The sequence below is a fragment of the Anastrepha ludens genome, chromosome 5 (genome assembly GCF_028408465.1).
Source record: "Anastrepha ludens isolate Willacy chromosome 5, idAnaLude1.1, whole genome shotgun sequence".
Lineage (NCBI taxonomy): Eukaryota > Metazoa > Arthropoda > Insecta > Diptera > Tephritidae > Anastrepha > Anastrepha ludens.
Window position 1 is genome coordinate 83,945,042 of NC_071501.1, and position 288,358 is coordinate 84,233,399.

General features: G+C 38.3%; 4 protein-coding genes across 4 annotated transcripts in view; 3 read left to right on the forward strand and 1 right to left on the reverse strand.

Annotated features, from left to right (window-relative positions):
* The first annotated feature begins 32,537 nt into the window (after positions 1 to 32,537).
* LOC128864784 (cadherin-related tumor suppressor-like) lies at positions 32,538 to 168,572 on the forward strand. The gene is made up of 8 exons (XM_054104542.1): positions 32,538 to 32,729; positions 33,307 to 33,615; positions 52,817 to 53,050; positions 56,561 to 56,762; positions 70,652 to 70,992; positions 92,990 to 94,088; positions 159,426 to 164,829; positions 164,894 to 168,572. Exons 1-8 carry the CDS (start codon positions 32,538 to 32,540, stop codon positions 167,655 to 167,657), a joined length of 10,545 nt encoding a protein of 3,514 aa, XP_053960517.1. The 3' UTR covers positions 167,658 to 168,572.
* A 17,050-nt stretch (positions 168,573 to 185,622) lies between these two features.
* On the forward strand, positions 185,623 to 282,121 carry LOC128862889 (uncharacterized). The gene is made up of 9 exons (XM_054101694.1): positions 185,623 to 187,995; positions 216,350 to 216,697; positions 217,008 to 217,522; positions 217,604 to 217,700; positions 230,510 to 230,597; positions 231,212 to 231,470; positions 231,565 to 231,914; positions 231,981 to 232,254; positions 280,017 to 282,121. Exons 1-9 carry the CDS (start codon positions 185,623 to 185,625, stop codon positions 281,782 to 281,784), a joined length of 6,072 nt encoding a protein of 2,023 aa, XP_053957669.1. The 3' UTR covers positions 281,785 to 282,121.
* Positions 281,844 to 283,573, reverse strand: LOC128862890 (RNA-binding protein 7). The gene has a single exon (XM_054101696.1). It carries the CDS (start codon positions 283,440 to 283,442, stop codon positions 282,693 to 282,695), a length of 750 nt encoding a protein of 249 aa, XP_053957671.1. The 5' UTR covers positions 283,443 to 283,573; the 3' UTR covers positions 281,844 to 282,692.
* A 3,699-nt stretch (positions 283,574 to 287,272) lies between these two features.
* LOC128865432 (uncharacterized) overlaps positions 287,273 to 288,358 on the forward strand; it is a 1,230-nt gene continuing 144 nt past the window's right edge. Inside the window, exons 1-4 of the mRNA XM_054105810.1 lie at positions 287,273 to 287,471; positions 287,620 to 287,744; positions 287,840 to 287,937; positions 288,001 to 288,358. The exon at positions 288,001 to 288,358 is cut by the window's right edge and continues 144 nt beyond it. Of these exons, the coding sequence (XP_053961785.1) occupies positions 287,423 to 287,471; positions 287,620 to 287,744; positions 287,840 to 287,937; positions 288,001 to 288,358 (630 nt within the window). The 5' untranslated portion in view covers positions 287,273 to 287,422. The remainder of the gene's footprint in view (positions 287,472 to 287,619; positions 287,745 to 287,839; positions 287,938 to 288,000) is intronic.

Below are 288,358 nucleotides of genomic sequence, written 5' to 3' on the forward strand. Positions count from 1 at the left end.
TAATGAGGCTCACATATAGAAACGTGCTGAGTCGATTTATGTTAAAATATGTCAAACTTTCCGATGGTAACGTCAGTTGGCACCTAATAACACCAGAAATACCCAAAACTAAAAATATAAATAGCAACCCTCGTATACATATACTTATGTATACTATTATATTACACATATTAATTTTTAACGTTTACATTATTTTTCAAGTTTCAGTTAAAAAGAAATTTTTGTAATTTTATATTAAAATTAAAAAAAATGTAAATTTTTAAATTTTTTTAATTTGCTTTTTTTTATTCTGTGACATAAACCAAAAAAATCAAACTTTCAAACTTAAAACAAAATTTAGAAAAGTTGAAGAAATTTTTTATCTAAATCGCGAACTTTTTAATCTGAATCTTTAGAAAATTTTCGGATAAGCAGTGGCTCAAGAAATTTTAATAAATAAAGTGAAAGAGTTAAGAGGCTAAATAATTGTTTGATTAAACAGTTTTTTTTTAATTTTTTTAAATTTTTTTATTTTCTTTTTATTTTATTTTTTTTGTTTTTTTTTTATTCATTTAACCCAAACCAAATAAATCAAACTTTCAAACTTAAAACAAAATTTAGAAAAGTTGAACAAATTTTTTATCTAAATCGCGAGCTTTTTAATCTGAATCTTTAAAACACTTTCGGGTACTCAGTGCCTCAAGAAATTTTAATAAAATAACTGAAAGAACTAACCGGCTAAAGAATCGCTTGATTAAAAAAAACAATTCTTGGCGACGGCTCTTTCAGTTGCTTACTCATATAAAAGAGCAATTTATGGAAACCGGATTTGATTATTTTATTTACTAATTTTTTTTTTTTTTTTTTGTAAGCAGTGTTGAGCTTTTTTCTATATTTTGTATAATTTTTTATTTCTTTTATTATTTTTTAATTTAAATTTACTTTTATACGCAATACATTGCCCTCTGCAGGATGGCTCCGTGTGTAGACGTCCATAAAAATGCAGAAAGCCTATAATCAAGCAGTTTAAAACTCCCGAGCTTCACCTGAGCAAGCTAATGTGAGAAGGTGGCCAGAGTAGTCTAGAAAATTTGGTTATAAATTGCGATTCGGTCGCAATGAAAAAAAAACAATAGCGCCTCGCCTCTTTGTTAAATTCGGTCAACGAGTGAGGGAATTTGAGTAGAGCACCTTTTTATGAGATTATTCATTTTAGCTTAATAAATCCATAAGTTTTTTTCTAATAAACTTTTCCTAAAAAACTAAAAAACAAATTTTTCCTAAAAAACTAAAAAACAAATTATGGAAGTGTATAAAATAACGAAAGATATTTAATATTCTTTTTTATAATTAATTTTTAATATTCTTTATAAAATAGATTTCCTTAAATAAAGGGTGGTTAAGTTTCAAGGGCCGGTGTTGATTTTGAATAAATTACAATTTTTTTAGAAAATTATTGTCATTTCTCTTTATTATAATAATATCGATATGGTTCAACTATGTATGGAATAGAATATCGACCAAATGGCCCCCGCTGCCTCGGCGGCACACCTCCATCCGATGGTCCAAATTTTTGATGAGGCTGAAGTATAATTGAGGTTCTATGCCGTTAATGTGCCGAATCATCTCATCCTTTAGCTCTTGAATTGTTGCTGGCTTATCGACGTACACATTTTGTTTCAAATAACATCAAAGAAAGAAGTCCAACGGTGTCGTTGACGCTTAGGTGTGGTTTACATTCAACATCGGCCCTGGAAATTTAATCACCATTTTCTTAAAAAAATTTCCTTAAGTACTAAAAATGTTTTTCTTTAATACTAAAAATATTTTGTAATTTTAAAATGTTTCTCATTGAATATTAAAAATAGTTATCCTTAAATAAAAAAAATATTTTTTCTTAAATATTAAAAATACTTTTTTTTATATTAAAAACAGTTTTTTTTTAATATTAAAAATATTTTCTTAACTATTAAAAAAAATATATTTTTTTTTAAATATTAAAACAAATAATATTAAAGATTAAAAATATTTCTCCTTCAATATTAAAAATATATTTCTTAAATATATTAAAAATAGCCTTCCTTAAAAATATTTCCTTAACTATTAAAACAATTTTCTTAAATATTAAAAATATTTTTCGTTTAATATTAAAAATAACTCTCCTTTAACATGAAGAATATTTTCCATAAGCATTAAGATTATTTTCCTTAAATATTAAACATATTTTTCCTTAAATAAAATACTTGCATCGCTTGATATGGAAGCGCTCTATTATGGCACCGTATTTGAAAGTACTTCCATGCTGAAAGACTACTTTGACGACTGCTTAAGTCTAATTCATTTTATTTTGTAGCGGAATGTGACTTAGCTTAATACATATTTACATACAAACTCAGAGCTTTTTTTCCCGGAAAAATTCCACTGGCCTCTGGCAACTGTCACAGGCGGCCGCAGTATCAATAATTTACGACAACCAAACAAAACATTAATTTCTTTCACAATTTTTTCCATTTTTAATTTTTTTCTAATATTTTCTGCTTCTTAACTCTTTTTCAGCTACTACTCGTACAAGCACTTGTTCTTTGTTTTGCTGCATTTTCTTCTGTTGCTTTGTTTGCTTTTTGACTTTTCTGAACGCATTTGCTGCATGCCACATACAATCCAAGCGGTGTCAAATGCTACTGAAACGCTCATTTGTCATTTTCTAGCAATTTTCCACTTATTCTTTTGTTTTATTTCACCTCTCTTTAAATCCTAGTAGAATCGTTTATTTTTTGTTTTACCTGCAGACCTTTTTGTTTATTTTCCATCATTTCATGCAACAGGTACCGCTACTACTGTTGCTACCAATAATGTGTAAGCAACAGTCTTGCAACAGCTACAGCTGCCACACTGTTCATTGACACTTCAAGTGCAAATCTTCCTCGATTCGTTCATTTGTCCGTACGCTCGCTCGTTTGTTGGTTCTCTTGCGTTTGCTGCCGTCACAGCCAGTTTATTTAGTTTGGTGGCAGTTGGGTTCGGGCCGCGCCACACTGTGCATGCGCGTAAATTTGTCATAGAATCGCTTCATTTATCTTACTGTGAAATTAATGTTTTGGCTTCTTTTTTGTTTGTATTTTTTCTATGCTCATTAGGCATTTCGAATTGCGTTTTTTGTCCGTGGCTTATCTGCGTTACTTTGTTGCTTTATTCACTTTGCTATTTACTGATTCTAGAGGTATGAGTGTGTGTGAGTGTAGTTAGGTTGCATGGGGCACCAACGTTGTCTGGTTATGGCCGATGTATGTTTATATATATACACACACATACATATGCATATTACTGCAAAGGCCACTGCTTCTGCTGTCTCACTGCGCTGTATTGACGATGTGATAATGCATTTGCATACGCGCATATTGAAAAATGAGTTGGATTTGATGAATCGATTGCTACTAGCAATACAACTTCATACTCTAGCAAACGAAGATAAATATGTGACTTGATGCATATGAGTTGATTTTCATGCACACATACACGCATACACACATACATGCATTACTGCGTGTGCTATTTCAGCTATCTTAGGGACGCAGCTAATATAGTGACTGAGTGTAAAACTACTTGTTGTGGCATGTGATAAATAGGTATAGCTGAGCTTGTTTTGAGACGGAATCGCTAATTGCATTACTCAAAACATATTAATCAAAGCACAAACTGCTGAAAATAGAATTCCAAATACAATTACGGAAATGAGATTAATGCACTCCGCAGATCAGAAGTATGTAACACATGAATTGAAAAGACCCGGGCCTAACAAAGAAAACACGTTTTTTATGTTCAAAATTGGCTTTATTCATCAACTTAATTTACATGAAGAACAATGCAATCATTCCAGCGCCGCTCTAACATTTCAATAACACTTTTATAGAAGGATTTATCATTTGCCTCCAAATGGGTCTCTGTTTCAACGATAACCTTTTCATTCGAGCGAAATTTCGTACTGGCGAATAATTTTTTTTAGATCTGCGAACAGCCAGTAGCCGCTGAGCGCCAAATCTGGCGATTTCGGTGGATTTGGGCGCAATTTCAAGTTCATTTCATGTAGTTTTGCTATTGTTTTGATTGACTTGTGACGTTCGGGTTTTTGGTCAACAGTGAGCAAGCGGGGCAATCATTTGAACAGATTTTTCTTATAGTCAAAAGCTCATGCAATATACAACGAACGCATTCTTTTCATATCTTCACGATATCAGCTAACTCACGCAACTTCACTTTTCGATCATTCAAAACGATTTTGTGGATTTTTTTGATGTTTTCTGGTGCTATCACTTTATTTGGAAGTCCGCTGCGTTGCCTCTTTAAAATGAGCAAACCATTTTCTGATGGAGCGCAGTAGAGCGTAGTCTCCATAACACTCTTCAACATATTGCTTTGCTTGAACGGTATTTTTCCCATAAAGAAGCAGTGTAGAATTAAAAGCGAAATTCTTTTTGATCTATTGCCTTGAAAATAACAAAAGTGAAACCACTCTTAGCACAATAACTCACGGACTAATGACTGAAATATCATGAAATTTTAACAGCTGTCTTTCTAAGGTTAGTACTAATGGAACAAGAAGTGAATGCCATAAAACTAGTGTCATATATGCGTTAGATCCGGGATTTTTCAGTCCATGTGTTAAATTTTTATTCAGTAGTTAGCAGAAAGTCGAGACCAAAGTACTTCAGAGGAATTATATTATTATTCTATCCTATCAAATATCCTCTAAGTACCTTAGACAGAGTGAGGAATCTTCTTCTCTCTTTTTATGTTACATTTATCCGAGCGGGCGCAAAGGGGCTGAGAAATATTTAAATTCTATGCACACCGAACTAGTGACAACTTTTCACAATATATTTGTTTCTTATTTAATTAAAAAAAAAAAATTATGAAAATATTGTTCATTCTATTACAAAAACTGCATAAATCCGAGTTTCTCTATGTAAATTAAAAAAAAAAATTCCAAACCTTTTCCTCCAAATTTTTAATCACAGACTTCTAGAAAAATTTTGAGTATGTAATTCTATAGCCCATTGAATTTCCAATTTCCTAAAAATATTATATTTTTCCTTAAATACTAAAATTATTATTTTTTAAATATTAAAAATGTTTTTCCTTAAATGTTAAAAATATTTGTTTCTTAAATTCTAAAACTATTTTTTTTAAATATTAAAATTATTATATTATTTTACTTTAAATATTTAAAATATTTTCCTTAAAATTCAAAATACTTTATTTTTCCTTAAATTTAAAAAAAAAAATTTTCTTAAATATTGAAAATATTTTTCTTAAATATTAAAAATAGTATTCCTAAAATATTAAAAATAATTTTCTTAAATATTAAAAATATTTTGCTTAAATTTTTAAAAATGTTTTTCAGGAATCTTACAATAAAAATATTTTCTTTAAATACTAAAAACAATAGTTAATTGTTCCAATATTTTTCCTTAAATATTAAAAATATTTTTCCCTAAATATTAAAAATATGTATTCTTAAATTTTAAAACGAATTTCTTGAATATTAAAAATGTTATTCCTAAATATTAAAATTTTTTCCTTAAATATTAAAAATATTTCCCTTAAATTTTTAAAAATATTTTCCAGGAATCTTAAAAATATTTTCTTTCCTTAAATATATATTATTCCTCAAATATTAAAAATATTTTTCCTTAAATATTAAAAATATCTATTCTTAAATATTAAAAATATTTATTCTTAAACATTAAAACGAATTTCTTAAATATTAAAAATATTATTCCTGAAATATTAAAAATAGTGTTTCTTAAATATTAAAAATATTTTTTCTTAAATATTGAAAGGATTTTCCTGAAATATTAAAAACATTTTTCTTAAATTTTTAAAAATATTTTCCTTAAATATTAAAAAAAATAGTTCAGTGCTCTGCAAAGAACAGCATAAATCCCAACTGCAACCTATTTTCAAACTTAAAAAAAAAATCCCAAGAATTTTTACCAACTTTTTAATAATAATTTTTAGAAAAATTTGGGGTATGCAGTTTTATACTCCGTTGAGTTTCTGCAAGTGCAAGTTTTAAATAGCTCAAACATCGCCTTGATTTTTGATGGTATATATAAATAAAAAGTCGAGCAAGAAAAAATTATTAAAAATCAACTATTTTTGGGTATCTTCAAACTTGCACTTGCAGAGAAAAAAATTCAATGAGCTATAAAAGTTCATCCTAAACATTTTTCTTAATAAAATTCAATGAGTTATAACGGTGCATACTCGAAAATTTTCCTTGAAATTCTTATAAAAAAGTTTGATGCAAATTTAATGCCATAATAAATAGGATTTTTATGTTTACTTCATGTGAAAAGATTACACGTTAAAGACCAGCTTTTCCAGAAGAACAGGGGACTTGGCTCACCCGTTCAAAATAGTTCTACTAAATATGCAGATATTTTAAAGTTCTTCTTCTTTACATCTCGTACTATTCATCATAGTTCTTGATGAAGCATTTCTTCATTAACAACTACGTGTAATCTCTCTCTATTCAAAGCCATACCCTTCTAACACCGTAGGTTTAGGTTCTCAAGGTCTGCTGCCACATCTTTGAGACGTTTTTTTCTTGAGCATTTTCTTCTTCCGTCTTCAACCGGACACAATTCAAGCGCTGCTCGTTCTATGCGCATTCTCATAATGTGCCCGAGCCATCTTATCCTTTGCGACTTATTGAACCGTTTACCGGTTTCGTTTTTGATTAAAAACTTCAGCTCATGATTGTATCTAACCCGAAAGGAACCATCTTGCTGCCTAATGGGTTCAACAATCTTTTCTTAGTACTTTACTTTCAAAATAAATTAGTTACAACGTTCAGCGTTCAAAGCTCACATCCGTAGGTGGGGCGGATTAAGGCTTTATTAATCTTAAATTTTTGCTCACGGGGTAGCAGCTTCATATTGGAGTAGTAAGATTTGTTACCAGCCAAGACTCTGCTACTGATGTTAATGAAATTTTGACACCAAGTTAAGCAAGCCACAAATAGGAGGAAAAGCTCAGCCAAATACCTAGCAGAAGCGCACACGCCAACCATTTATTTAATTCTCAGCCCAGTTTCTTAAAATATTTTGTCTAATTTTATAAACGTAGCACATTTCTGTTTTTCGCCATATGTCTTCTGCATATAGACAAAGCTGGAACGATGTATTGTAGATAATCCCATTTGCATTTATTTCGATTATTGCTCCGTGTGAGATGCCTTATAAGGTGATTCCACTGATTCAAGTAGCAGTTTTCTAAAATGCAGCGAACGAAGCAGTTTTAAGGAAAGTTTATTTAATGAGAGTTCTTTCTACTATGGGCCCTACTACTAGCCCTTCTAGCCCGCCCGGCTGGCCTGGCCCCCACTTCGCCAAAAAATATAACAAAGTCCCAGCAACCGCCACTAACTTCAGTACAGAAAACTCAAATAAAGCCAAAATTATTGCACCAATATTACGAAAAACTTACTAAGTATTGACTGCAATTTTTCCAACTCACACACACACACATGCACACACCTCGCATTACACCTACAGCTCAGCATTAGCAATAAACTGTGAACCAAAATCAAGTTGCCGATAAAAATTCGCTAAAGTGTTGCGCGCAAAAGTGTGAGACGAAGTGAGGCGGCGAATCTGCTGAGCGGCCAGCCACGTTTGCACTGCCTGACCCTCAAAGGGTGTAGAGCAACTTCTAAGCGATTGTACGTACAAATGTATGTGCATATGTTGCAGCTTTTGAGGCAAGTACGACTACTAACTACAGACTTTCTACGATTTACCAATTTTTCTTGTTCTTCTTTGTGTGCCATACTTTCGCATTGCTGTTTGTTGGCTTACTTGTTTTTGCTGTTGTTCTCATATTGTTTCTGCTGCCATTATATTTTTCATAACTCTCAGAAAATCAATAAACATTCAATGTAAGTTGGGTATTTTTTTGTAGTTTTTTTTTTGGTATTGAGATTTTTTCTTCGTTTTCTATTTGTTGTTGCTGCTTTGTCTCAAGCTTTTGCTGCTGCCACTCGCTAATATGTATTTACAACGCTTGCCTGGATGGTTCCGGAAGACGACCGACTCAAGGCAAAATCAGCTAGTGCAGTCTAGCAAACTCACACACACACAAACTTGCCGCTAGTCACATAATGTAGCGAGCTGGCGCGTATATTTTACAGCGCTATTTGAAAATTTTCGCTTTTATTGTTGTTGCTTTTGTTGTCGCTTCAACATGCGCCGCCAACATTCAGCATTCCAATCAAGCAACCAAACCTTTTCCCTACTGCGCTACTCTACGCTACTCTACTCCTGCACACTCTGTCATGCTATGCTATGCTCTGCTCTGCTCCTTTCGCAGCACGCGTATTCTTACGATCGTGATCGCCCTTATATCGTGATTTTTATTAAGTGCACTCGCTAACCAAACGACGATGATGGCATTGCTAATAAAAGTACCAACCAGAGCAGAAAAGAATAAAAAAAAATTTTCAAAATAGTTATTGTGAAGGCGATGGCATAGCTGGTGTCCTTATGCCGCAGCGCGCACTGCAATACTTGACAAATGTGTGTGGTTGTGTATGTAGTCTTGTTTTGGTGCCGCTTGTTGTTTGCTATCATTTTGGGGCAGATTATTAGTACCTTTATGCTGCCACTTTCAATGCACGCCGTCTTTATTTTCTTAGCTTTATAACAAGCTTAGCTCTTCTTCTTCTTCTTCTCATTTTTTTACTCTTCTACCTCTTTTTCTTCAACCATCTTCTTGTTTTTGTGACTTACAATATTTGTTGTAGCGCAATATTGCTTTGGTATTACGTTAGGTTGCAGCTATGGATAGCTGATGGCCACAAGGACGCCAAGAAAATAAAGAAATATATATTTGGAAAAAATTTTCGCCCAGTTAATAAGTAGATAGCTTCAGAAATTGTAAGGAGTTAAGGCGCATGGCTTGGGTAAAGTTATAGGCTTACCGCGCTCATTAACTATTGTACAAATGAATAATACTGGGCTGGATGTTTTACCAAACGAGCTTCCTTATGGGGTCAAAGAGCAGAACCTCGAAAACTTAAAGTCTAAATATTTCGAAAAACGTTTAACCTACCTTTGACCCCTCCCTCTCTCATTCCTATTTGTGGTGTGCATCTTGATGTTGTTCCACAAATGCAGAGGCCGCTCCGAACGGCAGATACTTTTTCTTCTTCTGTTTTTAGTCTTTCATTATAGGTTTGCACCTGTTTTTCTTCACACAATTTGCACATAAAAATGAGCAACAGATATACCATTGGGAACATTAAGAAGTAATTTTATTGTTGCACTTCCGTTGAACTTGAAACCCAGCTTTCGAGCCATCGCTTTGGTGGACGGTCCGGCCTGCGTCCAGTTGGTATTAAATCTCTCGCTGCTCTAATAATTCTATCGCTTCCAGCCTTTGTCACATGCTCGTCCCAAGCTCTAGTTCTTGTTCTGTGGTAAACTTAATGATGTCATTTATTCCCGTTTCGGTTGTGCATCGTTTCTAATGCAATCTAATCGTGTTTTTCCAACGATTGATCGGAGTTCTTGCATTTCAGTTGTTGTTGTTGAAGTGCTTGAGTATTTCCACTGAAATAATCCTAATTAGTGACCAGCACCGTTTTACTACCACTGTCTCGTGTGTTGATGTCTTTTTTTTTGTTGGTTCTCGCTTCCAAGTCAGATCCATTTAGTGAGGTCCAAGTATAGCAGCAAATTCTTTATCTCGATGTCTGAGATCTCATTAATTTGCTGCAAGAAAGGCTTGCCAAAGGAGCGGAGTCGTGCTCTAGCTATGCCTGGACATTCACATAAGTCGTGGAAAAGACTTTCCTTCACCCCTTCCGGTGGAAAGCTTCTGCAGATGGGATTGAATGATAGGTTGAGTCTGGCTGCATGTTCCTTTACTTTCCAATAACCTGTAAGGGTTACAGTGGTGCGTGAGATGTTTGGCCGAGAACATCCTAACAGGTGACTTGTCCTTTGGATTTTGTACGACGGTCATGTGTTTTTTGTTGTAATACATGTAGTTAGTTGCTTCCATCTTCTTTCGGCTAAAGCATGCTTTTAATGAATTCAGTGGGGTGGAGACTGCCACCGCCTCTGCTATTTCTAGTGTCGAGGCTTTTCTTGCTAGTTCATCCGCTATCTCATTACCCCGTATGTTCCTGTGACCGGGAACCCATATCAGAGTGATTTCGAGGCAATGACTAAGCAATTCCAGCTCCTCTCTATATTGTAAGACTAGTTTGGATGAAATGGAGTTGGAGTCTAAGGTCTTGATAGCTGCTTGACTGTTTGAGAATATAGCTACTCTTGCACCAACTTCCTTATAGAGTTTTAGTGATTTGCAAGCTTCTCTGATCGCTAACAGTTCTGCCTGCAACACGCTGGCATAGTCAGGAAGACGTATTGACTGGGATAGGTTGAGCGGCTCCGAATGGAAGCCAGCTCCCACACCACAGTTCATCTTAGAACCATCGGTATAGATTTCTACATATATCGTATCTTCCAATCACCTACCCTGTGCTCCATTCGGCTCTCGGGGGAAAATGTACCGTAAAGTCTTTCTTGAAGTTATGGTCGGGGACTGATCTGTTTTTGAGCAGCGAGGGTCCCTGTAGGAGGATCTTGCTGTGACCATACGACCTTGTTGTCCAGCTTCCTATGTCTCTGAGTCTCACCGCGTGGCAGGTAACGATTGTTTTAAAGTGTAAATCTAATGGTAGTATGGCAGATGAGTTCGTATGATACATTGAGCACTTCAGTAGGACTGATGCTAAGCGCTCATATAGTTAAGATACACCCTGTTCTTTGTATCTTGTTCAGCTTGATTTATGTGTATTTCTTTTCTGTTGCGGACCAGACCAGTGCCGCATACGTAAGTATTTGCATACAATGGCTATGTAGGACCAATTGGATAGTTTTGGTTGGAGTTCCAATTTTTTACCTAACATTCTCTTACGCGTTTAAAGTGCTATATTCGCTTTCTTTACCCTGCACTCTGCGTTGGACCTCCAGCTGAGTATGGGATCTAAGATAACACCTAGGTATTTTGCCTGTACGCATCAGTGGTTTTGTTTTTGAGTTTTCTGCTCGTGCCTCAGCTCCATAAATCAGTATAGGCAGTATATATTGCAGTTTTGTATATACGGAATTTGCTTTCAGTTCTCCTATATTTATTCCTCCATATCACATCTCTGAAGCATCCCGAAACCCATGCAGCCTGCATACATTTTTCTCGAACATCTTTAATAATATTGTAGTTGCTCGATACTTTTTAAGAGGAGCATTTTCATAGCAGAAATTCACACGGAGGTTCGCTATTGCCTGCCGAGGGTCGACTGCTATTAGAAAAAACTTTTTCTATTATTTGATGTTCATGCGAACTTGCGAATTTCGGATTGGTAGTCACGCACCTGCATTTTGGCATTTTCACAATCCTCTGTTTTCTCTTGATCTGGCTCCCAGTGGTTATTATTTATTTCGGAACATGAAAAAATTCGGTCAATGAAAAAGTTCGTATCGCACGCTGAAGTTATCGCTGATATAAGGGAATATTTTGCAGGTAACGACAAATCGATTTTTTTAGGCACAGAAACTACTATAAATTTATCCAAAAATACTACCAGAAACTACTACAAATTTATCGAAAAATATATTATGTTGTTTTGTAAACAGAAATTTTTCTCGATGAAGAAGCAGAGAAATGTTGAACTGCGTCGATTTAAGTACTTATTTCTAAATGGAGGAGAGGAATGGACTTATCGAAAAATCGAAGAATAAAAATGATTTTGTGAAGAAGTAGATATTTTCCTTTCCAAGCTCGGGACTTTTCATTCGCAATTACAGCGCAATGACGACGAAGTGTAGATGATTCAAATTATCAGGAGTATCAGGAGGCGCCATTAAATTCAAAATGTTTTGCATGATTGGTGGTGACTCATACAGAATCCAACTAGCGCTTCCGCACCATTTTGTTGCTACGTCCTCGTTACCAACTTTTTAAGAGTTATTTACAGCATGACTATATCCAGTCTGTGCGGTTTAGGAACCTTATTAGGTTTTTGACGTCTAAGCCAGATAGTTGTTCGATACTCTTGAACAGCAGTTTGCCCAGGGCTAACATTCTGTCTTCCATAAGGCAAGGCGTTCACTGAGGAAATGTAATATTGTTTCCTTTTTCTCCGGCTGTTTGCAACTGTGCCAGTACGTGTTGCGAGGGATGCCCATTTTGACTGCTTGTTCTCCGACAGACCGAAAGCTAATTATGACTGCCGTTAGTCTCCAGGCGTCTCGTCGTTTCATGTTTACCGATGTTGACGATTGTTTGAGGTTGCTGTGGCTCACCATAACGTTCTGCTAATTTTGCATTTCGTCTGGTCTTTCCATCTACAATCTGCGATTCGAAGGTACTTTAGGGAAATTATATTATTGACTGCGCCCAATGATGTGAATACCGATTCTGTAAGTGAGTTATTCATGGCGATGTCCCGGGACCGAGATTAAGGTAACTTTATGGTTTTCACTGAAGGTGGTAAGGCTATTCCTACTTTGTTCCACCACTTTAGAGGTTGTTGTAGCCGAATCCAGTGCCTGGACTACAGCTTGGCTATTAGTATCCTTCAAGCTTCCCCAATTGCCAGTTCCGCCTGGAATACACTGCTAGTATTAGGGACATATTTTGCAATTCCAAGTCTATGAGAATATATAGCAGCTCCAACACCACAATCCATGTTTTTCAAAAAGAGTTAAAATACATATCGGAGCGAAATGTGTTGTTAAGGTGAATATAGTACAATTTTACGAGGAATAATTTTGTAGAATATTTCAACCCATTAGCTTTCTCGCGTAAGTGTGATTTTTGCCTCCTTTTTTAGAAAATCTAAATAAAATGCCATTTAGAAGGCCGCTAGAGGGTTAACATGTTCTAGAAAATGATTTGCCATACAATTTCACTAAGGGTCACCTTACAGACAGTATTGTTGCTAATAATTTTTCACTCAACGATAGCAAAACAAAACTATCTGCCTAAGCTTCCAAATTTCTTCCGCTTGCTTCACGTTTTTTACGTAAAAGAAATACACAAACTGATTCCTGGTCCGGTGCAGTTATTTCACTTAAGGCCCTCGCCTCATTTGAAATGGTGTCTTTTTAGGTGTTTCTTTAAAAGTACATAAAACGCATTTTGGCGCATTATTATATTTTTTTTTCAAAAACTCTCCTCAATTCATAAAACATGCAGCCACACGCATGGTCTTAATTGTTTTCATGCTAGTGTTCAGTGGAAATTAAATGCAAATCCATTTATGATGATATTGATATTGATTTGCAATTTTAATTTACGAGAACAACAATTCATTGGAATTGACAACAGTATTGTGTTGCCGGATGCCTGCAAATGAAAATAAAAATATGAACAAAAATTAAGTATTTCAATTCAGTGTTCCTGATGGGGATGGTGTTTATTGTAGGGGATTGATGAGGGTAATTTTTTTTTATTGTTTTGCCGAAGACTATCCACGTGAAAAGAAGTTCTACGCACAAATAGTGTGGATAGCGTAGCCGAAGTTGGAATTATAAGAGATATTTTTTTGAAGCGGGGTTCAAGGCCACCGACGCGAAAATTAGTTCTACCCAAAAATTCTACAAACTTACAAACACCCTTCTAGTCGAACGTCTCTGTAAAATCCCAACTGCATACGAACTTCGTTCTCTTTGGAGGTGTCTGGCCACACTAATCTTTCGCTAAGTTACACAATTTTAAGAATAAATTACTTAAACCTATAAACCTCCGGAGGGTGAAGTTTTCAGTTTTAGGATGAGAATACACCCTTCTATTCCCCTCTTACATACTTTTTTTCGAAGCGTGCGACAATATACTGAATATTCCCCATATTTTATTTTTATTATTTTTTTAATAATAGGTCTATTTATAAGTTCGTGCGGTTTTACAACAGATGGCGTAACTTGATTATTATTCCATCGATCCACATTTCCAAACATTCATTGGAGAGCTACTGTCGTAAGGCACAAACGTCAGTATAAGTTTTTTATTTGAAGCGTAAACAACAATATTTTTACCACACTTGAAAATGTCGAATTTCGTGCCAAATAATGTGTTTTTGCGGGGAATTCTTCTTCATTATTTTAATATGAAGAAAAAAGCAGCCGAAAGTCATCGTATCTTGGTGGAAGTTTATGGTGAGCATGCTCTATCTGAGCGAACGTGCCAGAAGTGGTTTGCACGCTTTAAAAGTGGTGATTTTGGCTTGAAAGACGAAGAACGCGAGGGTGCGCCGCCAAAGTTCATGGATACCGAATTGGAGGAATTGCTCGATCAAGATCCGGCTCAAACGCAAGAAGAGGTTGCAAAAACTTTGGGAGTTGATCAATCAACCATTTCCAAACGTTTAAAAGCCATGGGAATGATCCGAAAGGTAGGCCATTGGGTGCCGTATGAATTGAAGCCAAGAGACGTTGAACGCCGTTTTATGGCATGCGAACAACTGCTTCAACGGCACAAAAGAAAGGGTTTTTTGCATCGAATTGTGACTGGCGATGAAAAGTGGGTCCATTACGACAATCCAAAACGTCGGGCAATGTATGGATACCCTGGCCATGCTTCAACATCGACGTCGGCGCAGAATATTCATGGCCTGAAGGTTATGCTGTGTATCTGGTGGGACCAGCTGGGTGTTGTGTATTATGAGCTACTGAAACCGAATGAAACGATTACGGGGGATGTCTACCGACGACAATTGATGCGTTTGAGCCGAGCACTGCGAGAAAAACGGCCGCAATACGCCGATAGACACGACAAAGTTATTTTGCAACATGACAATGCTCGGCCACATGTTGCACAAGTGGTCAAAACATACTTAGAAACGCTCAAATGGGATGTCCTACCCCACCCGCCGTATAGTCCAGACCTTGCGCCATCCGATTACTATCTCTTCCGATCGATGCAACATGGCCTGGCTGACCAGCACTTCCGTAATTACGATGAAGTCAAAAAATGGATCGATTCGTGGATTGCGGCAAAACCGACCGAATTTTTCACAAAGGGAATCCGTGAATTGCCAGAAAGATGGGAAAAAGTAGTAGTAAGCGATGGACAATATTTTGAATATTAAATTTGTAACCATTTTACGTCAATAAAGTTTCAAATTTCGAAAAAAAACCGCACGAACTTATTCATAGTCCTATACATAAATATATATCCACTATTTGAATAGTTCTTCTGCACTTTCGATTCATACTTATATTAAATGACTGCAATTATAAGCAAGCACCTTGCGCTGGCTTTACGCATACCATAATGGCAAGGTCACTTGAAATACTTCTCGATAATATTCTAATTAATAAGCGATATTTGGTTTTTTTAAAAGAGAACAAGTTTTTCGGCTTATCTAGCAAAATTTATGTACATCGTAGCAAGTGGCCGACCAGAGCGCTGATCTTTTTCAATTAACTAGAAAACTAGAATAGTTATGCCTCCTATAAATTATTGTCTTCCTTCGATAAGAGTATCCGTTAATACAATAGATGACACCTCTCCCAACGTGGTGTGGTGGTTTTTTCTGGTTCAGCGAGGAACTTCATGACGGGAATTTTCTCTGTACTTAATGTTTTCTTCAAGATAGACTTGTTCGTTTAAATTTCTGTAGACATTGCATTTGCCTTAGATATTTAAAATGCTTCGGAATGACATAATATATTTTTATTGTTCGTAGGAAACTTATTTAGTGCATCAATTGTGCTACTTGTTTTCCACTAGATATACTAGTAAATGTATATATATATATATAATTGCCGCTTACATTCTTTCTGGGAGCTCCTCCTCCTATTTGTGGTGTGCGTCTTGTTGCTTTGAGTATTTTATTCTCTGATTCATTGTTAAAAATCAATCTTTTTTTTTTTTGGTCATATGTGGTTCGTTCAAAAAGTTGCTAGCCTTCAAAAAGTGGTCTTCCAAAAACGCGGTATGTCGCTGGCGACACGGATTTCGGCACCCACAGGTTGCTGAAATCAAAAAGACAAAAAGGTTTTTATTCAGTATGAATTTCATTATTGTGTGAACTACGATCTTTAAAAAACAAAAAATTGACAAACTTTTACCCTTTTGTGGCCCATTTTTACCCTTTTTTTGATTTAAAGTTCCGAAATATTTATTACACATTTTTTTCCGAATGATTGCAGTTCACACGATAATGACATCAATTCTACGTCACTTAAATTTTATTTCATCAAAATTGGTTAAGTAAAACCGGCTATATCTGTGTCGCCAGCTCGAAAAGCGCGGTTTCGAGAAAAAGTCGTTTAAAGTTTTTGGTTCATATTTTGCATAAGTAAATAAAAGCAAATGTAAAAATGGCCATAAAATACTTATATTTCGCTAATCGAGCATCGAATATTCGGAATTTAGAAACATCATTAGGGATGATATTTTTTTTTGTTTGTAATATTTTAATTCTATAAATAAGCAGAAAAACAAAAAATGGATTTTGTTTCTTTTTTCAAATGAGCCGAGGGCCTTAATAAGCGTCTGCAATAGCTCATAATGAAGCTGCTTAAAATCACAGCACGCACACACACACACATTTTTTTGAATTGTTTCAGTTACGCCACCAATCGCCCGCCGCTGCCATTTCCAATCACGAATGTTAATTTGTGCCGCATTTCCTGTTCCCAATTCGGCAAAGAATTCTTAATTTTTATCCATTTCGATTTTTAATTTTTTCTGAGTTGCTTTTAGCCACCGTGTAGTGCAACTCACCGCCAATTGTCTTTATCGATGTGATTGTAAGCGTAAGTCCGGGTGTGTGTATGTGTTGGTGCAGCTGTGTGAATGCCACAAGCTGCGCTCATTAACTTGCGCACAACAGCATCGATTTGCAATTTACTCCCTTTTTATGATCGTTGCACAAGTAGCGTACTTTTTTTGTTATTGCTGCAACTGTTTTTAGTACTTACACACGTACACACATCCAGAATTCACCCTCCTATTGCGTCGGTTATTGATTCTCGAGCTAACGGCCACCGTTAATGCGCGCTTGTCGCTGCTGATGATCCGTTGGTTTTGGCCACTTTTGCATTTGATATAGTGCAAGGCAAAAAAAAAAATTACAAAAAACAAAACAAAAAAGGGATATCCAAAGGGCATAATCAAATGCCAATCAGCAGCGCAAAATATAAATAACGTAAAATTGCTCGTTTTCGCTACACTTGGAATATTTGTAAATACCTTTTTCGCCTTTTCCCTTCGTAAATAAATATCGTGCACATGTACGTGTATGTGTGTGTGTGCGTTGGCTGCTAATTTTTCAGTTTGTTTTTGAGTCATGTTTCAACATCGACGAAATGTTGCTTGCCTCCGTGCGCATGCCGTTTGCCGGCTTAAATAAATAGCGTTAAAGTAATTGATTTGTTCGATTTAATTGGATCGCAGTTACGGTGAAATGTTTCCCAACGTGCCAACTGCGTGATAAATTGTTAGTTATTGCGTTGGTTTTCTCTTCTTCGATTTTTGAAATATTAGCATTCGTTGCGGGAAATGTTGGCAATTAAAGGGAAAAATTGCAATGCCTAAAGCCAATGCAAGGGAAAGCCGTAAAACGGAGTAATATTTCTTCAATCCAAAATTATAAAAAATAATTTATATCAGCTTAATTTTCTAGACGATTTTGGCAAAGCGAGTGATGCGAAAGCCTGATTTCTGGCAGTTTACTTAAACTCTCAGCTTCTCAATAGCAAGAAAGCATGCCAGAAATGGTGTGCCATTGAAAAAAGTAAGCATTTGAGCAACTCAACATTTGTTCCCTCGAAAATGCGTTGAATGATATCAGGAGCGTCTTCAATGTAAGTAGCTCCAGAGTGCCGTTTGATACTATAATATAGACCATTACCTGCGAAAAGTTACAAAACTTAAGGGAAGAAAAACCATCTACATCTTACACTGGTTGGTAAAGGTGAAGAGAAAAGGGATCGAAACTGGAGAACTACCTCAAGCTATCCCAAAAAGGCGCACTAAAGAATCTTAAGCCCTTAGCCGCCAGACCCCGCTTCTTTGCAAATTAAAATATTTAACAGACTCTTTCTCTGCTGGAACCCCATAGGGGTTCCCTTTGCAGGGAATGTATGGAATTTCAAGTTTCTCCGCATGAGTTTCGTTCGCTCAGTAAACGGTGAACACCGCTATGAGTTTGGAAATTGAATGGCGGGGACTCGCAGCACTTCAAGTGTCCTGCCTCTGTCGTACAAAGGCCAAATTGTTTTTGTGATAGTACTCCATCTGTCTTGCGCTTTCTTAAGAAAGAAATTGTACAAATTCCCTTTAACAACGGCCAAGAGCACACCGATGACTGCGAAGGGAATAACTGAGACCCAAATCCCTTCCAGGCAAGCTTATCTGCAATTTCATTTCCTTCTATATTTATATAATATATATATATATATATATATTACGCGCTGGAACTCAGCTAAGATAAATGTTTGCTGCATGTTCGACGCGTTTGATCTCCTCCAGAAGAGAGCTGCAATATGGCAAAGACAGGGCCTTGTTCGCAGCTTCACTATCGGAAAAGATATGTATGTCTCCCTCTCCGAACTTCTTGAAGGTCTAAGAAGTATAAATTCTAAGCCGTGCACAATTTCAAAATCTAAACTTCTACACTTTGTCTAACTTTTCAACTTTGATAGTTAAATGGTATCCGTTGAGTCGAGATCTTAGTTTATGATAAGACATTTACTAGGTTGCTCAGTAAGTTTTGCGGTTCGATAAGAAAACCACAATTTTATGATTTGAAATATGGTGTGAAATATGGTTTGAAATATGGTTTGAAATATGGTATGAAATGTGGTTGGAAATATGGTTTGAAATATGGGTTGAAATATGGTTTGGAATATGGTTTGAAATATGGTATGAAATATAGTTTGAAATATGGTATGAAATATAGTTTGAAATATGGTATGAAATATGGTTTGAAATATGGTTTGAAATATGGTATGAAACATAGTTTGAAATATGGTATGAAATATAGTTTGAAATATAGTTTGAAATATGGGATCAAACATAGTTTGAAATATAGTTTGAAATATGGTTTGGAATATGGTATGAAACAAGTTTGAAATATGGTTTCAAATATGGTTTGAAATATGGTATGAAATATAGTTTGAAATATGATTTGAAATATGGTATGAAATATAGTTTGAAATATGGTTTGAAATATGATTTGAAGTATGGTATGGCATATAGTTTGAAATATGGTTTGAAATATGGTATGAAATGTGGTTTGTTATATGATTTGAATTATTCATTATAGTCTCCCTGAAAAAACAATACATTTGTTCCAACGAGATTACAATTTATGAACTCCATCCCTGAAGTGAAAATCTGGCAACAAAAAACGCTTCCACAACTGTGATGACCTAATTATTTGATGAAAAACGCTTTCCACGCTTACATTTTTTAGGTCTAGAAACAGATAGAAGCCGCTAGTGGCTAAATCTGGTGAATACGGGGGTTGCTCCAACAATTCGAACTTTAATTCATGGATTTTTACCGTTGTCAAAATGCAAAAATGAAAAAAATATTTTTTCTTTTCCTTTTTTTCATGAATTTTTTCCTTCAGCTGCTCTAAAAGATTTCAATAATATTTAGAATTTATTGTTTTATAAGTTTGCAAGTAATCCACAAACGAAATTCCTTTGCCATCCCAAAACCATGATGCTAGCACTCGGCTGCTTTCTGGAGAAGAGCTCGTTTCGGAGCTGAAGAACCAGGTTCATACCACTTTTTAGCCTCCTGTTCACGCAAAATCCACTTTATTCTTACGAAACCACTCTAACCGTGAGGTCTGAGGAAATCGCATTCGAATGTGTCTTTGTTCCATTCTTAACGATTGCTGCACCCATTGCGCGCACAGCTTTCTGAAACCCAATAATTCAGTGAAAATTTTGCTTGCACAGACTAATGAGATGCCTGGGGCTTCTACTGAACCTCTTTCAGTCACTCGATGAATTCCCAATACGATATCCTGTGCTTTTTCTACGATTTTTGGTTTAGTTGCTGTTTTTGGACGTCCTTGAGGTGGATGGTCTTCAAGGCTTATACAACCTGTCTACCCTTCATATGAATAAATGCTGCAACTTCGGGGAAGAGGCAGCTGGCGAAATAGCTTGTTTAAGCAATTTTTAAGTTTTTTTTTTTAAATCGTTTCCGAGTCAGTCAAAGTTTCAGGCTGAAATTGCCAATTTGGTGGAATGTTCGGGGTGTGCAGTCCAATGTGCTATTAATCGATTTGCGGAGACAAAATCCCACCATAATAAATAAAAAGTGGAATAAAATGTCTAACTAGTATGCGAGAAGGCAGAAAACATATACCCGCGTCTCTCAAGGATCGTAAAAAATCCTCTTCTGCCCTTGCAGCTGCCCTGTCGAAAGAAATTGGATAATCCGTTAATGCTCGAAAACCTAGAAGAAGACTTTTGAAAGCAGGTTTAAGACGATGCAAAGCCCGTGACTTTCAGAAAAAAAGCAGAATAAGCTTTTAGAATGGGCTCTCCGATACCAACATTTTAGGGAGGAAGATTGATCGAATGTTCTGTGGTCTGATGAATTGAACCTCGAAGGAGGATTAGTTTCCATCATTTTAAAACATCAACAACCATGTCTTCTTACCCTAGTCCAATTTCGAGAAAACAACACAATCTTATACAACGATTTTTGATTTTCCTTTCCTACAGGTATTTGGAACACCTGGCGTGACGTTCGCGAGGCGACGGATGGCCGAGTAATACTATCCAGATTGCGTGGTATCAACTGTTAAACATGTCGGTGTCGGTGAAATGTTCATTTCTGAGCGTCGCATGGACAGTCAAAAGTACATAAATGTATCAGAAACTGTACTTGTTGCTTCGTTAATTAGCATTTTCTATGACACTAATTTAGATGGAGTTCAATTCCACCAAGGCAATGCTCCTCAACGCCCAGAAATCAGTGACTACGATGCGTTGGTTTAGAGACAATAGCATTGTTTTGTAGATTAACCAGCACAGCACATAGATCTAAACCTCATATAGCACATGATAATAATTTCAAATGTAAGATAGAGAAACGCACCACAACATCGTAAACAGCCCTGAAGAATGATTTAACTCACGAATGGAGCGCCATAAGTACAGCCGATGGGCAAAGCTTGTACGCAGTATGTCCCAGAGGATTGCTGCTGTATCAAAGCAAAGAGTGAAGCTACTAAATATTAATGTTTTTAAGACTTTCAACGATTCTCTCAATGCCATCAGAAGTCGTAATTGAAAAGAGAGACAGTGTGGTGCTGCCAGAGGCTCATTTGTGGCCAAACTCTGAAAACTAACCCGGCAAACACTGTGTTCGCATATTTGCGTATGCTTCCAGGACCGAGCATGGTTTCGGCTCCGGTATCCAGGTGGAATTGCATTTGTGTTTCAAGCGGAGGGGTTTGCTGTTTAAGAAGCGATGAACTTTGTTGTGGAAAACAGATGGAGAGGCAGATCTGTATGTGTCTCCAGTGACAGCAAAGCCATCCTCAGACAGCCTTCCAAACACTTTAGGCGTAGTTGAGTCCTTTAAATCCAGGCTGAACTATGTTGGTAGGCATGCTAATATGGGCCCCGACACACGTAGGTATCATGGGTAACGAGACCTCTGACTCTTTAGCTAGGAGGGGCTCTGAGGTCAACTTTTTTGGCCCGGAGTCCGTTCTGTCACTTCCTTCTACAACCATAAAAGCCATGCTTAGCAAACGGGCTACAACACAAGAGAGCTTGGCAGGCTAATAGACACCGCAGATGGGCAAAACTGATGTTACCTGTCAAGTCCGACTGACTGTCCTAGATCCTCCTGTTATTAAGCAGAAGGGATTGTACACAACTGGTTGGACTGATGATGGGCCACTTTCTATGTGCGAAGCAGGTAGGCATCTGAGATAGTGTACTCTGCTCAGCATGTGGGGAGGAGAATGAGACGGCGGACAACTTTCTAGGCGTCTGCCCGGCCTTCGCTCGAATCAAGCTTGAAGTCTTTGGGCCTGATGTGTTAAGAGGCAACCACCTTGGCTTCCTGGCACTGCAAAATCTACTCAGATATCTGCGGAGGTCGTGTAGATTTAAAGAAAATTAAAAAGGGAACCCGAGTGCAGGGCAATAGACTTAATGTTGTTTGAGTGCTGTACTTGCTAGTCTGTCCCCACCAAAAAAAAAAAAAAAGATTTTATTACAAATTCCTTTCAGTAAACTTATGGGGCAGAAGAGTGGACGATGACAACATCCGATGAAGCAACGCTTGGAGGGTTTGAGAGAAATATTCTGCGTAAGATTTTTGGACCTTTGCACGTTGGCAACGGCGAATATCGCAGGCGATAGAACGATGAACTGTATGAGCTTTACGGCCACATAGACATAGCGCAGCGAATAAAGATCCAGCGGCTACCGTGGCTGGGTCATGTCGTCCGAATGGGTACAAACGCTCCGGCTCTGAAAGTATTCGATGCGGTACCAGCTGGTGGTAGCAGAGGAAAGGGAAGGCCTCCTCTGCGTTGGAAAGATTAGGTGGAGAAGGACTTGGCTTCAATTAGTGTGTCCAACTGGCGCCGGTTAGCACGAGAAAGAAACGACTGGCGCGCTTTGTTAAACTCGAGCAAAATCGCATAAGCGGTTATCGCGCCAATTAGGAAGAAGAAGAACTCAGTAAATAATGGGGTGCCGAATACTTTTGTCCAATGCTTTATGTAGGTAAAAGAATAAAAATGTCGCTTCAACAAAGTGCTACGGGGGGTGCCTTTTATATGTCGGGATTAGAAAACAAAAACAAATTTGAATCATCGAAAATTACTTTATTGTTTTTCAAAATATTCTCCATGAAGATCTATACACTTTTGCATGCGTTTGAGCCAATTGTCGAAGCACTTTTGCCACTCTGAATGAGGTACCTCCAAAACATGCATTCTGAATGCCGCAACCGCTTCTTCAGGTGTCGAAAAACGGTGACCTCTCAGTTTGTTTTTTACGTACGGGAATAAAAAGAAGTCATTCGGTGCCAAGTCAGGACTATACGGTGGATGACCTATTAATTCGATGTTTTGGGTGCTCAAAAATGCAGTTGTTTGAGCCGATGTGTGAGAGCTCGCATTGTCCTGGTGTGAAGAGTGATCCGTCTTTGGCGATTGGTTTTCCTAATTTCTTGGAAGACAACTGGCAAATAAATGTTTGTGTACCACTCAGAATTTATTGTTCTGCGTTGTTCTAGTGGTACGATTGCGACATGTCCAGTTTTTCCGAAAAAACAGGCGACCATTTGCTTGGAAGTGCTTCGTGCGCGAGCAACTTTTGTTGGATTTGGCTCATCTTGAAACATCCATACAGTCGGCTGCTGTTTACTTTCGGGCTCCTATGCGTAAAACCATGAATCATCACCTGTCACGATGTCATAGACGTGTTTCGAAGCCCCGCGATCGTATTTTTTGAGCATTTCCTTCGGCCAATCGACACGAGCCTTTTTTTGAGCGATTGACAAATTGTGTGGGATCCAACGCGAACAAATTTTTTTGACAGTTAAATGTTTATGCAATATTGAATGTATGCTGGTCCCACTAATCTAAGATTGTCTCAATCTTACGATAGGTCACCTGACGATCTTGCAATATCAGTTCGCGCACAGCATCAATGGTTTTCGGAACAACAACTGATTTTGGACGACCTTCACGAAATTCGTCTTGGATGAATTACGACCACGATTGAATTCACCATACCATCGATAAACACTGGTCCTTGATGGAGCTTCAGCGCCAAAAAATGAATTAAGTTCATCCATGCAATGTTGCTGAGTTAATCCACGTCGAAAGTTGTAAAAAATAATCGCACGAAAATGTTCACGATCTAATTCCATTTTTGGACCGAGATGAATCTTTTAAGTTACTGTAAACAACACAAATAGCGCAGGTATTTCAAAACGTTCTGAGTACGTAAAAGCCAAAAAACGTCAAACTTTGCGATACAGCTGTCAATTGCCAGATTGCAGCACCAAGGTTGCCAAATCCCGACATATACAAGGCACCCTCGTAAAACTCGCACACGGAAATCACCATACAGCAAACTCCTTTGATCAAGTGAAACTGTATTAATAGTTTCGCCCGAATTGATGTTTCTTTCTGTTTCGAATTGCGTTGCATGAACCTACACACCAATGCGTTTCATGAACGTGCAAAAGATACTACTAATGAAATAGATATGATAATTTGTATAAATTTTAATATCTGCACTGACTGCTCATTTTTTCTAAAGAACAACACATAAAAAATCAGAAACGATAAACCAGCGAGATCAAACGATTTTTCAACACCGCAATTCCCAAGCTTGAGTACACAAAATAACAAGATTAACAAGCGGTCATATAAAGTAATCACACACCGCCTCGAAAATCGCCAACGAGCATCACATGAGCCGCCTTTCAAAAAGCGCCGCAGCGGCAAATGTACGAGTCGTATCATATATTCCTATGAGCCGCAGTGCTTTTTAGTTTGCAAATCTTCGTTTGAGTGCGTGTGTGTGTGGTTGTGTGCTTGTATGCTACAATAAAAAATCAATTAGAGCAGTGGCGATAACGTAAAAAGGGTGGTGCGCAAGCAGCTCAAACAAAAGTCCAAATGATAATAATGGATTTAAAAATAAATGCACACAAAAAAGTGGCAAACAAATGCAGCAAAGACGCAAATAATGCACTTGTGTGCTTACATTTGTATAGTATAAGGGGAGAGTGTGTGTGTGTACGTGTTTGCAACTACGGTCGCGTACTAATGTTGGCGGCCACACGGTAACAAGATGAAAAATTACTTTAGGGCGTCAACCAACTTGTCACTCACAACATGCAGTCAACATGGAAGTGGAGAGTGGAGAGAACTGAGCGGTGAGCGGCCAGTGCTGAGCAGTAGTGGAGTAGTGTGGCAGTCGTTAAATGCATAAACGCGTTTGTTGCCCAAGTCTTTCGTTTGTTTGGCTGCAGTTGCTTTGCTTTCGTTTGTGATTTTTCAAATTAATCTCAGCTGCATTTTTTCTTTTGTAACCTCTTTGTTTGCTTTGCTTTTTATGCTTCCTATCCCCTTTCTCCTCCTGCTTGGTGTTGTGTTGTTGAATGCCCGCCGTCTGGCGTTTGGTATTTGGTGATTTTGTGAATTGGAGAAGGTTAATGGCGTGCATACCGGCAAACCAGTCAACCAACCGAGCAACTCAGCCACTCAGCAACTCAGCCGATCGAGGCATTGAGCGAATAGCAAGCAAATGAGCGCGCGACATTGGCCGCCAGGGTGCTGGTGCTGGATGGATGGGCGAACGAACAGAGCGGCGACACATGCAACCTGCCATCCTATTGCTGCTGCCACACCATCGCGGTTCACCATACTTGCCACACTCACAAGCATGTGTTTGCATGTGTAGCAACGCTTATTCAATTAGCTGGGAAATCGTCAAAAGCTGCGATCGTTTGACGGTGGCAAGCAGCAAAGCGCGCAATTCCACAAACCGTTGCGGTGTTACCTTTAATTCAATTTGCATTGTTTTTATTTGAAGTGCTGCAAATTGCGCGCTACCTCGCTGCCTCACTGCCTCGTCTTTACTGCTACAGCCGCTAACTATTGCTTGACTGGCAGGGTAAGGTGCGTGGCCTAATGAGTGCGTTTGCAGCTGTGGCTGGAATTCCCGAAAACTGGCCAAGCAGCGCCAGTCGAAGACACTGCGCAGTTTGGCCACGAAGCAAGCAGAAAAAAATAAATAAAAAATGTGGTAACTAAAATATAAAAATGCTAAGCTGTGGCCCCGCAGATAGCGCGAGTGTCAGTGAAAATTAATAACAATAATAATATGCAATGCCAACTTAGCCGCAAGACAAGATTTAATGTTTCGGCTGCCACCAGTGCCACTGCTGCCACCGCGGCTTTGCTCTTCTAAGCCACCAGCCACTGCTAGCGAGCGCAACGTTCTGCTACTTATTCATCTTCTTCTGCAGCTGGTGTTGCTTGTTGCTGTTGCTTCGACTGATGATGATTGCAAACGCAAAGCGGCTGCTGCCTGCCTGATGCCTGCTGCGGCCAGTTGCTGCTCCGCCTAATGAATGTCTTTCATTTTATTATTTTGCAAGTGGTAACATGCAAATGTGTTTTTAATGATAAACGCAGCAAATGTTTCAAATGCTAGGCAGCCATTCAGCCATTCGGCCATATAGCCAGTCATGCGACCAGCCATTCAAAGTCAAAGTGGCAGGCAAACAGTGCATTCAGGCGGTAATAGAGCGGTGAAGCGCATGATGAACTAGCAGAAATGCGTAGTTATTAGTCACAAGGCGCAAGGCGATGGGAGGAGTAGTGGGAGTGAGCTTCGCTTGCATGTGGAAATTATAGAAATTGTGATTTATGCAACTTTCAATTGATTTGTGCACGCAACCGTTAAGGCAAAACTGCCGCAGCACTAGGCAAATAGATATTCGAAGTATCTGGGTGTACTAGAAGAAGTTTCGTTTAAGAAGTTTGAAAAATCTTGGACGCACTTAGCAACATAAGTTGTTTACTAATATATAAAACAACCAAGGAAGACTAAAATCGGTACGGACCGAACTTTTTATGCGCGCTCACATTTTAGTCGAATTTAATTTGGACTGGCTGTTAATTTTTGGAAAACAAACTCTTAGGCAATGAGAAGTGCAAGTTGCATACAGATTTTTTGCATAGAAATTGGGCGTGATTTTTAGCTGATCTCAATAATAATTAAATCGAGTGAAACTTTTCGTTGAACAACTTTTTTTAAACCTTCGGTTGGGCACCCGAGTCTGGCCTTTATTCGGCCTGTTCGAGGATCCTTTTTAAAAGTTTTTTATTTATTTAGGAAGCTACCTGGAAGCTCTAGTCTTTAGCTATAATAGCAATATATTTAATTCACGTCTAACGTCGAAAAACATCTGTCCAGACCCGAGAGTCAACGGAGGGGTAAATGGGATGAAGAGCAATACGTGTATCACGAGCTGGTCGAGCTTCCGCGCTTACCAAAAAGTAGTCGTGGCACTCGCCATTTATCAAGATTTTTCTCACATCGTATTCAAGTAGGTAGGTAGCTAAAATGATTGAAGCAACAGTCTGAGATTTCTCAAGTAGCACTTTAGTGCCACTTTGATACCATTTCGAGACCTCCAAATAGCAGATATGTACAGCAACCCGAGCTGATGATGTAGTGGAGAAAGTTGATGCGATTTAGGTTGCAAGACTGGCCCAAGCTGTCGCAGAAAGTAGCGTCCAGCGGCCTTAACCGTCTAGCTGCCAAACCCGGACATTTACGAAAAAAGTGCTTAAAAGTCTCCTTCTCTGAAGGCAACTTTCAACTTATGTAAATGGTAAACTCATCTTTTCTGCATGTGTGCTGATCGTCCAATGACCGGTAAGCACAGCTACGAGTATGGAAATTGCATGGTGTGGAGTCCCCAGAACTTGGTGCGTGCTGCGTCTGTTGCACTGGACCAAATTTAATTTGTGCCTTTCCCTTTTTTAATAACAGTCAGGGAGATGCCAATGGCCGGGTAGGAGACCTCTACGGCTAATTTAGTCGATCTCTTTCTGGCAAGATTATTAGCAATTTTATTTCCTTCTATGTTCCCGGAATTGGTCATTTTGCACTACCACTAATTTTTAGTTTTTTGTTTTTAGTTTCATTGTCGCTAAATATTCAGTTTTTCAGTGTTTAACTATCCGTTTGTTGCATTAGTCATTTAGTGCACTAAGCCCAACCCTGTATGTTCCTATTTCTTGCGAATCCAGATCGGAGAAATGCTACCTGCACACCAAAGAGGTTTGATCGCCTCCTTACAGGAATTGACCAGACGTATTTAATTTTCTCGTAATTTTCTAACAAATTTTACTGATTTTGCTTCATTTGAAACCGAGATAAAACATTTTTGCTTTTCTTAAATAACTTTTATTTGGCAGCTGGTCGTCTAATTGACCAATTTAGCCCATTTTCAATGAACAAGTAGTGACTTTGAACAAATCGTAAAATGTGTACCAAGTTTCAGTGTAATGTAGTAATATTTGCTTGAGCTACGGATACACAGACGAACAGATGGCAGACATGGCTAAATCGACTTCTCCCTTCACTCCTGTATGTATTCCTTGATGACTCGGTCAAATATGTGCAGCGCTGTGCAGATAATAGCGCCTCCAATGTAGACCTCGAGCTCGTCCAAAATCATTGTCATAGCGTAGACCAAAGCTTTAACGTAGTCTTGGAGAAAATAGCCGCGAATTATCAAGTTGCATGATCGGAACGACCAATTGATGAACGCTCGCTGTGAAGTGACCTAGTCTTGTTGGAATCGCAGCGCGGATATATCGATGCTGTCGAGCTCTGACTACAGGAATTCGGCTAGCATAGTCAACATACCGAGCACCATTGACGGGAACGATGTCCCCTTTGTAATTTCCAAAAAAAAAGTGCGTGTAGCGTAGTACACATTATACTCGTAGAAGTGAAACTTTCAAGGCAGACAAAGAAATAGGGAGAGACCCGAGAGAGAATGAGAGAGAGAGAGAGAGAAAGAATATATATCTAAATAAATTCACAACATTTGCAGAGAATACAAATAGACAAAATTTACAAAAAACGGGGTCAAACGGTGTAGGTAAACGCCGGACACACACCGTGGTAATGACGCCCACTACTAAGAGCGTTTATCACCTGCACAAACGCAGCGATTCCAGGACCGCAGCAACGGCACAAATTGCCTTAAGGCAATACCAATAAATCTGATGCCGAAATGGATAGCATTTTATAGTACGCACAAGCACTAGCCAGGAAACAGAAATAAGCGCCAAAAAATAGGTACCAAAAAAAAACGCCAAGAAATTGGAACCAGAAAACGCCACAAACAGTAGGCACCCAAAAAACAAAAAAACGCCAAAAAATTGGGACCAAAAAACGCCCCAAAAAGTAGGCACCAAAAATATATTTCCTACAATTTTGCATCAACAAACAAGCGCCAGAAAGTAGGCAGTGTTATTCTCACTAGAAATTAGCAACCACAAGGCACCACAGGCAACCACAAAGGAAAATAGCCTAAAGTGTATCTAAGTTATATATAAGGTATAGCTCTCTCAGTCCTTTTCCTCTACGCTATATCTTTTTTCTCTCTCGCGGAACGAAAATGCCCAAAACGTTACATGGCCTTGAAATTTTACTCTCCATTCTCGCTCGCCCATCGACGCCTAAGAAGTTTTACTTCAAAAAAATGTTCAATGATATCGCGATGCCACAAATTGCATCAACAGAAAATGCGATATAATTGTAAAATATCTCATGATATCTCAAAAATTACAGCAAAATCTATGAAGTTATGAATATTTGAGTGTTTGTTGCTCCAGGCCGGGTCTGAAGCATTTCGCTTTTGAAGTCCGTCTCGGAAGAACTCAGAACTCAAATAATCCATTCGCTCAGTATTTCTTCACATAATTTACCAAATCAAGTCTCTTAGTGATCTTTTTGTTTTTTTTTTTAATTATCCTCAATAGCAAATCAGCCAATTTTATTAGTGAAAATCAACTTCCTGGTTTCGAAAAATTCAAAATCAATAACATCCTCCAACAGATTCCTCGAAAACCATTAGCTTTAAAAATGTACTATTTTGGTTTTTTTTTCAGCTAAGATTCACTGTCACTCATTCAAGTTTCAACACTTTGCAAGAAAATTTTTGTGCGAATGTTGCGTTATATGAAATATGAAAATTTATACATTATTTGCAGTGCCGAACAAAAGCTTAAAAACATTTATTCTTTCACCGAACTAACCTTACTAAGCATTGATGGTTTACTATCTATATTCCACTCCCTTCTGGTTCCACCAGCAACTAAACACATACACCAGCGTAAAATGAATATTCCGCTTAGAATTTGCCAGAAAGTGCCAGATCCCTCGGGTGTGGCATGAGATTTCTTGTGCCAGAATGGATGCATTTTTCGTTCACAGGCACCACTTGAGCGATACTCCTATAGCAGAAAGTTGCATTTATGGTCAAATTTTGTTCATAGTGGAAATCGTTAGTAGGAAAATATAAAAAAAAAAAAAAAGTTTTTAGAAAATTGGGCCAACCAAATGGCGCTGATATAGCACTATTCCGGCAAATCGAGTTTATGGTTCTGGTGGACTATTTGTCGTATTCAGAAAACATGTTAGTTGCATAAAAATATAAACTTTTACACATAAATTAGACTTTAAAATCAATAGTTTTCGCCAAAAAAAACAAGATATTCCGAAAAAAAATAATTTAAAATTTTGTTTAAATCCAGAATAAGTATTAATTATGTAAGAAGAGCTATTCCTAAAGACCACTGGCCCACTAACTATAGATATTTATTGAAATACATAATCATTATCGTCTGCTTTATCAAAACACAGGACATTTGTTTGAATGTTCGCTATGACCTCCACAAAATACAATGAGCGATTCCATGTCAAATGATCCAAGTATTTTGGACATTGTCGTCTATTCAGCCAAACATTGTTTTTTTTTTTTGGGAATTTCGGTATTACAAAAATTAAACCGGAAAAATTTAGCAATTTCTTGAAATTTTAAAATTTTTAGATTTATTCAATGTTGAAGATTTTGGTGCATGTAGAGTTTTAAAGGTGAAATATCTTCGTATCTTTCTATCAGCTGGCCCTGATACTGTGCAGTAGGCGGACAGAACTCTCAGAGCTCCCGTTCGTTGTACCGTCAGCTTACGCCAGTGATTTGAGCTAGGAAGGGTAAGGATAAATACCAAAGCGGCTATTTAAGTGGGCTGGATTACTTATGCACTCGTATTTAGATAATGACTTGCTAAAGAGACGAAGTATTGCGTTTAGACAGAAAGTAGGCTTACTTAGACTAGAAAATGTCAGTTAGGTATTGAATTCAATTGGCGGCCGCCGTAGCCGAATGGGTTGGTGCGTGACTACCATTCGGAATTCACAGAGAGAACGTAGGTTCGAATTTCGGTGAAACACCAAAAAACAATTTTTCTAAGAGCGGTCGCCCTCGGCAGGCAATGACAAATCTCCGAGTGTATTTCTGCCATGAAAAAGTTCCTCATAACAAATATCTGCCGTTCGGAGTCGGCTTGAAACTGTAGGTCCCTCCATTTGTGGAACAACATCAAGACGCACACCACAAATAGGAGGAGAAGCTCGGCCAAACAGCCAAAAAGGGTGTACGCGCCAATTATATATACGTATATATATATTGAATTCAAAAAAACACAAACACTTAGCAGGTCGGAGTCGGCTTAAAACTGTTAAAACTGTGGGCCCCTCAATTTGTGGAGCAACATCAAAACGAGCACCATGAATCCCACAAATCAGAGGACGATTCATGTTGAATTCATATTTTCTAAGAATCTAAGAAAACTTTTCGTAGACAGTAAATTTGTTAGCTCCGATTTTGTTAAATTAAACACGCTGCGGTAGAGTCTACTAAGTATTTAATAAATGCCAACAATCTAACTACAAGAAACTGCATTGATGTAGCTACACTTATCAGCGGCTACAACAAGAACAACACCAGCAACAGCAACAGTTCAAAACCCAGTGTGTCACACGGTTTGTGTTTATCAGTCAGTCAGCCACCGCACTGATGCAACTTAAGTCAATCGGCTTAGAGACAGCTTAGCGTTACGCTGCTAATCAAACCCCGTTGCGTAGCCTCGCCCGCTCCACGCTGCACCAGCACTCTTCGGCACTGTAGAGTCTGCATTCAACAGCAAAAGCTGCTCTAGCGGCAGTTAGCCATATGCGCCACCTCACACAAAGTAGTTATTTCCTTTTAAAGTACGCTTTGACTTGAAAAAGTCGTAATTATATGATTACTTCAATAACAATTTTCAACACAGAGTGAAACTTTTGCGTCGCTTGTGCTATGCTAGCTCGATGCCACTGCGTGCTGCGTGCGGCATACAGTACAGGGCGAGTTGTTGTTGTGGTTTGTGCTGCTATTACATTGTAGTCCACAAATAGGCGAGTAGTCGAGGGCAGCCGCCAGTCGGGGTTTGCAGTTGGCAGCCAGTGTCAGTCGCATGACTTGACGGGCTGACTGGTTAGCTGGCCTGCCTGTAGGGTTGCCCAGTCAGCGCTAAAGTACGCAAGCTGCATGCCTCTGCGCGGCATATATGTATGTACTTGCCTGCGTTACTCTTCCATTGATTTTCTTCTTCCTTTGTTTCGATTCACTGCTGCTGCTGCTGCGCGTGCTTAACGCGTCTGCCATGTTGCACATGAGCACACCCATTCGGCTTAGTACTCCTAGGCGCATGCAGCGGCTTGCCATACATTGATAGCTGCATGTATGCATGTGTAGGTGTATACGTGTGTGTGTATGTGTTGCTGGGATTTTTAACTACAATTGCATTGGCTGTGATTTTCTGGCTGATAGCAGCAACTCACCTTTTTGTAGCAGCCTTTAATTGAATTAAAAATGTAGCTGCCACTTGGTAAATGGCGTTAGTGTTGGCGTTGTTGCACTCTGCTACTACTTGCTGTGCTATGCTATGTTCCCTGCAACTTGTTATTGTTGTAGCAACTAACAACTCTGTCTGCTGTATAGCAGGCAGTGCAGCGCTGACTCCAGTTGTACCAACAAGCAAACGACCAACTCTACACTCAGCACAGCAGCAACAGCAACAGCCAGTTGGAATCTCTTTCGCTCTCGCTCACACACACACACACACACTGCCAGCTTTTTGCATCATTTATGTGCGCTTGCGTAGTTGTTTGTTCGGCTGTATGTGCACGCGTGTTATTTGCTTGTTGGGGCAACTGGAGGTTACTGCTGTTTTGTTGCCTGTTGTTCGGAGCGCTTGTAAAGTAATGTTATCGTAGCTGCAGTTGTTGTTGTAGTTGTTTTTGTTGTTGAGATAAAATGCGTTAGTCGAACATGCAATATATGGTTATGATTACAATTAATTATTTTATTGAATTGTCATTATGGCAGTGGCCACTTCGAAGGCGCTCACACACACACACACATACACTTATGCGAAATACATTAAATATATAATTCCTCGTTTCTAGCACCACTTACCTCAAGCACCTACATATATACACACATCCACACAGCTAACTGTATTTCATTTGCAATGCCTAAGCGTAATTTTACATATCCATTCCCGTCTATTGAGATAACATTAAAGAATTTTCATTAAAAGCAGCAAAACTTTCGCAATTTAATTTCAATCATCGTTTTTTTGTGTTCATTTACTTGCAGGTCACCGTCAAAGTGCTGGACAAAAACGATAGTCCGCCGGTGTTTCGCGACACCCCGCTCGCCTTCAATGTGAGCGAAGATTTAGGCGCTGGCCATCAAGTGGCCACGATACGCGCCACCGATCCCGACACTCTGGGCTCGCTCACTTTCAGCTTGATTGGCGGTGGTGATGATAAGTTTCTGCTGGAACCTGAGACGGGTCGGCTGCGTTTGAAAGATGCACTCGATCGTGAGTTGAAGGATAAATATGTGCTGCAGTTGCGTGTAGCTGATGGAGTGCAAAGCACGGATACGACAGCGGAAATTTTGGTAAGTGAAAGGAGAGATGAGAAAAAGAGAGAGAAGATGCAAGAATTAGAATTAAATTAGAAATTTGAGCATTTAAATGTATGTATGTATGTGCATTTCAGAGATGTTAATCAGGGAATAGCGGTATTTTTTAAGTCACAAAAATTTCGGGATTATGTAGCAGCAGCCCGGAATTTGTAGAATTTAAAAAAATTAACGAATATCCTAGGGATATTAATGAGGTGATGGCGGTATTTTGTAGGTGCCGAAAATATCGGGATTATGTGGTAGCAATCCCCAAATTTTCAGAACTTAAAAAACTTTCGAATATACGGGGATATTAATAAGGGGATACCGGTATTTTTTAAGTCACGAAAATTTCCGAAATTAGTAATGTTAATCAAAGCCACAAGTATTTTTAAGTCCCGAAATTTTCGGGATTATTTGACAGCAATCCCAAAAATCTCGGGACTATTCGTCCGAAATTAGTGATGTTAACCAAGGGCAGCAGCATTTTTTAGGTTCCGAAATTTTCGGGATTATTTGACTGCAGCCCCAAAAGTTAGCAATTAGTAAAGTTAATCTAGAAAATCGGTATTTTTTAAGCACCGAAAATATCGGTCAAATGAAATAAAGTAAAAAACACCGGTTCCCTTGATTAACATCACTAATTGCTAAAAAATAGTCTCAGGGCTATCGGAACTTAAAAAAGATCGTACCCTCGCTTGTACGTTCGCAATGTATGTTCGAGCTAAGTTGCTGCATATTGATGAATATATAAATGCCGGCATATGTCCCGAAATTGCGGGATTGTAATTACAACATCCCAAAAATTCCGAAATTAGAAAAATCGAAAAAATTACGAATATCTAAATCCCCGAAAAAGTCCTGAAATTTCGGGATTATACTAACGACATCCCAAAAATCCCGGAATCGTTAAACTCGAAGAAATGATAAATATCTAAATCGCGAAACGAGTCCCGGAATTTCGGGCTTGTAATAACGGTATTCTGAAAATCGCAGAAGCGTAAAAATCGAGAAAATTATGAATGGAAATTGGAATTATGGGTTTGTAATAACGACTTCTCAAAAATTTCGGAATTGTAAAAATCAAAAAAATGGGCATTCCAAGTACATACTCGTACATACATAGATTCTTAGATTTCAAGTTGAAAAGCAGACATCTATAAGTAGAATAGTATGAAGGCAAGGCATCATGAAAACGAAGAGAACGCAGAGCAAAGCCAATGAAAACTTCTTGGATACGTTCAATTCGAGTTATGTGGCAAGCATGATAAGGTCTCCAGATGAAGGATGCATATTCCACTTTAGGACGAACAAAATGATGTGTGGAACAATTTAAGAGGAATAAGGACTTGTTGATTCTGCACTGTTCCAACTTACAAACGCCATAAGATAACAAATGGTATACGATTTCGAAATTATATGACTAGTAAAAGTGAACTTTGCATCAAAAATTACTTCTACTTCTTCTTAGCGTCACAGTTCTTGGTATATCATTGCTTCCTTCACAGCTTCTTGCCATCGATCTCAATTTACAGCCACTTCTCTCCACCATTGCACGCGCATTTTCATAAGATTAGCTTCCACATCTTCTAGCCACCTTTTCCGCGAGCGTCCCTTTTTCAAAAATTGCTGCGAAGCCCAATATTTCGCTTACCGATCTCAGACAAGAATTAAAAATAAAATAAGATGGAAAAACCCACTTGGCGAATGTAATGTGGCAGCATTTCGAAATAGTTAAAAATACTATACTCGTAGTTGATTATCAGTACAGCAAGAAACAACTTAATCAAGCTAATGATGAGTTTCTTACAATAGAATTAATTAGGGGGTCGTCAGCATAAAGTAAAATCTTGGCATTTCAAAAACAGCTTTTTATGCTATTCATAAACAAGACAAATAGGAATGGACCCAAAATACTACCTCGTGGTACTCCAGATGACGCGATTTGCATGAAAAAAAGAGCAAAGAGAATTAAACTCCTTCTAAATTTGATATGAGGGTTTGGGACGGATTTGTTTTCAAACGTTTTCAACTAATCTTTTAAACTTCTGGGACAATCGTGTGTTGGATGAAGCGGTACAGCATTAAAAAGTTGAGGTAAAAAATAGAAAATTCAATACGCCTTCTTGCACCATAAAAGTTTAGTGACAGTCCTAGGCTGGGTATAAATTCGAGTAACACCGGCTGTATTGGGAATGAGATAGGTGGACATTGAAGCCCACGATGGCACTGAATACTTTAGTTTGGTTAGGCTAATTTGAGTAACAGACGCTAAATAGATCGATAATGAACTTAGGCCCATGATGGGAATCCCTTTTTCATACTTGTCATACCATAGTTTGGTCAATTACTGCCACTTGAACCATCCTGTAACCCTAATAAATTTCATCAGTGTCAATATCTCTCATCTGACTTAAAGTGACTAAAAATTTGTGCCACTAAATATTGAAAGTTTTTCTTCATAGTGGTAAGCTGTGACAAAGGAGGTGAGAAATCAATTCTTCCTCCTCTTCGTTTTTGCAGCTTCTCCAGCATGCTCGGAAATGCACGCTCAACCATTCTGCTTGATTGCTTATTAAGCAGTGGCCTGCTAGCACTGCGATGCCAATAAATATGTCTTCTCTTTTTCAGAAAGTATATACACACATCATCTGCTTTGAAATACGACAAGCAAGTTGTATTCCCATCTTTCGCCAAAGAGACTAATAGAAAAGTATGGGTTTTTTAATAAGAGGTGTTATTTTGATATTCAAAGAAAAATGTTTTTTTTAATGTAAATGATCGGATGTTTATTTCGTGATGAAGAGGAAGGTATGCCGTTAATAGTGGCAAATAACATAAGGCAAATGACCACCACGACAAGTTTACAGGACAATATTATTTTCATGAAATCTTCCATAACCGAATTCCATCTTTGAGGTCTTCAATCGACCCAGGGCTGTTGACGTGGATCTTCTCTTTCACGTGGCCCCAAAGAAAAAAGTCACAAAGTATTAAATCACAAGATCTCGGTGGCCCATTGTAATTATCTCTTCGAGAGATCACACGGTCCGGAAACTTTTCCCGTAAAAGATCAATGGTTTGGTTGGTTTGTGTGGCACGCAGCGCCGTTTTGTTGAAAATAAGCGTTGTCCAGATCAATACCATCTAATTCCGGTCATAAAAATTGTTAATCATCTCTCGGTAGCGCAATCCATTCACCTGAAACACCTGTTATTGAAAAGCCCTTTATTAAGTAGCGATTTCCAAGTGATCTACGGTAACATACATCAATACTTTCTTCTCCAGGAAAAAAATCGGTTTGGTCGTACTTTGCCTTGCAAGGTTACCCACTATGCAGCGTCGCAGTGAGAAGAAGTATATTTTTCTTCACCATCTCCTGGAGACATTTTTGATAAATCCTCAAAAGCTTACAACTAAAAGTAATATATCCCAGAGCTCTATCTTTATCCCAGAGCTCTAGCTTCGTGCGCAAGTGCCTCTACTTCACCTGCCATCAAGCTTGGAGTCATCCATTTAGGCTTTCAGAAATAAAGATTAGAGAACAGTGATTTGAACTACTCGAAAAGAAGCCGGTAGGGTAGTACTTTAACGAATTTATGTAAAATAATCTTTTCTGGTAAAGCGAATGATTAGAGGCCTTAGGGTCGAAAAGATTTTAACCTGTTCTCAAATTTTAAATGGGTAAGAACTTCACCTTTCCTGATACGAAGGTTGAAGTTATGAAATAATGTGCCCAGTGGGCCACTTTTGGTAAGCAGAACTGGCACTGTGGAATGAACAAAACATAATGTTACAGGGCCTAAATTAACGAGTTTAAAGAACTAGCAGTTCCATTTAGAGAAGACACCTGTTCTGCCTATGCCTCCAAGCTTGGAACCATCCATACAGTTGGCTGTACTACCAGTTTGAGTGCAGTAGTTAGCCCTTCACACTTTCCTTACTCTTAGAAACCAAATTTTCACAACCCTACTGGGGTGCTTCGCTCAAGCATAGGGAAGAACTTGAACTAGCTCAAAGTAATCACAACTCCATTTCGACATTGAATGGAGTTCGAGTACTGGTAGGTAAAAATTTATACTAGGTTACGATGGTTGCCGCTCTCCATAAGGGACCTATTGTGATTTATGCTAACAATTATTACAAAAATATATCTTGGGTGTTCTTCAAGATTGTAAGAAAAAGTATATTTTCTATACAGTCTGTGTCAGAAGAAAATAACCGTTTTTTTTTTCTTGTAACTTCAAGATATATTTCGTTCTGCTTTTTGAGTTCTATCGTTCCCTTAATAAACAAAGAGCCGTAGCCAGTTTTTTCCAAGCTGTTCTATCGTTTGCATGAGTTTTGATGTCGTTGCAACTCTGAGATTCTCCATTTCTTGCCTTCTTCAGGTGTGAGCTGATCTTTCTCTACGTCTGCTGCCTTGCGGGTTTCATGTAATGGCTCTTCAAGTATATTTGCCAATTTGAAGCATTCCTTGCCTCAAACCGAGCTTCACTCAATCATTTCTGCCAGTGCATTGACGAGATCTTCGTGTTTGATATTTGTTACACCTCAACTTCTTGGCTGCGTAAACTGTTTTTTACGCCTTTTTAACTTCCTTTATCATTTTGCTGAAGTTTTTTTTTCGGTTTATAACGTCAATTTTTATTTTTTATTTTTTTATTTTTGCATTTTGTATTTCACTTTTCTTTGAGGGGGTAATTTGATGCCTCGCGACGTGTTAAATAAAAACGCCTCAATGATTACTTCAATGCGCTTCCCTTTTACTTAACACCAATGCATCAGCTCTTACACATACACACACACATACATGCACGCGGTTATACACCAAGTAAAGTATGGACATATAAACATGCATACAAATACATATATATATGGGATCACACCTACAGTTCGTTTGTGGTTGGGTAACGAAATGTTTACAAAAACAAAATAAATAAGAGAAGTTGAGATTTGTGGAGCAGAAATAATAAAAAGGCGTAAAAATTGCGAAGAGCAAGGATCTGATACTTGCCTCTTGGCGGCAAACTTCGTACACTGCGCTGCATGAGTGTAGTAACGGGGAGGCATTGAGGGCGGTAAAGCGGTAATGGCTGTGGCATGCCATAACCTTTAGTTTTGTTGTTGTTGTGCTGGCAGAACTTGAGCTTTTTTCGACCGAAGTAAAAAAGGCAAAAAAGGTGCTTTGGATTGGATAAAATCAGAATATGGATTACAAAATACCGGCAACAACAAGCGCTATAACCAAAACTGAACTAAAGCAAATTGCAGCAACAAACTGTCAATAAGGCCATAGCGCTAGCCGTAACAAACCTGAGAAACCAACAAAGGCAACAACAACAACAACATTTTATAATATATTATATAAACGATCTCGGCGCTTCCGAGAAATTGATGTCAGTTGTATTAATGCTTCTCATTTGTTGTTGCCTTAAATTTTGTCATTCTAAGGGCAAGCATGGAAATTAGGGTTGTCTGCAAAAAATCGAAGTACCGAAAAGTTGTTGAGGCATCACGCCATAATTGTTTGATAATAAAAAGAAAAGAAACATTTAATTGTTTTTTTTTTTTGTTTTTGAAATCTGTTAATATTTGGCAATACCGGAAAGTTCATGAAGTTGCTCATGAAGTTTCCGGCGTGCTTTCTATGAAACTAAAAGTTTCAGGGAAAAAAATTTAGAGCCGCCAACGTCTGTTGAAAAAAATTAAAAACGAAAGTCTTTACTATTCAGCGATAATTTTTTGAAAGTCAGCGCTGTAAGCATTAGGGTGGTCCAACCTTTCAGGACTTTTGGGTGTCGCCTTTTTCTTTTTCTTTGTTTTTTTTTGGAGGGTGAGGTAGTGTTCAAAATGCCTTCGAACATACAGCACGTGTCACCAACTGCGTCGGGCGGTGTGGCCACTAAACCAGCCCCTCCTCCTTTTCTGGGGAAACTCCCTTCCCGGTACTAATTTCTGCATTACTTCCGGGACTACTTTCCATAAAATGGACGTCTACATCTGGATCAACCATTCTTGTGGCCAGCTTCATGCTATATGCTCGTCTTCATATGTCTCCCTCTGTGAGGCTTCGCTTTGGTGTGCCACGTCGAGATCTATCTTTTTTCTCCATAAAACGCCTTCGACGTATCTTTTAACCGCATTCCAGTTTTCCTCGCCTCCAAGTATCTTGCCGATCACATTGATCTGCGCGTTGTCGCCAATTTGGTCGCTTTGAGCATCTCTTTCCACGGGTCATCTGCCGTTACTAAAGAACGTTGCTTCGGCGTCATAACTCGGTGCTTCGCAGAATATGCACCTGTGGTCGCTTCCCTTACCCATGCGGGATAGGTATCTCCGGAAGTATCCGTGGACGGAGAGAAACTGAGTTAAGAAGTAATTCACTTCCTCGAAGTTCCTTCGAACTCATTTGCCTATTGTAGGAATCAGCCACGCCGTCCATCTGCCACTCGATTCAGTGTCTCATCGGCTGTGCCACCGCTGCATGATTTGGCATCTCCTTTCCGCGGCGTTAGTGGTGGCGTATTTTTTTCCATAATCCCACGCATCCACTCGTTTTCGGGCCATTAGGGCGATAAGTATCTCCCCGCTGATCACAAAAACTGCTGTGGCTGAGACAATGTGGTAGGCTGAAGTAACTCTGAGTGCTGGTGTTCATTTTACAGCCTCCAGTGATTTGCGCTTCGTTTCCCCACATTTCGCTGCCGTACAGGAGTCTTGCGTTTGGGATTGATCAGTCTTCTTTTACTCTGGGTTGATCCACCGATGTTCGCCATGAGGCTGCTTAGCATTCACGTGAGCTTCGCTGTTTTAGTAGCCGCGTATCGTATCTGGGGCTAAGAACGTAAGCCTACAATCGAGCTGAATTCCGAGGTATGTGAGCACTTTTTAAATCACTAACGATGTGTCGCCTAGTTGCGTGCTGACCTCGAATGGCATGTGACCTCGTGTCATCTGGATGACTTCGGTCTTATGTTTGGGGAGCTCCTCGCCATAGTCCTCAAGCCAAAATTGGGTCCTTCACGTGACTTGGTTCAGCTTCCTCCTGGTGATATATCATAGCAATCATAGCGATCGTCCAAGTATCCCACGCGATATGTGTCTTCTGACTATGTGTCTATGGTAAACATCTCGTCGTAGCTCAGATGCCAGAGATCGGAGCTGAGAATAGTTCCTTGGGCTGCCCAGCCGTTACCGCTTTAGTTTTCTGACCATCTGGTGTGTCATACAGAAACTCACGATCGCTCATGTAGCTCTTGAGGGTGTGACCTTAAAAGACTTTACCTAATGGGCAAATTTGTTATAAAATCGTTATATTGTTTTATTTGTTATAAAAAAAATAATAAGAACAAAACATTTTTTTTTTTTTTGTAATTTTTCATTTCTTATGAAGCCTTTTTATGGTCCATAAAAAATATTTTTGCAATTTTTCAACTTTGAAGGTGACACGCTACGCGAACGCAAGCTTCGAAAATTTTGCATAAGATTCTAAATTAACATATCCGCACACCCTAATGCGCAAACTTGCATACCCACACATACATATACAGCCTGTGTAGTCGCTCATTTGCTTTTGTTGTTGCTATTTTTGTTTATTGGCGTCTACATTGTGATGCGCCAATGCGCCAAACAAAGTTTTGAATTGCGCTCACCTTGCCGCCTCCATCACTTTGGCCTTTCCCCTGTTACAGCCGTTTGACTACCTCTTTCCCTCAACAGCTCAATGCTGCGTTTCGTCTACTTAAGCGATTTTTTATGTTTGCCTTACATTGGCAAATTGTTTAGACTGCTACCTTTTTCTCATAATTTTTCAACTTCTTTCACGCTTTGTTGTTGTCCTTGTTGTTTTCGTTGCATGACACAACTTCATCGCAAACGAAATCCTTTTCAGCCTTTCTGTTTTCAGTATTGGTAGCCACCGTTGATGCATGCAGTTTGTATTTCTTGCTGTTGTTGTTGTGAAGTTGAAGTGATGCCTAGTGAAGTGTTTATAACATGTCCACTTTGGGATATCGTCTTCATGTTACACCTACCCGACACTCCGGCACAAAGATCATGGCAACATGCATACAGGAATATTTCGACATACCAGCTCAGAGGCTGACTTATGCATACAACCTAAGGCACATTTTATTAACAAAATATGCACATATACTTACACATACATGCATACATGTCATGGTTTTGTTTTAGCATGAAATAACTGGAAATTTTAAGATACTTTTTTGGAAGACATATGAGGGAGATGTGGAAGAAAAATCTCCGGCTAGTTTGGGTAATTCGTTTTGTCAAACTGTACTCTCATAGACCTATGAATGCCTTGGAGTTGCCAAATGTAATTCAATGGTGTGCTGAGGATGGCACCGCTGAACATAATAATGAGCTTTTAGAAAGTGGAAGGTTTGATGAAACCAATTTAAGGCAGTTTTTCGAAGTCGTGTTTTATATTTTGTTCATCTGTGTTTTCTTCCTACACAAAGAAAAAAAGAGCTAGTGGATATTTCTGTCTCTCTTCTGAAATTGTTTTTATATTATAACACTTCTTCACCAAACGAGCTGTATCTATCACTAGCCATATCCTCTCTATTCAACATATTTCCGTAGCAAATATATAGTCGACAAAGTAGTCGGATCTTTAAGCGTATTTCCTAATGTTTCTCTATTTTTAATACATTCATCATCATCACCATTGTTTCCTTGAATCTCTAGCAGAGCATAGAGCATCAACACACCTACGAGCCATCTCTTCCGATTACTGTATAACGTCTTCACTTGCTTCCAGCTTAACCCGAGTTGTTGCAGTAACTTTGCCATGTCAATATCACCGGTCATCTTCGTCTAACTCATCTAACGGTAGACCCAGAAAACTTGATGGTTTGACACGTTGGGTCCAGAGGGAGAGAGGGGTCCGGTGAGTGGGTTTGATGGGGCATGTGAAAAGGTGGTTAGTGTCGTGCGGAGTGCCTTCGCATGTCGGCCATACGTTTAGTATGTCGGGGTCGATTCTGGAGGGGTACGAATTTAACCTGTTACAATATCCAGAACGTAATTGTGCCAAGGTTACGCGGGACTCTCGGGGAAGTTGGAGCTTATCGTGTGCAATGGGTGGTGGTTGGACTTCGATGACGGCATTCGGGGGTCGGGAGCTTAAGAAAGTGGTAAGAGTCTCCCGATGAATGTTGTTAATTGTCTGTCTGTACACTGTCCGAACCAGTAATTGTCGGTCTGTTTTGTCCTGGATCTCGTAATTACGGAGGTGCCTCCTGACATGCCTGGGAGGTGGCTCAGGCTCAGGCAGATATCTGCATGGATGAGACCTGTGATAGCATCGCAGCAGGAAATGCTTGCTGAGCAGTTTATTATGCTCCTTCACAGGTAGCATATGGGCCTCGTCATGGGCTAAGTTGAGCCGCCTCGCGATCCAGGTTTGCCTTGGCCTACCAGGCGCTCTTCCTCTCGCTGTGAGCGGCTTCCATTACATTGCCTTCTTCGCTATGTTACCGTCTTCTTTGCGTAAAGTGTGACCACTTCACTTCCATTTCTATATTTTAATCCAAATGCCTAGTGGCTCAAAAAATAAAACATTTTGAGCAATTCCTTGTTTGCCTTATTTTTTACCGGAAAATTCGAAATATAATCACCGGACAACGGTTGAAAAAAATTTGTCAACGATTGGTTATAGCGGCTGTGATTTTCCAGGTAGAGTTGCCATACAGCAGTACCGACAGAACATTCGACTTGAAGAGTCTAACCTTTGAACTGGAACTCAGATTGATGTTTCGGCATACAGAGTACAACACCCCGAGTGGCCCTGGCTTTTTCGATTCGGGAACGTATGTCTACACCCCTGCCACCGTCCGGGGCAACTTTGCTGCCAAGGTAAGTAAAGTCCTCCACTCTTTCGATAGCGTTACCTTCAATCTCCACATACCCACCCATCTTACTTGCCAGACTCATCACCTTCGGCTTGTAAAAATTGATTTCAAAGCAAACCTAGCTTTTCTATCTCATTTTCTTTAGTTCGGTGTGCTAGGAGGCACATGTCGTCAGCATAGTCGAAGTGCTATTGCGTGCTAGTCATCGTTTAAGACCGCAGTTGTGACTTAAGGCTGGAAGAGGAATTACACAGGCGATAGAATACATATCTGGCGAACTCCGCTTTGAACTTCGAATGGCTGCTGAAAGCTAACCTTTGTGCAGCACACGTCATCTAGTGGCATCATAAGCTGTTTTAATTATTCAAATGCCGGTACAAGACAACCCACAGGAACTCTCTATGCACGCTGTCCAAAGTTTTTCAAAATCGATGAACAACAAATTAAGGTCAGCTCTGAACTCTGAGATTGTTCGATGATAATTCCAACATCGTTTATATGGTCAATCCAAGAGGATCCTGCACGAAAACTAGCTTTGGCGCAGCCTGGGCCTTAGCCGATCCAGAATCATCGTACGTAGATACTGCAGGCAGCACGCAAATACCTCGTCAATTATTAAAATCTCTCAGGTCACCTTTTTGGAGATTTGGTTACTAATACCATTAGCCTATTCAGTCGCAAAACTTTTGCTATACTAGGCTTTGCTGACGAGAGGGTGTATCAGTTCTGCAGCGAGATCGGGGTGTGCCGTGAAGAATTCAACAAGAATGCCATAAATCCCTGTTGCTTTGTTGTGGATCGTTTCACAGGATGTTCAACGGCGAGGTTACTGTTTATCAGTTGATTGCTGATTATACTTAACAATGTGTAATAAGTTTTTTGTAAGCCATGTTTTCTTGCAATAGATGTGTCCATAGAGTTGCCAAATGCATGTGTCGAAATTTCATTTTTTTATAATTTACGCGTACACTCTTTTTTGGGTGTTTGGCCGAGCTTCTCCTCCTATTTCCGGCGCGCGTCTTGGTGTTGTTCCACAAATGGAGGGGCCTATGGTTTCAGCCGGTTCCGAACAGCAGATCTTTTTTATGAGGAGCTTTTTCATGGCAGAAATGCACTCGCAGGTGTGCCAATGCCTGCCGAGGGGCGGCCGCTACTAGAAACAACGTTTCCTTTATTTTGGTGTTTCGCCGAGATTTGAACCTATATTCTCTGAATTCTGAATGGTAGTCACGCACCAACCCATTCGGCTACGGCGACCGCATGCATAGTAAATAGGAAAGCCGAAATTGCTTAGTAAAAATATAGGAAGGAAAAATCAAGGCGAAAAACAGAGAAAGAAAGGGCTTTGTATTAATTTAAACAAATCGCGCACGTGGGAACCGGTCCATATTTTTTTCTTATGTTGGTAGGACTGTAGGAACACACCTCTGTCACTTTTTAGCGCTATCGGGTCATTAGTGTCTGTCTGTCCGGCCGGAAATGTAAGCAAACAATTCTTGGAATTTGTATGATGATAACGCGCCATCGCACCAACGAGCCCAAATTGTGCTGGATTATTTGACCAAACACCAAGTAAATACCATCGTGCAAGCACCGTATTCACCTGATATGGCCCCGTGTGACTTCTTTTTGTTTCCCAAGATGAAGTTACCACTTCGTGGAAGGAGATTTCAGTCGATAGAGAAGATCAAAGAGAACCCGACGAAGGAGTTGCAGGCCATCCCTTCGTCGGCCTACCAGGGCTGCATGGAGGACTGCCTTAAGCGTTGGCACATGTATGTCGCCTCAGACAAGTCATATTTTGAAGGAGATAAAATAAATTTGCTAGAAATTTAACTCTGTTTTGTTTTATTTAAACATTCCCGATACTTTCAGATCATAGGGTATGTCTCTACTTTATATATGTAGCTCAATTGTTAAAAAAAAAATTTTTTAAGTGAAATAAAATATCATAGTTTCTAATTAAATAAACTCTCTTAGTAAAAATATTTTCTAAGTCGCTTTCTGCTTCCTCAAAAGTCCTTCTTTCCTCTTGCTTCACGCCATTTCTTGTAGTTATCACTTGTGACCAGCCAATTCGTAACTATTTGAGTGCTCACCTGAACCCGAAAACTTGCCGAAGAATTCCAAATATTCGCACCTTTTTAAGAGAATCGTATGCCTTTTTAATTTTCACAAGTCCGTACACTATACAACAGCACTTTGTTGCAGCACTCACTCGCCTGCTGCCGGGTTAGGACATTTCGTCCGAGTACGACCAACATGGGCATGTGGATTGTAAATCGTGCATATGTCGCAGTGGTATGCTTGCAATCACTTTGCAATATGGCTGAGCTAAACACCTCAGGTTGGCTAGTAGCAACTAAAAGCACACACACAAATACCAATATATGTATACCATACATAAGGCTAACTGATTTGCCAATCGACAAGACAACAACCTCACTGACTGAGTTGGCACAGCGGTGAGTTTAACAGCAGCTCAGTGTAGCGTAATATCATTGTTGTTCGCGTTGTTATTGCCGTCTGCTACAAAGTAAAAACAATCATTTTTTGCTTTTAATTTTCAAGGTCTCTACACCACTTAAAAAGCGAGATTATTCTTTCCCTTAAGTGATGCGCTGTGACACAGTAAAAGTCATTGCATGCATTATGGAGACACTTCATTTGTAGGCTGTTGCTATTTGCTCCTTTTTTCTTGTTGTTTATTTATTTATATTTTTCCTTCGAACTGATTGAGCTTGTACGTATATGAGTATGTAATTTTGTACCCTGTAGTAAAACTAGTAGGTTTTGGATTGCCGTACCACCAGTTCGCTTTGAAGCTGAAAAATTGTCTTCCATCTTTTTTCAATTCGAGCAACGCATGCGTATTTTGACAAGGACGAAGTCCTACGAAATGTGAATTCTTAACCTCTGCATAGGTATCTAACCATTTTACGAACTGCTTTGCAACAACATTGTACCAGTTAATGGACTAGTGTGCCCACACATTAGTCTTACACTTTGCAAGTAGTTAATGAACTACATAATTCAGCAGATGCTCTCGCCCAAGTATCTCACGTATCACTGCAACCCTTACAGGTCATTGGAAGGAAGGGGATCATGCAGCCAGACTTAACCTTCCTATCAATCCCATCAGCAGTAGCTGTCAGACGGAAGGGGTAAAAAAAAGTCTTTTTCACTACTATGTCCAGGTCTAGCTAGAGCCAGACCTTGCTTTTTTGGTACGCCTTTCTTACAGCAAGTTAATGAAATTTCAAACAGAGAGATTAAAAACAAGCTTTGGATCACACGAAATGGGTCTGACTGAAACAAAAAAAAAAAAAAACAAGCATAAAAAGCAAACAAAATCAAACAAAAACAAAGACATGGGAAAATACGGCAGTAAAACGGCGCTAGTCGCTAAATAAGTTTACTCTCACAGAAATACTCAACAACAACAACAATAACAATTCACAAAATATGTTAGTTCACTTTGTGATGAAAGTCACCATTTCTGGAGGAGTTGTAAAATTTAACAAAAAATGTTAAATGAACGTTTCAAAATTATTTTATTAAGAAATAAAAATTGTTTTATTTTTAAATTAGCGACCTTCGACAGCTTTTTTTTAATTAAATATTGCAAGATTTTATTTATTTCGAAACAAAATGCAAGCAATTTCAATTAAAAATTATTAAATACTATTAATTCTAAACACGATAATAATAAAAACATAACAAATAGAAGAAAATTTGTTTGCTTACACTTCTGCTTAGACATTTTCAACTAGTACAAGACTAGTCCCATCCGAACTAGTCCAACTTTTTCCAACAAATGATAGTTTAGAATGTTTCAGCTCTAATTGGTCATTTTGCAACTAGTACAACACTGATCGCACTCAAACTGGTCTGAATTTTTTCATCAAATAACAGCACTTGAACTGTGTTGAATATACAGCTCTAACTGGTAGGTTTGCAACTAGCACAACACTAGGCCCACGCGAACCAGTCTGACTTTTTTCATCAGATACCAGATACGTAGAATATTAAAACTCGAATTGATAATTTATCAAATAGTAAAATACTAGTCCCACTCGAACTAGTATGACCTCCTCCATCAAATATCATTTATTGAACTACTTAAAATGTTACAGCTCTAATTGGTCATTTTGCAACTAGGGCAAACTAGTATGACTTATTCTATCAAATACCAGTTTTTTTAACTTCTTAGAATGTACAGCTCTAATTGGTCATTTGGCAACTAGTACAACACTAATCTAATTCGAACTAGCATGCTTTAATTTCTTCCATCAAATACCAATAATTATTCATTTTGCTACCAGTGCATTACTAGTCCCACTCGAACTAATTTGACTTCTTCTACCACATTCCAGTACTTCAAATGAGAGAATGTACAGCTCTAATTAGCATTTTCCAACTAGTACGACACTATTCCTACTCGAACTAATATGACTTCCTCATTCAAATACCAGTTCTCAAACTAAGTAAACTATTGCATATCCAACTGGTAATTTTGCAATTCGTGCAGCACTAGTCCGAAACTAGTCTGATTTTTCCATGAAATGAAAGATTATAAACTACATAGAAAGTTGATAATTTTTCAACTAGTACAACACTAGTCCCACCCGAGCTAGTCTCACTTTTTCATGAAATACCAGTTCATGAATCATATAGTATGTTACATCTCTAATTGTCCATTTTGCAACTAGTACAATACTAGTCTCACTCGAACTATTCTGACTTCTTCCAGTTCTACTTCCTCTACTAGTTCTTGAACTACATTGACTATTTCATCTCCAATTGGTAATTTTGCAACTAGTTCAATACTAGTCCCTCTCGAGGTAGTCCTACTTTTCCTTCGAGCACCAATGTCAGTGAGCTACAAAGAGTGTTTAGTGAGCAGTTTTTGAGCTCTTCACTGCAGCGTAAATGGAATATTGGTCTTCCCGCCAGACCGAGTTCACAATTCACTCCTGCATATGGCAGCCAGAGAAAAAGCGCATGCATTCCTACATTTATTATACAATATACATATGTATGTTAATAATTTGCTATGTCCGGCTGAGATGCATCCGAACCGACCGAAAAACCTTGCGACAGTGTGAAGCATACAATTTTTACTTATAAAACCATAAAAATGTCAATATATTCGAACACCTTCCATGGCGGTGCACGAAAATATTTGCAAATACATAACCACATAAGCACTTATGCCCGAATGTATGTATGTATATAAGCATGCATATATGTAAGATGCAGTTGCATGGACCAAAGTAAAATTGAAAATTTATTTGCCGCCATTGAGTGGCTGGGGCTATGCCGCTGCTGTTGCTGCCGCCGCCGCTTATTGTTGAAGGCGAAGGCAGTTGAAGAGTTTTGTGTTATTTCTTGCATTGCCATATCCACTTTTGTGCTGCCGCTGCAGTCGATGGCTCAAGCAGTGCTCATTTGCAGTGATAAAAAACTTATTAAGGTTGCTTTGTTCACACTTTACAGGCCATTTAGTGAATTTACACGGAGAGAAAAATGCAAGTGCAAAAGGAGCTGTGATATTTTTCGCAAATTTTTTCATTTTATCTTTTATTTTTTTTTTGTCTTTTTTGGAATAAAACGAAACTTCACCTGAAAATTGTTTTTGTTTTTCCCCATATTTAACAAATTTTTGGAGTGTAATTTCGCATTATCTTGTGTCGTTTATTATGAAAATAAAAATATGTATGTATGTATGTGTATCTAAATGTGTATGCATATGCGTGGTATATTTTAATAAAGCGTCATACATGTCAGACGCCTCTCAACAGCAGCGTATACACATGCCTATCCTTCAAACACGCACACTACTACAAATGTATTTAAATTGTACCTTCACACACACATACACACACACACACACGTAAGAATACCCATGCAGCTTTCGCACTGACTGTTCTCTGGTCTGTCTGTTTGTCTGCTACGCAGCCTGTTTATTTGCCCGTCCGTCTGTTGCTTGTTGGCCTCCTGCCGGGCTGTCTCCAGCGCATTCGTGATATGAATAAGAACTGACAGCTGTTTCCACCTTTTAAACGCATTTAAATGCATTGGAAAAATACTTCAAAACAAGCTAACAAAAACAAAACAAAATTGTGGCTTGTGAATGCGTTTGCGTAAAGTGCAAACCGCAGTCGGAGAATAAATTCATAAAAAAGAAATACAATTATCAAAATATATTTGCAAAATCTTATAATAATAAAAATAAAAGGTGCGTTCCAATGTCAAAAAGACTTTTTAAAAGTAAGAGCTAAATTTCTGTGTCTCCTGCTTCATTTTCCCCTTCTTCTTCATTGGCGCAGTAATGCGTCTTTCGTTTCTTGCCGCTCATAAGCCCCAAAAAACACCCTTTCCTACTCGATCCTTGCAAAGCCTAATAGGCCTTCCTCTGACCGTTTTTGACCATTTGTACGACATGGCCCCGCCAGCGATGCTGTCATATTTCAAAAAATGTGGCCCAGGCAGCGCATAAAATACATAATTCTTTAGTAATGTTTCGAATGATGATTCGGGATTTCCTCCACTTCACAGTCAAAATGAGCCTCATTCTAATGCTCGGTGAAAGCATCGCGAACAACCTAAAGATTTTCTAAAAACAATGCACATTTCACAATTGTCGTAAGTCTATTCACGGTGAAATTTCTAAATTTACTGAGCAAAACTGACTGTAGTCTGCGTATCTAACTATCACGAGGAGTGGTGTTACCTACTCGAAGACAAACCGCAAAAAGAAAGCACCAAATGTTATTGCCAGCTCCTCGGACCGAATAACTCAGTCACTATTGAACCAAATTTCGAGCTCATCCACGCCAATTCGCCAGTGTGAACACCCACGTTGAGTCCAAGAAAGGCATAGAGGAATGGATGCGTTGCAAACTCTTGGGAACACGACCAAGTGTGAAAATTTCCGAATGGCTCAAAATTAAACGAAAAGGTTGGTTAAGAAGCCCCTAGCGATAAATTTTCCTTTAGCCTTAATTTTGGGCTCCGGGATCGCTCCTACATATAATATATTTCAAACGCAAAGATAGCTGCTATGAAAGAAACAGTTTAGGGCAATACACATTTATTGTGTTAGCCAGAAGGCAATCAAGTCTAGGACTCACAAATCAGCGCTCGAAAGTAGACACCGAATGGCTGATTTCTTTTCTCTTCACATCAGAATAATTATTTCACTATGAAGCTTTCTAAGGTACCAGGCCAACTTGAAATGGCAGGAAACTGGGATTACCTTAACTGCCTGTAGTCTGCACTTAATTCGGTAGATCTCGAGCAATTAAGGTCAACAAAATCCCAACTCGCCGTATTGGTGACACCCGCCGACGAGGATTCACGCATTGAGACTCAATTAAAGTTTGTGGGTCCATTTTAAGACAGGCGTAACAAGGATAAGGAGGGGGAATCATCTCAGCATATATCGCTTTTTGTTCAAAATATCTTCGCATTTACAGCGACCGTCGTCAACTGCGTCTAATGGTGTAACCACTAAAACAATCCCTCCTCCTCTTCTGGGGAGACTCCCGGAACTGCTTTAAAGATTACTTCGGAAGGGGCCCAGACCGGCGTACATGAAATGGATCAATACTATTCACGCACGTCAGGGTCCGCCATATTTGTAGCAAGCTTCATGCTATAGGCTCGTCTTTTAATGTCTCTGTGCTGTCACATCAGTTGGCACGGAGTGGGTTATGCTCCCACGTTTCTCTCACATGACAGTATGGAGGTTATACGCTATCGATAGTTTCTTTTGTTTCTGCAGTAAAACAGAAACATCTGAAGGTGTTGCGATAAAATTATATCGTCGCAAGTCCTTGACTCGAGCATCTATGATTTTTCGTCAGTTCGTCAGTTCCTGTCGAGAGCTGATTTCGTCTTTACTTTTGCGCTGCCACTCTGCGCGTTGCAGATGCAGCATCTTTGTAAAACTTTTAACTGCATTCCAACAGTTTTATTGATCAGGCTGTCTGGGCTCTTCACCTGTTCATCTAAGCATAACTCAAGCCTTCGGCGTAAAACGATCGCAGAAGAAGAACACGTGCTCCGCGCTTTCTAATGCATTGTTGCAGCTCGGACAGAGCGAATCGAAGGAGGTACTCCAAGAAATATCTGTGAACGCTCAATATTTGGCTTAAATAGTGGTCAACGTATCTGTGTCTCCTGGTCATCCATTGGCTAATTTTGGGAATAAGTCTATAGGTCCAACGTCCGTTAACAGACGAGTCCCATCTGCTTTGCTATTTTTCTAACAAATTGAGAGGTTCTGTAGCTTTTTCTTCAATATCCGGCTTTGCCCCTTGTCTATCGGAAAAGTGTCCCATTTCCTGCACAAGTATATCTACTGGGAAATTTCCAGTGATGACGCAAACCGCATCGTCTGATACGGTCCTATATGTGCACGCATATCACCCTTAACTGTCTGGTTTTCGCGTGGCCAAGATTAAGGCATCTCGGCTTTTACTCTTTTAATGCGCCTGAGTAGTTTTTTGGATGGGATATTAGAAGCCTCAAACTAGAAACTTTCTCATTAGCTTGCAAATGTTCTTACATCTGTGCTTCCTTCATCATATTAAGCTCTTCCATTTCCTTTCCTTCATTCTCCTTTCCTTTGGTGGTGCTTTTTTCGTAGTGATGATGGATGTTAAGCCTCACCATCCAATTGAGACCTTCCTCTTCGGAGCAGGGCAACCTAACCTGACGTATCCAAATGTACTGAATTTTTGGTAGTGCATCTGTGATGGATCTACCTGGGCAACGAATATTATATTAAAATTGATTCATGATAGTTACCACTAAAGCTGAATGGGATGGTGAACGAATCTTATTCGGTAGTGCCCGAGTTCGGACTTTTTGGCATGAAACAACAATTCATAGAAAAGTTTTTTTCAATTGCAGTTATCTCCTGACAAGCCATGGCGAAACCTCCTGGTGTATTTCTGCTATGAAAAAAGCTGCTCTTATAAAACCATCCGCCGGTCGGAGGCGACTGTGGATCCCTTCATTTGTTAACTTTGGAAAGCACCTCGTATTATAAAATGTGTGCTAAATAACAAAAAAACATCGCACAAACACAAATAAACGCAAGAATATAATGCATGCATCTGCATATTTTCCCTGCTACTTTGCTCAACTTGCCACTTTATTCGGAATAATTTATTTAAATTCATTTATGTGTTTTTTTTCATTTCTTTTCATTTATTATATTTTTATTCTTATTTTCATGTTTAATATTTTATTTATTTTTGCTTCAAATGCCTTTTTAACACATTCTTACCATTTCTTTCCCACAGGTCACCGACACCAATGATAATCCACCCATTTTCGATGAACCCGTTTACTCTTTTGACATACCCGAGAATGCTCCACGTGGCTATCAGGTTGGCATTATTGCCGCCACCGATCCGGATTTGGGCGATAATGCACTCGTCTCGTACACTGTCATTTCGGATTGGGCCAATGATGTATTTAGTTTGAATCCCCAAACGGGCGTTTTCACACTGACAGCGCGTTTGGATTATGAAGAGGTGAGTGATGTTGTGTTAATAAGTTTCTGAAATGCTGAAATGGTGGAAATGAGATTTTGAGTTTGGAAATTTCGCAATTAAAATTGTGGCTAAAGAAAGTTGTTTTCAATCAGCTTTAATTGACGAAAAACTGTGAAAGAAATGTAGGGTGCAATAAATTGGAATGGCTGTATCTTCGACTGCATATCCGTATACCTGTAAGAATTTTTAATTGACTTAAAAACTAAAAGAAAGGTAAGTCTTTTGTTTCCCATTTGAAAAACACTTGGAGAGAAAGAAAGGGGTTTCTTTTGTGCAGGTCGTACCATTTATTCTAAGGCAGTTTATGGGCCTTTATTATTCATTTGTTAATTCCTTCTCAGCACTTTGACGCTTAGTCGAGACATTGCAAGCCCATTCTTATAAAGTGACAGGATTTTTTATTTTATTTACAAAAACTGCGAAAATTGTACTCAAAAAAGTAGCTGGTAAAGAGATCCTCATCATCCCATCCGGTTTGGGTTCTAACCGTCTCTATAAAATTTTTCCAGACCTATCTGTCTCTTGCTAGATATTTCCAGTTGGTTAGATTTAGATTTGTGGAGGGTTGGACAAGTCCAAGCACTCAGTCAGTTGACCATTGCACTACCATTCTACCAGTTGGTTACTTCAAGTGTTCGTAGGTCTTCTTCAGTGCAGTTCATTTGTCCCCGAAGCGGGTGACCTTTACTTCTCATAAGTTACCACAAGTTTGTACTGCATTGTTAGTTTATGCACACGCGTGCCTTCGATTCCTAGAACATGCCCAACCCACCATTTCCATTGCGCGTTGATGAATTTGCCAATTCCCTCGGAATGCATAATTATCTCCTCTCATCACCTCTTTCATTGATTGCAGCCTGGAGCCATACATCCTCCGGAATGTCTTTCTTTCAAATATTCTGAGAGATTATCTTTCGGGTGCTCTCTCGGACCACACTTCCGAGCCCTATGTAGCAAATGGTCTCACTTTTGTTTTGTATAGACTAGACTAGATAGGTAGGACATTAGTTACATATATTCTCGTAGCATAAGGTCCTGAGCCTGGTCGAAATCCCCTTTGATATGATCTCAGTTGGCAAAATTTTGATGTGTCTGTATTTATTTTACTTAACTTCCCTTATAGTCCGAGCTTCAAGACCTTCTATTCTGAGCTACCCATTTTTTCTTCGAAGTCCCACTACATTTTGATATAACTTAAATTCTATGATAATTCTCATTTTCATTTCTTTTTCATTTTATTCACTTTTTTACTTACTTACTTACTTACCTATAGGGCCTAATCAGGGACCATAACCCGTTCCCGGGTTAAGGTCTCTGCTTTGCGCGCGTCCCCAATTTGTTACGCCAAGCAATGATAGGGCTTCCTCGGCATAGTCCTTCTATCGAAGGCATGGCCTTCCCCTACGTCGTTGTTCTCTAACTTGTCAACTGAACACCTTATTTGCTGGAGCTTCTGCATCCATACGCTCGCACCATGTACCATTCTGTAGGCATGCAAAATGCTTAGGGAACGCGGCAGCGAGGGAGATATTAACATGTTCTCTTGTTTCTTGCTCTGATGACGCCATGGTGCAGAACAAAATTAATAAATTCCTGTAAGGAAAAGATCAAGTATCTTGGGTGTGCAGGTAAAATTTCTCTGATTTGGCTTCCAGGACATAGGAACATAGAGGGAAATGAAATTGCTGATGAGCTTGCCAGGAAAGGGACTGAATTGGCCTCAGAGACCTCCTACCCGGTCATCGCCATCCCCCTGACGGTTGTTAAAGGGGAAGTGCACAAATTATTTCTCTGAAAAGCGCAGAAAAGATGGAGCTCCATTTCTTCATGTGCTATTTCTAAAACACTTTGGTCCCAATACAATATACGGAGGACTCAGAAAGTCTTTTAGACTCCTCGCCATTCAATTCCCAAGCTCTTAGCTGTGTTTACCGGTCACTGGACGATCGACACATACGCGGAAAAGATAGCATTATCATTTAATTTTAACCTGGTGGGGACCTTTCAGAGAAGGAGACTGTTGAGCACTTTCTCTGTAAATGACCTGGTTTGGCAGCTAGACAACTAAAGTCACTGGGTGCTCCTTTCTTCGACAGCCCGGACCAGCTCGTGGTTCATTCCGAGGTAGTAGTTCTCGCCAACACGAAGACGACGAAGATTTTCCGAAGTATCTTTGTTTCGAATACCCGTATCTCTCAAACGGCTGCATCAGTCTGTGACTCAACCCATGCTTCAGCGCCATAGAGGAGCACGAGTAAGATAAGCGTATTGCAGAGTGTTACTTTTGTCGGCCAAGCGAGGTCTCTGCTACACATTTGCTTACGGAACCATAGTAACACCTATTAACAAGCCGCACTCGTCGGTTTAGCTCCAGGCTGACATCGACGGCGTTGCCAAGATATATAAATTCCTTGACAATTTCAAAAGTTTAGTTGTCCGCTGAAATGCTGGATCCAAAATTCGTCTTGCCCTCGTTAACCGCCAGAAACACTCTACTTGACTCTCTTTCGCTAGCGAAAAATGCTGCGGTAACATCTCGCTTGCAGGGCGCCATGATGCCAATGTCATCAACATATGCAAGGGGCTGAACGGGAGCTTTTGGTGAAAATAGTGTAATTTGTATGAACACCGACTCTCTGCAGTACCCTTTCCATGATGAAGTTGAAGAGGATGCACAATAGTGGATCACCATGCCGAAAACCTCACTCGGTATTGAACGGTTCGGAGAACTCGTTTCCCAACTTGACAGAGCTGGACTTGTTGCTCAATGGCATTTTGCAAGGCCGAATCAAAGCGATCTCTTATCGGGCTATCAAAAGCAGCCTTATAATTGACAAAGAGATGTTGGGTTATGTCGTTATCTTTTTGGCATACTGTGAAGATCTGATTGATGGTGGACTTCCCAGGTCTTAAACCACACAGATAAGGTCCAATCAAAGAGCTAGCATATGGTTTTGGTTTCTCATACCATACGCGCGACAGAACATCACTTGAGATGGCGATAGGACTGATCCGCCAGCAGTTGGCGCATATAGTAGAGTTGCTTTTTTTTCAATACAGTACAAAGGTCATTGGACATGCTTTTCCTATCCATAATTCACTCATAAGCTGTTGCATGCACCCAATCAGGCCATTGCCGCCGGCCTTGAACTGTTCTGCCGCCAATCCATCTGTCCCAGCTGCCTAGTTGTTCTTTAGTCGCTGGATAGCGACACTGACCTCGTCAGAGCTAGGTGGAGGAATATTCACGCCGTTGTCTTCAATTGATGGTGCTGGGTTTATTTCCCTAGCGGCGATATTGATAGCATCATCGCCAGCCAGCAATTTAGAGAAATGTTCCCTCCAATAGAGGGATTTTCTCTCGATTTAAAAAGAAACAGAAGGTGCATGATTTTCATTGCGTAGTTCCATAGTTGCATTATTAAATATAACATACATTTTATTACAATTTTACTTTATCTTACTAACCATCTTTATCTCTTCATACAGGTACAACATTACATCCTTGTGGTGCAAGCGCAGGACAATGGGCATCCCAGTCTCTCGACCACATTGACTGTCTACTGCAATGTGTTGGATTTGAATGATAATGCGCCCATATTCGATCCGATGAGTTATTCGAATGAGATATACGAGAATATATCGATTGGCACACCGATTGTAACGGTCACAGCGACAGATATTGACTCAGGTAAGAAATATTTAAGGAAGCACACACCTACTTCAGTTCGCCTTAATATAAGCGGCCATTGTTGATGCCACGATTTGGGGTTTTCGAAAATTCAGGATTTTCGGGGCTACATAAAAGTAATATCACGATCCCGAACTTGATAACGGAACATAGCTTTTTTTAGTTCACTACAAATTCATGCTCGAATTTTTATCAACGACATAAGCAAATGTTTTTCCTTTTCGAATTTCGTGCTTTTCCTGGATGATTTTAAAATTTTCTCATCTGTTAAAGAGTCACTGGATGCTCAGAAGCTTCAACTCGCATGAGTTTAACACATCCTCAAACATTTCTAATAAGGTACTACAAAGTGTAACAGAGTTTAAGGATCTTTTAGTTTTATTCTTCTAGACTCTAGGTTTCATATGTCGCAATAAAAAAGGATAAATAAATAATTGGCGAATAAACTTCTGTTAGGTGTTTGGCCGAGCTCCTCCTCCTCCAGTTTTAAGCCTATTCCAAACTGCAGATGGTTTTTCAAGAGGAGCTTTGGCTTTGCCGATTCTGTTCAAGCATTTTTCTGTTAAAGAAAATGTCGATAAAATCACAGAAATAATCGCAGTTGACCAACATGTTAGAAGTCGTAGCATCGCCCAGGAGCTGAAGAACGCAAAAATTTTACGCAAAAAAATGGATTTCTTTTACACCAAACTAATGTTTCTTTACAAGCATTGCGCTCCGTACAATTTGAAGCCTCTGACCCGTTTTTAAATGCTAATTAATCTACATATAAAATCTCTAGAAAATTCAATAGAAGACAAGTCATTTCATTTTCACTTGATCTCAATGTTGTTAGTGGCATCGCCGATTGCCCAGCTCTACTTCAGCGGATAGGTTTTAATGTGCCTCAAAGAAGTCTTCGCAATTTTTACCCTTTTTTTGGGGAAAACTTTAAGGCTAAATTTGCGAGTAATGCACGCGAAAAAAGGAAAACGACATCATTACTAATGGAATTTAATTTACGCAAAGCACAAGCAATGAGAGCATTACTGGCATATTTAGATTCAAAGTGTTCCCCATGAAAGGGTATAGAGGTTCCTAAGTGATCGCTAGAGCTAACCCTCAGCTCAGTGATCGCTAGTTGCTGATGATGAAAGGACAGATACAGCATAGACCGACGAATTTCTAAGGACTTAACACTTACATATAAGCATGAGACGAGCAGAATATGATGGCATGAGAACAATGAAGTTCCGAGACCGAAGGGCATATTTGATATACATTTTTTGCACACACTCGATTCTATTGATAGCTTGATGATTACCTGGTCTTCAAATAAAAACAGAGTATTCTAAATGAGACCTAACAAGCGATGTATATAATTAGAGTGACTGGATTGTGTAGGGATCAGAGAACTTAGTGGCGTGCCGTCTGATGAGTCCCAATATGGAAAAAAATTTTGAAGTAATATATTTTATATGGTTATTAAAAAAACTTTGTTATCAAGGATAATGCCAAGGCCATCAAACTCACTAACACACTGCAGTACACAAATCGAGTATCTTAAGTACAGTATCTTAGTACACACACAATGTTAGATGTTTTCGAATAAGACATTTGAAAGTATCTACTTGGACAAATTCAGTGAAAGACGTGAAGTTCGCAAGTTAAGGCAAGTAAACTGAAATTTCGGTTTAAGAGCGAAAAACTACAGAAATTTCTATTATCAGGTTTCAGAAAAATTGTCTCCTATTATCCCTTAAAACTGCGCTTTACAGGGTGAACGATATGAAGTGTTACCAACTTCACACTGCTTGTATCTGTAAAACAGTTTATGACATCAACGTCAAAATTATTTTAATGACAGTTCAGTATATTGTTTATAACCCTTTCCGACCTATGGCAAATCTAGCCAACCATTTGGTATGCATTTTTGGTCCCTATCACTTTGGTCAGTGTAGAAAATAGCTAAAAAGTTTATTTCGCCGAATCTTCTGTGTATCCTTTATTTCCAGGATACGCACAATTGTTGCGTTTCAGCCTGAATACAAATAAAAATCTATAAATAAGTACAAATGCACGTTGCTAGAAATATTAATTTATTTTATTTTTATTAGGCACTTTTAATATTTTTCTGTATGATATTTCGCAAAACAATTTTGTCTTTTATTTAAACACAAATAATCTTTACATTTGGTACAAAATAAACGTGTGCGGGATTTACAACCAACACGCCTGCGACATCTTGCTGATGACAAATCATGCTCCCCTGGTATATGATTGTACCTATCAAGCCTCTTATCAATGCATGGCTGTTCAAATGGTCGATCTTTTTTAGATACACTTGGAGTTTCTTCTTCTTCGGTATCGGAGATATACTATTCACGTGGCCTTTTCGCAACAGCTATCAGTTGCTCAGCTAATGCTAATCTAAAACTTAGTAAGTCATGAGAATCCGCTCGAGATTTCGAATTTATTTTGCAAGGTTCTCTGTACTGTAGCCAGGAGTTGCAGCATGCAAGATCAATAAAATGAATGAAAACTTTCAGCGTCTACTTACGAGTTTTGAAAAACGAACGGTATGCCTCCATTAATTGATCACATATATCTACCCCTCCCATAGACTTGTTGTATTCTCGCACTATCCTTGGAGCCGGTACTTCAGCATACCTCTTTTCCTTTTTTTCCCAGCGTTTTACATTGGAAACGGGCCCGCAACCATAAGCTGATGATGCCAAGATGACCGCTTTGGAATCCTTCCACTCGACCACGACAATAATATCCTCGCTATGACAAAATTCTTCCAAATCACCCCTTTTCATTGGTAAGGTGGATGTTTTTTATTCTCTTCCTCATTATAGTCCCTGTAGCATAAATACCACGGTTTAGTAAAGCCTGAAGAAGTGGTATTGTCGTAAAGTATCGGTCAAAAAAACACTTTTGAACCTTCTGGAAGGGTTTCAACCAAACGTAAAACGAAGGCTGGACCTACGCCTAAGTTCGTATTGGAAAGTGGTGTCGTCTTTCCTTGGTAGATTTCAAAAGCGAGTAGCAGCCCTTCAGATGTCGTTAATACTTCGTTCTTTAATCCCACTCCTCTAGGTTTGTTAGGAAGGCTTTGTCTCACGGGGCAACGACCAGTAAATGGGATCATTTTCCTGGAATAATTATCTCTTGGCTTTCTAGGAATGCTCCGACATGCCGATCTTACAGCTTCCATTAAGGATTAATCCTCCAAAAAACATTTGATTGTTTCCCTGCTTCTGTCACTTCATTTTCGTCCATAACATGGAGGCCCATTCGCAAAAGAAAAAAACGATCACGGGACATTGTATCAGCAACAATTGGAAGCCTCGTTTTGGTCTCCCAGTACATGCGCAATCTTGGATAACGTATGCAGCCCATCGCAATATTTATGCCAAAGAAATTCTTTATTTCACCAATTGTAGTCCCCAGTGGTTTTCCTTTCGAAAACATATGGTATCTGTTTGTGTATTCCGCAACGTGTTTGAAAAAGTCATCATTAAAATATTTATAAAAATAGTATTTAGGGGACTCCACATCTATGTTAACTTCGACAGAAATGGAAGCACTATCTTCCAGATTTATCTTAAATGGTCTCTTCCTCTAAATTTCTGGCCGATTGCTGTTTTCATTTGGTGGTTCCTCAGTACCTTCGCCATTCTCTTCGTCACTGTCATCACTTTCATCATTTGCAGATTCACTGTGCGCGCCAGGTAACTCCCAAGTAGCATCTCGAAGATCATCATCCCTACTAAAGTCCTCCAAATCCGAGTCTAATAGTGCACCCAATATTTCGTCTTCAGTCAATTGCTCTGATTGAAAAAAAAATATATATATTTCGTTAAACAAGTCCTAACACGCACAATTGTGTCACTTCAAACTAAACTGGCTGTACATTAATTAACGTCAGAAAAATACACTTAATTTCACTTTTTAATTAAAACTTCTTTTGTTATTATTATGATAACACATTTTTTAAATATAAATTTCTCGGTTTACACAATTTAAATAATTTTTCTAACTTACTCTTTGATTCATTTTTGCAAATGATTGAAATGCAACATCAAAATAGCGAAATTCGCGAAAAATTACGGACGCCAATAACTGTTCGTTGTGTTTTTATTAAGAAAATAGCTTGCACAATTGTGTATATCAGATTAAATTGCACTAGCGCAGATATTTTCGGAAATATTAGGATTTAAACTTATACGCACAATTGTGCGTACACGGTCGGAAAGGGATAAGCCATCAAAAGCATTTGCGTCTCAGTTTTGTTGATTTTTTTTCTGTGATGGAATTCAAACGTAATAGTGTGATTGCGTTATATTTGGCTGAAAAGCACAACCAGCCACTGTTCTTAGCTCAGTCACCTCAAAGTGAATAAAATGTTTGTGTATCGCACTATAAAACGTTACAATGATGCTGGTAGCATTGCAAAACGCTATGGAGATGGACCAAACAAAACCCGCAACAAGGCCAACAATGGTTCGGAAAGTGAATGCTCGACTTGAACGAAATCCACGTCGAAGTGGAAGAAAAATGGACAAAGAACTGAAAATACCGCAAGACAGCATTCGACGCATATTGAAAAATGAGCTCAAGGTCAAGGCTTACAAGTTCCAAAAAGCACACGATCTTTCACCCCAGCAAAAAACAAGTTCGGTGCGAAAGAGCAAAGGAGTTGTTGCGCTTGCACGAACGTGGCGAATTTCCCAACATTGTGTTTTCTGAGGAAAAAAATTTCCCAATTGAGCAGTTCATAAACACTAAAAACGATCGTGTTTACTTGACCCAACGCTCATACGAGAATTTGAGCCTACGTATGGCCACTCGAAGCAATTTCCCATCGCAAGTAATGGTTTGGGCTGCAGTGACCGCTGATGGACGCTCTCCAATCGTTTTTATCGAGCCTGGTGTCAAAGTGAATGCGGCTTAATATCGGGAAAATGTTTTAGAAGCTGCCTTAGAGCCGTGGGTAGGCAAACATTTCGGTCGTATACCATGGACGTTCCAACAGGACTCGGCACCGTCTCATAAAGCTCGTGTGAACCAAGAATGGTTAAAAACCCATGTTCTACACTTCATTGCGCCCACACAATGGCTTTCAAATTCGCCAGACGCAAATCTGATGGACTATTCCATCTTGTCCATTTTGGAGAGCAAGGTGAGGACTAAAAAATATGCCAGTATGGATGTGCTGAAAAAAGCGATTATACGAGAATGTGCCAAAATACCTCAAGATCACCTTCGTGCAGCATGCAACTCATTTTTTGAGCTTTGATGGCTACAGTCAAGGCAACAGGTGGTTATATCGAGCTAAAGTGAATATATGTTAAAATCGTAATCATTTTTGAACAACTTACTTTGTGAAATCAATAAAAACTAATTTCACACAAAAAAGTTATGGTGTTTTGAATAGGTAACACTTCATGTTGTTCACCCTGTAGGTGCAAAAACCATAAAAACTAGAATTGGGAGCTATTCATTTATTGGATGACTACAGGAATGGCAAAACATTTGGTAATGCGTTTTCTAACCGTATTTTAAATTCATAGCACAGAAAACCTGCTGAGAAAGTATCAATGGACAAGTTGTGTGTACCCCTAAATTGATCTAATCTAATTAATAATCTTGCACAATTAATCTAAGTTATGCTCATTCAGACTGTAATATGGATTAATGTCGATTTTCTTTCAGTAATTCAAAAAAAACTCATAACTCATCATCAAGGCAAATCGAGGCACTCAATTAAAAAAACCTAGTTTTTCATAAGTAAGAGACACTGGGATGCAGGAATTTTGGGTTTACCGAATTTCAAGATCCCGAAACTGATGTTTCTATTTTTTTTAAATTTTCTAAAAAAAACATCAAGATTACGGAATTAGCATCCCTAGTCTCCGCTTATGCCATAGCAACGGCGCGCATTTAGACTGTCACTGCAGCAGTTTTCCCCAAATGTTGTTGGGTGTGTATTTAATAATATTACAACAACAACAGCAAAGCCAATAATGACGACATTACGAAATGGCACGCTGACTGCCACAAATGTCTGCAGCTACTAACAACAAAATGGGCCACAAATTTTGCATGTAACTATAAAAAAGTGAGCTTTGTTGGCATAGAGACATCAAATTTTATGGTCAATTTGGCAAATTGCGGAATTTTCTATAAATTTGTGCGAAATTTAATTTTTCGATTTTCTAAAAACAAAGTGCAATAAAAGCAAAAATAATATATTCATATTTAAGTCCACAAAATGTATGCAGGCATTCAGTGAAACTCGCATTCAAAACTAGGTTTCATCCAGTCGTGATTATTTTCGCTTCATAGCATCCAAAGCGCCTAACTTGCTTGCCTTTATTATGGCGTACACACCAGTCTTGCCACACTTTCCTACACGAAAAATTACTTTACGATTGTTGGCGCATTTAAAAACGTTCTTCACCTATTGACCCACTAAGCAACCGTAAGTACTTTAAATGTTTCGTCTGTCTGTTTGGTGGTAAAAATAAAATAAGTAATCATAATATCTTCCAACTGGCAAACGATGAAACTACTACGGCTGCTGACTGCGAGTTTGTCAAAACGGTGCAACATAAACAACAACACACAAACAACTATAGGGGAGCAGCAATAAAAAGTGCGCAGAAAAATGAGTATCTCACGATTTATGACTGACACCTTTCCACAGCTTCTGTTTGCGCATTTGCTGGGTCTCTCTACTGTTTGAGACGTCTTGCCATTCATTGGCTTTTTTTATTGCTGCTTTTCACCATTCACCATTTTTATTTATTGCGATAAATTAAGCTAGGAATGTCGACGGTGGCAACAGGATTAGAAATAATATGAGAAAAAATAAGTAAAAACAAATACAAAGAAACAAAGAAAAGAGATAAAACAATTTCAGTTTGAGTAACAATTTTCAGAGGTGTGGACGAAAACCACACACAAAAATGTAATTGGCTTAAAATATGCTGCTGTAAATGCGATTTGGAATAAATTGTTAAACTCCCAGGCGAGCTTGCAAGTCAACTACCTACTAAAGTGAGTAACTCCAGAAGTAGATTAGGTTAGGTTAACTTGGCTGAACGAAAATGATTTCAAATAGACCACAAATGTCGCCTAATGTAGGTAGCCAAGTTTCCCAGAGTATGGTAAGTATACGAAAGCGGAAGTCTACAGATCCTACCCGGGGTATACTGCTGATCCTCTGATTCATGGTATCTTTCAATGCGAGGCGAAAGACAGAACCGAGGCAGCTAAGTTATCTGATCTCTTCTTAGCATCACAGTCCGGGGTGAACCCCTGCTTCATTCACAACCCTGCGCCATTTGTCTCTATCTAAGGCTATCTCTTTCCACCGCCGCACGCTTCGCTTTTCACGATCAACTTCCACGTCTTCGAGCCATCTCTTTCAGGGGTGTGCTCTCCTTCGGCCTCCAGCAGGGCGTAATTCAATCGCCTTTTGAGTTGTTTTCTACTTGGTCATTCTAAACACGTACCCGAGCCATCTTATCCTCTGAGATTTTATAAATTTTATCAGTGTTTCGTTTTTTGCTATAGTTCCAGCTCATGATTGTATCTAATTCGGTAGGTGCAATCTTGGAGTATTACACGTCCATATATTCTTCGCAATATTTTTCTTTCAAATCCCATTACCTGATTAATGTCAGTAGTTTTTAGCTTCCATTGTTCGCAACCAGAGGTAAGCATGGGACGCATAAAAATTTTGTATATCCTTAACTTTTGGTCACGAGATAATAATTTAGACTCAAGCAGCTTCAAATTGGAAGATAATAATTTAAACATAAGAAGCTTCCAATTCTCAAATCGTAGTCCTTTGAACGTTTTGCAAGAGTCAGTGCCATTATTGGTCATTCCTTAGCCGAGGCTGCGTTTGATGCGTGACAAAGTTTTTTATACTGATATTAGGGTGACACCCTAAAGAACACTCCCTTTTCAGGGGCTCACCAATGTTCTTTTGTTCTTAGTGCCTTCACCGAGGTTTACAACTTCTGAAAAAGCTGCCTACTCGGTCTCCACATTCGGTTAACAGCATCCCCACGAGAAGGCGAACACAGTGGATGGGCTACAAGAAGTGGGAGTTATCATTCTTGTCTTCCACCATTAAATTGCATATCGCAGCCCTTTGCAATGCCAAGGCAAGTTAGTTGCGATCCTCAAAATGCTGGGTAGATACGGAAGAGGTACTTTAGGTGCTACATCGATATTTAAACATAGTCCAGAGGAGACCAATCACGGCTCCGAGGCGGCCAGTTGGATTCACCACCCGATTACCGAATATGGTGCCTAAAGGATCCGATTGCTCGAAGAGCTGTCTGATATGATGCCCCATTCTGTTGAAACCAAAGATTGTGAAAACTCATGCCGCTGGAACTTTATTCGCTGCACTATGGTTATGTTGTCGTGAAGCTCATATACCTCATTGTTTCATTGTCAACGATACTCGCCGTCGCCGACAATCAAAGGTCCAAAAATTAATTTAGGAGATGAAGATATAGAAGCGATGCTACCTGTGTTGAAACAGTTCAGCAAAATAGTAGATTTATACTCCACATTTGCTGAAGTTGACTCTGTAACTGCACATTTATTATTGTCAGATAGTTCAAAAAATTTAAAAGGCTTTTGAAAGCTAAGAATTATTTATCGGTTCGCTCAGTAAAGTAGGTTTTATCGGTTGGGTAAGACAGTAGAACTAGGCCTATTATTATTATTAGCTAACGCTCCCACTGGGGGCGTCAAATGCCGATACAAATCAATTCGGTTGGGATCGATTTGCAGCTTTTGTCTTTATCTGCGGCCAAGTGAGCGGGTCGTCAGATGTTGTGAATTCGTCATACAGACTTCATCTCAATGTTACTTTCGGCCGTTTTCTTCGGCGAGAGCCTTGCAGATTCTAGTTTCACCGCATTCTACTGAGGTCAGACGCGGGTTTACGGTTTATACGGCCTATCCATTTCCAATTTCATTTGCATACTTCAATTTCAACCGGTCTTCGTTTCGTTTCAAGTAAGGAGCTCGTCATTAAAAACCCAGTATGCGCGGCATAGCTTTTAAACAGCGGTTTAGAAAAGTTTGGAGTCTTTATGACTTCACATTCGAATTGTGAATCCTTAGCTTTGTTCTGGCGGTCAGCTGCTAGCTCTAAGCTCTATGTTTTTAAGCGTAGCGAAGGGTGCTCTGACTCTCCTTATGCTGTACTCAATGTCAGTATTAGTGCCGCCATCAGGGGTGATTTAACTGTCTTTCAGTTTTGGTTTTTCAATCGCCAGCTCTTTAAAGTTGCAGTAGTTTATCTACTCGGCTAATAAAGTTCGCTCTATTGGTTGATAAAAAAAGTATCTCTAGGTCCATTACTTTTTAACTTTTATCAGAAATAGTTTATCGTAGGGGTAACTAAAGTTTACTTTATTGGTTAGATAAGAAAGTCTTTTAACTTTTCGGTTTGTTTTTCAAATGAACTTCTCTTCTGAGACGCGAAATCTCTAAAGTTAGAAATAATCCATCGGCTCGCTTAGTAAAGTCCTCTTTATTGGTTAGATAAATAAAATATCTCAAAGTTAATTGCCTTTTACCTTTTATTAGCAACAGTTTTTCGTTCACGTCAGTAAAGTTGACTTTATTTTGTTAGGTAAGAAAGTCTGTTACCTTTCGGTTTATTATTAAGTCGAACCTCTCTCCTGTGACTTGAACTATTAAAAGTTAGAAGTAATCCACAAGCTCGCTTGGTAAACCCGACTTTATTGGGCAAGAAAAGGGCTCTAATTCAAATACTTTTCAATTTTTGTTCTACCGACTTCTTCTTCTCTGACGAGTGCTTCTTAAAGTTGGGAATAGCTTATCAGCTAGATTAGTAAAGCTCACTTCATTGGTTAGATAGGAAAGCAGCCTAATTTTATTACATTTTAGTTATTTTTTTTTTCAACTTAACTTTTCTTCTTTGATGTGAACTCTTTAAAGCTAAGAATAGTTTATCTGTACGGGTAGTAAAGTTGACTTTATGGGTTTGAAAAGCAGTGGTTTTAGGCTTACAATATTTAGTTTTTTTTCGTTCGAACTTCTCTTCTTTAACCAGAGGTCTTTTAAGATAAAAATATTTTGTAGTCTAATTTAGCAAAGTGGACTTTATTGGTTTGCTAAGGAAATGGCTCTAAGCCTACTACATTTTAGTTTAATTCTCAATCGAACACCTCCTGTTTAAAGAGGGTTTTTTAAAGTTAAGAATGGGAATAAAACTACCGATTAGTTTATCATCTAGATTAGTAAAGCTCACTTCATTGGTTAGCTAAGAAAGCTTCCTAGGTTTACTTCTTTTGAAATCTTTTTTTCAACCGAACATTTTTTCATTGATGTGAGCTTCTAAAACTCAGACAAATTTAACTGGTCTGTTAGTAAAGTTTACTTTATAGGTTAGCTAAGAAATTGGCTTTAATTTCATTACTTTTTAGCTTTTTTCTATCGAACTGATCTTCTTTAAAGAGAGGTTCTTCAAGTAAAGTTGACTTTATTGGTTTGTTAAAAAAGTGGTACCAAGTGTAGGTAGGTCTAGTAGTTGCTTATTGACACACCTAGGCCTGATGTAGGCCAATTGTGATACCACCTTTTTTCAATCGAAATTTTCTTCTTTGATGTGAGCTCCTTAAAGCTAAGATACGTTTATCCACTCGGTTAGTAAAGTTCACTTTATTGGTGAGACAAGTAAGCAGCCTAATTTTATTCCAATTTTATTCCATTCTAATTATTCTTTTTTAACCAAACTACTCTGATTTAACAAGTCAAACCGCATACAGAGTTTTTGCTGTAAAAGAGTAAATGAAAAGCGTAAATTTTTCAACAAATTTCAATAACGAAATTTACTCTTAACTACCCGTTTTTGCTGGGTGCATTGTAGCTGCTCTTCTGAAGAGCTAAATGGTAAATGGGTTTAGTGTTAAATCAACAGTAATTTATCATAATCAAAAAAGAAATCGCAACAATGGTAATTTAAACAAAAACAACAATGGTAATGCGCTCGCGCTGAGCGATGACGTAGAGTGCAGAAAAGCAACAGACATTGAAGGAAATGCTAGAAACAGCGGTGATAGTAAGTAGAAGTAGTCATAGTCGTATAACAGTAGTAAAGTGCTGGTACTTCTACAAGGTGGCGCAAAATTAGACAGCAATTTTGTTTTTGAATAACTTTTTTAGTAAATGAAAAAAAAAAATTATTTTGTGTGAAGGAGATTTTTTTTTTAGTTGACCTTTGCGCGCTCCATTGCTTACTGTTTGGCTCATCTGCCGTTCGCAATGCCATTTGCAGAAATTTGCGAACATTATAAATCTTCCCATTGGATGATTAATTTTGCGCCACCTTGTCTCGTTTTTTTTTTTTTTTGGTGGGTGAGGTAAGGTTCAAAATGCCTTCACACTTACAGCGACCGTAGGAAATAGAAGCCTCCACCGTTTAAGTTTCGAAGATTAAACAACCAGTGTCTTACACTCGCATCGGAAGTCAAGTATCTTGGTGTAATACTTGACCCCAAGCTCCACTGAAAGCTGCACATAGAAAATCGGGTTGAGCAGGCCACTATAGCCTTCTACGCCTGTACATAAATCTATGTTCGGCAAAAAATGGGGTCTCAAGCCACGTGTCGTACTTTGGATGTTCAACTTAGTGGTTCTGCCAATTTTGACATATGGTTGCTTAGTCAAGCTGCGATCAAGGCCCTGTCGTCGCCGTAATACAGCACTCTTCTGGTGAACTTCTGTAAGGAGGAAGTCAAACGTCTCGAACGTGCCGGAAACATTTCCCTTATCTGGGTTTCTGGGCACAGGAATATAGAGAGAAATCAAATTGCCGATGGGCTTGCCAGGAAGGGGTCGACAGAACCGGTTTCAGCTGTCCAATTCTCAGACATCGGTGTCCCCTTGACCGTTGTTAAAGCAGAACTACACAATTTCTTTCTAAAAAAGCGCAAGACAGATGGAGGTCTGTCTCATCGTGTGCTATTTCGAAAACGCAATGGCCTAAATACGATGTAAACAGAACGCTTAAGGTCATGGGAATGCCCCACCATTCAATTTCCAAACTCACTGCGGTGTTCACTGGTCACTGGGTGCTCGGTACTCATGCGGAGAAGCTTGGAATTCCGTACAACCTCTATTGCAGAAGCTGTGGGGCTCCTGCAGAGAAAGAGACTGTGGAACACTTTCTCTGCAAATGTCCGGCTCTGGCGGCAAGGCGCTTGAGATTCCTTAGCGTGCCCTTTGGGGATGGCTTAAAGAAATTCTCCAGCCTAGATCCCTTTTCTCTCCTCTACTACATCAACAGCACTGGTTGGTTGTAGAAGGTTTTCTTTTCCTAAAATTGTTCTTTTCACAGGTAATGGTCCACATTATGGTATATCAAAACGGCACGTAAGTGCTACTACGTACCTACCTATAGTGACCGTCGTCTACCGCCACTAAAACAATCTCGCCTCTCCTTCTGAGGAGACTCTTTTCACGTAACTACTTTATGCATTACTGCTGAACGACGTCTATGAAATGGGCCAATACTATTCAACCACGTCTGGGTCCGCTATATTTGTAGCCAGCTTTGACGGTAGAGGCTCGTCTTCTTATGTCTCTCCCTGTGAGGCATCGCTATGTTGTACTGTGTGGAGGTCTACCTTTTTTTCGTGGTACGTTCTCAATGTATTTCTTTACTGCATTCCAGCTGTCCTCGCGTTCGAGCGCCACCTTGTAGCATATAGTTAGAAGAAGCTGCAGCAACCACTGCGGGACGAGTTGATGTGATAAAGTTGCCTACCAGTTGGAGGCTGAAGTGCCATGACTTTTGAGGCCTATGTCGAAAGTGTGGCTACAAAAGTAGCGGCGTGTGTGCCACTGCGCTTTTTGAGTGGGTGCCAGCAGTTTTCCAAACAAATTCAAACAAAAAAAAGAAGCAAAAAAAAAGCAAAGAAAAATACGTGGATGTTGCAGCAAAGCAATAAAGCATAAACGGGGTAATACAAAAAACAAAAAGTAGTTGTAAGTTAGCGCGGCACAGTTATGATTACAAGATAGGCGAGAAAATGGCGATAGGCCAAGAAAAATCACAACCAAATAAGTGTTGGGATGTAGGCAAACGTGAGCAGATGAATGCATACAGGCGAAGTAAAGTTAACTTCAAATTTAAAAAGGCGTCATAATTTTCATCAAATTATCTGCTGCTGCATTTACCGCAGAATTCAATATTTTTTCTGGTATGCGCGCTTGTGGTTGCGCAGAGCGGTGAGTAAGGCGTGAGGGTAGCGAAAAAACATGAGTTGTTTTAAGTGAAAAGTCAAAAATGCCACAAAAGTTAGGCAGATCGGCGGCGGTAGAGAAATTTTGAAATTACAACGAAAATCGCTGCAGGAGCGAAGACAAAAGGAAAGTTTGATGGTTGCAATAGCAAATAATTTATAATTTCACCACAGTAATAATATACGAGCACTAAAACAACAATAAAACGAGCAATGCATAGCAGAAATCGGTAGAATAAGGTAGCGCCGGGCGAGCTGCTGCTAACAAAGCGACAGCAACCACTTTGCGCTACTGACGAACTAAGTAGACAGCTAACCAGCAACTATGCAGCAGCCACAAGCAAACTAACGATACCCAATCGCACGGCAATCGACAGCAGTAGTGATGCTGTGGTGCAGCTACTGCTGCGCCATTTGTTGCATTACTTTTTTCACCTTTTTATACGATTTTGTAAGACTTTGAAGCAATTTTTTTTAATCAGTTTTTTTTTAGCTTTAAAGATTTTTTTTTATTTTTCTTAGTTTTTCTCCAAAGTGCCTATTTTTTGTTATACTTATTGGTCTCTTTTGTTTATTTCTATCCCATTTTTCATCAAGGCGATAACGGGCGCATCGAGTACGCGATTACGTCGGGCGATGATAATAACGACTTTGAAATTGCTGCCAACGGTACGATACGTACACGCCGTGAACTTGATCGAGAAACGAAAAGTTCATATAATTTAATTGTAACCGCAAGAGATTGTGCCAAAGAATTTCCAACAACAACAACACAAATAACATACAACGAGGCGACCGATCAGCCACAGCATCTCCAACATCAGCAGCATCACCAACAGCAGCAGCAGCAGCAGCAGCAGCAACGACGTCAACGTCAACACCGACAGCAACAATATGTGGAGCAACAACCGCAACAACGTCTATCATCTACAGTGCAGGTAATTTGCATGCAATAGAATAGAAAAATAATATGCTTTCATGCGCAGTCACTTCCTATACTGCAATACTGCAGCCGCAACAACACAACAATACTACACACAAGAAACAGAAAATGGTTGAGAATTTTCCACATGCGAGTGTATGTGTATGTGTGCGTGTTTAATTGGTGCGCGCTGGCTCTTAAATTCGCGTGTAGTTACTGTTGGCAAGCCTTCCGCATGCAACAGGCGGCCATGCCGGTGGGCTGTAGTTGTGCTGCTGATGGCCTATTAAATATGCGCTGGTATGCCGTAATGGCCGATGGGAAAATGTTACATAGGCGCGTTGGTACGTTGATACAGTTAGACAGGGGTAGGGCGCAATAAAGCAAAATGAAAAAATATAGCGCGCAATGGAGTAGTAAAATTTAGAGCAAAATGCGAATGAAGTAATTCTGTAAAGTGAGCAAGCAGCCGCAATGGGTATCCCTTACAATTCATACTGTCATAGTTGTAATCAACCATGAAAAAATTGCTCACCTGCCAAGAAAGAGTTTCTCGTAAAAAATATCTGCGGTTCGGAGTCGGCTTGCAACTGTAGGTCACTCCATTTGTGAAACAACATCGAGATGCGCGCCAGAATTAGGAAAAGGTGCTCAGCCAAACACCCAAAACGGGTGTACGCGCCAATTATATAAAGGGTGGTCAAATTTCAGGGCCGATGTTGAATGTGAACCACAGCTAAACATCAACCACAGCGCTGGACTTCTTTCTTTGGGATTATTTGAAAGAAAAGGTGTACGTCGATAAGCCAGCAACAATTCAAGAGCTAAAGGATGAGATAATTCGGCACATTAACGGCATCGAACCTCAATTATGCCTCAGCGTCATCGAAAATTTGGACCATCGGATCGAGGTGTGCCGCCGAGGTCGCGGCGTCCATTTGGCCGATATTTTACTCCATACGTAATTGAGCCATACCAATATTATCATAATAAAGAGAAATGACAATAATTTCCTAAAAAAATTGTCTTTTATTTAAAATCAACACCGGCCCTTGAAATTTAACCAACCTATATATATATATACTCGTAGTTGTAGTCAGCCACACTAAAACTTGGAAGGAAAGACGTACGGTTGATGGTCGGTATCATTACAGGACACAACCCATGGGGTCAGCATATGACCGCCATTGGAATCATTGAGGACCCAATATGCCTGTCTTGATTGAGGAGGCGGATAGCATTGACCACTTTCTCTGTGAGTGTCCTGCCTTTGCTAGAACACGGCTACGAGTTTTGGATTCCTATATCGTGAGAATGAATAATATTCGTTCTCTAAAACTGTATGATATTCACAGATTTTCCAAAGAATCTGGAAAATTCTCGCAGGTCTAACTATCTCTATCTCTGTCTATATTCTTTCCTATCTCTCTCTCTGATACTTTTCTCCTTCCCTCCTTGACTATCTACCCCCTTTCCAGAGCTTTAAATACAATGGGCTCTTTAGCCTGAGTGTTTTAGGAGACACCAAATCTGCTGGTGCTCCTTGGCTCGTCCATTTCAAATTTCATTTCAATCAGCCGGAGAAAAAAACCTTGGCAAAACGCCTTCTGAGAACCTCGTACATCTCTGGCTTGCTTAATTCCTGTCCTCCCTGATGGGACATAGGGCCTCTACAAAAAGCTTCCAACGAACACGATCCTTTGTGATGACTTTGACTTCTTTGAAAGATTTCTCTGCAGCCTTAAATTCTTTTTCGAAAATTCTCTTTCAAGTACACCTAAGGTGTCCTTTTTTATACAGCTTGCCTGCATATTTCTGTGGGATCTATTCGAAGACTATGGCCAATCCACCGCCACTTTCTCTGCTTTATTTTTGTCTGGTTTGAATTCGCTCAAAGCTCTCTGTTATTGCTTATTCTGGGCCATCACATCCGCAGTAAACATCTTAAACATTTGTTGACAAAAACTTGTAGTTTATTTGCGAGTAAGCCTGTCATGAGCCAGGCCTCACAGCCATGCAAAAGGAGCGGTTTGAAATTTGTGTTGAAAATACGCAGCTTTGTATTTGTGGAAATCGATTTAGAATTCATTTTACTGTTCAATTGAGCAAACGCACTATGAGCTTTTGTGATTCTCCTTTGTATGCCATCTGCTACACCTTCATCCTTAGAAATTACACTTCCCAGGTAGATGAAGTTGTTGACGTTTTGAATGCTGGAATTGATAACGCTAAAGTTACTGCTTGGATCGGCGACATTTACTTTAAGTGATTTAATTTTTTCCCCATTAATCTTTAGCCCAACTTTCTTCGATTCTTCCACGAAAACGCCGAGCTTTTCTGCATATCGGAGTGCTTTTTTGACAATAGGCATATGTCATCGCCGTAATCTAGGTCTTCAAGGTGTTTGCTGAAATTTCATTGTATGCCTCCGCGGCATCCGTCTACAAGTCTTGAAAGTACGTCATCGAGCATAGAGAAATCAGACAACCTTGCCGAAGACCAGATATAGAGTCAAACGGGGACGATAGACTTCCATTATATTGAACCCTACAATTGAGTCTATCGTACTGGGCTTTAATTAGCTGGATAATTCTCGGTGCAATGCCTCGACGATATAGGGTATCGCAGATGCATCCTCTATAAATGCTGGTGCAAACCTTAACAACCTTATAAGGTTTCTCAATGGCACAGACTGGATACATACGAATAACCGATATAAGAAGGAAGGGAAGATGTGGCAATAAAATGAAGCCGAAGCGCTAATTGAATTCTTGGTAAATCGTCATTTAAACCAACCAACCAACAGTCATGGAAATAAATATACTTCCAGCCATGATTCTTTTTTAATATAAATTTCCAAGGTCCCTTAAATGCAACCCTGCATTGCAGGCGTTCTACTACTACACAGTATTCTGTGACAGAAATTGCCGTTATATATTTTTTTTAAACTGCAATTATTGCATAATAATATTTGCATTAAAGCCCAGCTCTAAATGACTTGAAATACAGAACAGAGCATGTAAAGGGTCTTTCAAGATCGAGCTAACTCTTTAGTAATGTTTTATTTTAAGAGCTGCCACATTTCGAGGGTTTCTCTTTTGGCAAAAGCTAAGAGAAACTCAATAGTTTAGTAAAAATTAGCTCGATTTCATTCCATGCAAAATAATTCAAATGTAGTACGAAAATACTTGTTGGGTGAAATTTGGCAACAACGCTAAAATTGCAAGCATTTTCGTTTACCAAAAACTGTCCAACTATAGTCCAAATAAAAATGCAATGACAAAATTTGAATTCTCTCGCTCGGTATAATACTGTTAATGGTTTGCAATAACGACAAGTGCGAAAAATGCTTGTTCAGCTTCTTGTCGATGTTACCGGGCATTTTTTTAGCAGCATAAGAACTCTCGATATCGGTAACTATGGTTTGACAGCTAAGAATGGCAAACTGTGTCGATATTTCTGTTCAGTAAGATTTGACAGCGGCCGCCGTAGCAGAATGGGTTGGTGCGTGACTACCATTCGGAAATCAGAAAGAACGCAGGTTCGAATCTCGGTGAATCACCAAAATGAAGAAATAGTTTTTTCTAATAGCGATCGCCCCTCGGCAGGCAATGGCAAAACTTTCGGATGTATTTTGCCATGAAAAAGCTCCTCTTAAAAAAGATATCGGCAGTTCGAAGTTGGCTTCAAAGTGTAGATAAGTAATAATAAATCAGTTCGCGAAGTTCATAGAGTTAGTGAAGAAGACGGTCCCACTTCGTGAGAAATTCGTTAATATGTCTTTTTGTAAGTTCACAGAAATCCTCAGGGTCAATTAGAGGCATGTTCTTGCTCTTTTTTAGCTAGAACTTCATTTCCCCATATTCTTTAGGTCTAGGAAACCAATCTAATAATATCAGGTCAGCCCATAAGTTCGTGCGTTTTTTAAAGGTGGTTTTAAAATTAATAAAAAAGATGTTTTAAGTATTTATTAATCAATAATATATTTTCCTTCATTATTTACAATATCTTCCCAACGTTTAGGCAAATTTTTAATTCCCTGCTCAAAAATTTGTTTGTCCTTGGAGCCAAAATACCCTTCGATATCTCTTTTTATAGCTTCTTTTGAGGAGTAGGTCTTGTTACTCATATGGGATTGAAGTCCACGGAAAAGGTGATAATCACAAGGTGCAATATCCGGAGAGTATGGTGGATGTGGCATTAGCTCCCATCCGAGCTCGTTCAGCTTGCCTAATGTTTGCCTTGCGGTATGAGGTCTTGCGTTGTCATGGTGAAACAAAACTTTGCGTCTATTCACTAAAGACGATCGATTTTGGTTAAGTGCCTCATTCAGGTTTGATAGCTGATGGGAATAATAATCAGCAGTCATCGTCTGGTTTGGTTCCAGAAGTTCATAATAAACAATACCGGCCATATTCCACCAAATAGACAGGAGAATCTTCTTGGGGGGAAGATCGCCTCTAGGGGTCGGTTCTGGTGTTTCATCTTTATCTAACCATTGGAGTTTGCGAACAGGATTATTGTGAAGCCCCCATTTTTCATCACCAGTAACCATACGGTTCAAAAAACTTTCATTTTCAAGCCGTTGCAGCAGCTGAGCACACACATTCACTCTCTGCTGAAGGTTGGCGACGGAAAGTCTATGCGGAACCCATTTCCCAGCTTTGAAACCTTTGCCAACTGAACCTTGCGCCTGTGAATTGTTCCATGCGATGAGGTTAACCTCCGAGCTATCATATCGACTGCCAAATTTGGCTCAGCTTCCACGAGTTCGAGCAAGGCGTCGGAGTTAAGGGCTTCAGGACGACCAGCGAGCGGGGTATCCTCCACGTCGCAGTTACCACTTCGAAATTTTTAAACCCACTTTTGCGTCACCCACTTTCCCGTGAACAGTGTTTATTTCTGCAGCAGCAGTTGTTGCATTTTTACCACTTTTATAAAAAAATACAAAATATGCCTCTTATACGCGTTCGAAGATTCCATTTTATTTTTTAACAACACGTGCTTCTATACGCGATTAAAATCACTTGTTGAATGCACAAAATATCAGAGAAAATATAGGTATTTCCGTTATATTCCGCGAATAATTTTTTTTATGCAAAAATCCTACAAAAGTGAAATCATGGGTAAAATACGCACGAACTTATGAACTGACCTGATACTTTGGCGAAGCTCCTTAACATGTGAAGAAGATTCAGGCAGTGATTTGGCCTGTGTGAGGTAATCGTAGTTGATAGAAGGGATTTCAAAGCTGCCTGACTATCTGATAGTATTCAAGTGTGAGCTCCTCTCATTTCTCTACGGTTTTCGATTCTTCCTCTTCGGTGCCAAAAAAACCAATCTTTTTTATGAATCTCCACTTTGCGTGAATGCTTAAACGTAAAAATTCTGCTCATAAAAAATCGTCTACCACTCTGAAACTGTAAAACCCTTCATTTCATTGTTAATACTTACACAACAAATTGCAGAAGAACTTCCAACAACATTAAAAAATTTCAAAAACGAATTCTTTCGGCTATTAGTATTTTGTAATATAACTAACACTTATAAGCTGCCAATATGACTATTAGTCCACTTAGACCACTTATGGCAAACTTCTCAGCTCACCAACTCCCATTCCAAAGAGGAACATACTTGGATAAGAAGTAAACTTACAATACTTTCTAAAGTCACCAGAATTTGTAACAAACATTTCTTGTTTTTGAAATACATATCTGCGACCGCAGACTGGCATACACGCATACACACACAAAATATATAGGCAAGCGTTGTAGCAGTTGGTGTATAAACTTAAAACACATAATAAATGTGCGCTGATAAGAAAAGTGCGAATTCTGCTTGTCGCAAACAATGCGAGGCATCCACACACACATACACACACACACACACGAATATTCTTGTATTTTCGGCATCATAACGTACCCGCCACGTCTGCCAAATCTTGTTCCACATTTGCAATCCTTGTTCCGCCAGCGTTGCTTTCTGTCCGCTCACACACCGCTTGTGTTATATGTCATGCTATGCTATGCGCTGCACAGTGCATGAATTACTCGCATTCATGCATTTGTACATTTTCACAGTTATCAGTTAATTAAAGCCATTCTTTACATTTGTCTGCGTACGCGTGTTGCTCTCCTCTCACTGCTATTTTATTCGCCACGAGCGAGTGAGTGAGCAAGAGCGCAACTCTCGCTGCCCCTTTTTTATCTACATAAACACCTATAAACATGCATGCAAGTGTATGTGTAAGTGTGTGAGTGCACTCCTTTCGATTTGTTGGTGCTGCTGCTGCCTCCTAGCTGCTTGGCGCATTGTAGTAAATTTCAAGTTTATCTTTTTTATTGCTGTAATTTATTTAAATTTTACAGCTGATACCGTTGCTAAAGCAACAAATGAATTGCAAGAATCGGAATAAGAAAGTAAATAACAAAACACAAAAAACAAAGGATGTGAGAGAAAAATCACTTTGCACTGAATTCACTTAAAGTAGCTAAGGTGAGAAAGTTCAAACGCAATATGCTTGCATATCACTGATTCCTGCATATGTGTGAGTGAAAGAAACAATTTTCATTAAATCAATATTTCGCAGAGAAACATACAAAATTTATTTACCTTTCTTCTTTTTATTGGCTTCAAGTTGGTGAACTATCCTGCACACCTGCCAGCACTAGATGAAGGAAGAAGAAGAAGACCGGCGCGCCGTGCTGAAGTTTTTAAAAACAGGCGATACAGGAGGCTTAAGGGAATACTATGGTCTTAGAGTTCATTGATTACTATTACTATAGTAGTTATAGAAATCTCAATGATTACTAAAGTAGCTGTAGTGATCGTTAGGTCTTACGCACTTGAGCGTGAAAGATGGCACTCGTTGTTAGGTACCGTCTCGTTGAAAAAATAAGTGCAGGTAGTGGTAAATTTGTGGAAATTCTACTTTTTTTTTACTAAATAATCGACCTTTAGAACTCTCTTGATATGTTATAGAACAGCCCATCGAACCTTGATTGAATGTTGTCAAATGTTAGAAGAGTTGATCAGGAGCTCCTGGAATTTGAAAACGCAACCCTGCATTCGTTAAAAAAACACTTCTTATTGTTCAACATCGTCTCTTTTTAGCTCACTAAACTACATCTAATATTCCTTCAGTTTCCTTTTGCTCATTCTGCCCTTCAAATTTCAATTGCCGTGGCATTTGTTTCATCGATGACCTCTTCACTCGATCCAAAACTCTTGCGGATAAGTCATATCTTCATACTTGAAAACTGGTGAAAGTTGTAACCTGTCATTTGGGACTGGAAAATTTCCAAGACTAGAGACGCAGCCGCCGAGGTCGAATGGCTTCGTGCATGACTACCATTCGTAAGTGCGTAGGTTCGAATCTCCATGCATGAAACATCAAGTGATAGAAGAAGTTGTTTTCTAATAGCGCTCGCCCCTCGGCAGACAATGGCACACCTCCGAGTGTTTACCTGCCCCGAAAAAAGCTCCTCATAACCACCATAACCAATTGCCAGTCGGAGTCGGCTTAAAACTGTAGATTCCGCCGTTCGTGGAACGACTTCAAGTCGCACGTGACAAATATGACAGAACAAGGAGCTCCACCAGACACCCAAAAAAGGTGTATGCGCTAATTTTTTTATTTTTATTTTTAGAGCACAATTCCAGATAAAAGACAACTTTTTTCCTCTCCAAAAGTGATCATTTTGTCTCCAAATGGGCGTCGAGTGGATTAAAAAGCGATGCAGATATTCAGAAGAAACCTAAAGAAACCCTTTATAAAAGTGCGACTCCCTAAATAAACTATTTACAGAAGAGCCCCCGAGCCACAAGGTTCAATAATTTTATTCAAAGGTGTTTAGCAGCAGCTCAAATGAGCTCTACCTGAATCTTCGGTATAAAAAACTCTCAAATAAGACAACAAAAAGATGCCTACAAAGGTTCAAATACAATTCCAAAAGAACTCCAAAAGTCACTGAAAATGAGACATAAAACACACCGAGTTCTTCCGAATACCGAATTTTTTTTGTTTTTTTTTTTTGGAAACGTTTTTCAGACAACTTTCAGTGGGTTCGCATAGGGTGAAAAATTTCTTATTTAGTGTTCGAAAATGATTTCTACAAAGACTGAAATAAGACACCAAATTCCAAATGAGTCAGAGAACGCACCAAATTTATCGGAATAAGCATTTTTGAAAACTTTCCAGTGCGTAGAGCGAAAACTCGGTCTTTTAGGACCCCAAAGAGAATTAATTTATATCGCAGAAGCCCCGATATACGAAAGTTTTCAGCTCAGAAAATAATCGTTTAGCCGCTTTTTACTTAGCAGACTTGGCACCAAAAGCCAGAAAATTGATATGCGTTCTTTTGAAAGATCTCCCTAACGAAAATTAGATTTGAGATAACAGCGCCATCTATTTAAATTTTGAAAAACTACCAGGACCAGAACCAGAATAAACCAGCCAATGTAAGCATCACTAATAGGCTCACACATAAAACATTCTGAGCGCGTTTATGGTAAAATATGTCCAACTTTTCTATGAGAATATCAGTTGGCACCTGACAACACCAGAAATTCCCAAGGCCAGATATATATAGATAGCAACCCTCAAAATAAATAAATATTTTCAGCAATTTTCGTTTTACTAGCAGCACTCATAGTTACTCATATACCGCAATAGGTGTATAGAAAAGCTTCAGCTTCTAATTTCGATACTCGACAGTCGGTGTCAGAAAAAGGGAACCGCGATTATTCATGAAGTATAAAAGATATATATTTAAATTTTTTTTAAATGAAAGTCTGTACAAAAGTAAGAGTCGCAATTACTCAATAAGCCGTGTAGGCTTCATCGTTGTCGAGTATAGCCTGGCATCTTCTCGGCATACTTTGAAGTAGCATTTCTGCGTACCTCGTCGACAAACAAGACTAGATTTTGCGAACTTGATGCACGAGTTGTTTTAAATTTTGGACTGGCCTTCCGACAAGATGCGTTTTCATAGTTTCCCACACATTTTCAATGGGGTTGGCGTCTGGGGACTGGGAAGGCCAGTCCATTACTCTAACACCATTTTCTTGTTTCCAGGCCTTACAGAGTGTTTTTCTGAGAGCAGTGGTATTGATGATGTGGAATGGTAGGATGTGTTCGCCTCCTTCAGTCGTCGTTCGATAGTGTTGATACTCACATATATTCCCTGTTTAGCAAGAATTGTGCGTGCTGGGCGTAGTCGCAAATAAGGGTTCCGCTTCAAAAGTTGGACGATCACTTTATCTTGCTTTTTGGTCGTCAATTGCTTCAAGCCGCGCTTGGAAAAGTCATGCCCATTTAAAGTACTTCCCATTCACTGCAACGCACATTTGCCAAATTTTGATCCGCTGTCGAAACAATTCTGTAACTCTATTTTCGGAATAGCCATTAGCGCCTTTTCGATTTTTCTATTACTTCCTTGCGGTTGTTAAAACGCGACGCGTTGCCTGGAATGGTTTTTGATTCGATGAAACAGAAACGAAATCACAGGAGCCACACCAGATGGGTTCAATGGCTGTTGAGTGGTATTTGTTTCATTCCTGGCCAAAAATATACCGATAATTATGGCACTGTGCAAAATCCACCAGTTGTTTTACCAAAAATCCGTTATTTTTTGGGGAATCGCTGGACGTAAACGCCTCATAACGCCCAAATAATAGTCCTTAGTAACTGTCTGTTCTTCTGGCAAAAATTCGTGGTGCACAATACCGTTGTAATCCATAAAAGCTGTTAGCATTGCTTTCTGTTTTGACTGAAAATGCAATTTTGTTTTTGTCTTGGTTCATTCGGAGATCTCTACTCACTTGTGTCATATCTGTGTTGCGAGACGTACTCATAAGATTAGATTTATTGGAATTTTACACCTCGTCCCCATGGCCTTTTGTGGCCTGTCGTACCCATAACTCTACGCCTCGTCTCCAGCAGTGATGCGTTTAAGGAATGTTGTGTCGGATTCAGCCTTGGAAATCATGGCTTTAGCGATATCAAAGCGATCCCTTTTTTGCATGAAATTATGATACCTTAGTGCTTTGGGGTCAGCTCTACAGCGGAAACCCAAATCATTAACAGCAATATCGTGAAGGGATCCATAAGCATTGTTCAAATCCTCTGCCAGCTCTTTGATGTTCTGATATTGAATTTGCGGTTATTGATCAACTTTTCCCTCACTTTATTGATGTTTTCATCAGTTTTCGATGTCGACAGCCTGTCAATACGTTCGTTAGCTTCGATGAACTCACGATCTCTTGAAAAGCGTTCATGGCACTGTCGGCTATTTTACTTATTTTTATTTATTTATTTATTTAATAGTCTAAACATTTTTTGGAATGTCAGTACTGAAACGTTTTCTCGAAACTTTTAAGGTTTTCGCACCATCGAGTCCAATTTCAACGCAAAATTTAATACAAGCTCGTTGTGGCAAATTCAAATCTATTTTTAAAACGGTAGAAAATCGAAAGCACGTGCAGCAGTAGATTTGTCCAAGACGGCGTAACTTTTACAAATGTGAAGCAATGGCGATAAAATTTTGAGAGGAATGATAGGAATGAATTAGAGGTAGTTCTCCTCCGAGGCGTTGTATATCTTTTCATTGGGGGGGATTATTAAGTGGCGGGTCCCAAACCCAGCGCACAACCAGCTATCATGATCGCCTTCTCAAGTTAGCCAACTCCCGAATGGGTGTGCGGAAGCTACCCAGAGGATACTTGGGCTAATCCCGGACGTTGTGAGCTGCTTGAACCATATGCAGAAGAATCGTCCTGGCCACTCCCAAGTAAATGGCGATCAGTAACTTTCCGCACTTGCGTGGACTTCTATGCATGGAACCATGCTCCAGGCAAAGTGAATGGGTCTGGTGGTGAACGTGGACAAAACAAAGTACCGCCTGTCTTCAAACAAACAGTCGGCGCACAAGCATATCGGCACCCACGTCACTGTTGACAGTTATAATTTCGAGGTTGTAAAGGACTTTGTTTATTTAGGAACCAGCATTAACACCGATAACAATGCTAGCTTGGAAATCCAACGTAGAATCTCTCTTGCCAACAAGTGCTACTTTCAACTAAGTAGGCAACTGAGCAGTAAAGTCCTCTCTCGACCAACAAAACTAACACTCTACAAGACTCTCATCATGCCCGTCCTAACGTATGGCGCAGAAGCGTGCGCGATGACAACATCCGATGAGGCATCCTTTGTAGTGTTTGAGAGAAAGATTCTGCGTAAGATTTTTGGACCTTTGCACGTTGGCAACAGCGAATATCGCAGGCGATGGAACGATGAGCTGTATGAGCTTTACGACGACATAGACATAGCACAGCGAATAGAGATCCAGCGGCTACGTTGGCTAGGTCATGTCGTCCGAATGGATATAAACGCTCCGGCTCTGAGAGTATTCGATGCGGTACCAGCTGGTGGTAGCAGAGGAAGAGGAAGGTCTCCTCTGCGTTGGAAAGATCAGGTGGAGAAGGACTTGACTTCACGTGGTGTGTCTAGCTGGCGCCGGTTAGCACGAGAAAGAAACGACTGGCACGCTTTGATAGACTAGGTCAAAAATTCGTAAGCGGTTATCGCGCCAATTAAGAAGAAGAAGATAGAAATTACAAATGAGGCAACCTAACCAAAAAAAACTAGAGCTCAAATCAGATGACTTACAGCGTGGTTCCGGGAACTTTTCGATCAAGGTGGCATATGATTATTTTATTTGAAGTCAACTGCTATTGCTACTTAAACAAATCTGTGTTGTGTCGCTGGGCTTATGGGATTACTCACACTACTGCAGCGTTGAAGTTTAGTTACTAAAGATATTTCTGGCTTTCTGCATTTGCTATATTGGTTTTTGTTTCTTTTTTTGGTTTTAGAGTCAAACAAGCAAGGTCTCATATTAAATTAATGTTTCTACCTATCTCAACATATATATCTGTATTATTTCCGCACCGTCAGTAGGTAGGCGGTACGTTGCTTGGCTGCTCCTCGCGCCACAGGTTGTCGCCTGCACGGAAAGCTCCATTCATTCCATTCATTTGGTCAAGTGCAAGTGCAAGTGCAACTGTCGACCGCCAATGTAGTGTTGCAAGCAAATATTTCTGCAGCTCTATGGATCGTCATTATTTTTTGGTTGTTGTTGGTTGCTTGCAATTTGCTGCTTTTGGCCTTCTGCCCATTTGGTCATTACTCGTACGGCATTCACCGAAAAAATCCAACAACTTCATTAATAATATGAAAATCTCTCATTAGAAATCTACGAGCAACTCCATTTATGCGACTTTTCAAATGAAACCATATGAGCAGCACAGCTGAAAAATGGAATAAGAAGAAGAAAAAATGAAATAACTGAAATGGAGAAAACCACGCATGCGAGTGTGTTTGTGTATGTGTGTGTGTGCTGTGCTTGCTTTTAACTGCTTTGACCGCTGCTGACACTGGCACTGTGTATTTTGGTTTTTTTTTTTGGTTTTTGTATTTTTGCCATTTTCTGCAACATCCAGGCGATATGTGGCTTTGCCTTAACTATTTGGCTTTTTTCTATGCAGATATTTTGACTCTCCTATTTGCCAAAGTGCTGCTTAAGTTTGATTTTCATGCGTTTTGCTGGTGTTGCTGTTGTTGTTGTTGTGATTGCTGTTATTGTTGTTGTGTTGCGCATATGACCAGCCATCGAATGTTGCCAACCTTTCGCACTGCACTCATCTATCGCCACTTTGTATCTGTTGCAGTTATTCTTATGCTTATTTTACACTTTGCTTTTACCTCCGCCCTGCTCCACTCCACTTCACTGCACTTCTCCTCCTTTCGCACTGCTAGGCACTTTTTGTTGGCCTTTCGTGCCTATTTTGATTGGCGTATACGCGGCCACTTTGGCTGCTGCTGGTGCTGCTGCTGCCATAGTCGCCGCATTTGTGACTTTGCTGCGGCGGGTAAAGTGAAATTTTAATGAAGCTAATAAATTTTCGTTAATGTCCACAGCGAATAGATTTGCAAATTTAAAGGAATTGCTGTAGCTCAAGGCGCTGTAAGTGCCATCGCGCAGCAACAACAACAGCAGCAGCAACAGCAGGCGCAAAGCAACGGCAAATGCGCTCGGCAATATAAAAAAGCAAAAAATCACAACACCAACTGTGGCGGTTGCTGCTGCCGCCATCGAACAAAGTGCGCGCGAATTGCACTGCTACATATTTATTGCCATTGCTGTGTGGTTATTGTCCTTGTTGCTGCTGTTTTTTATTTTTTAATTTTTTACTAATTTAATTCCCTTTTTTTTTTTGCTTTTTTGCTGCTCGCAGCCGCCATTGCTGCTGTTGATGTTAATAAATCGTTCGCAATTAGAAATTGCATTAAAGCCTAAATGAGTGCGATGTTGCGTTACTTTTTTCGTCAATGGCAACTTTGCCGTTGCCGCGTCAATGGCGCGCTTTTCCCGCCAACCTCCTCGCAGTCTTTACGCCGCTCTGCCTTCAGCCTTTTTTTCAGCGGCTCGACCTACGTAAGTTTGTTCTGCCATTGCCGCATGCGGTTTGGTGAAAGCTTCTCATTTTTCTTTTGTTTTACGCGCTGAGTGTTGTCCTGCTCGTTGCCATTGCCCACCGCTGCCTTTTTATGGTTTCACGCAAATTTAATTTTATTGCAAACAATTTTATTAAAAATGTTCTCCCATTTTCTCCAATAGCATTCGCTTATCGTTAAACGTTTATCGCTTCTAGCACAGCCTCTGCTTTTTCTGTTTGTGGCATCCCGTTCGTGACTCGCCTGCTGCTATTGATTTTTCAAACGTTCAGTTTGTTGCTACTTTACTTTGGGGCGATTGTTGCTATGTTGCTGCCACTACAACAACAGTAGGCTTTTTTTGGTATTAGTAATTAAGTTTCTACATGAATAGAGGCAGCGCATTCAAATAAAATTGATTGAATTGAGATCGTACAACTGACCTCTTCCGAAAAGATGCAAGCAAAATTACAAAGGAAAAGCCAGTATTTGGATTTAATTTTTGTGGTTGGGTAGCGTAGAGTAAAATAAATAAACTAAGCAGTAGTTTGACGTATAAGTGTTGGTATTTGCTAAAATCCATGTCACTGAGATCCTTCTTACTGCTTGAAGCTCCATCTGTGTTTAGCATTTTTCTGGCAGAAGGATCGCACAGATGGTTGAGGACTTCGCTAAATTTGGTGTGTCTGCGCTATTACCGCGTTTGCCCGCTTCCTCTTGCTGGCGCCACTGATGCAATGAGTAACTATAGGGTGGGTCATATAGCGTTAGCTTTATGAACCACCTATTTTTTTGAGAATGGTAACATAAATGACATGTTAAATGTGTTCATAACTTACTTAAAGGTTTGACATTTACGAAATGGGACGCTATACGCTTGAACAATGGGCAGAAAATCGTTTGACCGAAGATGTGCATTTTTACCGAAAAATCATCTTTTCTGATGAAGCTCATTTTCTCATCGGTGGTTACGTCAATAAGCAAAATTGTCGGATTTGGGGCTCAGAAAATCCACACGTTACTGTAGAGAAGCAAATGCATCCACAACGAGTCACTGTTTGGTGCGGTTTTTGGTCTGGCGGCATCATTGGGCCATTTTTTTCGAAAATGAGCGAGGAGCCGTGGTTACAGTAAATGACGAGCGTTACAGTGACAAGCTCAACGAGTTTTTGTTGAGTATGACATGGACGACATTTGGTTTCAACAGGACGGTGCAACTTGTCACACTGCCAAAGTTACACTCGAACTTTGGCTACCGTTTTTGAAAACCGAATAATCAGCCGAAATTCCGATATCAATTGGCCGCCTCGGAGCTGTGATTTAAGCCCGTTGGACTATTTTTTGTGGGGAGTCGTTAAGGGCAAATGCTATGCAAACCATCCAGAGACGATTGATGCTTTAAAACACGAAATCGAAAATGTGCTTAAAAATTGGATTGATCGAATGGCCTACTGTAAAGCCAGTCGTGGCAGTCATTTGAACGATATTATTTCTCATTCATAAATGACAATGTTCAATCTTCAAAAACAAGAAAAAGTTTGAAAAAATATTGATTAGTTTTTTTTTTTTTTTTTATAGCAGATTCAAAAAGCAAATTTTACATGGCCCACCCTATATGTGTTTTTCTTTGTTTTTTTTTTTGCTTGTTTAAGCAGCTACAATGCAAATAATACGCTGACTATTGTTCAGGAGTAAGGATGGAAAAGATAAGCAACCAGTTCTACGTTACCGGAATGACTCGAGTTTTTTCCGACCAAGAGCTGCCGCCCAGAAAACTAGCCCTGTCTAGGGTACCGTACCTTACCACTAGTCTTTCATCTTTCGTCACTGGAGCAGGTCTAAGCAGCCAATCTGCTCCAAATACTTCTCTTAAGGGCTGGCATCGAACCCAACCCTGTACCCGAAGTATACTTCTGCTGCGTATACCAAAAACGGCTCCACCCAAACTCAACATCGGTTAGATGTAATCAATGCGACGGATGGTGCCATCTAAAGACCTGTTCAAGTCTTATGCCGCACAGGAAGTGGTCCACGCGGTATGTAAACCGCCCCCAGTCCTTACGGCTACCACATCGTCAAATGTGCTGCCACTATCATCCGCCACCACAACCCAAAACTTAATAGTTCCTAAGAACTCACTACCGCAATACAACTCTCCCCACTGTACACCTGCCCCAGCTCTCCTGCTCCAACACAAGTGCGCGGACAAACCAGCAGCTCTTGGTTCCCCGCACCTCTGTTCCATGTGTCCAACCAGAGTACCTCGGAATCTGTCATCAGTCAAATACAATTCCTGCAATGGCTGGTGCCGCTTTCGGAGATGCTCTGGCCTACACATCACCTGTGATTAGACACGTGACTACGTCGCTCCCTGCTGTAGCGCTGTGCACACGCAACCGACTGCTGTGGCGTGGCCGCCCACCACCATCAAGCCGCAAGCAACAACAACTGCGGAGCGCACAGCAGGGCCAGCGTAGCTAACCTCACGCGTGCCTAACACCCCGAATGGCGCCAGTCATCCCGAGGAGCTTTAAACCTCTACAGTTCAACTGCAACGGACTCATGAATAAGATCGAGAAGATAATCAACTTCATAAGCCGACATGGTGTCCCAATAGCTGTGGTCCAGGAAACAGAACTACACGCAATCTCCCCCTGATAATCAGAGGGGGCTATAAAATGCACAGTCAAGATCGCCAGCGAGACAGTGGAGATGACCTAGCGTTTATAGCCCCCCACACAGTGCCATATAGTCCTATTGATGAAGGCATCGACAGTAGGGGCAGCACCTTAGAATGTCAAGGAATAGCTGTCCGGTCAGGCGATGCCAAGCCTGAAATATTCAATATATATACACCCCCTTTCACCTGCTGCCCGGCAGGATATCACCCTGAAATTGGAGCGCTCATTAGAGGTGAAAGCCGCTTGGTAGTAGGTGACCTTAATAGGCATCACTATCTTTGGCATTCAAGCCTACCAAACGATCGTACGGAACAAGAGAATTTGCTCAAGATGGAAAAATAGCCATTCGCTTCTGCAGTCCGCTTCACGTTTGTATAAAGTGTTTTTTGCCGCCAGTCATTTCTTCAAATTGGATAGCAAATAGCAGTCTGAGAGATCCGAGGGAGCCAAGTCTGGATCCCTCAGACTGCTATTTGCCAACTGCTGAAGCGTGAGCTGGTGAGTTATCGTGTTGGAAAATGAAAATCACTCGACTTCCTCGATCCAAACGAATGCCAAATATAAATAAAAAAGCGATCTGGCTGAAACTTGATGTTTGAGATGCTACTAACTAAACACAAACTCGATACGCACTAGTAGCGCAGTCTGTCTGACTTTGCACGGACTCTTCAAACGACCCTCATATTTCGGACTTGGCAGCATAGTGGGCAATCGTTCCGTGCCCTGTTGGTATTACCGAGAGAAGTATTTTTACGTTTCGTGAAGCCTCTGGTGGTGTCGCTCTTCTCATTTGTTTTCCCTGAATGCTGTATCGCGCCCAAATACTCTACAGCTCTCGAGATGTGTTCGCCAGTCTTTTGTAGCTATTCTAACTTTTTCCTTCGCTTAATAAAGCAAAAAATCCGTAGCGGGTTTTTATGCTTATAGTTGATAGCTGAGGCTTTGCTTGTGCCAATCGTAATGGGGATATAATCGCAGTATCGACTCAAACCGAAAATTTCTGGATACGCAGTTTCATAGCGCATTGAAATTTGATATAACGAAGTGCAAGATTGAAGTGGTTCAAAAAGTGAAGTGAACTGCTTCGCATTTATTTTTATCAATTTTATTTTTCTTGGCGGTCTTTTAGGCAGAAGCCCATAAGAAAAGCTTCAAACTGCGTTATGTGCAAGAAAATGCATTGAAACGTCAGCAAAAAGAAAAAAAATTCCCAAAAATCAACGCAGTTTTTGAGCTACTCTAAACGACCGCCGTAGCCGAATGGGTTGGTGCGAGATTACCATTCGGAATTCACAGAGAGGTCGTTGGTTCGAATCTCGGTGAAAGCAAAATTAATAAAAACATTTTTCTAATAGCGGTCGCCCCTCGTCCGGCAATGGCAAACCTCCGAGTGTATTTCTGCCATGGAAAAGCTCCTCATAAAAATATCGAGTCGGCTTGAAACTGTAGGTTCCTCCATTTGTGGAACAACATCAAGACGCACACCACAAACAGGAGAAGGAGCTCGGCCAAACACCCAAAAAAGGGTGTACGCGCCAATTATATATATTATAAAGGTTGTCAAAAAAGTCTTGCGCAAGCTTGCCTTTGCAAGCGCGTAGTTCTAGTTGTATTCGTCGCATTGGTTCACGCTAGAGCTTTTTGGAAAGCTCTTTTCACGTGCTAACACGAGTTTGATTAATTGTTGTTTGCTTTTAGTCGTTCGTGAGTTATAGCGTCGCAAACATGGAGCAAAATAAAGAGAAAATACGGCATATTTTACAGTACTACTACGATAAAGGCAAAAATGCATCTCATGCTGCCAATAAAATTTGTGCAGTTTATGGACCCGATACAGTTTCCATTTCCACCGAACAACGATGGCTTCAACGTTTTCGTTCTGGTGCAGAGGTGATCGAAGATGCGCCACGGTCCGGAAGGCCTGTCGTCGAAAATTGCGATAAAATCGCTGAATTGATCGAAAGAGACCGGCATAGTAGCAGCCGTAGCATCGGCCAAGAGCTGGGCATGAGCCATCAAACCGTTATAAACCATTTGAAGAAGCTTGGATTCAAAAAGAAACTCGATATATGGGTGCCACACGACTTGACGCAAAAAACATTTTTGCCCGTATGGTTGCATGCGAATCGCTTCTGAATCGCAACAAAATCGACCCGTTTTTGAAGCGGTGAAGCTGCCCAGACGGTGGCCAAGCCTGGATTGACGGTCAGGAAAGTTCTTCTGTGTGTTTGGTGGGATTGACAGGGAATCATCCACTATCAGCTGCTCCCCTATGGCCAAAGGCTCAATTAGGACCTGTACTGCCAACAACTGGACCGCTTGAATGCAGCATTCATTTAGAAGAGGCCATCTTTGATCAACAGAGGCCGAATTGTCTTCCATCAGGACAACGCCAGGCCACACACATCTTTGGTGACGCGCCAGAAGCTCCGGGAGCTCGGATGGGAGGTTCTTTTGCATCCACCGTATAGTCCGGATCTCGCACCAAGTGATTACCACCTATATCTGTCCATGGCGAACGAGCTTGGTAGTGGGAAGTTGTCCACAAGAGAGTCCTGTGAGAATTGGCTCTTCGACAATAGGGAAGCGAGCTTCTATAAGAGGGGCATTATGAAGTTGGCATCTCGTTGGGAACTCGTCATCGAACGGCGCATATTTGACTGAAATCGCATTATTATAACCAATTTTATGAACAATTGAAAATTCAATAAAAATACCGGAAGACTTTTTTGACAACCTTTATATATTGGTGAGGAGAAAAACGGCTTGGCTTCAAAAGCTGGTGGGTTGGCATTAGAAACTTTTTAAATAGAATTTGATATATTTCGTTCAAATTAGACATTGGTTGTGATCCTTGTAAGCGGATAAGTTTTTTCGTCATCTTGGTATGAAAATTTTAAAACTTCTTTTTGCATTTTTGTTGTAGCAACCTTTATTACTGTGTTTTATATGGGTCACTTACCCGACAATGGCGTTAACTGGCACTTCCTGGCTATTCTTTACATTCATTTCATATATCACCGAAACGCATCTGCGTGAACAAGACTTAAATAAATCGTATTTTGTTCTTCTTCCATTATTATTTTTTTTTTTTTTTGATTTTTTTTTACTTTATTTTGCTTGCAACGCGTGCAGTTGTTGTGCCAGAAAAGTTCAGCTGCCATGCAATTTAATCCATAGCCGAGATCTGAAGCTCGCAGCAGGACTACTTTATAAGAATTTGCAGGCAGCCCCGCATCAGCAACATTATTTTTAAACAAAATTAATTGTGCCAATTTATAAAACAATTTTTTGCGCTTTCATAAAAGAACACCGAGCGAAGCATGTAACAACCAAAATTGGTTGAAATTAAAAATTTTGCACATTTTCCTTTATTTTTATGCGGGCGTATTAACAAGTGAAAAAAGATTTCGCAAAATTAATAAAGCAATGAGTGTTCGTAGAAAACGGTAATAATGTAAAAAAATAAATTACTTTTCAAAATCGAACTTTTAACAGAAATAAGAAAATGCCAGTTTTTGAGAAGAGTCATAAAATGTACTTCATTTTTTGTTTTTACGCAAACTTCTTTTGCCAAAGGAATTGCTTTTAATTCCAAGAAAATTCCAAGAATTGTGTCCAAATTTATACTATAATTTTGCGGATAAAAGGGTTTAAATTGCGTAATGCATCATCAAAGTTGTCGTCGCAGTAACGGTTTGTCCGCAGTCTAAAAAACTCGCCATCTTTCGGAACCACTTTCGCATTGCTCACAGTTTCATTTTCCTCATTAGAGTTTCATTTTCCTCAGGTCTTCGATTGTCTGCATGCGTCCAAGCCTGTGGTACCACTAATAATTGCCACTTTTCCTCGCTACTTAGCAGCTTGTCGTTTACATTTTCCGTGGTTATGTGACCGACTACCTTCTCCAATGTTCGACGTTCTTGTTGCCAACGGAAGCATTGGAAAATGCTGTGGTGACATCCCCGTATTCTCTTCCTCGCATTTCCCTATATTGAACAGGTATTTCTGGAAATTCTCGTGCCCTGAAAGCATTTGGGTTGTACAAAACTAGAGTTTTTGCTGTACCATGTCGCGTTGTCTTTCATTAGCCTGGTCGTCCATCTGGCACATGTTTCGTTTCTCGAGCGGTCTTGCCATAGGCTTAGCGTTGCGTCTTTTATTTCGCGCGCTGCAGGTTTGTTAACTCATTCTTCCATCTTCGCATTCTTTAATGCCCACAACTTTTTCTCTCAAAGGCTAGTATATCTATCTATCGCTTATCACTTGAACAGCTCGCCCTGTTACTGTGTGGTAGGCAAGCACAACTCCCAGAGCTATCTTTCTATATTGAATATCTCATCGTAGCTGATGCTCCACAAGTGGAGACCAAGAATTGATGATTGTGCTGCTCCTAATAGGACGTCTAAATAGCGATAACCCTCTGGGGTTTGATAAACGAGTTTGAGGTCTTGTAAATAATTCCTCATTAAGTGCTGTAGGTATGCCGGAATTTTGAACCTTAGCTCTAAAGTGGCTAACATGTCCGACCATCTTACACTGTTGAAAGCGTTCCTTACATCTAAGTTGGCAAGGAGAACAATACCTACAAGTTTACCTACTGGGTCAAGCATGCATAATGGCCGATATGCTGATGGATGGTTCTGGTAACCTTTTCCCTTGCTTATTAGCTCCAGCTGCTGTTCTTTCCAGATTTCTGGGAAAATTCCGTTTCTAAGACGGTGGCCGCCGTAGCCGAATGGGTTGATGCGTGATTACCATTCGGAATTCACAGAGAGAACGTTGGTTCGAATCTCGATCTCAGGCGTTGTACATGTCTAGTAAGAGTTTCAGTCGCACTTTTGAGATCTCCTTAACGGCTTCTGTGAGTACGCCATCTGATTCTGGTGCCGTGTTGTTTTGAAGTTTACTCGAAGCTGACTGTAGCTCCTCGCTGTTGAATAGTGGAGGCTCTTTTGTCACATTTATTTGACACTCAATGCTTTCTCTGATTTCGTGACTTGAAAGGAGTTATTTTACGATGTAAACCATTGCGCTCGAGCTTAGTTGCGGTGTAGGTATCTTGGCTGGGTCTTTCCACCACCTTTTTGTACCTTAGTCCCCAGGGCTCCCTGCTTAGATCTCCCGGGAGTTCCTCCCATCAAACGACAAATTTTGTGCACAAGAAATTTCAGTCAATTTCATTTCTCTTATAAGCAAAAAAGCGGCTTAATAAATTTAGATCGAATATTTGGGAATCATAGGATTGGAGAAAAAATATATCTATTGTTGTTGAAGCACCTACAAACTTCCGAATGAAACCTTAGAAATCTTAATTTCTAACATGTATAGGATCAGCAGGCAACATGCGTCCTAAGGTCACTCAATAACATCGCTCTCCCTTAGGTCCCAACCCGTCGAAACAGTCCGTTTCCTGTATCTACCCTTAGATGATATAGACGTTGACGATCATTGACGACACCGTACCGCACCTCCAACAACCACAACTTAATACAATTACAAGATTTGATTATCCGACGCAAAATTTTGAGAGTAACTTCGACTGTTATATTATAGGGGTTTTGACAGCAGAATTGTGCCTCCGCATTTCTCACATATCCTATCAGTAGTTGTTCAGACGGCAATAAAGCAGGAAGGACGGTGACCGACCTCTGTTTTAAACAAAACGTTGTCATCTCCTTCTTTCAAATATTTGCTGCTTTAGTTGTAAAGAGACGCTGAAGCAATATTTTAGTATAGTTAGCTTAAAGTTTCGAATTGCTTGAATTTGCCTCCACTAACCGCTACTAAGTAAATAAATTATTTCTAACCCGTCTCTATCTCTCCCTACCTCTTAGGTCACGATCACCTTGAAGGATGTCAACGATGAAGCGCCTAGCTTCACTTCACCGAATGAGACCTCCGTGCTTGAAAATATTGCACCCAACACTGTTGTTATGGTCGTCAAGGCTACGGATCGCGATGAGGGCCGGAACGGCTACATCGAATACTTACTCGAGGGCAGAGGCAATACCACCAACTCCGACTACGATGACGAAGAGAATCTTCCCTTCACACTGGGCTCTGTGGACGGGTTGCTCCGCGTCGCCGGCCGCTTAGATCGCGAACTGCGTGCAAGCTACTTGCTCAATGTGACCGCACGCGACCGCGGCGAACCATCACAATCCACACAAACCCAAATCACCGTGCGCATATTGGACGAGAATGACAACAGCCCCGTCTTCGATCCCAAACAGTACTCAGCATCGGTACCGGAAAATGCCAGCATTGGCGCAATGGTATTGCAAGTGGCTGCGACCGATATTGATGAGGGCGCCAACGGACGTGTGCGCTTCTCAATTGCCGCTGGCGATGATAATCGCGACTTTAGCATAAGCGAAGATTTGGGTATGGTGCGCGTAGCGAAGAATTTGAATTACGAGCGCAAATCTCGTTATGTGCTGACAGTGCGCGCCGAAGATTGTGCCGCCGATGTGGTGGCCGCAGCAACACAGCTGCAGGTGGGCAAAGCGGGCACTACGAATGGAGCGAGCGGTGGCGGCGTTGGCGGCGGCAGCAATGGTGTTGTTGGAGTTGGCGGTGCGGGTGCTGGTGCGGCCAAGCATGCTGTGGAGCAGCGTGAAACGCGCTACGACACCGCCGAATTGACGATCATCATCATGGACATCAATGACAATCCGCCCACATTCCTGCACTCCCCCTACCTGGCCTACGTAATGGAGAATATAATACCGCCTAACGGCGGCTATGTGCTGACAGTGGAGGCCTACGATGCCGATACGCCGCCATTTAATTCGCAAGTGCGCTACTTTCTGAAGGAGGGCGATACAGATCTATTTCGCATAAATGCATCGACAGGCGAAATATCGCTGCTGCGGGCGTTGGATCGTGAGGCGAGGGCCGAGTACACGCTGACGCTGGTTGCTATGGATACAGGTGAGTGCCAAGCATAAAATATGAAAATATGAAAAATATGTTTATGAATATTTTAACTGACAAAAACAAGCACGATTGCTGTGCCAAGCGAATGCTAGGCTGGCGGCGGGTGAGGCGACGAAGTCGCGTACGCAAGCTGAGTGCGCGAAAGATAATCTTAATGTTTTGGAATTTGAGCTGCAGCACCACCAGCCACCAGAGTGAGTTAGAAAGCAGAAGAGCTGAAGTGAAACGGCGAGCGGGCAGGCAGCTACATACACAAAGTGCTTCTGGGCATTCCCAGTTGATTGTGTGTGCGCGCGCGCATTCATATGCATGAGCGTTGGGCGCAGTGCTCGGTGTGCGCGATCATCACATGCGAGTGTGCAGGTTATGGCCAAATGATCATATCAACTACGCGCTGGTTTTTTTCGGTCAAGCTGAAGCTGAAGCTGAGCTGGTGTTGCTATTGCTGTTACTACAGCCAGTTGCTGGTTGCTGGTTGCCGGTTGCCGGTTGGGGCTGGCTGGTCAAGCGCAGCCATCGTATATGCAAAATATGCCATCTTTTTCGAGCGAATTACGGCATGTTGCAAGAACATGTGTTTGCAACTGAATTTAAATATACCCATCTAAATACCTGCAGTGTACGTTACAAAACGGGAAAAGGGGTGTTGCTCCGCACTGGCAGCAACAACAGCCGTGACAGCACCTTCACTGCACATTTGCGCTTAAATAGCTGTTGTTGGTCAGGTTGCCTTGCAAACGCCCTAGATGGACCTGTGCACAAACAACAACAACAGCAAAAACCAACTTGAATTTTGTGCATGTAGCTATGGATTTGTGTGCGTATGTTTGTGTGAGCGATGGCTGTGGCATCTTCCGCCTCAGCTGCACCTTTCTTTCTGGGCAGCTCACTCACACTCGGCTGTGTCTCAGTTTCATTCATTATCCAAACTTTTGTTGCAGTTTTTGTTGTTGTTGTTGTTGTTGTTCTCCTCCATTTCATGTTGTTGTGGTTTCGTTATTGTGCCCCTAAAGAAAATACATTCTGATAATTACAGTAATTTGTTAATATTACACTCATGATTCTTTTGCTGCTGCTGCGACTACATCTTCCGCCCCTTCGCCTTCTTCCCATTCTTCTGCTCCTTTTCATTCTTCTGCATCTGCGGGTTATATGTATACGCAGCTATAACAATCACAGCGATTATATTCTGTTGCATCAAAAGTTAGCTAATAGCCATGTACATATTCACACATACATACATACATACATACTTTCACACATATTTTGTTTCACATACCAGCTGAGGTGTTGTAAATGTGAAGGGTAAACTTGAAGTTGTATGGCTTTTCTTGCTCGCGCTTTCATTTCTAACTCCATTTCTAAGTCTCCAAGTCTAATGCGAGATTGTAATCGGAGGAGCAGCTTTAGTTATGCTGTTCTGATATCAAATGAATTGTAATACATCTATATATGCACCGTTATCGTACTAAATTACTCACATGCCCATATCCGACTAATCTTCTTCAGACAATGCAGCATTCGCTTTTAGCTCTCTAAACTTTTTGAAAATTCTCAGTAATTCTTCAATAGAAAGAATGATTTGTCTGAACGAAAGATGATTTAGTCATTGCTTGAACCCTGCTTAAAAAAATACAGATGGATAGATAGATGGATATGTAGATAGATTGATAAAAGGATAAATATATAGATAAAGGGTGATCAATTTAGAGGTATCGGATTTTAAATTGAAATAAAACGACGAAAAGTCAAATGGATAAGGAAATCTTTATTGTTTTTGTGACCTTCAAGGCATTTATTTTTAAGGATAATACGCTTGGTCGTATTGCACCGTAATTCGACCATCCGTAAATACCAGTTTTGAATGACTCGCTAGAGGAGTGCGGTTGGTATCTTCTGAATAAATTTATTAATATTGGCTTCGAATGCTTCAAACGAAGCTGGTTTACTCACAAAGCATTTAGGCTTTACATACCCCCACAAATAAAAATCCAAAAGTGCGACATCCCACGATCTTGGGGGGCGATCCATTGGTCCGAGACGAGCGATAAATTGCTCACCGAAATGATGACGCAGTAAATCCATTAATTCACGGGCTGTATGAAACAAATATTTTGACACCAAATATTGTGGAGATCATCGGCAATCCGGTATCAAAAGTTCGTTTATCGTGGCGTAATAGCGTTCGCCATTCACTGTTACATTGGCGCCAGCCTCGTCTTTGACGAAATGTGGGCCGCTGATTCCTGCAGCCCATAGGCTGCACCAAACGATTGTTTTCAATGGACTTAATGGCTGTTCTTGAATGGCTTCGGTTTGCTCTTCAGTCCAAATACGGCAATTTTTCTTATTTACATACCCATTAAACCAAGAATGCACCTCATCGCTGAACGGTTATGTACACCATAAGTTGGCCTGTGCGCGCGTTGAACAATTTTCACAGAGCGTCGATTTTCATAATACATTTGAGCGATTTGTAAACGCTGTTGAGGCGTAGTCTTTCCATGATGAAATGTCAATGAATACGGAAAAATTATTATAATTAAATTAAGTATTTAGTTGGACAGTAGTTACACGTGATCTGGGTTTACCCTATTGGAAAAAGTACTTTTAATCTTGTCACCCTTTACATAGCAAAGTTATGGGGACCTCATTACGAAACTTGCAGAGATTACTGAGCACAGTCTTAGCTGCTAATAAAATAAATGTGAAGAAAGTTGAAGGTCGAAATTGAAAAAAATAAAAAATACAAAAACCCATTTGCTCAAAAATTTTGAGGAAACAAAATATATAATTTTTTTTCCAAAAAAAACTTGTTTATAGCAATCTAAAAAATGAATTTATGAATTGAGGAAATTTCAGAAAGAAAAAAAATTCAAAATGAAAAATAAAAGTTTCGCGCACATTGTCAATAAAAAAATATATTTTCCCAAAAAAAAAAACTTTTTAAAATTTTCAATATAAACATTTTTTTATGTATATACAATTTTTTTATAATATATTTATTTTTTTGAGCATATTTTTTTAGAAAATGTGTTTTATTCTAAAACAAAATCTACAATTTTTTTTGGGGAATTTTTTTCCCCCAAAAAAAATTTATTTATACCAAGCGAAAAAATCAATTTGTGAATTGAGTAAATTTAAAGAAAAAAAATAAGAGTAAAAAGTTTCTCATAAATTGTCAATAAAAAAATATATTTCCACAAAAAAAACTTTTTTTTAATTTTTGTATGAACAATTTTTTTATAATACAATACAGTGCACTCGCGATAACTCGAACTAATTAAAACAGGCGCTGTTCGATTTATCGAATTTGTTCGACTTATCAATTGAGTGTGCTATGTTAAAAAAACAGTCATCGATATCGATTTTTCGATCGATTGTTGAAAATGGAAGCCAGTAGAAAATTTCTGTAGTATAGTTTCGTTATACGAATTACATTTTGGTCCATTGGCTGGATCAATGGTGTCACATTCGGCGGCATAAACATAGTTAAAATTAAACCATCCTCGGACTTTAATTCGATTTCGTTGGGATGTGATGGGGCATTATCAATTAGAAGAAGAGCCTTCTCAGGTAGTCCCCCATCTTTCAAATATTTTCTTACCTAAATATTAAAGTCATTTAACTTGGTTAAAAAAATTGTTTTAATGAATCTGGATTTTACCTGCGGCACGAACGAATTATGAAACCAGTCTTTGAAAATCGCCGAAGTCATCCAGGCTGATTTGGAATTTTTGTACTCCACCGGACAGTTAAAATTTTTGAAAACACGAGGATTTCCTGCTTTGTCAATAACGAGAAGTTTAAGCTTATGGTTGCCGGTAGCGCTAGTGCAAGCCATAAATTGCCTTATCTTTCTTTTTTATAAGACTTATGGTGGACTTGGCTACCCCATATTCCTTCGCTAGAGAAGTAACACTACGTCCACGTTTAATTTTGTTAAGGACTTCAGCCCTCTCTTTTAATGTTAAACACTTCAACCTTTTACGATCCATTACTCACGTGCACTGATACACTACAAATGACAAATTTAAAGCAATTTGGTCAATGCAAGATGTTGTTCCCAGAAAACTAACGGGATATTAACGCCGAAATATTCATATGGACAATACACTAGTATACATATAATTTATATACATATACTATTACATATGTATCTATGTACAAAATGTACATGTTTGAAAAGAATGTGTGTACAAATAAATTTGTTTTTTTGTTCGAGTTATAGCGCTTTTTTATTGTTCGAGTTACAAAGAAGTCAATAGGGGAAAAAATGTGTTCGAGTTAGCACGTCGTTCGACTTAGCGGCTATTCGAGTTACCGCGAGTGCACTGTATATTTATTTTTTTCCACACAATTTTTGTAATATAGAAAATGTGTTTTATGCTAAAACAAAAATAATTTATCAAAATATTAAAACGAATTGAAGACATTTCAGTTGAAAAAACTCTACACCAAAATTGTAAACAATGAATAAATTCTAAATTTTTTCAAAGTTAGAAAAGTGTTTCCCATAAATGTTGAATAGAAAAATATATTTTCCTAAAAAACGGTTTTTTTCATTTAAAATTCTTTTATGTAATTTTTTTTTAATAAAACTTTTTTGCTTTTTATAATATATTTATTTTTTTCACACATATTTTAAGAAAGTAATATATATTTTTCTCTAAAAGAAAAAAAGTTCACGAAAATGTTAAGAGAAGACCTGAAGTGATTTTAGTTGAAAAAACTATTACCAAATTTTAAGCATTCAATAAATTTCAAAAGTTAAAAATTTCAAAGTTAAAATTAAAAGCATATTTAAAAAAAAACATTATATAAAGTAATATAATTATTTATATAATTTTTTTTAATATAATTTTTTTTATATAAAACTTTTTTTATACAAATTTTTTATAATGTATTTATTTTTCTCTGTTTTATTCTAAAAAGAAAAAAGTTTATGAAAATGTTAATAAAAATTGCAGCCATTTCAGCTGAAAAAACTATTACCAAAGTTGTAAGCATTGAATAAATTTCAAAATTATGATGAATTTTTTCAAAATACGAATTTAAAAAAAAAATATTTTTACAAAACAAAAATTATATAAATTAATATAATAAAAAAAATTGTTTAGTTCATTTAATATTAAACTTTTTATAATGTATTTATTTTTCTCACACACTTTTGTGAAAAGTGTGTTTTATTCTAGAACGAAAAAAAGTTTATGAAAATGTTAAAAAGAATTGAAAACATTTCAGTTGAGACATTGTTTTTATACCTTTTTTATATAAAAGTTTTTTTTTTAATTATTTTTAAATAAACTATATTATTTTTTTTATAAAAAATTTTTTATAATGTATTCATTTTTCTCACACATTTTTGTGAAAAGTGTGTTTTATTCTAAGAAGAAAAAGTTTATGAAAATGTTAATAAAAATTGCAGACATTTCAGTTGAAAAAACTATTACCAAAGTTGTAAGCATTGAATAAATTTCAAAATTATGATGAATTTTTTCAAAATTTGAATTTAAAAAAATATAATTTTTACAAAAAAACAATTTATATAAATTATTATAATTAAAAAAAAATGTTTGAATTTGTTTTATATAAAATTTTGTATAATGCATTTATTTTTCTCACACATTTTTGTGAAAAGTGTGTTTTATTCTTACAAGAAAAAGTTTATGAAAATGTTAATAAAAATTGCAGCCATTTTTTCAACATTGAGTAAACTTCAAAATTATTAAATTTTTGCAAAATTAAATAAAAAAAAAAACAGTTCCTAAAAATTGTTTATAAAAAAACAATATATTTTTCCCAAACCAAATTTTTTTATTAGGTGTGCAACTAAGTTCCCGCTGTTTGTCATTAGATGCCGCCAGCAGTGTGTGCTAGTCGATTCTAACATAACCTAAACGTCATAAACCAAGCTTAGACATATGGTAAACAAACTGCTTCGACACATTCGTGATTTCCTTTTGGTATCAGTAACTTTTGGTCTTGTGAAAATGTCTGATTTTGTGCCGAATAATCGTCATTTGCGGGAAGTGTTGATTTTCCCCTTTCATTCGAAAAAAAACGACGACTGGAGCGCATCGAGCGCCACACAAAGTTTATGGAGATGCTACTTTAAGTGAAACAACGTGCCGAGATTGGTTCCGTCGCCTCAAAGACGGTGATTTAAGTGTTGACGACCGTCCGCGTGAAGGAAGGCTAAAAACCTTCGAAGACATTGAATTTGAGGCATTGCTCAATGAGGATCCGTGTCAAACGCAAGTAGAGCTTACTTCAGTATTAGGAGTTACCCGCCAATCCATTTCCAAGCGATTGCATGCTTTGGGAATGATTCAGAAACAGGGGACTTGGGTTCCTTATGAGTTAACACCAAAGGATGTTGAACGTCGTTTCGTCGCCTGTGAACAACTGCTCCAGTGACAAAAAAGGCATAAAAAGGAAAGGTTTTCTTCATCGCATCGTGACGGTTCATGACAAATGAATTCATTACAGCAATTCATAGAAAAAAGTCAGGGGAACCGCCCGGTCGTGCTTCTATGTCGTCGCCTCGGCCGAATATTCACGCTGCGAAGGTTATGCTATGTATTTGGTGGGGTCACTGCGAGCACTGCGCGAGAAGCGGCCTCAATACGCGGAGAGGCATGAAAAAGTGACTCTACAGCATGGCAACGCTCGGCCTCTCGTTGCCAAACCCCTTAAAACCTACCTGGAAACATTAAAATGGGAAATCCTACCCCACCCGTCATATTCTCCTGATATTGCGCCGTCCGATTATTACCTTCTCCGATCGATGACACATGGTCTAGCTGACTAGCAGTTCCATTCATATGAAGACAAAAAAATGGCTTGATCCGTGGATAGCCTCAAAAGAGCAACAGTTTTACCGTGACGATATACGAGATCTACCAGAAAGATGGGAAAAAGTAGTAGCCAGCGATGGGCAATACTTTCAATGATTCACTTGTAACCATTTTTTTACAGTAAGGTTTTTTTTCAACAAATATAATTCGAATAAAAATTTAATTCGCCGAAAAATGTAAGCATGTCCAGCTTTAAAAGTCAAGAAAAATAAACTTCACACAAAAATTAAGGGAGCAGTGAAATATCCCCTAATTTCTTAGTGATTTTTGAAAAGCTGTATCTCGGTGAAAAATACGTGCACGGAGTTCCAACAAAAATCATTTAGAAGCTTTAAACTTTTAGTTTTAAGATCTATAAATTCTCTAAGAAATTTGATTTTTTTTTTAAATTTAATAAGATATTAATGCAAAAATGCGAAAAAAATTGAAAAAAAAATGTTTTTTCAATTCTATGTAATAATGTTTAGCCAATGCTTAAAAACAATGCCGTTGTTCCTATAATCCTTTTGTAAAATTTTGATCAATCGGTCCGGAAAAACGGCTGGTGGATCGACTTAAAAATCTACAGGGTTATTAGTGGAATATTAAACTGTAAAAATCCCTGAAAACATGAGTTCCCGCATTAATATTTGTAAGTGAGCGATAGATTTTCTGAAAAACCGTAAAAAGGCGTTTTTTTGTGTTCACTGCAAACCAACGTTAAGAGTAAAAACAAATTTTTTTCTCAAAAAATTAAATTAGGATCTTATAGAAAATGTATTCCACTTTGCGAATATCGCAGAGAGAAATGATCGTACCGAGAATTCAAAAAAAAAGCAAATTGAAACTAAATAATCAAGCTAGTTGACTTTATGGCTAGTTTTAGTCGGACAAATTTGTCCAAGCCCGTGCAATCAAAAAAAAAAGGAAAAAATGTCGAAGCTTTTGTGTCGGGCTTTAACTGACGATTACAAAATAACTGTTAAATAAAACAAAATTTTGCTTAAAGATCTTAAAACTAGAAGTTTAAAGCTTCTAAATGATTTTTGTCGGAACTCCGTGCACCCATTTTTCAACGAGATACAGCTTTTCAAAAATCACTAAGAAATTTAGGAAATTTTACTGCTCCCTTAATTTTTGTGTGAAGTGTTTTTTCGAACATTTATGCATTGCAACAACCGGCAAAACCTTTGCGGGAAGTTCAAACTAAAGTCTCGTCTACCAACAACATTTCTCTTCTAACACTCGTACCGCGTTGAGTAAGCGCAGAGATACTCACCACACTAGCATTAATGCTCTATTTCTCGTTTTACTCTACTTACGTACGTATTTGAATTCATTGTTGTTGCAATTGTTATTAATACAATTATTATTGTTTTATTTTCTCCCTTTTTTCTTTTTGTTTTTGTGCTATGGCAATGTTCAATGCCGATGCTGCCATTTTCACTCAACACTTATTGCTGTTAGGCGTCTTTGAATTGTTGTTCGAACAACATATTACCAGAAGATCACGCGTGAGGGCAAGTAGTTATCATGGTGTGTCCATACAACTACAAACATGTACACACTTGTAAGTTGTTGTTGTTGTAGCCCGCAGCAGCACCAGACAGCAGTAGAACAAGCAATTGCAGCCAAATAGTTGCTGTTGTAGCAACCAACCGCCGGCATTTGACATTGGCAACTAACACGCATCTATGGCAAGCAGTAGGCTAACTCACACACACAAACGCGCGTACACATACAGTAAAACATAGAAACTTCTATGCAACAATTGGTGATTGCGCCACGCAGCAACAGCAATAACAGAAACGGCAGCAGCGGCAGCAGCAGCAGCAACATCAGCAGCGGTAATCGCTGTTCCAAACGGCTAATGATGACGATGACGTCTTGCAACAATAACAAAAACAAGGCTTTCACAACATATGTATGTATGTAGTTGTGGCAAGCTGCTGGTTCTAACTAAGCGTAGCTGTTAAACGCGATGTTAGCAACAATTGGCAGCTCGGTTCATGGCGTTGACAACATTTTGAGCAATTTTGCGCTTTTTCTGCTGCAATGCATTTCTTTTTGTTTTTGTATTTTTATTCTTTTTTTTCTTTTTTTTTTTGCGCTGCACGCTACTCCTTTTACTTGAACTTCTTGCAGATGTAAGCATATATTTGGTTGTATGTGTGTATGTGTGTTTGTATGTATTCATGCATGTGTGTGTGTGTGTATTTGTACACGTGCTGTTGTATTGTCTTTGCATTGGGTATCTCTATTGTTAGTGCTGCTGTTTTTCACTCGTTACTCGCTTTGCTGCTGCTACTGTTGCTGATCGATGTCTTAGCTGCGGCGCAATTGGGAATACGACGAGTACTGGTCGCATAGCAGTACATCAATACAAACGGGCCTACATATATGTATGTGCATATGTATTTACATGCATGGCGGAGGCTATCTGCTTAAGTAGATAAATAAGCGGGCAGTCAAATGCTTAGGAACACACACACAAACATACATACATACACATACCCATCTGAATATATAAACTAAAGAATTTCCTACTCAAGTTTTAGTGGGAAAGTCTGTGACTTTGGTGGCTTTATTTTGTTCTGCTTTTTTTGTTTTCTTTGTTTTTTTTTTGTCTTTTGTTATGAAGTTCGATTTATGACTGCTTACTTTTGATTATTCATGAGATTTCAATGGCAATTCCACTTATTTATTATTGCAATACAAAAATATTGCAATGACCACATTTACTGTGTCTTTGAAGCAAATCCGGCACTTTGAAGATCAAAATTAAACTAACTTTGAGTGCTCATAAAAATAGATCCATTTTCACGCATATGGGAGGCAGCTCATATGCAATGCTGTAGTTGAAAATTGTTTCATGTAACTTGCGTCGGTATTCTGAATATGAAAAAAAACTATACATATCCACGGTTATTGTAAAGAGTGGTTAAATTTCAAGGGTCGATGTTGAATGTGAACCACACCTAAACGTCAACGACATCGTTGGACTTCTTTCTTTGGGGTTATTTGAAAGAAAAGGTGTACGTCGATAAGCCAGCAACAATTCAAGAGCTAAAGGATGAGATAATTCGGCACATTAACGGCATAGAACCTCAATTATGCCTCAGCGTCATCGAAAATTTGGACCATCGGATGAAGGTGTGCAGCCGAGGCCGTGGCGGCAATTCGGCCGATATTTTGTTCCATACGTAATAGAGCCATACCAGTATTAGCATAGTAAAGAGAAATGACAATAATTTTCTAAAAAAGTGTTACTTTATTCAAAATCAACATGGGCCCTTGAAACTTAACCACCCTTTATAAGCGCCCCAAACCGTCATACCTCTACACAATCGGAATGTAGTACTTGCATAGTCTTCTCTGAGCGCCTATGCAAACTTAATTTATTACTTACTCTTAAGTATATAAATTTTTAGCTCAATCTTCCGTCGATCTTCACCTGCAACTGAGTCAGTTTTCAGTGAGTGGAAGAAGAAGCAGACACACCATATCATCCATTGAGTGAAAAGTATCGCACCAATTGCTTTTAGACTGATATCAGACTGCCCATGTCTTGTAAATAATGGTGAAAGAGCCCCATGCAAATCTGCCATTGAACAAATGGGCAACTCAAAATCGTACTATGCACAAGCACTAAAAAATATAGGGTTAGCGTCAAAATAAAGTCTGCCACAAATTGACAAGTTAAAAATTTTTTTTTTCAAATTTTTTTTTTTCAAAATTTTTTTTTTTCAAAATTTTTTTTTTCAAAATTTTTTTTTCAATTTTTTTTTTTTTTTTAGTTTAGTGCATGCCATCACAAAACCCAATTAACTCAAAGCTTCAAACTTTGTACAAAGTATCAGAAAAATCGGTAAATTTTTATCAAAATTTCATTCATAGAAAAATTCTGGGTATGCAGCTTTATGAGGTAAGGGTAGCCAGAATTTTCAAAACATTGGATTTTTTTTCATTTTCTTAAAGTATAATATTTTAAAAATATTATGTGAAAAATTGAAGTGAATCCGACAAGTACTTTTCGATTTATTTAACAATTAACAAGGGGCGCTCGAGCGCTCCTCGGGCGAGAGCAAAACTTTAAATGCGTTTTTCTCAAAACTATGTTTTTTGAACTAGTGATCACTGTAACTTAAAAAGCGCTTGGTAGATTTCAATAAAATTTATACTGCTTTCAAAAGACATAAAAAACTCGTGCTTGATCGAAGGATTTTTCGATTTCATTCAAATTTTCGATTTTTTTTTTTTCAAAAGCTTCGATTTCTTTTTACAAAAATTTCAATTTTTTTTCAAAAATTTGGTTTTTTTTTAACAATTAATTGTCGGTTTTTTTCTCGAAAATCTGAAAAATATTTCCTGAGGCCACCATATTGCTAATTTTGAAAAAAAAGCTTCGATCAGGCACAAACTTATTTATTAAGAGAACTAATTTCTCTTGTCCGATTGATTTTAGGTGAATCTCCAAGTACTTGCGATGATCACCGCAAGGGGCATCAGGAGAAACGGGCTCCACACAAAAAGCGATAACTTTTACTATTATTAATTTTTTTTTTTTTTGAAATTTTGCTAAAGTCAAGTCGAAACATGAAGAATTAAGGCTTTGTTTTTATTTTTGTAGAATAAAGCAAATAACTAGCAAAAAAAAAGTATTAAAAATCATAATTTTTTCGGGCCTCTGACTACCCCTAACCCCTTATAGCCCATTTAATTTAAGAAAATTTTCGGTCACAGAGTTTTATAGTCTATTAAATTTCGACACCACTAAGTGCAAGTTTCAAGTGGCTCTGAATTCGCGTTGATTTTTGGCTATTTATTTTCGCTGAGTGTTGATCATTTCCTCCATATAAAGAATGCTCGATATTATTTTCTGTCTATGGCGGTTGGCGTAAAAAACACTTTTAATGCAAAAACTACTGATAAAGTGATTCTTTAGAAAAGCTGTAGAAGCCAAATTATGCTGACAAGGACCAGCGAGAAAAACTTCACCTGGTATCTTTAGGGATATAAAAAAGTGAAGGCTGTTGTCTGTTCTGTTATATTTGAAACAAACCGGTGATGTAGAATTTTTTTTCATGTAACTTTTCTTAAGAAATGAAGTACATATGTCGAATAGGTGAAGCAAAATGTGGTAATAAGTAAAATCACTCTGTGTCAAGGATGATTATTTACCAAGGATGATAGATACCAGGTTTGCTCGTTAGGTATGGTGAAAAAACTTTTCTTTAAGGGGAACATTTCACCATGATTCATTGCCAGGTTAGGCCAAGAGAATGCGTGACGTCACATTGGCCGAGCTGTGCAATGTTGCCAACCATTTGCTGTTCGCAATAAATTTAGTGCTTTTGTATACCTATGTGAAAATGCGAAAATTTTTAAGTTGGTGTTTGTTTCTTATTTTTAATTTCAAGCTACCGAACCTTTAAGTTAAGAAAAACTTTATTATTAAACAAAAGAAAGTTAAAAAGGTCACTCTAAGAAGATTTTAGTGTTAATGAAAATGTGTTGGTCCCTATAAAATTTGATATTTTGAAAGTGTAAATTTAATTTCTTGCTCCTTTTAAGGTTATGCAAGAATATTAAAGGTTCATCTCTCAACTTAACATTGTAAACTTTTTTACACATTTTAAAAAGTGTTTGAATTTACTGAATACGAATTAAAACCATTACACCTCTAATCGTTTCTTCCGGTCCTCAATCCTTAGTGGAACATAGGGCATCAAGAGGTGTATTCATAGTAAAAATAAGCAACAAAATACTAATGAAGAAACTATAACGGCATTTTTAGAAAAAGAGTACCTTATCTTGATACATAACCTCAGATATATCAAAAAAGTTCCCTTAACAATAGAGTTTCTCTTAACAAAAAAACACATAAATTTAATTGTACATATCAATAACACATTTATTTAAAAAACGCACGTTTTAAAGACAATTCGTCAGGCATACAAAGTTCCTTAAGTAATTCAATAAAAATTTAGTATTTTATTTTCCTTAAATGGGCATTTTAGTGCGTTTTTATATCCAAATCTAGGCAACACTGCAGTAGCGAGAGAGAGATTTGACAGCTGAAAACAGAAGAACACCAAAAACAACTGCAATCGCGGGCAACGCGACCAGATGTTAAAAAAAAGTAAAGCTAAATAAAACTGAGTGAATTATTGAACTAATTATTAAAAAATATATATTTTACAAAACTATAAACATTAAATTTTAGATAGAAGAGGTTCGCAAAATGTCATGAAGAAAGGATTAAAATTCCGGGACTAAATAACAAAAAAACACTAAATCAAGTTACGAAAATGGTAATCTGGTCATACTGGTACTAATACGACGTTACTCATTGTCAAATTCACTGAGTGCAAAGTAACGGTACCACGATAGGCGCCATCTCCTTATTTTTTCCATCATGAGGTTGGGCCATCCGCTATGGTGAAATCAATATTGTGAGAGTAACTTTGGCTATCATGTCACAGGGGCTTCGGCAGCAGAACTCCAAAGGTGATAGATTTGCAAGTTTGGTCATTAAAAATGTTGAACAAGAAAATTGTGAGGGGAACTTCGGCTGCCACGTCACAGGCGATTGGGCAGTCGAATTCAGTTCCCATGTATTCACACGCCCGTCCAATCATTTTTCTCATCGTTGATAGAAATAAAGCAACATAAGCGGAGACTGTTTTCGACTGTGTTTTCGCATATCACTAACACAATCTTATCACCAGCCGAATTCTGCATGATCATGTCATAAATATTCACGCAATCGGCCAATCAGTCGCTGTTCAGGCGGGAAAGAAGTGACACTCTGCTGATTTTTTTCGTCTCAATTTTTTTGTAAGCACATCCCCTATTACGTCAGCCAATCAGATGATTCTATCAAATTCGCTCAGAGCCGATTAAAGCTCTGTTACTAATCACACCTTCACAATTCTCTTCACCATGGTATTCTGTTCGCTCATTTCACACACTCGACCAATCAATCGTTGTTCCCATAGCAACGAAGTGACCTGCGTTGATTTTATTCGTATATCACCAACACAATCTCAGTTATTTCGTAAACAAACCGCCGTAATGACTCAGCTGACTACTTCAAAATCGCTGGCAGTCGTTCCTGGCCTCAGTCTGATCTTGATCCCATCGCAATAAATCTTTTCATAATGACTCTGTGTTGCATCTTTTGATATTCTATCCATTTTTTTTTTTTTGTAAAAGCACGGTTCAATTTTTTTAAATATTACAAAAAGTCTTGAGTAGTTCCAAATACTCCAGCTTCCGGAGGCTTATGCCAGATTCGACCACCTTGAGTATTTTGTTAGACCAAACAGCATTTTATTTATTCCGAGAAGTGTATAAAAGTTGTCGGTATGAACGCTGTTGACATAAAATTTTCTTGATTTGGGCTGCTTGAAGCACAAGTTTGTCCAGGCATCAACACCAATAACAGTTTGATATAGAATTTATGCTCTTTTATCCCTCGCAAGCAGCATTTTAGAGCTGTTTTTGTATATAGTATCTGATTTTCTAGTGCTGCTCAGATACATCCCTACATCTTATCTAGAAAAGTCACAAAATATATTATATATCATGAATGTTCCAATTTTCACCGGGTCTTTTTTATTTTAAAGTTAATTTCTTCTAGAATGTTCTTTTCGATGCACATAAACTTACTAAAAAGGTGTGTCTCTGAGACCAAATGTGTGGAAAAAGCATAAAATTTTTTTTCAAACAGCAGCAAAACAAAAATTACTCCACCGACTGAAGTAACATTTTTTTCCCTAAGAAACTCAGAAATGTTTCCTAGCACTTTGCAGTAACCAAATGTATTATTTATATTGTATTACTGTGAAAAATTTTAAAACAAAAGAGAGATTTTTTCAAAAAATTACTATATGATGTGGTGCATGCTCGCTGTGTGCCAAACTCTACCTAACAGGATAGGCGGGAATAATCAGATAAAGAAAAGATGCAAAATTTATGGTTTCTAAATTTTATATTTGCTAGTTTGTTATTGAATTATTCACTACTCTGCAGAGCAGCGCATGCCGGGTATTTGCTTCTTTTACAACTCAAAATATTTATCACAGGAAAAAACTATTCGTCATAATTAGATATCGTCAGCAGAGGTCGAAATCATTAAAATTCTTGATTGTTGCGGTTCGACAATGCATGCATTCACAGCGAACACAACCTATGCATGAATTGCGGTTTCATAGGTATAAACGTATTTTGCGCAGCTTTCCATACATAACGGTAAATTTTTGACAGCATCAAATTGAAAGAGTCAACTGTCATCGACCTGCGGTAGGAATATATGCAATGGAAAGGAACTGATTATCGATGATCGACTCCTTTGATACAACAAAAGCGATCAAAGCACTAAAACGATCAATAACAAAAACAAAAATTACAATAATAAAAAAGTCAATGAATCACCAAATCACCATAATGTACACGATATAATATTTGCAAAGCGCACAGTCTCATACACACACACACATACACACCCACATCAAGTCAGAGAATGAATAGCAAGTCAATAACAACAACTAATAGAAGAATAGCTACAATAGCAATAGCTGCAAAAATCGCGCTCAGCACACACATATGAGTGTTACATACATATATGTATAAATAAGCATGGAAATGTGTGTGCATGTATGCATGCGCATAGAACTTGACCGCATCAATCGTAAACTCATCAAATGTTGGCTAGGATTTTATTGTATTGCAGAGTTGCTAATGGCGGCAAACTCGCTGCAATTGGCTTTGAAGGCTATTACTTGTTGCTGTTGTTATTTTTACTTTGTTGCAATATTAGGTTTTGTTGTAAAATTTGCGCTCTTGTTCATGCCCATGATTATTTATTGCTTTTTACATTAGAATAAATTGTTTTAATTTTTTTGTATTTCGTTGTTGTTCTCAGCACTGAGCGCAAATAGAAAAATATTCAAAAAGAAGACTGCAGCTTCATTTGATTTACCGTAACTTAAATGTGTATCTCACATGCGTTGCGAATTTGGTGCTCTTCCTAACGTTCCCGTTTTCCCACGCTCTTCTTACCACCTGCTCTCTTCTTTTCTCTTATCTCTCTCATAGCTCATTCCACATCCACTGAGACTTCTGCTGTTCTAAAGAATACAATATTTTATTTCATTTATTGTTGTTGTTCTTGCTGTCATCGCTACTATTGCTTACTTTTTGTTGTTGTTGCCTTTATGACCGTTTGCAATATTTGTTTACTTTTATCGCCTGCAGCCATTCGAAGTGGATACAACAGCCGCGCTTCCATTGCATGAGCAACTCACTGTGGCGAGCAACAACTGCACGCAGAGCAACAAAAGTTGGCATACAAAATGCTGTGCTGCCTAGTTGCAGGATTGTAATGAATATTAAATTCTTTATTTAATTTTTTTTTTATGGACTTACTGTAATTTGGCGGCATTTATCAAACAAATTGCGAGTTCTTGAATTCAAATTTAAATCAATTGAAAATCAAGTTTTCTTAAACTTAAAACTTAAAACTTGCTTGTAAATCTCTCGCGAAAAATAAAATTAATTGATTGAAAAATGTTATCAGCAGAAAATAAATATTGATGTGTATTTTGAATAAGATTTGCATAAGAATCTAATGAAGCGAATTTTAATATTTTAATAACATTCGTAATAACAGTTTGTGGATTTTAGTTGTTGTCACACAAATGGAAGGACTCACAGATTTATGCCATGTTTGAATGGCAGATGCTCTCAGAGAGTTGTCGTTGCCTGCCGAAAGGCAGTCGCAATAAGAAAACTGTCTGCTATTTTATACCTACGGTAAAGATCCGACTCACAGCTTTCTGCTAAATTTTCATGCATGCAACTACAGTGGTGGATTGTTCCACTTTATGTGCGAACATTGCCCTCCTAAGCAATGTCAAGTACTATCTTTGATCGTACATATGTACAAATGTAGCTACTATACATAAGGCTTTGTATAATTTCATAAAAAAAGTTGCGATATAAGTAAACTGCATTACCTCAATTGAATTTGGGTGTGAAAGTTGTGAAATTCATCTAATCTTGGATGCTGGAGTAAATCAAAACAGGCCAACTAGCGATTCCATATCAAGTGATCTAAGTATTTTGGAGATTGCCGTAAATTTTTCTAAAAAATGGTTTATATGTAGGCTTGAGTATAATAAAAAGTGGAAGTGCACCACGAAAGGGTAGTAATGGGCAACTTGATAGCTGATCCTACGAAATGATGATTCTCACCTCTCACTATCCATCTGCTTCTTTTCCTACACGTTGGTGGTGCTGTTAACCTTTACTCGAGACTCGATAGGCCATCATCGCATGGCCATCATCCCAGAGGAAAGTAAGGGAACAAATAAAGCAACACCGTCCAGAGACGGACTAGCGTCTCGAGGCCGACAACCTCCTACACGAAACTAATTGTCGCGAAACTGCAACAAAAGCCTCGGATAGATAATCGAACGCAAGGATGCAGACCAACGCAAAAGTTAAAGACCATTGATTACAGACGTTCAACATGGAATATAAGGGCAATGTTGCGGAAGCAGTGGCCCACTCAGGGCTGTCATGCTAAGAAAGGAGAAAATAATAAGCAGTAAATTAAAAAAATTTGGCAAAACAATTTGAATTTTGACATCTACTCAATGTTGAAAACTTTTATACGGACTTTCTTCAGTTTTTGTCAAGAAGTTTATATTTTTTTTGTTTAGTTTTTTAGAATAAAATATATTTAAAAAAAATTTTTAAGCATAGTTGTTTGGTAAAAATTTGTGAGACAATTTTTTGTTGTGCCCAAAATTTCTTGACAAAAATGAAGTTTTTTTAATCCGTACCACTCCTACTCTAGCGCTTAACGCTATGCTTAATGTGGCGCCCGTGGACATTGTAGGAAAAACTACCGCTGCACGCGCCGCAATCAGACTAAGGTGTTCGGGCCATAGGCTAGACTTAAGCTACGGACACTCTAGCATTCTTAAAAACTTTGAGTTCATCCCCATAGTGCTGGATCACTGTACACCCACGCTAGGTCCGAGCGGACCTTTTTCTACTCACATTCCCTCAAGGGATGAGTGGGCGGGGTGCAACATTTGGCGGCAAGGCATGGCAAACATGTTCACGGATGGCTCGAAATTGGACGGATGGGTTGGTCTATAAGGAGCCTCCCATCAAACTTAAATTTAGGCTCCCGGACCACTGCAGTGTTTTCCAAGCGGAGGTATCCGCAATTAAGGAAGCGGTGGACTGGTTGCTTACTTCGGTAATTACCGTTAAGGAAGTAAATATTTACTCCGATAGCCAATCGGCAATTAGAGCCTTGGGCTCGCTGTTTGTGCGTTCGAGATTGGTTGGGTCGGTCATTTAGGTTCCCGGTCCCAGCGGCATAGAGGGAAACTGCTGGGCTGATGAGCAGGCTAGACAGGGAACTTTGAAGATGGTTTCGTCGCGAAATGAGAGTATTGGGGTTCCCCTGAGAACCTGTGGTCTGCTCCTGGAAAGTTGGGCCTCGAGTCAAACCACCGAGCGCTGGGCTAGTGCGCGAACGTGCAAGATCGCGAGATCCTTCTGGCCACGGGTAGATCGGGGACGCTCAAGAGAACTCCTAAGACTAACAAAGCCCCAGCTCTCGAATTTGGTGGGCATCCTTACCGGACATTGTCCGTTCGGTGTTCATGCCGTGAGACTGGGGATTGCCTCAAGCCCGTTCTGCAGAAACTGTCTGGAGGACGAGGGGGAATCATCTCAGCACCTTCTCCTTAGCTGCCCTGCTCTCGTCTGGCAAAGACTTAGACATCTGGGCTCTCACTTTTTCGCTACGCCTGCGGATATAGCCGGTGTAAATACCATAAATTTGGTGAAGTTCATCAGTAGCTTGTTGCGGCTAACTACGAATGCAAATCAGCCACCGTCGGCGTCGTCGTAAAATGTATGGTCATCATCGTCTCTAGTCCCAAGGCTCCTTCTTCCTTCCCTTCTCCTTTCTCCTCTCCCATGTATGGCACCACAACGGACGAGTTTTTAATATTTGTCCAAGTGTGCCCTTAGCTAGAGCAGACATTTAACCTAACCTAATCACGAACAATAATTTTTTTTTAAAAGCGTATTTTGTCGTAAAAAATTAAAAAAAAAAGTAAAATGTTAAAAGGAATCAAAGGCATTTTTCTTTAAGCAGCTTTATATCTAACTTTCTGCATTAAATTAATCTCAAAATTATTATTTTTTTTTTTTTCAAAAATATAAAAAAATTCAAATGGGAATGAAAAGCGAGTATATTTCACTGTAAAAAGTCTATACCAAAATTTTCCACACTGAATCAGTCTCAAAATAGTTTAAAAAATTGAAAAACAAGTTTTAAATGTGGCTTTTCTCTTGGCTTTCAAATTAAAAAAAAATTAAATGTGAAAAAGAACCGAAGATACTTATTTTACTTTAAAAACTCGATACCGAAATTTATCACATTGAATCAAATTATAAAATTCTTCAAGATTTTTTTTTAAATAAAAAGTAAAATTAAATGTGAAAACGCATCGAATATATTTCACTGCATAAAAACTCTATACCTAAATTTTCAACATTGAATCCATCTCAAGATAAATATCTACATTTTTTTGAAAATTAAAAAACAAAATTTGATTTTGAAACAGAACCGAATACATTTTACTGTAAAAACTCTACGCCAAAATTTTCTATCTCAAAATTATCAATTTTTTTCAAAAATTCTTTTTAAATAAAAAAAAAAAAATATATTTAAATATGTAAAGGAATTGAATATATTTCACTGAAAAGACCTTATACTAAAATTTGTTTCCATTTATTTCAAATTTTAAGAAGAATCGAAAATATACTGCGCGCCATCAGGTTAGCGCCCCCTTTACACTCATTTTCTTTTGGTTTTTTCTAATAGCCTATTGAACGCAACTTCTTAGTTTTTATTTTGGTTTTGTTACCATCATATAAGATCTCTCTCATAATGAAATAAACCGCGAAAGAAGAACCGTTATGTTTTATTTTTTATTCTGCTTTATTTTCGCAAAGAATGCGTGCACTTATTTTGCGTCATCAGATTAGCGCCGCCAAATGCAATTTTAGTTATCTTGCTTATTTTGGCAATTACAGTCACCAAATTTTTTGTGAAGCTCAACGTATTCAATATCTTTAAATAAACGTACACTATGGGTAAAGGAACAGTTTTATCTTTGTCTATCCTACCATAAAATTGCTGAAAAGACGGGAAGACACAGAAAAACAATTGCCAATTTTCTTAAAAATAAGGAAAGCTATGGAAAAAACTACAAAGGCGGCAATAATCAAAAGATTACACAAGCAGATAGAAGAGCAATACTTCGGGAAGCTTCGAATTCGCACGAATCGACCACCAAGATTAGGGAAAAAACTGGTGTTAAAGCGAGCTTATCAACGGTCCAAAAAGTAATCAAGAAAGCTAATCACTTAAAGAGACTGAAATTGAAAAAAAAAAAACACCACTCAATATGTTGAGAAAAGAAATGCGCTTTAATTTTGCCCGAGCGCACATGACGTGGTCTACCCAATGGCGGTATGTTGTCTTTTCACATGAAAAAAAAATTAATTTGGAAGGGCCTGGTGGCTATAACTATTATTTCCATGACCTACGCAAAGACGAACATCACTTGGTTCGGTTGCACAACCGGGTGGGGGGGTTATGGTGTGGGGCGCAATATCGTACTACGGCACTTGCGAGCTTCAATTTTTGACATCGCGGCTTTTCCGCATTTCCAAAACCTTTTTCAAATCCTGCAGTGGACTTTCCAGCATGATAATGCTCCAATTCATGCCGCCCAATCCGTGAAGTCATGGATTCAGGGCCAAAAAGATGATCTCATGGAGTGGCCACCATACTCGCCCGACCTTAACATCATTGAAAACGTCTGGAGATGGTTGGTCAGCAAAGTGTATGAGTCCGGAAAGCAGTATAGTACGAAGACAGAGTTAATCGAAGGTATCAAACACGTTTGGTCAACCAAATCATTGAATTAAATTGAACAACATTATAATTTAATTCCTAATTGAATTTTTGAAGTAATTTCAAAGAAAGGCGGGACTACGCACTACTAATATTACTTAAAAATTATAGAAATTTGGTGGTGTTATAAACTACCATTAATAGTCATCAGCTTAATTAAATTGAAATTAACGCAGGCGGCGCTAACCAGATGACCAAATTTTTGTTACATTTTTTTTGTAGCTTTCTCAAAAACATTCATTAAAAAATATTCCTTATTGCTACAGTAGCCATTGTTGTTTTATTTTAAAGAGAAATGGATGTAGCACAATATAAAAAAAATTTTAAAGCTGGAGCTCTGATGGTTTCGATTTTATTGAGCGTTGGCGGTGAGTGTAAAGGGGGGCGCTAACCTGATGACGCGCAGTGTATTTCACTGTAAGAAACTCTAAATAAATTTATTTTAAATTTTTTGGAAAAAATATTGTATATGTGAAAAATAACCGAATATATTGCACTGCAGAAAACTCTGTACCAAAACTTTTTCAGAATTTTCCAAGCAATTAAAAAAAAAATGTTAATATGAAAATACTTTACATTAAAAAGCTTTGTACCAAAAGTTTCAACATTGAATTCATCTCAAATTTTTTATTTTCTTCAAATTTTTTTTATTTTTACTTTACTGTTTTTTATACAAATAAATGAATTTAAAGCAAACATTCCACAATGTCCAAAGTAATTCACATGACACCGCTCAACTGTTTTTATTTTAGAAAAGCTTTCAAAACGCGATTCCAAAATTGCGCTCTCGATCACTCTAATATCTACAAATATGTATGTGTGTATGTGCAAAAGGCAGTGTAACAGAGCATCAGAAATAAAAGTCACAAACTGGCAAGCAGATCCATTGCCATTGACTAACATATTAGCAGCAATAACAATATGTTGCAACTCCTGCCCGCACATAGTAGTAGGCAGCAATCAGCAAAGTACAGCACAGCTAAACAACAGCATTCAGCTCATCACGTCACATTGGCGGAAGACGCAAAAAATCGCTGCAAACCATAAATTTTAATTTAGAGTTGCATTTCACAAACACACACACACACACACGCACACACACTGGACGCTGCCCATAGAGTGGCTTTATGTGATGTCATGCAGCATCTTTGCGCAACTACAGCTGAGAATGCCGAGCACAGTTGACCAGTGGAAAGTGGTGCAACGGAAGACCTACTACGCAGCAACAACTCTAACAACAATAGCAATAATAATAGCGCATTTATTTAGCTGCCGCATGCAACAACGCCATGCGAGCGCAGCAGCAGCAGCAGCAGCAGCAGCAGTGCAATACTGTTCGCAAATAGTACAGTTTTCTGCGGCCACATTCAACTGCAAGCTGCTTTATTGGTTTGCCTGCTTACTCCCGTTTTTTCTCCCGCTGCTTGTGATTCTGTGGTATAGAATCATTTGTTGGTTTTTTTTCGTTTTTTTTTTTTTGTAGCCTCGCTGCTGTCGTCTGTCGTTGCCGTCGTGGTCGCATTCGCCACATCGTGCCGGTCAGATCAAATTCAATAGCGTTTGTTATTCAAAATATTTCCGTCATTCTAATGAGGCCGCGGTTCATGAACAAGTAATTCCCCCTTAGCCAAACATATTTCCACATCATCGGTGTGGCTGGCGGATGATGCTTTTGTATTCATATCACTAAATAGTTGCTTGCGGGAGGCAGGTATTCAAAGCAAACAAACAAACAAAAGCTGCGGCTCAATTGAAAAGGAAGCAGAGCAGTGCGCTTGTATGCGCATAGAAATGTGTCTGTCCGGCGTTGTGAGTGAGAATAAATTGCACTGAAATACTAGAGGAATTTCATGTCTTTCACACATTCACACACCCATCGCGGATTCGCGGCAGACTCTGAATGAATGCCTGGTAGTGAGTTAACCCTTGTGACAGTGCTGACAGTTTCGGTGGGTGTAATAAATGACGATTCAACAGTGCTAAGCGTCATGTGCTATGTATGTGCAGCCGTGTGTCTTCTACGCAGGAGTGCTGAGAACTGAAGAAAAGAGCTCGGTTTTCATTGTAGTTGCGATAATAGCTTCATTCTATCCTTCACAAACAGCACTCAAAAGAGTTGTCTCTAACCTTTGATGGACTTTAGGCTAAGAAAAATCTAATTCTGAAACTCAAATGTGCCGAAAAATAAAATAGTCGTATTTGTGTGATTGACTTCAGCTCTTAAATTCGATATATTAGGTGCGCAACTAAGTTCGCTTTTTTTTTTTTGATGATAATACAACTTTATTCTGAAAAAATGGTCTCATGACTTTTTTTCTTAGGATTGCTGTAATGAATCCATTTTTCATCACACGTCACGATGCGATGAAGAAAACCTTTCCTTTGTACCCTTTTTGCCGCTGGAGCAGTTGTTCATAAGCGAAAAAACGACCAAGGAATGTGGCTTTAACTTATAAGGAACCCAAGTCCCCTGTTTCTGAATCATTCCCAAAGCATGCAATCGCTTGGAAATGGATTGGCGGGTATCTCCTAATACTGCAGCAAGCTCCACTTGCGTTTGACACGGATCCTCATTGCGCAATGCCTCCAATTCAACGACTTCCAAGGTTTTTGGCTTTCCTTCACGCGGACGGTCGTCAACATTAAAATCACCGTCTTTGAGGCGACGGAACCAATCTCGGCACGTTGCTTTACTTAAAGCCGCATCTCCATAAACTTTTTGTAGGTCTCGATGCGCTTCAGCTGTCGTTTTTTTCGAATGAAAGAGGAAAATCAACACTTCCCGCAAATGACGATTATTCGGCACAAAATCAGACATTTTCACAAGACCAAAAGTATCTGATGCCAAAACAAAATCACGAATGTGTGGAAGCAGTTGGTTTATCATATGTCTAAGCTTGGTTTATGACGTTTAGGTTATGCTGGAATCGACTAGCGCATGCTGCTGGCGGCATCTAGCGGACAAACAGCGGGAACTTAGTTGCGCTTAATATAAAAATTTTGACTTTTGCGTAAATGAGGAATGACAAGGATGCAGTAGAGTTGGAAAAAGTCTCATAATTCTAGCTGAATTTTTAAAATTTCAGCTTAATACTACTAATATATAGAATCTAAACTCTATGCAGATGTTTTCAAAAGCTGCTTTTGCAGAATAAAAATTGCATTCTTGACAAAACCGATTAGTGGCCTGCAGCTCCCAAAAAACCATGGCACATCAACATTTTGACCATTTTGACTGTTTTTCATTTTTTAGTTGAATGTCTATTGCGGAAGCAGTGGTCCTCCCAGGACTGTTATGCTAAGAAAAAAAAGAAGCAGTTGCATGTTTATATTTTTTTTTTTTGTAAAAAATGGCTATTTAACTAACAAAAACTATATAAATTTACGTTTCAAACTTTACTTTACTTTATTGAAAAATAAAATAAAATTAGTCAAAACTGATGGAAATGTTAATGTGCTTCCGATTTGTTGCGGGACGGAGCACCTTCTTCGATCTGAAATCCATAGCCACAGACAATGTTCCGTTAGATTAGGTTCAGTGAGGTTGTAATGGTTGCCCAGAAAGTGGGCCCACTTGGACGAAAGAAGTTTGGTTTATCCTTTGTGATACCATTGCAAGGGGGAAAAAACAGGTGAAGGAAAACGATGGCACGAAAACGAGAGGGGTTGGTCGGTTGAGTATTTATGGATTATGAACGGTGACTAATTTGCGGCTGTGTTAGTCGTTTTATGCTGCTAGTAAAGTTCATCAGATTTTTGATATCAAGAGCTGCTATGTCAGCAGGCGCAGAAAAGAAGTGAAACCCAAGATGCTTAAATCTTCCCAACTTTCCCAAGTTTCTCCTGTCAGGTTTACATTTCTTTACATCCGTCTAAGAGTAGCGTTCCAGCAACATTTCCCAAAAATGTATGACCAATATTTTCTGTTACATACATGTTACAAACAACAACGACAGCTGTAAGAAAATGTTGCATGGTAGTGCAATAAAAAATTGCTGTCAGCTTTGTCCTACCCTTAAAGTAGAGCAATATTTATTTCTTTGCTTTCTTTTAAAATAAACAAATAAATAAATTTTTTAAACGAGCTTTGGCATCAGATTTTGGCGTCCCAAAAAATCTATGCTGAATAGTCGCTGATGTTAAAAAATGGCTATATGAAATGCCGGCGGCCGCCGTAGCCGAATGGGTTGGTGCGTGATTACCATTCGGAATTCACAGAGAGGTCGTTGGTTCGAATCTCGGTGAAGGCAAAATTAATAAAAACATTTTTCTAATAGCGGTCGCCCCTCGGCAGGCAATGGCAAACCTTCGAGTGTATTTCTGCCATGAAAAAGCTCCTCATAAAAATATCTGCCGTTCGGAGTCGGCTTGAAACTGTAGGTCCCTCCATTTGTGGAACAACATCAAGACGCACACCACAAATAGGAGGAGGAGCTCGGCCAAACACCTAACAGAAGTGTACGCGCCAATTATTTATTTTTTTATATGAAAATTCAAAAAGCATCTTTCAAAAATTGTACCCTCATATATTCAGGTTGGTTTAAATTATATTAGTTTGGAAAAAACTGAGTCCATGATTTTTGCGTAAAATTTTTGCCAAAAAGGTTTAAAACTGTTTTATGGCCTATCTTTAGCTGCTACGCGTTCTTTAGCGCCCTGTAACGCACAACTGAAAGGAACAAACAAACAACAGCAAAAGTATTTTTTAGTGTGAAATTTCACCCTGACAACATGCATTAACTTTAAGTTGTTTGATCGATACTTTACAATATATCGATCACTACAGCCATCTACCGAGAAAATAAATATCACTAACAGCCGCCGTCTAATACCTCATTTGGCGCAAAAACGCTGAAATCCATTGACGTGAAGTCAATTTCACAAACTTCAAGTCTTTATTTACAAGAAAATTTAAAAAAAGTGTAAAAAAATGCTGTGAAAATGTAGCACATCAATTTACACTCAAGTCGCACAAAATTAATTTGCCACAATTATTTGCATGGAATTTCGTCCAATTTCCGGCGTACAATTGCATTTTCTTCCGAGAAAAATCGCGTGGAATTTTTTTTTACACTATAAATAAATGTAGCGTTAAGGATTTTCATGTTGTCACAGCGACACGCGCATGAATTTTACAGCACAAAAATAAAAACACAAAAAAAAAGAAAAATATTAAAAAAAAACTGAAAAGCCACAAAAGCACAATAAAGTGAAATAAATGAGACAAAGTGTCTCACGTTAGCAGCGCCATTACAGTACTTCCATGCATGCGAGAGAGTGTGCGTGTGTGAATGTGGTCGTGTAGGTAGTTTAGCGCTCCTATGTGCTAGGATTAAGTTAATTCATCTTATGCGAGGTGTGTAAAGCCGGCGTTAATGCGCTTCAACTGATTTTAATTTTTCTACACTGGCAAAAAAACAAGGAAAGAAAACAAAAGCAACTTCAAAATTCAAGCAAAGACTATGGCAGACGAAAATGCCACGAAATGCCGATGTGGTTGGCAGCTAAGAAGCTGGGAAGCATTAAGTTCTACTGTATTACTGAAAAAATGCACAACATGTTGTTATAACAGGAAATGCATAATTGTGGCAACAGCACGTGCATGCACAACTGCCGCATGCTTACATGTGTATGTGTGTAATGGCTGTAGTTATGTGTACCTACACTTGCATATGTATGTACGAGCATGCGCGTGTGTGATGAGACTTGCACGCCAATGTAATTGCGGTAAGCTTAATTAATCGCTGCATTTTAATAGACTAAATGAAGTCTTTAATTCGGTTGGGAAAAAAGCGTCTCGCGGAAGCTTTTCAGTAGGCTGATTAATTTATGTTAACAGCAAAGTATGCAAGGCTGAAAAATTGTGGCATACGATTAACAGTTGGAGTATTTGAGGTATTTTTGCTTAGCTTGTTTTCAAGTTAATAAATGAAAAAAAAATTGAAAGAATATGAAAAAAGATTAAAAATGTATATAAAAAGGGGTTAAGGATAGTCAGAAACCCGATAAAATGCTTTATTTTACAATACAAAAATAAAAACATAGCATTAATACTTCATGTTTCGACTTGACTTAAGCAAAATTTCAAAAAAAAAAAAAAAAAAAAAATTAATAAGTGTAAAAGGTATCGCTTCCCGTTTCTCCAGAAGTCCCTTGCGGTGATCATCACAAGTACTTGGAGATTCTTCTAAAATCAATCGGACAAGAGAAATTAGTTTTATTAATATATAATCTTGTGTCTGATTGAAGCTTTTTTTTCAAAATTAACAATATGGCGGCTTCAGGAGATATATTTTTCAGATTTTCGGGAAAGAAATCGACAATTAATTCTTTAATTAAAATTGAAAATTTTCAACAAGAAAATCTTTCGTTCAAGCTCGAGTTTTTTATGTTTTTTTATTGAAGTCTACTAAGTAGTTTTTAAGTTACAGTGATCACCAGTTCGAAAAACATAGTTTTGAGAAAATCGCATTTAAAGTTTTGCTAACGATATCCGGAGCGCCCGAGCACCCTTTATTAATTGCTGAATAACTCGAAAACTATTTGTCGGATTCACTTCAAATTACTTTAAGAAAATGCAAAGCAAAGAAATCCAGTTTTTCGAAAACTTCGACTACCCCTAACCTCTTTAAGAAATTGGGAAAAAATTAAAAAACATATATATAAAAAACAATTAAACAATTAAAAATTTAAAAAAATTGTTATCAAAATAAATATATAAATAAATTTTTTTTAAACAAAAATATTAAAAATTTTCTTTTATTTTAAATCAAACACACAAACAAAATTCATTTTAAATTCAGTTTGTAAAAAAAAAAACATTTTATTTAAAAACCCAAAAATATATATACAAAATTAAACATTGCAAAAAATAAAACAATTAATTAACCAAATACAAAAATTAATTAAAAAATAAAAAAATTAATTTCTTTCAATTTAAATCAAACACACAAGCAAAATTCATTTTTCAATTTTAAATTCAGATTATAAAAATAAAATGAAACAAATTAAAAACTTAAAAAAATATATACAGAATTAAACAACGAAAAAATTAAATAACAAAATAAAAAAAATTAATTAAAAAAATTAGAAATTTGTTATTTTTATTTTATATCAAAAACATAAAAAAATTGTCTTTTCATTGTTTTCAATTAAGCACACAAAAAAAATTAATTTTAAATTTAGTTTCTAAAAGAAAACAAACAATTAAAAAAAAATAAAAATTAAAAAAACGTAAAATTAAATTAAATTTTAAAAATAACTAAAAACATCAAAAAAATTAAAGCTTGAAAATATATACAAAATTAAACAATAAAAAAAAATAAAAAAATTAATAACAAAATAAAAAAAAAATAATTTAACACAAAAAAAATTAAAAAAATAAAAAAATTGTCTTTTTATATTAAATCAAAAACATAAAAACGGGTTTTTCATTGTTTTTAATTAAACACACAACCAAAAAAAAACAACTAAACAACTAAAAAAATTAAAAAATAAAAAGAAATAAAATTAAACCTAAAAAAGTAAAAATAAATAAACAAATCTAAAATCAGTTAAAAAAAATAAAAAATTAAAAAAATATATATAAAATGAAACATTGAAAAAAAATTAATTAACAAAATAAAAAAACTAATTAAAAAAAATAGAAAAAATTAATTAAATAAACTTATATTTTTTTTTATTTTGAATGAAAAACATAAAAAAATTTTATTTTCATTGTTTTTAATTAAACACACAAAAAAATTTCATTTTAATTTCAGATAGTAAAAAACAAAAAACAATTAAAAAAATTAAAATTAAAAAATCAAAAAGAAGTAAAATTATACAATATATAAAAAATTAAAAATAAAAAAAAAAAATTCCAAAAACATTAAAAAAATTGAGAAACAGTAGTTTTTTTATTTAAATCAGAAAACTGAACAAGTAAAAACAATTTGTGAGACAAAAAATCAATTCAGATATAGAAAATTTGCTTGAGGAAAAAGAAATCCTTTATTTTCTCATTAAATGGCTGTAATGATCGATATCTTGCAAAATATCGATCAAACAACTTAAAGTTAATGCTCGTTGTCAAGGTAAGATTTTACACTAGAAAAATTCTTTTACTGTTTTTTATTTGTTCCATTCAGTTGTAAGTTACAGGGTGTTAACAATGGAAGTCAACAAATGGAAAATTCGATACATTTTACAGTTTTTCTCTAATAAAGGCGAAAATGCAAGCCAGGCCGCTGAATTTGTGAATGGTATTTGTGGTGGCGATGTTGTAACTGCTGCCATTTCATGTGCAAGTTTGGTTTTGTCGATTCCATTCAGGCATTTTTGATGTTGAAGGAAATGTCACAGAAACAGTCAAAGTTGACGGGAATGTTGATAGACGTAGCGTCACTCAGATCGTCCATAAACAGCTTTAAACCATTTGCGCAAAAAAAAAACTTCTTCTGATTTTTCCCTCCAGGCTAATATTTTTCCTTAAAACTACAAAGCAGGCTCATGTAAGAAAAAGGTAAAGGGCTAATTTGTTCAAAAAACATCCCGCGCAGTATTCCATGTGAATATATTTCATACCTAAGCTATAAGATTATTGAACGCTGTTAACTTTGAGGCGTTAGATCTTCAGTGATGAACGAAGCCATGCGTTTTTTCTCCATTCTTCTTTTAACGAACATCTTCTCTCAAAAGCAGCCGTATGCTCGTATAATACGTCTCATTTACAGTTTGACCTGGCGAAAGGAGTTTTTGGTAAACCACGCCATAGCAATTGAAGAGAAATATAAGTGTAATCCTGTGTTTGGATCGGCTTTGTCGAACAGCAGTTGATATTTTGAGTTTAAACTGATCTGTGAAGTGCCATGACTCACCGACTTTTTTTGCCGATTATTTTTGCTTTGTTCCAATTTCGTATTCACCAACACAAGTCTCTCCAACGATAAGGAAGCTTTCGATAATAGTTATATCTTTGGTCGCACACAGTTCGATGCTGTGTTTCCAAACACAGGCCGCCTTCAGCTCATTCATCTGAAGCGACGTTTCATATACTCATATCAAAAAAATTGTACTTTACGCTTCGCAGCCGAGCGAAGTATTTATACTTATACTTTAAGTATATTCTCATATTTCTCTGATGCACAAACTACTATCTCCGAAAATTTTTTTTTACATATTTTTAATATTTCTGTAAAAAATCAGAGAAATCACCAATTTTAGGTGGACTATTTGCTCAGTTAAATTCGGTATAGCAAATTTTACAGAATACACCAAACTATAACTTATCAACAAAATTATTACGCATACATACAGGGTTGCCCATATTCGAGCCATCTGAAAACCCTGTATCTTTTGACAGATATGTCAAATCGCTTAATAACATACCGCGTTGAAAGCGTGAGTCCAAGCAGATTTTTACCATGGAACAGTACACGCCACGCGAGCGCTCCCAAATTGTTGAAATTTGCATTCAACAAAAGAAGTCAAATGTGAAAAGAAGAGGAAGAAGAAGAAAAGAAGAAAATTGTGATGCCAATTATTCGTCGAAAGCGTATGAGGCAGTTCTGGTTTCAACAAGACGGCGCTCCACCACACACAGCTCGCACCACAATCGATTTTTTGAAGAAATTGTTTCCTCGTCGTTTGATGTCGAAAAATGGCGATTTTGACTGGCCACCGCGTTCACCCGATTTAACGCCACCTGACTTCTTCATGTGGGGATATTTGAAATCAAAGGTTTATATCAATAAGCCAAAGACCATAGAAGAGCTCAAGAACAACATCCGTGAGGAAATAGCCGCTACTCCAGCCGAAATGTTAGCTAAAACTATGGAAAATGCTGCAAAACGGGCACAATACGCCGTACAGGCTCAAGGCGGCCATTTGAGAGATATCATATTCAAAAAGTTATGTCAACAAATCTACTTGAACCTAATAAAATGATTATTATCGTCAACATCAAAAAAATTGTGTTTTTCTTTGATTTCAAAAAAAAAAACACATAGGTCCGTCGAGTATGGGCAACCCAGTACATACATTATCTGACAGATTGTTGTCAAAGGGGCCATAAACAATACTTTTTTCGCTACAAATAAGAGATGCCGCGTACTTTTTGTGAAGATTTTCAATTTTTTTTTTTTTTTGTCACTTCTTGAACTCTTTTTTTTCTGCACTTGTTTACCCTTAATACAAAAACATGAAAAATAAAAACTCTCTTTGGACTTCCTTAAAACATCTACCAGCAAATATGTATATTTTGCGCTCTATAAGCCGCCTTGTCATGCCTGCCTACACCGCCTTACCAGAGAGACACCACCAGAGTAAATAAAAGTACGGCAACAACAATTTTTTCATTAACATTTGCGACTTTTGCGCGCGATTGTGACGAATTTTCATTGTTTAACGCTGCAATTGTGCAATAAAAATGTTAATTGAATTGGTGTCAGAGGTGGCTGGCAGGCTGGATGACTAGCTGACTAGCAGCTAGCCGCTCTGCACGCCTCCTAGTCCGCCCAGCTGTCTGCTTAGCAGCAAAGCAAATATGTGTTTACATTTCGCCAACACTGCGCCCTACTACTCGATTAGCGCACACACTGAAACACGTTGAAACACATACATACAAATTGCTTAACAAATACTTACGCGAATATTTTGCATATCAAGTTCGTGGCTAAAGTCTTTTGTTTTGCCGCTAAACAATTTTAGGCTTTTTTTTTGTTACACTACAGTTTCTGTTTGCTTAGCAGCGCAGAGGTGTGTGTGTGAGTGTGTGGTTATTTTTCTTTCTTTTTGCTGCATTTAGTATATCAGCTTGCAACAATGGCATTTAGCGCTGCCGCAATTCACATTAACATGCAGACAATTTATTCCCTAACATGCACTTCACACCTTAGTTTTGCCGGCGAAGTGCGAGAATTCATTTGCAATAATGCAATAATTGAACTGTGTGCGAGCGCAATTCATCAATTTGCTTTTTGCTTTTCTTCGTTTTACTTGCATTCAATGTCTGTGTGTGTGTGTGTGTGTTTGTTCGCACGCCGACATGCTGGCATTTGTGTTAAATAGCTTGCCATTTTTTTTAATTTTTCTTTTTTTTTGTTACTTTTTCGCCATTATTTTTGGAAATTTAATTTTTTTTCATCAATTTAATGGCGACACTTTTGATGCGCTTTTTTTAATTTTTTTGCAACATTTTTTTTTTCATGTGTACTTTTTCACGCTTTAAATGAAGCAATAAATTTGCTCATTGACACCTTAATACTTTTGATTTCATTTGGCTGTCAGCAGCAATACAAACTGAAAAGCTTTTCAATGCAAAATACGTTTGGCGGTGAAATAAATTACGCTGCCGTTTGCAAAAAGTAGGCAAATCTTTCAGACTTAACAGCTCATAAATTAGCATAAATGCCTACGAAAAAGTCTACCGAATTGCGCTGGTTGGCAATCGCTGGCGAGTGGTTCGCGCATTGCTCAAGCACTCAAGCACTCATTTTAAATGAAATACGTTTCTTGTTGTGGCTTAAAGGAAAATCTAGCAACTGTGAAAAAATGTACGCGAGAAACTAAATTTGGAATTTTTTATTTATTTAAAGCTATACACCTTTAAAGCTGTTCTAAAAACTGGTCATGAATAGCTCATGAAAGGCAAATCGATGAATTGATGGACCAGCGCATTCATTTGGCTCTCGAATGCACTACTATTTCAAGAGAACGCAATGCAATTCTTACGTTTTGAGTCTTAAGTTTTGGTAACGACTTTTTCTAAAATCTACACTTAAAAACTGAATATTAGGATTTGTGTGTCGTTTTTGTTTGTTGTATTAAGTAGTAAACGCTAAGGAGTTAAAAGTTCATGCGCGCTGAATTTTTATTGCAATAAAAATATTCCGAAATGCAGGAGCGTGCACCCGTGAAAAACCTTCCTAATCTCATTAAAAATGCAATATTAGAATTAGCAACTATGATAGGTCACGGATTTCCAGTATACTTTTAATGTAATCCCGAAATAATTGGACTCTTTCGGTGATATAACTTTCGGAATTTCAGTAAAAACTCACTTCTAATATCAACGGCGATGATTGATTCTAGGTTTTTGTATTAATTTGAAAGTAATTCCGAAGTAGTCCCGAAGTATCGGGATTTGTCCCGACATGCAACTTTCGCAACTACAGAAAAAATTCTATACAAATATTAACGTTTATAGGATATACTGGATTTTCGCATAATTTTTTAATATAATCGCGAAATACCGGGTTCATCCCGTGATATAACCTTCGCAATTTCAATAAAAAATTGTATATTAATATTAGTTGCGATAGCTATTCCAAGGCCATCAGAATATTTTTAATGCAGTTCGGGAATTTGTGCAGCCCGGCGGGCGATCTTTTCCGTCCTATGCTGCGACTAGGAGCGATAATATGTACAGAGATATGTTTGTTTTTTAAAGTAGTTCTTCGGGTTCTTTCCAAAAATGTCATGTATTATCAAGGAATAAAAAAATTCCAAAATATGGGGACTCGACCCGACATACAACTTTTGCGATTTCAGTAAATATTCTATAAAAATGCGAATGTTTATGGAATAACTGGGCTTTCGGAATACTTTCCACGTAATCCCGAAATAACGGAACTCGTCCCGAAATATGGCTTTCGTAATTTCAGCAAAAATTCAATATTAATATTAGTGGCTATGAAGTATGCTGGGTTTTCGGAAGATTTTTAATCTAATCCCGAAATATCGGTACTGATCCCGACGTCTGACTTTCGTAATTTCAGTAAAAATTCTATGTAAGTATTAACGTTTATGGATTTTACTGGCTTTTAGGAAGATTTTTATTGTAATCCCGACATATCGGAACTCGACCCGAGATATAAATTTCTTAAAAAAAGGAACAAGCACTGGCTTCTAAGGCCTTCGGCTATTGTTTTAAATGGTTAATAGTATGTATACATACCAGATAACTTAGAAGCCTATGAAGATAAATTTTTAATTTACAGCGAGATACAAATTGATTCATAAATCATACCAATATTATAGTCCGTTGCCTGCTTCAGCAATTCATATTTTGATAGGTTTGATATTTTTAAACACCGATGATCTAATATTTTGGATTCCTGAACATATATACATAAAGTGAGATACGGTGAACTCGCTGAATCCACAAAACGAGCACGGGAGTTTTGGCAAACCATTTAGCAAATACGAGTTGATTGAAATTGTATGGCCAATTCTCAGACGAGCAACGGTCTCAATATTCCGGCATGATGAATTTGAAGGGTATTGGTTTTTCGACTCGATAGATTTAAGGATTTGTAGTGATGTTGGTACTGGTTCCATTTGTTCAGGGAACTTTCATAAGTGGTACGCCTTACCAGTTTTTTTATAAAGGGTGGTTAAGTTTCAAGGGCCGGTGTTGACTTTGAATAAAATACAATTTGTTTAAGAAGTTATTGTCATTTCTCTTTATTATGATAATATTAATATGGCTTAATTACACATAGAACAAAATATTGGCCAAATGGCCGCCACGGCCTCGGCGGCACACCTCCATCCGATGGTCCAAATTTTCGATGACGCTGAGGCATAATTGAGGTTCTATGCCGTTAATGTGCCGAATTATCTCATCCTTTAGCTCTTGAATTGTTGCTGGCTTATCGACGTACACCTTTTCTTTCAAATAACCCCAAAGAAAGAAGTCCAACGGTGTCAAATCACATGATCTTGGTGGCCAATTGACATCGCCGCGACGTGAGATTATTCGGCCATCAAATTTTTCGCGCAAAAGAGCCATTGTTTCGTTACCTGTGTGACAAGTGGCACCATCCTGTTGAAACCACATATCGTCCACATCCATACCTTCCAATTCGGGCCATAAAAAGATCGTTATCATCTCACGATAGCGAACACTATTCACAGTAACTGCCTGACCGGCCTCATTTAGGAAAAAATACGGCCCAATGATGCCGCCGGCCCATAAACCGTACCAAACAGTCACTCTTTGTGGGTGCATTGGTTTTTCGGCAATCACTCTTGGATTATCATTCGCCCAAATGCAGCAATTCTGCTTATTGACGAATCCACTGAGGTGAAAATGTGCCTCATCACTGAAGATGATTTTCTTCACGAAGTGCGCGATTTGCATTTTGATTTGAACGCCCGTTTTCATAATAAGCCTGAATAACTTTAAGGCGTTGCTCGATTGTGTATCTTCCCATGTTTCAAATTGAATTAGTCTGAAATTAAAAAATGTCAAATGAGATGCAGAAAAAACTTGACATTTAGGTGTGGTTCACATTCAACATCGGCCCTTGAAATTTAACCACCCTTTATCTTCTGGAAGAGTGTATTCGAACATGTACAATGGCTCTTTGGTTGCCTCCTTAGCTCTACTATTGGTCTGTTCGTTACCTTTGATGCTACTGTGACTTGTAACCCACATACGTTTGATTGAAACTTTTTGTTGTGTGCGCATTTTCCGCATTTTTGTGATTACTGGAGAGTTATTAGCTGGGTTTGGAAAAGCCTCGATTGTTGATTTGCTGTCACTGCATAATATATATTTTCGGTTTTTTTGGGAAGTACGGTACACTTCCGCTTCAAGTAACGCAGCAGCTTCGGCTGTGAAAATTGAGCAGTAACTTGGTAAAACTCCAACGGTTATAATGGTACCTATTTCGTTTGTTACCGGAAATGAAGTACAGGTATCGGTTTTAGATCCGTCAGTAAATAATAGTGTCCAGTCTGATTTCACAGGAGTAACAGTTTCTAGATATAATTGTTTGAATTCATCGAGGCCAGTAGTATTTTTTTGATGGTGCAGTAAATTATTTATCACTAAATAGCTTGTTACGACCCGTTTTGGATGAGATGGTTAAATAATTTATTATTGTACAAAAGTCTTAAAATGAAAAAAATTAGAATAAATATCTATCATGTAAAAAAATTGAAATTCTGCAATTTGGATAAATGGTAATTTTCTTGAAAAAAGTTTTAATTCAAAAATTTCGTGCACTTTAATTAAAAACGAAACCTAAAAATGGTACCTTTATTCATTTCAACGAATACCGAAATTTTCCATACTTTGAAATTTTGTGGTACCGGGATCCCTTACCACTCTTCTCTCTTAGCGTGACAATCCTGGTTGAACTACTGCTTCCCCTAACCACATAATCCCGAAATTCCGAGACTGGCATCTCTAGATAGATACAAACAAATACAAATACTCGCGCTGGCAAATATTTGAAAAATGACCAGCCAACTATTTAACGTTAAATACCTTGCACTTTTGCTTTTACAGCACAACGTGCGAATTTATTCCTTTTCCGGTTTTCCAATATTTATTTTGCGTTTTTTTTCCTCCTTTTCCTCATTTTTCTCATTTTCCTATATGCACGTCACGGTATACACCAATACATGCGCGTTTATTTACTACTTTTATTTTTCTCACATTTTTGCACTTCGCTAGACTTTGTGTCTTGCCGCCTTTTTAGCATATGGCTCATAAATTTTGTACTTATGGCAACTTTGTTTAAGATTTTCATCAAATTTACACACAGCATATTTTTTCTTCAAATTTTTCTTCAAATTTTTTTCCTAATTTTTTGGACAGTTATTTTAAGCAATCAGAGTTGTACTCTGCTGACCGCAGGCAGCGATTAGCTGCTAACTTTTTCGCTTTAAATGAAACAGCAAAAGTGTAAAACAAAATGTTCATATTTCATAATCGTAATTCACGTGAAAATATCTTTGCGGCTAAGTAAAATATGTGCAGCTACAACAATTGCCACCAGTACAACTATGCGACATAGCATAGTTTCGCGCGGCTGCTGGTTTCAAAGTGGCTGGCGCTGCTGGAATTATTGGCATTCGAGATGTTGCCTTTTGTGCTGCTGCTGCTGAAGCTGTTGACGCCGTTTTTCCTTCGCACTTGGCTGGTAGCGATTTTATTAGCACCTCGACTGCTATCGCCGCGCACACAGCTGCCAGATTTTGCCACATACGGCTTTTGAATTTTCCCAGTTTTTCTGCTACTTTTTTTGTGCATTTTTCGCGATTTCTCAAACTTTTTGAGCATTTTGTGGTTGGCATTGCTGATGGCTGGCAGATGCTGGTTTTGCTGCGATCTTGCATTAGCAATAAATCTTGGGTAAAAGCTCAATAGATTTTTGTGGGTTGCATTCCAAATTGTGATTTTTTGTATTGCTTTTTTTTTATTTTTATAAGAAACCTCTTTTTTAGAAAATGTTAATTTATTTTTAAGTTTAGGGAATTTTGCTGTTCAATGGCATTTCGTGCAAATACAAGTAGGAGTTTATAACTTTCACAGCGCACATTTGAAAACGTTCGGCTTTATGAAGTTTGCTGTAAAAGCTTAATGTGAAATTAGAGATTACTAAGCTCATACCAGTTTAAAAAGTTAAAGGCGCTAATATTGGCAGCATATTTTAGTTTGAAGGCACAAATCTGGACATAATTAGTTCAGAAAATGTCAGGCAATTGCTTGAAAATCTCGTTATGTCGTGAGGCACCTAAAATCATAGCTGAGACTAAAATCATAAAAATTCCTGATTGATGCAGCTCGAAAATGCATGCACTTGTAGCTGCGTTTTTAGTGTGGCTTCCGGTTTTGTAGGTGTATGCCTGATAAATCCCTTCATCAATTCAAAGGCCTATAATATAGGGTTTTTCAATAAGGGCGGGTAGATGTTGAAATAAAATGGAATGGCGTTTGCTGTATGGCACGTAGTGAAGTCCTGCTGGAACCACATGTCGTCTAGGTCCATATGGTTCAATATGGGCCATAAGAAATTGGAAGGGCCACCACGTCTACCGAAAAATGGGCGTAATGCGTGCAACGTTTGCGTTAATGAACACTCATTTTGATAATAAAGTTTTATCATTTGAACGTGCTATTCAATCGTGTAACTTGCCATGATGATTTGGCATAAACAACTGAATAATAAACAAAAGATTTGACAGATGTCACCCAAACAAAATGGCTGCCACAGGGCGGCAAAATCGACCCGCGCCAATTGAAAAACCCTTTATAACTTCTTGGAATAAAGGCGAAAAATTACTCATATGGGCACATACAGACCAGGCTATATTCTACAAAAAATATGCAAGGAATATACTTGTGGCCAAGGAAAAAATTTGCTACTCCATTGAAAATTGATGAGCTAAAATAATACAGCACAAGATAGGATACAACATAGAGCGAAAGCGGATTGTCGAGAACAATGGAGGCGTATTGTAGAGCAGGCAATGGCACACCCTGGACTGAAATGCCAATATGATGATGGCTAAGAAAGATAAAGTAAGACAAGGTAGATCAAAATAAAAGCAGATTAAGGGGGGAAGCTGGTCTAGAGCGCAAAAAATGGGCATATTTTATGAATTTATTTTGACTCAACAAAGGAATCAATCGAAAATCTGTGAAATAGGTTTAATAATATAGCTTTCATGGTACAAATACAAAATTTTTCGTCTGAATTAATTTCAAAATGGCCGCTGTCCAGCAGTTCTCCTAAGGCGCCTTTTTTTCTAGTGGGTCCATTGCCGAAGACGTAAACTCCTTAATTTTTGTCCTGGATCAAAAAATAAAATTTGTTTGGTTTCTATATAACAACAGAAAGAGACGTACGTAGGATTTTTTCGATATTTTGTTTTTTCGCGAAATGGTGCACGTTTGAACAAAAAGTTACAATTTTCACTATAAAGAACGACATAAAATTGTTGATTAAAAAAAAAACTATGTAATATAAATAAAAAATCCTACGTACGTCTCCGGAGAAAGGTATTTCGAATGTATTGTCAAAATTTCGTAAGAATCGGTAAAGATTTGTTCGAGTTATGTCATCGGCCAGTTTAAAAAAAGTGATTTCGAGAAAAACGCGTTTAAAGTTGTAAGTAGCGTTCGGGGCATACCTGCGAGGCACTGCCGTCGAATGAAAAATTTGGGCATTTAGACATTTTTGCTGGCATCCCTCATTTGGTATATTATTTCTAAGACCCTAAAGCACCTTTTAGGACAAAAAAAAATGTTTCGATTTTTTCAAAATTCTAGACCAGCTTCCCCCCTTAAGGCAATATATCGATGAAAATACAATAAAATAGAGGATTGAGGAACATCAACAGAGTGACGCCCTGATCTGATATTCTGTAGTCTGACTTCACGTACTTGACTCCTTATACCCAAGGTACCTTTAGATACCTTAATCAGGCCTTTGATAGCTACATTTTAACACTCATAGCATTAGTTGTGAGAGAGAGAGTGCAAATTTGTAAGTAAAATTATTTACAACATAATAAATTGGAAATTTGTACGACGACGCAGTGAGTTGCATGGAACGATAGTTCGCACCGCATATTTGTTCAAGCCAAGGTGAATCTATTAAAGGTGGCATCGATAAATCAGCTGATTTGTTTTTTTTCTCGCCGTGTCCGTGTCGCTGTCAGCCCAAAATGGAACAAGGCGAATTCATGCTTTGTTTTCTACTTTGCCAATACAATCAAACGTACAAAATATTGTTGTTGGTCTAGTGCCACCACCTCTAATGAATGCGCCTTGGTTCATGCGTTGCTGCGTGAGTCTTATACTCCTGCGCTTGGAAAATCTGTAGTAAAGACTAATCGGAAGGTAGGTAGGTCTAGTGGTTGTCGTTTGACACACCTAGGCCTGCTGTAGACCCATTGTGATACTACCGGGGCTGTCCCCTCTCTTCACTCTACATCGTCCTCATTAAACCAACCTGTGGTTTTGATATATCTAACAAGACTTGTTATTTTTATTTTGGCTACTTCTGCCAAGTTATTCAGAGAGCTTTTTCCTAAAATATTGAACCTTCTTCTATCCAGAGCCATGCACCCGCATAGAAATTGTTCTATAGTCTCTTCTTCTTTAATGTCGTTACAGCTACTGCAATAGTCGTTATAGGGCGCTCCCAGTCTACATTTGCTCAAAATGTAATTTTTCAAATACTACTTATTGGTTCGATCTCCCTTTCTGCTGCTGTATTTTGATGCCATTACTTATTTTGCATTTTTCTCAAAATACTATTACTATGCGAACATTTAAACATAGAAACATTTGACTCTCAAAACTGTCAAGCTTCACACAAGTAATACTCCAATTGTTTGCTCATTAAATTATATTTTAATGAATAATATTAGGGGAACAAAAAACAATTATTTTTGCGTGAAATTCAAAACTTTTTTTAAGATGCTTTGGATTGTCCGATTTAGTTTAAATATACATCGTTTTGTTGTGTAATTTGTTGCTATTTTAAAGACGGTTTCATAATACCTCTCTCTCATAGAATAGTCCGAGAGCCAGGGGTCGATTTTCGACTACATTTTTATACCGTTAAATTCTTGACTATACTTGTGATTTAGCTTTCATGAATAACGAAAGTGAACGTCAGCTGGCGCACCCGCGGTGAGTGTGATTGTGGGAGGGTACGAAACGTGTCGAAAAAAAATGTCTACCAACGCATTTTATAACGGCTGAAATTTTTTTCATGTATTGCTGACATTTAGTAGAATAAAAAAAAAAATAGTCAGCTGCGCGGTAGAGCGTGGGAAAGCACGTCAGCTCAACTTGTAAAATAAATTAAAAAGTAAAACTACTTTATGCCGATTGAAATTTGTTAACATAATTTTGGACACATATGAAAATATAATAATGATGGTCAGCTGCGTTCAAAGCGGTGGAAAGACCGTCAGCCAAAGCAAAAGTGTATCATTGCATCTCGGCGGCGCGCGGAAATTTCAATGCTTTGGCTGACGGTCTTCCCACCGCAGCTGAAAGTTTTGCAATGAGATAAAAAGTTGGTAACCGCTTGGTGCCAGGCCCGGACTATATGGTGCACGCATTAAAATTTCACACGCAAGCTCCCGGAGTTTTTGACGAGTCACTACAGACGTGTAGTTGCGTTCCTTGCGTTGTCCTGCTGGAAAACAAAACCTTATCTGTTGGCCGCTTCTGGTCAATCGCTCGCTTCAAACGGTCCAGTTGTTCACAGTACAGATCTGAATGTAGTGTTTGGCCATACGGCGGCAGCTCATAATAAATGTTTTCTTTCAAGTACCACCAAATACACAGTAGAACCTGCTTGGCCATTAGTACTGGCTACTGGGGAGCCGCTTCATCACGCTTTGAACACAATCGTTGTCGCACAATATCTCATCCCGATTTAAATTCGTTTGGCCAAGGCTACGCAGATGGAAATTCCATCCATCAATTTTTTTTTTTTACTTAATGTTAATTGGTGTGGGACCCAAACATTGCGCTTCTTTTTGAATCCAGAATCCAGCATTGCGCAAATGGTTTAAAACTGTTTTATGGTCGATCTTTAACTCCTAGGCGATGTACGACTACTTCAACTTAGATTATTCCTGAGATTTTATCAGCATTTTCGTTATTATCGACCTTTTCTTGAACATCAAAAATGCCTGCATACCTCCATACCTCAAACTGTTGCATCGACTCTGCGACTACCTTACCTCTGTCTTGCTAAGCTCTAAACCTGTAAGAGACAAAATTTGTATATACAAAAACATTTACAAAAGCAGCATTCTAATTTAGCACTCAACCATTTTATGACAATAATAATATTCTTAAAAGACATGTTGCTGCAGCCCAATCACTTGTGCAACATGGCTTAATTCAAGAACTGTGCATGTATATAAAAAATCTCACGCAATGGCCGCTGTAGGCAAGCAAGCGTACATTGAAAAAAAGTTTTAAAATTAAAATAAAAATAATATAAAAAAGCTAACAGATGGGCTGTCATAATTACGATTCGTCATCATTTTGTATTGCACACAAATCCGCCATTTTATGGCAATATTTTTTAGTCAGAAGAGCGGCAAAAAAATGTATGCACACAATACAAGCAACAACAACAGCAAATAGTGTGTGAGTCAACTGCTGGCTGCCGCTGCCACCTCTGTGTCATTAAGACATTTTTATGCTTTGTGCGAAGTTGTTTCTTTATTTCTATTTTTTTTAATTCATTTTTCTTTTGCTACACTTTTTTTCATTGCATAATTTCTGCACTTCTTTGGCGGTGTTGTTCTTGTTTTTGGAGCTTGTTTATTAACAACCTGCCATAAAGCGTAGAAAAGGAAGCAGCAGGAGCGTATGCAAGAAGTGTCGTTCCCATCACATTGCATTAATCCAATATGTTCTGTGGAGACAAGCGCACACTCACACACACAAGCGCGCGAGCGCACATACACACACATGCATGCGTGCACTCAGCTGCATTGCATGCCTGCAGTTAATTCAAGCACAACAACACCTTCGCATGCGCGCCGATATTAGTGGGCATATGGTTGTGTGTATGTATGTATGAACGTATGTGTGAAAGTATGCGTGAAAGTATGCGTGTGTATTCCTCGAGTTTTTGTTTTTTTTGTCTTCAACTTTATTGCTGTTGTTGTTGTGTCTGTTGTTTCTTGTGGGTTTGGCTTCAGCTGTCAAACAGCAAAACGTCAACCATTGGCTTGTTGCGCTCAAACAAACACATGCAAATTGTTGTGCAAGTGTGCAACGTAATTCCTATGACACACACACACACACACACATGTTTGCATGCATACCTTTGCAGTTTTTATTAACATGATTTTTGTTTGTATGTAGCGAATGCATTTATTTTTTCAACTGTTTGAAGTTCTCGAATCCACTCAAAAGCTTAACCTTGTTTTGACTAACGAAAGTGTGGTTTAGTTTGTTTCCCCTCCGCTGTGTGTCAAATTTTTTGGCATTTAATTAAAAATTTGAAGGGACCCTATTTCTGGGTTAACAGCCCTTTTGATGCATAAAACTTGATGTGTTTCTTGAAATTAATCAAGTGTCTTTCAAAGTGATTTGTGCAAGTTTTTTTCTACTTCAAAAATTTATGTGAACCGTTAATGCTTTTGTGCAAATTTTAGTAAATGATTATTGGATCGGAAAATGTAATTTTTGTTGATTTGTGCAAAAAAGTTAAAGGGGCAAAAAATTAAAAAAGGACATATCAGCAGAGATATGAAGTAATTCAAATGGAATTGTATAGAATGCAAATAGAAAAAAAAATGTATGAGTGTTTTTGATACATTATTTATTAACTTGAAAATGTGGAAGAACTGAACTCCCTATGAGCCCCTTCCATTGTCTTGACAATGAAGCTCAGAGGTAGGGAACTTGTTGAGCAATCAACGTCATAGATTTTATACCCTGCGTTAAATAGCCATAGCATAGTGACTTATTCACAATTTTTGACAATTTAAATATCTCTTTTTTAGTTTTAATATGTATAGTAGTTTTCTTACGAAAACACAATTCATTCTCTTACGAAAACCATGCAAGTTCAAATTTCCAGCTTTGTGCAAACTTACAAAAAAGTCAAAACAATTCCATCAATATGTCACATTTAATAAAAAAAAATTTCAGAAAAATTTTGATTATGTAGTTTTATAGCCCATTAAATTTCAGTATGAGAAAGTACAAGTTGTAAGTCACTCAGAAATCATCTTGATTTTTAACAATTTTTTTGCCGGCTGTCTTTTGCATTTTCTCTATATTAATGAATAATCGACATTTTCTTGCGATTATGCAAAAAAACACACTATACCGTCAGCAAAAAAAATTACAAAAACCCAATAAATTATCACTTCCGCACCATTTTTTGTTTTTGCTAGTGTAAATTTAAAATTTTTTCGTATTTAAATTTTTTTTGGCGAATAGCCTCAATCATTCAGATCAATCAACAATTTACCCCTTGCGAACCCCTTTTTTTAATGTTGGTGTAAATATTACAACTTTTCGTATTTCTAGATCTTCACAAGCAGATTATTTTTGTATGTATTGCCAGCATTTGAGCAGAATTATTCATACCATTCGCGAGCGACATTTTTTTGTGATATATGCATGAAAACTCCCTATGCCATCAGCGAAAAAAAATTTCAAAAATCAACGCTATTTTTGAGTCAGTTTAAACTTACACTTTTTTACACCAAAATTCAATCGACACAAAACTGCATACTAAAATTTTTTTTACAAATTCTTATCAACAATTTTCAAAGTTTGACGAAAATTTGTTGAATTCCTTTTAAAATTTAACAAAGGATTAAAGTTGTATTTGTATAGTTTTAGTATATAGTAGAATGAACTGGATTTTCATAAGAGATACTCTTCGGACCGTACACACCATAAATAGAGTAATCTAAGAGACTATCATCCGCTAATTTTGGGCGTCATTGGTAGATCGAAGTGAACTTGGAGGCACTATTTTTATCATTTCCACGGCAAGGAAATGAAATTATCGCTGAAATGCCCAACTGAGGATCAGCGGTTACCCCACAGGGCACCAGAGCCAAAACTCTTCTACAGCAATCATGAGTTAGATTAGCGATCATGTGTGCAATTTACATAAAGAGCGATGGTGTAGTCTATATAGAGCGCGCTGCAGAACTGCAAAGTGTTTTTTGACAAGCCCGAACAGAAAACTGTCGAACTTTCTTCTAAAACTTGGTAGAAAAGACGTTCGGTTGATGGTCGGCATTATTACAGATCACAATCCATGGAGTCAGCATATGACCACCATTGAGGACCCGACAACACAAGCAGCTTAGAGGAGCCGGATAGCATTAAGTATTTTCTCTGTGAGTCCTGCCTTTGTTAGAGCAGATCTATGTTCCGTTTGGGTTCCGATGGCATGAGAATGGAAAAAATTTTTGTTCTGTCTGTCTCTGTTTCTGTTTCTGTCTCTGTCTCTGTCTCTGTCTCTGTCTCTGTCTCTGTTTCTGTCTCTGTCTCTGTCTCTGTCTCTGTTTCTGTCTCTGCCTCTCTCTATATCTATATCCCTATTTCTATTTCTATTTCTATCTCTATTTCTAGCTCTATCACTATCTCTATCTCTATCTCATTCTCTACCTCTATCTCTATCTCTATCTCTATCTCTATCTCTATCTCTATCTCTATCTCTATCTCTATCTCTATTTCTATCTCTATCTCTATCTCTATCTCTATCTCTGTCTCTATCTCTATCTCTGTCTCTATTATATTATTTCTCCATCTCTGTCTTTATCTCTACCTCTATATCTATCTCTATCTCTATCTCTATCTCTATCTCTGTCTCTATCTCTATCTCTGTCTCTATTATATTATTTCTCCATATCTGTCTTTATCTCTACCTCTATCTCTATCTCTATCTCTATCTCTATCTCTATCTCTATCTCTATCTCTATCTCTATCTCTATCTCTATCTCTATCTCTATCTCTATCTCTATCTCTGTCTCTGTCTCTGTCTCTATCTCTACCTCTATCTCTATCTCTATCTCTGTCTCTATCTCTATCTCTATCTCTATCTCTATCTCTATCTCTATCTCTATCTCTATCTCTATCTCTATCTCTATGTCTATCTCTATCTCTATCTCTATCTCTATCTCTATCTCTATCTCTATCTCTATCTCTGTCTCTGTCTCTATTATATTCTATCTCTTTCCCTCTGTCTCTATCTCAACCTCTACCTCTATTTCTACCTCTATCTCTGCCTCTGCCTCTATCTCTGTCTCTATTATATTATTTCTCCATCTCTGTCTCTATTATATTCTATCTCTTTCTCTTTGTCTCCTTTGCTCCTCGACTGTCTGCCCCTTTTACTATCCAGAGCTTCGAATACAATAAGCTTTTTAGCCGGAGCGGTTAAGGAATTACCATTCTCTCGGTGCTTTTTGGATCGATTTTTTTAAATTTCAATTTCAATTTAAAAAAAACACGACTCCGGAAAGCTTCAAGCGGAAAATTGGTTTCAGAAAACTCTTTGCTTTACTTTTTTTGGAATTTCATTTTTTCCCACCGCAGTCGGATCTACGTTGGATTTATATCCGACCAAAGACTGTCACTCCAACAGCGTTCCTCGTTCGTATATGGGGAATATTTATGCTTCTACAATAACAACAATAACAATAACACTATTTTTTGATCCATTATTGATTTTCGCTTGCTTTAAGGGTTGATGCTGAATACTCGTGAAATGTGTAGGGTGGCACCCATAGTAATTTTAAAATCTGTAGATTTCTGGCATGAGTTCGTCAGTTCGATTAAAGACCGCCTTTTTGGGTTCTCCCTATTTTCGATACTGAATCAGCGAAATTCTTGAAGTTTTCGTTGCTTTTCTCATTTTTTAATGTCAGCGTAGGAACTATCACCCGTTTTTTTTTTTTCAATTATTATAGCGTCGAGTCTTACTCTTCCCGTACTGCTTTTATTAATAGCTTGTTTAACCTTGTTTGGGTTTTTTTTTACTAGTGTCCACTCATTTGTTGACTTCGGCTGGACTGGGTGAGAAGAAGCTGATGCATTAACCTTTCCAACCGGTTGCATTTTTTCCACTTCTTCTGTCTTTTATTTTTTATTTTACTTCTCGGTGAATCCTCAGTGCCTCCCTATTAAAATATTATTATATTCAGTGCTTCCAGGCTGCTCCCAGCACTTTTTTACGACAAATTTTTATGTTCATTACATAAAACATTGCATTGCAACACCATGGAGAAAGCAATATTTTTGGCGAAAAGCCTTAATCGTGCTGCTCAATCAACAAATTATCACTTGTGAACCATTTTTTTTATGCTGGTGGAAATTTCAAAATTTTTCGTATTTTAAATTTTTTGCGAAAAGTCTCAATGGTGCAGCTCAGTGAATAAATTATCACTTCCGAACCGTATTTTTTTTCTGGTGTAAATTTAAAAAGCTTTCGTATATGAAATTTGTATTTTTCGCGAAAAGTTTCAATTGTGCAGCTCAATCAACAAATTCCTCTTGTTATCCTTTTTTTATGCTGGTGTAAATTTTAAAATTTCTCGTATTTGAAATTTTTTGGTAAATGCCTCAATCGTGCAGCTCAATCAACAATTTACCACTTGCGAACCATTTTTTTTTAATGCTGGTATAAATCTTAAAATTTTTCGTATTTCTAGGCCTTCACAAGCAGATTATTTTTCAAATTGGCAGCATTTGAGCGAAATTATTCATACTTCCGCGTAAATTAAATTTCGTTGCATTCTGGGCCTCACCTAACGCATCTAATATGTCAATGTTGCTGTCCTTTTTCTTTTTTAGACCACCTCGAAATTCAATTGTTTTCGAAAAGAGTAAAGAATACAAAAAAATCCTTTACCTACTGATACAATTACTTAAAACTGTGCAAACAACTCCCCACAACCAATTCCATTTGGCTTTACAGCTTTTGGCTCGCAGCTGTGCCACATCAGCCGGCCACATATGGCATGCGTAATGACTATGATCGCCATATGATTGTCCATAATAATAAGATCAATAACTGTATTTTGGCAATGAAATGTAAGGCTTACCCACATTTACATATGCCATGCCACACATAAAAGTCACTAACGCCATATGCATGCTCGCATACATACATAGGAGTGTGCGCACACACCCACATACACGCAGGCCTGCAGACAGGCAATATGAATTGCTAGCCCACATAAGGTATATTTTGCACTTGGGGTTATGTGCCAAATAAGTGGTGCGGTCAAGTAGTGAGTTAGTTGGCCAACTAGACCAATACGCAAGCAAAGGAAATATATAACAAAAACAAGAGAAAAAACAGTTGCTATGCAAATGCGCCCGCAGCTAAGTACAAAAACAGCCGAGCTGCAAATATATGGGATGGTGAGAGAAATAGTAACTTAGCAGTCAAAGGCAATGCAAACAGCAGGCGAAATAGTTGTTAAAGTAAAAGAAAACAAAGTACAACAAAATATGACAAAAAAAAAACCAAACAGCATTGCACAGTTGTAGGCCTCAGCAGTCTTGAGCTGCTGGCAATAAACTGGTGCATTATGAGATTGACCATTTTTGTAAGCGCTCCCGCCTCTTGCCTTTTTATGCACACTTTATTATTATTTTTTTTAGATTTTTTTATTTTTTTCATCTTTTCTAACTTTTTTCGATATTTTCAATGCTATCTATCGTTTGCTTTGCGTTCGCGCGCAGCCATAGAAAAATATGAAAATATGATAACCGATTGGCGTTGGCCCAAGGCAATGAAACACATGCATGCACATACATATTTATATAACTTTGATGCTACAAAAAGCTATGTACAAATACACATTTATTTTTGCGCTGCGCTGTGCCGCACTGCTGCTGCCAAACTTACAGTTGGTTTGCACAACTACGCTGAGCCAGCCTGCCTGCCTGTTTGCTGTTTGCCTGCTGTTATAGCCTTAGTTTGCTCTTCGCTTAATATTAACAATAAAATGCTTTATTTTATTTAAACTGAAAAGTCATAAAAAGTTATCGATGCTTACTGATTTCATATTTTATGCAACCATTTATTGCGCCCGTCTTTCAATCGTTTATTTAGTAGTGGCGCACGAGCAGTGAAGTGGGTAAGAACATTTTTTTGTTGGAAAATTTGTTAGTGGGTTTTTCTACAACACATTTATGTATATATATAAGTACAATGAAGGTTTGTACATATATAAAAAATATTTTTATGCACACATTCATACATATTTATTATGCTGCGGTCGCCGCAGCCTAGTGGCCGTTTGACTGACTTCTATTCGGGGACTTCGCATTCTAAAGTCACTATAGACTTGCAAACCAAATAACAGAGAAATTTTTTCTAGCGATGCTTGTCTCTCGACAGATAATAGAACACTTTGCATTTGCCAAACTTTTCACGAAAGCAGCAGAAAGTTTTAAGAGTGCAGTTGGGTCCATAGCTATACCAGATGAAGCTCAGTAGTTATGTGTTCGTGCTTTGAAATAGTCCACACGCATAGGGCCTGCTTCAATTGCGAGTTTTAGGAGACATTTCCACACCACTGCTACGATATCTTCCTATCCTTCAAACGTTGGTACCTCCAGATATTTTAAGTGTATTTTGAATAGCGCAGGACATCCGTAGAGAAGATGCTCTACAGTTTTCCCTGAGCCCTGCTCCCTACATTTCCTGCGTTCCTCGCTCTCCGAAATTCTTATACCTGTAAGCATACGCTGCTACTGGGCTAAACGTCTCCGTCAATACGCCTATCAGAGTTCTACAATCAATCTCTTCGTGTTAGTGATAGTAAAACTCGAGTACGGCTGTGGTCGTCATATTTACACATAACGCATGCCGACAAATGGTCAAGTTCTCCCATCTTTTCGTGAATTTTCTGATCATGTTTTTTTCCAGATCGTTGAATAATATTCAAATTGGTGTTTCGTTAACGAGATCCGATGATAGAGAGACCTGGTCTCTCGCAATATCGTCTACTATCTGATTCCCCTGAATGTCTTTATGGCCTGAAACCCAATAGAAATGTAGTTTACAATTCGCTATCAACCTTTCTACTGCCTCGCTACTCTGGAATAGACTGTAATAAACTGGAAGCTCATACGACTTCCTTAAGCCTAACTCTGATCCCAGCGCCACTCTTCATTTTGGAACCATCCGTATACAAGTTAAGTGTTTTGTGTTTGGAGCTAAACCTCTTACGCCATTATTCTTTTTCGATAGTAATCTTGAAACTTTTTACGCTGCAAGGTTTTCTGCAAAAATATCTAACGGTGATTGGTCAATTATGCCTTCGAGGACTTCCGTCTGAGTTATTCTTAACGCCCCCGTAATGCATACAGCAGCTAGTCGCTGAATCTTTGTCATAAGCGCAATGTATGTAGATGTTCTAGTTACGGTTCACCACACACGAGTAGCATAGACTAGTACCAGGTAGATACCTATGAAATGACACTTTTTTCAATTTCAAACGTTTATTGACAAAAAATGGTTACAAATTTAATCTTCAAAATAATAGCCATCGCTAACGACAAATTTTTCCCATCTCTTTGGCAATTTGTGGATGCCGCGCCAAAAAAATTGACCGTCTTTGGCCGCAAACCAATCATCGAGCCATTTTTTGGCTTCTTCGTGAGAATTGAAGCGCTGCTCGGAAAGTGCGTGGCCCATCGATGCAAAGAAAAGATTATCAGAAGGCGCCAAGTCTGGTGAATAAGCTGCATGTACCAGCGATTTTCAATCGTACGTCTCCACCAATTCCCGGGTCGCTCTTGTTCGATGTCACGGTGCGTTGTCATCAAGAAAAATTAGTTTGTGATGCCGATCGGCATATTCTGGGCCTTGTCGGTGTATAGCGCTGTTCAAATCGACCAATTGTCGTTGGTAGCGTGCACCGTCAACTATTTCACCTGGTTTTAATAGCTCGTACCAAATGATACCACGCTGATCCCATAAAACACACAACATTGCCTTGCGGCCGAAGCGATTTGGTTTTGCCGTTGTTTTTGGCTTGTGGCCGGGCGGACCATACGATCGTTTACGCTCGGGATTCTAGAAATACCTACACCCATTTTTCAGCACCCGTAACGATTCGATGCGAAAAAGACTTTCTTTTGAACCGGGAGAGCAGCATTTCACAAGTGGTTTTTCGGTTATCTTGCTGTCTATCAGGCGGCACCCATCTTCCGATCTTTAAAATAATGCCCATGTCTTTCAAACGTTTGGAAATGGTTTTTTGGGCCACTCCCAACTACTCTGCCATCATTTTTTTGCGTTTGACCATCATCTTAATCAAACAATGCTTGCAATTTGACGTCCTCAAACTTTTTCGGTGCCCGGCCACGGTCCTCGTTCTCCACGCTAAAATCACCGTTCGGAATTTTTCAAGCCACCTGAAGCACTGTGCTCTACTTAAAACATGTCCACCATATGCTTCTATAAGCATTTGATGAGTTTGAGAAGCGTTTTTCTTCAATTGATAACAGAAAATCAACGATGTCCGCAAATCATGGTGTGAAGGCACGAAATTCGACATTTTTAAGAGCGACAAAAATGCATTGTTGTATGAAACATAACAAACAATGAACTAAATATTGTTGGTACATGACAGACGAAACAAACAAGACATTTGGGAAGGTTTAAAAATACTCCTAGCGACATCTATGGAGTAATAGCTAAAAGTCTCATTTCATAGGTATCTAGCTTTTCCCCCATATTTCGGTTTCACAGTAGCTTACTGTCTAGTACTGCCCCAAGGTACTTTGTGTTAATACAAGAGTCAATTTTTTTTTCTGTTTTTAGTTAAGTGATATGCCAATTAATAAAAATCATTTATTATGATTTGAATCAAGCTCTAAAAGATGGCTGCTTGATAAGGTTTTGGATTTCACTTTTTCACTATTTGTTTTCTACTTCACATCATAAAAACAATTATTTTTGTATTATTTTAAAACTATGTATTATTTTAAAACTATGTATTATTTTAAAAACTATGTAGTATGAATTTAGAGCTATTCAAGTAACTTTGTATATGCACATGTAAAGGGTGGGCCATTGGCTGATATATTTTTAAATCACTTGTTATCTGCCATCTCATGCCGAAAAACGTGACAGACTCTTCATATAATTACAACTAATTTATTTCAACATTATACATTTTCTGTATTTTTTACTCACTTAAATTTTCATTAAATTCTCAAATTTGGTAAAATAAAAGGCGATTCCAAAACTCGTCAAAAATACCTATTTGCAAATTGCTGCCAACTTGATGAAATTCGTTGATTTCATTCCGTCCTAACGCTCTTGTTTCTTACTGATAAATTTCATGCCCTTAAAGTCTTGGCGTATTCTGTGGTCGGTGTGTTTTGTCCTTGATATTTGTGCCGGCTCAATAAATTGTCCGTATCTGCTCGAGAAAATGCAGTTCTCAAAAAAATGCTGCTCAATTCCTTTACACATTTAAACACTTATTTTTTGACGGTGTTGTTAAAACTCTCATAAACAGTTTGAATGCTCCTTTTAGGAGGGCGCTCGCTCAATTAAATGCTTACTCTTCTTCCTTAGACTTTTATTTTTCTTGCACAAAGTAAGACACTTGTCAAAGTCCTTGTTTGTATGTATCTAACGCATAAACTGTACGCATCCTTTTTGTTGACTAAATAAATAAATAATAAAAAAAGGTATTTATATTCCTTGTGACGATTCATTCCATTGAGATTACCTTACGGGTATGAGTAGAGTTTTTTACACTTTTATGGTGTAAATTCTAAAAATTTCTAATATCTCATATTTATTTATTTAATTCCAACATCTTCAATAAGCGACAGAACAAAGGGGTTGACTAATTCCGTAGCAAGTAATATCACTTCAGCAGGCAATACGTGAGATTTTCAATATTACCTTCAATACATTGAGCGCCACGTCGCATAGGTTTTTACGACACTGCCTCGAATGTCACGTCGCAGGAAAGCATATCATAGGCGTTGCTTCACATTAGGCTTTCTTGGCTCTAATTTTTTTTTTCAAAGTAGGATGCTATTTGGAAAACATTTTGGTTCGATTTTCATATAAAAAAATATTATAAAAAATTTAATTTGTATTTGACGATAAAAAAAGCAATTATAAAATACGAAATAAGCCAAACAGCAGAAAAACAAAACTTGGAAAATCAGTACATACTTTCACACAATTTTTCTAATAAAATACTCACTTGGTCTCTGGTGACAATTGTCGTCCGAACCGATTCGCGTTCAAGGAATTAACAATTGGATATAACCAGGGTTTGCATCTTAAGTCTTTTGCTGATTCAGTGCTGTAAACTACAAAGCTTAAATCTCTAATATAGAAACCTTAAAACGTTGGAAATTTGGCTTTTCAATTCTCAAGCCAAACTCAATGGAAAGAAATATATTCTTAGTTAAACTCCTTGCGTATGTATAATAATTCTATGGCAAAAAGTTATTAAATGAGAAAATATTTCAAAGCAAATTAAAAAAACAATTTGAAAAAAAATGCAAAATTAAAAAAAAATTTTTTCTGAAAAAAATTTGTTTAGCTACTTTTTAAAAAACTATTAAAAAAAAAATGTATACAAAATTATACAAAAAAAAAAAGAAATACAAAATTAAAAATAAAATTTTTTCTGAAAAAAATGTGTTTAGCTACTTAAAAAAAAACAATAAGTTTTTAAAAAAATATTTACAATACATATTTACATAACTTATTTACTATTATGTAAAAGAAATTTATCAAAAAAATTTGATTTGCACATCTTTTTATTTACATTTTAGCTACTTTAAAAATTCATAAAAAATTAAATTCATAAATTAAATTTACATAATATCAGGTCAGTCCATAAGTGCGTGCGTTTTTTAAAGGTGGTTTTAAAATTAATAAAAAAGATGTTTTAAGTAATTATTAATCAATAATATATTTTCCTTCATTATTTGCAATATCTTCATAACGTTTAGGCAAATTTTTAATTCCCTGCTCAAAAAATTGTTTGTCCTTGGAGCCAAAATACGCTTCGATATCCCTTTTTATAGCTTCTTTTGAGGAGTAGGTCTTGTTACTCATATGGGATTGAAGTCCACGGAAAAGGTGATAATCACAAGGTACAATATCCGGAGAGTATGGTGAATGCGGCAGTAGCTCCCATCCGAGCTCGTTCAGCTTGCCTAATGTTTGCCTTGCAGGATGAGGTCTCGCGTTGTCGTGGTGAAACAAAACTTTGCGTCTATTCACTAAAGACGTCGATTTTTTTTAAGTGCCTCATTCAGGTTTGATAGCCGATGGGAATAATAATCAGCAGTTATAGTCTGGTTTGGTTCCAGAAGTTCATAATAAACAATACCGGCCATATCCCACCAAATAGACAAGAGAATCTTCTTGGGGTGAAGGCTATCTCTAGGGGTCGGTTCTGGTATTTCATCTTTATCTAACCGTTGGAGTTTGCGAACAGAATTATTGTGAAGCCCCCATTTTTCATCACCAGTAATGATACGGTTCAACAAACTTTCATTCTCAAGCCGTTGCAGTAGCTGAGCACACACATTCACTCTCTGCTGAAGGTTGGCGACGGAAAGTCTATGCGGAACCCATTTTCCCAGCTTTGAAACCTTTGCCAACTGAACCAGGTGCCTATGAACTGTTCCATGCGATGAATTTAACCTCTGAGCTATCATATCGACTGTCAAATTTGGCTCAGCTTCCACGAGTTCGAGCAAGGCGTCGGAGTTAAAGACTTCAGGACGACCAGCGCGCGGGGCATCCTCCACGTCGCAGTTACCACTTCGGAATTTCAAAAACCACTTTTACGCAGTCCTTACACTCACGGTGTCTTCTCCGTGAACAGCGTTTATTTCTGCAGCAGCAGTTGTTGCATTTTTACCACTTTTATAAAAAAAATACAAAATATGCCTCTTATGCGCGTTCGAAGTGAAATTATGGGTAAAATACGCACGAACTTGTGGAGTGACCTAATATGTTTTTAATTATTATTCTTCCCTTAAAAATTAAAATTTTAGCTACTTTAAAAAAAATTAAAAACAATGGGGCTCCCAGCCATTTTAGTCGCGTTTTTAATAATGCCGGACAAACGCACAGAAGGTGCTCTAAAGTTTCCTCAACATCCTCTCTCTTACACAGTATGTTCAATAAATAACAGAACTTTTTATTTATTATATATCATGGAACACGTAGAACTATCTATTAAGCTTTGATCATATTGAAAAGGTACAAGCGTCAGCTTTCAACCTCAGCCAACTTCATGTAAATCGTTTGACAGGTTAAAAAGTTACGCGCCTTTTATTGACAGTATCTTTCGTGCTTGTGTCGTAAAACTACAATGGAGCAAAAAGCAAATATTAAATTCTGTGTTAGACTTGGAAAAACATTTAGTGAGACGTACGAATTGATGCAAAAAGTTTATGGTGATGACTGTTTAGCTCGTTCAAATGTATATAATTGGTTTCACCGATTTAAAAATGGTCGTGAAGATTTGAATGATAATGAAACGCCTGGTCGTCCAGAAGCAAGTAATCGTGCTGAATTGGTGGAAAAAGTCCGCAAAATCATTGCTGTTGACAGAAATTTCACTGTAAGAATGATGGCTGAAGTACTATTAGTATTACTAGTATTACTAGTATTAGTACTACTAGTACTATTTGGAAAATTTTAACTGACGATTTGGGTGAAATAAATGTTTATGCACGCTTTGTTCCACACCAATTAAATGAAACTAAGCGTCAATCTGCAGAATGGAAGACGAAAGGGGAGCCAAAAGCAAAGAAATTGCGTTTTCAGAAGTCAAGAATCAAAACAATGTTGATCACGTTCTACGATTCCAAGGGTATTGCACACAAGGAATTTATTGCAGAAGGTCAAACTATTAATGGAGAATACTATTTACAAGTTTTACATCGTTTGTGGTCAAGAATTGCTCGTGTAAGACCTGAATATCAAGAGGGGAAACAGCTGTTTTCATTGCATGATAATGCATCACCTCACAAAACCAAAAATTTTAGTGAATTTTTGATGCAAAAACATATTTGTGTCATCGACCACCCTCCGTATTCTCCTGATCTATCACCATGCGATTGAAAACTGCCATGAAAGATGCGTTTTATGATGATATTCCAGTCATTCCAGCCAAAGAACATTCCCTTAGATGACATAAAAAAGTCCATGCAGAAATTGGTTGATCATTCTGAACGTTGTATCGAGTTAAATGGAGACTATTTTGAATAAAAAATAACTTTCAAACACAGTACGATACGTGTTTTATTGTACATCTGAAAAGTTATGTTATTTATTGAACATACTGTGTATATCAATTGTTGAGTTCTTTCTTGTTCTAGTGTAGGCTAGCTTTGCGGCTTTCCCCACAGCAAAAGCTTCCACTTGGAAAATACTGCTGTGGTCTGACAGCTTGATAGGCTGCCTTATCCCTAGTTTTGAGCAGTAAATACCTGCTCCCACTCCGTCTAAAGTTCAGTTAATTTTTTTTTTTTTTTAATTCCTGTTTAATTCCTTTTTTCCATTAAATGTACGTGCGTATACATTTTTTTACTGATTTTGCCTTTGAAATTAATTGGGCAGTTATGTTAATTAATTAAATTAGTCAAAAGCTGGTGTTGCGTAAATGAGGCCGACCATTTAATTTGACACCCTTCAAATAGTTTTACATCGCTCGCAATCAATAAAGCTTCTTTAGTAATTTACCAAAAACTGGCTTTTTTGTGTTTGGTTTTCTGTTGACTTTTCTTTGTACCTTAACGACAACATTCTAACACATCACGCCTCTAAGGTCCGCACAAAGCGCGCCACTAATCATTAAACGGCGATGTGCTGCACATTTCCCTAGCAGCATATCCGATTTAATGGCCTGCGCATTCAGCAAAAACCAACAGCAACAGCAACGAAAATGTGTAAAAAATGTTGTTGTTGCATTTGCTTTTGTTCGCAGTTATGATGTCCGGCTATGAAAGCTTGTTATTATGGCTGCAGCAGAACGTACCACCAGAACAACAACAACAACAGCAACAAGGTACCACTATGACAAGCATTTAATTTTTTCTTATCGCATGACACACACCTCCAGCCGACATACAGACATACTATGAATGTAATAAACATATGTATGCATGCGTGTATGTATGTATGCGTGTACACTTAAGTATGTGCGTGGACATATTTTGCGCTTAAGCATTTTCGCTGCGAACAACAATCATTACAATTAAATTGGCCAATCGTTCAACAATTTCGCCTCAGAGATCGCGCAGCCAGCCAGGCAGGCAGGCAGGCCGGAAAGCAGACACCAGCAGTAATAGTTGCGCGCAGCTATTGCAACATTGCATTGCCTCAATCGCAACATTGTATTGCCACAATTGCACGCATTGTAGTCGCATGTGGCTGGTGACGGTGCGTCGTGCGCATCGTGTGCCGCGCACTGCAGCCGCCTGATGGTGGCCACAGTCAAGGTGTAGAATATCATGCAATGTTGTCACACAGATGTGTTATTGTTGTCCACATACAATGTTTGTGCGCGACAAACAAAATCATATGTGTACCGCGTGCAGGATGCATGCAAACAACAACACAATTACACCAATAACAATAAGCAGGCGTGTTTGCAAGCATTGTGCGCACGCGCGCGCCGCCGCCGCTAACAAAAGACTAGCGCGGATAAAAATAAGCAAAGCAGAAAGCAAAAAAAAAAAAAAAAAAAAAAAAAAAAACAAAAGCGCGAAGGCAAAGAAAGGAAACAGATAAGCGCATAGTCACATTTGTGCGCGGCAAGCTGGTGGAGGCAAACAGGCAACACGCATTATGGCTTGTAAATTGCTGCTTAGTTAGCAAGGAGATGGTGAAGATGCGCGCTTGATTTTGTGCTGTTATTGTTGGCACCGTTGCAGCCACAGCAGTGCCACTAGCTGCGCGGCGTTGAGGGGTCGCAGACAAACCGCAAGCGCTGGCTGCCACAGAGTTGTCGTAGACACCGCCACCGCCACTGTCGTATAGCGGCTGCGCACTTTTTGCAGTTGTTGTTATTGTTATTGTAATTGCTGTAACTGCTGTAACTGCATTGCAAACACCATTCCGATGCGTAGCAATTTCTAGCATTTACCATTTCTTTTGTTACCGCAAGCGCAACTAGCAATTTGAGTGCGCGCCTATGTAAGCGTGTGTATGTGTGTGTGTATGCGCGCGTTTCTTTACAAGCATTCAGCGTCTAACAAGCTTTTTATTTATCCTGCAGCATAAAAAGAAATTCGAACGAGATTTATCACACATGCCATCCACTCAGCCACTCAGGCATTCAGGCGTTCCAGCGACGCTTTCATCGTCTCAATCGTTTTGTTGGCGGCAAGCAACGGCGCACTGCAATCCAATAAGAAGCAGGCAGTCAAGCATTCAGTATTCGTACGACGACAAACGAGCAGCAGCGTTTTGTATTCTATTTTCTTTTCATTGAAATTTCTTTATCGTTTTTGCTCAACAACTGCTGCAGCCGCTGTTGCTTCCCTTTGCCTCCTGCCACTAGCAACTGGGTTGCTTGGCAGCTTTTTTACACAAATTTTCTGCACATTTCTTCCCAGTACACATTTTTCACTTTTTCCATTTTATTCTTCCGTTTGCTTAGCTGCTTTTGTTGAGCGTCTAACAAGCGCTTTTCCCGGCACTCACTGGCTGCTCGATTAGTTGCGCCTTCTGCGCTGATCGCACATCTCAGCAGTAGGCTGCTTAACAAACAACAGCAACAGCAACAAGAGTATCAGCACCTGCGGTTGGTTGTGGGCAGCACTCGTATGCCAGTGTAGTTGTGCGTGCGTTTGTGTGCGTGTGGAAAACGCATGCGCATGCGCGTGCACCTCTCGATTGATGTTGATGTGGAAAATTTCTACTCGCACCCAAAACTAACAGTCCGTAGCTAACCAAGGTAGCGCAACCAACCTAGCAACCCACCGGCAGTCCAGCTTCCCAGCTATGCAACCTTTTTGCCAGCCTTCAAGCTTCACTAGACTTGCTAGTCACAAAATGCGTTTCGATTCTTTGGCTTTTGTATTCACAGCATTGTTTTGGTGTATTGTTTTGTTTTGCTTGTATTGCTTTCGCTCACCTCCAGACATTCTCGGTTTCGTGTGTGATCGCCTATCAGCGTTGAATTCTCGCCAGCAGCTCACTGCCCATAAGTGTTTGCTGCGTTCCAAATGAGCGCCGCCGTCTTATTGTGAAAATACGTTTAAGTGAAAATGTTTTTTTTACTTTTAAATTTTTTTTCAGTATTTTTAATTTTTTTTTCACACACGCTCATACGTATTGCGCTATGCCTTCATTTACTTCACCAAAGAATTTATCGCTAGAATTTGCGTCAAATGGTTTGTATTTTTTTTTGTTTGGGAATTCTGAATATGATAGGATATTTCTTTTTGATTTGTCTGGCATTGTTGTTGTGATGGCTTTGTGAAATGCCTTTCCAGTATTAAAAAAGTAGTCAATTATGTGGTAATACTTATCAGACTTACGTTAACCCCTTTTCTGCCGCAAAATAAAACTAACAGCGCCTACCTCAAAGATGGTGGTTCTGCCTAGAAATTTTGTGTGCGCAATAAAAATTATTAAACAAAAATGTTATTTAAATATTACAGAAAATATCGAAATAATGGAATTGACGCAGTTACAGAAGTCAGACGCATCAGATATTGAAATGGAAATACAATAACATTTTTGTATGGAAAATTTTTGGAACATTTTTGTATCGGTTTTTTTTTGGCGATGAGGTTGGGTTCAAAACGCCTTGGAACCATATAGTAACCGTCGTTACTATGCATGTGGTGATTCCACCAGAATTATGACTCCTCTTCACTTGGAATTTTCCCCCAACCCTTGGACTGCTTCCGCATTGCTTGGTGGTAGAGGTCCAAGACGGCGTCCTCAGAATTGAAGAAGTTGTGCTCCGCGTCATCGCATTCAGTATCGCCGTAAATGCAATTTGGTAGGTTCCCTTTTCCATTCGCCACAAATATTTGCGAAAGGACCCGTGTCCGGACAAAAACTGTGTGAGGTAATATCTAGTTAACTTCACTGTGCTTTCTTTCTATCCACTTTTTCAAATCGGGTATTAGTCTCGCTGTCCATCTACACTACTGTTCAGAGTTCCATCTTGTTTGCCTGGAATTCCTAAGATTTTTGCCTCCCATCTCCGTTTGCGCTCTTGTGCTAGAAGTTGTATATGGAGGATTCTGCTGATAACTAAAACCGCTACTTACCGCTGATACAGTTCTGTATGAAGAAGCCACTCTGGAAACGCAGGTGCGTTGCACAGATTGAAAAGTTTTTCGCCGGCACCCATATTTCGCATGAATCGAGCTTGTCGTGTCGATTAAAAGTTTTCGCTTCCTCTGAGTTCAGCCTCCAAGGTTTGCCATGAGCTTACTTAAGATGACACTTTCTTTAGCAGACAGCTCTTGTGGCAGCATGATTTATGTGCGCCCGGTAAGTTAGTCTTGCATCTAATGGCACTCCTAGGTATTTGACCGCACTTTTTGTCGATAAAGTGGCCCCGAGTACTACTCGCCTTAATGGGACTCGTCTGTTGGTTACTCGTACAAGGATTAGCTCTGTTTTTTCTGTGGGCATTTTTAATCTGTGGACCTCTAGCCATGTCTATACTCGGATCATTACCTGATTTAAATTTCTTTGGGCTTCGCCAGTGCTTCTAGCGATTATAACAGCTTCAATGTCGTCTGGAAATCGAACTAAATGCACATCCTGAGGCATCTCTATTCGAACGATTTCATCGTAGCTTATATTCCAAGGTTCAGGTCCGAGTATTGACCCTTGGGCTGCATCTGCTGTATCAGAGGACGCGATTGCTTAGATAGCTGCGAGTAATCTCGAAAATGGATTATTCGGGATTTGGAATTTTACCTTTAAGGTTTGAATTGTGGCAGCATCTTAACCTGTTGAAAGTATTTCTAATGGTCAGTGTGGCTAGTAATACTTAACTAAATTAACGTACTTACGTATATACTTACTTACATAACTTGCCTACTTACATACTTATGTACTTACTTAGCATACTAAATTAACTTACTTATTTACTTACTTACGTACTTAGCTTAATTACTTACTTAAGTAACTTACTTACCCACCTAGGTGCTCACTTAATTACTTACTTAAATAACTTGCTTACTTACATACTTATGTACTTACTTAACATCCTAAATTAACTTACTTACGTACTTAGCTGATTACTTAAGTAACTTATTTAGTCACCTACTTACATACTTATGTACTTACTTAGCATACTTACATACTTTCTTACTTACATTCTTAATTATTTACTTACTTGCTTCCATACTTCCTTACTTACTTAGCTTAATTATTTATGTAACTTATTCACCTTACTTACTTACATAGATTTCTTACTTACATACTTATGTACTTACTTACTTACTTACTTCAGTACTTAATTAGCTACTTACTCACATACTTACTTACTTACTTACTTAATTACTTACTTACTTACGTTCTTACTTACTTACACACTTACTTACTTACTTTCTTACCTACTTACGTACTTAGCTTAGTTACTTCAGGAACTTAAGTTAGTTACTTACTTACTTAAGTAAGTACCTTTTTAACTCACCTACTTGCTTACTTAAATACTTAAGTACATAGCATTCTTACTTACATACTTATGTCCTTACTTAGCATACTAAATTAACTTATTTATGTACATACTTACTTGCTTCCTTACTTACTTAGCTTAATTACTTAATCACTTATTTAACTTATTCCTTTCCTAACCACTTACTTAAATACTTAATTAGTTACTTACTTACATACTTACTTACTTGCTTATGTACTTGCGAACTTACATACTTACGCACTTACTTACTTACGTACTTAGCTTAATTACTTACTTACATAAGTAACTTATTTATTCACCTACTTGCTTACTTAAATACTTTATTACTTACTTAATATACATAACTTTCTTACTTACATACTTATGTACTTACTTACTTACTTATTCACCTTCCTACTTACTTAAATACTGAATTTGTTACTTACTTAATTACTTAAATAATTTATTTACTCACCTACTTACTTACTTACTTAACTACTTACATAGCTTACATACTTATGTACTTACTTACTTACTTAGTTAACTTACTAACTTACCTACTCACTTACTTTCTTACTTACTTATCTAACTTACTTACTTACCTACTTACTTACTTAAATAATATACTTAATTCCTTACTTACATAACTTGCTCACTTACATACTTATGTACTTACTTACTCATTCACTTACTTAATTCACTAACTTACTTATTTACTTACGTAAGTACATAATTACTTACTCACGATTTCCGCAATTCCCTCGATATATTCGCCTATTGGCCTACCAGGGCGTTCCTTATCTTTGACGTTCGACGTTCATGTTACTAGAACGGAATTCTAAGAACCAGCTGTGCATTTGATATTATTTGGGCCCATAAATGGCACAGATTTTTTGGCCATCTGTACCAAAAATGTATCGAAGTTTCTCTCTTTTTTAAGTACATTCTGGACGGTTGTAACTCACAACTAGTACCACCAAACCAGACACCTTTTTAAGCGTACCGTCGCCTTTAAATCGAGAAATGGTTGCGGCCTATTGTGATGTAGATGTAGCTCCTTAAAGAGGGTATTCTAATGGAGAGGCATGAATTTCGCCCAGTTTTTGAAGCGTTTTACAAAGGAAACATAAAGAATTTTTAATATCCATTTTTTTATTGATTTATTACATTAAAAGCTAACGCAAACAAAAAAAAATTAAAATTAACAAAATTACGCGCAGTCAAAGTAGAGGGTCCAAAAAAAAGGGGGTGTCCGGGCGTGCATGATTCCAATCCTCCTGGTGATCTGAAAAATAAAAACCAAACGGATACTAAATTGTTATGGATGCAGCTATCGAGTGAGCCTTCGTCAAGTTAAAAAAAAATGTTCACAATATGGCGGCTGTTTGAAAAAAAATGTATTTTCGAATATTTTTCCAACAGGGCCGATTTATGAAATGAAAAGTTATAGCTTCGAGCAAGGGTTATCCAATGAAGAAATTGAAATAAAAAACATCCTCCCCGAATTTGAAGTAAATCGGTGCATTAGGAATCGGGATATCCTTACCGCCAGCTCGAAAAAAAGAGAAAATAGTTTGAGAAAAACGCGTTCAAAGCGAAACGCCTACCGTCTTTTGTTCAGTTGAAGCGGTCGGATCAGAACCGATGCCATGTCACCAAAAAGGCTATAACTCATGAAATAATAGGAATTTTAAAATATTTCATGGCATATTCTTAAATGTCTAAGCTTTGAAAATGTCTAAGCTCTTAAAGACATCGAGCGAAAAAATGGTCAGAACTTTTTTTTCCCCCAATCCTAATTCAGCAAGGATTAAATTTTTGATAATGTCTTTCATGCTAATAAAAATTTGATCCTCCATGGTCTTGATATTTTTTTTTTAATTCAATCATTTTCTACCGATTCCTTAAATAAGAAGTGTATCCATGCCTTTAATTTGATATGTCCAACAAAGCACCATCTCAAAATCCATTGGGAATCCTTTTATCCGCAAGCAAGCTCTGGATAAGGTCGATCTGATGCAAGCAGGCCAACAGTAGATGAACCACGTAGCCCACTTCTAAGGTAACCAGATAGGACTGACCTAAAAGGAGTGAACCACGAACCAGGTCCCTCATCAATCTACACTGGCCTTGCATTAGTTCAGTGGTTTGACATCATCATCATCATCACTTCCTAATGGAGACAGCTGGAAAGTGTATCGGATTTTCCTCTAATAAAGTCTGTTGTGGCTGCAAAAGCGAGTGGGAAAGGAGAGTATTGAACACCTTCGCTGTCAGTGTCCCACTACTACCAGTAACCGACATCGCTGCCTAAACTCTTACTTCTTTGGATGCCAGACAAACATAGAATCTGCAACAATCCATAGTTTTTTTATTATTTCTACGAGAGACAAATTGTTTTTTTCCACAGCGTGAATTAGAGGTGGAAATGTATGCCCAAAAACAAGTATTATCGCAATGAGCCTCCAAACCTAAGTGGGTGCCTCTTAAATGAAATTTGAAAAGGCCGAGCCAAGGAGCATAAGGAGATTTGAGGAGGTGGCTGATTAAGCACTCAGGCTAAAAAGTCCTTGTATTTAGAGCTCTGGAAAGAGGGTAGATAGTCAAGGAGAAAAGAAGAAGAAAAGTATCAGGAAAGAATAGAGATAGAGATAGAAATAGATATAGAGATAGAGATAGAGAAAGAGATAGAGATAGAGATAGAGATAGAGATAGAGATAGAGATAGAGATAGAGATAGAGATAGAGATAGAGATAGAGATAGAGATAGAGATAGAGATAGAGATAGAGATAGAGATAGAGATAGAGATAGAGATAGAGATAGAGATAGAGATAGAGATAGAGATAGAGATAGAGATAGAGATAGAGATAGAGATAGAGACAGAGATAGAGATAGAGATAGAGATAGAGATAGAGATAGAGATAGAGATAGAGATAGAGATAGAGATAGAGATAGAGATAGAGATAGAGATAGAGATAGAGATAGAGATAGAGATAGAGATAGAGATAGAGATAGAGATAGAGATAGAGATAGAGATAGAGATAGAGATAGAGATAGAGATAGAGAGTTAGAGATAGTTAGTCCTATGAGAATTTTTCAGAATCTTTGGCAATTCTGTAGAGAACGCATATTACTCATTCTCATGACATCGGAACCCAAAACTCGTAGCCGTGCTCCAGGAAAGGCAGGACACTCACACAGAAAGTGCTCAGTGCTATCCGCCTCCTCCAAGCAAGACAGGCATATTGGGTCCTCAATGATTCCAATGGTGGTCATATGCTGACCCTATGGGTTGCATCCTGTAATAATACCAACCATCAGCCGAACGTCTTTCCTTCCAAGTTTTAGTAGAAAGTTTGACAGTTTTCAGACTTGTCACAAAACAGTTTGCAGTTCTGCAGCGTTCTAGACCGGACCATCGCTCTTTATGACCGGACCTTATCGCCTCTACATTTTCTCCTAAAATAGTCTAAAGCACGTTTGTTCTTACATTGTAATCCAATTGGGCACAGCGCCTCTTCTCTTTTCGTGTTTTTTTTTCTCATTCTTCTTCACCACAAATGCACACAAATGCATGATTGCCTATTTATAAGGCACTTTGAAGCTTTAACTGTTTTTATTTTCAAGTATTTATTAGCATTGCCTCATGAAATCTGAATTAGCAGCAACGTAAAATTTACAGCTAAGAAAATATGCATAATTGTCACGACCGTTAGTTGCGCTGCGCTTGCAATCAACATTTACCGTTTGCTACCAAATTGCAAAATTGCCAATTGCAAATTGCCCATACAACATGGCAACCCTTTTTTGGCACCACTATGCTACCGGCAACATGGATAGTTTAATTAGAGCTATTCGCGATTTCTGTGCGAGAGTTAACAACACCCGCGCCAAGCGGAAAAAATCACTGTCTCAACTAAAAGGGACCACCACCACCGCGCACGCCACAGCAACACTGTACGCGCTGAAAGAAGTATAGCCAACGCTCGCTTACCAACTGATACTAAATCAATACATGCGAATTTTCAATAAATATGTGCGAATATTTGTTGGTGTGCGTGTGGGTGTGCGTGTGTTTGTATCACTTATTTTGCATATTGTCCAATCGCTGTGGTTCGTTGGCTCATCCTTTTATGGCAATATTTCAATTTGCTCGTTAAATTAGAACGCGTAAAATGTATTGTTTCGTATGCCACAAGGTGAGCAGCATCCAGCCAGCGCGCAGTTTTTATCTAGATATCCAGCCGTAGTATGATACTTACCTGGCTACCTATAGAGGGAGGCTGCAGTGCATTTGTTAGTAGTTACAAGCGTCACAAGATAACTCGTGCGTCTGCTGGTCTATTTAAAATCGCATTTTTAGACTCATTCCTAATGCAGCAGATTCCTACAAATAATTGCAATGTAATTCTGTTGCAAACGAGCCATACAAATCATATATCCGTCGCTGCAGCTTCGCTATCTAAGATTTGTCCAAAAAAAATGTACTTTTTTTCTTTTTTATTTTTTATTTGTTATACTTCTAACAAACATACTTCTTTCTTATGCTCTGCCTTGCAGGTTCGCCACCGCTCACCGGCACCGGCATCGTGCGCGTCATTGTGCAAGACATGAATGATCATAGTCCAGAATTTGCGCGTCCCTTCTATCTCGCCAGCGTGCAGGAGAATCTGCCTGCTGGCACCAAGGTACTACAGCCCGTGGCCACGGACAAGGACAGCGGCGATAATGCGAAACTGCGCTTCACGCTGCTTGGCGAGAAAATCGACAAATTCCATATCGACTCGGAGACGGGCGAAATCACAACCGCCGTCATGCTCGATCGTGAGGAGACCGCCGTATACTATCTGACGCTGATGGCGCAAGACAGCTCAGCGACAGAGCCACGCGCTAGCGCAGTCAATCTGACCATCACTGTGCTCGATGTCAATGACAATACGCCCAACTTTAATGCGGCCAGTTTTAATGTGAATGCGCCCGATGGCATACGTGCGGGTGAGTTTGTGTTTGGCGCAAGAGCGACAGACTTGGATGACGGCATCAATGCGCTTATCAGCTACAACATCAGTGGCAAGGATATCGATAAGTTCACCATCGACTCGAAGAGTGGTGTGATTAAGGCAAAAACGCCACTGGGCGCACGCGAGAATACCAGTTTCGACACAATTTACAGTATCGTCTTGCATGCTATGGACCAGGGCACTGAGCCGAGATCATCCACAGCCGATCTGACTGTACTGTTACGGCCGGCCACACTCTTTCCGAGTTTCTCGTACATGGCTACTACGCAATTTATGCTGTCGGAGGACGTGCTGGAGGGCAAAGTTATTACGACAATTGTGGCGACATCGCCCAAGAAGGGCAACGCCGGCAATATCAAGTATGAAATTGCTGGTGGCAATATTGGCGCAGCTGTGCATATTGATGCCAGCACTGGTGTGTTATCGGTCGGCAAGGATGGCTTGGACTTTGAAACCGCGCATACGTATGAGATATGGATCGAAGCAGCGGACTCAGATCAACCGCGCTTGCGTAGCGTTATATTGTTGACCATCAATGTGACCGATGCCAACGACAATGCGCCAGTCATAGACAAGATGACTTACTTTGCTGAAATCCTAGAGGAAGAACCACCACCGCAATTCATTGTGAAGGTGCATGGCACCGATCGCGATTCGGGCGATAATGGCGAATTATCTTATCGGCTGACCGATGACTTTGAGGGCACATTTGAGATTGACTCCGACTCTGGTGAAATATACACCACAATGCGCTTAGATCGCGAAGAAATCGGTGCCTATGAGCTGCTCGTTGAAGCAGTCGATCAAGGCATGCCACAACTCACCGGCTCTGCAAGTGTACAAATCACTTTGTTGGATAAAAATGATAATCCACCGAAGTTTACGCGCCTCTTTTCGGTAAACGTGACGGAAAATGCAAACATCGGCAGTTTTGTGATACAAGTCACCTCTTCGGACTTGGATGTGGGCGCAAATGCGAATGCAACATACAGTTTCACCGAAAATCCAGGTGAAAAGTTTAAGATCGACGCGATCAGTGGCAATGTTACCGTCGCCGGCTATCTGGATCGCGAGCAACAAGACGAGTATTTGCTGAAAATTGTCGCCTCTGATGGCGCTTGGCGCTCGGAAACGCCGATTACTATCACCGTGCAGGATCAGAATGATAACGCGCCGGAGTTCGAGCACAGCTACTACAGCTTCAATTTCCCCGAACTACAACGTGCAGTCGCGTTTGTAGGACAAGTAATCGCCACCGATCGTGACAAGCAAGGACCGAATTCTGTTATTTCATACTCATTGCAACATCCCTCCGATTTGTTCACCATCGACCCGGCCACGGGTGAGATTTTCAGCAAACGCAAGATGAAGTACAAGCACTCACAGCTCGAAACCTCACCGGAAAATATGTACTCGATGATTGTGCTTGCAACAGATAATGGCAAGCCGCCCTTGAACTCAGAATGCTTGGTGAATATCAATATAGTGGATGCTAATAACAACCCACCGAAATTCGAAAAAGCTGCCTATCTCGCGCCCGTGCCAGAGAAGGCAATGAGCGGTCAGCGCGTGCTCAAGGTGCACGCGGTGGACGCTCTCGACTATGGCGTGAATGCGGAAATCGACTATATGCTGCTGCAAGGCAATGGCACAGATTACTTTACGATCAGCAAGCACGACGGTTGGATTTCCGTATCGAAACCACTCAATGTGCAGGCGAATACAGTATTTTTGGTGACGGCGCGCGCTACTGATCGCGGCGTGCCGCCACTAGCGGACGAAACGCGTGTTACCATCGTTGTGACGGGCGAAAACAGGCACACACCGGAGTTCACCGCGCTGAGTTACCAAGTCATAGTGCCCGAAAATGAGCCGATTGGCTCGACTATACTAACTGTTACGGCTTCAGACAAAGACGAGGGTCCAAATGGCATGTTGACCTATTACTTTTCGGGTGGCAATGAACGCAAGGAGTTCAGTGTGCACAAAGAAACTGGCGCGGTGACTATTCTACAGCCACTGGACTACGATTTGATACAGGAGTACTACTTGAATATAACCGTCGAGGACTTGGGTTACAAACCAAAGAAGGCCATTGCTATGTTGACCGTCATATTGACCGACATCAACGACAACCCACCATTGTTTAATCAGTCTGAGTACCATGCGTTGATACCTGAAAACCGTCCGCCAAATACATTTGTCTTCAAAGCACACGCGACCGACAAAGACTCGCCGAAGAACGCCATTATACGCTACTCGATCACCAGCGGTACGGGCAAAAATCTCTTCAAGATCAATTCGAGCACTGGCGAGATCAACTCTGCGGTAGCATTCGATTATGAGGAGCGGCGTGAATACAATTTGCAAATAATGGCAGCCAATCCAGATTCGCAAATGCAAAGCACTGCTATGGTCATCGTGCACATAACAGGCGTCAACGAGTACTACCCACAATTTGTGCAACCCGTCTTCCACTTTGATGTATCCGAGTCGGCTGAGGTTGGCACCTCTGTGGGCTCCATACAAGCCACCGATAAAGATGCTGGCGATGATGGCAAAGTCTATTACCTGCTGGTGGGTTCGAGCAACGATAGAGGATTCTCCATCAACGCCATGACCGGCATCATGTACGTGTCGCGTCATCTCGATCGCGAGACACAGAGCCGCGTTGTGCTTGCGGTAATGGCAAAAAATTATGGCGGCATACGTGGCAATGACACTGATGAGGCACAAGTGATCATCTCCATACAGGATGGCAATGACCCGCCTGAGTTCCTGAAATCACTCTACACTACGCACATCTCAGAGGCAGCGCCTGTGGGCACGAAGATTATTAGCGTCAAGGCAGTCGACAAGGATGTACGCCTACAAAACAATCAATTCAGCTACTCGATCATTAATGGCAATTTAAATCAAACATTCAAAGTTGATCCACTAAGTGGCGATATTGAGACAGCGCGCGCTTTGGACCGTGAAACTGTGCCGATATTCAATTTAGTTGTGGGCGCCATCGATACAGGCGTACCACCGCAGACGGGCACCACAACGGTGAAGATCGAACTGGAGGACGTGAACGACAATGGGCCAACATTCGAGTCTAGTGGCTTGATTGGTTACATATCTGAAAATGAGCCGGCGGGCACCTCTATCATGACACTCGTCGCAAATGATCCTGATCTGCCACCAAATGGCGGACCCTTCACTTACTACCTCGTGGGCGGCAAACACAAAGCATACCTTTCGATTGACAAACACTCAGGTCTGGTCAAGTCGACAAGAAGTTACGATCGCGAAGCAACACCGTCGTTGGAGGCGGCGATCGAGGTGGAGGACAACGGTGAGCCAAAGCAGCGCGCACAACATGTGCTCACCATCAAAGTGCTTGATCAGAACGATAGTCCGTCCTCGCCACGCATGGTGCATGTGCTGCTCAACACCTACAACGATGAAATACCCATCGGTAAGATTGCGGATGTGCATCCCAACGATCCAGACATCACTGGCGATTATAAATGCAAGATTGTGGCAAATGCGCAGTCTAGTCCGTTGGGTATACTCATAATACCAAACGCTTGTGACTTGCACACCACCTACCAGACCACCGTCAACGGCTACTCATACACCGTTTCGGGTAACGACGGCAAGCATAACGATGTTGCATCCACTGTCACCGTAGGCTTCCAAAACTTTGACAGCGACGCAGTGGCGCAATCCATCACAATACGCGTGCCCGAAATGACGGCCGAGTACTTCCTAGCGACGCACTATCGCAACTTCGTGGAACTATTCAAGACGACAATTGAGCCCAGCGACGAACTCAAGCTATACAGCATACGCAATACAGGCGAACACTCCGCTGATGTGGAACTCATATTGGCGGTACGTAACGCAAATCTGTCCTATCGCACGCCACGCTACATCATCGAACGTTTGAATAAGAAACGCGAATCAATTGAACGTCTCTTGCAAGCGCCTGAGGGTGTGTTAATCGGCTACAATCCTTGCAGTTCAGCAGCGACGGGCGCTTGCGAAAACGGTGGCATGTGCACTGCCGAAATACGCGTGCACGAAGAGACGCACACGCTGAACATCGTCGACAGTCAGTCGTTGATCTTTAGTGGGCCACATGTTTCACACGACTACAGCTGTAGGTGTCCAGATGGTTTCACCGGCCAGCAATGTGATAAGCAACAAGATCCTTGCACGCCGAATCCGTGCGAGGCGAATGCGCAATGCCGCCGCATAGGCTACGACTTCCAGTGTATTTGTCCGCCTAATCGAGAGGGCAAGAATTGTCAGCAGGAACGCGGTGATGTGTGCTCAAGCAATCCGTGTCGCGGTGGTGGTTCCTGCAGACATAGTCCAGATGGCGCCTCATTCTTTTGCCTTTGCAGGCCAGGTTATCGCGGAAATCAATGCGAGCATGTGTCCGATTCATGCCGGCCCAACCCCTGTCTGCATGGTGGGCAGTGTGTCAGCTTGAAACCGGGTTACAAGTGCAATTGTGCGGATGGGCGTTATGGGCGGCATTGCGAGCGCGCAACATTCGGTTTTCAGGAGCTCTCTTACATGACCTTTCCAGCATTGGATGCAGCGACTAATGACATTACCATCATTTTTGCCACAACCAAACCGGATGCGTTACTGCTCTACAACTATGGCATACAAACGGGTGGACGCTCTGATTTTGTGGCGATTGAGGTGGTGAAAGGAAAGGCGTTCTTCTCTTTTGGTGGCGCGCGCACAGCTATAACTACTGTAGTCGTGGACGCCAATAGCAAAGAGAGTTTGGCCGATGGCAAATGGCACAAAGTTACCGCCACGCGCAACGGGCGCGTCATGTCGTTGAGTGTGGCCAAGTGCTCGGAGAATGGGGATGTTTGCGAGGACTGTCGACCCGGCAATGCAAACTGCTATGCGCAGGACGTTGGACCTATTGGGTAAGTTAAAAATTTGTAAATAAATCAAAAAAATATTCTCATATGTTTTCACTCACCTTTGCAGCACTTTGAATTTCAATAAGCAACCGCTGCTGATTGGCGGTCTTGCCTCCGCAGATCCAGTGTTGGAGCGCCCAGGTCAAATACACACGGATGATCTCGTTGGCTGCATGCACAGCGTATCAGTGAATGGACGCGCGCTGAATATGAGCAATCCCTTGAAGCAGCGTGATGTGCTGCCCACTTGCAACCGCAAAACCGATGGTGGTCCGTGTCAGCAGAGTTTGCCCAACGATCCGGCGCTATCGCTTTGCGGCAACTTTGGCACGTGCATGGATCGCTGGCACACAGCCATGTGTCAGTGTGGCGCCAATCTACTCTCACCCGATTGTTACAGCTCATTGGAACCGATCACGGTTATGAGTGGTGCCTTCGTGGAGTTCAAAATTTCGGAAAAACATCGTCGCATGCAACTACTGGATAATTTGTATGCTGCCAGTAACATTTGGTCGTATGATATTGCGCGCCGCAGACGCTTCACCGTTAGTAGCGACAACATTACGGCGCTTGCGCAAACTGTAGATCTACCGAAAACCGTTAGTCTGCTCTTTCGCACCTACAAAGAAGATGGTTTGCTACTTTTTGCGGCCACCAATAAACAGTACACCGCAGTCGAACTAAAAGCTGGTAAATTAGTCTATTACTCCAAGCAGAACGCCGTGGTGAATATGACCATCCAGCAGCCGAGTATGCTGAGCGACGGCAAGTGGCACAATCTCACGCTCTTCACATCGAATCGGGTGCTCCGTCTACTGATAGATGACAACAAAGTAGGCGATGAGCTTGATTCGGCCGGCGTTCACGACTTTCTCGATCCATATCTGACCGTACTCTCTATAGCAGGCGTACGGCGCGAATATTATCCGCAGGAAAATGTGCCTACCAGCTATGAGGGCTGCATTGCCAACTTCACAATCAACAACGAAGTGCAACCCTTCAATGGTTCGGGCACCGTTTTCAACGAGGTGGTTGCGCGCGGCAAAGTGGCTTATGGCTGTGTTGGTGACTTGGGTATTGGCGCGGCACAAGCCTCCGATCCAGTTAGTATAGGCATCACGCTGGTGATTGTCTTCTTCGTCATACTCGTTGTGGCCATTTTGGGTTCCTATGTTATTTACCGTTTCCGTGGCAAACAGGAAAAGATTGGCAGTCTGAGTTGCGGTGTGCCTGGCTTTAAATTAAAACACAGCGCTGGCTCGGCAGCGTCGCAGAATCAAGCGGATCATGTGCTGTCGCGTGGCCGGGGCGTACATGCCGGCGATGGTGCAGTCAGCTATCATGTGGACAGTGGTGATTTGATACGCGGTGTAGGCGGTCATCACATGGTCGGCCCCGAGTTGATATCAAAGAAGTTTAAGGAACGCGAAATCAACTCAAATGATCACCAACAACAACGGCCCCAGCGCCCCGATATAATCGAGCGTGAGGTGGTCAACAAGAGTCCGCCACTACGCGACGAGCATCATCCACCCATACCACCGCCCAGCCAAGCGCACCATCCACATGACCATGCAAGCTCTGTTGACTTAGGCTCCGAGTATCCCGAACACTACGATCTAGAGAACGCCAGCTCCATCGCACCATCCGACATTGACATCGTCTACCATTACAAAGGCTACCGCGAGGCGGGTGGCGTGCGTAAGTACAAAGCCACACCGGCACCGGTCGCCTCCTACACGCATCACAAGCACCAAGCCACTGCCGCACAACAGCAACATCGACATTCGCCACGTCATGGTGTCGGTGTCGGTGGCCCATTTGTGCCGCGTGTGCCGCCTCAAGCTAGTCAACCACCGCCACCTTCGAGTACACCACGTCCACATCAAAGCACGCCACTTGCGCGTCTCTCACCCAGCTCTGAATTGAGTTCACAGCAACCGCGCATACTCACGTTGCACGACATCTCAGGTAAGCCACTGCAAAGCGCGCTACTCGCCACCACCTCCAGTTCGGGAGGCGTCGGCAAAGATGCGCTGCACAGCAACAGTGAACGTAGCTTAAATAGTCCAGTCATGTCGCAGTTATCCGGTCAAAGTTCGAGCGCAAGTCGACAGAAACCCGGCGTTTCGGCGCAGTCACCACCACAAGCACCCATCGGCCTGACGGCTGAAGAGATCGAAAGACTAAATGTGCGACCGCGCACTTCCAGTCTAGTATCAACACTAGACGCTGTCTCTTCCAGCAGCGAAGCGCCACGCGTGCCAGGTGGCGCACACCATTTAGCGCTCGGCGGTGGTCTACACAATGCCGATGTAGATGCACACAGCTCCACATCGACCGATGAGAGCGGCAACGATAGTTTCACCTGCTCGGAAATCGAATATGATAACAACAGTTTGAATGGCGATGCAAAGTATCCGACAAGCAAGTCGGTGCCCGACGATAGACCAGATCGCAGCGGTGTGGGACGTGCCATGAGTGGTGATGGCGTAGGTACAAGCATGGGTAAAGTGCCACCAATGCCACCACATTCATACGATGGCTTCGATTCGTCCTTTCGTGGCTCACTCAGCACTCTAGTCGCCAGCGATGATGACCTCTCAACGCGCATGGGCGGTATTTATAGGCAACTAAACGGGCCGGGTTCACCATCACAACCGAGTCTGGGCTGGAATTACTTGCTTAACTGGGGACCGAATTTCGAGAGTCTAATGGGTGTCATCAAAGACATCACGGAGCTGCCAGATGCGGTGGGCGAACAGCAGCAATTACAGGCGGCGCTATGTATGCCGGGAAATACGCAAAAGAACTCGGAGGAGTATGTGTAGCTGTGTGAAGCAGAAGCGGACCTCTCTTGAGAGAGAGCGTGAGAAAAGAGAGAGAGAGAGAGAGAGAGAGAGGGAGAGAGAGCGCATAGTTTTACGTAGGAAGTGTGAATAGCAGAAAGGGCTAAATACGTGATTTAGTGTATTTATGTAGCTTTAGTTTTTATCTCTTTATTTTTATTTTATTTAGTTCGGTTTAGTTTATTTAAAAGCAAACTAGTTGACATTAATTCCTGCCATTCACTAGGACTTTCACGCACAAACACTAATATTATTTATTGGGTCTGACTGAATGCCATGACTGTGCCCACGGGACTTTTACATTTAGTTTTAAGCGCGAATTCGTTATAAATAGACGATATGGAAAAAAAAAAAATGGCGGCTATCTGCTAATAAGCCGATTGCCACTGTCAGTTTTTAAATCAAGAGATTATTTTCATTTTTTTGGTCGTGTGAGTTATGGGCCTTGCAAAACAGAATTTCTAAAAATTAATTGTATCACTTTTTACTCCTACTGCCAAATATTTTGAGAGAATTCATCTGTAATTGTAATCATTTAATGCCTCAGTTAATTTTTAGTTAGTTTTAGCACTTCATTCAGACCACACTTTTAGGCTTAGGTAGCATAAGAAGAATGTATCCAATTTTGTGTTAAGGCCAATTGTGTTTTATCGCCTTGTATCAAGGCCTAACTCTAGTAGCCTGTAGGTAGGGTTAGTGTTAGCCTTCGCATAAATTAATTAATTGATTGTATAATTTAAACTTACGTAGTTATCCAATTAATAGCAGTAGCGTTAAGTTTTAGTACTCGGAATAAATTTAAAATATTTGTGTGCTATATTAAAAATAATTAAAAATATTGTAAAGCATTGAAAAAGATTTTAGATTTTTTTTTTTAGATTTTTTATTTTATTTGTAATGTATTTAACTAGAAACTGTATTAAAATAAAATCTTGCCATAAGATTTGCGCATATTTAAAAATAAAAAGTAAAGTTAATGCATGAAAGCAAAAAATAACTAAACAAAGAAGGTTTAGAAAATGTTAAAATAAAATTTAAAATAAATTAGAAATGAAACTATTTCTAGTTCTAAAAAGTAAAAGCAATCTTCCAAAAAGCTTTAAATAACAAATCTTTAATTATGAATTTCACTACTTCATATTTTTATTTAACTTACTAATTTTCAAAAATGCAAAAATTCAAACCCATTTGCTCGTACTTTATCATTTCAAAAAATTATTGTAGTTGTTAAAAAAAAATTAGTCTTCCTTTTTTGATACAAAAAAATTTAACGAAATTTAACGAAAATTTTTATAAAAATAAGGGACATGTAACTTGCACTTGAAAGCCATTTTGCCCCTTGCACTTTCGAGCAAAAATTTATTTTTCTACTTTTGTATAATATAAGTTTTAAGTAAACTTTAACGAACAAATTTTTAGTGAACAAATAAAATTCAAATACCCAATTAAAATATGTACAAATTGTTTTATTTTTTTCGAGGTAACAGGAAGTTTAACACTCTACAGCGTGAATTACTAAAGCGTTGGAAAAAAAAAATGGTTTAATTGATCAATCAATGAAACAATCAATCAATTGGTCAAAATGGGTTTATTCAATCAATCAATCAATCAGTCAATTGGGGAAAATGGGTTTATTTAATCAATAAATCAATCAATCAATCAAATGGTCAAAGTCGGTTTATTTAATCAATCACTCAACTGGTCAAAATAAGTTCATTTAATCAATCAATCAGTGAATCAATCAATTGGTAAAAATGAGTTTATTCAATCAATCACTCAATTGGTCAAAATAGGTTCATTTAATCAATCAATCAGTGAATCAATCAATTGGTAAAAATGAGTTTATTCCATCAATCAATCAATTGGTCGAAATGGGTTTGTTTAATCAATCAATCAATCAGTCAATTGGGGAAAATGAGTTTTTTTTAATCAATAAATCAATCAATCAATCAAATGGTCAAAGTCGGTTTATTTAATCAATCACTCAATTGGTCCAAATAGGTTCATTTAATCAATCAATCAGTGAATCAATCAATTGGTAAAAATGAGTTTATTCAATCAATCACTCAATTGGTCAAAATAGGTTCATTTAATCAATCAATCAGTGAATCAATCAATTGGTAAAAATTAGTTTATTCCATCAATCAATCAATTGGTCGAAATGGGTTTGTTTAATCAATCAATCAATCAGTCAATTGGGGAAAATGGGTTTTTTTTAATCAATAAATCAATCAATCAATCAAATGGTCAAAGTCGGTTTATTTAATCAATCACTCAATTGGTCCAAATAGGTTCATTTAATCAATCAATCAGTGAATCAATCAATTGGTAAAAACGAGTTTATTCAATCAATCACTCAATTGGTCAAAATAGGTTCATTTAATCAATCAATCAATCAGTGAATCAATCAATTGGTAAAAATGAGTTTATTCAATCAATCACTCAATTGGTCAAAATAGGTTCATTTAATCAATCAATCAGTGAATCAATCAATTGGTAAAAATGAGTTTATTCAATCAATCACTCAATTGGTCAATATAGGTTCATTTAATCAATCAATCAGTGAATCAATCAATTGGTAAAAATGAGTTTATTCAATCAATCAATCAATTGGTCGAAATGTGTTTATTCAATCAATCAATCAATCAGTCAATTGGGGAAAATGGGTTTATTTAATCAATAAATCAATCAATCAATCAAATGGTCAAAGCCGGTTTATTTAATCAATCACTCAATTGGTCAAAATAGGGTCATTTAATCAATCAATCAGTGAATCAATCAATTGATAAAAATGAGTTTATTCAATCAATCAATCAATTGGTCAAAATGGGTTTATTCAATCAATCAATCAGTCAATTGGGGGAAAATGGGTTTATTTAATACAGGATGGGCCATGTAAAATTTGCTTTCTGAATCGGCTATAAAAAAAGCTAATCAATATCATTTCAAACTTTTTTTTTATTTTGAAGATTCAACATTGTCATTTATGAATGAAAAATAATATCGTTAAAATCACTGCCACGACTGGCTTTACAGTAGGCCATTCGATCAATCCAATTTTTAAGCATATTTTCGATTGTTTGGGCTCCAATTTCATGAATAAATATTAAAGCTTCAATCGTCCCTGGATGGTTCGCATAGCATTTGTCCTTAACGGCCCCCCACAAAAAATAGTCCAACGGGCTTAAATCACAGCTCCGAGGCGGCCAATTGATATCGGAATTTCGGCTGATTATCCGGTTTTCAAAAACGGTAGCCAAAAGTTCGAGTGTAACTTTGGCAGTGTGACAAGTTGCACCGTCCTGTTGAAACCAAATGTCGTCCATGTCATCCTCTTCAATTTTTGCAAACAAAAACTCGTTGAGCATGTCACGGTAACGCTCGCCATTTACTGTAACCGCGGCTCTTCGCTCATTTTCGAAAAAAAAAATGGCCCGATGATGCCGCCAGACCAAAAACCGCACCAAACAGTGACTCGTTGTGGATGCATTTGCTTCTCTACAGTAACGTGTGGATTTTCTGAGCCCCAAATCCGACAATTTTGCTTATTGAGGCAGCCTTCGACGTGAAAATCAGAAAAGAAGAAGAAGACTCACCACTTTGGCAATAGGTTTTCAATATTTCCCCATTTTGTTCAAGCGTATAGCGTCCCATTTTATAAATGTCAAACCTTTAAGTAAATTATGAACACACTTTACATGTCATTTGTGTTACCATTCTCAAAAAAATAGGTGGTTCAAAAAGCAAAAGCTATATGGCCCAATGGGTAGCGAAATGATTCACAATTGGCGAAATCGAACTGCATATATGTAAACCAGAAATTCGTTTCACTAGCTCAGGTTTTCCCTGAAGGGAGGCGGCTGCTGTCTGGCGAAAAACAATATGCGAGCATGATTATTCTTTGTTGCCTACATTTGGGCTCGATTTATTACGAAGCACAGGGTGACAAGTAATTAGTAGCAAGTGATGAATGCCACCGGACTTGAAAATGTTTTTACTTCTTTACATCAAAATTTAACTTTGGATAAGAAAAGATATAACACTTTTTCAATTTTATTTGCAGCATCGTTAAAAATAAATTCCTGTACAACTTCTAGCCAATAGTTGCAAACAGTGGTGAGTGTAAAAATACGCGAAAACTCTTTGTGTGGTGCTAGAAGGTGCTTTGTTCAAAAGACCAAACACAGCACGACCCTTCGTATTCGAATGCAAATGTTTACTGCTGAGCCGCCATTTTTGTTTATGACTTTTCTAAGATAACAGAACTCATCTACTACTTCGAGTTTAGTGCGGTTTATCTGGAAGGTTTGCGCTATAACCTTAGCATCGGCGAGAAGTAAATGCCTCGCCTCCCGCTGCCCACCCGAAATCAAGCTCGAATGCGGAAGGCCAATCACCTATTCATCTTGAAACTCTGATTAACGAAACCAAAGTAAACTATGATAATCGATAAACTAGGAGTTGAGGAACTGCAAAAATCTAGCCGGTGATGGAGTTGCTAGGTCTGAAGCCACACTGATAAGGTCCAATTAGTTTGCAGACAATAGACTCAAATTTTCCATACACTATCGTGGTTAAGAGGTTTAAGGTAGCACTAAAAGAAAAACTAACATAAAATTATTTACAACTACAATATTCTCCTGATTGCTTTGCACGTACCTGCATTTATAGTATCACTAACCAACAGAAATATCTGCGTTGCCTCCTTCTAGGTTTTTTGAGTTTAGTTTCCTCTGTCACTCATTTCTTAATTGAATTTCTATAAGGTTTTTACTTCTTCTCCAAAACTCACTGGTGCTTCTTTGGCTGGGTGCGCTGTGGCTGAAGAGGAGAATAAGGAGTTATAATTCTAAGGTTAAAAAATAAAAAAAATAAATAATTGGCGCGTACACTTCCGTTAGGAGTTTGGCCGAGCTCCTCCTCCTATTTGTGGTGTGCGTCTTGATGTTGTTCCACAAATGGAGGGACCTACAGTTTCAAGCCGACTCCGAACGGCAAATATTTTTATGAGGAGCTTTTTCATGGCAGGAATACACTCGGAGGTTTGCCATTGCCTGCCGAGGGGCGACCGCTATTATAAAAATGTTTTTATTAATTTTGCTTTAACCGAGATTCGAACCAACGACCTCTCTGTGAATTCCGAATGGTAATCACGCACCAACCCATTCGGCTACGGCGGCCGCAGGTTACCATCTTAAAATTCGTTGTCTTAAAAATGTGACCAGGACACATATTTTGAGCTTCCTACTTTCAAAAAAATTATTATCAGAATTTTTAGAAAGCTGCTGGGTATGCAATTTTATAGTCCATTAAAATTTTGTATAACAAAGTGTTAGTTTGAGGACGCTGAAAAATCGCGTTGATTCCAGATTTTTTATTTTTTTTGTATATCTTTTTTTGAATACAATATTGAGAATCTTCTTCCACACGCAAGGCTTCCGCACATGAACCTAAGGGTACTCAGTCTTGCCATAAATTCTGTGACAAATGTTACACTGCATAGAGCGCGAAAAAATTCGCAGAAAGAAGTTCCATTATTTTTGCTTCTGTGACATACAGAAAAAAAGTGGACGTCCATAAAAATTGTTCGAGAGGAAATCCACAGAAATCTTCTTCTTCTTCTTAATTGGCGCGATAACCGCTTGAACGATTTTGGCCGAGTTTAACAAAGCGCGCCATCTCCTTAGAAAGCAGAAAATCATGTCCACCGAAATGAATTGACCGACCAGATCCATGTCAAGACTAATTAGAGATGATCTACACATGAAAGCCTTCCGTCGCTCAACTGGTCGTCTTGTAACAACTCGCTTGAGCAAAATTAGACTCAACAGATGCAAGCAGCTTCTACGGTGGCACGAGGTCAACGATCATGAAAATATTCTTTTCACAGATGAAAAAACCTTCACTGTTGAAGAAGTTTTTAATACGCAAATCGACGACAAAATCTAAGCTAAAACTTCTAATGACGCAAAAAATGTTCTTTCAAGAGCTCAGCGCGCCCGTCATTCAGCCTCCGCAATGGTTTGGTATAAGGGCGTGTTAAGTGTCTTGCGACAAAGGAATTAAGACCGTGGCAAAAGCGTGCCAGGGGGATGTCTTAGAAGGCGTGGTGAAGCACTTGAGCAGTACTCTCTTCAATGGAGAGCTTTGGACCCTAGAACAAGACTCCGTTCCAGGCCGTAAGACCAAAACCACCCAGCATTGGCTAGAAAACAATATTCCTGGGTTCATGGCGCTGAATCCATTGGACTACCGTTTGTGGACAGAATTGGAGAACAAGGCCCGTCGCAGACCTCACAAAAATTCGGAGAGTCTCAAACAAGCTTTGGCTCGAGCAGCGACGTCAAAATCCATGGAGACCGTACGTGCTTTAATAGCTGAATGGTCTAATCGTTTGAGGGTTTATTTAAAAGCAAATGGTGCCCATTACGAATGAAGGTAGGTAGGTAGGTAGGTGAAATGGTTCAAGTGCACCTAGTACTCCTCAAGTAGCACTAAAGCGCCGTTTTGATACCATTATGAGACCTCCAACAGGCAGATATCTACAGCCAGCCAAATCTATTGATATAATGGAGAAGATTGATTGGATTTAGGTTGGCGCACTGCCCCAGGCTGTCGAAGAAAGGAACTCCTAGTGACCTTAGTCTTCTAGCTGCCACACCCGGACATTTACAGCAGCCTCTGAGGAGCAATTTTTTTTATAAGTAGCTTTTTCATGGAAAAAGGAGCTTTTTCATGGAGGAACGACAGTTTTTAGAAGACATATTTTGTATCAAAATTAGATAAAAACGAAAATTAGATTAACAAAATTTTGTATTGAAAACAATCGCAACTCCTTCTCGAATTTGTACCTTATTTATCGCCCTCCTTTTTAAATAGAATAGTATAGAGTATGTCGAAACGATTTGTTATGCTTTTAATACTCAATTAAGAAAATGAAATTTTCTTACCTCTACTCATTTTACTGCCAAATAACTTCCCGATGACATATTTTTACGCAGCAAACCAAATGAAAGTAATTAAGGCAAATTCGTCTGAGAGGCGCAATGCCTACCGGTCAATTTAAAAGAAAATGGAGCATGACTGCGTTAAGCGATAGGTGCTTGAGTATTAATTTCAAAAAAATTATTTTGTTTTCACATCTGTGCTTCATTTTTATGTCACAACTGGTGCAAGAATTCCTTAGTTTCACAAAATTTTTATAATCCCTTTGGAATATCACTGCTTGTGTTTGTCACTTAAGACACGGGCAAGTTGTTAATCTCCATTATTTTGGCTTGTAGTTACTTTAACATTCCCTCGCTTTGCTTTAATCAGTATTTGAAATGTATAAACAGTGCGAATATTCTCCACTTCTTTCATTTATATGGAAGTACGCATTTCCTCATATTTTATATTCGAACCAGGTTCAGAGGAACCTACCTGTACTTGGTCATCATCATCATCATTCACAGCATTACAACGCGGGGTGCGTCAAGGCTTCCTTCACAAAACTCCCCCAAAGTGTTCTATCGCTTGCTTTTACTTCGTAGTTGGGAATTCCCATTGCTGTGAGATCGCTTCCTACTGCGTCTATCCATCGGTTTCTCGGTATTCCCTACGCCTTCGCACCAATTATCCTTCCAGTCATGGCTTTCCTTACAGCGGATTCAGTAGGCAAAAACTTGATTCAGTCTGCCCAAACCAACAAATGATTGTAGAACAAAATGGCAAGAAGAAGAAATGCCCATTTATACTGCATTGTTTACTAATATTGGTAACAAGGCGATCACTAGGCAACCGAAAAGGCAAACAAACCGAATCAGCATCGGTTGAGGAGGTCGAAGAGCGCATGTGGCCAAATGAGTGTGGTGAGGTGTGGTGAGTATGTGAAAAATAGTGACGCTAAGTTTTAAAACCATTTTCGAGTACTTTGAAAACAAAACTCAAGGAGTCAACTTTACGAATAAATTGTAAGTACAGTCTGTGTCAGAAAAAAGGAACCGCGATTATTCATGAAGTATGAAAGCTATATATTTAAAATTTTTTATACAAGTCACAATTACTCAATAAGCCGTGTAGTCGTTGTCGAGAATGGCCTGGCATCTTCTCGGCATGCTTTGAAGCAGCTTTTCTGCGTAGCTCGTCGACAAACAGGACTAGACTAGCGATCTTGATGCACGATTTGCTTTCCGGCAAGATGCGTTTTTGATAACTTCCCATACATTTTCAATGGAGTTGGCGTCTGGGGACTGGGAAGGTCAGTTTCTTTCTTGTTTTGTTGTTTCTCAATGAGTTTTTCTGAGAGCAATGGTATTGATGATGGGAGACGGTAGGATATGTTCGCCTCCTTCAGTTAACGTTCGATGGTGTTGATACTCACATCTATTCCCGTTTTAGCAAGAACTGATCGTGCTTGGCTTGGGTCTCGCTTAAAAAGTTGGACGATCACTTTATCCTGCCTTTTTGTCGTCACTCGCTTCAAGCCGCGCACGGAAAAGTCATCAACAAAAGCTTATACCGCTGATTCCACATCATAATAGACTTTTTTTACTTTTTAATTACTCTTGCAGCCGCGGCGTAAAATAATTTCGGCCCTTTCTAAGGCGTGCATAAAAATACCACCTCAAAACGCTTCGCGTACTTCTCACTCATTTTTGTTTGGTTGCGTTTACGGGAAAGTGGGACTATTATGCAGCAAAAAGCAGAACGAAATGTATCTTCAAGTTTAATGAAAAAAAACCGGTTATTTTCTTCTGACACAGATTGTAATATAACGTGCAGTTTAGCATTTTTCTTTCCTTTTTTGACTTTATATCGATTATAAAGGATCAAGTTTATAAAAGAAAATGTTCGATTGTCCCGCGGTAAGTGGAAGCGCGTACTTTGACCGAAAAGAGCCCCTTGAACAGACATAACAACCAGTCAAAACCAAGTTAAAAACTTTCCTCTTCTTTACTCGATGACTTTTCACCCTGGGTTTTTTTGCACATTCTCTTTTAAAGAAGTCCTCGAAAGTTTTCGTGCATTGACGTGGTGACTTCTTCCTTGCGGCTTTCCTTGTGTGTTTTATGTAAAGGGTGGTTAAATTTCAAGGGCCTATGTTGAACGTGAACCACACCTAAACGTCAACGACACCATTGGACTTCTTTCTTTCGGGTTATTTTAAAGAAAAGGTGTACGTCGATAAGCCAGCAACAATTCAAGAGCTAAAGAATGAGATAATTCGTCACATTAACGGCATAGAACCTCAATTATGCCTCAGCGTCATCGAAAATTTGGACCATCGGATGGAGGTGTGCCGCCGAGGCCGCGGCGGTCATTTGGCCGATATTTTATTCCATACGTAATTGAGCCATACCAATTTATCATAATAAAGAGAAATAATTATAATTTCCTAAAAAAATTGTATTTTGTTCAAAATCAACACCGGCCCTTAAAACTTAACCACCCTTTAAATAAAGAACTACTTACATTTCGTGGCCTTTGGAGGTGTGCTGCTGAGGCCGCGGGGGCTATTTGGCCGGGGGCTATTTTATACGTAATTGAGCTATACCAGTATTGTCATAATAAAGAGAAATAATAATAATTTTCTAGAAAAATTGTATTTTATTTAAAATCAACACCGGCCTTTAAAACTTAACCACCCTTTATTTATGAACCGATTGAACTCAAGTACACATAGAGAATTTGTGCGCGCAGTAGGAATCCGATAGAACCCGATAGATGGCCCTGGAGTTGAGATATTTCTAAAAATTGTATTTATGATCCCATGTGACTCATATTCAGAAGAAATATTATTTAAGTGAAAAGAAATGTGCTGGTTTCAATTTGACTCAAAAAGTGGTACTGGAGTCAAGATCAGGCATTTCTAAAAAAATTGACAGCATTGACTCTCCCAGGTTCGTGGGTAATGACTCTTAAAAGTAAAAAATAAAAATATCTAATCGAAATGCCAAACGAAAGCATGGTAATACATTGCAGCTGTAACGCGCTAATACTTTGTGTGTGCTCCTTTGACTGAAAATGCAAATGTCTCTTCATACTATTTATCAGATTTGAAGTTTCGGAAGCTGTTATTTTATTCCATTCAGCAATTATTGCCTCTTTTAGGGAATCCCTTGACGTTATGTGGGAAGATCGTGTCTTCCGTGCCAGAAGATGCCACACATGCTCAATAGGATTTAAGTCTGGCGCTTGGGGAAGGTGTTTTAAGCTATTTGCAATGGTATATCAACCACTCCTGCATAAGATAAGACGAATGTTTTGGGTCATTATATATATAACTGGCGCGTACACCCTTTTTTGGGTGTTTGGCCGAGCTCCTCCTCCTATTTGTGGTGTGCGTCTTGATGTTGTTCCACAAATAGAGGGACCTACAGTTTCAAGCCGACTCCGAACGGCAGATATTTTTTATGAGGAGTTTTTTCATGGCAGAAATACACTCGGAGGTTTGCCATTGCCTGCCGAGAGGCGACCGCTAGTAGAAAAAACTGTTTCTTAATTTTTTGATCTTTCTCCGAGATTCGAACCGACGTTCTCTTTTTGAATTCCGAATGGTAGTCACGCACCAACCCTTTCGGCCACGGCGGCCGGGTCATTATCTTTTTGAAATTGCCAAGTTGTCCCATTAAGGCCCAGTTTTTCGACACTTGAACTTAATTTTTTTATAAGAATGTCGCGATACGCATGCTTATCCATTGTTTCATCTGTGAACACGAGCTTTACGACACCAGATGCCGCGAAGCACCCCCAAAACCATCACATTTCCTCCACCGTGTTTAACTGTTTTTGTCCTCTTGTTGCTCTTTATTGGCCGTTCGCCAAATCTTTTGTGCTCCATTTGACCCAAATAAATTGAATTTGGATTCATCACTAAATATGGTGGTGTTCCAAAACGCGTTGGGCTTATTTAAATGCTGTTTAGCAAATTCTAGCCTCTTTTCCTTATTTACCTTCGAAATGAAGGGTTTGCGTAGAGGAACTCTGCCCTGATACCCAGCCAGTTTGGGGGTTGATTGATTCAAACAAAACTCCTCTTTTTACTATCAATTTCATCTTGAAGCCGTCAGTGAAGACAAAGGTAACAACCTCGGTACAGATTTTCACCTCGCTCCAATCCTGCCTGTTTAGAAAGATTTTCCTGGCACGACCCTCAAACTCCAACTTACGGATAGAGAGATATATCCCAAGTTCCGAGAAATACGGCATTAGCTGCACAAAAATACTACCATTTCCTTTGAGAGATTGTCTCCAAAGGCCAATCTCCTCTAACCTGATTGCACTTTGTGCTGCGGGGGAAATAACGTGAAAATCGATGGGAAACGCTGTTCTAGTTTATTGATCCTTTCCGAATAATAGGATTTGCCCAAGTCTGAAAAAGAGCCATTTGTTTCTGCAATCATCTCCTCATTTGAATATTAACTTTTTCCTATCAGTCATTTCTTCAAATTGGGGAACAAATAGTAGTGAAAGGGATCCGAGGAAGCCAAGTCTGCAGAATAGGTGGGACCTAAAACGAGTTGGAGCCCTATTTCCATTAACTTTGCGACCATAACTGCTTAGGCCTGTGCAGGTCGTTGCCGTGTGGTGTGGTGGAAACTTGTTGTGTGTTCTTCCAAGAGGTGCTACTAACTAAACATAACCTGGATACGTACCAGTAATCCCAACTGTCTGACTTTGCACGGACTTTTCCAAGGACCGTCGTAAACTATGTATAACTTTTTTAATTTTATTTTATTTTTTTTTTTTTTGTTATTTTTTTATAGTTGTATTTATTTATTTTTATTTTTTATTCTTTATATTTTTTTATAGTTGTATTTATTTATTTTTATTTTTTATTCTTTATATTTTTTTTATTACAATTTAATTTTAGCTCTCCCTTTTTAATTTATTTTCCTTTTTTCTTTATTATCGCACTTCTTTACATCAAATAAACTACGTATAATTTTTTTTGTTATTTATTCTTTCATTTATTTTTTTGTTTGTTTTATTATTATATTTTCATATAATTTTATTAAGTTTTTATTTTTATTTTTTATATTATTTTTTTACTTTTGGTTTTTAATTTTTTTTTTCTTTATTACCATACTTTTTACATCAAATACCAGGTGTCCCTTGGAGTTTTTTCATATATATGTTTTTTTTTTTTTTTTTTTTTTTTTTTATAATTATTAATCATACCATTTAATAATCATACAATATTCCTCTACACACTGCTAAGATGCATCAAAAATTATATGAAGTTTGCTAAGAAGTAATGAGTAGTCAATCCAACTGTCGCTTTCTATTCTTTTATATGCTGTCCCTTGGTTTTAATAGGACAAATACCTGTAAACGGCCATATTTTCCCTGATTTTCATTAAAATTATTTCAAATAAAGAAGTCAATATATTTTTTTCAAAATTGGCACACAGTTTATTTATACATTAAAATAATATAATTTTAATTTTAATAACATATTTTTTTTTATTTTAATCATTTAAAATGGCGGATGTACACTCAATTCTTTCAGGAAGATCGCAGCGGGGCTTCTCAATCGGCGGGCATTGTAGCATTGGCGTCAGTGACCTGAATACAAAAAGCCAAACATTTTTTTGTTTATTAATGTCATAATTTTTATATAAATTAAACAGAAATGGAAAAACAAAAATCGCGAAATAAAATGCTTAAAAAAATAAATTTTGGGGCGAATTTTCCTACTATTTTTGCTTCGAAAAAAATTTTTTTCGAAAAATTTTCGAAAACTTCAAACACATAGAAAGTAATATCATAGAAAAGATGTGTGGAAAATTTCAGGAAGATCGAAATATAGTTTTGAGAAAAACGCGTCTAAAGTGTGAATACAACGTAACTATACCTCTGCCAGCGCTCGAACGCAAAGAATAGAGTCGTCACGGTTGACGATTTATAATATATGAAATACTTAAATTTACGTTCTGAAATTGTTGTGGCATTTTCTTCAAGGATTATATTAACATTTTATGAAAAAACAAACGTTTTTTTTTCGAAATTTTACAGGTATCTGTCCCCTTAAGTGTAATGGACATTGTAGCTTGAGCGCTTGGCAAAAAATTTCTGACCATCTACAACTCCATTGAATCAATTGCAACAATGGAAATTCCAATCTTGCACTGACAAATTTAGCCAATTTTTTCAGCGAAAATCGCGTTTTTGGCTTCCAAAACACATCCTCCCATGGATACCTCGAGAAACATTTCCTTTAGCAAATGTTTTTCGATTTTTTTTTTTTTCGTCAAATTATTCTATTCCGAGTTGTGATGAATACTGTAAAGAACATTTTTTGAAGCCCCTCTGGAGGTTTATTGTCACTCACTCAACATTCAATATTTAAAAAAAACAAATAGTTTCTAAATGTTTCATATGTTTATGGAAATTCATCGAATAAACTAACTCGGTCTGTATCGCCACAATCATTAGCGGGCAAGATGGGACCCTAACACTCTACATACAGATAGTTTTGTTCGCCGAGAGAGGACTTTACTCCCCAATTACCTACTTAGTCCAAAGTAGCACTTGTTAGCAAGAGAGATTTTAGGATTTAGAAAAGGAAAAAACAAAAGTACTAATTAGAGAATGTAGAGAGAAATTTAATGCCCTAATTTAATGCAATCAAACACTTTTAAAGTAATTATAGACTTGTGCCCTGAAGTTAAATCTGTTAAGTCCAGCCTTCACAGTGTCGGGTAATGAGTTCCACACTTTAACAGCGTTAATGAAAAATAATCTAGATGATGCTAGGAAATTAAATTTTGGAACGATGAATTTGTTGTGTCTGCGAGACCTTACTGGTATCAACTTCTCTGTCAGATAGGGAGGAGACTTGAATAATGTAAGTTTGCACAAAAATATGCAATTTCTAGCAGACAAATAACTATTAAGGCAACAGCCCAGTAACCTTGATCGCCAGGCAGAGATATGGTCATTTTTGCCAATTCCATATACATATCGCGTGGCGTTTTTAAATGCCACATTAAGTTTGTGGGAAGATGTGGAGTCGAGTTTGCTGTATACCACCTCAGAGTAGGTAATGAAAGACATAATTAGCTGGAGAACTGATTTGCTCCTCATTTTCTCTGGCGTGCATGTTGCAGAGACTCTCAGCTTACGCAATGTAGCATAAATATTCCGAACAGCCCTATTTGTGTTAAGAATAAACACCAAATTTTGTGCCTTATCCATAAAGGTTCCCTTACCTTGTACCTATCCACAATTTAGGGATATTGTCAACATGCACAACACTATTACATATAGGTAAGACATATGACTTTGACGCGTTTAGACATAAAGAGTTTTCCCATATAGAAATAGCAGACAAATCACTGTTTATTTTGAAACATAAATCTTCAACGAGACCAATACGACTGGACAAGTACAATTGTATACGCATGGACATTCACATACTGACAAACATTAAAAACATCATTGACGAAAAGACTGAATAAAACTGGACCAAGGATAGACCCTTGCGGAACACCAATGTATACGTATCTAGACTGAGATGTTATTTTACTGGTCTTGACCTTCTGCGTTCTGTCGCCGAAATAGTGCTTAAGCTTCAAACATAACAGTTTATGATCCACTGTGTCAAATGAAAAATCAAGTAAACAAATTAGAGTCAAGTCAGCATTGTCAAAATTAATTGTAATATCGTCTAGTATTTTAACCAGTGCTGTCGAGCAACTGCGACTTTGTTTGCAGCCAGATTGTAGTGGAGAGAGTAGACGATTGTGCTGAACAAATGATGAAATTATTGTGGCCATCAAGTTTTCGCAAACTTTGGAAAATGTGGGCAGTATTCTGCCAGCATAAATAGCATTTGTCTTTTTTGCGACTGGGAAAACTATAGCCTTTTTCCATACTGCTGGGAAACATGAACTACTCAAGCAATGGTTTATTATACGGGTAAGGGCTCCTATTATATAATATATTGGATGACTATACGAACGAATTTTAGGGAGATGCCATCATGACCTACCGCATTAGACTTTATTTCGGACTAGCAAACCCGGCCCCCTTCGCTGGGCACACTAATATAGAATAGATATGGATTAGAACAGAAAATATATGATTTTCATATTATTTATTCTTTATTCAAGCGCTTTGGCGTAAGCAATATTTTTTGTTTTTCTATTTATTTTTGAGTAAATATAAAACATAAATTGAAAATCAGGAAAAAAGAAGATTGGTTTTAAATTTCAAATCAACGCATATGAATAAACAATCGTCTTTTTTCCTGATCATCCATGAATTTTTCGTTTCAATTTATATGTTTTATTAAGCATTGGAGCCTTTTTAACCATTATCCATTTATATTTTTCAAAAAAAAAAACGAAAAAAAAATTTTTTCCACGAACACATAATTTCATTCGGATTTCACATTAAATTCTCAAATTTCGTAAGAAATTATTCACTGTTCCAAAATCCACTCCAAAAAAATTCACAAAAAATGTTTACACTTTGCACTTACGTCTCCTCCTTATTACGTCCAAATCAGAAAGAAATATTGACATATTGTAACTCACACTGTCAATTTGACAGTTCAGTTCCGCCCCAAGCGTTAAAAAAGTAAACGACATTATGGCTGGTTCAAAAGAACGCTGTACCCGTTGCCAGTGCTCCGAATTACAACCAAACTTTACGAAACCCATTTTCAGTACTTACTTAACAATGTGTGTAAGTTTGGTTTAATTCGGTGCAAAGACACGGCGGGTCCACGTTTTGGCATATATTTCGAGACCCTAGTCGTCAATAGGTATGAAAATTACCCCGTATTAAAGCACTTATCAACAGCTTTCATTTGATACCCATATTGTACATACACAACCAAAGGTTACCCGGGTCCACGTTTTGACCTATATCTCGAGACCCCAGTCACGGAGCGGCATGAAAAATGCTCTGTACTAAAGCATTCACCAACAGCTTCAATTTGATATCCCTATTGTACAAACACATTCTAGGGTCCACGTTTTGGTCTCTATCTCGAGACCCTAGTCACGGAGCGGCATGAAAAATACTCTGGACTAAAGCATTCACCAACAGCTTCTATTTGATACCCATATTGTACATACACATCCGAAGGTTACCCGGGTCCACGTTTTGACCTATATCTCGAGCCCTATTTCCAAAATAAAATATAATCCATGTTACTCGTGGATGATGTAGCTTTCGAATGGTGAAAGAATTTTTAAAATCGGTCCAGTAGTTTTTGAGCCTATTCATTACAACCAAACAAACAAAGTTTTCCTCTTTATAATATTAGTGTAGATAAAGCTTTCAGGACATCTACCTCACTAACTGTCATAAATTGAAACTGTTCTTTTAGAGTAGCACAAGGTGAGGACTCTTTTAGGAGCACAATTTGTTTTCTTACCAACACTAATAAAGTAGTCATTAAGTTCATCAAGGTCAATCTCATATTCGGGGCTTTCCTTGCCATGAATTTTAAATTTTTTTAGGTTGCGCCACAGTTCTCTTGTTGGAAGTGATGGATCAAGTTTTGAGTAACTGTACCAACGTTTCGCTTGTCGTATTATTGCAATGGTTTCATTTCGGATTTCCTTGTACCGGCGCCAAGAAGTATCCGTCAAGTTTTTTCTCCATTTAGCATAATACTTGTTGCGCTTTCTAATGGCAGCTCGAACTTTCGAGTTGTACCAAGGACATGAACTATTTAAAACATTTACAGAACGAAGCGGAACATGCATGTTAAATAACGAGTATAGGTTACGGTTGAGGGAGTCTAGTTTATTATCAACAGTACTAAGAAATTAACATTCATTCCAATTTATAGAACCCATGTCTGAATACAAAGAATTAACATTCAGCGAATTAAAATCACGATACTCGTAGGTGACACCTAAATTTGGGCGATTCATCACAACATCTAAAGTACAAAGTATTAAGTCATGGTCAGCGATAAAGTCAGCTTGGTCGAATTTAAGAATATGTGACAAGTCACATGTTATAAAATAATCAAGAAGACTAGGTTGGGATTTCTACGTTGACATTGTTCTCGGTGTTAATGCTGGTTCCCAGATAAACGAAGTCTCTTACAACTTCGAAATCAAAACTGTCAAGTGACCCATCTTTATCTTTATTATTATAATTTTTTTATTTACAATTTTGTGCTTCTCTGTATCCATTTGTTTTTAATGCTATAGCAAAAAAAAAAGATTCAATATCCAAATATGTTCCTTTCTTCAGCTGCTTAAATGCCCATCCCCATACTTACAAAAAATGTCTCTCCTCTACCAACTTCCACATTGGCAACACCATCAGCTGATGTCCAAATTATTCCACGTTATTTTACACTTACATTTAACGGTCACTCAGGACTTGCCAATCGTCTACAACGGTACCTACCACCCATATGAGCGTACAAAAGTCAATGGCGTAGCGGCAAAACGCGCAGTCACGAGTTACGAGCAGACGAGAACGGTCGAAAAATTCTAAAATATTAACGTGCAGCGAAAAAGTGCCACAACAAGACCACAGCAGTGCAGGCAGTGAGAAATTATTTTATTTTCAATAAGAAAACGACTCAATAAAAATAAGCAAAAAGTCTGTGGTAGTGTAGCGCACCGCAACTGGTCAGTGCATTCAATGAGCAGCACTGGCTGAATGAGCGGATGCCAAGTGCGTGACGAAGCTTAATTAGAGTGCAGACCAAATACCGGGCACAATAAAAAAATGAACGCAATAGTGCAGGAAATGGTTAAATGCAGCTAAGAAAAATGAGAACTGTGCATATTATAATAAAATTAAAGTAGTGGAGTAAGGAAAATTGTTCGAAGCAAAAGCGTGGCGCATTTGCGAATCAACCAACGAATTGTGACAATCAAAAGCGAATTTTAGTGGAAGCATTACCAAATATACCTTTAAGCTTAAGTTGAACACAAGTGTTGGTTTTTTAGTGTTCGTGTGTGTGTGTGTGTGTGCGTGTAATATGTTCTTTCGTCGCATGTTTGCGCGCAAGGACAGCAGTGGCAGCGGTGATAATACCGCTTACGATTTCAATGAGGACGACGTCAACGCAAACGGCAACGATACTGAGCGCGATGAGGTGGGCGCTTTGGGAGGCGCCACAGCACGTGGCAAGCACCACAGCAGCGATAACGGCAATACCACGCTCAGCAATGGCAGCGGCACCGGCACCTTCAGCAATGGCAACAGCAGTAGCAGCGATTACGAGTTGCAACGTCGTCGTAATGAAATGCGCAACTATGGTTCTGCCACGGCTCCCTCCAGCGCCACAGCTGGCATCAAGCACTGCGGTTCGGCGAGCACATTGCATCGTGCAGCCACCTCGGGACCGGCTACGGTGCAGCTAACGCCACTGTGGGAGCACATACTGCGTACGCGTACACTGCCCGACAATGTTTATCCCATTAAAATATTCGGTGAATTTCTCGAACGTCTGCGGGATCCCGAGTGGCAGGTGCGTCAGCATGCCTTGCGCGTTTTTGTCGATGTTTTGGTGGTGATGCGCGCCGAGGCGGACACGTACATGGATCCGCTCATACCGCCATTGGTGGAGAATTTGGGACATCCGGCACCTACCGTGCGGAAAGGCGCACTCGATTGTCTGCGTGTTTATCTCGCTGAAACGGAAATGCCCCAGACGATATTGCTCCAGATACTCGATATTGGGCTGAATCAGAAGATTACCAACGAACCGTTTGGTGGACGCTTAACATGCGGTGTTATGCTATCCCTACCAGCACTCGTTCAATCGACGCTGCACACGAGCAAGCGGCACTACATTTTGCGCACGGCCGTGGAGATGTTGGTGCAGAAGATGGGGCAGGTGACACATCAGGAGATTACGTTGAAGGTGCTTTTGAAACTGCGTGAATTGGTTGGCGAGGATGAGTTTCGCGAGTACATGACGAAGAGCGCGTACAGAGAGTTCGACTTGTTGTGCAATGTGTACGACGTGGAGGCCAAAGCGCATGCTAGCACGAACGGATATGGCAGGCATCCGTATGTAAATAACGGTACTAACACTTGGCGTATGTTATCCAAACAATCGGTGCCTAGCTGCTGGCGTTCATCAGATGAGGAACAAATGCTCGAAGAGGCAGCCAAGGGAAAAGTGATTATGGAGACGGAGATTAAAATCAACGATGACACCGTAACGATGCGCATACTCGAGGCGAAAGATGAGGATTGCGAAACGGAAGCCGATACAGATTCCACAAGTCCACGCAAATCCGTCGACACTTACCCGAACAGTTTGGAGGATGAAGTGGTATGTGGCCGTTTGCCCAGCGCTTCTCGCGACTCACCGCATGAGATAAGCGCCGTTGTGCGTTTGCTTAGCGATTCCGAGCTGGAAACGGAGGATGATAGAAGTGACAGGGCGCGTCAGTCACGCCAGCGCGAACAACAGGAATATTACACCGTCATAACGCCATCGACGCCATCACGCACGCCAAAACGTGTCACATTCGGCGGTGAGGTGGTGAAGATGCGCACACCGGACAGCGATGCCACTACGTCGAATAATAGAAGCAACGGCAACAACAACGATTTTGCCGAAACTGAGCATCAGCACACACTCTTCCCGGTGGCGGCAGGCAATCAAAATTCGATTGACGCCGGCGGTGGCGGCAGTAGTGACAGCAGCGAAGCGGTACAACGCACTGTCACAACAACAACTACCACGACGGAAATAAAAATCATCAGTACACCATCCACATCCACCACAAGCAGTCCGGCGCCTGAGGAGTGCAGCAAAATTATGGCCCTAAGCGTCGAAATAATCAACGATAACACCAAGCCGCTGCCGGTGGCGGCCACTACAGCGGCGGATCACTCAGCCGCAACGCGACCGAGAACAGCACAATCGCCGAGACAACCGCAAATATCAATCATAGCCACTGAAGATGCTGCCACATCCACTGCAGACGATGCGAGTCCTTTAACCTCTTCGAATACAATTCGTTCGGATTCGCCACCCAAAAGACGTGACTCCGCTGCCAGCGTCACTTTGTCACCGCATTCAGCCTTTAGACGAGTCAGCATTAGTCCAGTGGACAATATTATTAGCCCCAAGACGGAACATAAACCCATTGAGGTGATGCATAACTTGCAACGCGATCCCTCGCCTGTGCGTGCACGCAGCGCACGACGCGTCGAGTCGGCCAAGCACTCAACCCAAGCTGGTGTGAGTGAGAAGAATGACGCCCCATTGACGGCTCCAGTAACACAAGTGACACATGCTCCACGTGCGCAAACACCCTCACCGCTGCCACCCAAAAGCTGGGAGGAGCTGGACATTGTCGATTATGACACGTTATTGGATTTGCGTTCAGGGGTAAGTGAAAGTCAATGTGTTGGTAATCAGCGAGGCAGTTACCTATTTATATATGAGCGCACATACATACATGAGATAAAAAAGTTGTGCTCAGTCAACTGTCAGTGTGGCAACATTCGTGCTTTCCATTTCTATGGACTCAACATTCAGAGACTTTGCGTCTGAACGCGAAGGTTGTTGCACAGCTGCAATCCAATCGATATATTGCACTTGACGTCAGTTTATTGTGCAATTAAATAAATAAAAGTGTATGAAAATATGAACATATATCACTTCAGTTGGCACTTTGGTAGTTGGTAGATTTGTCTGTGCCATAAAGTTGCTCGTAAAGTTTTTGCAGCGGCCATCAATTTCACTATAAAATTTTCGAATTCGCTATAGACGTTAAATGTAAACCGGAACCGTGCAGTACTGCAGTTGCACGCACTCACTTTCCGCTATCGAATTGGACCAGTAGGACATTAATTAGCAAGTAATGCGCCGCAAGGGTGCAATTATTTGCACGTGGAGATTTATTTCAAAATTTTAATTATTTTATTTGTTCGCATTTTGTCCATTTGTTCTCAGCGAAAGTTAGTGAGAAATCACTAAGTTAACTTTTCACTTTTAAATCCGTCGTTAGAAAATTGGCATACCTGCGAAAATGAGTAAAATATCAGTAAAAAATCAGTTAAGTGAGACCGAAAGGATTTAGAAAAAAATAAAAAAACTAATTCTTGAAATCAAAAATTTTTTTGTTTTTGGTTTCTATATTACTTTTCACTTATATACCAAACATTATTTCATGTTTAGGTAAGATGCCCTAAAAAATTACAAAAATTCATTTTACTCAACTGCTTAAGGAGATGAAAATGACTACCTATTTCTTTTATAACATCACCATTATCATCATTTAGCGCTACAGTGAGCTTTGCCCTACTGCACAAAAATTTTTCCATTTGCCCCGGTCCCTAGTTGATTCCTTCCAGTTGTTGACCTTGAGTTTTCCCCCATGTCGTTTTCTAATTCGTCAATCTATCTTGATCTTGGTCTGCCTCTTGCTTTCGTTGCAAATGCTTAGCGTCAATTTTATTTTCGTTTAGCTCTCGTGAGGTCCAATCTCCCTGTATGGTCTAAACATCTTAGTCTTTCAGCTTTTATGACCCGCACAACATTTTGCCTCCTTATAAGTTGATCCAGTTTATGGTTCCATCTTAAAAGCCACTTGCCGTTGTCTTTGATTGCACTGAAGATTAGCCTCAAAATTGTTCTCTCGAATACTTGAAGTTTGTTTTTGTCTTTTTCACTTATTGTCCTAGGCAAAAAACTGGTCGGGCTATAGATTTATACAGCGAAATATTGCAAGGTCTGTTCAGCAGCTTCGATTTAAAAAGTTTAATAGAATAGAAAGAGCACAATTTTTTTCCAAAAGCCTTCAGCACTCGAGCGCTGGTTAGATTAGATTAGGTTATGGTGGTAGTCGGTCCGTATGACCAACTTACTTAGACCTACAGGTCCGTTGTGATACCATTGTGCGACACGGGAACCTTGTTTATTTACTTTCATGAAACCATTTTGAGGCTCTTATGAAGCGCAAGATTGGTCTAATCCCCGCGCCAGGTAGTACTGTAAGAGAATTGAAAAAGTGTTTAACTAGACAACCTGCTCTGATTTTAGCTAAGGCTGGACAATTGCAAAGGAAGTGCTCTACTGTTTCTTCCTCCTCCTCATCTCTACAGCTTCTACAATATTCATGGGACAATACTCCTAGTCTCAAGGAATGCCTTCCAAATAGCCATTGGCCGGTGACACAAGCCACGACCTTCGAGATATCTTCCCTTGAGAGACTAAGCAATTCCTTGGTCGTTTTCTTGCTTATTTGCAGCCATAGTAATTTATTCGTGGCCAAAGGTATTCCAATGGTACTTTTATCACGGAACAGTTGAAGAGCAGTACTTTTTCTGGCTAGCTCATCAACTCTACAGTTTCCCTCAATATCTCTGTGTCCCGGAACCCAAATAAGGCTGACCTTGAATACGACGCTAATATCATTTAGAGCTACCCGGCATTCCTGTGCAACCTTTGATCTTTGTATAGCCGCCTGGTAATCGAACGGATAATTCCAGTCCTAATTCTTTTGAAAATACTCCATATCCAACTTTATCGTCTAGCTTGGAACCATCTGTATAAAAATTTAATTCCTCCCTTTTCCATGGCCTTGGTGTCTACCACTCCCTTCTCGACGGTATACTTGTCTTGAAGAGCTTGTCGAAGGTAAGCCTTGGAGTAGAATAGTCTATTTCTTGTTTGTGACTGTTCAGAGTATGCAAAATACAGGCGTGGTCAAACCGCCGTTCTTTCCATAGCGCCATACTTTCCTATCAAATATGAGTCCTAAATACTTGACTTTCTCTCTCAAAGGAATCTCCACACCCTAAAAAACCAGCGGGGAGATTATAGGAAGCCTATGTTTCCTTGTGAAGATAATTATTTCAGTTTTTGCGGGATTTATAGGTAGTCCTTTTACTCACAGTCCAGCTCCTAAGCTTGGCCATGTTAGAGCGCAGAATGTCCATGAGGGTGTTAGGATATCTGCCTTTAACAGCAATTGCTAGGTCATCTGCGTATGCAGTGACGTGACAACCCCCTCTCTTCAGGGTCAGCAATAGCTAGTTTACCGCCAAAATCCAGAGGAGAGGGTAGAGGACACCACCTTGAGGTATACCTCTGCAGACCTATCTGCTTAGAGTAGTGCTGCCTAGATTTGCCGCTACCTTCCTTCTGACGGGTATTGCTTCTATCAGGGCAACAACGTGTGATTCAACTCCAAAGTCTTCTAAAGCATCTACCATAGCGCTCGTCTTTATATTGTTGAAGGCGCCTTCTATATCTACGAAGGCAACCATGGAAAACTCTTTATCTGATAAACATTTTTCCACCAACCCGACTAGCGAGTGTAAGGCGGTTTCTGTAGATTTCCCCTTAGTATAGGCATGCTGCGCCCGGGAGAACTTATTTATTGGTATAGAGCCCCGTATGTACTCGTCCACTATCCTCTCTAGAATTTTGAGGAGGAAAGACGTAAGACTAATTGGTCTGAAGTCTTTGGGGTTAGTGTGTGAGGACCTGCCTGCCTTGGGTATGAAACAGACTTTTGTCTCTCTCCATCCTAGCGGAATGTTGCCCATATTAAGACAACTTCTAATGATAATTTTAATAAACGGTGAGGCAATATCCCGTGATTTTTGCAATTCCACAGGATAGATACCGTCTAGCCCAGGTGATTTATAAGGGCCAAAAGTGTTGATCGCCCATTTAATCTTTGCGTTTATCACTAATAGACTTCCTAAGTTGTCCAAGCCTGGCAAAGGGGAGGGGGTCGAGGGGGTTCCTCTAGGATCTGGAGGTAAACTTCTGGAGGTTACACTCAAGCGCTGACCATAAACCAAAAAAAAACCTCCGCAACTGGATTGAGAGTGACAACCAACGCGACCTAGCATAACTTAACCTAAACACTTGCGATACGGGATAAGTTTATAAGGTCTTCCATTGAAAAGAACACAAATTAAAAGTGAAATTCCACTTAGCCACGTTTCAAACTCCCAAGTCGAGGACGATTAACTCAAAATGTGTTCAAAAATAACGAAGATTTCTACAATCTCTTCGATAGCACAGCGTGAGTTTGTATGTACTGTGAGTGAGTGGACCGAAGATAGAGAGGCGAGCGGTAGGATTACAAAAGCTTCGGAATGAGCTCGTTTGCGCATGAGACCTGTGGATGCAACAACATGGTTCCGACTCCTGTAGAGCATCGCATTTACTTTAGCCAACATCTCGCTCAACGAGGAGTACAGAAACAATTGAGACTTTCGAGCATGAATAAACGTTTTTTCCTAGAAATTCTAACGAAGCATTGAACACTTAGCCAGATGACCAACAGATTCTGAATTTAGTGTAACAATTTCTATGGATGCTGCAAGGGATGGAGTTTACTCTTTTCACACTTTTGGTGCGAACACCTCGCACTTTGAGAAATATGCTTTAGATTTCTGGTCAACTACTTCTTTGGGCGTCGGAGCAGTGTAGGTGTAGAAAGAAGGGGTGATCGAACCCGTCAAAAGGTCACAATAGTTTTGAGCTTCCATAAGAAAATGACTGGATAAACCTTACCTAAGATTCCTGGCCTGAGCGTTTCTACGAAGGTCTGGACAGCTTATGCAGGGCCTTGCTGGAAGGGCTGATTATATTTGTTTATATAACGGTGAAAATAGGGAAGTCTTTTCTCAGCACTCAGTAATGAGCGCCTCTGGTCGATAAGTGAACTCTTTTAAAGTGTAGCCCGTCTAACCTATGGAAAAATGATTTCACAGGAGTGGCCAAAATCAGATCAGCGGCTCTCATTTAAAAGAATCAGCTGATTGGCTGAGGTCCCATTGGTCATGATTGAGATTGTGTGGCGATATGCGAAAAAATTGACACGAACTCCGCTTATGTTGCTTCGTTGCCTTCGGAACGACTGATCGGACGAATGGAGAAGGAAATTGAAAAGGTGTGGCCAATAACTGGCCATTATCTGGCTCTCAGTGAATTCGACAGAATCAACTGATAGGTTGACGTAACTAGGATCACGAAGCGGGTTGTTCACGAAAAAAAGAAAAGAGACATAAGAAAAAATTTAACACAGGGTCCTTTATTACTGTCTGAACAACGACGTCCAATCAGTCGAGTGTTTAAATACATGTAAAATAATTGAGCAGAATTCGGCTGCCGAATTCCCTGTGACCTGGCAGCTGAAGTTCCCCACACAATTTTCTTTTTCACCATAGGTTAGATTAAAAGGCTGCTCTTGTGAGAAGCCCACTTGGACAAAAATTCAAAATTTGTCTTTTGTGATATCAAACAGGGGGAGGGGAGTGGAAAAGGAGAAGGGAAGGAACCAGACAGATGGAATAAAAAGAAGAAGGCGGCTTTGAATTAGAGGATAACGGCCAACACTGGCGATTTACGTTTGTATGAACTGCTTCAAGCTACTGATGAATTTCTCAAGATGTGTGATAAATCTGCAATACCCGCAGGTGCATCGAAAAAGTGACCCAAGAAAGAAAAAGTCACCGTAGATATTGGTCAAACCTTGTAAGTCTATAATCCTTGGATCAGACGTGTGTGTGAATATGTGGAAAATGAGCGAACAGATTTCTGCTGCCGAGTACCCGACGACGTGGCAGTCGAAGTTACTCTCATAATTTTTGTTTTTCCTTTTCTCCGTAGCTGAAGGCCAAACCTGGCTATCCTTGGTCTAACCTAACCCAATCTCCTTTAGTATTATGAGCACTTGCATTTCCTGCTGGTACATTTACCGCGCTGAAAAGTATGCAATACGTACACCTATAAGCGGGCAGAAAATATGTAATTTCCACAACAATAATTTTCCATATGCATGACCAGTAATAATAATTCTGCAGTGGAGTGCACATATCCGACTAACCAAAATTTACAGGTGCATACATATTTTTTTGTATTAATAAAAGTTGGTTTGCAAGCACATTTGCGAGTGAACGATTTAATAACAGACGCAAAGAAACAATATAAATTAACAACCAAGCGCATACATCATAGGAAATATGCGGCAAACACTCAGTGCAGCTCAAGTTTTTACATACATATTCGTATTTATGTATGTGCAGGACGGTAGTTATGTACACATCCGCATGCCTACATATAACACCGAAAACGTGTGTCCTCCGTGTATTGGTTACTGCTAAGTTATTATTTTATCCGCCACTGCACTCAAAACTGGGTCATTAGGATATCGTACGCGAGTGCGTATGTGTGTGTATAGGTATGTAAATATAATCGAACGGGGTTGTAGTACGATACATTTAGTTATCGAAACGCAATTCATGTTTTATTAATATTCGATATAATCATCTGATAAGTAGCCGAGCATATGGAAGTGCTTACATGCAGCCATAGGCGATGAAACTTAATGCAAAATGCAGAACTTCGATTAAAGCTCTATTCATACTGGCATACCCGTATAATATTGAGATATATTTACCACAACAAGGAGGTTTATTTGTGTTTGGCTGTTTTAGTTCTAAAATTAAATTCAACTTGGTTTTAGCGCAAGGGGCAAACTGCTAAGTCGATGTAAATTCTTTTTCGAAAAAACCAGAGTGGCAAGACTTATATTTACTATATATAAGTATGTACACCTGTACGTTCAGCACGACATATTGCTAAGTCTTGATTATATTACATAAAAACTATATATAACTTAAAACTTAAACTCGTCCAAAAATTACAAAAACTTAACAAAACAATTAACAAACTTTCGTAAAATTAAAAAAAAAATTGCAACCATAAGGTTGAAAAACTAAGGGAATTTCCGTAAAATTTTTTAGAAAAGTTGAAAAAATTAACAAATATTCGTGAACTTTTTTAGAAAAGTTTCGCCCATAAAGTTGGAAGATTAACAAATTTTCGTAAAATATTTTAGAAAAATCTCGACCATAAAGTTGAAAAACGTAATAAATTTTCGTAAAATTTTTTAGATAAGTTTCGCCCATAAAGTAGAAAAAATTAACGAATTTTAGAAAAAATTTTTAGAAAAATTTCGACCATAAAGTCAAAAAAATTAACAAATTTTCGTCAAATTTATTTAGAAAAATTTCTACAATAAAATAGAAAAAATAAACAAATTTTCTTAAAATTTTTTAAAATAATTTCGACAACCAAGTTGGAAAAATTAACAATTACTTTTTAAATTTTTTAGAAAAAATTAACAAATTTTCGTAAAAATTTCGATATAATTAAAAATTATCGTGAATTTTTTTAGAAAATTTTCGAACATAAAGTTGAAAAAATTAACAAATTTTTGTAAAATTTTTTACAAAAATTTCATCCACAAGTTGAAATATTATATTAACAAATTTTCGTTAACTTTTTTAGAAAAATTTCGACCACAAAGTTGGAAAAATTAACAAATTTTCGTGAACTTTTTTAGAAAAATTTCGTCCATAAAGTTGAAAAATGTATTAAATTTTCGTGAAACTTTTTTGAAAAATCTCGACCCTAAAGTTGAAAAATTTCGTAAAATTTTCGTAAAATTTTCGTCAATTTTTTTTTTTTAAATTTCGCCCATAAAAAATTAATAGATTTTCGTAAAACTTTGTAGCAAAATTTTGACCACAAAGTTGATTAAATTAACAAATTTTAGTAAAATATTTTAGATAAATCATAAAGTAGAAAAAATTAACAAATTTTCGAAAAAAATTTTATAAAAATTTCGAGAACAAATTAAAATTATAGTTCAGGTCTCAAACCTCGTCCAAAATTAAAAAAATTTCGTAACGTTTAGAAAAATGTGGCCCCTAAAGTTGAAAAAATTAACAAATTTCCGTAAATTTTTTTAGAAAAATCTCGACCATAAAGTTAAAATATTTAACAAATTTTCGTAAAACTTTCGTACATTTTTTTTTTAATTTCAACCATAAAGTTAAAAAAAATAACAAATTTTCATAAAACTTTTTAAAAAAATTCGACCATTAAGTTGAAAAAATTAACAAATTTAGTAAAATTTTTTAGATAAATCATTAAGTAGAAAAAATTAACAAATTTTCGTAAAAGTTTTAGAAAAATTTCCACCATTACATGAAAAAATTTACAAATTTTAGTAAAGTTTTTTAGGAAAATTTCTAAGAAAAATTAAAATTATAGTTCCTATTACAACAGAAACCATACCAACCTCGTCCAAAAATTAAAAAAAATTAGGTACAATTTTTTAGAAAAATTTGGCCCATAAAGTTGAAAAAAATAACAAATTTTAGTAAAGAAAAGAAAATTTGATAGAAAATGTTGACCATAAAGTTGAACAAATTAAAAAATTTTCGTAAAAATTATTAAAAAAATTCGCCGATAAATTTGAAAAAATTAAAAAATCGTGAACTTTTTCGCCCATAAAGTTAAAAAAAATTAACGAGTTTTAGTAAAATTTTTAAGAAAAATGTTGTCCATAAAGTTGAAAATTTTAACAAATTTTCGTAATTTTTTTTTTAAATTTCGACCATAAGTAAAAAAAAATCACAAATTTTCGCAAAACTTTTTAAAAAAATTCGACCATTATGTTGAAAAAATTAACAAAGTTTAGTAACAATTTTTAGATAAATCATAAAGTACAAAAAATTAACAAATTTTCGTAAAATTTTTAGAAAAATTTCGAGTTCGTAATAAAAAACAAAAAATGTAGCCCAATGAATTTTGGTAGCGGTCCAATATTTTTTTTTTTTATTTATTTTTACGGTGTTATGCATTTTCTTCCATATACCGAATGGAAACGGCGGCCACTGTAGCCGATTGGGTCGGTGCATCACTACCATTCGGGTGTGCGTAGGTTCGAATCTCTGTGAAATACCAAAATGAAAACAAAACTTTTTCTAATAGCGGTCGCCCCTGGGCAGGCAATAGCAAACTTCTGAGTGTTTTTTTGTCATGAAAAAACTCCTCATGCAAAAAAAGTTTCTGCCGTTCAGAGTTGGCTTAAAACTGTAGGTCCCTCCATTTAAGCTCGACCAAACATCTAACAGAAGTGTACGCGCCAATTACTTATTTATTTATTTAACGAATGGTCGATTTTTTTATATGGAGAACTTTTTAATCCGATTTGCCGAATCCATTCGTCTATGGCGGCCGCGGATAAAGATCTATACTTTTATAAAAAAAATGCTTATTTAAAAATAGTAGTTAGTTACAAAAGTAACGAAGCAGGAGAAAACAGTATTGAGCTGTAATATGCCGCATGCTCTACATACATACACACACAATTTGTACTGCTCGATGCAGTTGACCCATTCGAGCACAACGCGTATGAGCTATGTATAATTAAGTGCCATCAACTGACTTGTATGCAATTGCCCATACTATTTTTAGCTAAGTCGTATGTAGAACAGGAAAGGTGCCAGATATGGCCGATACTGGTATCTATTGCCTATTTATTTAGGTTATTTATAATATATGTATATTTTGTACAGATATATCCATGCACATTTAAATATCCAAATAAAGGAAGGTGTTAACGGCACCATCTCCTCTCTTTCATTTAGCACAAGTTTTTGTATGTGTATATGGCTGTATGTCCAGTGTTGTTGTTCAGTGATTGTCATATGTGAACTTCAGTCATGGAGAAATGCATGGAGAGAAATTTTGTATGGTGAGAGTGCAGAGACAATTCGCCTTGACACTTTTAGTTACGCTTCTTTGTGGTTTTTTTGAAAAGAAGTTGTGTTACGATAACCCAAAAACAACTCTACTTATTTCATTATCTGCCGTTATTCCATTAATACTTATGAATGTACGAGTACATAAGGCAGTGTTGGCAGAAAAGTTACGCCAAAAATCTGTTTAATGTAGATAAAATCTTACAAAAAATATAGAAAGTGAACACAAAGTTTTTAATGTATTTTTATATAAACAATTTTTTTTTTTTTTGTAAATTTTAATATAAACAAAAAAATACATACAATTCTGTTCATGAGACAAATCATTTATTTAATATTAATAAGAACCAAAAACTTTGTTTTAGAATTATACAAACATGAAAATGAACATAAAATGGAGTATACATTTACTAGCATGTTCAATAAGTTCTGCGATTTGATAAGAAAAACACAATTTTATGGTTTGAAATATGGTTTAAATATAGCTTGAAATATGAAATATGAACTCCATCTCTGAAGTGAGAATCTGGAAGGGCTGCAAAAACGCTTCCACAGCTGTTATGACCTCATCATTTAATGAAAATCGCTTTCTACGTTTGAATTTTTTTAGGTCTAAAAAACAGATAGAAGCCGCTAGTGGCTAAATCCTGTGAATACGGGGGTTGCTCCAACAATGCGATCCTTAATTCATGGATTTTTACCGTTGTCAAAATGCAAAAATGAAAAAAAGATTTTTTTCTTCTGCAAACCCGGCCCTTTTCCACGAATTTTTTCCTTCAATAGTAATAAACAGAATTTTTTTACTAATTCAGAAACGAAATTCCTTTTGCATCCCAAAAACCTGATGCTAACACCAACAAGACAAGAACTCGTTTCGGAGCGGAAGAACCAGGTTCACACCACTCTTTGGCCTTTTGTTTAGATTTAGCATCATAGTTATAGGTCTCTCCAAGTCTCTTCCATAGTGATGAATCCACTGAATCTGAAACCCAATACTTCAGTCAAAATATTGCTTGCACTGCCCAATGAGATGCCTGGGGCTTCTACTAAATCTCTTTCAGTGACTCGATGATTTTCCTGTATTTCTTCCACAATTTCTGGTGTAGTTGCTGTTTTTGGACGTCATTGACGTGGATCGTCTTCAGGGCTTGTAGGGCCACATTTAAATCAAGCAACCCATTTTTGTACTGTACTAATTTATGGCGAAATTTTCTTATATACTTTCAACATTCGTTTATAAATTCCCTTTGCTTTTAAAACTTTCAAAAATAAAAATTCAATCACTGCGCGGTACTTGATTTTTTCCATTGTAGAAAATACTGTGACACTTCGACACTAAATGGCTTGTAAACAAAGAATGAATTGACAGATTGAAATGAAGCTTTGCATTTGTTCATATAAAGAGTGTACCAACATAGCAAGTGTATTGGGTTGGCAACTAAGTATTTGCGGATTTCACTCATACATGGCTTTCAGTTCAGTTTTTAGGTTTGCAGAAGTAGCACAAATGTAAAACATATTTTGTTATTTAGTTAGTTGGCAATTCAGCAGCAAGCAGTAAAAAAAGTTTTTTGATAGATTACGTAGTTTGCGTTTGGCGTTCGTTGAAAAATGGAAAATCAAAAGAAACATTTTCGTCATATTCTACTTTTGTTATTTCCGCAAAGGGAAAAACCGCATCGCAAGCTCATAAAAAGTTATGTGCTGCTGACGAAGCCTTAAAAAAATGGGAATGTCAAAATTGGTTTGCCAAATTTTGTTCTGGTCATTTTTCACTTAAAGGTGAAAAACGATCTGGTCGTCCAGTTGGTGATGATGATGTCAGTTTTGAGTTTTTTGCTAATAAAAGTTTTATGAACGTGGGATTATGATGCTGCCTGAAAAATGGCAATATATTATTGATCAAAATGGACAATACATTACAGAATAAAGTTATTTAGTTTCATGAAAAATTGTCTTTGATTTTCCAAAAAAATCCGCAATTACTTAGTTGTCAACCCAATAAAATTAGGGTAGCCACAACGCCCTCTCTTAATGAACCGCAAAACTTATTGAACAACCAGAACCTCGAAATGAAACGATATACTCAAAATTAATAGATTTAAAATGCCCTTGTTAGTTTGATATACCCCTGAACTCATCTCAGCTTTCTTATAAAATTGTGCTCGCTTATCGCTTAGCAGCCATTTACTGCATTTTCCCTTCATCATTCAGGAGCTTTTGCCATCTGAACAAAATTTCAATAAGTATTTAATTGCTAGCCATGAAACTTAACAGATACTTGTCCAAGCTTCGCTACCAGGCTTAATGTGGTATGTTTCTTCTTGTTGTCCCACCAGGAGGATCCTGCAGTTTTTATCAGAAGCACTTTCATTAAAATTCACTCTTAGTTTGGTCATTGCCTGCCGAGTGGCGTTCGCCAATAGACGCCTCTATTCCAATAATTTAATTTTTTAATGAACAGATTTAGATGATTAGATTAAGAAATTTTCATATTAAAATCATTCGAGTTGCATATAATAATGGTGAAGTGCTATTAAAGGCCTAAGGCCTACTGAAATAAATAAAATGAAATGAAATATTAATTCATGCCCACAACTGGCAACGGACCCTAAACCAACCGGCTGGCAAACATCTACATACAGGTATCTGCATAAAATGTGATATGTACGGTTAACCTACTTTTCAACACCTTATATACCCATTGGTATAAAGAAAATCGCTACTGCATGCCACGCTCGCATCTGTGAAATAATCAAGAAAATACAAAACCACAATAGAAGTTAAGTATTTAATATCCGCTGGTGGAGATTTAAATAAGACGTGTCCCTGCAACATTTCTTGCTCACTACAAAGAAGAAATGAAAATAAAAGGGGAACGTGCATTGAAGTTGGAGTTTCGCCGGATTTTTTCTATTACTCACGCCTGTCACAGCACTCATTTTTGTGCGGGTTTTCGCCAACTTCAATCCCTCATTGTGATTTTCCATATTTTTAATGGGAATAAGCGGTTACAAATGTATTTTAGCGCTGGACTTAGTGCCCTGTGGCTGGTTCGCGTATATCAACGTCATATCCTGTCCGACATCTAAGCGTCAATGCAGCGACACTCACCGCCACTTCCTTCCTCTTTCAGCAAGTGCGCTTCTATTTGTGTTGTTGGTGTAGTTGTAGAGGTAGGTGTGTTGGCTGGCAGGCGGTAATTTAGTAAATGTTTTATTTTATTTCATTGTTTCTCTATTTTCTTTTTTTTTTTGTAATATTTTTTTTTTATTATTTTTTTCGCTGCTCGTTGACCCGAATTCTGCATTGTTTAGTGACTGTATTACCGGTACATTTCCCATTAAAATATGGTACTCGTATCGTGTCGGCATTATGTGGTACTCAATTACTTCTCCAGCCGCCGGCCGGCTCGTCACTCATTGTTTATACCGCTTTGACTTTTCAACATCGCGTGCGTTTAAGTGGCTGGACGGCGTGCAAAGGGGGAATTATACAAATACTAATGTTTTTTTTTATTCCATATATGTAATACATACAAGTACACCAGCTATTTTGCATTTTTCTGCCGCAAGTTTTGAGGATGCAGGTGCTGAGTGGCGGCTGGTAAATTATTTGTGGTGGCAAATTTTATGCGAGAATTTTCAGAAGAAGCTCATAAAATATGGCAATATAGTGCTTGTGTCATTGCAAAAATTAAACCTAATCCATATGCATATTTCTGTTAGTTCCATTTTTCCGCTGCAATCACAGCATAATACATCACCGCTCCACATGGCGTATACGCAATTTCAGTTTGTTTGTGAAAAAAATGCAAGTAATTAAAATACATCCGTTTCACATCAATACAAACGCCTTACCAACTACATACATACACTAGTAGTCAAGTGTACTGTACTGTATGTATATGTAAATTACTACGCTCATTCGCATGCACGCACACGTGCAAAGATATCCATGTGCTCATAATAGCACTTCCGGTTAATCGAGTAGCGTTTTGCCGGCCCCAAAACAGCTGACCTCAATTGCTACGGCATTTGTCGCCAACGCAATAGCCACAATACTCGTATATCTGTGTATGATGTGTGTGGATAGCCGGCCTGTTGTTAGTCAGCTTAATCTGCACTGCTGTTTTCTCTTTCCCTACGCAGTTATCTACGTCATTTACTACGATTATATTTTTGTTACTTAGAATTGCATAAATAATTGCTTTGCTTAATTGGAGCGAGTAGTGGAGTGGTGCGGGTTAAGTAGATGGAGTGCAAAGCGATAAAGCATTTACATGTAAATCGGGGTTAATGTCACGGAAGCATGTGAATATCGCCGATGGTTGCTGGTCAATGTGAAGGGATGGACTACCTTGCACTATCATTCTGCCTCTTATAGGCGTTGGATTTAAGGCAAATGAAGCAAACGGATTTTATTAAATCAGATTTAGTGAATCAGAAAAAAATATACATCTCAAAATCCTACTCTATAACCAAGAATGAAATAGAACTTTTTTGGATTCCAGCAATGATTTTCATACAAAACATAAATCTCATATTAGCGCAGAGAAATATTTGCAGAACAAAGAACACTTCTACGAGGGAGAAGCATACGAGCGCTGTCTCCCGCCGCAAACAAGGTATATTTGATCCAACAATCGGAAAATTCAGACTCCACGAGAATAGATAGAGGGAAAGATTTACAGAACAAAAAACACTTCTACGAGGAAAAAACATACGAGTACTGCCCTGCACTGCAAAGAAGGTATATTTGATCCAACAATCGGAAAATTCATGCTTCGGGAGAACACCTTGAAGCTCAACGAAGAGATACTGATCGAAGTCACCGCGACTCGCATCATGCATACAGGCTTTTCCCTCGCCACGATATTAAAATTCCATTTGGCAACTTTAAAGCTAAGGTGGGCAAGAAGGGCATATTTGGATTGACATTAGGAAAATTCAGTCTTCGCGAGAACACTTTCAAGAACAACGAAGAGAGATCGTACGAAATCGCTCGCAAAATGGTAATGGTTAGTTAGGACGAGTGCATCCAGTATTTGCGAGTTCACAAATCTCCAGGCGCACTAAACTGTGAATATTCAGCTTATGTGTGTAGTCTGTATTGTTGTACGGAAGTGAAACATGGATGGTCTCCTACACCATCACACAGAGGCTAGAACGTGTCGTCAATAAACAACGACGCATTGATCAACGAATGAAGAACTGAACTAAGAAAGGGATGATGGATTTATCACAAGGTTAGAAAACCACCAGCGAGCATTACGAGAAAGGCACTGGACTGGAACCCGCAAGGGAGTGGAGGTCGCGCTCGGCCAAAGATCACTTGGCGAAAGTTGATATTGCGTGTGCTAGCTGATGCCGACTCTACATAGGAACGTGCAAAAAAAAACAGCATAGAACCGTGTACCGAGGCCTTATTCTGCCGTACGGAGTGAATAAGGAAAAAAAAGTTAGCTCAGGAAGCCTTGATAATATATGGAAAGTACGTTTCGAGCGTGCTTGACAAACACTCAGTCCGAAATGCCGACAACGATTCGGGCCACCGAACCAAAGTACTCGTGTTCCTCTGCTGATGAAATGTTATTGAATAGTAACGCCAGTGGCGCGCGTGACGAAGGCGAACCCAAACCAGTAAATAAGGACTAATCTCAAGCCTTTCTGCTTGACACAGACAAGGCCAGGACAACATTAAGACGCCATAAAAATAACAAGACTCCTGCGGCCTATGTTATTCCTGCTGAGCTTTTTAAATCCGATTGCAAAGAATTAGTTAGGCGCTTATGCCGGCTTTTACGTGAAATTTAACGAAGTCTGATGAGTACATGCCCGAACATTGGAACCGCAGTGTACCTTACCCAATCGATAAGAAAAGTGATCTTCCATATCGCGCCAGCAACCGTGGGACAAATCATCCCCATGTCGCCTACGCATTCCTAATGGCAGTACTGTGTGATAAATGGAAGCCCTTCGAGAACAAGCTGATTGGCCAAACTTTGGCCAGATAGTTAATTTTTTTCTTTTAAAGCCCTCGTCGATTTGGCATTTCTTCAACTACACTGACGAAATCCACGACCGAACTCAACTACAACTACTGGATCAGTCAGTTTATAAACAGGTATTAAACGACACATTCATCGGGAGTCTCTCACCACCGAAGAGCTTCAGTTGCCGCGTGAGATTGGTACAATTACGTTCAGAATATTATAGTCCGGTATGCGATGGATATCATCGGTACGTGAAGGCATCCAGCATGATACTAACCACCCATTCACATGCCCCCTTAAACCCACTCACCTAACACCTCTCTCCCAATTGCGTCAACCTCAAACAAGAGCATGTTTCCTGGGCATGCCGGTATATAAAATAGACGATGACGATGACCGGTTAACTACCACAAGAGATCCTTCGACTAGTCACCCCGGGTTTAATAGGTAAGAATGAACAAAATGGAAGAGACAGGTGTAAAATAACCAGACTGGACCTGCCAACACTTGGTGCGCGTAAACTCGCGAAACTTCGCAAATCACAGAGGTAACAGACGAAGTTTTTTTTCGGCTCAAATCGACAAATGGTTGTATTGTTAAATAGAGATAAGAATGGGAAGTTTAGCGTGCAGAGAGAAGATGAAATATTTATTATGGTGACACGGAATTCTGTGGAAAGAACTTGTGTTTAGTTTGAAAGCTCACTATGAAAAATTATTAATTTCCCTTCGAAGCCCACAGTGGATATGAAAAATAAAAAAATCCGAAAATTTTTTCTAATAGTGAACGCCAATCGGGCAACCATGGCAAGCCTCCGCGTGTGTTTTTGCCATGAAAAAGCTTCTCATAAAAACTATTCAATTTTTTTAAGGTGAATTTCTACAAAATTTCTGGGCGTGCAGTTTTAAGACCCATTGAATTTTAGTATAACAAATTGCAACTTTCAAATGATTACAATCTGAACGGTAGAACTACACTTAAATTTTATGGAGGCACGAACTTCTACAAGTTTTTGTGCGACACTTTTTTTTTAACATTCGGTAGTTTTCCGTTACCGGTCAATTTCAAAATATTTATTGTAATTTAATTTATTTTTTTGATATTCCACAAGCGCTAGATGAAGATCGCTCCCATTTTTCTGACTACCAGTCATTCACTCAGCCATATCTGCCATCTTTCATTTTGCCCACAATTAATTTAATTAAATCACAAACCCAAGTAAATGGAAAATAAAACAAATTTATAAAATTTCCATGCAGCAGACTTGAGGAAAAAAATATCAACGCCCACTAACCTTGACGTGTGGGTAATAACACTCAAGACAGCTCCCATAACCACTGTAAAATGCATTATCCAATAGATAGTTGCTATCCTATAGAATTTCAGTTGAATTCATAGAAACAAACACACGCAAGCTGGCACGGTGAGTGAGTAAGCACTGCGAGCCAGCAAAGCATGCCAAAGGTGTGCTAAAGGAAACCAAAAATTCACTATCAACCGCAGCGTAGTATTGACTTTCGGAACAACACCATGAGAAATCGATTAAAGTCACTCAGGTGGTTGGTGGCAAGACAATAAAAATGTACACAATACTCGTTTTTTTTCTTTCCTCGGTATACACAGAGGGCAAAGGATTTGTCACGCTTGCTGGTCGATTGGCTACATAAAAATACAGTAGTATGTATGTATGTACATGTGGAGCTTAAGAAAGTCGCCCCCAGAGAAATAAGGAAAGTTGTTGCAATTGTTTAGGTACAGAGTTCAATGGCAGCAGACTGTAAATGTAGAGAAGGCGGAAGATGTTAATTCTATCTTTAGTGAGCTTTTTTTTATTTCTACGTTACTTAGTTATTAGGCCGGGTCGAATTGTGGGGAGGCAAAAAAATCGCCCATTGCTCTGTGAAAATCATATTCTAGGGATCAAAATAAGAAACTTTACCGAAGGAATCATACCTCTAAAACGAATTCTGATGTCCCCCTATTTGGGTCGAACTTTTTAGTTTCTTTTCTCATGTAAAGGCCAAAAATGTTGATATTTTGAAATGATTGTATTGGGAACCCCCCAGGGGAGTTCCAGGGGGTGTACCACTGGCATGGGTGGATCGGCCGTCCAAAGTTAGTGGGGGTCGATCATACATTTGGAATCGATTGGAGCACTCTAAATGGGTCAAAGTGGGATTTTTCGTTCGACCTAAATTTGGGGACATCAGAACTCGTTTTAGAGGTATGGTTCCTTCGGCAAAGTTTCTTATTTTGATCCCTAGAATACGATTTTCATAGAGCAATGAGCGATTTTGAAATCGACCCGCCTCTTAGTTATGTATATAAAAATTGTAAAAGTCAGCAGTTCGATCTACAATCCATTATCCCTACTACTCCTCAGTTCTTTCAATGAACCTGAGATGATACTGGGCTGAGCTGAGCATCTTTACCTCTTCACAAGGCCAGAATGCTCACTACTTATTCTCGATGTGGCAACACATTCAAGGAGCAAGTGGAGGGCGTTTATGGTGATAGGACGTAGAATCAACAGAAGACGTTGGACCTTACACCGAACCTGTGCAGTCCACTTTGCAATCTGCAATGACCAGTAAGCATGCCTGTGAGTACTCTAAATTGGTTTTTGTTGGTCTTTGCCAAGGTTTGTGAGATGTTAAAAACTCTTCTGATTATAAGCTCCCAGTAAGGACTTGCCATCCGTGAAAATGGGAAAACAGCACCGAGCACAGTTCCGGCTCTGGTGTCTACGTGCAATCCAACGGGACAAAACTACACTTTGCTCTTGGAATGTATCTGTGTTTCAAGCGGCGGTGTATGCTATTCAAGAAACAATTAATTATCGAAAGTAACGTCGTTTTTAACTACGGCAAATATGCCGTGGGTCTCCTATGAAAATAAACAAACAAGAGAAATTAACGTTATAGTAAAGAACCTACATCACACATATGACCCAGTATCTATAATATCAGATCTTAAAGAACAGGGGTTTGAAATAACAAATGCAATAAATAAACTAAAGTAGAAAACTAAAGAGCCATTAAATATGCTTATACTATCCTTTAAATGTGAGGAGGATATTAAAAAAATTTACGAAATTACAAAAATTTTGGGTTCGATTGTCAAAATTGAGCCTCTTAAGCCATGTAGAACGATACCCCAATACAAAACTTGCCAGTCTTACGGCCACACAAAGAACTATTGTTGCAAGCCACGTCGATGTGTAAAATGTGCAGGCAAACATGCTACTGTTAGTTGCACGAAACCAGATACACAAATGGCCAAGTGCTGTAATTGTGGAGAGGAGCATCCGGCAAACTACAGAGGATGCCTGGTAGCAAAGGAACTACAAAAGATAAAAGACAGTAAGACAAAAATAGCTCCAACTAATTCAGCTAACCATGGAAATGCTTTTGTTAAATACACTGAAAATAGACGCAGCTCTGAAGTCCAAACAGCACAAACAAAAACATATGCAGATATTGCAAGAGAAAATATACACAAATCTCGAAACAATGGAAACAATAGTAATGATACACTTTCCCAAATTTTTTCGGTCTTAAACCAGCAAGAAACTTTTTATAAATCTCTGGAAAAACGTCTGGATCGACTCGAAAAGCTCGCATATATAAATAAAAATTTATAAGAATGGAGAAATCACTTCGAATTATGACATGAAATGCGAACGGATTAACAAAACATTTAAATGAATTAGAACTAGTTCTTCAAATAGAAAAAGTAGATATGTGTCTTATATCAGAAACTCACTTAACACCCCACACATATGCAAAGATGAAAAATTACAACACTTATTATAAAAATTACCCTTTAAACAATGCCAGAGGAGGAAGTGCAATTCTGGTTAAAAATATTATAAGACATATTGAAAAAGGAAAAGTTTGCCTTGAAGAATTTCAATCCACCAGCATAGCAATAAATGTCGAAACGAAGGAAATATGCTTAACTGCGGTATATAGTCCTCCAGGACATATATTAATATCAAATCAGAACAGTACAAACAACTACTTCAAAAGCATATGGGGAGACTCATAATCGGAGGAGAGTTCAATGCAAAACACGTTCATTGGGGCTCGAGACTCACAACAACTAAAGGTCGTGAAGTCTGTAAAGCTGCAAGAGAGACTGGCTGTGAATTTATCTCCACCGGCAAACCTACTTATTGGCCAACAGACCAAAATAAAACTCCAGATCTAATTGAGTTCTTCATTGTAAGAAAAATTTACAAAAAATCCTTGCTAGTATATGCAGGAACAGACCTTAATTCAGATCATTCACCTGTATATTTAAAACTAAGTGAAGGCATTGAACTTAAACAACAAGCGCCTACTCTGACCAACAAGTTTACTGAGTGGGAGTATTTCAAATATACGCTTAATCAAAACGTTGAAAAATAAAATACACTCTCGTCACATAATGAAATTGATGAAGAAGTATTATTGCTTACCCAACAAATCCGAAATACCGCATGGTATAGCACACCAACTCAAACAGCAAAACAAGCTGGACTTCGTTATCCAAATGAAATATTTTCCCTTATCGCCTGACAACCATCGCTAAAAACTCTGTTAAATAAAATGACTCAACATTTAAGAGAAGAAATGAATAAACTGAAAAATGTATCCTTCAATCACTATGTACGGGAACTAACAGCGGAAAAAGTACTGACTACTCCCTATGGAAATCTACAAAATACCTTAAAAGTCCAACTATACAAAACCCTCCAATTAAAAAACCCAATGGCTTGTGGGATAAGAGCGATATTGAAAAAACGGAAGTTTTTGCTGATCACTTAGAAAAAACATTTAAGCCTCATGAAGCACATCATGCACCACTGCTTACAGATATTCATCAAGCTGAAAACCAGTTCTGTTTGTCTTCGCCTGCAGAGATAAAGCGTGAAATAAATCTCCTGAAATCTAAAAAAAGCACCCGGCTTCGATCTTATCACCGCTGAAACCTTAAATAATATTCCTCAAAAAACATTGATTAGGCTAACAAAAATTATAAATGCATGCCTTAAGCTAAAATATGTGCCAACGTACTGGAAAATTTCAGAGGTAATAATGATACCAAAACCTGGCAAAAGTCCTCACGAAGTGTCATCATACCGTCCAATCTCCGTGCTACCTATAATGTCCAAACTACTCGAAAAAATAATTCTGCAGCAGTTAAAGCCTTTGATTGAAAACAAACGCCTTATTCCTACGCACCAGTTCGGATTTCAACAATCGAACAGGCAGATATTTTTATGAGGAGCTTTTTCATGGCAGAAATACACTCGGAGGTTTGCCATTGCCTGCAGAGGGGTGAGCGCTATTAGAAAAATATTTTTCTTAATTTTGGTGTTTCACCGAGGTTCGAACCAACGATCTCTCTGTGAAATCCGAATGGTAGACACGCACCAACCCATTCGGCTACGGCGGCCGAATCTTAATGGAAGAAAATTTTCAACATCGTATGCGAAAAATATAGTCAAAAATCAAAGGGATTTCTGAGCGACTTAAAAATTTAACTTTACTGACTAAAATCGTATAGTCTGTTCAAAAAGTTCATATAAGTACAATAATTTTTTTTTTTTTTGTTAGTTGAACTTTTTTCTGAAAATGGTTACCATTATTTGAAATTTCATTAAAAGTTTGTGGACGTTTGATTAATGAGATATTTGTTTTTTCGCCAAAAAAAATGTCCATGAAAATTATTACAAATATTGCAAAAAGTTAAAGTAACTTAATTATATGAGCACCAGTGTACTATACCGACATATACTAGCCATGGTTAGTTCCTCTTTCAATTAGGAAGAAAATTTTTCACTGTCTCAGCGCATTTTAAGTGTTAGTAGAAGGCCAATCAATAGCGAAGAGAAATCGCACGCAAATTAGCGCAGTCATGAGCAATGAAACGAAGAAGAAAGCACAAAGGCGTTTGGCGTGGCTTCCGGTACTTGCCTTAATGTTTTATTTTTCAACTTTTCCTGTCTTTCAATGACAACATTTCGTTGATTGAATAAGCGATTACGGGAGCTTCGCGTGATCGAGGCTATTTTCAATTAGCCGCGCATTTAAAAACAATACATTTTACTTTAATAGATAAATATTTTATTGTCTGAGAAAGTTCACTTAAATTGCTCAGTATTAAAGTGTAATAATGGGAGAGTGTCTGTATGCAGTATAAGTAAAGCACGAAGCAGAGCTGCCTATAAATCGGCATATCCAAATATTTATCTTATATTCGCAAAATGTATACAACAACATACAACGGATTAGTCAAAAGGAGCTCTCTGAGTCATTTGGTACTGACCGGAATTTCAGACAGGTGGTTTTGAAGCCTTACAGAACCCAAAAAACCATCTGTTACTCATCAATGTGATAAAAAATATTATATATGAAAAAAGACGCAATAAAAATTATGTGGATACTGATGAACGTGCAAATAAAGCACGGATGTAGCCATTACATATTTTTAACCACCTCACTCCTAAAAATCTACAGATGTACGCGTCAAATTACTTAGACGGAAAACTCACGCATGATTGGGCCACCTATCAACACTACTACAAATTAAATAATCCCCGTGGAACTAAACCGATTTTCACATCCGACTCTCCTTGCAGAGGTATCAGAGCCTTTGGGCGTCTAAGAATTGGACATTCAATTCCCACCCAAAGTCATTTAGTAAATGGAGCCTTGCATCCGCCCTGCTCATACTGCAATGAACCGGATTTATCAGTGCAACTCTTCTGAACGAATGCGCTGGCCAAGGTCAGATACGAACAACAGTTTTTTGCAGCAAAAAACCTTCTGACCATCTAAAATTAGTAAACTCAGATAATATTAACGCTTTCCTTAAATTTCAAATCTTAGCTAAACTAATTATATAAAATTATTGTTACTTTCATTCGATATATCACCAAGTTTTTTTTAATACTTACTGTAAATTATTTCTAAAATAGCCTTATAAGTATTAATCTCGAGCCAAAGGCTTTAGTAACCAGCGTTCTAGTTAAATTTTATTGTATTGGTTATTTATAACTATTACTCTTACATAAAAATAAATAAATAAAGTAAAATATCATAATACAAATGAGAACATATTGGTGTAAACGCATTAATAAGTATATAGGAGTATTTACGGAACTTTTAATAATTAATTGATTCTCCATTTTTATTGATAACCTCAAAAATACGTTTTACGTTTCACCAAAGTTTCTTTTTGACATACGTACGTCGTTTTTACGCAAATCGTACCAATAACAACTGTACGAGTCAGGGCCATCTAGATGAAATTTTTTTCATCGGAGAACACAACTTTGCGCCACTCAGTTTGCTATTCCATGTGTTTTTGAGCGAAGTCTAAACGCGCCTGCCTGCTCTTTTATTTGAGCCGAATTTAAAAATCTTCTCTTGGCTTCCTTTCTAATTTGATGTATTTGGTTGTTAGTTAGTTTTTAAAGAGCGCACCACTCTGATTCTCTCTGATCTTCCGATTCTTCGCCCAATCTCTCGATTAGAATAGCCCTGCTTATGGTATGGGTTGATACTGATTTTTTCAACATCACCAAGATAATTTCTCTTTGGCATTATGATAAAAATCTTAAAAGTCATATTATTAAAATAGTTTTGCACTTAATAAAGAGCAAGTTTTATGCGGCTAAAAAATCGTGTTTAAACAATTTTTTTGGTGACGGCTTTTGCGGTTTTTTCTCATATAACAAATGCAAGTTATAGAAAATTTAATTATTCGTACGCATCTTCTTAAACAAAAAACTCATTTTTATATGGAATAAAGTGCAAAAGCCGTCAGAAAAAAAATTATTGCAATAAAAATCCATACGATAATTGAAAGTTTATTTGAAAATTTTTTGAATCTTTTTAAATTGTTTTGTGGTTTAATTTAAATGGATTGAACCATAATTTCTTTTTAAGGGGGAACGCCACTGTGCGGGGTCAAAAGCTAGTCGATTTTTGGGACTTTTTTTGTAGGTTCTCTTCTTCTTAATTGGTGCGATAACCGCTTACGCGATTTTGGCCGAGCTTAACAAAGCGCGCCAGTCGTTTCTTTCTCGTGCTAACCGGCGCCAATTGGACACACCAAGTGAAGCCAAGTCCTTCTCCACCTGATCTTTCCAACGCAGAGGAGGCCGCCCTCTTCCTCTGCTACCACGAATACTTTCAAAGCCGGAGCGTTTGTATCCATTCGGACGACATGACCCAGCCAACGTAGCCGCTGGATCTTTATTCGCTGCGCTATATCTATGTCGTCGTAAAGCTCATACAGCTCATCGTTCCATCGTCTGCGATATTCGCTATTGCCAACGTGCAAAGGTCCAAAAATCTTACGCAGAATCTTTCTCTCGAACACTCCAAGCGTCGCTTCGTCGGATGTTGTCATCGTCCAAGCTTCTGCGCCATACGTTAGGACGGGCATGATGAGAGTCTTGTAGAGTGTTAGTTTTGTTCGTCGAGAGAGGACTTTACTACTCAGTTACCTACTTAGTCCAAAGTAGCACTTGTTGGCAAGAGAGATTCTACGTTGGATTTCAAGGCTGACATTGTTATCGGTGTTAATGCTGGTTCCTAAATAAAGGAAGTCTTTTACAACCTCAAAATTATAACTGTCAACAGTGACGTGGGAGCCGATACGCGAGTGCGCCGACTGTTTGTTTGAAGACAGGAGGTACTTCGTTTTGTCCTCGTTCAGCACCAAACCCATTCGCTTTGCCTCTTTATCCAGTTTGGAGAAGGCAGAACTAACAGCGCGGTTGTTAAGGCCGATGATATCAATATCATCGGCATACGCCAATAATTGTACGCTCTTATAAAATATTGTGCCTGAGCGATTAAGTTCTGCGGCTCGTACGATGCTCTCCAACATCAGGTTAAAGAAGTCACACGACAGCGAGTCACCCTGTCTGAAACCTCGTTTGGTATCAAACGGCTCGGAGAGGTCCTTCCCAATTCTGACGGCGCTGCTGGTGTTGAGTAACGTCATCTTACATAGCCGTATTAGTTTTGCGGGGATACCAAATTCAGACATAGCGGCATACAGGTAACTCCTTTCCGTACTGTCGAATGCAGCTTTGAAGTCGACGAAAAGATGGTGTGTGTCGATTCTCCTTTCATGGGTCTTTTCCAAGATTTGGCGTATTGTGAATATTTGGTCGATGGTAGACTTTCCAGGTCTGAAGCCACACTGATAAGGTCCAATCAGTTGGTTGACGGTGGGCTTCAGCCTGTCACACAATACGCTCGCTAGAACCTTATAGGCGATATTTAGAAGACTAATCCCGCGGTAATTGGCACAAATTGCAGGATCGCCCTTCTTATGGATTGGGCAGAGCACACTTAAATTCCAATCGGCAGGCATGCTTTCATCCGACCATATTTTGCATAGGAGCTGATGCATGCACCTTACCATCTCCTCGCCGCCATGTTTGAATAGCTCAGCCGACAGTCCGTCGGCGCCCGCGGCTTTGTTGTTCTTTAGCCGTGATATTGCTATTCTCACCTCGTCATGGTCGGGTAACGGAACGATAGTTCCGTCGTCAACGATTGGGGTATCGGGATCTTCACATTCTCTATGACATGCGCAGCTGTCACTGTTTAACAGGTTCAAGAAGTGTTCCCTCCATAATTTAAGATTGCTCTGTACGTCAGTCACCAGATCGCCGTCTTTGTTCTTACAGGAAAAAGCCCCGGTCTTAAAACCTTCTGTAAGCCGCCGAACTTTCTGGTAGGATTTTCGGGCGTTGTTCCTATTGGCCAGCATCTCAAGCTCCTCGCACTCACGTATTTCGGCCTCTCGTTTCTTCTGTCGGATAATACGTCTCTCTTCCTTTTTCAGCTCTCTGTAGCGATCCCACATGGCTCGCGTTGCGCCCGATCGCAGCGTGGCTCTATAGGCGGCATCCTTTCTTTCTGCGGCAGCATGACATTCCTCGTCGTACCAATTGTTTTTTCGGGCTCGCCGGAATCCGATTTCTTCTTCGGCGGCGGTACGTAGAGAACGAGAAATGTTGCTCCATTGTTCGTGGATGCCGGTTTGTTGGGCAGTACTCTCTGAGAGCAGGAGTGAGAGTCGAGTGGCGAATCTTCTGACTGTCTGTTGTGATTGCAGCTTTTCGAGGTCGAACATTCTTTGCGTAGGTAGATGCACGTTTTTTGCTGCACAGAGGGGCGTGCGCAGTTTGGCTGCAACAAGGTAGTGATCCGAGTCAATGTTGGGTCCTCGGATCGTACGTACATCTAATACACTAGAAGCGTGTCTTCCATCTATCACAACATGATCGATCTGGTTTCGCGTTTTTCGATCAGGAGACAGCCAGGTAGCTTGGTGTATCTTTTTATGCTGGAATCTGGTGCTGCAGACTACCATGTTTCGGGCCCCGGCGAAGTCGATCAGCATCTGTCCGTTACCGGATGTTTCGTTGTGCAGGCTGGATTTTCCGACTGTGCGACCAAAATGGCGGGTCCCAAGCCCAGTGTACAACCAGCTATGCTGGGATGCTTCGCCTTCTCACGTTAGCTCACTCCCGAACGGGTGTTCGGAAGCTAACCAGAGGATACGTGGGCTAATCCCGGACGTTGTGAGCTGCTTGGGCCATATGTAGAAGAATCGTCATGGCCACTCCCAGGTGAATGGCGATCAGTAACTTTCCCCACTTGCGTGGACTTCTACACATGGAACCATCCTCCCAGGAATGATTATTCAAGGATCTGACAATTTGTTACATATGTATTAAACTATGTTGATGTAAATTTTTTTTTTAAATATTGAAAATTGACAAATTTATGTAAATAAACGTAACGAGTTAAAAAAATGACATGATCTGGTGACAGCGATACAGCAATGAATAATCATCTGAAATCAAAACACCAAAAATTTTATTAATCTACACAATAGTGGCTATCGTTGTACGTAAACGTTTTTTTTTTTTTTTTTTGACGAAATAGTGGTGATTTGAATTTCGATGTGTGTTTTTCAGCATTTTTATGATTTTCAATAGGCCCAAAAAAATATTTATTTTCAAAATTTTGAAAATCGGCTACGTACCACGATGGCCAATGCGATAACAAAAATTTTGAGTCAGTCTTCGAGAAATCTTTGCCAGCGTATCAAAAAAAGTCGTTTCGACAAAAACGCGTCTGAAATAAAGTATCGTATCGTAAGCGCTACGGGGCCGAACCGACGGAAGCTCACTAAAGTGCACAAAGAATCAGGAATAAAGCGAATTTCGCTTTAAAATTTTTACCACATTTTCTTGAGTAGTGTACTAACAATTTATACAAAAAAATTGTTTTTTTTTTTAATTTTCACAGTGGCGTTCCCCCTTAATGACAGAAAACTTTAAAAACAGAAAACAAAAAAATTTATGAAAAATCGACGTGATCTTTTAGCAACTCAAAATTTTTTGTTCTATTTTCAATCTCAGCTTTACAACTCGCGAAAATAGCATTACAAAAATCGTACGAGCAGCCGCCGTAAAATAAAAAAAAATCGAATAAAATGCGGAACAAAGTCATAGCACTTGGAAAAAAGTACAGTACAGTTTCAGGTTTTCCTTCCTTGAGAAATTAGCAAAAATCAGGGCGAGTGGTCACCGTAATTATAGATCCTCATTTATTTTAAAATCAGCTATAGCAAGTGAAAAAAGTCATCTATTTGTTTCAAAAAACGTTTTTATAATCTAATTTAGTGACGGGCAAGCTCAGCACGTTTGCACTGTGCAGCAGCGTGTGCTTCTGCGTGCTAAAAGTGCTAGGTGAAGGGGGATAACAAAGCACTAATTGAAGATTTACCTTTCGATGTGGACTTCGTCGATGGCTGACTCCTTTTCGATCTCGCTTCTGAATTTCAATTAAATTTTGATTATTGATTTTGAAAGAAAGTAACCTCGCCATAACCGAATGAATTGGAATTCTCCATTGGGAATTCACAAGAGAGAACGTAGGTGAAACACCAAAATTAAAAGAAAGCATTTTTCTAATAGCAGGCGCCCCTCGGCAGGCAATGGCAAACCTCCGAGTGTATTTCTGCCATGAAAAAGCTCCTCATAAAAATATTTGCCATTCGGAATCGGCTTAAAACTGTAGGTCCCTCCATTCATCATACCCCACTTACTAAGGGCGAAAAATTATAAGCGCGGAGTTTGGGTTTTAAACAGAGTGATCATATCTAAGATAACGGAATTCATATTACACGAATCTTCCTTGGTCAAACAAAGACAACATGGGATTTAATTAAACCAACTTGAAGTTGCTCTTCAAAAAGCGAGGCTTCAGTCAACTCAACAAACGCCTATTTGGACAGAGATGCAATTGCGGCGGGAAAATGAAAGTGAACTTAACCAGATACTGTTTGGTGATATGATAGATAACCGCGGGGTAAAACCCACCCCGACTGTGGGGGCTGTTTGGGGGATGTTAAAGTAGCTCATATCAGCTCAGTCGCCTTCCTTTCGCTGTATTCGTTTTCATTTTTCAGTTATCAATGCCCCTGAAGCATTGTTAATGCTCTAAACTTTTCCTTTTAATGTTTTACAGTAAAACCTCTCTTGGGCGGTCACTCACCGTCAGTTAGCTTTTGCCCATCAAAGAGAGTTGTCCACTCAAAAGAGGAAAACTTCTTTCGATACATAAGATTTGGTATAGAAAAAAATGTCCGCTCAATGGACACTGTTACACTGTACGAGTATACCATTTCCCTGCGCTCCTACTTAGTGTCGTCCTAAACGACAATCGCTCCTTACATATATAAGTTTAGCCCAATTCAATTATTGGAGTAGGTTCAAGCTTTCAAGTTGTAAGAGAAACCTGCTGGTTCTTTTTTGTACGCGAAGAAAAAAGGTGGACTCTGGGCGGACTGGGAACTGAACTTTGATCATTTTGAGATGTCATCTAATAACTTAACTCTACATTTGAACTAATTTTACAAAAATTTTAGTTCACTTGCACTCTTAACCAATTTAAGTGACATTCTAAGAAAATGATAGATTCATCGAATTTCATAAAACCAATGTGACAAAGTCCACTCTTGAACTTTAAAAACTTGTAAACAATTTTCTGTCTCTACTCCACTCCAATCCACTGCACTCTGCACTTCTACTTGTACTAATAACATTTTTCCTTCACTTCCTCTGCCTCTATTTTAGAATTGTCATCATCGCCTACAGGGTGTCGCTCAACTCGAGGAAGCCTTACGCAACACCGATACTCTGGCACAAGTTCAGCCTTGTCTTGATAGTTTGCTCCGCACACTACTCTCCTCCGAACGAAATCCAGATGTGGCAGAAGCAAAGCAACAACTACTAATCAATCTCATAACACGTTTGCCACTGGACAATTTGGAGGATCGCACAACACAAATAATGACCGGTCTATGTCGCCAAGGCGGCGCTGGCGCAAATCGAGTATGCAAAGCATTGATGCATCGACTGCCGACGGCGACAATTGTACTCAAATTATTATCGCAAGAATTTTTACATGCAAAGAGCTCAAGGGTAAGTGCAACAAGCGAAATCGTACAAGAAAACCAGCTGACCAACAAATGGTGGACTGCTGACCGCAGCTCTACTTTGAGAAATTATGAAATGTCTGTGCATATTAACAAGCTGGCCCAGTTGTGGCAACTTGTGCTCATTGTTGCTATTTATGTCGCTGTGCTGGCTTTGTATTTCTAGAATTGATGAACTTCCGTTCTTCTTTTGTACACTTTTTTGCATTTAATTTTGTTCACTTGATACTGTTATTATTTGCTACCGATTTTCTTTCTCTATCTCCCTCTCTCTCTCTTGCTTTTTCTCAACACAGTTCCGCGAACATGCGCTTCAAGTGGTCATGTACTCGCTGATGACCTTTCCCAGCACTTGCTTTGACACGGCCACCTGTGTCACACAGGCCACGTATGCCGCCTTGAATCGCAAGCGTCGCGTGCGTCAAGCCGCTTTAGATGTGCTCGCTATTTTGGGGCAGATTACCACTACACGCGCCGTACTCGATGTAGTGCAAAATATAGTATCTGCACGAGATGATGGCCCAGCTCTGCTGGCCGCTGTACGCACGCGACTCGCACGCAAACAAATGCCGCTCGTCAGTGCTGATGGACAGGTGCAATATGCGCTGCGCGTACCCTCGCCACATACGGCAGAGGCCGCGGATGCAGCTAGCGGGCAGATGGGTGCTGATATTGGTTGGATTGTGGCGGGTGTGGGTTCAGTGTCGCCGGGCACGTTAAAGCGGCGCACTTCTAGACGCAGCTTTCGATGTTTGCCGCCCCACAATACATCGGATGTCGATAGTATGGCTATGGGAACGCCGTGTGGAAAGTGAGTGGGATAATGATGGCGGATTAAGTTGGGATTTAGTTTATTAATTTGTTATTTTATTTATTGTATATTTAATTTCAGTTTTCGAAAGGGTGATGGGAGCAGCAGTCGGAGGCATGCTTTTCAGTCACCACCAGATGTTTATGATAACTTTAAGGAGTCCTCAGCAAGCAGTAATGTGAGTTTGAATATTATTTTGACATTTTATCAACTATTGAATAGCACAAAAGAAGGTTTGTACTTTGATCTCGAGTTCTTCTGTGCTCTTTCAAATGTGAGAATGGGTTTTTGTTTGCAGAAACTCTTATGAATTTTTGAAGAATATTTTGCAAATTTCTGCCCTTTGGAATTTTTACTTTGCACGTGAAAATTAAAAACAAACAAACAACATTTAATACATTTTTGTGAATTTAAAAAAAAATTAAAAACATAACAAAAAAAACAAAACATTTTATAATTTTTTTTTAATATAAACTTCCGGAAATTATTTTTTTCTATTTCTAAATTAATTCTAATTCACCCTGAAACATTTGTATATAACCTTACAAAACAAAAAATATTTTATAATAATTTTTTGCTCTATTTTATACATTTTTTTTAACGCTAATGCTTGCGGAAATCATTTTTTTCTACCTTGAAATTAATTCTCAATCATCCTGAAAAATTTCTATAAAACAAAAAAAAAAAATATTTTATAAATTTTTTTACTAATATATAATACTTCCGAAAATGACTTTTTTTCTACTTCTAAATCAATTGTCTCTCATCCTGAAAAATGTCTATAAAACTTTACAAAACAAAAAATATTTTAATATATATTTTTTTTATAAATTTTTTTTAACCATAATAATTCCGGAAGTAATTTGTTTCTACTTATAAATTAACTCTCACTCATCTTAAAAAATGACTGCAAAATTGAAAAATAAAAACAAAAAATATTTTTTAATTTTTTTGTTTTCTTTTTTTAACTATAATTCTTTCAAAAATAACTCTTTTTACTTCTAAATTAATTTACCTCATCCTGAAAAATGTCTGTAAAACTTAAAAAAACCAAAAAATATTTTATAATTTTTTTTTTTTAACTATAATACTTCCGGAAATTTTTTTTTCTAATTGTAAATTAATTCTCACTAGTCCTAAAAAAATTCCATAAAACTTAAAAAAAAAATTTTTTATTTTAATATTAAAATATTTTATATTTGTTTTTTCTCTTTTTTTTTGTAGTTATTCCGAAAATAACACTTTTCCTACTTCTTAATTAATTCTCACTCACCCTGATAAATTTCTATAAACTAAAACTGCTAAATCTCAATTACATTTTCATAGAAATTTCTTTAGTAACAAATAAACACAAAAATTTAATGATTAGTACCGCAATGAAATTAAAAATATATGTTTTTTAAGTTATTAAATATTCTTATTAGTGTTTATCATTGCTCCAATGAAATTGGGATATCATCAAAATAAAATTTCAGGCAAATGGTATTTTTTATTCCATTTTTTTTTTCAAATAAATGCCTACCCTAGATGTAAATTTCTTAACGCTAAAACTCACCAAATATTTTTCTTAATAAGGCAGATCAATTTGGAGGTATGGGATTTTAAATGGAAATAAAACAAGGAAAATGCAGATTAAGTAGGCAATCTTTATTATTTTTGGATAGAACCATTCATGACATTTATTGTTTAAAGACAATCTCTTTCAAATATTGGCCGCAACTGCGCCGTAATTCGACCATCCGTAAACACCAATTTTAAGTGACTCGCTGAAGGACTTCGATCGGTATCTTGTGAATAACTTTTGTAATGTTGGCTTCCAATTTTTCGATTGAAGCTGGTTTTTCCACAAAGACTTAGACTTCACATACCCCTACAAATAAAAGTCCAAAGGGGGGACATCACACGATCTTTTTGGTCAATCCACTGGTCCGAGACGAAAGCTAAAGTTAATCTGAATTCTGAGCCCATTTCATTTAGATGCTTATACCAAAAAATGTTTTTTTCATATCACTGCTTTCTTTATATTCATATAAGTTAAAAATATATTTCATGTGAAGATTCAATGTAAAGAAGTGGTTTTCTTCAGCTGCTGTTTCCAGCAAAATTGCACAGTTTGGCCGGAAGTCTAGTATCCTTAGGACCCTTTTCATGAAGTACCTTTGCAGTTTGTTGACCTCATCCGATAGTGTATAACCCCACATAGGATTGTATAGATCTACAGACAGCTTGAAAAAGTTTATATTTATTTATTTTAAAAATTTTAGTGTAACAAAGCGCAAGTTTGAAGTTGCTAGAAAATCTCGTTGATTTTTTGCAAGTGTCACCCTTGAAATTTTTGTTTATATGGAGAAGATAAGCAACAACGTCAAAGAAAAAAATTATAAAACATCAACGAAAATTTTGGGCTACTTCAAACTTTCATTTCAATATACGAAAATTGAGTGGACTTCAAAACTGCGTACCCTATTTTTTTTTTTGTTTTGTTAATTCTGAATAAAAATATTAAAATTTTAAGGAAAATTAGTCTATTTCTTATAAATATTGTACAAAGTGTGGATTATATATATATAATTGGCACGTACACCCTTTTTGGATGTTTGACCGAGCTCCTCCTCCTATTTGTGGTGTGCGTCTTGATGTTGTTCCACAAATGGAGGGACCTACAGTTTCAAGCCGACTCCGAACGGCAGATATTTTTATGAGGAGCTTTTTCATGGCAGAAATATACTCGGAGGTTTGCCATTGCCTGCCGAGGGGCGAGCGCTATTAGAAAAATATTTTTATTAATTTTGGTTTCACCGAGATTCGAACCAACGTTCTCTCTGTGAATTCCGAATGGTAATCACGCACCAACCCTTTCGGCAACGACGGCCGCCGTGTGGATTACCTGGCGGCAAAGTGTGGATTACCTGGATTAATTTGAAACCTGAATTAAAACAGTTTTTATTACAGAATTTATTATATTTTTTTTTTCAAAAAAATATTTTAAATAAAAAGCAAATAAATAAATAATCGAAGCTTGAGGAAATGCGGACTTTCTATATTTCTTTCTTTCGCGCGCTGTTTATGTACCACTTGGAGCAATTACCCCAGTTTCTCTCCAAGCAGGTCAATTGGCAAATATTCGTGCCACAACCATTAACAACAATTGTGACATAATTATTATCTCATTTATTTAGTTTCTCGTGACTTGACCATACCCAAACTGTTCCAATTCCAAGAGCGATTGACCTCATTTAAAAACGGAACGTTACATACATTTGTATAGCATTATAAATACCCTTATATAAATGTCTATGTTGGTAAACATACATACATACACAGATGTTTTTCAATATGAAATTGAGTTTGCGTTCACGAAAGGCTCATAAATATTTAATAATCGAAGTTACTTAGGGTATGTGGGCGGGCGTAAGGGTGGTGATATTTCATGATGGGTCACCGTATTTCTGATTGTTCTAAGAAATATTCTTTTCATGTGCATATGTATGTACGTACGTATGTCAACTAATTTAAACAAATTTTTTTTTTACTTTATAGTTTCTTTTTTATTTAAAACTTTATTCATTTCCTGTCAACGCGTGACAGAAAAATAAACGTTCAACAGTTGCACTGATTTGTTTTAAATTATTTGCATTTTGCAAATTGAAAGGAATATATGCAAAGGGGATAAGATTGGAGGTACTTTTCCCAATAGGGTTTTTTAATCACGCGGGATTACTGTCAAACCAAATAAATAATTTTTTTCTGTATTCATCGATATTTCATCATGAAAAGACTTGCGTCTCAACAACGTTTACAAATTGTAAATTGTATTATGATAATCGACGCTCTGTGAAAAGCGTTCTACGCACGCTCAGGCCAACCTATGGTGTTCAGCTATGAGACCCTTTTTTTTGTCAATAAGCGAAATTGCCGTATTTGAGTTCAAGAACAACTCGAAGCCATTCAAGAACAGCTATTGCATCCATTGAAAACAACAGTTTAGTGCCGCCTATGAGCTGGAGGAATCATCGGCCCACATTTCTTCAAAGACGAGGCTGGCGCCAATGTAACAGTGAATGGCGAACGCCATCGCGCAATGATACACACCAATTTTTGAACGCGGACGAAAGAAAATTGAAGCCGGTGATATCTACAACATTTGATGCCAACAAAACGGCAGCAGCGAAACAATGGATTCACTGTATCATCGTTTTGATGAACAATTTTTGTCACTCGTCTCGGACAAGTGGATTGGCCAACAAGATCGTGCAACTTTTATTTGTAGGGACATGTAAAGTCTACATGCTTTGTGGATAAACCAGTTTCGATTGAGGCATTGAAAGCCAAAATTACTGAAGTTATACACGAGATACCGATCGAAGTCCTCCAGGGAGTCATTCAAAATTGGTGTTTACGGATGACCGAATTACGGCGCAGTTGCGGCCAACATTTGAAAGGGACTATCTATCCAATCAATTTGAATTTTCGTTGTTTTATTACAATTTAAAATCCGATACCTTTATTTACTCGCCTCGTCAGAGTCAAAAAAAAAATACAAGTAATTATAATTTTATATATTATTAATTTCGATATTATTTCACGAATTTATCTGGATTTATTGGATTGTAAGAAGAGAGTTGCCTAAGTTCGAGCGAAATCAAACTTCAAACCGCCGTGACCGAATGACTTTTCGCGTGATTACTATAAACTATGAGTCTAAATAATCAAAAAATAAAAAGAAAAAGTGCAGGTCATGATAAAACTCCAAGCGCACAGAGACATCCTCTCTAATAAAGAGCCATACTTTTAAGATTCATGTCCTCAAAGCATAGCCGCTGGAATGTTTTCTGTGGTCGTGTCATCAAATGCAACGTGCCTTAGATAAGATTTTTTGCCAATTTTCATTAGAATTTATTTAGAATAACAAATATTTTTTGTTCCACTGTTCATTCACTGTTTCATTTAATGATACTTTAAAAATTAGTAGAAGTTTGAAATGGTTAGCCGTCCACCTGCCAAATAGAGTTTCGGGGATGATACCTTCTACTCTTAATAAGTGCATCGAAAGTATTGGATATAAACTATTAATTATCAAACTCTTTTGTCTGCTGCACTAATTACGTGTCATTAAAATTTGAGCTGGGTATTTAATGTCGTAATATTCTCCTGTGTTCACAAAACTGGCAATGAGATATATTTATGTAATTTGTTTTTTTTTTATAAAAAATATATAAAATATTTACAGGGCCCGCCATCTATCGTTACGGATTTGAACTAGGTATTATTTGAAGAATGGTAACACTTAGCTGTCATCTGATTTGACAGAAAATTAGTTTTATTCTTCCGCTGAACGAAAATGGTTGTGTGTACGCTCAAAGAACGCTGGGAAATATTGCGACATTACTTTGAAAACCATGGTAATGTTGCAGAATGTATACGAAAATTGCGTACGGCAATGGGAAGAAGAAAACCACCGAATGAAGCGTATGTGCGTTACTTGCTTTGACGCCGTTGGATTATTATCTTTGGGGTGCCGTCAAAGACCAGTGTTATGCCAACAAACCAGCAACAATTGATGCACTGAAGACCAACATACGCGATGTCATAGCTGAAATACAGCCGCATACAATAGAAAATGTGTTGAAAAATTGGACCGATCGTATGGGATGGTGCATGGCTAGCCGAGGCAGCCATATGAATGAAGTTGTGTTCCATCATTAACCGGAAGGATTGTACTTCAAAATAAAAAAAACAGTTTGGAAAAATATTGAGTAGTTTCTTTTTTATAGCATTTTTAATTCCGTAAAGTTATATGGCGGACCCTTTATTTCCGTTTTATTTACGTTTTTTTATAAAAATTATATAAATTGTTTACTTATTTTTATTTAATCTTTCTTAATGTATAACTTAATTGTTTATTTTTCATGTACCTTTGTGTACTTTTAATTTTTAATTTAATTAATATAAATTTTGTTTTTTTTTTCATTTAAAAAAATTTTTGAATTTCTTTATTTTTTTTTTTTAATATTTAAATTATTTATTTTAAATTTTTTAATAAAACATATAGTTCACACTACAACAAACTCATATAATCAAAAAACTGTAAACTTTTTTAAACAAAAAAAATATTGGTATATATTTATTAATTTTAGAAATCTGTAAGTTATTTATTTAATTTTTTTTAATAAAAAAATAAAAACAAGCTCATAGAATCAAATAACTGAAAATTGTTTTTAATGAAAAATGTTTATTATTTTTTTTTTTTGTTTTTACGTAAATTATTTAAATTATTTATTTAAGTTTTTTTAATAAAAAATGACTAAATTGTTTTTTAGTACACATGTTTGATTATATATATACATTTTTTTATAAAAAATATGAAAATTACTTATATAAGTTTTTTACTAAAAAATTTTTTATATTTTGTTTTATAAAAAATATGTAAATTATTTATTTAAATTTTTTTAATGTTCACAATTTTTTTTAGTTCACACTAAAACAAATTCATACTACGATGTAATTGAAAGTTCTAAAGTTTGTGCAAAATTAAAAACAAATTCTAAAACAATTCGTATATAAAATTTCAAATTACAAAAATTTCTGGGTATGCAGTTTTATAGCCCATTGAATTTTGTGAAAAATATATTTATATAATATAAGCCCTAAAAATATCAAATTCGATGAAGTCACAAATTTTTCTAAAAGTTTACATTACACTCGTTTACAAGTAATTAAATATTTATTTAACCCAGAGTTCGAAAATTTTCAAATATTTTTTTCTGTCCTATAATTTTCAAGATATCGTTAAATAACCGCATTCATTTGGATTCGGAATTTTCAAGGCTTAAAAATAGGCTTTTAAGTTTGATACTTGCTTATAGAATAATGAATGCTGTTGGTTGAAGTGGTGATTTTCCAAGAATCCAATTAGTGCTTCTGCACCATTTTGTTGTCACATACTCGCTATCAACCAGTTAGATGGCTTATTCCTTCACGCCCATAACCAGTCTGCGCGATTGATAAACCTTATAAGGTTGTTTACGTCTGTACCAGCCAACTCTTCGAGATCAGTCAGCTCTTCTCAAAATGCGTTTTGCCAAGGGTTAACATCCTCGTCTTCCATAGGCCAGACATTCACAGAGGAAGTGGAATATATTTCTTTCCTTTTGCTTCTTTTTTTGGCTGCTTGCTCTCCTATGGGTCAGAAGCCAGCCAATTAATGGGTTTTTCAGTAAGAGCGCTTCAACTTTTGAACTTTTTTGAATAAAACATAAACGGTTTGATTTTTTTAACTAATTTTTTTTTATTATCGAGTTTGAACATATACATTTAAGTATGAAATTCGATTTCTTTTGCATGACCAACGCGTGCACGTTTTACGAAGTCCAATCGTTGAACCCAATTTTCGACCACTCTTTTGCATAAATCGGCCCAAATTCCAGCATTCCAGCAATTTCGCGTTCAATATTGGCTCTGAGCTCACAAATCGTCGCCGGCTTGTTACTGTAGACCAATGACTTCACATAACCCCAAAACGGGACGGCTTGTTAAATGGACCGTAAAATGGCCGTAATGCTCTTAAAGTAATATAGCAGCAACAGAACGATTATTTTCATAAAAAATTTGCACGATTTGCAATCGTTGCTCAAGTGTGTAGCGTTCCATGATGAAATGTATACTAATGAAGTTTACAAATGACAAGCGAAAAATAAAAAATATTGCGCCGTTCGCCCTCCCTATCGGAAAAAAGTTGAAGCGCACCTATTGAATAACCCTATATTAAAATTTTTATTTTAATCATACATGTAAGTATATATGAGAACTTATACATTTCTCACAATACAGGTTTGGTTATGGGGTAGTTGGGCTGTACGACCAGCTCACTTAGACCTTACAGATCCGTTGTGATATCAATGTGTGGCACAGCAACCTCATTTATTTTTCTTTGTGAAACCATTTTATGGCTCTTATGAAGTGCAGAATTGGCCCCTCCTCTCGCCAGACAGTTCCGTATGAGAATTTTAAAAGTATCGACCTCAAAAACCTGCTCTAATTTTAGCTAAGGCTGGATAATTGCAAAGGCAACGCTCAACTGTTTCTTCCTCGTCTCTACAACTTCTGCAATATTCGTGGGAGAAAAAAACTAATCTCAAGGAATGCTAGCCAAATAGCCAATGATCGGTTATAAAGCTATGACCTTCACGATATCATCTCTTCAAAGCCTAAGCAGTTCCTTTTTCTCGTTCTTGTTCATATGCTACAACAGTAACCTACCTGTATCACATGTGCCTTATTCGCCTCTTGGATAATGTTGTTGTTGATTATTGGTTTGCTCGAGGCCATAGTATATCCAATATTGTTAATGTATTGTTTTCATTTCAAGTAGTGGAAGAGTAGTACCTTTCCTGGCTAACTTATCGGCTTTACAATTTCCCTCAATATCTCTGTGGCCAGGAACCGAAATAAGGCTGACTTCAAGGTCACTTCGACACTAATACCATTTAAAGCTGCCCGGCGGCATTCCTGTGCATCCTTTGATCTTAATGGTCAAGCATATGTTTATAATAGTTTTTGTTACTCACAATGCATATAAATCGAACATTTTCATAGCTTTGGGGGGAAAAATATATTTTTTCGAAACTTTGTAAATATCTTCAAAATATTTAATTTTAATGGAAAATAAGGTATAAGCAATATATAAAAAATGTAATTAACTTTAATCGGCTAGCGCTTTCTCTAGATATTCTAAAACCATTAATTGGCGATATGTCGAAACCTGCTGACAGAAAAAAAATTATGTGAATTTTCGGACTCAGCGAGTGGATTTAAATAGGAATTGAATGGTATTCATGCCCGGAGTTATGAAACTCGAAATAATCGCAACCCTTGCTAAACATAAGCGTAAAGAGTTTTCCTTGCACTCTGTCTTCAATTTTTCTATTAAATTAATTCAAACCCCGCATTAACTTTTGTTTTATTGAAATTCTCAAATCAAACACAACAGCCATATTTTTATACCGTTGCATATGAAACATTTATAATTGAAATCGTCTGTTTACTATCATCACTCGATAAAACTAAATCGAAAGCAGTGGGTAAAACGCCATCGGTTATTTTAAAACCCAACTCGTTTATAGAACAAACCCGCTGGGGAAATTCATGGAAATTTAAATTGCTCACGCCGCTTAATGTTGTGAGAGATAAGACATTTGTACGCCACACGCATACACACACACGTCTATAAACCCACCCACAGCAGTTCAAAGCGATTGTGCTCACACACACACACGCGAGTTGAAATCCATCCTAACACTTCACAGTCACACGAATGGAAAAACTGTTAACAAAGTGCTAAGCGCGTTACGTACTCACATACAAATATAATAATTTAAACTGCCGGCATGCAAAAACAAATAATACACATCAACTTATACGTACAAGTAAAATTTCTAATGGTTGAATGACTGTTTTTAAAAGCAGCTGATAGACAACTGACTGGCTAATTTGTTACAGGGGGATATCCATGCACACCAACATACATAGGCACTTACATATGTATATAGGTACTTATATAGAAATTTCTTACACATACTTGTGTTTGTTTATAAGCAGCTATACGCCATGCAACTGCTTAACTACGCCATGCCTACAGACAGCCAGTGTCAGTTCGACTTTTGTTGCCTGAGGTCTACAACGGGAATTCGCACGGATATTCGCAGCCACGGAAGCTTTGCAATAATAGCAGGAAAAGTTGTCGGCTTATGCATTTCTGTGTTTTTTGTTTATGTGTGTGTGTAGTTGTGTGCCGGTAAAGTGCAGGAATTTAAATTTCTATAAACTGCTGTTAAAGTGTAGCACAATAACAAATGGTTTTACCATTTGTGATTGATCCGAAATATAGTAGACGAAAAATGGTCGATATCTATCAAGCGTTTCCAATGTTCAATTTGGTGCCGGTGAATTTCAAAGCATGGGTGAGTGATGAAATTGCAAGTTGCAAGTAAAGAAATGTAGTGAAGTCGATGGAATTCCGCAGCTAAACTGACGCATTGAGCCTCTTCGAAAGTTAGCGGCTGTAAATAGCATTCAACAAAATAATTAAAAATATTTTTATGATAAGAAAACAAGTGATTGACGCTAGACTAACACAATTGGTTTATTAAGCGCCCAAAAGTATGCAATGAAATTCAGTTTTAATAAATTAATAAATAAGTCGTGTAGGCGCCTCCTACTGGGAGCATTCCAAGAGTGTTCAAAATTTATGAGTTTCGGATTGAGTCATAAGTAGCTCTTATAACTAGTAGAACGTGCGACTATTGATATGTTGTGAGTCGAAATAATGTAAAATAAATATAGTGACTCACAGCTTATTTGGTGCAGCCAAAAAAAATTATGAAAATATCAAATATATTTTATGATATTTACATTACAGAAAAAAATCTTATATTTTTTTATTGTTAAATAACATGTTTTATTTAATAATAAAACATAACAAAAAATGTTTCTTCATAAGAAAGATATGGCAAATTAAATTAATTCAGTTACAGTTTTGAGGTCACAGGTTAAATGATGCACTAAATTAAAATGATTCAAAAAACGTAAACACATTAACATTTCGATTTCATGATTACGGCTAATACTCGTATTTAGTGGGGTATCCCTTTTGATTCAGAACAGCTTTTAGTCGGGAATTCATAGATTCTACAAGTTTTGCTGTATAATCGGAACTAATTTTATCCCAGCTTATTTCTTTAGTGCCCATTTCAGATCAGAAGCATTAGAAATATGGTGGTTTCTAATTTTATGTTCCAGCACTGACCACAAATTCTCAACAACATTGAGATCTGGACTCTGTGCAGGTGTCTGCTCTACATGTGGGCAGTTCCAGATAAGCCAAGTTTTTACAATAACAGACGTATGCGTGGGATCGTTGTATTGGTAGCAATCCTAAATGCCCATTTTATCCGCACTTTCTACTAAATTATCTTTTAACAGATTCAGATACATCTCGTTATTCATGTTTCCTTCGATAAATGTTAAATTTCCGACGCCTGAATAGGATATGCAACCGCTTACCATCATACTGCCCCCGCCGTGTTTAACTGTAGAGCGCAAATTACATGGTTGAAGCGCGGTATTTGGTTTTCTCTAAACGCAGGACTTTCCATCAGACCTGAAAAGGTTAAATTTGCTTTCATCCGCGAAAACAATGGACTTCCAGTACGAAATGTCTTCGTTCAAAATTCTATGCTTGGTCTTCTATTACGAGTATTAATCAACGGCTTATTTGGGGCAGTTCTTCCACGAAAATTTTCTTCGCGCCGATTTGTACGAACAGTTTCAGGGTTACAGATCTTGCCTAAGTATTTTTCGACTTCGTTCATTGATTTTGGAGGCGAAACGTTTCTATAATGTGCTGGACAGTTGAGGAACTAATAGCAACAATTTCTGCCATTTTTAGTTGGCTTTTGCCCTCTTTATAATGACGAATAACGTCCTCCCTTTTTTTACGTTACGTTCTACGTTATCTTTTAACTGCATTTTAAGACTTAGTATTAGTAAAAATATTTATTTGGAAAGGAGCTACAGCTGATCTCAGGGAGCTCCTGTCAAAAAAAGACGTTTCGCGGTGCCCACTATATCTCTTAACTGGATCCTCTGAAATTAAAAACACAAACAGATTTCGTTAAAGTAATGTTAAATTTAGTAACTAATCGAAGGAATAAGCAAAATAAATTTTGTTTACCAAAATTTCTGTCTTAAATTGTTTATAAAAAAAATACGTTGGCGGTGGCATCATTAGCGTGTTGTTTTTGGCCAAAAAGTCGCGCACAAGCAACGATGTGTGAGCGGGGGCGTTATCGTGATGCAAGAGCCAATTTTTGTTCTTCCTCAAATCCGGGCGTTTCTGGCGGATTGCTTCACGCAAATTGCGCATAACTTGCAAATAATATTCCTTACTAACCGTTTTACCATGCGGCAAGAACTCATGATGCACAACGCCCCTGCAATCGAAGAAAACGGTAAGCAAAACTTTTACATTCGACCGAACTTGGCACGCTTTTTCGGTCTTGGTTCATGCGGTAGCTTCCATTGAGATAATTGAGCTTTGGTTTCCACGTTATAACCATAAACCCATGATTCATCACCAGGTATGACCCTCTAGAGCAAATTTGGGTCGTCACGGACACAGTCCAACATCTCATTAGCAGTGTTCATGCGATACTGCTTTTGGTCGAAATTGAGCAGTTTTGATAAGAATTTTGCGGCACCCGTCTCATTCCCAAATCATTGAAAACAATCGTATGGCACGAGCCAAACGATATGTCTAGGTCCTCAGCAACTTCTCTAACGATGATGCTACGATTGGTCAAATACCATTTTCTTCACTTCATCAATTTGTTCGTCTGTTGTTGAAGTGCTCGGGCATTCGGTACGCTTTTCGTCGTTCACATCTTCTCGGCCTTCTGAGAGCATTTTGTACCACCGATAAACGTTACTTTGGTCCAAAGTACTCGTAGCTTCTCCATGTGACACGACACAGTCAACATTCGGAATGCATCCGCGCACTTAATTTCGTTTTTCACATAAAATTGGCTACAGGTTCTTAGATCCATCTCTTTGAATAGGTAAAAATCGAAGACGAGCCGAAACAGGTGCAAGCAAAGCAGCTGTCAACAATTAACTGAACATTCGAAATTGCTGAACTCGTCGGCATGAGTGAGAGGCGTGAGTACCAACATATCGCCACAAAAAAATCGAAATTCGATTTACGTAACCTGCGAAAAATCAAAATTCGCGTTACTTTTTGAACACACCTCGTATTTGGAAATGGAAACTGCTAAAAATGGGAACCAAAAACCTGAAACTTGCTCTCAGAACTCTTTTTAGATAAAACCACAGTCTAAAAAGTATTAAAAATCAGCTATTTAAAGGAACTTTAGGGTGAAGCTAATAAAGTATTTTACATTACTAATACTACCACACGTCTTTTATTTTCAGAACGATTTGCATTCGCACAATTTTCAACATATTATTGGCAGTAATGTGCCATTGCACTATGGGCAAACGACTAAGAAATCAACGAACGGTAAGTAATGTTAAGAAAGTCGACGAAAGCTGCGGAATATTTAAGTTTACGCATTTGCATGGTGAATATAGAGGCTTTTTGTGTTTTTGTTTTTTTTTTTGTTTTTTTGTTTTTTATATTTTTTTTATATATATTTTTTTGTTTTTTTCCTCTCTTTTTTTGTACGGACGAACCCAAACGTTTACCATTTTATTTATTGTTATCAATATGCTAATGTATGTATGTATGTATGCATATTATCAGTAGTTTATCGATATTTTGATTTTCATTACCAACAAACAACCTTTCTTTACGAGCCTTTAATGCACAGACCTCATTTTTGGCCCATTTATGCGCGTTGCCTCTTTTGGGTTGTTTATTATGACGTTGACCTAACAACGCCCGCATAAATACATACAAATGTATGTTGGCACAGAAATACATGCACACATACGTACATATGTATGTGCGCCCGTGAATGTCAGCCGTCATTCATAACAATGCAATTTGGTTTCTTTTCTTTTTTTGTTTCTGTTTTTTCATGCCTTGCTTAAGTATTTGAATATTTATTTCTACTCACGCACACACGAAACCTCATTTTATATTAGTTTCTCCTTTCTCTACTCGCCCCATAGCTGATTATGGCAACTATATGGCTGGCCGTCGACTGGTTGCTAAATCCTGCTCAGACTCCTCCATGGAAGGCAGGAGCTCTGATAGCACCTACACAAGCAGCAGCGGTGGTTGCGGCGGCGGCGGCGGCGGCTGTGGTAGCGGAGGCGGTGACGCTGACGATAAGTCTAACTGCAAGGGTAGCGTTGGTGGCAGCACAGCGGCCAATGATAGCTGCACGGGCATTAGCGGCCGCTTCACCCGTCAGACTGTAAATTCACGGTAATTTGCATTAAATTTGCACGAACTCGAGCTCGTTTAACCTTATTTACTTCTCGCTTATATGCGGACACGCCCACCATAAACACATTTGCAGTTTCCCAACGATGGATCGTATGGATATGAATACCACCTACATGCGCGCTCACAAGCCAAACACCTACCACCACCACGCGGGCATGGGCGCCTATGCGCAACTACAACAACAGCAAATCAATATGAGTTCAACGTATCCGAAAATTAACTACGGCTTGGCCGCACAACAGCAGCAGCAGCAACAACAACAGCAACAACAGCGTAGAAGATCGCAGCAACAGCAACAGCAGCAGCAGCAGCATCAAAGGCAAACACAGCCGTCATCGTTGGCACAACCGGTTGTGGTTGGAACGCGCGCTATGCAGACTGCGCGCGGCGTTGGTGTTGGTGGCGGTGGCCCCTTTGCTCCAGGTTTGATTGATTGTTTAATTGTATTTTCTGCATGCAACTGACAGTAGCTTTGCTTTTTGTGTATAGAAAATTTCCGTACTGCCGAAAATTCTCCAAAGGAGCATAGCAATAAAAATAGCAACACTGGAATACACAACAGTAACGCGAATTTGGATGGCACCTACACGATTTACACAGGCATAGATAATGGCGGTGCCACGCCCGCTGCACAGGCAACAGCAAGAAGCAATCAGCAGCAACAGCAACATGCACACCAACAACAATATTTGAATGCCATGTCCACAACAGCAGCAACAAATGGACGTCGCTTTTTCAATGTGGAAAAGTTAGCAAAGCAAAGGTGAGTTCAGTTGTGTTGGGGTATTTGTAAAAAAACACACAAACCATTTGAGTACGTGAGTGCATTTGTACTCACTCACACTTACACTCCAGCAAGCATGCGCTAATATGCACACATGCATACATAATTGAGATTACGCCAGTGTGCGCTGAAGTAGTTAGCTGCGCTTTAAGTGCAACACAAACTTTGTCAGCAGGCATTGCTGGTTTTTGTTGTCCGTGCAGATTTCTGCAAGATAATTAAAAACTTTTGAACTATGAAGTTCAGGGAAGCAACGCCCTTTTAGTAGCAATTTCACATCAACTTCTTCCATTTGCTATTAGCAACTTTGCGGTTCCATTAACTCTTAAACTTGTTGCATACCTCGAGGCACTTACTGGAAAGTTCTTTTGTGGGAAGGAAGCCAAATTATAGTAGAAATTGAATAAATAAATATAAAATGAGTATATGAAATGAAGTAACCACTTGAAAAGCATCAAATACGAAGGTCGTTTGCAAAGTCCGCGCAAAGTCAGAGAGATGGCACCACTGGCGCATATTGAGGTTATGTTTAGTTAGTAGCATCTCTTGGAAGAACACCACGTTTCAGCCAGATCGATTTATTTCTTTGTATTTGGCATTCGTTTGAATCGAGGAAGTCGAGTGATTTGGATTTTTCAACACGACAGCGTACCAGCTCACGCCTTAGCAGTTATGGTCGCAAAGTTAATGGAAATAGGAAAGTCATTTCACAGCCCCTATATTCTCCAGTCTTGGCGTCCTCGGATCACTCGGCCTACTATTTGTTCTCCAATTTGCAGAAATGGTTGGCGGGAAAAAGATTTTGTTCAAACGAGAAGGTGATTGCAGAAACGAATGGCTATTTTTCAGACGTGGGCAAATCCTATTATTCGAAAAGGATCCACAACCTAGAACAGAGTTGAACGTAGTCTATGAGCCTAAAAGGAGACTATGTCGAAAAATAAAAACGTTCACCCCAAACAATTAAGTAGGTTTTATTATGCCACAGACTTTTCAAATGACCCTCGTAAGTCAAAGGAAACTACTTAGGGATATTCACGCCGAGTTAGTTTGTGATGATAAAAGCAGCCTCTGCTAGCAGCAGTCGTCACTCTGTAAGTACTAGCAAACTTTCTGCTAGTTAAATAAAAGTTATCGACAAGCAACTAAATTGGCACCTGAATGTAGAGGACAGAGTAAGGAAAGCTGCTGTAGCTCTATTCTCATGCAAAAGGCAATAGGACGCAGGTAAGGTCTTTCTCCGTAGAACAATTACTGGGTGTATAGAACCGTTAGTAGACCTGCCCTCCTTGATGGGATTATGGTCTGGTGGTGGCTTTCCACAAGACAACGATTAGAAACAGGGTTCAGAAAGTTCAACATATGACGCTTATACGTATCAGCGGTGCTCTTAGAACTCCACCATCTGATGCTCTGCATACTCTTTTCTATTTACCTCCCCTAGACTTGGTTGGTAAACAGAATGCAGGTGACACTGCAGCTCGGCTTGCCGCAACTAATCAATATGGCGATTTAGATGTTGAACACTCGGCCATTACATTAGGTTTGGGTCCAACCAATCCCATTCACTATTGCTTGAATGCACCCTACTTTAATAGGTTATTTCGTGCTAGAATTCCAGCTAGAAGTGAGTGGGTTGACAATATACCTGGTCGTAAAAACTGCCTACGCTTCTTTACTGATGGCTAGACGATAATGTTGGCTTTAGTGTCTACCATAAGAATCCAAAAGTAAGCGTTTCAGCTTGTCTTCCGAACCACTGTAGCTGAAATTCTAGCCAGTAATGAGGTAGCTGTCTGGCTAGGCAAAAATGTGACTACTTTTTAAGAAGTCTATAATTACTCCGATAGCCAAGCGGCGATGAAGTATCTGGAATGCCGGGCACCTATTAACGAGGTGGCGGAATATTTCCGTATCCATTTTATATGGGTGTTATGGAATAGTTACATACAGGGGCTTGCAAGACAAATAAAATACTACTCGCCTCCCTCTTGATACAGGTTGGCGCAAGAATCGTGCTACAAAAACAAAACGTAATAACTTTTTTTCTAATCAATGTATTTAACTTTTTGTTTTTTTATTGTATAGATAATTCAATTTTATTTTATGTAAGTAATTAGTTTTGAAAATAATAGAACGTAAATGACCTCCATGCTCATTCACGCATATGCGACACCTGATGAGAAAATTGTTCATTGCGCACTGAAGGGTTGAAGGCGGGATCGCCTCAATTATTGTTGTGATGGACTGCTTCAATTCAGTCAAATTACTTGGTTTTGTTTTACACACCTCTTGTTTGAGATAACCCCATAAAAAAAAATCTGGTGCAGTGAGGTCAGGTGACCTTGGGGGCCAGCGGAAAGTGGAATTTCTGGATATCAATTTATTTCTAAATTTTCGTTGGAGCTCCTCCATAACCGGTCTGGCTATATGTGCAGTTGCTCCATCTTGCTGGAACCAAATGCTGTTAAAAGGGATACGTCTTCGCCGCAGTTCTGGATAAAAAAACTCCTTCAACATGTTTAAATAACGGTCCCCATTTACAGTCGCTGTTACACCGTTTTCTTCGAAGAAGTATGGCCCGACAATGCACCTTGATGAAACTGCGCACCACACTGTGACTCGTCCTGGGTGCAGCTCCATCTCATGGAGTATTTGCGGATTTGATTGACTCCATATACGGCAATTTTGCTTGTTTACATTGCCGTTTAGATCAAAATGGGCCTCATCAGACATAAACAAACAATTTATGAAGTTGTTGTCTTCTTCGGCCATTTCAATAATTTTTTGGCAAAATTCCAGGCGAATAGGCAAATCCAGAGGGTTTAATTTGCTTGTGATTTGAACTTTGTACGGAAACAAGTTTAAGTCATCATGAACTATCCGCTGCAATGACCGTCTGCTAACTCCAATTTGCGCCGACAAGTTACGAGTCGAAACTCTTGGATTTGCCTGAATTGACGATGCTACAGCCGCGATTGTGGCTTCGACCCGAACATGGGGATCTCGATGGTACGATCTGCGTGCGATGCTTCCAGATTCAGCAAACATGTTCACCAGCCTCATAATGGTCCATCTGCTCGGGGGAGTGCCGCCAAACTCCCGCCTAAATTCCCTTTGGACGGAAATGATGGACTGCAAAGCATGGTACCGCTGCACTATCCAAATCCTCTTTTCGGTATCCCAAGCCTCCATTTTTTGTAAATCTAAATACTAATATGCAAAATAAAAAAAAAAAAGCCGATTACTCTCACAGAAAAAAAGTTATTACGTTTTGTTTTTGTAGCACGATTCGTGCGCCACCCTGTATAATGATTCTACATATAGCCCTCTCTTAAACTATAAACTGCGTGGTGCACGTAGCAGTACCACTTCGGCCAACACGAGATGGGTTGATAGTTGACATGTAATGCTATAAATAGAATTTGGCCAAAATGGGACGTCAGGCGCCAATCGGTCAAGGAAACCCGTATCCATGTTAGTTGCTTTGATCACGGCCACGGTCTCCTAGGTCGACATGCCCAAAGATTGAAAGTACTTCAATTCAACTAGTGCTGAAGCTACAAGAATGAGGGGAGGAAGAGTCTATCAGACATCTTCTCTGTCCCGCGTGGCATTTAACTAGCTGTAGATACTTTGGCTCCACACTCTTGAGTGATACTGATGACCTTAGTGATATATGTAAGTATCAGCCAGATCAATGAGTTTGCACTTAAAAGAAAATCGTACAACGAGAGTTAGCAGATAAACTGCTACTGTGGTAACGGCAGCGGTCTAAGTGAGTTGGTCTAGACGCCGACTGCCACTTTTACCTTCCTACCTACCTATGTAATACACGATGCTATTAATTCTCTATTCGTACCAAGGCGCATTCATTCAAGGTGGTGGCACTAGATCAACAACACAGTTCTGTACGTTCGATTGTCAAAGCAAAGTATTGAGAAACTAGGAAATAAATAATGAATTCATTCGCCTTGTTTCATTCTGAGCTGATAGCCACACGAAAGAAACAACAACAACTCAACTGTTTTACCAACACCACCTTTAATATAGTGTGCCACTTAAGATAATATATTTTCTTTTAAGCTACAAAAAAAAAGCAATTACTTTTAATTTTTAGTCTTATCTTATTACAACGAAAATAAACATACTGAAATATTTGCGTCAATAAAAGTCTACGTACTATTAATTTCTTGCGCTGTCTGGCGCCAGCGTTCTTCTTAGAAATAACGGGAATTTTTGAAAAATGTGTGCAGTACTGGGTAAATTCATTATAGTTGGCGTGTTTTGCTGGAGCTGGACAAAATATTCGTTTTTATAGACAAAATGCCTCGAAAAGAGTTATCGCTCGATGATCGTGGAAAGATCCTGCATCTCCACACAAAGGAGCAAAAATCTTATGCAGAGATAGCTAAGATTATGGGTAGAAGCAAATCCACTATGCAGACTGTCATTGGGCGATTCAAATACGAAGCGCGTATTAAAAATAACAAAAGATCCGGCCGGCCACCTGCACTCTCCGATCGTGACAAACGCGCAATAAAGCATCTGGTAGACAAGGACCCGCTTTGTAGCGCAGTGCAGATTGCATCAGAGCTAGATCGCAACATTGACCAGGAGTCCGTAGAGCGATAAAAACATTTAACTTTAGGTCCTACACACCTCGCAGGTAGCCGCACGTACATTTTATTAATAGGAGGAAGCGCTTAGAGTTTACCAAAGGGTATGTGGGCAAACCGGCGGCCGCCGTAGCCGAATGGGTTGGTGCGTGATTACCATTCGGAATTCACCGAGAGGTCGTTAGTTCGAATCTCGGTGAAGGCAAAATTAATAAAAACATTTTTCTAATAGCGGTCGCCCCTCGGCAGGCAATGGCAAACCTCCGAGTGTATTTCTGCCATGAAAAAGCTCTTCATAAAAATATCTGCCGTTCGGAGTCGGCTTGAAACTGTAGGTCCCTCCATTTGTGGAACAACATCAAGACGCACACCACAAATAGGAGGAGGAGCTCGGCCAAACACCTAACGGAAGTGTACGCGCCAATTATTTATTTATTTATTTATGTGGGCAAACCAATTGACTTCTGGCGAAAAGTCATCTTCTCAGATGAGTCGAAGTACAATATTTTTGGCTCAGACGGGCGTCTCCGCGTATGGAGGAGACCAGGAGAAGCCCTAAATCCAAAAAATACCATAAAAACCGTAAAACACGGCGGCGGAGATATTATGGTTTGGGGCTGCATGGCTGCAGCAGGAGTCGGAAATTTGGAATTTATCGGCGGAGTGATGGACCAAAACGTGTATATTGAAATTTGAAAAAAATATGAAGATCAGCGCCGAATTGCGAATCGGTTCCGATTTCTATTTTCAGCAAGACAACGACCCTAAACACAAAGCAACGAAGACCAGGCTGTACCTCGCGTACAACACTCCTCTCGATTTGGGGATGCTACCACAGAGCCCGGATATCAATCCGATTGAACACGTATGGAATATGGTGGAAAAAAATAAGAAAGCACCACATAAGCACCACATAAGGACCGGTCGAATGGCCGCCGCGCTCGTGTGATTTGACGCCTCTAGACTATTTTCTTTGGGGTTATGTGAAGTCATTGGTCTACAGTAACATGCCGGCGACGATTTGTGAGCTCAGAGCCAATACTGAACGCGAAATTGCTGGAATTTCGACCGATTTATGCAAAAGAGTGGTTGAAAATTAGGTTCAACGATTGGACTTCGTTAAACGTGCACGCGGTGGTCATGCAAGAGAAATCGAATTTCATACTTAAATGTATAGGTTTAAACTCGATAATAAAAAAAAATTAGTTAAAAAAGTCAAACCGTTTGTGTTTTATTCAAAAAAAAGTTGAAGCGCTCTTACTGAAAAACGCTTTATATGACAACATAGAATATCTTGGTGGATGAAAAGCGCGGCCAAGCACCTAATAAAGGACGTCGCGCTCATCATTTACAATTTGGTATTCGGTAATACTTTCCTTCTGTTTTGGTTTTGTAAAATTTGCCAAATACCGATGAAACTAATTTCGAACTATCGAGGTGGCAAACCTGATAAAATTATTATGGAGCTCGATTTTCTATCAGCTGTTTCTTATCCACATATTTGTTCCCGAATATTTTCCCCTAATGGGTGCTTACACCCAAGGCGAGTCTATTAAAGAGGATAGGAGCAGACCAGCTGATTTGTTTTTTTTTTTATTCTTTCGCCGATTACATTCGGATGTCGGCACAAAATTAAATTATGGAACGTATTATTTACACTCAAATTTGTATTTGAAAATTGAGTGCTTGAATAAAAATATTGTAATACAAGTCTAAGCTGGTCTAGAGCTAAAAAAAATTAAAAAAACAACAATCTAATGGATAAGTTTCATTTTATTGAAGTTTTTATTTATTTTTCAAATTGAAAATTTAGATGAATTCAAAGACCTTTTATAAATAAAGGGTTTTCCAATAAGAGGTGTTATTCCGGTAATCAATGGTTTCATTGCTTGTGTGGCACGTAGCGCCGTTTTATTCAAAATAAACGTTGTCCAGATCAATCCATCAAACCATCCAATTCCGGCCATGAAAAATCGTTAATCATCTCTCAATAGCGCAATCCATTCAACGTAACTGTTGCTCCAGCTTCATTTTGGAAAAAGTAAGATCCAACGACTCCGCCGCACCAAACAGTCACACGTTGACGATAGAGAGGCTTTTCAACAATAGCTCTTGGATTTTCTGAGTCCCAGATTCGACAAATTTGCTTGCTGACGAAGCCACCGGGGAGGAAATGGGCCTCATGACTCAAAATGATTTTCCGATGGAATTCCGCATAACTTTCATGCATTTCAACGACCCAAACAGCAATAACACGACGTTGTTGGTGATCGGCCGGCTTGAGTTCTTGTGTTAACTGGACTTTATAAGCCTTAAGACCCAAATCTTTATGCAAAATACGGTGTAATGACGTTTGTGGAATGCCTAATTCCAAAGAACGACGAGGAGTGCACAAACTTGGATTTTCTTCAACACTTTCGGCTACAATAGCAATATTTTCGGCTGTTCTTGAGCGACGTGCGCGGGTTTTATTCTTCACATCACTAACTTGTCCCAACAGCTCGCAGCTTTTCACCAATTTCTGTATTGCGGTCCGACAAGGTGCTTCGCGATGACCCAAAAATGTTTAAGTTTTACGAACCATCTCTGTCAAATTTTCGCCATTTTTATAGTGAATTTTAATCAATGCAATGCGTTGGTTAAGCGTGTATCGTTCCATTTTTATTAATGGCGTAGTTTTACTGGTCAAATGACGGATCCAAAAGTGGCATCTACCGAAATAGCGGACTATTCAAAATAACATCTGTTATTGGAAAACCCTTTAAATAAAATAATAACAAAATTGCGCAATTTGTTTTGAATAAATAAATCACTTCTTTGTTTTCTACTTTGACGTGACATTCTACTGCGCAAAATGTTGTTGTTGGCCTATTGCCAGCACCTTCAATGAATTCGCCTTGGATGGTAGTCACACACCGCCGTCATTCGACTATGGCTGTCGCCCTTATTCCCTAATGCTAAAGTATAAAAATTAGTTTATTTTGGTATGTGTGTTTTCTTTTATTTATTTATTTATTTTTTTTTGCTGAAAAAATTAAATTGCTAATATGGCGTGATCGGGTAAAAAAATACTTTTAAGGTTAGAGAAGTGAATAAGAGCTGCCCATTATATGGTATAATATTTTCTTGTTTTGGAATGAGTAAACTGAGCTGTAAGTAGTAACTGTAGAACTTTTTGTTTTCTTTTAACTAGTGCTGATTGTCCAATCTACTTATAGTTTTACAGAAAATACCGTTTATAAAAGTTGTTCCATTTATAAAAATTGAAGCTTTAATAAGTTGATGTTTTTTTTTGGTCTTAAAATATTCTTAAAAAAAAAAGTTAAAAAAATTGTGAAAGAAATACATATTGCGGTGTAAAGAACCAGAATCAAAAGGTCATAAGTAACTTAGCCGAAGCGGTCAGGTGGTTTCCATCCTCAAACACTTAGCCTTTTGGCAGACTCTATGCAAACAAATCATTCTCATACAACACAATTTCCAGTACAAATGAAAATTGGTAACTTGTGAATAATTCATTCCCATAAATTGGTGTTGGTTTAGGACAGAAACAAGTTTTGAAGGTGTCACTTAAAAATGTCATAAAGTTGGATGACTAATAAAGCCAATTCATATGAATTACCACTTTTTGTATGACGGCCAAATTCAAATTTTTTATATGGAAAAAGACAACACAGTAAGCAACAAAAAATTGTATAAAATCAGCGTGATTTCTGCGGCACTTCAAGCCTTCACTTTGTTATACCAAAGTTGAACGGGCTACAAGACTACATACTTAGAAGTTTTCTGAGAATTCTGATTCAAAATTTGGCTTTTGTTTAAAAATGAATTACGCTTTTATTGAAAATTTGGTAAAATTAAATATATAAAATTAAATGTCAAAATTTACAGTCACAAGGCTTGCACTGCCCTGAAAAGAATCTTCACAGCCTGTCTTGTACTTGGTTATATACCATCCCAATGGCGACGCGTAACCAGGAGACGACTATTCCCTAGCAAAAAGTTTTACACCAATCAGTTTGCCATCGTTCGTGTTGAAAAGTCTAGAACGAGTGGTGGAGAAACATATTCGAATGGGCGTATTGCCAAGAAGTCCACTTAGTAGAAATCAACACGCATCCAGAGTGGAAAATCATGTGAATCAGCCTTAGGGTGCGACCAGAGTGAACGCTGAAAGCCGAGCCGAGATTGTCAGTGCGATAAAGATTGTCAGTGCGAGAAAACTGATTACATACAAGTCAATACAAATAAGCTTGTGTATAACACAGTGAGCGCCGACAAGAGCAGAGAGCAAAGCCGATGAGTGCGAGAAAAAAGTTTCAAAGCGTTTTGCTCGCTTTTTTGGATTGTTGATGTTTACTTTTTACAGTGCAGTTGTGTTTTTAACACACTTTTATTAGGTCGGGTTGTATGTATGTGTGTATGTATGTATGTATGTATGTAACGGAATCTTTGAGCTTAATTTTCACTGGCTTCTAAAAATCTGATCGACTTGAAATTTTGCACACCTATCAAGGAGCGATGACAATGCAATAATTTGATAAAAGTTTTCCATTATCCTTATTAGGAGTGTCAGGATTAATATTTTCTTTTTTTACCTGTGGGCAAAAAGTAGGGTGAATTTGGTTGTAAAATGAAAAATCTTTATTTATTCTTGTAAATCTTGTAAAACCCTAAGGGTGCGACCAGAGTGAACGCTGATGCCGAGCGGAGCCGAGCCGAGCTTATTGACGCTTATTTTCATGCGAGAAGAAAATTTGTATATAACACAGTGAATGCGAGAATCAGCGCTGAAATTCTGTTTATTCCATGTGTTTTGCTCTTATGTCATTTAATTTTGTTGTTCATTTGTGTTTATAAAATTGCTGTACACGGTAATGGACTCATCTGATGAAGAGTATTTTGCTTCTCCTAGTGTGATTAATGCAATTATTAACACAAAAGAGTTTGGAAAACATCCAATTACACTAAAAAGGAATGAATTTGGTGAATTTCATCATTTATATAATGATTTAAGAAAATATCCAGCTAAATTTCAACAATATACTCTTGGTTTTTGCATCATGATAATGCACCGTCTCACACTGCACTCGTTCTTCGTGACCATTTCGCCAAAAATTCCACGCATATCGTTCCGCAACCACCGTATTCGCCTGATTTGGCTCCGTGTGACTTCTGGCTATTCCCAAAACTCAAGAGGCCACTCCGGGGAACGCGTTTCGAGTCGATTGAGGAGATAGAAGCTGAATCGAAGAAGGTGCTGATGGCTATACCGGAAATGGACTATTTGGCATGTTTCGGGGATTGGAAAAATCGTTGGCATAGGTGTATTTTATCGAGAGGGGATTATTTTGAAGGGGATGAAATTGGTTTACAAGAATAAATAAAGATTTTTCATTTTACAACCAAATTCACCTTACTTTTTGCCCACAGATAAAAAAAGAAAATATTAATCCTGGCAATCCTAATAAGGATAATGGAAAACTTTTATCAAATTATTGCATTGTCATCGCTCCTTGATAGGTGTGCAACATTTCAAGTCGATCAGATTTTTAGAAGCCAGTGAAAATTAAGCTCAAAGATTCCGTTACATACATACATACATACATACAACCCGACCTAATAAAAGTGTGTTAAAAACACAACTGCACTCTAAAAAGTAAACATCAACAATCCAAAAAAGCGAGCAAAACGCTTTAAACTGTTTTCTCGCACTCATCGGCTTTGCTCTCTGCTCTTGTCGGCGCTCACTGTGTTATACACAAGCTTATTTGTATTGACTTGTATGTAATCAGTTTTCTCGCACTGACAATCTTTATCGCACTGACAATCTCGGCTCGGCTTTCAGCGTTCACTCTGGTCGCACCCTTACACGGGGCTGGAAGCTGACCAATACACAATGGGCGTGTTCGTGGACATTGAGGGAACTTTTGATAATGCCACTTTCGGCTCAATATGTTCTTCTGCCGAATGACTCCGAGTTAATCAAACCATTGTAAAATAGATATATTTCATGATCTCTGAGAGGCTCACCGTTAGGGCCAAGCAAGGATGTCCCCAAGGGAGCGATCTTTCTCCGCAGCTGTGGTGCTTGTTCGTAGACTCTCTACTAGCGGAGATGCAGGAACTCGATTTTCATGTCCAAGCATATGCCGACGATGTCTGTATGCTAACATCGGATAAATCCCTTGGGAGGTTTTGCACGAAAGTGCAGAGGATTCTGGGCAATATCGATAACTGGTACATGAGACATGAGTCTTTCCGTTAATTCGAACAAAACAACCATAGTCTCGTTTACGAGAAAACAGAAATTGGATGGACTCAGTCTTCCAACACTGAAAGGTGTGACACTTGGTCTTTCCGATGAAGTTAAATATCTAAGAGTAATCCTGCATAAGAAGCTGACTTGGGAGACACTCGTTTTACTGAAGGCGAATCGCTTAGCAATGCCGTAGAGCCTTTGGTAAAACCTGGGGTCTGAAACCTGCTGTGGTCCTATGGATATACACAGCACTTATCAGACCAATCATCAATTACGCCTCTGTGGTCTGGTGGCGACGGTGCATGGTTAAGTCTACAATCCGGGAACTATACAGGCTGCAAAGAAATGTATGTTTATGCGCTACGGGTGCCATGAGTATAACCTCCGGCGATGCTTTAAATGCTATGCGTGATTTGCTCCCCTTGGATCTAAGGATACAACAGGAAGCAATAAAAGCAATGTGTAGACTCCATAAATATGGTTTTTGGCACGAAGACGAAACTTCGGGACACAGAGAAATCTGTAAGTTGCTATCTGAGCAGTATCCACTGTTTTTGGCACCTAAAGGCGACCTGATACCCACAGTTTCATTTGGAAGAAAATTGTATGCTCACGCAATGGAGCAATCCAGAATGCATGCAGTGAGGTTTGACGGATATTTTCTTTACCGATAGGTCCAAGAACGAAATAGGGTCTGGAGCCGGATGGTACTTAAACGATAGTAATAAGTATCACTATGCTATGGGGTAAATGGCAACTGGAAGTTTTTGCCATCCTGAAAGTAGCCGAATGGATAATCGAGAGGAGATGGAGCGGGAAGCAGATAGGAGTTTTCAGTGACAGTCAGGCTGCACTGAAGGCACTGGAGAACGCGAAGGAAACCTCAAAGATTGTTCAAGAATGTAAGAACAAGCTTAATTCTGTCGGAAGACAAAACAGGCTTGTACTTATATGGGTACCAGGACACTCCGGTGTTCAAGAAAACGAAATTGCCGATGAATTGGCCAACCGTGGATCAGCGGTTCCCCCACAAGGGCCAGAGCCAATAATCGAAATCAGTTCCGCAGGAATAATGACTTGAATCAACGATTATGTGTGCAATCTACATAAAGAGCGATGGTCCGGTCTAGAACTAAATTTCGCTTTTTAACAATAGAGTGGGGATCTAAGAAAAATCATATGAACAATCGTAATTGCAAAAGTGTGGTAAAAGTGCAAGTGCGATTTACGAATTGCTGAGAAAACGTAATATTTCGAAAAGCTTTATTTCCCGCACGATCAATCGTTTTTCCCAAATGTCTGAAGTGACAGACAGAACACGAAGTGGTGTGGTTCGAACCAGTGCACAGTGGTCCCGCCGCGTAGGAAGAGCGGTCATAAGAACTTTTGGCGTGATAAATGACTTTTTAGTACGTTTTTAAGTTGAGAAATATTTTTATTTGTTAAAAAAACATTAAGACATATAAAAAGTAATATATATGTAATAAGAATATATATAAGATATAATAATAATAATATATAATAAAGTAATATATAATTAAGAAGAAGTGAATTAAAATAAATCAGTATCAAACTTGAGTTCATAGCGAGCAGTTGGTTTCAAATTACAGTGAAATATAGTGAAGTGAAGTTGTGAAGTTATGAATTCCGAGGAAATACGTGACGCGTTGAATTCAATGGAAAATTCCAGTGCTAGTGGTGAGGATTTTAGTCCAGATGAAGATGTGTACATCCCAGATTCAGGCAGTGATACAAGGAATGATGACAGTATTGATGAAGACCTCGATGTTAGTGCTACAAATGTTAATAATACTGCTGATGAAGAACAGACGGAAACCACGACAGCATGGACTTCGCCTGCTACCGGAGAGACTTTGAAGAATTTAGAAGAATTTACCAATCTACCCAAGGTTTTGCAATATGATGCCGGTACGCCATTTCAATATTACATAAAGTTTTTGACCGATGAGATATTGGATATTATTGTTGAAGAGACAAATAGGAATGCAAACTCTCAAGTAAGTGGCATCGGTACTCGCAGCAGCAGTAGGATGAATATGTGGAAAGATACTGATCGCCAGGAGATCATGGAGTTTCTGGCCATAGTCATGTATATGGGAATGGTAAAATACCCTGCAATAACCGACTATTAGAAACCAAGCACATTGTTCAAAAACGCATTCGTCCCACAAGTCATGGCTCGTAACCGGTTCCAGATCTTGCTCAAATTCATTCACTTCGCAGATAATGCCCAGTCCTCTGAAACAGTGTCAAAAACTTATAAAATGCAAATATCTGACTTTCGTCAAAGCATTACCCTTTTCATGAGTAGAAAAGATAAGGCTTCAATAGTGCGCTCACTTCCGCAGGGAAAACCCTTTTTAATAACGTCGACAGAAGCAACAAAGGATGGTAGGCGCAAGAGACATCGTTGCGGCATGTGCTATTCAGAATTAAAGACGACAAACTCGTCGTCAGTCGCCAGGAAGAAGGCCAAACTAGTGGCAACATACTGCGCCCAATGTCGGAGGTCACCATACCTATGTCTTAAACATTTTCAACAACTGCATTAAAATTAAAAACAAAAAATATAGTTTTTTCTGTTTCCAGAATTGAACTGAATTTTCTCATTTTTAATTTCATATTATTTCAAAACTTTGTGTTTTACTATGAAATAAAATATTTTTTCTTTTAAAATAAACTTTAAATTTTCCCAAAAGTCCTTCCGTTAGGGTCCCAGCCCCTAAAATCTAAGGGACTAGACGTTTATCACTGGTGATACATTGGCACCGGGGGGTAGGTTTTTGAAATGATCACCAGTGATACATTGGCAGCCAACGTGTTAAAGTTTTGCATAAATCTTAAATTATAAACAATAATAGAAAAAATATTGCATTAAATTCCGAAAGGATGAGCATAAAGTATACTTTGGTGCCAGTTAACTTATTCTTATTTATAAAATATTCACTTCCAAAAAAGATAATGTACTTAGAAATACAAAACTTTTAACTCAATAAATCTAACACTTCTCTTGACATCATAGATTTCTTTTTACATCGTAATTTTCGTAGACTAGATATGAATGGATCGGAATCAAGAAGAAGCCTGTGCAAAATATCCGTGTTAGTTACAGTTCTTAAGTGCTTTCTGGTATTGTCACGTCTGAATTCTTTCACAAATTTATTACATGATTCAGCTGCCTCCTCTGATAATTCTCCAATTGATAATAAACAATGATCGATCACCTCCGACCCATGAATGAGCACTTTATGAACTGATGCAGGTAAATTATACCATGAATAATTACTAACTAGAATTTTAGCAGTGTCTAGTGCGTATATTTTGAATTTATTCGAATTAATTTTAAAACCAGATGAAAGACATTGTAGGAGATAACTACATCTGTCCATAACGTGCTTGTCTATTCCTGTGATTTCGGATGATATGGTTGAATGAAGGAAAAATTTTCGTGCTGTATTTCCATCATTAGAGGTGCCACTTCCTCCAATTCGCGGTTTGTCAACTATCAAGCCTAATTGTTCTCTAAACTCCCTTTGAACTAATTCTTTTCTCTTAGCTTAAAGTGCTTTTTCCTCAGATGAACGTGCTTGCCACCTTTTAAATGCGATTCTATAAGAAACATGAATAAAGTATTCAAAAAATCGAATCCAAGAATGCAGGGGTAATAAACCAAATTCAAATCTACTGGAGTTTATTTGTTTGTTTCTACACTTTTCTAAGTCATTCATTTCTTTAGGTGTCGCACCACAAATATAACATTTACTCGTAGATGAGTCACATAGGTACAGATTAGACCCTATATCAAGCGCAATCGCAGGTCATCGCAGCTGGAAATTATTTTTTCCTTAAAGAGGACATACGTAAGAATATTTTAATGTATGTTTTATTTGTGCATATTCGTGCGAACTTAGTTAAAACTTTTCAAACTTCTTATAAAAAAAATAAACGGCAAATTTTAAAGTACCTATCTCGTATGGTCTGAAAACCTATTAAATAATAATTAAAAAAGATAAGAAAACATTCAACATGTTTTACATACCTTCAACTTGAATTTCCATTGTACAACAGGTCATGAACACAGTAATTCTTTGAAAAATAACACTTCCCGGAACTGCGTAAGTACGGAGCAGAGACCACGCTAACTATCACTTTTCAAATTCTCTTACTTTGGAGGCACAATTATAAGTGAATTGTTTGTGCAGTTGAAATTTCTTTTATACTCTAAGTTACTATGACTAATGAACTAACATTTAGCTAAATATTGTTGCATAATTTTAACATGACTATTTTCATCCAATGTCCTATGGCGGAACCACTGTGCAGTGCTGCCATAAAAGCCGTTCGAGAAAGAATTCGCAGAAACCCTCTTAGAAAGCAGAAAATCATGTTCAGGGAAATGAATACATCCGCCAGATCCCATGTCAAAACTAATTAGAGATCATCTCCACATGAAAGCCCTTCGTCGCTCAACTGTTCGCGCTTGAACAAAATTAGACATGACAGATGCAAGCAGCTTCTTCGGTGATGAGAAAATTTTCACTATTGAAGAAGACGCAAAAAATGTTGTTTCAAGAGTTCATCATCCAGCCTCCTTAATGGTTTGGTGGGAAGTGTCTTGTAAAGGCGATAAATCTCTTCATTTATGCGAAAAAGGAGTTAAGACCGGGGTGGAAGTGTACCAAGAGAATGTGAGTTGAGCAGTACTCTCTTCTATGGAGCGTGTTAGATCTTCCAACAAGATTTCGCTCCAGCCCTTGAAGCAAAAACCACCCAGCAGTGGCTAAAAAACATATTGGCACTTGGTTCATATTCGCAGAAGACTGACCATATGGAAGTCCAGATCTGAATCCATTGGACTACAGTTTGTAGTCAGAATTGGAGAACATGGCCTGTCGAAGACCCCACAGAAATTTGGAGAGTCTCAAACAAACTTTGGTTCGAACAGCGACGTCAAAATCTATGGAGACCGGGAAAAGCAAATGTTGACCTTTTCGAATGAAAATCAAAAACATTTTGTTTCATATTCAAATGATTAAATAAAATGAGCTTCATTAAAAAAAAGTATTATAGGATAATTTCATACCCATAACGGACTTAACTTGCAAAAGAACTTATAACAGGTCTAGATTAGATTAGATTAGATTTATGGGGGAGTTGGACAAGTCCAAGCAGTTAGGAGAACATTGTACTACACCCGGATAGATTTCAGTAGATAGAATAGAGAGATAGGAAAGATACAGGTACAATGTGGGAGGTAAGACGGAAAAATTAGCTTGAGTTCACTCTTCCACAAATCTCTTGGATTCATTGATGAATCTTAAGAGATCCGGAAGAGGAAGAGTATGAACTTTATCCTTACTCAGTATATCGCAGCCCAATATCCTAAGTCTGATTCTGGAAAACGCCCGACAGCTACAGAGAAAATGATCTGCATTGTCGTCATCCTCAAGACAGGATAGACATATCGGGCTGTCGACGACCTCCACGGCAACCATGTGCGAGCCACAGGCGTTGTGCCCTGTGATTACACGCACCAGTACTCTCAAGTCCTTTCTCCTGAGTTTTAGGAGAAAGGTCGCTATTTTCCTGTTTGCATCTTTCACAAAGCACTTGGCTACTCTGCACGAGTTCAACTCAGACCAACGTCCTCTATGAGTAGTCCTCAGGAAGTCGTCAATCCATAATTGAATCGATGCAGAATTGATACCTAAAAAGGGTTCAAGGCCTAGTGGCATACTTGCAGAGCCTTCATTAGTCAGTTTATCAGCCAACTCGTTCCCTGTAATACCACAATGTCCAGGCACCCAAATAAGACTTTGCCAGACTTTGAATTTAAGACACCAAAAGACTTTGTTATGTTTTGCGACACTGTTCAGTTTTGTCTTACATTCACCGACTAACTTCGAAGAGCAATGTGGATTAGTAAGGGCTTTCAGTACAACTTGACTGTCACTACAAACTCCAATACTGCTACCCCGCCACTTTTTCTCAGTTAGCCAGTATGACACGTTCAAGATGGCATAGACTTCCGTAAAGAATACAGTGACCATAGAAGACCTGTGGCATAGAAATACTTAGTGTCTTCATCTAAGTACCATCCAGATCCACTACCATCACTGGTTTTGGATCCGTCGGTGTAGAAAGTGTGCTGATATCCCGTTAATAGGTTCTCTGGACTTAACCATTGATCTCTATCTGGGATCAAAACATCATACTTCCTACCGAAGCTAACGAAAAGCACCCTATTGTCCACTAGCATCGGGAAGAGAGTGCACCGCTCCGAAAACTGGTGGTACAGGGTTTGATTGAAAAGTAATGAGCCTTATTTTTTTAAGCAGTTGTATTAAACCTTTTGGCTTATACTACTAATATTCTTCAAAATCGGACCCTTGAGCGTCAATACACCGCTGGTAGCGGTCCTTCCACTGCAGGAAACATTTTTTAAACTCATCCGCCCGAATCGCGTTCAATTCGGCTGTCAAAGTTTTTTGGATCGCCTCGATGGAGTCGAAACGCCTCGCCAGTTAAATTTAACTCTTCACTGATCTCACGTAGACTACTAGCACGACGGTCAATGTTCAAAAATTCACGAACCCGGCTCACATCTTCCTCTGTTTGCGTCAGCGAAGGCCTTCCAGATCGCTGTTCGTCTTCGACGTCCTCCCGGCCTTCCTTGAACGACTTGTGCCACCGTTTTACCTGGGCACTGGACAGAGATTGGTCCCCGTAGGCCTTCTTGAGTAGCCCAATGGTTTCGGTACTCGTTTTGTTTAGTTTACCCAAAATTTGATCGAGTAACGTTGCTCCAACGATCGCTGCATTTTCGCCACTGCAAAATCCTAACACACTTTTTAAACAGCTTTCACGCGCGGAGCGTTGTTGACTGACCGCTGTTGCCAGCGAACTGGGACCGGTTTCTAGTGGAAGGGGAAGGTCCAACGATCATTTTCCCTCACCAGCCGATTCGGTTGATCGCTTGGCAGATGCGGCTCATTACTTTTCAATCAAACCCTGTATATCTGACAGTGAGCAGTGCTTTCTTCATTTCCCCAGACTCCGTTTAACTTGAGCCTGTACGCCGCCTTCATTGCTTCCTTTCGAATTTGAAGATCTAGAGGTTGTAAGTTCAGAAAGGCATTAAGGGCATCACCGAGTACGACATCTGACACCTGTGATACCCAACTAAGCAGGACTAAGTACTATATATTTAGTATATAAGGAATGCATAATATATACTTGTAGGAGATATAGTGGTTATCGCCTTCCTGCTACCAGCTTTTACTTAACACAACTTTTAGCTTTCCGTAGAATTATTTAATTAAAAGTTCCACATAGTTGATGAAAAATATTCTAAATAATTAATTAGCCGCCATTCGCGTCCATTCCGCCGCCATTCAAATGCAGTTTTCTAGGCTGTGCAGCTGTCAATGGTTAGAACAACTGCCGATCAGTGTATCAACATATTCAATTGACCCAGATTATACACAAAAGTTTAAACGCATATTAATTGGCCACTGACCACAGGCCGCTTGCAAATGCCAATCGTGCTGCCATTCACTGCCACTTCGAGGGTAGAATTCTGATGTCATACGAAGTACGCGCGGCTGGTGGTCCGCGTGCATGGGGCGTATCAATTGCTTGACCGCAAAATCACGCATATAATAAAATTACCACACAACTGTGAAGCTTATGCAATTATATGGTTTTGCAAACATCAAAAATTATAAATGTTTGACCCAGAGAACGAATGCAGAAAAATGAGAGCAACGCAGTAAAAGGCGACTTTAAAATAAGAATTCTTTCTTTTGAAGTATTTTCTCAACGAAACAGCAGAAAATAGAAGAAAAAGCAAACCTTTACTCACACACTGCCAGCAGTAATCCATGTACGGCGTAGGAAAGGAAAGTCCTAAAACGCATTCAGAGCTGAGTCATAAAAGGAAAAGTCAGCTTAAACGGAAATTCGAAAGTAATAAATAAGCAAAATGTGGAGAAAAAAACTATTTACATACTTCGTCGCCAACAGCAAACGACTAGACTTTAACTAGTAACCCCACAGTGCAACTACTACATATACATACACACCCGTATATGCATACATACACACATACATACATACAAGCACATGCTGCTATAAGGTAGTAAATAAAATTTCAAGAAAGTGAATTACACCAGAAAACCTCCTGCTAGCAGTCATCATCACCTCCTTCCACAATGCCAGCTGAGGTGTTTCGTACCTTCTTAAGTTTTCGTGTTGACCACTTGAACTCGCCTTTAAAGGGTTTTTTTTTTTTTTTTTTTGTTTTTTTTTTTTGTTCTTTATTTTCGTGTTAAAAATTAATGCTAGAATGTGGAGTAATGTTGACTGTTTCGGTCAGTGTTGGCGCAGAACAAACACACGCAGCGGTGGTGAACCTGCCCCACTAGTCGGTCAGTTGCACAGTGTTTTGGCGTAACAAGGAAGCTGACAAAAACTATTTTGGGTTTTAACAACAATTATGGAAGATTTCATAACGAGAAATGCTTTGTTATTAGCTGCCTCATTCAATAGAGACGTTGCTTTACCTGGTAGCTGAATTTGACGTTGAAATATTTTTGCTTTGGAGCGGCATAAATTAAGCTAAAACTGACTAAAGTATCTCCCTTTGTTTATCCGATGCAAGATGTTTTATTTAATTCTGAATTGATTTAAAGTAAGAGGAAACCCTAAGAGAAATTTTCCAGAGATAACTTACACCTATGCATACTTACTTGGAGAGTAAAGCATCTAAGTACAAAATTAAAGAAATGTTCGATTCGTGCGCAAACGAAAATAAGGCTCAATATACTGAAAAACAGAGGTTGTCTGTAAAGTCGGTTTAATGACGATAGTTTAACGTGATAACGTCATAAGAAAATACTGATTGAATGGTTGCATTTTTCAAAAGAAAATTTTAATTTTATTTGTTTGATAGATATTTCGTATGGATATAGAGAATGAGGTAACATTAACATAACATAATATGCTTTAACATAACATAACAAAACATAACATAACATAACATAACATAGCATAACATAACATAACATAACATAACATAACATAACATAACATAACATAACATAACATAACATAACATAACATAACATAACATAACATAACATAACATAACATAACATAACATAACATAACATAACATAACATAACATAACATAACATAACATAACATAACATAACATAACATAACATAACATAACATAACATAACAAAACATAACATAACATAACATAACATAACATAACATAACATAACATAACATAACATAACATAACATAATATAACATAACATAACATAACATAACATAACATAACATAACATGACATAACATAACATAACATAACATAACAAAACATAACATAACATGCTGTTCAAGCAAGGTAACGACGCATGAGCAAGATAACGACGCATTTTTTGGTGCGTGCAGCCGGCTACATAGAATTATTAGACGTTATCACGTCAAAAAATAATAATAGCATTAAAGCAACAGGTATTATTAACAAACTTGGTTTTATTTTAAATTCTTCAAGTAAATCAAATTAATAATAATCAATAAGAAGGCATATGCAAATACAAATACGTGAATTTATATATGTACATATGCGCATATACATACATATATACGCTCACTTAAGTAGGAGAGAGCAAGATGTCGAACGTTGCCGTTCGTTTGCTTTGTTTGCTTTGTCGTTCGTTCCGCGCTTTCGCTTGCAGTTCATTCAAGGTAACGGCAATGAGCAAGGTAACGACAAATGAGCAAGGTAACACTAATGAGCAAGGTAACGACACATTTTTTCGTGCGTGCAGCCGGCTAAATCGAATTATAAGACGTTATCACGTCAAAAAATGCTTCCTCCTGTTCTTTTTCAGTAAAGGCACTTAGCTTTTGAAGACTTGAATGCTTAGTAGTGAGCCCCAAGGAACAAGGCTCAATTTCCTTTATAAGGCTTTACATAAAAAGGCGTTGGATCCAACACTGGTGAGAATTTCAATATTTCCGTACGCTTAGTCGACCTCACCAAGAGTTGCTGTATGCACTTTTTGGAAGACAAACAAGACTGTGCAGATTGCTGAAAAGGTATAAAGTTAAGAATTAAACGTATTTATTGTATGGAGACTAGATTTTATAACTCGCGCCTCGAAGAAGGAGCTTTGAAGTAACTGAACCTAAATAAATTGCGATACCGAAGGCTGCATAAAAATAATAATAATAATAGGGCGACGTATACAATCTTAGGCTCTACTCTTAATCCAATTTGGGTTATCCGTTGGAAAAAAAGATCCGAAAAGGAGGCAGGTGGAAAGAGAGTCGTCCCATGTGCTGCTATTAAACACCTTAAAAGTGAGAAAAAATTATGGAAACAAAGTAGTCATTTCACCGGTAACGTTTAGTAATTGCAGATTTTCGATACGTTGCAGAGATTCGTTACTTCGTAATAGGTTAGGTTGAAGCAGTTGTCCACTATGGGACACACAGGCGTAGAGCCCATTGTGATACCGCATGGAGAACTTATAAGAGATAAGGGCCAGTGTGTACTTTTCAAAATTTTTATAGGATCCCTGATTTCCACAGTACTGAGATCTTCTAATTCATTAACGAATTGTCTACTTAAAAAATCAGTACCGTACAAAAATCAGCACACCTGAGAAATAAATGCTAAGATTTGTACCACCTCAGCACCATACAAACAACTACCACAGAAAGGTCTTAAAGTTATACTGAGTATCAGAGAATATATTTTTTATTAAACAGTAGCCGATTAAGGCATCCATAACTATCGAAAGTTGGAGCTTTGCTAGACTTAGAAGCTCCCTAGAACGCCTTCTATCTATCCGTCTCCAAAAAAACCTCGCAAAATCAGGACAGCTAAGGAATAAATACTGAGATACAGGTACCACAGCAAGGTCTTAAAGTTATATTGAGTTTCAGAGAATAGATTTTCATTAAACAGTAAACGATTAAGGCATCCATCACTATCGAAAGTTGCAGCTTTGCTAGTCTTAGAAGCCCTCTCGATCCACTATGATCTCTCCATGCCCAAAGGAACATTCAATCTTGCATCTCAAAGATGCTTGGTTAATCCTTCCAGAGCTCAGGTAGTAGCCGACAAGTAACCTCACATTCTCTCAATAAGCCAAAAATCTAGGATTCCCCGTCTAAGCTCGAAACATCAGCGAGTCTCTTCTTGAGAACCAACGAACATCGTATTTTAGGTCGAACCACACTGAACCGAACATTTTCAATGGCTCAATAGCATATTGACATCTGTATCTTTCTAGTGGCACTGTCTATCGGTATAGGGATGGCCTGCAGCGCTGAACAAGTGCTCACTAGCCACACTCGATAGAGAAGCATAGAGATTTCAAAGTAGTTTTCTTTCAACAGAAATGCAGACTTTGATACTAATATTTAAACAATTTCACAAAAGTTAAGGAAATATTCAACCTTTTCTTGCCGAAGCCAAACCGAAAGCAAACTAAACTTTTGCGGTCGAAACATGGGCCCAAAACCGAAGTTTCGTCGTTTTCTAATCTAATCTCCCCGAAAGGCTGGATCTCAGCATACTTAGCTGGCTCAGGTAAAGGCCGCGATTTTGGCCGAGTTTAACAAAGCGTGCCAGTCGTTTCTTTCTCCTTCTAACCGGTGCCAATTGGACACACCCAGTGAAGCCAAGTCCTTCTCCGCCTGATCTTTTCAGCGCAGAGGACGCCTTCCTCTTCCTGGTGCCGCAACGAATATTTTCAGAACCGACATGACCCAGCCAGCGAAGCTGTTGGATCTTTATTCGCTCCACTATGTCTATGTTGCCGTAAAGCTCATACAGCTCATTGCTCCATCGCCTAGGATACACGCCATCACCAGCGGGCAAAGGTCCAGAAATCTTTCACAGAGTCTCTCTCTCAAGCACTCCAAGCGACGCCTCGTCGGATATTGTCATCGACCAAGCTTCTACGGATATGTTAGGATGGGCAAGATGAGAGCCTAACACTCTACAGTTAGTTTTACTCGTCGAGAGAGGACTATACTACTCAATTGCCCACTTAGTCCGACGCAGCACTTGTTGGCAAGAGAGATTCTACGTTGGATTTCAAGGTTGACATTGTTCTCGGTGTTAATGCTGGTTCCTACATAGACGAAGTCTCTTACAGCCTCGAAATCATAACTGTTAATAGTGACATGAATGCCAAAACGCGAAATCAAATCGTGGGCATACAAAAAACTCACGCCTTGCAACTTTCTCTTCATGGCATACTGGACATAGTGGCGACTCAAAGCGAGGTAGGACTTCTGGTATCAACCCTGACCTATCAGGAATTGTGCTAGCTAAAAGTTAGGCCCTCCATAGCTTCGATTTAACTTTCGATGTTTAGGATTAGCGCATAGATCCACCTACCTTTTGTCGAGATTTCCCAACACTCCTGCCATTATGTTGGGTGGCGCTGCTCCTTTTGTACGTACCTACTCGCTCGTTGTTCCGTTAATATAACTACTACTTACCTCTACCAATCCAATGCACTCGTCCGTTAGATGCAAATTTAGCTACTAAAACATTCTTCCACGTAGTTAAATTTTCAATCATAAAACTATAAAAACATGCCGCTATAAATCGTATCCGCACTTCAAGCCTGTAAGCTTCATACAACACACTGTACAAAATTGCCAAAACAAACGCAACACAAACCCTGCACGTTCTCGCTTATTGTGCTGCTATTCGAGCCTTCTGGCTGAGTGTTGCTCACAGAAGTCCTAGCGAAGAGCGTGAAACTACGGTATGAGCATTACATGGCCACGACGAGGGCTAGGAAAATAGCCAAAGCACTGGACATAACGCGACAGTCTGCAAAGTTAAGTCGCGGCGAGTGGACGTTTCTACTATTCAATTAGGCGCCCACCGCGTCAGTTTCTATTGTTTACACGGTAATACCAAAGCAATAAGAATTGAGCGAAAAAAAGCAGTTAAACAGTTAAACAAATAGATAAATAAGCGCAAGTTAGTGTAAACTCATACAAACCAACGAACAAATGAAAAGGCTTGCGACACTTAGCAGAACCCGTAGCGTACAATGACCGCTGCAACGGGCATAGCGCACCGACGACAGCAACACCTGCAGTCATGTCCTTTGAGGCGGCCAGCAGCAACAGCAAACGACGGCAATGGCAACACTGGGACAAACTTTTTTTAAATGCGCATAACTTTGAAACAATTCGAATACCATTTGAACGTAAAGTCATAAAAAGATGCCAAATATTTGCTTGGATTGCAATTGTATGCCCCACTCGCCCGCGCATTGTCTGCAACAAAATTTTCGCACGGCCAAGGATTATCTATGGGAAAAAGCTGCGCACACACGACCGGCTGTTGACTTTGTGCGCCACTTTGTGCGTTCCTATTGTTGTATTTGTTGCGATTATCGGCGCAGAAAATCGATTGGAATAGCCGCTACTGGCAGTGCTGTTGAGGCGGGTAGTGCGAGGAGCACGAGAAAGAGCAGCATGCGTGAAGCGGTTGATGGAATTGCAATAACAAAGCAAAATAATAATGTGACTTTTGTTAACTGGAAGCAGCCGCTCGAGGAACCACCACTCCTGGAATATGTCGACATGGAGCACGTGGACATACAACAATTGATTTACAATGACGGTGGCGATCAGCAGAACAACAGTACGCCGGTTTTGACGGTGCCGGGCATTTCGAGTGGTGAATACATGTAAGTGGCGTGTGTAATTGTGAATGATGGGTGAATGATGGATGAGAGATAGGTGAGATAGCAAAGGATGAGTGCGTAAGTGAGGAAGGAGTAAGTCAGCTGGCATGCGATGTGGATAGAATTATTGAAGAACGTATATACTCGTATGTAGTTTCGCCAGTTAACAATTTCAAACCAAAGGTAAAAGGATTTTTGTAATAAACTTATAAAATGATAAATCGCGGGTTACGGTTGAATAGGTTTTGTTGTTTTATTTTACATTAATTTGGTGTCACAACTGATTCATACAACTTGCAGTAAAAATTATAAATTTAACCTATAGACTGAAAGGTCCCGGGTCTGACAAAGTAAACACTTGTTTTTTTTGTTTGTTCAAAATTAGCTTTATTCATCAGCGCCGCTCTATCATTCCAATACCACTTTTGTAGAATGACTTGTCTTTTGCCTCAAAATAGCGAAAAGCCTCAGTTTCAGCGATAACCTCTTCATTCGAGCGATATTTTTTTTTATAGCCTGCGAACAGCCAGTAGCCATTGGGAGCCAAATCTGGCGGATACGGTGGATATGAGGGCAATTCGAATTTCAATTCGTGTAATTTTGCCATTATTTTGATTGATAAAACACTTTTCAAGCTATTGCTGCGCTTGAGCGGTATTTTTTTCCTATCAAGAAGCAGTATAAAATTAAAACACGAGTGACAGCAAATCATGAAAAAAGCAGTGTGGCGCTTGTACCTTAACAGACTTCACTCGTGTTTATCTACGAAGTTAGGATGCACCAGTTATCGATTTTTTTTTTACATTCAGTCTTAAATAGCCTTCAAGGGGCAAAATATTCATACTGTGGGCAAAAAGTAAAGTGAATTTGGTTGTAAAATGAAAAATCTTTATTTATTCTTGTAAATCAATTCCATCCCCTTCAAAATAATCCCCTCTCGATGAAATACACTTATGCCAACGCTTTTTCCAATCCCCGAAACATGCCAAATAGTCCATTTCCGGTATGGCCATCAGCACCTTCTTCGATTCAGCTTTTATCTCTTCAATCGACTCGAAACGCGTTCCCCGGAGTGGTCTCTTGAGTTTTGGGAATAGCCAGAAGTCCCACGGAGCCAAATCAGGCGAATACGGTGGTTGGGGAACGATATGCGTGGAATTTTTGGCGAAATTGTCACGAAGAACGAGTGCAGTGTGAGACGGTGCATTATCGTGATGCAAAAACCAAGAGTTGTTGGCCCATAATTCTGGTCTTTTTAGACGAATTGCTTCACGTAAACGACGCATAACGCTCAAATAATATTCCTTATTAACAGTTTGGCCAGGTGGAAGGAATTCATAGTGCACCACACCACGAAAATCGAAAAAAACTGTCATCATGACCTTTATTTTTGAACGACTTTGACGTGCTCTTTTCGGTCTGGCCTCGCCTTTAGCACGATGTTCGCTTGATTGGTCGGTTGTTTCAGGGTCGTAAGCATAAATCCAAGTCTGAAAGCATTGTTTCACACACATCAACGTGACGACTTTTTTCCAAGAAATTGAGAGTTTTCGGTACCAAACGAGATTTGACTTTTCGTAGGCCCAAATGGTCTTTCAAAATGGTTTTCACAGACCCTTCTGATATTCCGATCATATCAGTAAGGTCTTTAACAGTCAACCGACGATTTTTGAACACTAACTCCTTCACTTTATTGACGTGTTGGTCATCTGTTGACGTCGATGGTCGTCCGGAGCGCTCCAAGTCATCAACACGTTCTCGACCCTCCCTGAAGTCTTTGTACCACTTATAAACATCTTTCTGCGACATAGTTGGATCACCAAATCCTTCTGCAACATGCTAAACATTTCCGCAGCCGAAATTTCATTCCGCAAACAAAATTTGATGGCACTTCTCTGCTCAATCAAATCAGACATTGTAAAAATCGAAAAATGCACTCTTGGTCGTTTGGTAAAAACAAGCGTAAATATATTACTGATAATGACATTCACATGAAAGTTGGCCCAGATGTTATTAGCAGTGCTGCCAACTCATGAAAAAAATAACTGGAACAAGATTTTAATCTCGCGAAGTTTGACAAATAAATTCACCTTACTTTTTGCTCACAGTAAATCGAAACTGAGTGCATTACCACCGCTTGTTGAGGATCAACCACTCATAGATTAGGTTCGGTTGGACTTGGTTGATCCTATAGATCGCACATAGACCAGACACTGAACCTAAGTCTGCTGCTTTCGTTGCTGCGTAGATCTCAGCAATAGTCCGGCAATTTGTATGACTATTGATAGTCTAATTCCGAGCAGAATACTACGGCTCCAACCCGCTCTTCCATTTCCATTGGAGCTGTCTGTGTATATGTGAAAGGTTTGGCGCGTTGAAAGTTGTCCCTTCCGCCATCTGTTCTTCTCCAATATTACGCAAAAATACGTTTAGTTCTTTGTTGAAATTAATCCTAATCCGAGTTAGCATTTAAACCTCTGTATATCCGACTATGGCCATATGGCCTTTGAACTACTTGTACTGCTGTCAACAGCCTAAGTGCACACTTCTTTGCAGAACTTTTTGCTACCAAGTCTATTGGGTGAAGGTCAAGTATCTTGTCAGTTTCATTTTTTTTTTTTATTTAGGTACTAATTTGTAAGTTCGAGCACAAGTAAAAATCCTAGTTAAGAAGTAAACCAATTCTTTTTTTAAATAAGGGGCGTCTTTCATAAGTTACGCCTAGTAATGAATAATTTCTAGACGGTAGCTTTTTTGATATCATCTTTGACATTTGTTGTACAATTTTACACCACAGAATCATGCGTTAAAATTATCGAAACCTATTATGAAAATGGTCGTTCTTTAAGTACAACATATCGCGAAATTCGTGTTTTTTTTTTTTTTGTGAAAATAATCGTCCGAATGAATTGGTAATTCAAAGGTTGGTAAAAAAATTTCAAGGACAGAAATTTCTATCGAGGACAGAAAAAGGACTGGTAGACCAATAACTAGACGTTCTGTTGAGAATATTGCTGCTGTAGCCGTTGCTGAACAACCTTCAATATCGATATATCGACGTTCTCAATAATTAGGTATTCATGTATTGGCTGATTTTACCTGTAGACGTGCTCATGGTGGATATTTCAGAAAAAGATTTGAGAAAAAAAAAATTGTCAAAAATCAACGCGAAATTTAATTTACTTCAAACTTGCATTTTATTATGGCAAAATTCAATTAACTCTACACCCACTGGCAAAAGACTGCACAGCCAGAATTTTACAAAAAAAAGTTTAGAAAAAATAATTTCAAAAAACCAACGCGAAATTTAATTTACATCAAACTTGCATTTTATTATGGGACTGACTGGGAACTGACTGGGAAAAACTGGGAACTGACTGGGAAAAAACTGCGCACCCAGAATTTTTAAAATTTTACAAAAAAAAATTTCAGAAAAGAAATTGTCAAAAACCAACGCGAGATTTAATTTACTTCAAAATTGCATTTTATTATGGCAAAATTCAATTAACTGTACACCCACCGACAAAAGACTGCACAGCCAGAATTTCACAAAAAAAAATTTTGAAAAAATATTTTCAAAAACCAACGCGAAATTCAATTCACATCAAACTTGCTTTTTATTACGGCAAAATTTAATGGGACTGACTGTAAACCCACTGGGAAAAAACTGCACACCCAGAATTTTTAAAATTTTACAAAAAAAAATTTCAGAAAAAATATTTTGAAAAACCAACGCGAGATTTAATTTACTTCAAAATTGCGATCCCAGAATTTTTAAAATTTTACAAAAAATATTTGAGAAAAAATATTTTGAAAAACCAACGCGAAATTTAATTTTCATCAAACTTGCTTTTTATTATGACAAAACTCAATGGAACTGACTGTACACCCACTGGGAAAAGACTATACACCCAGAATTTTTAAAATTTTTCAAAAAAAATTGAGAAAAAAAATTATCAAAAACCAACACCAGATTTAATTTACTTCAAAATTACATTTTATTATGACAAAACTCAATGGGGCTGACTGTAAGTCCACTGGGAAAAAACTGCACACCCAGAATTTTTAAAATGTTTCAAAAAAACATTATCAAAAACCAACGCGAGATTTAGTTTACTTCAAAATTGCGATCCCAGAATTTTTAAAATTTTACAAAAAAAATTTGAGAAAAAGTATTTTGAAAAACCAACGCGAAATTAAATTTTCATCAAACTTGCTTTTTATTATGACAAAACTCAATGGGACTGACTGTACTATACACCCAGAATTTTTAAAATTTTTCAAAAAAAATTGAGAAAAAAAATTATCAAAAACCAACGCGAAATTTAATTTACATCAAACTTGCTTTTTATTATGGCAAAATTCAATCGAACAGTCACCCACTGGGAAATACTGCACACCCAGAATTTTTAAAAACAGATTAAAAAATTTCATTTAATATATTTAAACTTTTTATATATGGGAAAAGACTACACACCCTGAATTTTTCAAAAACATTTCAGAAAATTTTATTTCCAAAAATCCAAGTGAAATTTAATTTACTTCAAATTTGCATTTTATTATGACGAAATTCAATCGGACTGACTGTACACCTATTGAGGAAATACTGCACTGCCAGAACTTTTTTGAAAAAGTTTGGTTTCTTGTTTCTTCCAGATAAGAAAATGTTAAAAATAAATTCTTTAAAACCAAATTATTTTTTAAAATAATGATGATTAATATACACGAGAAATTTAAAAGATTCTAAGCGTATGAAAAAATTAAAAAACTGCAAAAATACAATATAATTTCATAAAACTTAGATTTTTAACTGATTGTCCTGAAACTTTAGTCAACATATTGTAGATTAAAATATGTTTTATGTTTAACTAAATGTTCCAAGATTTCGTAAATTTAGTCACAAAAAAATCATATAAAGCGCGGCCAAGTCTGCATACAAACATATCGCACCCTAAATACAAAAGGGTCACAACTCAAAATGTTCCTTCTGCTTAAATATGAATGAGAGGTTATCAATAAAACGGTCCGCGGATGACATTTTATTTATTTATTTTATTTATTTATTTATTTATACAAATAGTACATAGTAAGACTAAGGTCTTTTGATAGTACTTCAACAATATTATAAAAAAAAACTGGAATGTTTTTAACATACAAGTTTCTTAATCTAAATTTTACACCAGTTCATTTACAAATCAATCCAATATATTTAACTTAACTATAATAATAAGAAGAAGAAAAAAAAAAATAAAAAGAGCAGTATGAAAAGAAAAGAAGGATTTAGAAAAGAAAAAGAAAAAAAACAAAAATAGTACAAGTAATTAGAGAATGTAAAAAGAAATGTGTGCTCTGCCCAATCCATAAGAAGGGCGATCCTGCAATTTGTGCCAATTACCGCGGGATTAGTCTTCTAAATATCGCCTATAAGGTTCTAGCGAGCGTATTGTGTGAAAGGCTGAAGCCCACCGTCAACCAACTGATTGGACCTTATCAGTGTGGCTTCAGACCTGGAAAGTCTACCATCGACCAAATATTCTCAATACGCCAAATCTTGGAAAAGACCCATGAAAGGAGAATCGACACACACCATCTTTTCGTCGACTTCAAAGCTGCATTCGACAGTACGGAAAGGAGTTACCTGTATGCCGCGATGTCTGAATTTGGTATCCCCGCAAAACTAATACGGCTATGTAAGATGACGTTGCTCAACACCAACAGCGCCGTCAGAATTGGAAAGGACCTCTCCGAGCCGTTTGATACCAAACGAGGTTTCAGACAGGGTGACTCCCTGTCGTGTGACTTCTTTAACCTGATGTTGGAGAGCATCGTGCGAGCCGCAGAACTTAATCGCTCAGGCACAATTTTTTATAAGAGCGTACAATTGCTGGCGTATGCCGATGATATTGACATCATCGGCCTTAACAACCGCGCTGTTAGTTCTGCCTTCTCCAAACTGGATAAAGAGGCAAAGCGAATGGGTCTGGTGGTGAACGAGGACAAAACGAAGTACCTCCTGTCTTCAAACAAACAGTCGGCGCACTCGCGTATCGGCACCCACGTCACTGTTGACAGTTATAATTTTGAGGTTGTAAAATACTTCGTCTATTTAGGAACCAGCATTAACACCGATAACAATGTCAGCCTTGAAATCCAACGTAGAATCTCTCTTGCCAACAAGTGCTACTTTGGACTAAGTAGGCAATTGAGTAGTAAAGTCCTCTCTCGACGAACAAAACTAACACTCTACAAGACTCTCATCATGCCCGTCCTAACGTATGGCGCAGAAGCTTGGACGATGACAACATCCGATGAAGCGACGCTTGGAGTGTTCGAGAGAAAGATTCTGCGTAAGATTTTTGGACCTTTGCACGTTGGCAACAGCGAATATCGCAGACGATGGAACGATGAGCTGTATGAGCTTTACGACGACATAGACATAGCGCAGCGAATAAAGATCCAGCGGCTACGTTGGCTGGGTCATGTCGTCCGAATGGATACAAACGCTCCGGCTTTGAAAGTATTCGATGCGGTACCAGCTGGTGGTAGCAGAGGAAGAGGGCGGCCTCCTCTGCGTTGGAAAGATCAGGTGGAGAAGGACTTGGCTTCACTTGGTGTGTCCAACTGGCGCCGGTTAGCACGAGAAAGAAACGACTGGCGCGCTTTGTTAAACTCGGCCAAAATCGCGTAAGCGGTTATAGCGCCAATTAAGAAGAAGAAGAAAGAGAAATGTAATGCGCTACTTTAATGCAATCAAACACTTTTAAAATAATTATAGACTTGTGCCCTGAAGTTAGATCTGTTAAGTCCAGCCTTCACAGTGTCGGGTAATGAGTTCCACACTTTAATAGCGTTAATGAAAAATAATCTAGATGATGGTAGGTAATTAAATTTTGGAACGATGAATTTGTTGTGTCTGCGAGACCTTACTGGTATCAACTTCTCTGTCAGATAGGGAGGAGACCTGAATAATATAAGTTTGCACAAAAATATGCAATTCCTAGCAGATAAATAGCTATTAAGGCAACAGCCTAGTAGCCTTGATCTGAAGGCAGAGATATGGTCATATCTGCCAATCCCATATACATACCGCGTGGCGTTATTAAACGCCACATTAAGTTTATGGCAAGATGTGGAGTCGAGTTTGCTGTATACCACCTCAGAGTAGGTGATGAGAGGCATAATTAGCTGGAGAACTAATTTGCGCCTCGTTTTCTCTGGCGTGAATGTTGCGGAGACACTCAGCTTTCGCAATGTAGCGTAAATATTCCCCACAACCCTATTTATATGGTCAGCACAGGTAAGTTTTGTGTTAAGAATAAACCCCAAATTTTTTACCTTATCCATAAAGGTAAGGGAACTTGTACCTATCCACAATTTAGGGATGTTGTCAACATGCACAACACTATTACATATAGGTAAGACATATGACTTTGACGCGTTCAGACATAATGAGTTATCGTTAGCCCATACAGAAATAGCAGACAAATCACTGTTTATTTTGAAACATAAATCTTCAACGAGACCAATACGACTGGACAAGTACAATTGTATATCATCAGCATACGCATGGACATTCACGTACTGACAAACGGTAAAAACATCATTGACAAAAAGACTGAATAAAAGTGGACCAAGAATAGACCCTTGCGGAACACCAGTTTGTACGTATCTTGACTGAGATGTTAATTTACTGGTCTTGACCTTCTGCGTTCTGTCACTAAGGTAGCTGGCCATGAGCTTCACCGCACTGTCTTTGAAGCCGAAATAGTGTTTAAGCTTCAAACATAATAATTTGTGATTCACTGAGTCAAATGCTTTAGAAAAGTCAAGTAAACAAAGTAGAGTCAAGTCTCCGTTGTCAAAACTAATTCTAATGTCGTCCATTATTTTAACCATTGCAGTCGAGCAACTGTGACTTTGTTTAAAGCCAGATTGTAGTGGAGAGAGTAGACGATTGTTCTGTACAAATGATGAAATTTGCGTGGCCATCAAGTTTTCGCAAACTTTGGAAAATGCGGGCAGTATACTGATAGGTCTATAGTCACCAGCATAAATAGCATTTGTCTTTTTTGCGACTGGGAAAACTATAGCCTTTTTCCATGCTGCTGGGAAACATGAACTAGTCAAGCAATGGTTTATTATATGGGTAAGGGGCCCTATTATATATTGTATGACTATACGGACGAATTTTAGCGAGATGCCATCATCGCCTACAGCATTAGACTTTATTTTGGATAAAGCTTTCAGGACATCTACCTCACTAACGGTCAAAAATTGAAACTGTTCTTTTAGAGTAGCACAAAGTGAGGACTCTTTTAAAATAGGAGCACAATTTGTTTTCTTACCAACACTAATGAAGTAGTCATTGAGTTCATCAAGGTCAATCTCACATTCGGAACTTTCCTTGCCATGGATTTTAAATTTTTTTAGGTTGCGCCACAGTTCTCTTGTTGGAAGTGACGGATCAAGTTTTGAGTAACTGTACCAACGTTTCGCTTGTCGTATTATTGCAGTGGTTTCATTTCGGACTACCTTGTACCGACGCCAAGAAGTATCCGTCAAGTTTTTTCTCCACTTAGCATAACACTTGTTGCGCTTTCTAATGGCAGCTCGAACTTTCGAGTTGTACCAAGGACATGAACTATTTAAAACATTTACAGAACGAAGCGGAACATGCATGTTAAATAGCGAGTATAGATTACGGTTGAGGAAGTCAAGTTTATTATCAACAGTACTAAGAAACCAACATTCATTCCAATTTATAGAACCCATGTCTGAATACAGGGAATTAACATTCAACGATTTAAAATCACGATACTCGTAGGTGGCACATAAATTTGGACGATTCATCACAACATCTAAAGTACAAAATATTAAGTCATGGTCGGAGATAAAGTCAACTTGGTCGAATTTAAGAATATGTGACAAGTCACATGTTATAAAGTAATCAAGAAGACTAGGTTGTGAGTTATTTGAATATCTCGTTGGTGTAATTCCGTTAACAATACAAAGTCCAGCTGTTGCCAACTGGTCGAATAGTTTACTACTACTAGGCTCATTTTTTAAAATGTTAACATTAAAATCACCACACAACAGGATACGTTCGTAATTTAAGACAGATTCAGACAGGTCAACAAATAGTTTATCAAGAGCAATACTTTTGTTAGGATTGTAAACACATGCAATTAAAATTTTATTCATGCCATCAGATACTTCAGTAAATATATATTCATTTTCACCGTTATTTGATTTTGCTATCAGTTTAAATTTCAAACTTTTTTGCAGTACACTGCAACTCCCCCCCCTTTTCTATTAGGATTACGATCGTTTCTCAATAAATTGTACCCATTTAAGGAGAGGTTGAAATCAGGGAGGTCATTATGAAACCAGGTCTCTGAAACGCAAATTACATCGACTGCAGAATCTTCAAAAGTGCACCTAGTAAAATCGAGTTTTTCTTGATTTAGGCTACGTGCATTAAAATGTACTACATTAAAACCATCATTTTGTTTGCACATAATATCAATGAGAATTTTCTTATTTTCATTAACGCTGGACCTCACTTTACCGAACAGACCTAAGAATTTAAGTTATGCTGAACAAAAACAGAAGCAACAAAGCACAAGCACGCAAGAGTATATGTATGTTTGCAAAAATTTTTGGCGTAAACAAAGATAGAAGAGCAATAAACAGAACAAAAGCAGTAGTTTGAAGAACAGAGAAAAATAAGAAGTAGCACAAGATGAGCGAGGGTAAGAGAAGAACTATAAAATAAAGGAAGAGAATAAAAAGAGTAAGTAGAGCTTAAGCATAAACACATAATAAATATTCTCAACAGCTAATTAGAGCATTAGGTGGCTGCAGCGAGTGCATTTTGAATGCACTCAATATTAGTCACCCTAACTGCTTTGCATTTAGGGCGAACGCGTACATACACATATCCACGAATAGTGAAAGCAGCTGTTATTTTTTGCTCTCGCCTGAGCTGCATTGCAAAACGCATTAGCTCGCGATTGCCTTTTGTCAGACATTCGTGTATGTGTAATTTTCCTTCAGTTTTCAGTCCAGCATCAGAGAGTAGTAGTGGCCGCTTTTTGGCTTTGCAATAATTAGCCACTGTTCTGAGCAAACTTGAGCGATCAGCAGGAGATGTTAATTTGACTATAACAGCAGACGCTGTTGAGCTGCTCTGCTTGCGCAGTCGAAAGGCGGGGGAAATTTGTGGCGCTGGCATACTCAGAGTATGGCACAGGCTACCAAAAATATCATTTATGTTCTCACCATCCATGTGCGGCAATCCGTTAATGATGAGATCTGTAGAGACGGCATGATTATGGCAAAAATTAATTTTTTGTTTTTTGGTAGGACTGTTATAAGCTTACATGGCAAATTTCAGTGTGATATGGCACATAGTTTGTTTTCTGTGCTACTGTAAACAAGTCAAGCTCGGGTGTGGAAAATTTTGAGTTGTGACCCTTTTGTATTTAGGGTGCGATATGTGCATACCTATGTATGTGTGTAACAAAAATCTGTTGAAAGAATAAAGCAAAGCAAATTACAGCCCTTGAATGGACTTAATCATTTATTATATTTAATTACTTAATATGAAAAGAAAATACGCCGCGACTAAGCCAATAGAGAACGAATTCTCACACACATATTCATAAGTGCTAGCGTTTGGCGTTTAATGTATTTACATATGTGAGGAAGAGTACTCAATATGCTTACTCGTATAAAGCACGTTCTCTGTGCATTCTTACATGCATACAAATGAATGCCGACTATGCGTAAGTTTATACAATCTAATTATGAGGCATATTTTATATTGAAACACATGGGCACCCTTAACCAATAAAACAATAACACGTCTGCGTGAATATTTCAGCTTATTTGTGCATGTTAAAGTACCTATAAAACAGTGTAGCTAAAAATACACGGCTTGCGGTAGATCCAACAGAGAAATATAAAAATAAAATATAAAAATTAAGCGAAATTTTGGTAAAGAGAAAATTATTTCCATTTAGCAAATTCCATGCCATGAAGCAGTAAATGGCTGATTTATATGGTAATACTCGTAATCAACAAATTTCCGTTTTCACAACTCACAGAAGGAAAAAAAATATATAAATACAATCAATTAATAATAGTAGTAGTTAAAGGTGCTGAGAAACGTGTCAAGTCAAAATTAATCTGCTTTGGAGGCTCCATTTTATCGATCTCTTCAAAAATATGTCACTGAACTTAAATAACTAAGAAGGTAAATTCGACATTCGTAGAGTGAAGTCATTGGATTCTCTTGTAATGCGAAATCGTATAATTAAGTTTTCCATGAAAGGTTTAAACAATTTAGAGTTTATTTCTTAAATCGCGAAAATATTACTTAAAAAGTACTAAAACATTCGAGCTTCAATAATTTGCGTGATGGCGTGAAAATTCCACTGGATATCCGAGCACGTGAACTAAACCGTCTCTATCCAAGGCAAGATGCAAAACCTACAAGGGGCCAAAAGTTGGCACAGCGAATGGCGTCACTTGACGAATGGCAGCGAATATTCATTCTTCTTCTTGCTGCATCCAAGTTTTCTAAGCAAGTATTGCGTACGCTACACAAGCATTACGAAGAAAGGCGAACAATAGAGCTATTTCAGTAATGGCACCTAGAGCAAAATAATATTAACGCCCTGTGCCGCGTCTAATCACACCAAACTTCCCCACAAGTGCTAAAGTTAACATGAAACAGTGTTCTAGAGGAGGTCGACTCAGACATATCGACAACCATTACGGACGCTTGAGTTAACGACTCACAACCATATCATACGCAGACAAGACGGTAATGCACATGACATTACCGCACACTTCCGAAGTTCCATTTACTTCTTAATGGAGTAATGGAGACTATCAGCGACGTATAACCTCCATGCGTCATAAGTAGAGAGTCTGGATGCAGGTTTCTTTTGTGGTTGTTATCCACAATCACGGACCCACCCTCGATGTAGGCGAGGTCTGTTTTAGTGAGAGCGTGCCCCACATATCATTGGCGCGACGGCATCATTTGAATGTTTCTGACATTTGTATCATCCCTACTCAAAGGTTCAATAAATGCGGCAGTGTTATTTTTCATGAGGCAAATCATATTCTAAGCGATGATTCCGGCAGCATTGGCAACATAAAGTCTTCGATCAGCAAAATCTAGACAGTCAGTTGCTCATCACTAGCAAAACAAAAGTAATATAAAATAAAAATCACTTCCCAATTGAGATGAATGACGAAAAGTAAGCAAACTTTGTATTAAAAGTTATTTTTGAATTCAATATATCATACTTTATGATACTTAGTTTAATAATAAATAAAGCTCGATCGGAATCAAGGTATTGGCCATGTGCTAACTGGATTTAAAAAAAAATTTATGATTTGAGGCAGAAATCTATTCTTTGGATCGAAGTAATATATGTATTGAACAAAGTGCAAATTGATGCTCCACATAGTACGTCCTCCTCACAGTACTCATCAAAAATTCCTAAAGTTCGTACGTGCAATACAAGGCCACAACGAATTTCTTCCATTCGGGTCTGTTTTGCGCCAATCTCTTAACTTCATTCCAGCTAAGGAGCATAGCGCAGGTTTCTGACTCCAACAGCTGTCTCTAGTTGTTCTTTCAGCTGGTATTCCTCCCCCTGCAACTTCCTTGGGGGTCCCAATCAATTGCGGCTCTTGTTATGTCGCTATTTTGCCTGCCCAGAACATGAACGATCCAGCCCTATTTTCTCTTTTGGATCTCTAATAGCATTGGCTTCTGCTGTCTTCTGGTCCAGAATATTTTGAGGATTTTTCGGTGACATTTATTTACAAAGACTTGGAGTGAACTTCTGTCAGTTGTCCTCGCAGTCCACGATTCGCACCCGTAAATTGCTTGCGACTTTAGATTGGAATTAATAATTCGAAATTTGATGCACCGTGAAATGTGTGATGCACTCCAAATTGCCTGTAGAGAGACAAATTCCGCCGTTGCCTTCTTTATTCGGCGTTTGATATCATTGGCCGAACCGTCAAACCACCGATATAACGCTACCCAAGTAGCAGAAAGTTTGCACCTCTTCCAGATCAATGTCATCAATTGAAAATTTTGCATTTTTTCTATATTGAAAGGCATGATTTTAGTTTTTTTGATATCGAACTTCAGACCGGCTTTTTCAGCTGCTTTTGCACCTCTTGGATCCTCGTTGTCATTTCATAGTAGTTGTGGGACAGTAGACAAATTCGAGATCCGCTAGGCACCTTTGCAATCCTCAGGTAATGCCGCCTCCAGATAGCGTAGCGAACTTCTTGACGGCGTCCAATACGACGTTAAAAAGTAGGGACGAGAGAAAACACACTTGTCGCACATCTGCTAATACTTTGATTTTGTCACCCAAAAGTTTCTCATCCATCATCCGACAGCCTGCATCAATGTAAAGTGCATCGACGAGTTGAATCCATTTCGATGGAACCTCTTTGCATTCGAGGACTTTAGCGTCGTGGTGCTTTTGGAAAATCTATAAAGGCAATGTACATAAATCGGATTGTTCAGCGATAGCTCGGAGAGTACTGATGTGGTCGACACATGTACGGTTTGGCGGCCTAAACTCAGCCTGTTCCTGTCTGAGTACTGCTGACACACACGGAACAGACTGTGCTGGGGACCAAGAGCTGCTGGTTTGTCACCGGACTGGATTAGCAGGATAGAGGATGGGCTTTGTTGGGGGAGTTGTGTTGCGCCGATAAGCTCCTTACCGTGGATGTATGGGTTGGGGTGGCGGTTGGTAGTGCCTACCTATCAGGGGGTATAGTAGCCGTTGAGACATCGGACGCCTGGTGGCGGGAGCATCGGACGCCTTGGTCGGGAAAAATCCGAGTCATCCAGCAACGTAGAACCGGCTACGATAGGAATGAGTTCTGAGTTCTGCTCACTGAGATTTCCTTTCTTCTTCTTTCAATTTATGGGTCGCGGGTTACCACCGGCTTATGCACTGATGACGGCAGCTCACTCAAAGCACTAATGCCAAATAAAATTTTTAAACATGCTCGCTTCCTACATATACTATTATCCCACTCCAATAGCTCACCAGTTATTTGAAAAGTCAAAGTTTTCATTCTTCTTTTTAACTCTTTCAAATATGATTTTGTATATTTTTTAGTATTATTTTCTTATATCCGCTTCTTCTTTAAAATAATTTTCTTATAACTGAAGTCTTTATAATTTAGCCAAAGTCTTTGGTCAAGTCGTAGATTAGTTTTTATGTCCCATTTTATCGTCCCTGCAGTGTATTTTTTCTAAAGTTTTTACATTAACTTTTGAAAGTAAAGCGAGATCTGAATGTACTCTACTTGCTAAGTCTGACTGCGCCTTTACTTTCGAAATGGCAGTGACACACATTTATTCTGAGCCAATACTGCTTTTAACAAAATTTTAACACCCTCAAACCCTGAAAGTAAGTAATGAATAATTATTCAAGCCACAGCTCCAAGCTCCTTTTGTGTACAAACTATAGCAGCACAAAAGGTGCTGGTTGACCTTATTTGGAAACATGAATGACTTCAGCTGATTGCTGAAAAAATCAACTTCAGCAAATACAAATTCAGGACACACATACCCTGTAGGAAAAACCTCATGGCGGCGAACTGTATTACTGGTAAATTTCAGATGAAGACTAGTTTATGTTTAACGAATTTCAGACTATGAGTCATCTTCGAAATAATTTGCACTGGTTCTGTGCCTAAGTATTTTGTGGAAAACATCAAGACGCTCACCATAAATAAGAGGAGGAGCTTCGACAAACACCCAAAAAAGGTTGACAGCGCCAATTATATTTATAGTAATCGCGTCCATTTAAAAAGGTATTCTATTAAAGTCAGCACACGCGTTTTTCACCAACGTTCGCCATTCGCTACGGTGTGGGGTTGAACGACCAAATACTCATTTTCATTTTTAAATGTTTAGCTCAACTGTGCGTTAACCGCGCGAAATGGTGGTAATTAATTGAATTCGAAGAATGTAATAAAAGAAACAAGGTAAATAACAGCACACAATGCTTAAGCGCCTTCAAGTATGCAATATAAATATGTATACATTAAAAGTACGCACTTGGTGGGCACGAAGTATGAGAAGGAAAAACAAAAAATAACTTACAACAAAAAATAATAGCTCACACTGGACTTTGCTGCGACTCAAGTGCCAAGTCATTAAAAGGACTGATTAAGTTTCGAATTTGGCATGCAAATTTGGTTTTTTACTACCATCCACCCTTTACTTTTACCATCCAATAGCTTTTTTGCTTTTATGCAAATATGGCCTTTTTCATTTGTGGGTATAGCAGACGTCTACATATTTTTGTTTTTTATTTTATGTGAGACTAGTTTGCGATGTATTCTTATACCCTTAATGTAAATCTGGAGTCCAAAAGTGCCCATCGCGGCATGATTTTCAGAAAATTTATGGTAAAAAAACGATTCAACGTATTTATGGGAGTTGCCACCCCTACTTTTCTCAAGGGCATGACGTGCTTTAAGCAGAGATTGCAACATTTACTCAAACTAAAATTTAATCAGAATCCAATTTATAAATTCATGGCAGTTCTTGCAAACTCGCATGAACACTTAACGCACTTTGGCTTCTGAAATTGTCATATTAATAAGCTTGAACGTGTCCAGAAAGCTTTTCTGCCTTACGCTTTGGATTCTTTGAATTTCTCTGATCGAATTCCATCCTATAAAAGTCAGTGCTTACTTATTAATCTAAAAACATGAGATATAAGAGAGACTATTTTCTCCCTCTCTTTCGTTTTCTTTTTGATAAGTGGAGCGATTGACGCTACTCGCCCATCGCTACTCGAGAAAATTAATTTGAATATTCCTCAGCGAAGCTTACGAAATCTTGATATTAACTGGTTGGGGATGGTAAGAACTCATTATGCTTCCAATGCTCCGATATCTAGAACTTAGAGATAATTTAGGTTAGGTTAGGTTGAAGCGGTTGTCCTGTGGGACACACTCAGGCTCATAGCCCATCGTGATGCCGCGTGGGGAGCTTTCCCTATTTCTCCTAAAACCACTGTGTGCTTTTCAAAAATTTTAGAATATCCCCTATTTCTGCGGAACTGAGATCTTCCAATTCGTTAAAAAATTGTCTGCCTAGAATACTAAATCTCCGTCTGAATAGAGCAGGACAATGGCACAGAAGGTGTAACATTGTCTCTTCCTCATCAAGACAACTTCTACAGAAGTCATGTGCTTGCACACCCATCCTTTGGGCGTACCTACCTATTAGACAATGTCCCGTTATGACTGAAAGCAGTGTGCTAAAACTGTGTTTATTTTGGCTTAGCAAAGATTCTGTGCGTTTAGCACTAAGAGTCGGCCACAGACGATGGGCGATTTTGCAGGTGGCTTCATTACGCCATCTTTCATTTGCTTTCCTTACGATTTCTTCACTGATAAATAGCTTGCATGTTTGTAAGGGTATGCATATGTCATTGTCTATGTACTCATCTGTCAGCTTGGTGCCGAGTGTCGCTAGTTCATCGGCTCTACAGTTACCCTCAATGTCGCGATGGCCGGGAACCCATATTATCCATCTCATTAAGAGATGTGCGGCATTTCATGGCTACCTTGGAGGTTGTCGACTGTTTTGTGAGGGATTTTATCGCCGCCTGGCTGTCAGTGAAAATGTAAATGTCGGATATCGCATCACACTGTACCAGTGTCGCGGCTTTCGTTATTGCCATCAGTTCGGCCTGAAAGACACTACAGTAGTCGGGGAGCCGAAAACTGAAGGAGATCCCCAGATGCTCGGAATATACACCTCCACCCACCCAGCCCTAAGAGATAATTTAATTCGCTTTCAAATCATTTTGACCAAGATTTTTTTACAACCTCCTGTTTGATGATGCCTTCACATGCTGAGATAATCTTGGCATCTTACTACAATTTCCGCTCTAGTCGACTTAAGCACTTTTTACTTTCACCACAGAATAATTTAACCAGCGCTTTTGCTTTCTTGTGTTTTTATTTATTTTTCTTACGCATTTTTTATGTACACCGAAGTTAGGTGAGCTAATAAAAAAACGATTGAAATTTATTCATTAAAGCGACACAAATAAATTATTGGTAATCCCCTTGCACAAAAATAAAAATAAAAAATAAAGCAAAATCGTAAAAGGGGAGTAGTGGTGTTTTTACGATGCAAAGAAACCAACTTATTCTGCTACTTGAAATGACCAGTTATTGACCAGTTATCGGCAGCAAATTGCCTTGTTTGCGCTTTTTCAGTTATGATATCTTCCTCCATACATACGCACACACACGGCTAGCACAGTCAGACCTGGTCGTTGCGACAAATTGCCATGTTGACAAATAGTTGATGGCATTATAAACAAAGCGCCGGCGTAGGAGCTGAAAGAAAATAGATCAATCAATTAACTATTATTTTTTTTATTTATATCTCGGCATATTCTTTACAAAAGCACGACTGTTACATACATATTTATTAATTTTTAAATAGCGTTAGGTTCGTTGAACTTTTAGCTAAATGTTTAGAAATTTTTTAAAATAATGCCCGCATTTTAATGGCCATGAGGGCTGCGGCTATGTATTAGTGGGTTATGCACCACATACAATAAATATCGATATGTGTGTGGTAAATATGTTTGTATATATTGTATGTACCGCAGTGTATTAAAAAATTTCAAAACTCTGGTCATGCAGTGACGCTTACGTGCGCAAACATATCATAAATTTGCATGATTGCATTAGGGTGCCCAGATGTGCGTGCCATAATACACTTGTACAGGTACATATCATACATACATACAAACATAGATCACTGTTGATAAATGGTGTATGTACGTTAAAACTTATGCAATCTACGATGTAAAAAACCTCCAATTGAAGCATAAAATTATTTCATAAATACATACATACATATATTACATACATACATACATAAATATACCATACTTTTATTGTATTGTAGATAAGTATGCATGCAAGGTTACACTTTTAGTGGGAATAACGTAATGCGATTGAGTAGAACCAACTTAGGATTCCTTACTGGTTACCTCACTGGTTATAATCGAACGTAGGGGAAAGTGAGAGAGCAAAATGGCATTTTATTTTGAGGGGAGGTGCAAGTTTTTGCTAGATACATTTTTACACAGTCTTACAAAAATTTACGTACGACACTAAAATTTCCAATTTTATGAAGAAAAATGCAAGTAAAATTATTTTTTTTTTTGTTTTATTTTATTTCAAAGTATTAAATATTGAAAAAGAAGCTTAAAAATAATTAGATTTTATAAATTTATATTGAATAACACAAAATATTTCACTTTTTCATTTGAAGAGCTTTTACATAAGTTTACATACGCAGTAAACTATGCAAAAAAAAATTAAATTAATATTTTTTTGTAATTTCTGTAAGTAATTTTACTCCACTCCTCCATTACGGCACCTTCAGACCTGGAATTGATGTTATTTGCCGTTTTTTTTTAATTCCGCTTCAAAATATCCCACAAATGTTCAATAACATTTAGATCAGGAGATTATGGGGGATGTTCCAGCTTTCGTCTGACGTTATATAGAAGCCATTCTTTTACCACTTTGGAAGAATATTTCGGGTCGTTGTCTTGGAGAAATATGGAATTTTCTTCCAAATCTAACATTTCCACACTAGGGAGATAGCTATCGTTTAAAATTTCAATATACATAGCCTTATCCATTAAACCATCGATAATCCTTGCATCCATGCATCCCCATACCATGACAGAACCGCCTCCATGTTTGACTGTTTGGTTTATATTCTGGGGCAGTAACGCTGCATTCGCTTTTCGCCAAACTTTTGCCCAACCATCATCTCCAAAGACCATAAATTTACATTCATCAGTAAAAATTACCCTTTCCCAAAACGTTGGGTCACTTATGTGAATGTTCGCATACTTTTGGGCGTATTCGAAACGCTTTTCTATATTTACAGCTCTGAGAAGTGGTTTTCTTCTTTCCACTCTGCTGTTGTAACAATTGTTTTTGATAGTTTTGCGAAGAGTTTGATCAGAAACACTTACTCCTAGATCTGTTCTTATTTTACGATTTATTTCCACTGCACTTTGTTTGAGATTGTCTTTTACTAATCGCATAATTGCTCTATCTGTTCTTTCATCTAAAATCGGGGGGCGGCCGGAACGTGATTTGTTTTCATAATTTCCACTTTCCCTGAAATTTTTTTCAACTGTTTGCACTGTTGACTTCTTTAAATTTAACATTCTTCCAATTTCAACCAAAAGAATAGCCATTATTCCTCAATTTAATTACAGTTTTCCGAATAGGTTCGGGAATTTCCTTTCCTTTACCCATGTTTATTGGAGAAAAACTCTTCCTCTCTTCTTAATTGGCGCGATAACCGCTTACGCGATTTTGGGCGAGCTTAACAAAGCGCGCCAGTCGTTTCTTTCTCGTGCTAACCAGCGCCAATTGGATACACCAAGTGAAGCCAAGTCCTTCTCCACCTGATCTTTCCAACGCAGAGGAGGCCTTCCTCTTCCTCTGCTACCACCAGCAGGTAGCGCATCGAATACTTTCAAAGCCGGAGAGTTTGCATCCATTCGGACGACATGAGCCAGCCAACGTAGCCGCTGGATCTTTATTCGCTGCGCTATGTCTATGTCGTCGTAAAGCTCATACAGCTCATCGTTCCATCGTCTGCGATGTATATATTTTAGATAAATTTTATAAAGTTAATTTGAAGCCAATATTAAATAGGAACCGGTATGCGCTTCTGAACCATAGACTCCAGTCACCGTTGCTGCAGTTCCGCAGTTCATTATTAACTAATTACTAAACTAAATACCAACATACACAGAAGCAAGGAATATGAAGAAAGCTGTGATTGCCACAACCATACAGTTGCTAATCGAATGTTCTTCATTTGACAGCGATGGTGAAATGGAACGAATTATTGTTGACACAATAAAATCACATGATGTGAAGCTCATTATTTTGCATTTTATTTGCTTTATTTTTTTTTTTGTTTTCTTATTTAATACGAGGTAGCACAACTGGGATTTTTATTAATTTTTGTGACTTTCCCCGCCAATAATTTAATCAGTTGCTTGTAAAACTTGCAATTTGTTACTGGTTTTGCGTTCATGTAATTTTTTTTGATATTTTTCTCTTTGAGAGCGCATTCTCGGAAATTAAGTTACTGGATAATTTTGACATGAACAGACCTAATAATAGTAGCGCGACTTATGGCAAAGTTCGGATTATTTTGCTATATTTACCTTTTGTTAAATTCAAAATTTTTTTTATAAAAACATGTCTTATATACAACAAAAACCGTATAACCCAAAGCTTCAAATTTTGTACAAAATTACAAAAACAAAATTTCAAACAATTTTCATAAAAATTTCAAACATTTTAATCTAGAAAAACTATGGATATGCAATTGTGTAGTCCAAAAAATTCTTTCACAGTGTTATTCCAGTTTAAAGTGGCGTAAAATTCACGATGATTTTTCATTTCCACATAACGAATGTTCACAATTTCGGAACAATTAAAACTTTACTCAATTTTAGCTCTTATTTTATCTTTAGCTTTATTATTCCCTCAAATTTCATAAAAAAATTATAATTATTAACAATAAATTCTTTTTATAAATTTTAGAATCATACAATGTTGAAAGTTTTTTTGTATAAGTATTTTTTAAATGAAATATCTTCGGTTCTTTTTAACATTAAAAAACATGAAACCGAATTTCATTTTTAGGAAAAAAATATATGGGAATTTCTCCAATGTCGAATGCGACATTCGTACGCATTCAAACTGAAAAAAAAACATATACCAATACATTATTTTATTTTGACAAAAGACGAAAGCTATAGCACTTGATTAGCAAAATTAGCACTTGATTACTAAAAATCAAGCCATTCGCATGCGACAAAAACAGAAGTCGCTTTCAAAGCAAAAAAATCAAACACTTTTTTCAGCGAAACCTGAAGAAATATATTAATGCGACTAATTTTTAAATGTTATGCATTGATGTATCTTAATAATGCTTTTTATTTTATTCAAAAATATTAAGTAGTTTATTTTTTATTTAATTTTAATCACTGTCGCACGTGACATGTCGCATGCGACATTTTGTTCCATCATACTTTTTATGTTTATTTTTTTACTTTTTATGTAATTAGACATGCAAAAGATGATTATAAATGATTTTTAATATATTCAATATATTTATTTTAACAACCAAAATTATAAACTTAACAAAATATCTTCAATAAAGAAAAACAAAAATAAGTATATTAATCTTATATACTATGTAAAAGCAAAGAACGGAAACTAATTTAACTGAGAATAGTATTACTAATGTCAAATAAAGTTCTTTTAATGGAATATGCAGTCCTAGCTGCTTCTAACTGTTGGCCATCGCAACAAAACGAATGCAACCTGGAATATTTTTCACTTCCTTCCATTTTTCGTCCAACTTATAATGAAGAGACAAATTTTCAATTTGAGCAGATGGCATAAAATACATTTTAATTCCATTTGTGTTGTTTTGTGCACATTGATAAAACGATAGTGGGAGAGGTACTAAATTCTGCTTTTCAAAATTCTTTTGCATGAAAATTCTGTAAAAATCAAAAAAAAAATTCTGTCCAGCCTAAATTCTTTTGGTTCAATATTCTGTAATTAAAATTCTGTATGATCAAAATGATGGAGAACTGAAACTCTGTATATTAAAATTCTGGAATCAAAATTATTTTCGATCAAAATGCTGTAACAATATAACCAAATAAGCAGATAACCTAATAAGCAAGCTTACCTGAATAGCACATTTATTTTATGAATAATGGAATTCTGATTTTATAGAAACAAAAATTCAAAAATTCATTCAAAACAAAAGTTATTACATTATAATGGCGAAACAATTATTATATTATTAAATTTTTAGCAATTCGCTTTATAAAAGAAACATGCCTTAAGGGCAAAACAACATAATTTTATAGACTTTGAATTTTTTGGCTTCGGTTGACATCTCTGTGGAAATGCCCATATGTACAATACTTTAATTTTTTTTTTAATTCTTGTAAAAAGTTTTGCGACATTTGTTTTTTATAATATAAAAAAACCCTTAAACCGTTTTCATATTTTTTTTTTCATTAATAGCTGTGACTATGCGCAATAAAGTATCATAATGGAGCCCCCTTAAGTTATATTCCCATCGAGTTATGTATATATGCAGGTATATTCAAATATAATACGTACAGCTAACCAGTGAAAAATACCGTGTATTTGTTTGTAAGCACGCACCGACGCTTCGATTGATTTGCTCTGCTGCTTCGGTCACCTTGGAAACCTCCGTTGCATTTTTAGCAAACTTCGCATGCTGTGCTCTTGAACAGCGATCCTCTCGTTATATAGCTTTTCCATTGCTTGCAGTAGTTGTTGCATTTCCGTTTGAATAGTATCAAAAACTTCAAATTCATGTGCACACATACATATACGAGTACTCTCTGAGGTTTATGTTGTTCTTGTTAACGCTCTCTTGGATAACCACAATCTAATGGTGCCAAATCAACGTGCGTACGTGTTTAGTCGAAATTGAGATTATTTGCTTTATTTAGCTGTGTTAGTCGCTACTTAAATATGTACTATAATACGAACAAGAAAATAAAGATCTGTTAACATTACGTTTCGTTTTGATTTTCTTGGTAGCAGACGACGTTTTTTGTTTTTTTGTTTTGAATGCAAAGTGACTTTTTCAATTTTATAATTGATTTATAACTTCCAAACATCTAAAGTTTCCTTAGAAATTATACGGTTAAAATTAAAACAATAACCGAGTGCATTCTGATCTCGTGGATCTGGATAATTTTTACGAATTCGCCTGTTCTCACGGCAGTCGATTCAACGCAGATTTATATCCGGCCAAAGACTGTCACTTCAGCAGCACTCCTTGTATATGTATGGGAAATGTTTATGATGCTACAACAACAATAACAACAACTTTATTTGGAGTCCATCACACTAATCATAAAAAATATTTGTTTTCTTTTTTTTACAGCAACAAGAGTGTTTCTTCAGATGTAGAAACGACAGTGACCGCAGCAACAGCATTCACAGACTTGCAACCACAACAGGCAAACGAATCCAAACAAGCAACACCTGTCTCAATCAAATCAGCAACGTATTCACAGAAATCAACCGCATCCGCGCAATCATCTACACTCGACGATAAATCAGTGGGCACACCCAAGGAGAACCACGACACCATTACGGCTAAGAATACGATCACAAATACGACAGATACAACTGATAACAGCTCAGCCATACAAATGGGCGCACTGCAAGATACGTGCAGTGACAATGAAGTTAGCAGCCCATCACCAACAACAAAATGGCGAAGCGACCCTAACGTCTTGCAGCTGGAGGATGTGCAGGACACAACCACTGGGGATGGCACATTGAGTGCTGTTAATACATCGCTTAAGAAAAATGGAAGCTTGGCTAGTTTGCAAAGCAAAAGTGAAAGTATTAAAACACTGCTTGGTGATACGCCACCTGTGCTTTCGCGCACACAGTCTGCGAAATCCCTTTTGATTGAAGAGGACATAGAAGATGATAGTAGCTTTGTAGTGATGGATGAACAGCATACTGAGCGACACGGAAGCGGCATTATTCGTGGGGAAGCGCGTGAAAGAAGCGTCAGCAATTACGCAGATACGCCGCAGGAAGCTGTTAATATGCACGCCGCTGACATAGTGGATGAATGTGCGTATCAGGGTAATATCCGATCATCACGGCCGCATACCCCAGTTAGCGTACATCCACAATCACGTTCGCGTTCACCCACAATAGCGGAGATTAAAATGCTATCGCGTCGCAATTCAATGATCAAATCAATGGAATCTCTGTACGAACGTCCGCCATCGAAACCGGAACTGATGGTGTTCGACAACACAAGCACCGAATCGGGTTCGGCGACAAGCTCGCAACTCAATACAACCATACCCATCAAACCGCAGCATACGCCACTCAAGCAAAAGGCAAAAACATCGCATTTTTTGAAGAATCATAGACGCATTTCACCAGTGAAGCAAGCCATCAAAATGCCACAAGCTGAGCTTTATCCACCGACAATGCAGCGCTTCGATAAGCCACGTGACGCTTTGTTGAAAACATTCGATCAGCTCGACTCAAGTAATTGGGAAATCATAATACTTGGACTTAAGTCCATGGTGCGTCTTATGCGCCATCACGCCGAACATTTGGAAGCACAGATGCATATGGTATGCATACAGCTAACGCGATCCGTGCGCAACCTACGTTCGCAAGTGGCACGCGCCGCATGTCAAGCCGCCACAGAACTCTTTTCGCTCAAATCCAAGTGCCTCGAGCAGGAATGCGATGATTTGGTGTGCGCGCTGCTACATCGTACCGCCGATACAAATCGTTTCATACGCGCCGATGCGACACGTGCCCTAGAATCAATGTGCGATAATTTAACGCCACCCAAAATACTCAACATACTCACCACTAAAGGCGCCCTCCATCAGAACGCATTGGTGCGCACGACTGCGGCAAAACTTTTGCATCGCCTTGTGGAACGTCTCGGCGGTGATAAGGTCTACACGATGACGCGCGAAAATCGTGATAAATTCTTTGTCACGAGCGCCAATTTGCTCCTGGAAGGTAGTCTGGAAACACGCAGCTACGCTAAGTCAATATTTCGGCTACTCTCCGACCATCCCAACTACAATCGTTTACTCATAGAAGTGATACCAACGCGTACATACCGAAATGTGGAGAAGACACTAAAGAGTATACGTTAAAATGTGGCTGACTATGAGTAAATTATAAAATTAGTTTTGTAGTAAATATACATGCACCATTTTGTACATACAAGTGAATTTAATTTATTTCCTGTCAAAATTTCGAAGAACTTATCACTGTCCCGTTAGATTAGTTTTGGTTGAATGACAATTGTAATTACACATATTTTATTGTATGTAGTCTCTTAGTTCTCTAGAATGTAATATAAGTAATGTACGCGAATCGAGTATCTTAAGTAACATCGCGATTTAAAATAAATATTAAATGCATAAGATAATCGTTTTAACGGATGCATACAAATATTCATATATTAATAAAGCTCAATTGTTAAAAATACACATTTCGTTTCATATTTTATAGGTTGGAAACGGTGATTAAAAAGCTGTACACATGTGAATGGCTATAAATAGTAGTTTTACATACTATTCTTAAAATTATGCTATATTTTACATAATATATTACCTTCTGAATTTAGATTTTTACTTTGAAAGTTGCTAACAATAATTTGTATTATTTTTATTTTTAAATTTTTTATTTTCATATTTTTTATTTTTATATTTTTTATTTTTATATTTTTCATTTTCTTATTTTTATTTTTCAAATGCGTACACTACACTCCAGTTAAGATTTTTTTAATTATAAGTATTTTAAATTTATACAAAAAGATTTTAACGAATTTGTGAGCAGAAATCTGCAAAGATTTCTGTATTTAAAAACAATAGCGCGTTTTCTAATGCGTGAGACCCAATAAAATAAAAATTCCAAAGTATTCACACTATTTGCGCCTATGCAAGTTACATATAAAGTCAAGATCGGCGTTTATCTTCAATAAAGTCTATCAACTTTGCCTTTATATTGAGTCTTCGTTCGAGGCATCAACTTCTCCATCGCTAACGCCTTCCAATTGTTATCTACGTTGACGACGGCTTTCGTCATGCTGACGACGTTCATCACGCCTGTACGGATGCGGACGGGAACGTGTATTTGAATGTACGGGCATACGGTCCCTGTCAAAGTCCATATCGCGTTCGCGATCTCTGCTACCTCTTTCACGACTTCTACTTGTCGTAGCTCTGGTACAATCCGGTGAGTTTGTCCGAAAGGGGTTGGAAAATTGTGATGAGATATCATTGTCATTCATACCTGGATCATAGAAACTTGGATAACTTGTGCTGCGCAGCATACTATTGTCACCGGGGCGTGTAATATAGCGTTCACAGTCGGTCGGCAATGAGCGGCGATTTCTGGATGCATTTGGATCAACTTGAAGCTTAATGGTTAACGTTTTCCTGTAGAGTGTCAAACCTGCAAATAATTTAACAGCATACGATGGCGTACAACGATTTGAATAAACCACGAATCCAAAACTTCGTTGGCGTCCGCCATTATCTTTTGGTATGCGTATCGTTTCGAGTGGGCCTGCTTGTAAGAAAATCTCATAGAGTAATTCTTCAGTTACACGATCGTCCAAATTGCCAACATAAAGTGTGCGTAATTGTTCATCATCCTCGTCGTCTGTGTCTCCACCATTATCATCAATTGGAGATTGAGCCAAATGCGGCGATCGCTGGTTCAACGCGTAGCCTGGTGGCGCAGACATAGAATACAGCAATTGATTTGCAAGCTGGATTGCAGCTATCTGCTGTGCCTGCCACATTTTTTAAACGTTATTGAATTTATTTTGCTGTTATAAAAGTAACAAAATAATGCGATTTCTAGATAGACGGCGGCGGGTTGTTTTTACGTTTGTTTGGGGAAAGTTGGCGTCAGTGATATAGTAAATTTACTCTGTGTTGTGTGCATTGACGCATGAAGTACCGGGTACTTGATTTAAGCACGCCGAGTTGCCAACAACATGATAGAGGTGCTTGGAGGTAATTTTGTTATTAATTGTTTTGGTTAGCAATAAACATTTCAAAAACAATTTTCAATTCATTATCTACCGGCAAGCGATCTAGAAAATTCACGCCACGTATTAATTATATCCGACATCATCGTCATGCCGATCCATTATCCAGATTTAAGAATATTAAAATAATTAGCTATCTATTGAAGTTCGATAGGTTAATTTCAAAATTTTTCAATGAAATAATAATAAATATAATAAATGTTCACACGTAGTTATTACTGTTTCTTTTAAAGTACGTTCACATATGCACAAAATTGTATCTACCCGTTCACATATGGCAGATTAGCTGCAAATTTGTTAAATAGCTGTCATGACTGTTTTGAATGGTTTTTCTTCATAGAAATTGGTTTGGTCGAATATTTTAGCGCTTTTTGATTGTTTAATTATTATTAACGATATAAAGAAAAGGCGAAGAGAAGCAATCATTTCTTTTATTACGCAATTTGCTGCTAGTAATAGACAGTTGGAGGAAATCCGTAAACCACGCATCCCGAAATTTCATTTCTAATAAGTAATACCTTGCGTATACGCACACATGTTTTTTTCTGTAATATAAATGTATAAAAAAAAAGAAGAAAAAAATAATATCTAACAAAAGTTTTATAAGAATTTTCTCTCTAAACCTTTTACTAGCTGGACACTTTTACGTTCCTCCTATTTTACAGTTTTGGTTTTTGGGAGAGAAATTTTGTATGGGTAATCTCGCTTTATAACTTCGGATTGCTAGTAAAGCTTAAAAAGTAGATACTCTAATTATATGTGAACCTAATATTACCTACACACGAGGTAATTCGCTCTATGTAGCGAATTACAAATTCCATAATGCCATAATAAAAAATATGCCAGCCAATTTGTCATACGCAGATTTGAGGTTTTATTGGATTCGTTTTTGGAACAATTTTGTTTTTTAAAATGAGACTTTCATTCTGCCAAATGTTTGGTTCGATAGATGGGCAATGTGCTAACTACGAGAGTGGTAAAGATACCAATCAGCTCAGGAGACGTTCCCACGGTAGCCAGCTCTACGTTATTGGAACGCCACCGGATTTATATCTTATTTATATTTTTTACAGAAACGGACTGTAGACGGCAATTCACAGAATTTCGCATCCGATTAAGTTTACTGAAAAACTAAACGAATAATTCAATTGTGTTACAGTTGAAGATTTATTTTCTATGAACTCAAGCTAAAACTCCACACCTTGCGTTTAGTGCTGACACTCAGCACTTTAATCAGTTATTTGTTAGCTGAAGGTTTGATGTGGAGTTCCAACTTGATCAAGTAAAAGTACATTACTATTGGTAATGGAGAAGAAAGATTTTAAAACCAAGAAGTAAATAAGTGGCATGACAGCCGAAAAAACAGCCACATATTATTAAAAATAGTAGAGGAACTGAAGAAAATAAATAGAATAGAGTTTGGTATTAGACACCATTCTTGAAGTATTCAGCAACCTCCTCGATGTAATTTGTTACCTCATAATATCTGTTGATGCTCGTATTCTTAAAATTTAACTTCTTCTGGTTTTTATTCAACGTTTGTTGATTTTGTTTTGGCTCACTTTTTCGTTTTGGCTTAACAGCTAATTAATTTGGATAAATTTCCTATAAAATTAGAGAAGACAACGTTTTGTTGATAATTCGCAAGGTAGTCAAGATTGAATTACTTACAAATGAAGGTAATTCGCTTTCAAAGTTTTGTATGACAAATTACGAAATTCGAAGAGTAATAGAGAAGTGAATTACAAATGAGAGAACGAATTTTCGACAGAGGAGCAAAGTACGTGCCGTAGGAGTACGGCATAAATCTGTAGACATTGACATTTTGTTATAATACTTCAAGGGGTTATATAGGTACGTCCAGCAGCGCGAAAAATTCGCTAAAAGAAAAACGGTTTTTAGAAGGGATAACAATAGAAATAAATATAAATTGTATACCTTGTTTATTAGTACTTAAAGTTTATAAAAAAATGTATTTTAATTTTTCTTTACAAAAATTAGTATATAAAAACTCACGTGACCCAAAGTACAATGCAAATAAGATGCTCCGCAGTTTGCATCGTTTCTCCTTGAAATGTTGATGGATCTGTAAAAAGTAAAAAAAATCTTGTAAAACAAAGTAAATAATTTTGCAACTTACGGCATTTAAAACAAAGTATGCGTTTTACGTTATAAATGTCGTGCTTTAATAATGATTATACAATTTTTTTAATAAAAATATCAGAAATCCGGTTCGACAGACTATAGGGAAAACACTTCCGAGTATTAAAAAAAAAATCAACTGCAGTTTCGAGAAAAACGAGTTTAAACTTTCAAGTGCAAACGAAGGACAGCCATCTGTGGGCATCGAACTCTCGTCGGGCAGTTACATTTTCTACCATAACTTTGTTACTATGGCAAATTTTTACAATCGACTTCCACAGAAATATGCCTAAAACTATAAAGAATAATAATCTGTAAAAAAATCGATTTTTTGAAATTTCTGCAAAGTCATTCAATTGGAATGGGGCTAATCAAAGCAGTAAAGTAAAAAAAAGAGGTTGTCTGTAAAGTCGGTTTACTGACGATAGTTTAACGTGACAACGTCATAAGAAAATACTGATGTAATGGTTGCAATTTTCAAAACAAAATTTTAATTTTATTTGTTTGATAGATATTTTGTATGGATTTAGAGGAGGAGATTAATGGAATCGCAATGGAATAGGTCAAGTCAATAGTCATTTACACAAACGTGAAAAATTACGAAACATTTATCAAATTCATGAAAGATATGTATGTTTAATTTCGATTGTGCATCAGACGTTAATAAGTCAACAACACTAAGAGGCACCATCATCGATTTGACTTTTTTAAGACTCATCCGACTCGAAACACTCCCTTTGATTTCCTATCATCGTCCTATTCTCAACAGAGAAACGGTTCATTACCATGCACACAGGAAGAAGGCATACGCAAATACAAATAAGTGAATTTATATACATATGCGCATATACATACATATATATGCTCACACAAGTAGGAGAGAGCCAGATGTCGAACATTGCCGAACGCGGGAGCCGATTGTGACTCTTTGTCATTCGTTCCGCGCTCTCGCTTGCAGTTCAAGCAAGATAACGACGCATGAGCATGGCAACGACGCATTTTTTGGTGCGTGCAGCTACATCGAATTATAAGACGTTATCACGTCAAAATTAGTTCGCATATAACAAGGCGTATCTATAAAAGGTGGTGATTAGAGAAGTTGATTTCCTTTTCTTTCATTCGCCTTTAATTTAGAACAGCCAGTAAAACGGAAAGTTGTTTCGCGCTGTGAATATACGACCAACAAATTGTATCCATTAGTCATTCATTCCATTCCTCTGTACTCTTTCTCTTGACAATTCTGATTTAAAAAATATTGTTGTTGCTCGAATGCCACCACCTTGAATAGATTCGTGTTGAATTATAAGTTGTAGAATGATCAGATATAAATTTTGTCATTGCTTGAAAAATAGATTTTTTGTCTCCGTAACAGTGTGAATACCTCTATTTCTATTTTCCTACTCTTGTCTCCACAGGTCATGAACAATCGTAGTTTATTAGTTGCGCACTCTTGCTTTAAAATACAGTTAGTTTTCAAGTGTATTTATTAAATAATAAAATAATTAAGTGAGACTGCAGGCTCAGCTCTTAGCATGTAAAATAAAATTTAAACGCGGTTTGAAGAATTATAATTAATTAAAATTGAAATGGAGTTAAGAAGCAATACGCATAGAGATTACAAAATGTCGTTACTTAGTAAGTTTTTTTTTAATTTTATTTAAACTATATCATAAGTGCAGTAATTTTACCTAGCATTAATAGTAACTTATTAGTATAGGAGTTGCTTACTAGTATTTCTATTGCTTTTGGAACATCTTTAAAACTATGTATTATAAAATAAAAGGTTTAGGGCTCTATGAAGAAGGCATGAACTTGAAGGAAATGCGACAGGTTATGCAAGCACTAGAGGAATCGGAGCTGGAATGTGAAACCGTTGTCTTTGAAAGCGATATGGAACGCGCGCTGAAGGTACAGTACTTCCTTTTCACAATAACAGAAACACAAAAAACTTGGTATTCAAAGATTTGAAAGTAAAATAACTTATTATTTTTGTTCTTTTCTAGGAAAGTGAATTGGACTATGTTCAGATGCATCGAGACGCTCACTCATCTACAATGATTAAACACTCAATGCCAGACCATAACTTCAATATTGTTAAACCGTTAGTATAATTGTAAGATTTCTTAATAATCTGTAATCCACATATACATTTTGTTTTATACAGCCCAAATACCCCAGCACATCATTTTCCCAACTCTGATGCATCGCCATTCAGCAGCCCAGAAATAGCATCTAAAAAAATTATAGTAGAAGCTATAGTGCATCATGAACTCAATTGGAGTCCTCCATTACCGAAGCGTAAACAAGCGCAAAACAAACATATGAACACCGATTACAATAATAGTAACTTGGAAAAACGTAAAGTGGTGGAGAATGCAAGTGTGAAATGTGATGTTAAACGCTTGAGGTTGCCAATAACTTCTTCTCCCAAAAGTTGTAGTTGTGATTCGGGAATTTATTCGGTTTATAGTTCTGGCGATGCTGGTGACGTAAGCGAGGACTATCGATCCGAGCCATCATTT

Coding starts and splice junctions, on each gene's coding strand:
- LOC128864784 (XM_054104542.1), top strand. CDS start 32,538: ATGGCGTTAGTGTTGGCGTTGTTGCACTCTGCTACTACTTGCTGTGCT. Junction 33,616..52,816: donor ATACGACAGCGGAAATTTTG/GTAAGTGAAAGG, acceptor TCTTTCCCACAG/GTCACCGACACCAATGATAA. Junction 53,051..56,560: donor CGCGTTTGGATTATGAAGAG/GTGAGTGATGTT, acceptor CTCTTCATACAG/GTACAACATTACATCCTTGT.
- LOC128862889 (XM_054101694.1), top strand. CDS start 185,623: ATGTTCTTTCGTCGCATGTTTGCGCGCAAGGACAGCAGTGGCAGCGGT. Junction 231,915..231,980: donor CGGTGGCCCCTTTGCTCCAG/GTTTGATTGATT, acceptor TTTTGTGTATAG/AAAATTTCCGTACTGCCGAA. Junction 232,255..280,016: donor GAAAAGTTAGCAAAGCAAAG/GTGAGTTCAGTT, acceptor TTTTTTTTACAG/CAACAAGAGTGTTTCTTCAG.
- LOC128862890 (XM_054101696.1), bottom strand. CDS start 283,442: ATGTGGCAGGCACAGCAGATAGCTGCAATCCAGCTTGCAAATCAATTG.